The following is a 239,757-nucleotide window of genomic DNA, read 5'->3' on the forward strand; positions in this document are numbered from 1 at the left end:
CTGCCTGTGACTGCAAGAAACTGCAGAGAGTTGTGGACACGGCTCAGTACATCACAGAAACCAGCTTCCCCTCCATGGATTCAGTCTACACATCTTGCTGCCTTGATAAAGCAGCCAACATAATCAAAGTTCACGTCCACACTGGACATTCTCCCTTCTCCCCCCCCCCCCCCCCTCCCATCAGGGCAGAAGATATAAAAGCCTGAAAGCACATACCACCAGGCTCAAGAACAGCTTCTATCCCACTGTTATAAGACTATTGAATGGTTCCCTAGTATGACAAGATGGACTCTTGTCCTCACAATCTACCTCATTCAGTGGGCCAAAGGGCCTGTTTTGTGCTGTATGGTTTTATGGTTCATTGTGATCTTGCACCTTACTGTCTACCTGCACTTTCTCTGTACTGTAACACCTTATTCTGCACTCTGGTCTTGTTTTAGCTTGTACTAGCCAAATGTACTGTTGTAATGAATTGATCTGTAGGAACAGTATGCAAAACAAGTTTTTCCACTGTACCTCAGTACATATGACAATAATAAACCAATTTAATTTAATAACTACCATCCTACCTACATTGAGTCAAGGATTAAAGTTCAACGACAAAATAAAACCTTACCTGTTCTTACCTCTGTCTTTTCACTGAAGTCTCTTTTAAAAAATTGCTCTCACTCCCCACACCTGGGCCACTCAACTCAGCACCTTCACACCAAAGCCTCTTGAGCAAAGCCTCAGCTCCCCACTGTCACAATGGCCTCTTCAAAATGGCCACTCCACTTGATCCTAACCTTTTTATTGGCTGCTGTTAATCAGATAATTAGCCAATCAACTATTAACTAACAATTTGCAAATGTGCTGCTTTTAAAGTCCTATTCAGTGAAACTCACCAGCAAGTCCCGAGACCTACCTCTTTTAAAGTCTCGTGCCTCTCATTCCAGGTCCCGGTTCCTGTAGTTCTATTCATTTTAAACTAGTTATGGAAAGGGACAGATCTAGTCCATAAGTTAAAGTTCTAAACTGAGGCAAGGCAAATTTTGACACTGAGACAGGAACTTGCAGTAGTTGATTGGAGTAGGTTGTTTGCATCCAGTCAGTGTGAGCTTTTTAAAAGTGAGATAAAGAGAGTTCAAGGTCTGCATGTTCCTATTACAGTGAAGGGCAAGGCTGGCAGGAGTAGGGAACTCTGAATGACAAGGGATAGAAACATCGAAACATAGAAAACCTACAGCACAATTCAGGCCCTTCTGCCCACAAAGTTGTGCCGAACATGTCCCTACTTTAGAAATTACTAGGCTTACCCATAGCCCTCTATTTTTCTAAGCTCCATGTACCTATCCAAAAGTATCTTAAAAGACCCTATTGTATCTGCCTCCACCACTGTTGCCGGCAGCCCATTCCACGCACTCACCACTCTCTGAGTAAAAAACTTACCCCGACATCTCCTCTATACCTACTCCCCAGCACCTTAAACCTGTGTCCTCTTGTGGCAACTATTTCAGCCCTGGGAAAAAGCCTCTGACTATCAACACGATCAATGCCTCTTATCACCTTATATACCTCTATCAGGTCCCCCCTCATCCTCCATCGCTCCAAGGAGAAAAAGCTGAGTTCACTCAGCCTGTTTTTGTAAGGCATGCTCCCCAATTCAGGCAACATCCTTGTAAATCTCTTCTGCACCCTTTCTATGGTTTCCACATCCTTTCTGTAATGAGGTGAACAGAACTGAGCACAGTACTCCACATGGGGTCTGACCAGTGTCCTACAGAGCTGCAACATTACCTCTTGGCTCCTAAATTCAATTCCACGATTGATGTAGGACAATACACCATAGGCCTTCTTCACCACAGAGTCAACCTGTGCAGCTGCTTTGAGTGTCCTATGGTCTCTGACCCCAAGATCCCTCTGATCCTCCACACTGCCAAGAGTCTTACCATTAATACTATATTATGCCATCATACTTGACCTACCAAAATGAACCACTTCACACTTATCTGGGTTGAACTCCATCTACCGCTTCTCAGCCCAGTTTTGCATCCTATCTATGTCCCGCTGTAACCTCTGACAGCCCTCCACACTATCCACGACACCTCCAACCTTTGTGTCGTCAGCAAACTTACTAACCCATCCCTCCACTTCCTCATCCAGGTCGTTTATAAAATTCACGAAGAGTAAGGGTCCCAGAACAGATCCCTGAGGCACACCACTGGTCACCAACATCCATGCAGAATACGACCTGTCAACAACCACTCTTTGCCTTCTGTTGGCTAGCCAGTTCTGGATCCACAAAGCAATGTCCCCTTGGATCCCATGCCTCCTTACTTTCTCAATAAGCCTTGCATGGGGTACCTTATCAAATGCCTTTTTGTCACATCCTCAAAGAATTCAATCAGGCTCTTGGGGCACAACCTGCCCCTCACAAAACCTATGCTTTTCCACATGCCCATAAATCCTGTCTCTAAGAATCTTCTCCAGTAATTTGCCCACCACTGAAGTAAGAGTCACTGGTCTGTAATTCCCAGGGTTATCCCTACTTCCTTTCTTAAACAAAGGAACAACATTTGCCACCCTCCAATCATCTGGCACTACTCCTGTGGCCAGTGAGGGCACAAAGATTGTCGCCAAAGGTGCAGCAATCTCTTCCCCAGCTTCCCGTAATAACGTTGGATATATCCCGTCTGGCCCTGGTGACTTATCTATCCTAATGTTCTTCAATAGTTCAGCACATCCTCTTTCCTCACATCGACATGCCCTAGCAGATTGTACGCCGTCCTCACAAACATCAAGTTCTCTCTCTCTGGTGAATACTGAAGCAAAGTATTCATTAAGGACCTCCCCTACCTCTTCCGACCCCAGGCACATGTTTCTTCTTTTATCCCTGATCGGTCCTACCCTCACTCTAGTCATCCTCTCATTCTTCAAATACGTGTAGGACGCCTTGGGGTTTTCCTTGATCCTACTCGCCAAGGACTTCTCATGCCCCCTTCCAGCTCTCTTAAGTCCATTCTTAAGCTCCCTCCTGGCTACCTTGTAACTCTCCAGAGCCCTGTCTGATCCATGCTTTCTAAACCTCAGGCAAGCTTCTTTCTTCCTCTTGACAAGATATTCTACATGTTGTGTCAACCACGGTTCCTTCACTCTACCATCCTTACCCTGCCTCAACGGAACAAACCTATCCAGAGCCCCATGCAAGTATTCCTTAAACAACCTCCACATTTCCACTGTGCACTTGCCTAAGAACATCTGTTCCCAATTTACGCTCCCAAGTTCCTGCCTAATAGCATCATAATTCCCCCTCCCCTTGCCTGACTTGCGTGATAATGGCTGCTCCCGATTAACTCCCCCAGCTCCTGTCTAATAATTGCCCTCCCCCAATCTAGTACTTTCCCGCAAGGTCCAGACTTGTTCTTATTCATAACTATCTTAAAACTTAAGGAGCTATGATCACTGTTCCCAAAGTGCTCTCCCACTGAAAGGCCAGTCACCTGGCCGGGATCATTTCCCAAAACAATGTTCAATATGGTCCCTTCTCTAGTTGGACTATCCATGTACTGTTTCAAGAAACCCACTTATATGCACTGAAGAAACCCTGCCCTATCAAAGCATCTTGCACTAAGGAAATCCCAGTCAAGATTAGAGAAGTTAAAATCATGCACCAAAACAACTCCTTTTGCTTTAATATCTTTCCATAATCTGTCTAGGTATCTGTTCTACTGTCTCCTGGTGGCTATTCAGAGCCCTATAGTGTAATCCCATCAGGGTGACTGCACCTTATTTTTTTTGAGCTCTACCCACATTGCTTCAGTGAATGAGACCTGCAGTATGTCCTCTCTGAGTGCAGCTGTGACATTCTCCCAGATTAGTAATGCAACTCCTCGACATTTTTTACCTCCCACGCTATCTCATCTAAAACATTGAAACCCAGGAACACTGAGCTGCCAGTCCTGTCCCTTGCGCATCCAAGTCACCGTAATCACCACAATGTCATAGTTCTATGTATTGATCCAGGCTAAGTTCATCTGCCTTACCCATAATATTCTTTGCATTAAAATAAACACACTTCTGTCCATCAGTCCCACTGTGTCCATTAAAATGTCCCTGGCAGTCCTTCCATTCAGGTTTAGCTGTCATAACATCTACCTTCTCCCCAACCGCTCCACTTGCTGCTCTAGTTCCCACCCCACTGTCTCTCTCTGCCTCTTCTCTCTTCTCCATTTTACACCCACTGGGAGTACAGGAACTGGTTTGTTAATGGCATCCTCTAGTTCCTGTTACACCCCTAGTTCCCACACTCTTGGACTCTTTCTTCCCTGACCGCTCCCTAACCTTGCATCCCTCTGCCATATTTTTCTCCCCCCACATTTTATATCAGCATGGATCAGTACATGGAACTATGATGTTGTGGCCATAACAGAGACTTGGTTGAGAGAGTGAGAGGAATGGGTGCTTAATGTTCCAGGGTTTCGATGTTTTAGAAAAAATAGAGAAGGAGGTAATTTCGGGGGGGGGGGGGGGATGGTGGGGGTGGGTGTTGCACTGTTAATCAGGGACAATATCACAGCTGCACTCAGAGGGGACATAATGGAAGGCTCATCCACTGAGTCTATATGGGTAGAACTCAAAAATAAGAAAGGTGCAATCACTCTGATAGGATTATGCTACAGGCTCCCAATAGCCACCGGGACATTGAGGAACAGATATGCAAGCAGATTAGGGAAAGGTGCAAAAACAACAGGGTTGTTGTAGTGGGGGACTTCAACTTCCCCAATATAAACTGGGACCTCCTTAGTGAAAGAGGTTTAGATAGGGCAGAATTTGTTCAGTGCATCCTGAAGGGTTTCTTAAATCAATACGTAGATAGTCCAACAAGAGGAGGGGCCGTACTGGACCTGGTGTTGGGTAATGAGCCTGGCCAGGTGACCGACCTTTCAGTGGGAGAACAGTTAGGGAACAGTGGTCACAACTTCTGAAGTTTTAAGATAGCTATAGATAAGGATAAGTATGGACCCTGCGGGAGAGTATTAAATTGGAGCAGAGCAAATTACAATAGAATTCGGCAGGAACTAGGGAGAGTTAATTGTGAACAGCTGTTTTTGGGAAAGTCCACATCAGACATATGGAGGGTGTTTAAAGACCAACTGGACAGAGTACAGACCAGGCATGTTCCAGTGAGAAAGAAGGACAAGGATGGCAAGGTCAGGGAACCTTGGATGTCAAGGGAGGTGGTAAATTCAGTCAAGAAGAAAAAGGAAATGTATGTAAGGCTCAGGAAGCTAAGATCAAACAGAGCCCTTAAGGATTATAAAGAAGCCAGAAAAGAACTCAAGAAGGGAATTAGGAAAGCCAGGAGGGGCCATGAAAAGTCCTTGGCAAGTAGGATTAAAGCGACTCCAAATGCATTCTATATATACCTCAAGAGCAAGAGCATAACTAGGGAGTGGGTAGCACCACTCAAGGATAAAGGAGGGAACCTGTGTTTGGAGGTGGAGGATGTGGGTGAGGTCCTAAATGAGTACTTTGCATCAGTATTTACCAAGGAGGAGGACATGGAGGACAGGGAGATCAGTGCAGAGCATGCTAATTTGAGATAAAGAAGGACGTAGTGTTGGGTCTCTTAAAGAACATTAAGGTGGATATCCCCAGGGCTTGATGCCTCTTATCATCTTGTACACCTCTATCAAGTCACCTCTCATCCTCCTTCTTTCCGAAGAGAAAAGCCCTAGCTCACTCAGCCTATCCTCATAAGACATGCTCTCCAATCCAGGCAGCATCCTGGTAAATCTCATCTGCATCCTCTCTAAAGCTTCCACATCCTTCTTATAATGAGGTGACCAGAACTGAACACAATACTCCATGTGGTCTAACCAGGGTTCTATAGAGCTGCAACATTACCTCACGGTCTTGAACTCAATACCCCGACTAATGAAGGCCAACACACCGTACGCCTTCCTAACAACCGTATCAATCTGCGTGGATATATACTGTATATCTCAAACAGCAGAGCTCCCAATATGGATCCCTGAGGAACATCACTAGTCACAGACCTTCAGCCAGAATAAGTCCCATCAACCACTACCCTCCATCTTCCATTGGCAAGGCGGTTCTGAATCCAAATGGCCAATTCACCGTGGATTGCTTACACATTAATCTTCTGGATGAGCCTCCCATGAGGGACCTTGTCAAATGCCTTACTAAAATTCATGTCGGCAACGTCCACAGTTCTACCTTCGTCACCTCCTTGAAAATCTCAATCAAGATAGTAAGACACGACTTGCCCCCACACAAAGCCATGCTGACTGCCCCTATTTTGGGCATGGTTATCCAAATGCTCATAAATCCCATTCATAAGAATCCTCTCCAGTAACTTCCCTACCACTGACGTGAGACTCACCGGTCTATAGTTTCCAGGATTATCCCAGTTTCCCTTCTTGAATAATGGAACAACTTTAGTTATTCGCCAGTCCTCCGGGACCACGCCTGTGGCTAGAGTGGACGCGGAGATATTGGTCAAGGCCCTGGCAATCTCATCCCTTGCCTCTCTCTATAATCTGGGGTATATCCCATCAAGCCCTGGGGACTTATCCACCTTAATGTTCTTTAAAAGACCCAACACTACGTCCTTCTTTGTCTCGTTAGCATGCTCTGCACTGATCTCCCTGTCCTTAATTTTAGAATTCTCATCCTTTCTTTCAAATAGTTATGCCTTCATCTCTCCTCAGCTCTTCCAGCTCATTAACCCTCAGCTCATCTGCAATGCAGGCCTTAGATTTTCTCAGCTTTATTTGTTATACTACAGATGGCTGTGCCTTCAACCACCAAGGCATTCCCAAGTCTGGAGTTGCCTCCCTTAAATCTTCCCCGTTGTCTACCTCGTTACCTTGAAGATGGTCTTTAAAATCTACTTTCACAAAGCTTTTGGTTCTGTTGTAATGTGCCTCGGCTTCAATTTTAGCCTGTCTAAAGTTCCTGTAACATTTTTGCAATGCAATAGGCTCCACCTTGTTGCTGTTGTTACAATCAGGGAAAGCCTGATTTCTCAATGAATTGGAATGCTGCAGAGTTCAACCACAGACAATCAAACACATAGACACTCCCACCAGCTGATTAATGGAGGCTATGAATGAAAAGGAATGCTTGGAATGTCTCAAAGTACAGGACTACAAAGCAGTAAGTGATATTGGACTCTCAAACATCACAACCAATGTTTGTGTACCTTGATTCAAGCCTCACTCCCCAAGTATAAAGATGAAAGAGTCACATTACAGCATTGCTATTCAATCAATCTTTAATGGAAAACATTTTAATTATTATAGAACACAGAACATTGACATTCAACACACTTGCCATTCATTTCTGGTTGCCCCATTACAGGAAGGATGTGGAGGCTTTGGAGAGGGTTCAGAAGAGGTTTACCAGGATGCTGCCTGGATTAGACGGCAGGTGCTATAAGGGGAGGTTGGACACGCTTGGGTTGTTCTCTCTGGGGCGGTGGAAGCTGAGGGGAAACCTGATAGAAGTTTATAAAATTATGAGAGGCGGAGAAAGGGTAAACAGCCAATATCTTTTCCCCAAGGTCAAAATGTCTAATACTGAGGGGCATGCAGTTCAGGTGAGAGGGAGAAAGTTCAAAGGAGATGAGTGGGGCAAGGTTTTTGACAGAGAGTAGTGGGTGCTTGGAATGCACTGCCAAGGGTGGTGGTGAAGGCAAATCAATAGAAGTGTTTAAGAGTCTCTTGGATAGGCCCATGAATATATAGAGAATGGAGGGATACGGACCATGTGCAGGAGCAAGGGATTGGGTGTCATTAAGTTAGTTTGGTACAACATTGTGGGCCGAAGGGCCTGTTTTTGTGCTACATTCTTCGATGTTTTATGTTCTAGTGTGATGTTTATAGTTGGGAATGGTTAAGAGGCCAGAATTGGAGATAAAGATCCCAGAGAGTCAAGGATTTAAAAGGTGTGAGAACTTTAAAAACACACTGATGCTGTGAATCATGATCTGTTGCTATCCTGACACACCTTGAGATAGGATAGTTAAGATAAGGTAAACCTAATTAACTCACAGATGAGTTCATCAGAATGTTGCATGGCAAACTGCCAAAGAAAATTTTGCACGGCAAACTTTGGGAGCGGATGTGCTTTTAAGGAGGCTTCCACAAACATTTTAAGCCATCCTTACAGTGTTTCAACATTGATCCAGATTCTTGGGAGCATCTCACCCACAATCATCCCACCTGCTAAAGCCTCATCCATACTGGAGTTGGTTAATGACTGGGTGAGAGCTGCTGAGGCAGAACTAGAGAGGCAGGCAGGGGACTGAAAATTGGAGGTGATGGGGAGTCTGGGAGAGGTTGAGAGGAGAAAGTGCCAAAGAGAAAAGAAAGGAAAATAATTGATGGTTCAATGGGATCTCCTGGTATTGGTTTATTATTGTTGCATGTAAAGAAATACAGTGAAAAGCTTTGCCTGCATACTATCCAGTCAGATCATGCCGTACATAAGTACAATAAGGTAGTAAAAAGACACACAGAACGCAGAATGTAGTGTTACAGTTACAGAGAAAGTGCAGTGCAAGTAAACACATGATGAGGTAGATTGGAAGATCAAGAGTCCATCTTTAGCGTATGGGAGGTCCACACAAAGGTCTGATAATAGGTATCCTTGAGCCTGGTGGTATGTGCTTTCAGGCTTTTGTATCTTCTGCCCAATGTGAGAAGGGAGAAGAGAAAGTGACTGGGGTGGGAGGGGTCATTGATTATGTTTGCTGCTTTTCCAAGGCAGCGGAAAGCATGGACAGAGTCAATGGAGGGGAGGCTGCTTTTCATGATGGACTGGGCTGTGTTCACAAATGTAATTTCTTGCAGTCTTGAGCAGAGCAGTTACCAAGCCAAACAGTGATAAATCTGGATAGGATGCTTTCTGTGGTGCATCTGTAAAAATTGGTAGGAGTCATCAGGGACATGCCAAATTTCCTTTGCCTTCTGAGGAAGTCAAGGTGTTGGTGTGCCATAGTGTCCATGTGGCTGGACCAGAACACATTTTTGCTGACATTTGCACTTAGGAACTTAAAGCTCTCAAATCAACTCCACCTCAGCACCATTGATACAGACAGGGCCTATACTCCACCCTGCTTCCTGAAGTCAATGACCAGCTCCTTTGTTTTGCTGAAATTGAGAGAAAGGTTGTTATCTTGACACCATGCCACTAGGCTCTCTATCTCCTTCCTGTACTCCATCTTGTCATTGTTTGAGATCTGGCCCACTATGGTGATGCCATCTACAAATTTGTATATGGAGTTAGAGCAGGATTTGGCCACACAGTTGGGAGTGTATAGGGAGTATAGTAAAGGGCTGAGGATGCAGCCTTGCAGGGCACTGGTGTTGAGGATATTCATGACGGAGGTGTTGTTGATTGGTGTTGTCCTTACCGATTGCGGTCTGTTGGTCAGAAAGTCAAGGATCCAGCTGTGGGGCGGGGGCAGAGTCCGAGGTCTAAGAGTTTGGAGATGTTTGGAGATAAGGCAGAACTATAGTCAATAAATAGGAGTCTGACGTAGATGTTTTTGTTATCCAGATGTCCCAGAGAAGTGTAGGGCCAGGGAGATAGCATCTGCCATGGACCTGCTTTTGTAGTGAGTGAAATGCAGTGGGTCAAAGTTGACTGGGAAGATGGAGCTGATGTGTACCATGACCAGCCTCTCGAAGCTCTTCATGATGATGGATATCAGAGCCACCAGGTAGTAGTCATTAAGGCATGTTACTTATTGTGGTGTGAGGATGTTGTGATCTGGCAGGGAAGGGGAAAGTGTATCATGGAAACAAGAGGTCCGAACAAGGCTGCAATTACAGACTGAAGGTTAGTGTTTGACTCCAAGGATTAAAATAGTTGAATGTGATTAACATTTTAATACAGATCTGATGTAAAGACTGTGGTTAAAGTGTCAGATACATTTTAAATACCACCTGTAGACATCTCATCAATCTCTACTGTCTTTGGTCTCTTGTACTGAATGCTGTGATGTCTTCTGGGGGTTAATGCTTGGGCTTGGTTTTTCCAGATTGAGTAAGAAGCTTACATTATCTGTGCATTGGTGTGGAAGCATATTTTAATGCTCTTAACCAGCTCAATCCTCAGAACAGTTCAGGAATCAAGGCAACTCAGATCCACAAGGTAAAAGGACATGCTTCTCTGCCTCAGGCTTTTAAAGAAATTATTAAAGGAAACATTACTTCTCTCTTCAACAGACATTTAGAGAAAGGTTTTATTTCTTCTCTCTGGCTTTCTCTGATAATATTTCCATCTTTCTATAAAGATCCTTGGGACAAGGTGGTTTCCAAGGAATAATGAGCAAAAATGGCATATACTCAGTGGAGTGTAGAAGAATGAAGTATGATCTCATTAGAATATCAAAGATTCTGAGAGAGATTGATGCGATAAATGCTGAGAGACAGTTTCCCTAGGAAGTCCAAAACTAAAGGCCACAGTCTCAGGATAATGGTATAGCCATTTAGGACTGAGATGAGGAGAGATTTCTTTGCACATTATAAATCTTTCAGAACTCTTTATTTCAGAGGGCAGTGGATGTTTGGTCCTCAAGCAAGTTTAGGACTATGATGGGTTAATGTAGACAGAATATAGGACCACCCATGACCTTATTGAATGGCTGAGCATGTTTGGGAGGCCATTTTGCCTATTTCCATGCCTGCCTTCGTGTTTCTATCTTCGTTGCCTATTCCTTCTGCTCCTTCAACTGGAAGTAAAAGATCCCACAGCACTATTTTGAAGACCAGCAAGAGAATTCTCCACAGTGAGTATCCTGACTAACAGTTATCGGTCAATGGCACAGAAATTGCTCCATGTTTTTGTCAGCATTGCAGGCTACCCAAACGTGTCTTTGAAAGTTGCATAGAGAATGAGAACTTCAATTTTAAGGTTCACAGAGCACATTGTTGGGTTCCCTGTGTAACATCATGCTGAAACTGATGTCGCAGAGTTCCCTGCTGATGTGTTGCAAGTTTTCCCAGTTTACAGCATGGAGCCCAGCAGGAGTAATCTTTATCACCAACTCTTAAGGAGACAGAACACAAAACAAGTGACACTCTTCCAGTTACTGGGAAGTATTGCTACAGGAGGAATAGATGCCACAATGATGGGATGGTGTGGGAGGGAGCGTCCAGAGGGGCATAGGGATCTGGACAGGGTGGATAGAAACAGTACCAACAGGAGGCACACTTTTTGATCAAAGGGCCACAGAGACCCTCCAGGATACAGCTAGTGGTCCTGCTACAACCTTGCCAGAGAAATTTCCTGAGGTTCATGAGTGCAGTCTCTGACTGCGTGCACTTTGGGAAGACTGCAATACAGGCAAATGGCTGTGCCCACTTGGTTTGTTCCTGCAAACCAGAAGAAAAGTAGATGAAGCCTCCTCTCCTTGACGATGGAGTTTGGGTGACTACCTATTGCAGCAGAGAGCAGCAAACTATAGGACATAGCAGAGATCAGTAGCAGCTGTCAGGGATGATTCAGAGGCTAGGAAATCATGATCTTGACCTAAGTGGGTATCATAATTTCCAATCATCACTGGTGGACGTACCTTCAGTTGCCTGAGCATTAAGCTCCAGAATTCCCTCCCTGAACCTCTCAGTGTAGAATTATAGCATTCCTGTAAAACATGTTGGAATGTTTCACTGGGCTTAAGGCAAAGCTGTTAAGACTAAGGGAAAAATTGGGGTCATTGTCTCACTAACCTTAACACAAACACTAATCTTTTCAGAGACACAAGAATTCTGCAGGTGTTGAAATCTGGAGCATACACAAAAAGTGCTGAGGAACTCAACGGGTCAGGCAGCATCTATGTAAGGAAATAAACAGTCGATGTTTCGGACTGAGACCCTTCATCTGGACTGGAAAAGGAAGAGGGCAGAAGCCAGAATAAGAAGGTGGGGTGAGGGGAGGAGCACACGCAGGCAGATGATAGGATGAGTTCAGGTGATAGGTGAGGTCCAGATGAGAGGGGGTGGTAGGTGGTTGGGGGAGTGAGGGTGGGGGGGGGGGGAAGATATAATAAGCTGATTGGTGATAGGTAGAAGAGGCAAAGGGCTGAAGAAGAAGGAATCCGATTGGAGGAACAACATGTCATATTCCGCCTTGGGAGTCTCCAACCTGATGGCCTCAACATCGATTTCTCTAACTTCTGGTAACACCCCTCCACCCCCCCCCCCCCCCCCCCCCACCCGACTACGTACTTTCCCTTATTCCTGTGCTCCTTCCCCTGCCTTGATGACCTGCCCATCTCCTCTCCTCCCCTCCTCCATCCTTTATTCCATGGTCCACTGCCCTCTCCTACTGGATTCCTTCTTCTTTAGCCCTGTGAAGTATTACATTTTGGAAGTCAAACCAGTGTAGGACTTTTACAGTGAACAGCAGGATTGTGGGGAGTGTTGTAGAACGGAGGGACCAAGGAGTACAAGTACATCATTCCCTGAATGTGGTATCACAGATAATCAGGGCAGTGAAGAAGACATTCGGCATGCTTGCCTTCATCAGTCAGTGCACTGAGTCTAGGAGTTGGGACATTATGTTGCAGTTGAACAAACATTGGTGAGTCTGCATCTGGAGTACTGTGTACAGTTTTAGTTACCATGTTATAGAAAAGATGTCATCAGCTGGAAAGATAGCAAAAATTTATGAGAATGTTGCCAGAACTCAAGGGCCTGAGTTATAGGTTGGGCAGCAGGCTGGGACTATTCCTTGGAGTGTGGGAGACAGAGGAGTAACCTTAATGAGGTGTATAAAACCATGAGGGACAAGACAGAGTGAACACACATAGTCTTTTGCCCAGGAAAAGGGAATCAAAAACTTGTGGGCAGAGGTATAAGGTGAGAGGGGAAAGATTTAAAAGGGACCAAAGGGGCAACATTTTCACACAGCGGGCGGTGCATATGTGGAACGAGCTGCCAGAGGAAGTGGTTGAGGCGGGTACAATAACATTTAAAAGACACTTGGACAGGTACATGGATAGGAAAGGATTAGAGGGATATGGGTCAAACACAGGAAATGGGACTGGCTTAGATGGGCATCTTGGTTGGCATGGATGAATCGGGCTGAAGGGCCTGTTTCCATTCTCTATTACTCTATGACTCTATGGCTCTTTGATTAAGAAGAAAACCAGGAAATTACAGGCAGCTGAGGCTGACATGTTGGATAGATTATTGGATAAGATTCATTGGATAAGATCGGAAATTATTGGATAAGATTCTTAGGACGAGGATTTACTTACTCCTGGAAAAGTGTAGACTTATTGGGGATAGGCAGTATGGGTTTGTACAGGGGAGGTCATCTCTGTTGTGACTATGAACAAGCCACACGGAGACTGTAGCCACGAGATATAAAAGGATTTCACTCAACACAGCAGATCTTCTAGGGAATCTACTTCTCTCCCAATACTCAACAGTACAGTGATGCTTTATACTTTTTAAACACAAAGGCTACAATAAATAATTAACTGCATTTTCAAGGGGTATAATAGTGAGGGAATGCTGTATTGTCAGAGGGGCAGTACTGAGGGAGTGCTGCTTTGCTGGAGGAATCATACTCAGGGAGTACAGCACCATCGGAAGGGTAATTGTGAAGTATCAACGCACCAAACAGACAGTGACTGTGGGAGGGCTGAGGGACAGTACAGCATTATCAGAAGGGCCACACTGAGGGAGCACTGTGCTATCGGAGAGGAATTCTTTTCCTCAATTATTTATAAGATTTGCAAATTTGAGATTACGGGCATTAATACATCACCTATCACAGTACAAGTGAAAGTATTGTACTCATGTTTGAGATTTACATTAAATTGATATGGCATTGATTTTACTTTTAGATTATTTGCATCAGCAAGCAACACGTGTTTACACAGCTTCTAGCCCCTCAATGTGCAATGGCAGGAGGGCCTTAGACCGTTGCTTTTCCCTTTAGATCTTTGTGTTTGCTGCAGCAAGCCTCAGTGCATTCCCTCAGCACATACTTGTGGACGCTGGAATGTGCCATCCACAGCGGTTTTGGATACCTCCTTGCACTGGAAGAACAGCATCTATCAGGCAAATCAAAGATGATAATCTGCCAGCAGTGTTTGGTGTTTGTCTCAGCATATGTTCCTCTCAATAGTTCACAGAGCAGAGTGTCTTGTGTTACACAGCCGCACAGGATGAACTAGTCCTCCGGGGACAGTCGAACGTCACGTCCACCCTGCGGGTGAGCAGGGGCCCATGGGATGGGAGATTTAAGCGTGCGATTTTGAATCAGTAAAGGGTTTTTTTTGGAGTTCAGCACTCTCTGTCTCCGTGTGTTCCTTTAGCAGCGCATTGTGCGCGGCTACATTGGTGACCCCGACGTTCCAGATGGCATCTGGAGCCGGTGACTCAGTGACCAGCCATGAGTTCGAGCAACTCGCACAGCATGATCTCTCTGAAGCTCCCGACTTTCTGGGCCACTCAGCCCCATGTTTGGTTTGAGCAGGCTGAGGCCCAGTTCAATATCAGAGACATTACAGCCAACGCCACACGGCACTACTATGTAGCCAGCACGCTCGACCAGGACATGGCAGGCCGGATCATCGACTTCCTACGCCAGCCACCAACGGAGGACAGGTACACTAAGCTTAAGGCGCTCCTGATCCGTACCTTCGGACTCTCCCGCCACAAACGAGCTGCACAGCTCCTACACATGGACGGTCTGGGCCACCACACGCCATCCAAGCTCATGAATGATATGCTGGCGCTCATGGACAGCTATAAGCCGTGCCTTTTATTTGAACAGTTGTTCCTCGAGCAAATTCCAGAGGACATTCGCCTCCTTCTCGCGAGTGAGGATTTCAGCGACCCACAGAGGGTCGCGGCTAAAGCAGACATCCTTTGGCAGAGTAAGCAACATGGAGCAGCCTCCATTGACCTAGCCACGAGCGCGCACCCCAAAGCCCAGGCCCCGCAACGAAGCCGTCAAGGCCCACGGGGGAAAAACACGAAAGTTCGGAACAATGGTGCTTCTATCACCAAAGATGGGGTTCAGGCACGTGCCGCTGCCGTCCACCATGTGCTTTTCCGGGAAACGCCGGGGCCAGCTGTCGTTAATGGCTACGACGGCTGGCCAACGAGACAGCCTCCTGTACCTCTGGGACCGACACTCTGGGCGGCGCTTCCTGGTAGACACCGGGGCCGAAGTCAGCGTACTTGCCCCCTCGAACATGGACACTCGTAACGCGGTCCCAGGCCCTGAACTCACCGCTGCAAATGGCACCAGTATTCGGACATATGGCCCATGAACTATCTCACTGCGTTTCGGGTCCAGCCGTTTCACTTGGACTTTCACGTTGGCAGCGGTGTCACAGCCACTACTAGGGGCAGATTCCCTACGAGCCAACTGCCTCCTGGTCGACCTAAAAGGCCAGCGTTTCGTCCACGCCGAGACGTTCCAGACTTTCCAGCTCGGAGAAGCCAAGCTACTGGCCCTCCACCTGGATTCCGTGACCATCTCGGGTAACGAATTCGCCAGGGTGTTGGCGGAATTCCCCTCCACAGTCACCCCGCAGTTCTCCACGGCCGACCCCAAGCACGGCTTGCAGCACCACATCCCTACACGAGGACCGCCGCTGCGCGCCAGAGCTCGCAGGCTTCCATCTGACAAGCTCCACCTCACCAAGGAGGAGTTCCGTAAGGTGGGAGAGATGGGAATTGTACGCCGCTCACACAGCCCGTGGGCATCCCCGCTGCACATGGTGCCCAAGTCCGCAGGAGGACGGAGGCCCTGCGGAGACTACAGAAGGCTCGATGATGCCACAACCGCCGACAGATACCTGGTACCCCACATCCAGGACTTCAGGGTGAACCTGCACAGAGCGACCATCTTCTTGAAAATCGACCTGGTCAGGGGATACCATCAGATCCCAGTGCACCCCGACGACGTGCCCAAAACAGCCCTCATCACCCCGTTCGGCTTATTCGAATTCCTGAGGATGCCTTTTGGTCTCAAGGATGTAGCCCAAACTTTCCAAAGGCTCATGGACTCGGTGGGACGCGGCCTGGATTTCGTTTTCATTTACTTGGACGATATCCTGGTGGCTAGCAGTTCGCGCCAAGAGCACGTGGCACATTTGCGCCAGCTCTGCCAACGCCTGAGCGACCACGGACTGGCAATCAATCCAGCGAAGTGCCAGTTCGGGCTGACGGAGATTGACTTCTTGGGCCACAGAGTCAACCGACATGGCGCAGTTCCCCTACCGGACAAGGTCCAGGCCATCCGCCAGTTCCCTAAGCCCAGCACAGTCAAGGGCCTGCAGGAGTTCGTAGGGATGGTCAACTTTTATCATCGGTTCGTGCCGGCAGCGGCACGCATCATGAGACCCTTGTTCAGCCTGATGGCCGGCAGGGCCAAAGAGGTGGCATGGGACGTGGAGACCACAGAGGCGTTCGAGCAGGCCAAGGAGGCGCTGGCAAAGGCGGCCCTCCTAGTGCACCCGAGAGTCGATGTACCCACGAAACTCACAGTCGACGCTTCCGACACGGCAGTCGGCAGAGTCGTGGAGCAGCTCGTCGAGGGCCAGTGGCGACCACTCGCTTTCTTCAGCCGGCACCTACGGCCACCAGAGGTGAAGTACAGCACTTTCGACAGAGAGTTGCTAGCGCTCTACTTGGCTGTTCGGCACTTCCGGTACTTCCTCGAGGGAAGGGAGTTCACCGTGTATACGGACCACAAGCCCCTCACCTTCGTACTGGCCGAGGTATCGGACCCATGGTCGGCTCGGCAGCAGAGGCACCTGTCCTTTATTTCAGAATTCACCGCGGACGTCCGCCACATCACAGGGAAGAACAACGTCGTCGCCGACACACTGTCTCGCCCCGGCCTCCATTCAGCGAGCATATCGTCCTCAGGAATAGACTACACAGCACTGGCGGAGGCACAACGGTCGGACACCGAGATCCCGGCTTACCGCACCGCTGTTTCGGGGCTCCAGTTGGAGGACGTCCCCATCGGCCCGGTAGCGGATTGACTCCTGCGTGACGTGTCTACCAGCAAACCCCGACCCGTGGTACCAGAAGCATGGAGGCGCCGGGTGTTCGACACGCTGCACGACCTGGCCCACCCGTCTATCTGGGCGTCCATCAAGCTAGTAGTGGACAGATTCGTCTGGCACGGTTTGCGCAAACAGGTCAGACACTGGGCCAGGACCTGCGTACACTGCCAGACCGCCAAAGTCCAGCGGCACGTGAAGGCTCCCCTCCGGCAGTTCCAGCCGACGCACGTGAGGTTCCAACACATCCACGTGGACATCGTCGGCCCCCTGCCAGTCTCCCGGGGTGCTGGGTATATCTTTACCATGGTAGACAGGTTCACCAGATGGCCGGAAGCCGTACCACTTGCAGACATGTCCACTGAGTCCTGCGCCAGGACGCTCATTGCAAACTGGATCGCCAGGTTCGGCCTCCCAACGGACATCACCTCCGACAGAGGAGCGCAGTTCACGTCTGGTTTGTGGACAGCACTGGCGCAACTCCTGGGCACCCAGCTGCATCACACCACAGCGTACCATCCCCAGTCCAACGGTTTGGTAGAGTGATACCACCGGCATCTCAAGTCGGCCTTGATGGCGCGCCTCAGGGGCTCCAACTGGACAGATGAGCTTCCCTGGGTCCTACTAGGCATCCGCACAGCCCCCAAGGAGGACCTGGGCAACTCCTTGGCGGAATTGGTCTACAGCGCCCCCCTGACGGTCCCGGGCGAGTTTGTACTAGAGGCCCGAGGTTCGGAAGAAACTCCAGCAGCGGCGCTAACGAGGCTGCGGGACGAGGTAGGGACCCTGGCACCGGTCCAGACCTCCAGGCACGGTCCCACGCCATCCTTCACACCTAAAGACCTCCGAGTCTGTGAGTATGTTTTTATTCGCAGGGGCATGCACAGGTCACCTCTACAGCGGCCGTACGAGGGACCCTTCAAGGTGATCCGGCACAATGGTTCCACGTGTGTCGTGGAGGTGGGTGGCCGGGAAGAGAGTTTTACAGTGGACCGCGTCAAACCGGCGCACTTGGACATTGAGCAACCAGTGAGGGTACCTGCACCGCGCCGGCAAGGCCGGCCACCCAGGCAAGCCACACAGACTGGGGGCTCCACTCCTCCCAATGGACGTTTCTGGGTGGGGGGGGGGGGGGTGTGGCGGCCCCCACACGCGGGACTCAAACCGCCATCGGGAGCCGTGGGCAGACACGTGGTAGCACGTTTGGAACTACCCACTCGGGGCGGACCCTCCGGGGATAGTCGGACGTCACGTCCGCCCCGTGAGCGAGCAGGGGCCCATGGGATGGGAGATTTAAGCGCGCGATTTTGAGTCAGTAAAGGGTTTTGTTTTGAGTTCAGCACTCTCTGCCTCCGTGCGTTCCTTTAGCAGCGCGTTGTGTGCGGCTACAACAGCTGTTTTATATGTCTGGTTCTTAACAACAAAAAAAAAATCACATTCACGACCTCTGTTTATTGCCTTTCCTGTCACTGGTTCACTGTCTCTTCAAACTGTTAAAATCAAAACCCTTGATTTGGCATTGAATCTTCTACTTTGTGGGCAATCCCAGTTTCTCCAGTCATTCCACATAAATGAACCTGGTATCTCTCTGAAAAATCTTTCCTGCCTTCTTTCCAAAGTCTTGATCCTTGGACAATGGATTTTGATTGATACCGATTTGTCCATTAGCCAACTCTTGCTATTCCCATTGCCTTCATAGAACATAGAACACAGAATACTACAGCACAGTACAGGCCCTTCGGCCCACAATGTTGTGTCAACATTTTATCCTGCTCTGAGATCTATCTAACCCTTCCCTCCCACATAGCCCCCCATTTCTCTATCATTCATGTGTCTAAGAGTCTCTTAAATGTCCCTAATGTATCTGCCCCCACAACCTCTGGCAGTGTGTTCCATGCACCCACCACTCTCTGTGTAAAAAACCTGCCTCCGACATCCCCCTTATATCTTCCTCCAATCACCTTAAAATTATATCCCCTCGTGTTAGCCATTGTCATCCTGGGAAAAAGTCTCTGGCTGTCCACTCGATCTATGCCTCTTATCATCTTGTACACCTCTATGGTCACGTCTCATCCTCCTTCTCTCCAAAGAGAACAGCCCTAGCTCACTCAAGCTATATGGATGGGTAGAAAAGTTGTTTTCACAGAATAGTCCTGAAGAATATAGATGATTTTACATGTGTCCCTTGGAGAATTACATGCACTATTACAAGGCTTTTTGAGCCAAGCGATTGACAGGTTTGGGTGTTAAGAAGCTCTTTCCTTCTGTAGGATAGGGACTGTATTCCTGGAGAACTGGAGTAGAGTCACTGGATATACTTAAGCCTGAGTTCAATAGGTTTTTGGATACAAAAGGAATAAGGGAACTAGAGATCAGACAGAAAAGTGGATAAGACATAGAATAAACCATGACTATAGTGACTGGCTGAGGGCCCAGAGGGCCTACTCCAGATATCAGGTTCATGCCTCCTCTCTGGCAGGCAGCGACGACAGAGAAAGGTAGTCATGGCTGATTCTACGTCTTTATTTTATGTCTATGTCTTTATTTTATCACTTTATTCTATGTCTAGGTTTTAAAAGTTCCAACAGCTACAATGAAGTGAGGTCACCCACAGCTGCCAGACATGAATTTTTGGTGTGATGTCTTTCTAGAATTCCAAACCTGAGCTCTGATTTCCACTGGCCAGCAGGAGGATTGGAGTGGGAATCAAATCCAGGGCCTTCTGATTAAGGCAGAAATGCTACCAAGAAAGAAAGAAAGAATTTGCATATGTGGTCTCTGGGGACTGCAAAGCTTTCTGCAGTCATTGTAGTTTTGAAGACTGTTGTAATACAGGAAACATGGCTGCTAATCTATGCGTGGCAAGATCTCACATGCAGCAATGAGAAAGTGACCAATTTATTTCACTGATATTCATTGAGGGACACCTGTTCAAGTATCTGTACAAATGCCTTTTAAATGTTGCAATTGTTAGAGAGAATATAGGTTACTGTGAAATAACAAGGGGAATGGCTTTGATGGAATTCCCCTCTTCAGAGCTGCCATGGATCTGATGGGCCAAGTGGCTTCCTTCTGTGTCATATTAAGTTGAAGAAACTAATGTTGGGGTTTGTACTGATCTAATTCAAAAGACTTCAGCCGCTGGAAAGAGTGGTAAGGGTGTCATTTCCTGACTCTTTCATCATATGGTGACAACAGCAGATTACATTTATGGGTTGAATATTTCCCAACCACAGACCAGTCAGGACTGATTAAGAAACAACTCTGTCTGCTTGTCACTCATTGGGAACACTCAGTTAAGAACAGATTCATTGATAAAGTATGCAATTCAGCAGTCTGTAAAGTTACCTCACTATCTAAATGAGGTATCTTTATTTGGAAGTTCCACATGAAGTAGGGAGGAGCTGCATTTACAATATGTATTTCATCTACTCAGCATCAGTTGTTCCATAGTGGGCAGCATACTCACTTGTGTTATAGGTTCAAGTCCTACGCTCAGAAAACTGAGCACAAAATTCTATGCTGACATTCCTGCAGTACTGAGGGCGTGATACACTGTCAGACGTGCCATTTTTTGGATGTGATATTAAACCAAGGACCTATCTGCCCACTCAGTGGTAATGAAGCATCCTGCAATCTTATCTAAAAGAGTGGATGAACTATCCTTGTTAATAAATATCCCTCAATCAATGTAACCAAACAGATCATTTAGCCTTTTATCACATTGCTTTTTGTAGGAGCTTGCTATGTGCAAAGGGCGTTGAAGTTTGTGCTGATCTAGTTGAACAGGCTCCAGTAGGGAGAAGAGATGGTAAAAAAGGTCATTTTCTGCCTCTTTCACCCTCTGAAGACACAGCTGAGTGACACTTAAATGTACTTCACTGGAGATGAAGGGCTGTGGGATTGAAAATGTCCTCAGAGATGCAAGTCTCCATTTCAGGATATCCAGTGCTCTCGATGGCTTGTGGATTACTTTCAAATCACAGTCTCTGTTGTTTTACAGGCATACAGGCAGAGCAAGTTCCCATAAACAGAGATAGGGGATTTGGAGGCATTGGTTGATTGGGGCCGAGAGCCTGGGGAGAATTCTTCTGTTGTTCTTCGAAATAATGTCCAGAACCTTGTGCAAGCGCTTTGGAAAATCTGTAAACAGCTGTGAATGCAAAGAGTGGTGAGCAGGATTTATTCAATGCTGACTGAGAAGTTGGTGCCAAATTGTGTTTGGTAAGGAGCTCATGAAGTTTGTCTGGCTATTTCACTGTAGCTGGGTCTCTTCTGGCTGACCTCCAGGATGCATGTGGCAGTGATTAGTTTTGCGTTTCACCCTGTGCTGATCTATACATCCTGCACTTGCCAGCTAAAGGACCCATGACTCCAGCCTCCCCAAATCTACAAACCAGATAGTGCAGGAAAGACGAGCAGCCAGACTCTTTTGAGATGACTCATCCAGAATTCCTCTGATTCTGTCACACAGTGGCTCCAGTGTTGCTTAACACAATATTAATTTGCAAGTGATGTACCTCTTTGTAATGTAGACACGGGCAAGTGATCACTGAATCAGATTACTTGCTCATTATCACTTTGCTGTTTGCAGAACTTGCTGTGCACAAATTGGTTGCTGCTTTTCCCTGAAGCACAAAGTTGCAGAAAAACTACTGTATCGGATGTGAAATATATTGGGTCGTAATAAGGTCACAAAAACACACTGCCCACTCTTTATGTTAGCTTTAGGGTTAGTTTGGGGTCACGTACAACGGAGAACGAGCTTCTGTAAAACATATTGATGCACTTCCCGAGCATCTCAACAAAAAAAATGTGGTACTGTAACAGTGATCCTGAGGTTGCCACCAGCAGTGAGCACTAGCCTCACTATGACTTTCTTCTAAATTTGAAATAATATTTTGATTTGATCTTATCACAAAGGGACAAAGCAAATCAGATGACATTTGATTTGTTGGTGTTGCTCTGCCTAAATATACCTCTGGGGAGGTCCCTAAATTGGTAAATTGGTTTATTATTGTTACATGTACTGTTCATGATTATGCTGGCTGCTTTACCAAGGCAGCAAGAAGTATAGACAGAGTTCATGGAGGGGCTGTGATGTGCTGAACTGTGTCCACAACTCTCTGTAGTTTTTAGTGGCCGGGGCAGAGCAGTTGCCATACCAAGCCGTGATGTATCCATATAGGATGATCTCTTATGGTGCATCGATAAAAACTACTGAGGGTCAAAGGGGACGTGCCAAATTTTTTTAGCCTCCTGAGGAAGTAGAGGTGCCGGTGAGCTTTTCCTTGCTGTGGCCTCTGTGTGGTTGGACCAGGACAGGCTATTGGTGACGTGCACTCCTAGAAACTTGAAGCTCTCAACCCTCCTAACCTCAGCACCGTTGATGTAAACAGGAGTATGTGCACTGACCCCCTCCCCACTCCCCCACCCCACCCACCTTCCTGAAGTCCTTAAGTCAATGACTAGCTCCTTTGTTTTGCTGACATTGAGGGAAAGATTGTTGTCACAACACGATGTCACTACGCTCTCTATCTCTTTCCGGTACTCCACTCATCATTATTTGAGTTATGGCCCACTACAGTGGTGTCGTCTGCAAACATGTGGATGGACTCAGAGCAGAACCTGGCCATGTAGTTGTGAGTATATAGGGTGTAGAGTAAGGGGTTGAGGATGCTTGGGAGGAAATATTTATAATGATGCCACACAAGAGTATCCTGCCCATCTACTTCTCAGCTTATTTCTTACTTCTATTACTTTCCTCAAGTATTTATTCAATTCCCTTTTTGAAAGTTAATGTTTGCACCACCCTTTCAGGAAGTGCTTTCCAGATAACAACAGCTCACTTCGTAAAGCCATGTTTCCCATTTTGAATCACAAATCAGGTTCACTGGTTGCTGAATTTCCTGCCACATGGACTTGTCAAAACCTCCCATAATTCTGAATCTCCTAACCACTGCTCCAGGGAAAACACTGATAAACTCAGGAGAGCAGATCCATGCCAGGGCATATCTTACACCCAGTGATGAACAGTGAAGTTGGCCACAAGTCCTTAGGGAAGGTAACTGCAGTGGGCAAGCTTACAGTTCACAAGACCCTGGAACCAATAAATAGAATAACAGATTCCATTAGTCTGACACAGTAATTATTTCATTTTATGCACTAAGTTTTGCTCTTAGGACCTCATTAATAGCCACAACACATTGCATTATTATAATGTTTTTAATGCTTTGACCTGGTGCTGGGTCCACTGCTGTTTGACATATACATTAATGATTTGGATGAGAATGTAGGTGGAATGATTAGTGAGTTTGTGGATGACATCAAAATTGCTGATGTGGTGGACAGTGAAAAGGTTGTCTAAGCTACAACGGGATCTAGATCAACGGGGAAAGTGAGTCAAGGAAAGGCAGATGGAATTTAACTTAGACAAGTGTGAAGTAATGCATTTTGGGAATTTAAACCAGTGCATGACAATGGCAGGGCCCTGGGGAGTGTTGTAAAACAAAGACACCTTGGTGTACAAGTACATTGTTCTCTGAAAGTGGCGACATAGGTAGACAAGGTGGTGAAGGAGGCATATGCCACGCTTACCTTCATTGGGCGGGCTATTGAGTATAAGAATTGGGATGTCATGTTATAGCTGTAGAAGACAGTGAGACTGCATCTAGAATACTGGGTGCACTCCTGGTCACTACACTCGAGGAAGGATGTCATTAAGCTTGAGAGGGTGCAGAAAGATTCACAAGGATGTTGCTTTGACTGGAGGGCTTGGGTTATAAGGAGAGACTGGATAGGCAGGAACTGTTTTTTCTGGAGCGCAGGAGGCTGAGAGGTGACCTTATAGAGGTTTATAAAATCATGAGGGATATAGATGACATGGATTGTCAACAGTCTTTCTCTCACTGTAGGAGAGTCTAAAACTAGAGGCAGAGGTTTAAGGTGAGAGGGAAAAGATATAAAGGGGACTTGAGAGGCAACTTTTTCTCACAAAGGTTGTTGGGTATATGGAATGAGCTGCCAGAGGAAGCTGTAGAGGTGGGTACAATTACAACACTAAAAAGACAAATTGGACAGCTACATGGATAGGAAAGGTTTAGAGGGATATGGGCGAAATGCAGGCAAATGGGACTAGCTTAGGGAGGCAACATGGTCGGCATGGATGCATTGGGCCAAAGGACCTGTTTCTGTGCTGTATAACTCTGGACTCTAAGACTCTAAAATATCACAAATTGCTTGAAAGGAGCTTTATCAAATATATGTTGTCACTGTCCTGGAGGAGCTATTTAATGTAAGAGCTGCATCGTAAATGAGGATAGAGTTGGAGAGGTGAATAGGTCCAAGGAGGAAATTCCAAAACAATTGAAGCCCTGACTACCAGTGGTGAAGCGATGGAAACTGGAAATGCACAAAAGGCTAGAATTGGAGGAGCACAAAGAACTTGGATGGTTGTGGGGCTAGATGAGGACACAGGGATAGGGAGGGGAAGAGACCAGAGTTCTTGGAAAACAAGGATGAGAATTTAAAAATTGAGCATGTTCCCCAGCTACAAAGAAATATTAGTCAATGACTGCTGAGGTGATGAGTGAGCTTAGCATATGAGCAGCAGAGTTTTGGACAATGTTAATTTCATTGAGGAGAGAAGGTGGGGGTCCAGCTGAAAGAGTCCTGGACTAACCTTTAGATAATGGGAACTGAAAGATAAATGGTATGAAAATATATCCTAATATAAGGGCTCAAAGGCCCATGAGAATTTGGATCCCAGATGACAGTGAGTCAGACTTTAACTACTTTATGTTGCTGGTGCCAGGCCAGTGCTGTGGGGTAAGTAAATGCATTGAAGTTGTCATGAATATTTTGTGAGCACAGATTTTATTTGAAGCCACTTTTAACAGGAATTAAGTAATTGAATTACTTTTCTCAAGTAATTATAGCTTTACTTAGCATTTCTATGCTCATCTATCAGTGAACAGTGAAAGCTTGCGGATGTCGGATTGGAGAGTAAGAAAAAATAACATATGTGCTAAAGAAAACTGTTGTGTGCTGGGTACCTTCAGTTTACTCTACACCAACAGTTAGAGAGGCAGGAGATGCACTCCTGTTGCACTTTTCAGGATGGCCCAAAGCATCTTATATCCAATTAAGTAGTTCAGAAGTGATGTTGTAAGTCAAGATGCCGACCAGATTTAGAGCCAGAGTAATGGAATCATAGACTTACACAGCAGAGTAACAGGCCCTTTGGGCCAACGTCCATGCCGACCAAGAAGCCCCATCCAAGCTCATAACCTTCAAAACCTTTCCAATCCTCGTATCTCTCTTCTCTCTTTTCCCCCCTCCCTTTGGGTAGAAAATAACAAAAGTCTGAAAGCATGTACCACCAGGCTCAAGGACAGCTTCCATCCCACTTTTATAAGACTATTGAAAAGTCCCCTAGTACGATAAGATGGACTCTTGACCTCACAACCTACTTTGTTATGAGCTTGCACCTTATTGTCTACCTGCACTGCACTTTGTAGCTGTAACACTTTATTCTGCATTCTGTATTTTTTACCTTGTACTACCTCAATGCACTGTTGCAATGAAATGATCTGTAAAAATGGTATGGAAGACAAGTTTTTCACTGTACCTCCGTACACGTGACAATAATAAACCAATTTACCAATCCAACTGTCTATTAAAAGTGGTCATTATACCCGCCTCAACCACTTCCTCTGGCAGCTCATTCCACATAGGTATCGGTATTCGTTTATTATTGTCACTTGTACCGAGGCACAGTGAAAAATTTGTCTTGCATACCGATCGTACAGGTCAATTCATTACACAGTGCAGTTACATTGAGTTAGTACAGAGTCCATTGATGTAGTACAGGTAAAAACAATGATACCACACTTTGTGTAAAAGAGTTGCCCCTCAAGTTCCTATGAAATCTTTCCCCTCTCACCTTAAATCTATGCCCTCCAGTTCTTAATTCCTCAACCCTGCGAAAAAGATTGAGTGTATTCACCCTCTCTATGCCCCTCATGATTTTATACACCTCTACAAGATTACCTCTCAGTCTCCTATGCTCCAAGGAGTAAAATCCTAGCCTGCCCAACCTCTCCTTATAACTCAGTTCCTCAAGTCCTGACAACATCCTTGTAAATCTTTTCCGCACTCTTTCTGGTTTAATAACATCTTTCCTATAGCAGGGTGACCAAAACTGAACATAATACTCCAAGTATGGCCTCACCAGCATCCTGTACAACTGCACCATGACCTCCCAATTTTTATACTCAGTGTCCTGACTTATGAAGGCCAGTGTGCCAAAAGCCTTCTTCACCACCCTGTCTACCTGTGACTCCACTTTAAGGGAACAATGTACTTGTACTCCAAGGTCCCTCTGTTCTACAACATTCCCCAGGGCCCTGCCATTCACTGTGAAAGTCCTACCTGAAATTTACTTTCCAAAATGCCACACCTCGTACTTACCCAAATTAAACTCCATTTGCCATTCCTCCGCCCCTCTATTCAACTGATCAAGTAATTTTTGATAACCTTCTTCATTGTCCATCATACCACCTTTGCTGGTGTAATCTGCAAACTTACTAACCATGCCTTGTACATTCTTATCCAAACCTTGATCTAGATAACAAACGACAATGGGCCCAGCACCAGCCCCTGAGGCACACCGCTAGTCACAGGCCTCCAAACCAAGAAACAACCTTCCACCATCACCCTCCTCCTTTCTACCATCAAGCCAATTGTGTATCCAATTAGCCAGTTCTCCCTGACTTCCATTTGATCTAACCTTCCAGAGCAGCCTTCCACGTGGAACCTTATCAAAGGCCTTATTTAGAAAAACTAGGGAATTGAAGAGGCACATTCCATGGTCACATCATGGGCACTGCGGCAATGATGGTGGAATGAACCATCACAGAATCAACTTTGACAAATATCCAACAAAAGCAGAAAATACTGGAATCATGCCACATCTGTGGAAAGAGAAACAGAGTTAATGTTTCAGGTTCAAGACCCTTCATCAGAAAGAGAGAAACAAGTTAGTTATACATCGCAGAGATGGTGGGGGAGGGGTAGATCGGACAAAGGGTATCTCTCTGAGAGGCCGAGGCCAGAGTTGCTGTGGAGTAAACTGTTGATGGTTACCTGGTTGATAGAATAATGAGGGCAGTTAGAGAGAGAGAGGGAGAGTGAGAGAAAGAACACCAACAAATCAATGCAAAAACTGTGAATGCAGAGTTGTGGGGAATGGACAAGAGTTCAGGTGGTGCTAAAATCACCTTGATAAATATCGGCCTGGCTACTTTGGAAATGTTGACAGACAGGAAAGCTGAAGAGAAAGTCAAGGACACTGATGGAGCCTCTGTGTTTATGACATGAAGTTTGACATAAAAGTCTGTCAATTTAAAACAAATCTCCGCCGATTAGTGCAAAACAAATTCCCAGAAATACCAGCATGGTTATGATCGCGTAATCTGATTTAGTGATTATAACTAAGGGACAAATATTGGTCAAGTCACCAGGAAAACTCCCCTGCTTATCTTAAGAATAGTGCTACGGGATCTGTAGTGTCTACCTGAGAGGGAAGGCCCTGAAGTAATCTAAAAAATGCCATCACTGACAGTACGGCACTCCCACTAGGAACATTGGCCTGAATTTTGCACAAGTTTCTGGGGTGTGACTCTGAGGCAACAGCAGGAGGAAATATATAAGAAGTCGAAGATAAAAGTTGAGGTTGTTTCCTTAATTCATGATACTCAATTGGTAAAGGTTACTGTGACCTTCAGGTGGAATTGTGTAGCATTGGCTGAAGACGGTAGAGGTTAAAATAGAACAATTACTTTAAACCAGTCTTAAATCATCACATGCAACTCCAGCCCATTGTTGGACTTAGGCTGTCTTTAGTTTAAAATCAGCAACAGAGATTAGCACTGTTAATTCACTTAGAAGCAAGAGTTGTCCATTTTAAAACACTTGCCTAAGCCGTTACTGATACAACATGAACAGCAGAGAACATGACATGGCAGTAGTAGAGAACCTTTCCAGAAAGAGAGGCTAAACAACTGGCATTGATTTACAGTGCACTAATAAGAAACTGACAATAATTTGCAAAGCAACAATGGTTCTGTGGAGGGAAGATAGATGTAAATGTGTTTCATTTGGTGATGAGATGCTGAAGTTTAAGGTAAAAGTTATTCTGAACTAATGTAAGAATAATTAAGAACAAACTGATACAACTTAAGATGAAGATCCCAGTAGCAATCACTTTGAGTTATGAAGTAGGGTGGGCATAGAAATGTCTCAAATTGTGAGGAAACTATGCTATAGTCCATCAATAGAAGACGGTCATTAATAAATCAAATAAACAACTGAGGAGAAACCTCTTTCTCCAGAGTGGGGAGAATGTGTAACTCAATCCCACAGAGTGTGCTTAAGACAAAAGGCAGATTTATGCTCAAGGGGAATCTGGATAAACCCGTGAAGGGAAGGGTTGAACAGGTACATTGACAGAATGAGATGAGGAGGGGTGGGAGGAGGCTCATGTGGAAGATTAATGTCAGCACGGAGTGGGGATGGGAGTGGGGGGCGGGGTTGGTGTCAAATGGCCTGTTTCTGTGCAATACGATTACGTAACCCTGTAACTAAATTTAACTTAGTTATAAATACCTCCCTTGAGAGACACAAGAAACTGCAGATGCTGGAATCTGGAGCAACAAACAATTGGCTGGAGGAACTCAGTGGGTTGAATGGCATCTGTGGGAGGAAAGGAATTGTCAACGTTTCGGGTCGAAACCCTGAATCAGGACTGAGGGTGTAGAAGTGAGATGGACGGTATAGAGAGCAGAAGGGGAGCAATGAGACAGGAGTCCGACGTGATTGGTGGAATGAGGAGGAGTGAAAGATGACAAACAGGTAGTGCCAGGTACGGGAGGGGAGTGGGGGTGGAGTTGGGGACAGTGGCAGGTGGATGATAGATGGAGGAAAAGAGAGAGAGAAAAAGAGAAAAAGAAATTGAGAGGCATATGGAGCAAGGTGGGGGAAGTATGAACTTCAGAGACAGCTGCTGGAGGGAGATGAGCAGGAATGCAAAGGGCTACCAGTGCTGGACCCTGATAAGTAAAGGAGGTGAGAATGGGAACCACTAGGAGAGAGGTGTGTGGCAGATGGAACCAGGACCAGATGGGATGGGGTGGGGAGAACCTGTGGGTGGATGAACCGTGTGTGTAGTGGGTGAATGGAACCAGGTGGGGGCTGGGGGTGGGGTTGACGGAAAGGTGACAGAAATGGGAATACCAGAGGAGGATTGGAAGGAGAGTGAGGGGAGGAGGGGGAAATGAATCAATGGAAGGGAGAGTTACCTAAAATTGAAAAACTCAGTGTCATGCCATTTATTTGTAGAATACCCATGTGGAATATGAGGTGTTGGTTCTCTAATACCTTGACCATCTCCCATGAGAAACAGGTACCTTCTCATTGAGTCCCTTACATCACATCAGTTGAGGCTGACCCTCTGTCTAGATCACCTGCTATTCATAATTTAACTCTTTCAGTCAACCTGTGATACCCCTCATTCTAAGTCCTCTGCCACTCTCCTCCCTGACATCTGAAGCCTACAACTGAAAACAGTCATAAAAACAGAAAATGCTGGAAACATTCTGCAAGTCAGGAAACATCCGTGGAAAGACAAAAAGAGTTAATGTTTCTTGCCAAAGACACTCTGTGACAATGACATTTCAGAATCAGAATCTGAATCAGATTTATTATCACTGACATGATGTGAAATTTGTTGTTTTGCGGCAGCAGTACATTTTGAGTCAAAAGGTCTTCAACCTGAAACCTTAACCCTGTTCTTCCTTCCACTGATGATTCCTAACCTGCTGAGATTTCCAGTATTTTCTGTTTTCATTTCAGATTTCCAGCATCTGTAACATTTAGATTTTCACTGAATGTGATTACCCTAGTTGGTATGTGACCAAGTCTTCCAGAGTGTGAAATTACTTCAACTCTTTGATATTCAAACTCCCTTGAGATGAAGACTAACATTAGTGCTATATTTCACTGCCGCTTGATATATGGGATGAACTCAGCACGTCTGAATCGTGTTCAGATGCAACCTGCTGCTCAAGAATGGGTGGATGTGCAACTTATTCCACAAGAGTTGTTGAGGCGAAGAGCAGCAATGCATTTACAGAGGAGGTTTCCATAAACAGGTGAGGAAACAGGAACAGGAGAGAGTAACACAGTGAGAGGGCTGGAAGGAGACCCACAGAAGCACAGAGTTTGGTGAAGGACCAGACAGACCAAATGGTCTGTTTCTGCACATTTGAGAAATTTTATAAATCAATGTTTTAGACTTAGTGTAGCGGTTCGCGTAACACCATTACAGCGCCAGCAACCCAGTTTCAATTCCGGCCGTTATCTGTAAGGAGCTTGTACCTTCTCTCCATGTCTGCGTGGGTTTCCTCCGGGTGCTCTGGTTTCCTCCCACATTCCAAAGACGTACGGGTTAGGAAGTTGTGGGCTTGCTATGTTGGCGCTGGAATTGTGGCGACACTTGCGGGCTGCCCACAGAACACTCTACGCAAAAGATGCATTTCACTGTGTGTTTCGATGTACATGTGACTAATAAAGGTATCTTACCTTAACTATAAAGAAATTCTCAGGAAATTGGGAAAATTTTGAGTAATTGTTTCAGCATTTCCATGTCCACCACAGTGCAGCATGATGTAAGGATAGGTCTACTAGCTAATGAACACTCAAGCAGCATTTCCTCAGTAAACCACGCATTGAAGCAGGTCTGGAGTATCTATGAGACACCCAATGTGTCTTATGTATTATGTATGATGATGTATTATGTCAAACTACTAACTTACTAACCATCTACAGGAAAGATTTAAGGGGAATAATGGGAATTGGGCCAGATTGTCTGCAGATTAGATGGCAAAAGAATTAATTTGGTGAAATTTCTAAGTGATTAGAGAAAGGTGTCCAGACTTTCACCGCCCTCTTAAGAAGTGCTTCCTGGCTTCAACCCAGAATGACCTAGCCCTCCACACCAGAGTGAATAATTTCTCTCCATATCAAAATCTTTAATCATCTTAAACACCTGGGAAGGTCAATGAGTCTGCAAAGACTGTGGACAGGGAAAGGGAAATGTGTTAGATGAAGACTGACGGCGGATTATTCACTTTCTTACAAAGAATAGGAAAACAGATTTTTTTAAAATGGCGTACACAGATCTGGAATACACAACCTTAGCCCTAACATCTCACAACACTGAACCAACCCGACAAACCCTAGCCAACACCCCCACAAGCCAAAACCCTCCACAAACCCAATAAACCACACCCCCCCACCTCATGTACACAACTACAAAACTGGGACCCCTAACCCAACCTATTAAGATATGGAATAAAGAACAAGGCACAGATCGCAATAAAGGCGTATGGAGTGGGACCAGGATAATGAAGGCGTGGGCCAGATCAAAGTGGCGGGTCCAGTGAGACTGAATCTCCAGTAACGAGATCAATGAACACAAGAGGGATAATTTTCCCATTGCCCACTAACTAACAACCTAACCCTAAAACACGCAGGTACCCTAAGCAATTCATAAGAACATAACAACATAAGAAATAGGAACAGGAATAGTCTTTCAGCACCTCGAACCTACTCCATTATTCAATCGCTAATTTTCTAGCTCCGCACCATTTTCCTGCCCATCCCAATTCTTTGATTAACATCCAGATATCCATTAGATTTCTATTGGGGGAGAATTCTAAACATTGATCACCCTCTGAAGTGATTACCCCTCATTTCCCAGATGGCCTACCCACTATTGTCAGACCTTGGCTGGGGGAAACATCCTCCCAACATCCACCCATCAAACAACAACTTGGAATTCAAAAGGCCAATTGAACATTGACCTTTTATTGCAAGGGCTTTGGAGGTGGTGCAGTGATGGACTCCGGGATGAGGGGTTGTACTGCAAGATATTTTTTTTGAATTCCATGAACTTTGGTGGAATGAGAAGTGATCTCAAAGATAAATTTAGGATTCTGAAGGGGGTTAACAGGGCAGGACAATGATGCTGCAAGTCATGCATCCTTCTCACAGATCCAGTGACCCAGGTTCCAGTTTGGTCTCAGGTGCTGATTGTACAAAGTTTGGACATCGTCTATGTGAATGTGTGGGTTCCCCAGGTGCTTTAGTTCTCTCCCACATCCCAAGGAGCTGAAAATCTTTGAAATTCTCCAGCCTCGAGGCCAGTTGTTGAATACAGCCCAAACCAAGGCAGAAGTCAATAGATTTTTGGACTAACTGTATCAGAGGGTATGGGGAAAGTTGAGATCAAAGATCAACCACGATCTTACTGAATGATGGTGAAGATTCAAGGGGCCATATGTCCCACTCCTTGTCCTATTTCTCATCTTCTCACATTTTCAATTAAATTAACTTTTCATCTTCAGTGACAATTCAGGCTTACAGTGTCATGACCAATGGTTCAAGAAAAAAAGAGTAATTTGAGAAACAGTCAAATTAAAATGAATGAGTATATTTTTGCCTCAAACTTCACGTGGAAGCATTGATCAGAAGTTCCGCTAAGTAAAAGGTGGAGTGAGAGCTAGTTTGTAGGGCTCCACCCAGGTCATGTTGCAATGGAAATTTCAAAGTCTTTCAGTGGCCCAAGGCTTTGTATCGCGGATCATATTTTCAAGTAAAGTTGGAATGAATGAACTTATTGTTTCATCACATTCAGCACCACTGAATTCTATGGTCAAGGTCTATATGGATAGGGTGTATTTTTCCTATTTTAGAATGTACACCATGTTGCAGAAAAAGAAACCAGTTCTCTGGAGTTTGGTACAATTCTGCTCTCCTGTGGCCAAGGCGAACACTGAGCAACCACAGAATCTTCTGGGATATGGGAAGTTTGGGGAGGTCAGTGGAATGGGTATGTAGACTTGAGGTTATGACCATATTTGTACCAACAACATAGGTAGAAGGAGGGATGAGGTCAGAGAATGGTACTGCACAGAAATGAGCCCTTTGAAGCACCACATTAATGCTAAACTTTTTGCCCGTCCGCACTAATTCCATTTGCCCTCATTGGGACCATACCTTTCAATGCCTTGCCTATATATGTGTCTGTTTGAATGCCTCTTAAACACAGTAATGGTATCTGACTCCACCACCTCCTTGGGCAGTACATTCCAGATATCAACTTTCCTCTGTGTGTAAAAAAACTTTACCCTCAGATCCCTATTAATACTCCTTCCTCTTGCCCTAAATCTATACCTCCTTGTTTTTGAAACTGCTATCATGGGAAAAAAACTTTTGGCTATCTCCTTATCAGGCCTCCCATAATCTTATATACTTACATGAGGTTACTCCTCAGCCTTCTTCACGCCAGGGGAAACAAGCCCAGCCGGTCCAATTTCCTGCCAGAACTAAAGTCCACCAATCCGAGCAATGTCGCAGAGTTATACAGCATGGGAACAGGCCCTTTGGCCCAACTTGTCCATGCCAACCAAGTTGTCTACTTTAACTAGTCCCACTTGCCTATTTATGGCCTATATCCCCCTAAACCCTTCCTATTCACGAACCTGTCTAAATGTCTTTTAAACATTGTACTTGTATCCGCCTCGACAGCTTCCTCTGGCAGCTTGTTCCATATACCTGTGTGAAAAAGTAGGCCCTCACAACCTTTTTAAAGCTTTTCCTTCTCACCTTAAATCTATGCCCTCTAATTTTAGACTCCCCTATCCAAGGAAAATGACTGACCATTCACCTCATCTGTGCCCCTCATTTTATAAACCTCTATAAGGTTGTCCTCAGCCTCCTATGCTCCAGGGATAAAAGTCCCAGCCTATCCATATAACTCAAGCCCTCCAACATCCTTGTGAATCTTTTCTGCACCCTTTCCGGCCTAATACCATGCTCCCTATAGCTGGATGGCCAGACTGCTCGCTCCAAGTGTGGCCTGGCCAGTATTTTGTAAAGTTGCAACATAACACACCAACATTTATGTTCCATGCTCAGACCTATGCAGGGAAGCATATGATATGTCTTGTTCACTATCCTATCAACCAGTACTGCCACTTTCAGGGAACTATGGATTTGAACCCCTAGGTCCCTCTATTCACCAACATTCGTTAGTACCCTACCATTTACTGTATGTGTCCTTCCCTAATTTTACTTCCCAAAATCCATCATTTCCCACTAGTTGGGATTAAATTCCATCCACAAATGGTCCGCCCAACTTTCCAACTGATCTGTGCCCAGCTGTAGCCTGAAACAATCTTCCTCACTATCCACAGCATCTCCAAAGTTTGGTCATCCATAAACTTGCTAATCACACCTCCTGCAGAAAAATTTTAGGAAATGTTCAAAAAATAGGAATTTAAAGGTGGTAACTCCGGAGTAGCCCTGGTGTCATGCTCCAATTGAAACAGAAGATCAGTGGAAGTAAAAATAGTTGCTCAGTTGAATGCAACGTGGTATTGATATTGGTTTAATTATTGTCACATGTTCTGAAATACAGTTAAAGCTTTTGTTTGTGTGCCATCCAGATAGATAATTACACACATAAGTACATCAAGGTAGTAAAAAAGGAAAACTGAATGCAGAATTAATTTTCGCACATCTGTCCCTACAGCTCCTCCCTCACCAACATTCAGGGTCCCAGACAATACTCCCAGGTGAGGGTGTCATTTATTGCATCCGTTGCGGCCTCCTGTACATCGGTGAGACCTGATGCAGATTGGGTGACCGCTTCATCGAGCACTTTCGCTCTGTCCGCTGCGACAGCGAGGACCTCCCGGTGGCCACCCACTTCAATTCCACATCCCACTCCCACACTGACTTGTCTATTCATGGCCTCCTCTACTGCCACATTGAGGCTAGGCGCAGGTTGGAGGAATAACACCTCGTATTCCACCTTGGGAGTCACCAACCTGATGGCCTCATCATCGATTTCTCTAACTTCCGGTAACCCCATCCCTTCTTTTTCTTCCCCCCACTACTTTGTCTTCCTTTATTCCTGTGGCTCCCTTCCCCTACCTTGACGACCTGCCTATCTTCTCCCCTCCCCTCCTCCACCCTTTATTCCTTGGTCCACTGCCCTCTCCTATTGGATTCCTTCTTCTTCAGCCCTTTGCCTCTTCTATCTATCACTTCTCAACTTATTACATCTTCCCCCCCTCTCCCAGCCACCTACCTTCCTCCTCTCACCCAGACTCGCCTATCACCTGAACTCACCTATCACCTTCCTGCATGTGCTCCTCCCCCTCCCGCCACCTTCTTATTCTGGCTCTGCCCCCTTCCTTTCCAGTTCTGAAGGGTCTCGGCACGAAACGTTGACTGTTTATTTCCCTCCATGGATGCTGCCTGATCTGCCGAGTTCCTCCAGCAATTTTTGTGGATTGCTCCAGATTCCAGCATCTGCAGAATTTCTTGCAGAATAAAGTGTTGGAGTTACAGAGAAAGTGCAGTGCAGGCTGACAAATATAGTGAAAGGGCCACGATAAGGGAGGTCAAGAGTTCACCTTTTAGCATATGAGAGGTCCGTTCAAGAGCCTGATAATAGTGGGATAGAAGTTGTCCTTGAGCCTGGTGGCTCAACTTTAACACTCAAGAAGCTCCCCACCATCCGGGACAATGCAGCCCATCCTGAACATTCACTCCCTCCATCACAGGCCCACAGTGCGCCAACATCTACCAAATGCACTACAATTACTTGCCCAAGTTACTCTTGGTCTCGATAGAGGAGGCCATATCAGGAGCAGCGAATGTGAATAGATGAGGTTGGAGGAGGTGTGCATGAACCTTTGTCTCACCTGGATGGTGGTGAGGGAGGAGGTGTAGGGAAAAATGTTGCACCTCCCGCGAATGCCAGGGATCTGTGAAGGGAGGGTGGGGAAGGATGAGCAGACCAGGGAGTGACAGAGAGAGTGATCCCTGGGGAAGGCGGAAAGGGGTGGGGAGGAGATGCGTATAAAATCATGAGGGGCACAGATAGGGTCAATGCATAGAGTCTATCTCAGGGTTGGGGAATCAAGAACTAGAGGGCACAGGTTTAAGATGAGAGGGGAGAGATTTAGTAGGAACCGGAAGGGCAACTTTTTCACCCAGAGGGTGGTCAGTATATGGAACAAGCTGCGAGAGGAAGTGGTTGAGGCAGGTACATTAAGCAACATTTAAAAGGCTCTTGGACAGGTACATGAATAGGTAAGGTCTAGAATGAAATGGGTCAAAAGCGGGCAAATGGGATTAGTTTAAATGGGAATCTTGGTTGGCATGGATCAGTTGGGTCGAAGGGCCCCTTTCCATGCTGTATGACTCTATGTGTCTTGTGGTGGGACCCAGTTGCAGCTGGCAGAAGTGACGAAGGATGATTTGCTGGATGTGAAGGCTGGTAGGGTGAAAGGTGAGGACTCGGGGAACTCTCTGTTTGGAGAGAGCTGGGGTGAGAGCAGAAGTCTGAGAAGCAGAGGAAATGAGAGAGAGGACTCCATCAACCACAATGGAAGGGAAGCCTTTCCTGAAAAAGGACATTTCAGACGTCTTGGAATGGAAGGGCTTATCTTCAGAGCAGATGTGGAGAAACTGGGAGAAAGGGATGGCATCCTTACAAGTGACAGGGTAGAAAGAGGTGTATTCTAGGTAGCTGTGGGAGTCAGTGAGTTTTTGGTAAATATCAGTGGATAGTTTGTCTCCTGATGTCGAGACAGAGGGATCCAGAGAAGGAGAGATGTGTCAGAAATGGTCCACGTGAATTTGAGAGCAGGTTGAAAGGTGATAAATTCCACATGGGTGCAGAAGGCAGCACCAGTGCAGTCACTGATGTAGCAGAGAAAGAGTTGAGGGGGGTGCCAGAGTAGATTTGGAACAGGGAATGTTTCACGTAGCTGAGGCTCATGAAAGTGCCCATGGGAACTGGGAACTGTATGAGATTTGCAGGATATATTAAGTATTGCATATCTAAGACCCTAAGAAAGATGAGGCAAGTTCCCATTCAGCTGAAAGACAAGAATTCCAATTATTGTAACTCAGTGGGTTGTATTTCATTTACAGTAAAATATTAACCAATGCGCTTCCACAGTTTGTCTATGCGCCAACTTACTGGGTGGAATTTTAGCCCCTGCAGTTTACTTTTAAAATAGAACAACATTTTCTTTAATTCACTGTAGTTTTGGATTTGATCAAATATAAAATATCTGTTCTGAATTATATTAATAAGCCTTGCCCTCTTATTCTCTTAAAAATTAACAAATTATTCAAAGTACTGCACAGATAAATCTGGATTTCAAAGCAGATTGTTTTAAAACACAGAATCTATGCTTTTAAAAAGAGAAAAGAGTCTCATGTTAACTGTTTAGCACTGGGTTTAAAAATATCAAAGTGGGAATACGTTTATGACAGATGATTGAGTCACTTACAGTCCTCCTGAGATCACTGTACTACTCCAGTCCTGGGTTGCTTAATTCATTGCTGAATTCAGTGGCTCCACCACTGGCCGTGCCTTCAGATGCCAAGACCTTAAGCTCTGGAATTCCTACCCCAAACCTCTCTACCTTCCTCTGTTTCAAAGGATGCTCTTGAGATATTTCACTTTGCACTTTTGCAAATCCAAGCTCTCGTTGTTGAATCAGAACCAATCTTGTCTGTCACCTTCTCCTTCCCACACAAAAATAACAAATGTGAAATTACTCATCTTGGATCAGGCAATAAATCACATGACTATCATTTATAGACAGGACGTGGTACTGGTATTGGTAGCTAATAGCATATAGGCAACATTGCCCAGCGATATATCTGTGAAGACACTGGGCCATTGAAAGAAAGGAGTTGCTTGACCACGTTAAACAATTACTGACTGAATGGTCTCCACTGTCTTTATCATTGGGAGGCCGAATTAATGCAGTTAAGATGAATATTTTACCAAAATTTTTATATTTATTTCAAGCGATTCCAACTTTCGTCCTGAAATTTTTTTTGACACTATTGATTCTAAAATTCTTTCATATATTTGGCAGAATAAAAACCCAAGGTTAAGTAAGAAATATTTACAAAAACTAAAAAAGGATGGTGGTATGGCCCTGCCTAACTTTAGATTATATTATTGGGCAATTAATATCAGATATTTAATTTTTTGGATACAAGATTTAGAAGTAATTCAATGTCCCAAATGGGTACACCTTGAGCATCAATCAGGACTCGGATTTTCATTAGTTTCTATTTTAGGAGCTTCACTCCCTTTTGCGCTTACCAAATTAAGTAAACATATGACTAACCCAATAGTTGAACATACAATACGAATATGGTTTCAATTTCGTAAATCTTTTGGATTGAATAAATTTAACTTGTCAAGTCCCATTCAATCTAATTTTCTCTTTCAACCATCCACAGTTGACTCAGCTTTTTCAATATGGAAAAGGAAGGGAATAGCATGTTTTCCTGATTTATTCATTGATAACTGTTTTTCATCTTTTAAACAACTGTCTAACAGATACAATTTGTCTAGATCACACTTTTTTTGATATTTGCAGATTAGAAATTTTTTAAAAGCTACTATACCCTATTTTCCGACACCATACAAAACTGAAATTACGGAAAAATTTTAGGTCTTAATCCTTATCAGTAGGGCTTGATAGCAATAATCTATGACTTAATTATGAAAATACGTCCAGAATCACCGGACAAAATTAAGAATGAATGGGAAAGTGAACTCCAGATATCTTTACCTACAGAGGCATGGAAGAAAATTCTTTATTTAGTTAATACGTCTTCAATGTGTGCCAGACACTCTTTGATACAGTTTAAGGTAGTTCACAGGACCCATATGTCAAAAGATAAGCTAGCCCATTTTTATCACCATATAAATCCTAAATGTGACAGATGTAAATCGAATGTGGCTTCTCTGACACATATGTTTTGGTCCTGTCCTCTTTTGGAAAAATATTGGAAAGACATTTTTAACATTATCTCAACTGTATTGAATATTGATTTACAACCTCACCCCATCACTGCAATTTTTGGATTACCAAGGATAGAGTCTGGCCATTTATCTGCTTCAGCTTACCGTATGATTGCCTTTGTTACATTAATGGCCAAACGATCCATTTTGCTTAAATGGATGGATCCAATACCCCCTACTACTTTTCAATGGTTCTCTCAAACTACATCATGTTTAAACTTGGAAAAAAATTAGGAACGGTACTGTTGATCCTTTGCTTAAATTTGAAGATATTTGGAGTCCATTTATTCAATATTTTCACTTGATATAGGTCCCTTTTCAATTACTTTTCAATTTAGAGAAATGGAGTTGACGACATAATATTGCTCTGTTTCTATTGAGAAATTTCAGTCCAGTCTTTTTTTTTCTTTTTCTGTGTCTTTTTTTAAAATTTTTTTTTCAGTTTGGTTCGATATATTGTTTATAATTTTTCTTATTGATTTGGGGATTTTTTTTTTTCCTTTCTTTTATATACACAATGAATCTTTTTCTTTCTTTCATATTATATTCATTTACTAAGAGATCGTGGGATCTACAGATTTTTTTTTATATTTTACTATTCTTTATGATTATCTATGCCATGATTGTTCTCCTGATCTCTTTGTATTACATGTAAACATCGGTTATATATTAATCTGTATTAATTTGGAAACTAATAAAAAGATTGAAAAAGAAGAAAGGAGCTGCATTTCAATACCATCTTTCAGGATTTCATAGGCAATGAAGGACATTTTGAGCGTAGTTATACTTGTAATATAGGAAACATAGCAGCCAATTGAAACACAGCAAAATCCCAAAAGGCTAAAGGCAAACATCACCTGGACCTGATGGCCTGTGTCCGAGCATCTTAAAGGGAATGGCTGCAGAATTTGAGAAGGAGTTGTAATCTACTGAAGTTCCATAGATTCTGGAGAGGTCCCGGAGGAATGGAAAACCGTAAAAGTCACCACTGTTCAAGAAAGGAAGGAGACAGAAAGCAGGAAACTGTAGGCCAGGTAGTTGAATATGTCATTGGGAAGATGTTGGAATCCACTGAGGACAAGACATTTAGAAAATTATAAAGATAATTAAGTAGAGTCAACAGGAATTTATGAAAGGAAATTTTTGTCTGACAAATTTGCAAGAGTTCTTTGAGGATGTAACAAACAAGGTGAACAAAGGGGAACCAATAGATGTGGTATATTTGGATTTCCAGAAGGCATTTGATAAGCTGTCACATAAATGGTTATAAGGGTACATTGGGTTGAGATAATATATTAGCATGGATAGGGGAGTAGCTAATTAACACATAGGGAAAAAAAAACCAGAATAGATGAGTCATTTTGGGATTTGCAATCAATAAATAGTCAGATGCCATAGAGGGCAATGCTGGGGCCTCAGTTATTTATAATCTGCATCAATGACTTGGACTTGGATAAAGTGATCAAGTGTGCTGGAGCAGGCTTTGCCGATGATACAAAGATAGATGAGACTGCAGGTTGTGAGGAGGATACAAAGAGCCTGCAAGGGGATGGAGGTAAGTTGACGGAGGTTGAGTGGTGACATTGAGGGGCACGGATAAGGTGGATGGTCACAGTCTTTTTCCCAGCGTAGGAGAGTATGGACCTAGAGGGCTTAGGCTTAAGGTGAGAGGGGAAGATTTAAAGCAGATTTGGGGACAACCTTTTCACACAGAGAGTGCTGGGTATATGGAAAGAGCTGCCAGAGGAAGTGGTAGAAGTGGGTACATTTGCAACATTTAAAAGATATTTGGACAGGTTCATGGATAGGAAAGGTTTACAGGGATATGGGCCATAAACAGGCAAATGAGCCTAGTTCAGATAGGCAACTCAGCATGAATGAGTTGAGCCAAAGGACCTGTTTTCATGCTGTATAAATCCATGAGTGTATCCTGTTGAATCATAGAGAAGATTTTGAGGGGAAATTGACAGAGAGGACATTTCCCCTACTGGGGGTCTGGCAGAGACAACAAGTTTCTTCTTGCAGAGGGTCATGAATCTTTGGAAAATGATGTAGATGCCAAGACTGGATCATCCATGACATTATTGAAAGGAAGTGCAAGTTCAAGGGGCTGAGTGGCTTACTCCTGTTCCTATTCAGTGTTCTAAACCTGTTTTCTTAGTGACGTTGATTCAGTGGGTAAGAATCATAGAGTCATAGAGCAATATAGCACGGATACAGGACCTTCAGCCCAACAAGTCCGTGCTGACCACGGTGCCCACCCAGCTAGTCCCAATTTCCTGTGTTCGGCCCATATCCCTCTAAGGCCCACCACTGCATGTATCCAAGTGCTTCTTAAATGATACTATTGTACCTGTCTCAACCACTTCCTCTGGCAGCTCGTTCCATACACTCACCATCCTCTGCCTGAAAAAGTTGCCCCTCAGGTCCCTTTTAAATCTTTCCCCTCCCACCCCAAAACTAGGGAGACTCCCCTATCCTGGGGAGACTGTTACCGCCCACCTTATCTATGCCTCTCATAATTTTAAACACTTCTATAAGGTCACCCCTCATTCTCATACATTCCAGGGAATAAAGACCTAGCCTGACCAACCCTTCCCTACAACTCAGGCCTAGTCCTGGCAACATCCCCATAAATCTTTTCTGCACTCTTTCCAGTTTAACCACGTCTTTCCCATAACAGGGTGACCAAAACTGTACACAGTACTCCAAATGCAGCCTCACCAATGACTTATACGACTGTAACATAATGTCCCAACTCCTATACTCAATGCCCTGACCGATGAAGGCCAGTGTGCTAATCCAGGGAGGACTTGCCTGATCTCCTTGTAAACATCAAATTCAATCCCTTGAGTTTGTTCTACCATGGACCCTTGACCTCACAATCTACCTCGTCATGGTCTAACATCTTATTGTCTGCCCACACTGCACTTTCTCTGTAACACTATATTCCCCGTAACACTATATTCTACATTCTGTTATTGCTTTTCCCTTTTAGTACCTCGATGTACTGATATGATTAAATGGATGGCATGCAAAACAAACTGACAGAAAAAAGATTGCCTCATATCTGACTTAAATGGGTGACACCATTATTTTTAAATGGTGACCCTTGTTCTAAACTGCAAGACTGTTTATATCCCTTTCTGAATCTTGTGCTCAAGCCTTTGGACTGGAACTTGAATCCACAACCGCTGATGACGCCAGAATGTTATCACAGAGTGAGGGTAGATCAGTCCTGGTACATTTTGGTTACATTTGACCATCCTGGATGACTGAAGGATAATACAGGGCCTACCTTTTAGAAAACTTTGTACTGAAAGTGAGGTCAGTAACCAGAAGACACAGATTTAAAATAAATTGGCAACAAAATAAATCAGAGGGGTGTTGAGAAATTTTGATCTAGAAGGGGGTTGTGAGCAAATTCAATGGTAACTCTCAATAATGCAGGGATACAGGAAAATAGAAAAGGAACAGGAGTTATTGGAGAGTTCCTTCAAAGACCCAGGGCTGGCTCAATGGCCTCTTTCTGTGAATAACTAAGTGACATCATACGGCAGACACACATATTAAAAAAAATGTTTATTTTCACATGTAAGATGTTTAAATAGTTTTACATATAATTTGAACTCTCTCTGGTCCTTAAATAATCAAACAATCTCACAGCTATTTATCAATGGTTTCTGCTTATAATCTGTAGATGTTGAAGATGAGATATTCTTCACTGTGTTATCTCCAATGTTTCTATAAATTAAATGATAGGACAAACAAAAAAATAATGGAACTTCCATATAATACAAAATGCTTTCTTCTGCGCTCAACAGATGTGGTCCCTCTACCTGAGGTCAGATGACCCTGGGTGTGGCAGGAACATGAAGGCTGAGAGCCTATTACTGTGCTATGGCAGTGGAGAGATGCAGAGGTCAGAAGTAGCCCGCAAAATACCATCAATTCTTACACCCCTAGATGAAACAGAAACACAAGCAAATCATCAGAACATGGATTGCGAACACAGCCCTGAAGGACATTACAAAGTTAGACTTGTCTTGATAGGGAGGTGAAAGGCAGACATCTCAAAGCACTTGGCAGTGTAAGACGTCTATTTAGAAGTGCAGTCAGTGACGTGGGAATCATGGCAGCCGTTTGGTGCGCAGCAAGGTCTGACAATCAGCAATCTGATCCTGGCCAAATAATTTGCTTTCGAAGTCATGCCTGAGAAAAAATATTAGCCAGGGTGGTGGGATATTTTATGCCCACATGAGAGGGCAGATGGTTTAACATCACTTGTAATGTTGAAAGGCAATAGAGCCAGGAATCATCAGCATAAATCTTCGGTTCATGTCCCCAGAAGTGGATTTGAATCTGTAAGATTCTGGCTTGAGGAGAGGGTACTACTGACTGAGCCACTGCTATTAGCAAGTTTATTAACCACTGATAACACAGTCAAATGCCTTGCCTGTGTCTCCATGGATGCTTGGCGACCCACTCTTCAGCAGGCTGGCTTCGGGCCCAGCAAGCATTCTTCGGCAGAGTTCACAGTTCTTTCGTTTCCGGCAGCAGCTGGTAGAGAGTGAATAGAGAGGTCTGTGACCATCTGTAAGAGCAATGTGGTTGTCACCAGGCAAAGATCAGCCTTTTAACAATGTCTTTCCCATCGCTTCCAGAACCACTCAAAGCACTTTACTGCCAGTGAAGTAACTTTGAAACATCATTACTGCTGTAACTTAAAATAAAAACAGCCTGCAAATTAATGAAAGCTCTGACAAACAGGTGGCAATTACAAAATTAAACCCCAGCCAATCTGAACTCAACTTGAGCATCTGGTATTTGTTCCACCATCATTGTAAACACAATAAGATCAAACACACGATTGATCCATTTGATGACGAAAGACCAAACATTGATCGAGAACTGAGGACAAATGTGGTGGTAACACAAGGTAAAGCATCCTGACCTGGATTAAGTATTGAGACGGGACAGCACATCATCATCTGACCCAACCCTGACACGTCACTAGGCTCAGGTCACACCACCAGGCTCCAGTGAAAATGACCAGTTAATCTGATCTTTATAATAATGTGGACTGAATGAGAAATATTGGTCAGAACAACTTTCTTTAATGCAGTGCCGTGGGATCTTTCTTTCACCTTCAACTGAAAGGATTGATGCAGGCTCACTTTAACATCTCATTTGAATGTCAGCAGCTGTGGCAGCAAAGTTCTGTGAAACTGGACTCAACCAAAAAAGTCCACGCTGGAGTGTATCTGAACACTACAACATTCCACCTCAGAGGCAAGAATGCTGCCTATTGGATCATGGTCAACTCTCTGCAATGGAATAAACATAATGAGGGCACAGAAGATTCAGCAGTGTTTTGATTTAACCCATTTAGGAATTTGATAGAGGTAAATGGTTCCATCTGCCTGTCTCACCCTTGAGTAGTTTCCATGATCAGATTCCAGCACTTGTAGCCTTTGTGTTCCTGCTCATTACCGTCCAGCCTCTGTCTCCACCTTCCCCCTCCTCCTTCCCCCTCCTCCTTCCCCACCTGGCTCCATCTACATCATTCCTCGCCCCTCCTCAGCCCACCTATCACCTCCCGGCCACTGTCTCACCCCTTCCCCTCTCCTCTTTATACCAGCTACCTTCCCTCTCCATTCTCAGTCCTGATGCAAAGTCTTGACCTGAAATGTTGATAGTTCTTTTCCCTCCACAGATGCTGCCTGACCTCCTGAGTTCCTCCAGTGATTTTTTTTTTGCTCCAGATTCCACTATCTGCAGTGGTGGAACCCAAGATATGAGGCACGTGATATAAAATTGGAGGCAGAACATCGGGAAAGAAGTAAGAACTTTTTTCAAGTGAGGTTCAAGTCTGGAACTCTCTTTCATAAAAATCACAAATACCAAACTAATCTAAGTTTCATCAATTGATGTTTGCCAGCAGAGGTACAAGGCAACAGTAGAAGGAGATTCAATGGAAACTTTAATATCCTGCAAGTCCTTTCCTTAACCTCCCCAACTTCCCCTTCATGATGCTTCTCCAAACCCACATCCATGCACTTTCGTTATCTCCAAACAAACTGATGTCCATTTTTTCCAATAGCATTTCCCCAAGGCCCCCTGATACGTTCCCACTATGTTAAAGTCATAAAATGAGTGCAAGTTGTTGTTGGGCAAGCTGAGAGGGAGGGAGGAAAATGCTGGAGAGAGCAAGGAGAGAAATACTACTAATGCAAGTGAGGAGGAAAAATAACCCCCCTTCACACACTTTTAACAGTCTCAGTATTCTACGGATTTTTTTCCAAGCGTAAAATGCTACAAAATATCCAAGATTGTTCAAAGCTTTGGAAAACTGCAAGTTCATCCATTCATGAAAGAATTTGCTAGCTATCTTGTGTTTGGCATCAGGTGGTAAACCCCATCCCAACCATAGCCCACCCATCCCCTCAGAGATAGAACTTACTGTAGTAAGACACAAACTGCAATCAGGAGAACGGAGACAATGACCAACACTACAACTAATGTCGTGATTGCTTGTTGCTTCTGTCTGATGGCCACCACAGCGAGGATGTCAGCATGCTCACACCGTGTCCCGATGAAGCCAGGGTGACACCTGCAAAAGATATCTGATTTGTAAATCACAGGCAATCCAGGAGGAGACTATTTGGCCCATTTTTGACAGATCTAGAACACTGAACATAGAACATACAGTGCAGGAACAGGCCCTTTCGCTCACCATGTTTGTGTCAACCATGATGCAAATTTAAACTAATCCCATCTGCCTGCACATTGTCTATATCTCTCCATTCCAGTGGACATTATGGCATAGGAGCAGAATTAGGCTATTTGCCCATCTAGTCTGCCTCCCCATTTAATCATGGCTGATTTATTTTTCCCTCGCGACCCCATTCCCCTGCCTTTTCCCTGTAACCTTTGATTCCCTTACTAATCAAGAACCTATCAACCTCCACTTTAAATATACCAAATGACTTGGCCTCCACAGCCATCTGTGGCAATGAATTCCACAGATTCACCACCCTCTGGCTAATCTCTGTTCTGAAGGGATGTCCTTCTATTCTGAGGCTGTGCCCTCTGACTCTCCCACTACTGGAAACATCCTCTCCGCATCCACTCTGTCCAAGTCTTTCAATATTTGGTAGGTTTCAATAAGATGCCCCCTCATTCTTCTAAACTTCAGTGAGTACAGGCCCAGAGCCATCAAACGCTCCTCATATGTTAATCCCTTCACCCCCAGGATCATTCTTGTAAATGTGTTCTGGACCCTCTCCGATGCCAGCACATCCTTCCTCAGATATGGGGCCCAAACCTGCTCACAATACTCCAAATGTGGTCTGACCAATACCTTACAGAGCCTCAGGATTACATCCCTGCTTTTATATTCTAGTCCTCTCGAAATGAATGTGAACATTGCGTTTGCCTTCCTTACTACCGACTCAACCTGCAAGTTAACCTTTTGGGAATCCTGCACTAGGACTCCCAAGTCCTTTTGCACCTCCGATTTCTGAATTCGCTCCCCATTTAGAAAATAGGCTACGCTTTTATTCCTTCTACCAAAGTGCATGACCGTACACTTCCCTACACTGTATTCCATCTGCCATTTCTTTGCCCATTCCTCCTGCAGGAGGACCTGCCCAGGTCCTTCTGCAGACTCCCTGCTTCCTCAACACTATCTTCCCCTCCACCCATCTTTGTATCATCCGCAAACTTGGCCACAAAGCCATCAGTCTTGTCATCCAGTTCGTTAACATATAACATGATAATGGACTCTAACATCTTACCAACCATTGAAGTCAGGCTAACTGGCCTATAATTTCCTGTCTTTTGCCTGCCTCCCTTCTTAAAGAGTGGAGTGATATTTGCAATTTTCCAGTCCTCTGGAATCATCCCTGAATTTAGTGATTCTTGAAAGATCACTACGAACACCTCCACAATCTCTTCAGCTACCTCTTTCAGAACTCTGGGGTGTAGTCCATCTGGTCCAGGTGAATTATCTACCTTCAGACCTTTCAGCTTCCCAAGCATCTTCTCCGTGGTAATAGTGACTACACTCACTTCTGCCCCCGATTCTCTCAAATTTCTGGCATGTTGCTGGTGTCTTCCACAGTGAAGACTGACGTAAAATACTTATTCAGTTCGTCCGCCATTTCTTTGTTCCCCATTACTACCTCTCCAGCGTCATTTTCCAGTGATCCGATGTCCACTCCTGCCGCTCTTTTATTATTTATATATCTGGAAAAAACTTTTGGTATCCTCTTTTATATTATTGGCTAGTTACCTTCGTATTTCTTCTGTTCTCCACTTATTGCTTTTTTAGTTGCCTTCTGTTGGTTTTTAAAAGCTTCCCAATCCTCTAGCTTCCCACTAATTTTTGCAATATGGTATGCCCTCTCTTTTGCTTTTATGCTGTCTTTGACTTCCTTTGTCAGCCACGGTTGCCTCATCCTCCCTTTAGAATGCTTCTTCTTTGGGATGAATTGATCCTGCGTCTTCCGAATTACTCCCAGAAACTCCTGTCATTGCTGCTCTACCGTCATCCCTGCTACGGTCCCCTTCCAATCAGCTTTGGCCAGCTCCTCTCATGCCTCTGTAGTTACCTTTACTCAACTGTAATACTGATACATCTGATGTTAGCTTCTCCCTCTCAAACTACAGGGTGAATTCTATCATATTATGATCACTGCTTCCTAAGGGTTCCTTTACCTTAAGCTCCCTAATCAAATCTGGTTCATTGCACAACACCAAATCCAGAATTGCCTTTTCTCGAGTTAGCTGCTCTAAAAAGCCATCTCGTAGTAGGCATTCTACAAACTCCTTCCCTTGGGATCCAGTACCAACCTGATTTTCCCAATCTACCTGCATATTGAAATCCCCCATGACCACTGTAACATTGCTCTTTTTACACACCTTTACTATCTCCTGTTGTAATTTGTACCCCACATCCTGGCTACTATTCAGAGGCCCGTATATAACTCCCAATAGGGAGTTTTTACGCTTGCGGTTTCTTTTCTTCTACATCTTCTGATCCGATGTCACTTCTTTCAACGGATATGATTTCACTTTTCTACCAACAGAGCCACCCCACCCCCTCTGCCCACCTGCCTGTCTTTTCAATAGGATGTGTATCCTTGGATGTTTAACTCCCATTTGTGAATCTTCTTTCAACCACGACTCTGTGATGCCCACAACGTCATACCTGCCAATTGCTAACTACGCTATAAGCTCATCTACCTTATTTGATATACTGCGTGCATTCATATATGACACTTTCAGTCCTGTATTCACCACCCTCCTTCTCAAATCTCCATGCTGCCTGAAGTTAAATTCTTACCCCTTTCTTAACTTTCTGTTCCCTTGTTTCCGTGCTATATAACTATATGCCTTCCCCTGGCAACTTGTGCAGGCACCCACCACTCTCTCTGTAAAAACTTGCCTTGTAAATCTCCTTTAAACTTTCGCCCTCTCACCTTAAAGCTATGCCCTCTGGTATTTGACATTTCCACGCCGGGTAAAAGACTGACTACCTACCCTGCCTGTGCCTCTTACTTTATAAACTTCTATCGGGTCTCCCCTCAGCCTCCAATGCTCCAGAGAAAACAATCCAAGTTTGTCCAACCTCTCCTTATAGCAAATACTCTCTAATCCAGGCAACATCTTGGTTAATCTCTTCTGCACCCTCTCCAAAGCCTCCACATACTTCCTGTAATGCAGTGACCAGAACTGCACACAATACTCCAAATGTGGCCTAAACAAAGTTTTATACAGATGCAACACAACTTCCTGACTTTTATATTCAGCACCCCGATCAATGAAGGCAAGTATGCTGTGTGTTTTCTTTACCATCCGATCTACTTGTGTTGCCACTTTCAGGGAGCTATAGACTTGCACCCCAAAATCCCTCTGTACATCACTGTTGCTCAGGGTCCTGCCATTGACTGTAAACTTTCCTCTTACATTTGATTTCTCAAAGTGCAACACCTCACAATTGTCTGGATTAAACACCATCTGCTATTTCTCTGCCCACATTTCCAACTGGTCTATATCCTGAATACTTTGACAAGCTTCCTCACTATCCATAACTCCACCAATTTTTGTGTCATTTGCAAACTTACTAATCAGCCCACCTACATTTTCATCGAAATCATTTGTATATAATCAGAAACAACAGAGGTCCCAATATTGATCCTTGTAGAACACCACTGGTCACAGACCTCCTGTCAGAATAACACCCCTCCATCACTACCTCGTCTTCTATGCCCAAGTCAGTTTTGAATCCAATCTAGCAAGGCTCCATCGATCCTATGTGTCTTAATCTTCTTTATCAGCTTATCATGAAGGACCTTGTTGATAGCCTTACTAAAATCCACGTATACAACATCCATTGCCCAAACCTGATCAATCATCTTCGTCATCTCCTCAAAAACTTAATCAAGTTTGTAGACATGACCTCCTCCTGAATATCCCTAATAAGACCATGCTTTTCCACCTGCAAGTAGATCCTATCCCTATGAATCTTCTCCAGTAATTTCCCTACCACTGACGTGAGGCTCACTGGCCTACAATTTCCTATTACCCTTCTTAAATAGAGGAAAAACGTTAGTTATTCTGTTGCTAGTGAGGATACAAAGATCTTTGTCAAGGCCTCAGCAATTTTCTCTCTTGCTGCCTTCAATAATCTCTAGATCCCATCAAGCCCTGGGGACTTATCCAACTTAATGTTCTTTAAGAGCCCAAATACCTCCTCCTTCCCGATATCATCAACATGCCCATGAATATCACCGTAGCCCTCCCTGATCTCACTATCCTCCATGTGAATACTGATGTGAAGTACTCGTTTAATACCTCACCCACTTCCTCTGGCTCCAGGCATAAATTCCCTCCTTTGTCCTTGAGCAGTCCTACCCCCTCTCGGGTTCCCCTCCTGTTTTTATTGCATGTATAAAGTGCCTTGGATTCTTTTTAGTCTTACTTGCCAAGGACATTTCAGTCCTGATGCAGGGTTTTGACCCAAAACGTCGATCATCCCTTTGCCTCCACAGATGCTGCTTGGCCCACTGAGTTTATCCAGCAGTTTGTTTTTTGCATCATTTGGAAGAATGATAGGTGAAATTATTCGGATGTATAAGATTTTGAGATGAATTGACAGGGTAAACGTTGAGATACTGCTTCCCCTGACTAGAGAGTCTAGAACAACGATAGAGGGTAGGCTGTTTAGAATGGAGATGAGGAGAAATTTCTTAAATCACAGGTTTGTAAATTTTTGCAGATTTTCCCCCAGAGCTGTAGATGCTCAATTGTGGAGTACACTCAAAAATAAACTTATGGACACTGAAGGAATCAGGGATAAGGGGATCAGGAGGCAAAGTGGATGAGCTAGAGAATAGGCCACCATCCTACTGAATGATAAAGAAGTTCTGAGGGCTTTTTCCTGCCTTGATTCCTTCCATTCTCATTAGGAAAGGTCATTGTTAGATCCCATATTGCATTATCATTCAGATGGTAAGGGGTTTTCAGTCTGACATCAAAGACAGTTGATGGAATCATCTGAGGAGTTACCTGACCAAGGTGACTTACACACATGCTGGAGCAGACTCCTGGACTAAGAAGCGGCAGGTCCCATGAAAGCAGAACTGTCGATGAGTGTCTGGACAGTCATCAAAATGCGATCGTACTGCAGCAGCAACAGGAGGACCTTGGGAAAGAAACGAAAGGTCAACAATATGAGGCAATTACCATTGTCCTGCACATAAACACAGAGTCTCAGTGTCCTTCAGCCTCTGGTTCCACCTAATATGCAAAACAAATCTGGGCCAACTTTTTAACACTGTGCCAAAGGAGATCTCACCAATGTAAATAACATCCTTTGGGTAAGAGGTTAGACCTGTTTGTTCTGGGCACTTTCAGGTGGATACAACAGATACTGAAATGCTTTGACGTTTCAGCTGCCTGGTACCAGCGGCACCTGTATCATTCAATTTCACAGTCTCCATCCTATCACAGACATGAACCTTGTCCTCCACATCCCTATCCCTCCTCTGCAACTTACAACACCTTTGATTTATCACTTTCCCTAGTTCTGATGAAGGGTCATTGACCTTAGACATTAATGTTTCTCTCTCCATGGCCTGTTGAATATCTACAGCACTTTCCAATTTCCAGAAGTTTGCTTTTCATTTCCTTTACTTGCGGCTCTGGAAAACAGGGAGAACTCCCCAATTCTTCAAGTGACACTGAGGGTTTACTTACACCCAGTCACAGGTTAAAGAAGCTTGACAGGACCTCAGTTTAACACCCGACTGACATCAGTGCAGCACTGCATTAGTAACGCACCAGGGGATATGGATCATCTGCAGGCAAAAGGGATTTAGTTTAATTTGGCATCATGTTCGGCATAGACGTAGTGGGCCAAAGGGCCCGTTCCTGTGCTGTACTGTTCCATGTTCTATGAGAATTGACTGTAGAGTAGTAGAATTTGACCACATAGCTTTCTGACTCAGAGGCAGGGGTGCTACTCACTGAGCCACAGTTGACATCAGTGAGGAGGTCTAGGACATCTGAGGGGTTCAGAAGAATGTATTGCATTGCCACACCGATGCAGATCTAATTTAGCTCTTCCAAACTATTCAGGCACCTCTTTTGCAAGCCATATTACCACAAAGATTTGACATCGGAACTGTCCTGATTTAGTCTGCTCTTGCTGTGACAGGGTAACAGAGCCGTTCGATGCCAACATTGTGCTTTCTCCCGCATTGCTACATCTTGTTCAACTAGTTCCAGATACAGTAAATCTGGGTCACAGTCAATTGTTAATACTTGACACTCCAATGATGACTGCCAAGATCATCTGACGCTCAAACACACACCTGTTGAACTCTGAAGATACCATTGTGTAGTGTGCGCACGGTGGTTTCACTTTATTCAGAGATAAGCAAGACACACTACCGTCCAACACCTGCTCTTGAAGGTGCCTGCTCCAATACTGCAACTCCCTAGTGCCCAAACACAATTCCTCAGCCTTTGATATGACAGTGGTTGGCTCCTAACCAAGTGGCAGAGCAGATTTACCAAAACTCCAATCCTTTCAAGTCTTATAGGGTTTCCAACCCTACACCAAAATCTTATTCAAAGAGCTTTCATAAATACAGCAAGGGCATCAGCTCTGGCCAGGAAGAGGATATTTAGTTCTAAGCCCTACCTTAGGTTCTTCGACTGACCTGAAAAACCTTAACAATACCTCATATTTTTTTTCTCTCTCTCAATCTAGTATCATTGTTTGTTTTTCAGATGTGCAAGTTACGTATAATTTGTTTACTAAGTTTGTTAACTTATGTTTGTCCTTATCTTGTAATGTACCATGTAGCTCCTGCAAAAAGCTAATATTCATGGCATTTATACCCTATGTATACCTATGACAATAAACTTGAACTTACCTACACTACATCTGCTACTCATCAGAGGTGAACTGATGACAGACAAGTGTGTAAATAATTTCCTTTGAATTTCTAGTTTGATGATATTTACGTGATGCATTTCACAATCAGAGAGTTTACTATTTAGGAAATTCAGCAGCCAATTTGCAGACAGAAAGATCCCATAGACAACAACCAGATCATGCCTTGGTTGAAAGATACGACAGAACACCGGGGAGAACTCTGGCTCTTCTTACAATAGTGACAATAGTGGCTATGGGTCACCTACGTTCACCTGAGAGGCATAGATGGTGACTTGGCTACAATATTATTGGAAAACACCTCTGACAGCATGGTGTTCCAATAAGGTTAGCTCCTCCAGAACAGAAGGAAAAGGAGAAGATTGGGTGGAGGGTGGCAATTTTTACTTAACTTGTTTGGTGAGGTGGGGGGGGGGGGGGCAGGTTTCACGTCCCTTGGATTAAATTCTGGGCAGTGTTGCTGGGTTCTGCTTAAAGATTTGACCGACCTGGCGAGTTTTAAATTGATCACAATTCTTAAACCCTGCTTTCAGTGGACACCTTTTCTCCAACGCCCTCCCATCATTATATTAACCCCCCCCACCCGATCATCTGCCGATGATAATTTCATAGAAATATTGCAACATTAGGAACAGGTAGAGGATGTTCTACTATTCAGTGAGATCATGCAAATTTGTAGTTCAACAGTACATACCTCAACACCCTTAAACAACTTACATTGGTGAACTTCAGTTTTCATCTCTCCAGGGGAGCTCACCAGCTACAGAGAGTTTTTCCTCTTTGTGTGAAGAAGCACTTCCTGATTTTCTTAAGTTGCCAATTCTAATGTTACAGTTCTGTTTCCTTTGTCCCCAAGTCCACTTCCAAATAATATAGATTCATTTTGTTCAATCCTTTGAAAAATGTTGCCTTGGTCACTGCCCCACAGTCAAGAAATGTTTATGTAACCTCTTAAACCCTGGTATCATTCTCAGTAACCTGTAGTCTATTCCTCATGTTTCCTCAGGATTCATCAGTGTAAGAATTTCAACCCATTCCTTTCATCTCTGCTGCTGCTTGTACTGAGTTTTTGGAAGAAAATGTGATTTGAACTTGAGAAATATTTGACTCAAATGTCTCAGCATGCCACTTAGTTCAAGGGCAACTAGGGATGGACAATAAATGCTGGCCTTGCCAGCAGCATCCAGATGATAAACAATGAATAAATAAAAAAATAATGGCCACCTAGTTTGGCAGGACACAGAGGATTATATGATTGGATCAATCCCAAAACTGAGATTACGTCAATCAGACAAAATGCTTTGTTCTCCAGCTTGCCTCAGAAGAGTGTTGTATTAAAGAGTTAAGAACACAAGGAGAGAGGGAATACACAGAAACAATGTCCCTGACAGATAAAATATCCAAGTGACTCAAAGGATTAGGTTTGCAACCAAGCAGAGCTCTCACTAATCCTACAACCAGTGGGTTATTTTCTCATTTTGTCTGACAAGTAATATCACCAAACCCAAAAAAGCTCCTCCACTTTTGACCAATTATAATTTATACCCAGGCTTTCTTCATTTGGAATTTTTTCGCTGGATATAGATCGAAATATTCAACTTGTTTAGGCTTTGCAGTGCAGAAGGAAAAGTCAAGTTTAACAGAAATGTTTGTTTGAGGTACCAGCCGGCATTGAGGAAAGGGAACAAAAGTGATTTTTTAATTTAGAATCATTGCAGCGTAGGAGGAGGCCAAGCAGCCCCTCTGCTCCTGCTGGTGTTTCTGTTCTCACCCACCTCCGTCATGATCTCATTCTATTGCTTTCCGCCTCCTGTGTTTATCCAGCCTTCCCTTAAACCTCCCTTTGCTTTTCTCCTCAGTCACTCTCCATGGCAGCAAGTCCACATTCCTGCCAGGTTGAGAAGTTTTGCCTGAATTTACAATTTGATGAATATCCTGTCTTTACAGTTCTGTTTTCTGAACCCACAAGCAGAAAATCACAAAGATGACTATCAGCCGCCTCTCAGGTTTCTCCTCCACCTAACATATTTCCAGAACCGTCAGTCTTTCCTCCATACTCGTAAATCTCTTTTGCACCTTCCCAGTGTCTTATATCATTTCACCACACTGGGACCAGACTAGTACACAGGGCTGCTCACCACACAGCAAGTCTCTAGAGAAACAATTAAACAGCTGCATATGTGGATAAGAAGGTAGATTGATCTTTCTATATCTTCACAGTCATCCCTTGGTGAAATGAGTACGAGTAGAGGGAGGGTTCAGAGGCTAATTGATAATCTGACAGGCCTTGACATGAAAGTTGCTTCCTGGCCATAACTATTTTCAAAACCAGTCCTTTATGGTTGACTCCACAACCCATATGATCAGGGATTAGTTTGGGAGAGGCAATGGGAGTTTTGGCATGATTCATCGACATCCACTGGATGAGGGCTTCAAACGAGACATCAACCTAGTCCAGAGTTCCGGTCACCACTGCAAAGGTGAGTTTGGAGTGGGAATTGAATCCAGACCTTCCAGCTCAAGAGGATGGAACACTATCTATTGACCTTACAGAGGTTAACAAAATCATGAGGGGCATAGATAAAGTGGTTGGTCACAAGCTTTTTTTTTCAGGGTAGGGGAGTCTAAAACTAGAGGGTGTAAGCTTAAGCTGAGAGGGAAAGATTTAAAGGGGATCTGAGAGGCAACTATTTACACACAGAGGGTGGTGGGTATATGTTAAGAGCTGCCAGAGGAAGTGGTAGAGGCAGATACAATTACAATGTTTAAAAGAAATTTAGACAGGTACATGGAAGGGAAAAGTTTAGAGGGATATGGGCCAAATGCAGGTAAATGGGACTAGATCAGATAGGCAACTTGGTCAGCAGGCACAATTTGGACTGAATGGGTCTGTTTCCATCTGTATATCTCTATGACTGTCAGCCAGCACCTCTTTCCCAGGGCACCAATGCTCAATACAAGAGCGCATGGCTTTAAAGTAATGGGTGGGAAGTTCAAGGGAGATATCAGAGGAAGTTTTTTTTACCCAGAGAGTGGTAGGGGCATGGAATGCACTGCCTGGGGCGGTGGTGGAGGCAGGTACATTGGTCAAATTCAAGAGATTACTAGATAAGCATATGGAGGAATTTAAAATAGAGGGATATGTGGGAGGAAGGGGTTAGATAGTCTTAGGCGAGGTTTAAAGGTCAGCAGAACATTGTGGGCGGAAAGGCCTGTATTGTGCCGCACTGTTCCATGTTCTAAAGAAAAGACTGGCATAAGCAGGTAGGCAGAGAGAGACTGAGGGAGACCAAGTGACAGAGATGTTGACAGATTTGGACTGTGGTCACAGTGATTAGGTGTTGTTAAAGAGCTGGAGCATGGAGCACCTTCAGAACATGGAACTCTGAACAGTACGGCACTGGCCATTCGGCCCATGATGTGCCATTCTTGACATTTCTAACCTGAGGAAAAGATTCTAACTATCTATGCCTCTCATAATTTTAAAAACCACTATCAGATCTCCCCTCAGCCTCCAACACTCCAGGAAGAACAATTCAAGTTTGTCCAACCTTTCCTTACAGCTCGTATCCTCTAATCCAGGCAGCATCCCGGTAAATCTCTTCTGTACCCGTTCCACAGTCTGCACATCCTTCCTATAATGGGGCAACCAGAACGGCACACAATACTCCAAGTGTGGTCTGACTAAAATTTTCAATAGATGCAGCATGACTTCCTTAATCTTACACTCAACACCCCTACCAGTGAAGGTAAACATGCCGTTATGCCTCCTTTACCACCTTATCCACTCGCGTAGCCACTTTCAGTGAACTATGGACTTGGACCTCAAGATCCCTCTGTACGTAATGCTATTAAGGGACCTACCATTAACTGCATACTTTCATTTGACCTCCCAAAGTGCAACACCTCACACTTGCCTGGATTAAACTCCATCTACCACTGTAACTGATTTATATCCCGCTGTATTCTTTGATAGTCCTTGACACTGTCCACAGCTCCACCAATCTTGGTGTCATCCACAAACTTACTGAGAATACTTCACATCCCAAAAGTTTCGGAATCTAAATTCCAAATTTAGAGTTGGAATCTAAATCTGGGATAGACACAAAGATACAAAATGATCGTCACCCGTATCACCTGCCAGTTTATTTGTACACAGACTCACTTGATTTTTAGTGGCCTGCGTGCTACACACAATTTCGATCCATTTTGAAATATAGAAACCAACAGTGGAGAAGATGCAAATGAAAATTTACACGAACAAGACCTATAGCAATAACTTGCATTCGTAAAGTGCTTTTTGTATTAAGGAGACCATTCAGCCCATCATTCTTATTATTGGCTCTTGCTGTGAGAGCTCAGTGGGTCTCCTGCTCCCTCCCCATGACACCAAAATTGGCAGTGAGGTGGGCAGTGAACAAGGTTGTCTAAGGTTAACACAGGATCTAGATCAACTAGGAATGTGGACAAAGGAATGGCAGATGGAATTTAACACAGACAAGTGCAAAGTGATGCACTTTGGTAAGTTAAAGCAGGACTTGCACTGGAAATGACAGGACTCTGGGGAGTGATGTAGAACAGAGAGACCTGGGGGTACAAGTAAATAGTTCCTTGAAAGTGATGACACAGGTAGATAAGGTGGTGAAGCCAGGATTGGAAGGCTCAGGTGACTGAGAAAAACACCAACTGGCCTTCAATCCAACTAACTCACTTATCCCAATAACTGCACAATAAATGGCCTCTACTGCCTTCCTCAATCCCTGAAGGGATGTAAACACTTGCAGGTTAAAATTTCTCTAAGATAAAATTCCATCACCAATTCCCAGAGGCAATGGCTTAGAATTCTAGAATTACTGGCTGAAATGATTCAGCCTGGCTGGTACAAAAGGACAGAACATTTCTCAGCCGCTCTACTTCCCAGCTGTTGCTATATCCCTTTTCTTTGCTGGATATGTCAAAATATAATGGCTTCCCGCCACCAGTCATGACCAATTATAATCCGTCAGTTAGCTCCCAATAGTTAAAGATAAATGCAGATCATACTTCAGTCACAGTGAACTTAAGGCACTCCTCCACACAGAACTATTAGATAGCCACTGATAAATACAATGGGGAATTCAAGAGAAACACCTTTACCCAGAGCAGTGAGAGTGTGGATCTTTGCTCCCCTGGGGAGCCGTTGAGCTGAATGGCTGAGATACATTTAAAGGGAACTAAACAAACACACAATGGAGGAAGGAGAGAGGATAACCTGGTGCAGCTTTTACATAGCCTCAGGAGTTTACGGTCAGAGCTGTATAGCACAGAAACCACTCCTTTGGCCTAACAGATCGACACTAACCTTCAAGCATCCATTTATACTAGTCCTGCACAAATCCCATTTTATAATACTCACATGTCCATCAATTCCCACCAGATTCTTCCGCTCACTCCACACGAGGGGAAATTTACAGCAGCAAATTAATCCACTAACTTGCATATTTTGGGATGTAGGAGGAATCTGGAGCACACATAGTCACAGCAAGAATGGGCAAACTCCACACGGACAGCACCATAGGCCAGGATTGAACCTGGGTCTGGGGCTATGAGGCAGTGGCTATACTAGCAGTGCCACTGTGTCAGTATTTTAAGGGACATAGCAAGCTGCATTCACACAGCAAGATCCCAGAAACAGCAATGTGATAACAACCAGATAATCTGTTTTAGTGATGCTGATGAAGGGAAAAATATTGGCCAGAACACCAGGAAGATCTCTCCTGTTCTTTAGATTAGCTATGTGGAATGATTATGTTCACTTCACAGAAAAAGAAAGAGGGCTTCAGTTTAATACCTGTAAGATGCAAGTACCAGCCTAGAATTTTGTGCTGCAATCTCTCGAGTGCTACTTGAACCCACACCCTTGCAATTCAGGAGTCACAGAGCCATACAGTTGTACAGCAGGAAACAGGCACTTATGACCCGGGTTCAATTCCGGCCGCTGTCTGTAAGGAATTTGTACGCTCTCCCCGTGTCTGCGTGGGTTTCCTCCGGGTGCTCCGGTTTCCTCCCACATCCCAAAGACGGAGAGGTTAGGTAGTTGTGGGCATGCTATGTTGGCGCCGGAAGCGTGGCGACACTTGCGGGCTGCCCCCGGAACACTCCGCGCAAAAGATGCATTTCACTGTGTGTTTCAATGTACACGTGACTAATAAAGAGATCTTAAGATCTTGTCTTGTCTTGTCTACATGAGCTGGTTCCAGTTGCCTTCATTTGGCCCATATCCCTCTAAACCTTTCCTATCCACGTACCTGCCCAAATGTCTTATAAATGTTGTAACTGTAATATTGTAATTGACAGTGAAGATGGTTATCAGGATTTACAGAGGGATCTTGATCAGCTGGGTAAGTGGGCTAAGGAATGGCAAATGGAGCTTAATTTGGATAAGTGCAAGGCATTCAGATAAGTCCATTTTGGGAAGACAAATGAGGGTAGGACTTTCACAACGAACGGTAGGGCCCTGGGGAGTGTTATAGAACAGAGGGACCTAGGAGTACAAGTACATGGTTCCCTGAAAGTGGCATCACAGGTAGACAGGGTGGCGAAGAAGGCTTATCGCATGCTGGCCTTCATCAGTCAGGGCACTGAGTATAGAAGTTGGGATGTTATGTTGCAGTTGTACATGATGTTAGTGAGGCCACACTTGGAGTATTGTGTTCCTTTTTGGTCACCCTGCTATAGGAGTGATGCCATTAAGCTGGAAAGAGTGCAGAGGAGGTTTACGAGGATGTTGCCAGGACTCGAGGGACTGAGTTATGGAGAGAGGTTGAGCAGGTTGGGACTTTTTTCTTTGGAGCATAGGAGAATGTGAGGCGATCTTATAGAGCTGTATAAAATCACAAGGATAGGGTGAGTCAATGCACAGAGTCTTTTTCCCAGGGTTGGGGAATCAAGAATTAGAGGGCATAGGTTTAAGGTGAGAGGGGAGAGACGATAGGAACTTGAGGGGCAACATTTTCACCCAGACAGTGGTCAGTACATTGAATGAGCTGCCAGTGGGAGTGGTTGAGGCAGGTACATTAACAACATTTATAAAAGGTACTCAGACAGGTACACGGAAAGGAAAAGTTCAGAGGGATATGGACCAAATGTGGGCAAATGGCACAGTTCTTTGAAAAGTTTGTTAATTAGCAGTTAGGGATAAAAGGATTTTTGACTACCAATCAAATTCATCCTGTTCAGTAACAAGGAATCTGGGTACAGATAGGAGAGGACATCTGTAGCAATCAATGACCGGGTTTCAAGGTGATTAAGTCATTGTTGTAATAAAGAAAATGTGCTTGCTACTTTGTGCATAGCAAGCTCCCGGAAACAAGTGTAATTGGGATAGATGTTATAAAGGCCACCTGAGACATCTACTCTGCTGTTTCTCAAGAAGTGTCATGGGGTCTTTTACATTCACCTGAGATGGGGCCTCAGTTTTGAGAAGCTGCTATCCTTCTCCAGTCTGTAACATCGTTGTCTCCTAACAGCCATCAAAATCTCAGTTGTGAGAAAACACATCTCAGGCAAACTAATCTCATTTCAATTTTAATTATTCATTACTCCCATAGCATACTGGGAGAAGTGGCAGAGTTGCTCAGCCCTCAGCTCTCCATCCTCTAGCCGGTATTTCTACAGCTCCCACCAGAAAGATGTGGGGCTGGCTTTGGAACATTCAGAGGTTACAAAAGGTGCTAAGGCTCTTTCTGTCACTCTGCTTTTCCCCAGGCGTAATCCCTACTTCATCTGTAAGAAACAAAATTTGGCTTTGAGCTGTAACCACAGAGAGCACCAGATGGACAAAGCTCATGTTTGATGAAAGGCCATTGGCCTGAAACATCAGTTCTCTTTCTCTTTAATGATGTTTCCTGACCTGTTAAGGATTTCCAGCATTTGCACTATTTTGCTTTTCAAACACCTGATCTCAGTTACTGACATGCACTTGAATTTCTGAACAATCAAGTCTGCTTCCAGGTAAATATGTCTGTCCCTTCAGTTTCATTAGAACCTGCTCACCACAAGCACTGCTTTGAATCTTGTCTTGGATTTCATAATTTGCAAATTTCCATTTTATGCTGGTAGGTCGGTCAACAAATGGACAAAACAAAAATGTCATTGTAATGCTTTAATAGTACAAGATCAACCAGCCTAACAGGTTCAACTTGTGGTCGGCTAAGCAAATGCTAACTTTTAACTCAAATGGGAAGAGCCACTGAAATGATGAAATGGAATTATTTTGCTCATTTTCTCAGTGAGCATAGCTAGCAAGACCAATATTTTCTGTCTATCCCCATTTACCCACACTGGCGGTACCAAGTCCCCTTCTGTACGGAGAAGAATATCTTGCAGGCTTGATGGAAGAGTTCATGAACTTGGCAAAGCAGCCCTGGAGAGCATTCTGTACATCTTCTCTTGATTTTTATCAAGTGACTCCTTCTACTAGCAGCCCAGGTTCTTGGAACAAGACTGGGTGAATTGTGATGCCCCTGTAAGTCAAATAGTATGCCAATATTCACTAATAGTGCTACAGGAGCAGGAGGCACCTTTGTCACTGTAAACCTTGTTTAACAAGAGGCAAGAACAATGCATCTGCAGGGCTGCATCAGTGGGAGCTGTGCATAGGTACTGTGCTTGAACAACAACAACTTATATTTATGCAGCACCTTGAACACAACAATAACATTACAAGATGCTTCATAGGGACACTATTACTCTAAAGAAATGTGCTGAGCCATGTAAATTCAGTCAAAAGCTAAGTATTAGGGAGCATCTGAAAGGAAAAGATTAAGATTAGTACATCGAAACACAGTGAAATGCATCTTTTGCGTAGAGTTCTGGGGGCAACCCGCAAGTGTCGCCACGCTTCTGGCGCCGACATAGCATGCCCACAACTTCCTAACCTGTACGCCTTTAGAATGTGGGAGGAAACCGGAGCACCCAGAGGAAACCCACGCAGATACGGGGAGAACTTACAAACTCCTTACAGACAGTGGCCGGATTTGAACCCGGGTTGCGCTAACCGCTACACTACCGTGCCTGAGGCAAAGGTGGAACACTAGCGCTTGAATCCCAGGCAACTAAAGGTATGGCCACCAATGGCAGAGCAATCCAACTCAGGGGAGAGCTAGAGGCCAGAATTTAAAGTGTTCAGGGATCATCAGGTTGTAGAACTGTAAGAAATTACAGAGATAAGGAAGGACTGAGAGTTTTAAAAAGAAGGCATGCTTAACCGTGGGGTGCAGTTGGGACGTAGGCAGTAGACTTTTTGTTGGCCTCAGGTTTGTGGAGGAGGTTGGTTGGAGGTGCCTTAGTTTGGTTAAGTCTGGATGAAGTGTGTTTGCACCAGGTTCCACACTGATCATGTACAAGGAACGACTCAGATCGAAAACGATTGGAAATACAGAAACAAGGCAACTTCCTTTCAGCAATACCAGAGAGGCAAAGGAAAGGACAGTAAAACCAGATTCAGTAGGGATTGGATAATTGGACAGGGAAAATATTGGAGGGCTATGGAACAAACGTGAGTGAATTTGTTATTTTGTAGAGGTAGCATTGGCCAGATGGGCTGAATGGTCTCCTGTGCTGTGTTCCTACATCACTGGACATCTTTACAAATTTTAAGATCCAAAAGAACAAAAATATTACTTATTCATTTGATATTCTGTTATAATCTTCATCAGTAAAAACCAAGCATAGTGTGAATACTGACAAGCAAAGGCAATTATTTGTGGCAGGTGATTGCCTTTTTGTTGTCACTTTTCAGAAGTCAAAACTCCAGCCAAACTGGTAACACATGCCCCGATCTGCCACTTGTGATCTGCTCGCTCGTTAAATGCCTCAGATTGGCACTGGCGACTCGTTCAGTTGAGGCTGAATCATACCAGGCCAACGATCTTCTACAATTGTCCTCGCAGCATTCATCCTTGGACTGATAATGCTGTGTTTTTGCTGCTTTGAATATTACAATTCTGCAGTAATGGAGCTTATAACCAAGCCAGATGCACTGGTTGTGGCATAGAATCCTGTAGTACGGACGTCAGGATGAGATTTTAAACCAAAGCTATTTCTGCTTCAATATATTTCACAGCAACTATTTGACACAGGAGAGCTCTTCCAGTGTTTAGAGCCAATATTGATCCCTCAACTAACAATGTTTCCGATCACTGTCATGTTGCTGTTTGTGGGAGCTCCCTGTGCACATACTGGCTGCTGTGTTCCTTACGTTACAACAGTGGGGAGATTTCAAAGGTATTTAAATGACGAAAATATTTAGGCATGTCCTGAAAGGCTGTTTGATGGAAAAGCAGAGAAGGTTGCTGACTCCGGAGGTGCTGTAATTGTCAGATGGATTGTGGACCAGCATAGGAGGGGCTCCAGTGTTTACAGAAGGCATTGTGTTAGAATAGAGTTGCTGATAATAGCAAGAATCAAGATGATGTAAGTCTTGCGACTTCCAGGTCACACAACTGCATCCCCAGAATGCAGGCTGCTGCCCAGGCCAGATTTTGAATCAGCATTTAAATACTGCAGTCAATTTCATACAAATATATGCCTTTAATCAGCAGTGTACCTTCCTGTGTGGAGCAATTTCCTATTGCATTATCAACAGATTATCACAGGCAACTGGCTAAAGCACAGTCATCTCAGCAATGAATTGTTTCCTGTTGCCCACACTCTCAGACATCTATGAGATTCCACTCGCATAGTTTCTGCTCTCCCGGAAAGTCTATTCCACAGGTTCATTACATGCTGCTTTGGGAATGGAGCAGGGATTTTCCCCCAAGTGTTCCGGCGAACACACCGGTGTCTCTTTACCTAGTTATGATCATATTGTTATTTGTGGGATCCTACAGTGCACAAATGACTGCTGTGTCTCCTATGTTACAATGGTGAGGCTGCTCACTGGAGCTTTGTGACTTGGAGGTTGTGAAAGGTGATATTGAAATAAAAATCTTTACATCACAAGACTTAAAAACAATGAAAACATTCAATGTACCTTCCTCCATCACACAGAAGAAATTCTTACGCCCAAGTACTGCCAAGTGGTAGAGAACTCGTCATTTGTGGATCAGCAAATTTCTCAGGTGGGAATTCTCTCAGTTTTTAAACGCAGGATTGAGCTGTTTAGCACCCGTCCTCTTTCCATGTCTGAGCCTGTGTCAGGAATTCACAGGTAAAATGCTGCACAGGAGCAACATCTAACTTAACCTGACAGAAGTAGGTAGGTTAATTGACACCTGTGACTTGCCCTTTATGTATGTGGCTGGCAGGAGAACTGGAATGGCAGAAACGGGGGTGGGGGGGGGGGGGGCCACAAAGGGTGAGGGAGTCGATCAGGGTGAGTTAATGTAGATGTGTGTTGCTTGTTGTCCTGGAGGCAGTGGGCCAAAGGCTGTTTCTGTGGAGCAGGACTCTGACTTAATAGGACAGGGTGTGCAAAAAGTTCAATATGGGGAATGAGATTTAGAGAGGGAGTTCCTGAGTTAGGATCTCAGCAGCTGAAGGCATCGCTCTCAGTGAGGAAGCATTAAAACTGGGAATGCTTAAGAGATGAGAGTTGAAGGAGTATGGAGTCTGAGTAGTTGGAGGGTGGCCAAGGCTTTCTTGGTCTGCAGCTGGTTTCAGGGATTGGGAGGGCTCATAGGCACAGAATAGTTTTAATAAATGGGCAAATATTTTAGGGTTGGAGCAAACAGTCTGCCTCTCTACCTTGTCGATCTTTTCATCATTTTGAACAATCCTATCGGATAGGATTTCCACTGAAGTGCTTTCTAGACTTTCAGATGCAGGATGCATGTGTTGCCCTGGGAGATAAGTCACTGAAGTGTATTCAGAAGTTTTGTGAAAGAAAATCCCAGGAATACGAATCTATATTCTTTTACAGGTTGAATAGAATCATGTTTCAAATGGGCATCCCACAAAGAAGTGAAAAGTCTTTTGATGTGAATCTTTCCTTAGTAAAGAGGAAACAAGGACACAGAGATCGAAGATGAAGACACTCGATTCCCTCCACATTGGGAGAGAAATGAAAATCCCAGATGATTTCGTCTGTTCAGGTTATGAGTGACTCAGTGCCTTTGGTAGGGCTGTGTTACAACAAGTAGGCAGTCAGACCTCAAAAGAAGCACAAGTTCAAGTCTCTTCTAAGATCGTGGAAAAATTATGGGGAAGTGGCAGGGAGTGACATTAATTGGATCTAACACTGAAAACACAATTGCTCAGATGGCTTCTCTGTTGCATCATTCAGCATGTTCGAGTAGCCTCAGGAATTCAATTTCCCAACAAGATGAAGTCATCACATGAAATAGGACAGCCTTGAGCCATTGTTAAATCAGCTCTGCCTTAACACACCCTCTCTGAGTTCAGAAGGTCGTGGGTTCAATCTCCTCTCACAAGACTCAAACACAGACATTTAGGCTGAACCTCAGTGTGCAGTCTGGAGGGTGGCTGCACTAACTTTCAGATGAGACATTAAACATCGAACAGCATAGCACAGGAACAGGCTCTTCGGCCCATGAACACTGTGCTGAACACAATGCCGAATTAAACTAAATCTCTTCTGCCTGTATGTGATCCTTATCCCTCCGTTCCTTGAAATATTCATGTGCCTTTCTAACAACTTCTTAAAGGCGCTACCTGCTCTCCTGATGGACGTTAAGGATCCTAAGACACTAACCTGAAGAAGTTATCCCTGGTGTTCTGGTTTCCATATAATACCACTTTAGTTTGTGTGAGCTTGCTGTGCACAAATTAGCAGCTATATTTCCTAAATTACAAAAGTGACTGTATTCAAGAGTACTTCATTGGACAGAAACTGTTTGGGACACCTTGTGGTCAGAGAAGAAATCCAAGTCTTCCATCAAAACTGCTTGGTAACAGCAAAAACACAAGTCATTCCTGCTTTGCAAAAAGATTCACTCCAGATATCAACCAGGAGACCCAAGCTGAAGTTGCTGCCCAGTTCTGAAGGGGGGGGGGGGGGGGCATTTATTGAGATCAAATTCCTGCATGAGGGCTGTCTCCAACACTATTTAACAATGATCAGAAACTGGGAGTTGTCCTTGCTTATATTCTTGCCATAAGATGAACAAAATGCTGAAAGTACAGAGCTGGTCATTATCAACCTGAAATGTTAACTCTGTTTTACTCTACAAAGATGTTGCCTGACCTGCTGCGCACTGCCACCACTTTTTGTGTTTATTTCATATCTCCAACATTTATAGTTCTACTGCTTTTCAACTAAGATAATTAGCTGAGATTATTTGCTGTGTACTGAACATCTAAACTGTTACTCCAGATGACCAAGGCAACAACATTTGAAATGTAGTCTTTCAGTTGGGCTATGCTTTAGGAAGCTCAAGACTGCAATGTTCTTCTCTGCCTTCAGTTTCATAGTCAGTACTTCCTATTTGCCACACTCATCTCAGGCAGAACAAAAAGGCTTTGTTTAGAGCCCACTGAACCAGTGAAAATACAGGTGACCCCATGTTACTGCCATTTAGTTAATGGAAATTCACCCCTACAGAATTCACAAATCACTACACAACGATTTGATATACGGAATAAAATTTGCTCTCACAGAATTTATGTGGAAAAAAAGTAAATTAATCAACACAAATTAATTTGTTTTCAACTCATGTTTCTTGACGCATACACATAAGACAGCTTCACGTAATGGAAATCACGATACGGACTTTCTAGGAATGCAACACCCCATAATGTGGGGGATGCTTGTATGTGCATTCTTGCTCAATCTAAAGACCTGCCCTTCAACAGAATCTGAGAGTGATATCTCTCAGTGAAACATTTTAACTGTCAACTATGGGTTTGTGAGTAGTTATCTTGCCTCTAAATCAGAAGGTTGTGAGTTCGTCCTGCCCCAGAGATCTCGTAGAATCATGGAGATGTACAATAAGGAAACAAGCCATTTGGATCACCATATCCACACTGATCTCAGCACTCCTAGTGCAGTGGTGGGCCATGAAAGATTCCATAACACTGGAAGAGGAGCAGTAGGGGTGATTCTCATGTTCCAGGCAATATTTATCAATATCACTAGAACAGGGTATCTGGGCAAAATGCTATTGCTGTTTGTGGGAGCTTGCTGAGGGTTGATTGGCTGTTGCTACAGTAGTAACCACATTTCAAACATACTTCATTGGCTGAAAAGCTCTTTGGAACAAACAGAAGGCTGAAAGGCCCTACGGATATACATGTTCTTTCATTCTGGCTTTTAAATGGAACTGATACTCCAGAGGACATTGCAGCACAGGCCAGGTCAGGAATGACTACCCACTGTATGCTCTTCCATTTCCTAAGCCAATAGAAACCATCCAACATTTAGTCCCAGTTTAAGCCACCATCCTGATTGTGAACATGCAACCATTTGAAGCATCTAGCACAAAGGCCCTTTTCTAATTGCTTTAGCAGCGGCTAGTAAACTGATGCTATTTATTCATGTCACACCTGCCTTACAATGATATGGCAGAGGAACTGGGTTTCCCTGTTATCAATTCAAAGTCGCCGCATCTCTTCTTCCAGAAACACTCAGTCATAAGTCACTGAAAATATGTTTCATGTTTGCTCGTGATATTTCTGTTCCTTTGAACAATATTCTCTTGAATTTAGAAAGACTAGGTTGGGCTGATTGATATGTTTAGCACGTAAAATGATTCACTGGAGAGAAACCATGGTCTGGTAGGGGTGTGAACTCAGCGCAAGAGAAACAACGTGAAAATTTGAGCCAGTTGTTTGAAGCTGATGTCAGGAAATAAGATATAGGAGAATGGAGAATTGTAACTCTCTCCTCACCTCCACACAGGGACTAGGGGTTAGTTGTTGCTTTCAAGAATGGGACTCATTTTTCTTTTGGGGGGAGGGGAAGCAAGAAATAACTTGGACGCCAGGGGCTGGGTATCTTAGGGTGAGTGATTCCCTTCCTGACTCCTAAAGTTTTTCATAATCTGCAAATCAGGATTATGATGAAATACTCTCCACTTCCCTGGATGAATGCAGCTCCAACAACACACAAGAGGTTCAACACCCTCCAGGACAAAGCACCTTATCCACCACCCCACACAGTCATACCCTCCAAAACCAGCCCACCATGGCTGAAATGTGTACAAAATGCACTGCAGTTATTTGCCGAGGCTACTCCAACAAGTACCTCCTGAACCCACAACCTCTACTACCAAGGAGGACAAAGGTAGCAGGTATAGGGCATCACCACCACCTCCAGGCTCCCCTCCATACTGCACGCCATCCTGACTTGGAAATATATGACTTGTCTTTCATCATTGCTAGGTTTAAGTCCTAGAACTCCCTTTTCAACACACTGTGGGAGTACCTTCTCCAGAAGGTTTAGTCTGTAAAGTGGCTCCTCACTAACTTCTAGAGGGTAATAAATGCCAGTGGAATCCACGTGATAATAAATAGTAAAATAAAAAGGCCACATGGCAAGGGAGGGTGAATGGATCTAAGGTAGCCAGCTAAGTTGTATAACAGCCTGAGGAGCTGAATGACCTTCCACTGCTCCCCTAATACATCTGAGAAGTTCAACATTTACAAAATTTCCAGGAAAATTAAATCAAACGTATAACTTTTCAAGTTAATTGTGCAATCTGCCTACTCACCGGTCAATGTTGCATTTTCCAGAGCATTGCAGACAAATAAAACAGCACCTATTAAAAAGAGAAAACAGGAGTCAGCTGCTATTCTGTAGAAAAGGACATTTGCATCTTCACATCTCTGTAATGTCCAAAGACTTACCACAGTGAGCAAAGTTAAAAATATTTCAGTGAAAAACACAGTGATGCTGGAGGAACTCTGCAGGCCAGGCAGCATCCGTGGAGAAATATCATCTACTGCATTCAGTGCTCCAAGTGTGGCCTCCTCTACATCGGCGAGACCAAATGCAGACTAGGTGACCATTTGCAGAACACCTTCACTTTGTCCGTAACTGCGATCTGCATCTCCCCGTTGCTAGTCATTTCAACTCTTCACCCCCACCCCTCCACCCCCCACATCCATCATAGATACGTCAGTCCTATAAGACCATAAGACAAAGGAGCAGAAGTCGGCCATTTGGCCCATTGAGTCTGCTCCGCCATTCTATCATGAGCTGATCCATTCTCCCATTTAGCCCCACTCCCCTGCCTTCTCACCATAACCTTTGATGCCCTGACTATTCAGATAACTATCGATCTCTGCCTTAAATACACCCAATGACTTTGCCTCCACAGATGCCCATGGCAACAAATTCCACACATTCACCACTCTCTGGCTAAAGAAATTTCTCCGCATCTCTGTTCTGAATGGGCGCCCTTCAATCCTGAAGTCGTGCCCTCTTGTACTAGACTTCCCTACCATGGGAACCAAAATTTGCCACATCTACTCCGTCCATGCCTGTGGGCAGGCACGGTAGTGTAGCGGTTAGTGTAACGTTATTACAGTGCCAGCAACCCGGGTTCAATTCCCGCCGCTGTCTGTAAGGAATTTGTACATTCTCCCTGTGTGTCTGCGTGGGTTTCCTCCGGGTGCTCCGGTTTCCTCCCACATTCCAAAGACGTATGGGTTAGGAAGTTGAGGGCATGCTATGTTGGCGCCGGAAGCGTGGTGACCCCAGAACACTCTACGCAAAAGATGCATTTCACTGTGTGTTTTGATGTACATGTGACTAATAAAGATATCTGATCTGATCTTAACATTCGAAATGTTTCTATGAGGTCCCCCGTCATTCTTCTGAACTTCAAGGAGTACAGCTCAACAGCCGTCAAATGTTCCTCATATGTTAACCGTCTCATTCCTGGAATCATGCTAGTGAATCTTCTCTGAACCCTCTCCAACGGTAGCACATCCTTTCTTAAATAATCCTCGGCCTTCTCCGCTGCCAGGAGAAATCCAAGCGCAAACTGGAGGAACAGCACTTCATTTTCTGTCTTGGAACTTTGCAGCCTAACGCCATGAACACTGAATTCTCCTAGTTTAAGTAATCTCTCAACCCACCACACCACCCCTCCGCCCAACCATGCCTTTTCTTTACTTCCCTTTTCTAGCCTTTCTTTTTTCTACACTTTTTTCCTTCTTACCTTTGACCCATCCCCCGGTGGATCTGCTCTCCCCTCCTCTACCGCATCTGCCTATCACTATCTTACCTACATCTACCCATCACCACCTTGTGCCCACCCTACTTCCCCTCTTTTGTCCACCTATCACTGCTCTGCTTTTCCCTCCTATATATTGGGCTTCCTCTTTTCCTATCTTCAGTCCTGAAGAAGGGTCCTAACCCAAAACGTCGACTGCCTGCTTTTCTCCACGGACGCTGCCTGGCCTGCTGAGTTCCCCCAGCATCACTGTATTTTTCATCTAAATATTCCAGCATCTGCAGTCTTTTATTTCTCTAAAAACATTTCAAAAACACTTTGGATGAATACTTGGTTAATTGAATAAGTTACAACTGTTACTTTTCAAGATTTCATTGACGAACAGCTCAGGAAAAGGAAAATTTTGGAATGACACTGTTAAATATCTTGTTCCACCTTTCCAGAACTGCAGGTTTAATCACAACAACTTGTTGCATAAAATTAATTCTCTTCTTCTTCCTCCTGGCCCTTTTGCCAGTTACTTTCAGTCAGCATTCTCTCATTACAACCCTCTTGCCACTGGAAACAGTTCCTCTTATCATAATCCTGCATAATTTTGACCATCTTGATTAAATCTTTCCTGAATCTTCCCTCATCCAAACAGAACAATTCTACTTTCCTTAGTCTCTCCAGATACTTTAAATTCCATAGGCGCAGTATTATGTTGGGAAAGGCAAACAAGGCAAAGCAATACAGATATTCCTCAATTCACAAATTTTCACTATAATGCCATTAACTCTGTGGGGTACGTGTCTTCAATTTACAAATCTATTTTTCATTCTAATGCACCACTTTCTGCCATAGGAATACATCGTACCAAAATAATCCCAATGTATTTCACCCAGTCTTTTTGATTTCCACAATCTGGCTAAGTGAAATATTTTCTTGGAGCATATCCCTTTCACAAATCATTGGATATTGACAAGTGTAAAGGAAAAAAGTGATCTTGGGAGCCTTTGTCCACATATCTTTTAGATTTGTGGGATAGGTAGGTAAGAAAACACAAAGTATGGATGCCTCTATTGGCTGAGACATTAAAAACAAGAGCAGGAAGGTCAAATAAAACTGCATCATACATTAGTTAGGGCACAGCTGGAGCATAGGGTACATTCTGGTCACCGTTCTACAGGAAGGATATTATTGCACTGTAGAAGGTGAAAAGGATATTTACAAGATTGTTGCCAGGGCCAGGTTATGTAAACTTTACCTGTGAGAGGTTGGCCACACTGGATTGTTTTCTCTGTAACACTGAAGAGAGAACTGAGGTGTTTGAAGTTATGAGAAGCCTGGAGAGAATGAACAAGAAGAACAAATGTGTCTTGAAGAGAGTTCTGTTTCTCTCTCCAATAGATGCTGTCTGACTCACTGAGCATTTCCAACAGTTCTGTTTGCTTCAACGTCAGTTGTAGTTTATTTTAACTTGTTTCAATCATGTCAGTAGTTGGCTATATATTAATACCTGGGATTTTAAATGATTATTTTTAGAAGCAACTGAATATAGCATTACATTTAGGACACCATTCCTCAGCGCAGACACGAAGGCCTGAGGCTGCATGTCCTCCAACCATAAGAGTCACAGGAATCTACAGAACAGGAGGAGGCTAGATGAAAAACACGATGATGCTGGAGGAACTCAGCAGGCCAGGCAGCATCCATAGAGAAAAGCAGGCAGTCAACGTCTCAGGTCAGGACCCTTCTTCAAGACTGAAGATAGGAAGAGGGGAAGCCCAATATATAGGAGGGAAAAGCAGAGCAGTGATAGGCGGACAAAAAAGGGGAGGCGGGGTGGGCACGAGGTGGTGATAGGTAGATGCAGGTAAGAGATAGTGATAGACAGGTGCAGGGGAGGTGGGGAGAGCAGACACATATCTGTGATAGTGTGGGAGGGGGAGTTGAAGTGACTGGCAATGCGGAGATGCAGGTCGTGGTTACGGAGAGAGCGCAGGTCTTCTGCGAAACGGTCAGCTAGTCTGCGTTTGGTCTCACTGACGTAGAGAAAGCTGCACTTGGAGCATTGAATGCAGAAGATGATATTAAGGGAAGTGCAGGTGAATCTCTGTCTCACCTGAAAGGACTGTTTGGGTCCCTGGATGGAGGTGGTGTAGGGGCAGGTGTTACACCTATGGCAGGGGCAGTGGAAAGTTCCTGGGGTGGAAGCGGGATGGGTGGGGAGGAGTGAACTAGGGAGTCACAGAGAGCGCGGTCCCTGCGAAAGGCAGAAAGGGGTGGGGAGGGGAAGATATGCTCGGTGGTGGGGTCCCGTTGGAGATGGCGGAAATGGCGGAGAATGATGCGTTGGATACGTAGGCTGGTAGGATGAAATGCAAGGACAAGGACAAGGACGACCCTATCGCTCTGGGTCTGGGAGGGGTGGGGGTGAGAGCAGAGGTGCGGGAAATGGCAGAGATGCAGGTGCGAGCTCTCTCGACCACAGTCAGGGGGAAGCCCCAGTTAGAAAAGCAGTTGGACGTCTCCGATGTCCTGGAATGGAAAGTCTCATCGTTGGAGTAGATGCGGCAGAGGTGGAGAAATTGAGAAAAAGGGATTGTGTCCTTACAAGAGACAGGGTGGGAGGAGCTGTAATTGATGTAGCTGTGGGCGTCAGTGGGTTTGTAGATATCGGTGAATAAGGAATCTCCTGAGATGGAGATGGAAAGATCAAGGAAGGAGAGAGAGGTGTCAGAGATAATCCAAGTGAATTGGAGAGCAGGATGAAAACTTGTGGTGAATACGTATCACCATCTTGTGCCCACCCTGCCTCCCCTCTTTTGTCCACTTATCACTGCTCTGCTTTTCCCTCCTATATATTGGGCTTTCTCTTTTCCTGTCTTCAGTCCTGAAGAAGGGTCCTGACCCAAAACATTGACTGCCTGCTTTTCTCCACGGATGCTGCCCGGCCTGCTGAGTTCCTCCAGCACCACAGTGTTTTTCATCTAGGTTCCAGTATCTGCAGTCCTTTGTTTCTCAAGAAGAGGAGGCTATTCAGCTTATCATATCCATGTTGGCTAAAAATGAACTACTTAGTGTACTCCCATTTCCCAGCTGTCACCTAGTATCTTTACAATGTGATGAGGGTTCTGCCTCCAACACTCTCTAATATGATGAGTTCTAGATTCTCACCAAGTCCAAAAAAGTGTTTCCCCAACTACCCTCTAATCTTTCTGCAATTCCTTTAAATGTCCATCCTGTGGTTAGGGAAACAGGAGGCTTCCCTTCTATGTAAACACCTAACTTAAAATTTCTCCTCAGCTGCTCTGCCCAACCCCCATCAATCTCATCCTAGCCCTGGAGGAGGGAACCCCTACTTTTTCAATTTCTTCCTAACACTGGAAGCATCGACTGAACCGGGGGGGGGGGGGGGGGGGGTACAGCAATATCCTTCTTTTAATGTGGCCATTAGAATTACATGCAGTGCTTTGACTGCAACCTGACCCTCACCAGCATTTCACAGCACCCTAACTTTCATATCCACCAGAAAGAGCAGACAATGTTGAACTACACCACAGCAGCTAAGTTCCTGGAGTGGAACAATTACCTACAACTCTCCTCCTCAGAGGCAAGAGTGCTGTCCACTGAACCACAGCTATGCACGGATTGCAGGCAACACCTGGAGTGAGCAGTGAGCATCATGAACTGGACTGACTCCCCATTCTGTGACACTGCCTTTAACCAATACTCTGTTTGGCAAGTACTAGGTTTAACCATACACGCAACCATACGTGCACCAGTGTGTGACAATTTTGTAAGGCTTTTCCAACGAGCCTTTAAACATCGGTTTTAAAGATGAGTCAATAATGAGAACAGTTTACATGGGATGGAGCTGCAATCCTTAAAGAACAAGGAAGGATAAGCTGGGAGTTTCTGTCTCCCAGTGCTAAAGCCAGTCCTTTCACATTATCCCAGGATTCCCTGCAATATCTTTATTGGAGATTAGGGAAGATTAACAGGGAGACTAAGCTTACCAACTTGCTCAAACAAAATTAAATCCCTTGTTTACTTGTAAGAATATCTGTATAAAGAGGGGAGCAGAATCCCATGAGTCTGAGAGTAGCATACCAGCAAATCTGCCATCTGTTTTGGCAGAGCAGAGGGTCGGGGAGAGGTGCGAGAGCAAACGTGGTCAGAGTCAGTTTCCTCCTGCTTCTCTTGGCCTTTCATTGTCCAGCTGGTACTAGGGGTGGGCTGGGTGAGAGGAAGCAACAGGTATTGCATCTTTTGGATTTTGGAGGGGAAAATGTGGACCTCAAGATGCTCACTGAGCTCCCGCAATCTCACCCCTGCTTCCCAGCAAAGGAATGACCTTTTTTTGGCTCAAAGGTCTGGATGAAATAGAATGACGGAGAGGGTTTGATAGTGGGCAGGCAACACATTGCTGGGTAGGAGGGAGGTTTTCCTCAGGTGGATACCTGCAGATGGGGGAAACAATCAGTCAGTAGAGAGAATTCCCTCAACTTGCACTGGAAGGAGGGTGAGAAACTTGGGAATTCCTCACTCTCAGCATCCTGGTGTGGGAGAGGAAGGGGTGGGAATTACAACAAAGGAACAGGCCATTCAGCCCAACTAGGCTATGCTTCCCACAAAGCCCATTGGCCAAGGATCCCTTGGGGAGGGAAAAATACTCCAGCGCCTCCTGGTCCACAAAGAGTTTGAGGAGACCAAAGGCACCTAGCCAACTTGCTACTCCACTATGGATGTCCCTGGCTAGTCAACAGTCAGACAGGGATTTCCCTCACCAATTCCCCCAGTGCAATGTCATAGAGTTAAACAGCACAGAAAACAGGCCCTTTGGCCCAACTCATCTATGCCAACCAAGTGGCCTTCCTGAGCTAGTCTCATTTCCTGAATTTTTTCCTATCTATGTAACTTTTAAATGTTGTAATTGTACCACTTCCTCTGGCAGCTTGTTCCATATATGCACCAGCCTTTGAGTGAAAAAAGTTGCCCCTCAGGTCCCTTTTAAATCTTTCTGCCCTCACTTTAAACCTCTGCCCTCTAGTTTTGGACTCCCCTACCCTGGGGAAAAAGACTGTGACCATCCACCTTATCTATGCCCCTCATGATTGCATAAACCTCTAAAAGATCACCCCTCAGCCTCCTCTGCTCCAGGAAAAATAGTCCTGACCTATCCAGCCTCTCCTAATACCTCAAACCCTCCAGTCCCAGTAACATTCTCATAGATCCTTTTTGAACCCTTTCCAGTTTAATGACATCCTTCCTATAGCAGGGTGACCCGAAAGTGTGCAGTACTCTAAGTGTGGCCTGTCAAATGTGAAATGACCTCACATAAGTTTTAAGTTGTAATGTTTAACCCTTAAGTGAGCCTCAGTTTCCATAAGAGTCCCAGTCATTGGTGTTAGCACTCTGGGAGAGATTAGGATTGTTGGGAAATAAGGGATTGGAGGAAATCTCAATTTTCAAGATTTTAACACCTCTCCTAACATTTTTCTAGTAGTGAGGCTGGCAGACAGATGGAGGCCACTGATTGTGCTTCAAGCCACAAAAAACATCTTTTTATTGGTTGCACATCCCAGCTCAGTTAGCTGAGAATTCTGGCCTTGGCGTTCCTATCTCTGCAGAACACCAAAAAGGACGGCACATCAGAAGCAAAAGGAACTGGTGTTAGTTTCAACTGATGCCAAAATGTTAGTGTCTAATTAATAAACCTTCATCCCACCACATCAGGGGGCAGTTCGCTTGCCTTCTGGATTCAAATCTCACTCCAGAGATTTGAGCAGAAGTTGGCAGATAGTACAAGGTTCTCTAATTACTGGACAGAGACTGTCAGAGAGCACCACACCAGAGAGCGAGTGCCACCCTATTGGAAGGACAGCATGGGAGGGATCACCCCACAAGAAAGGAAGTGCCGCACCGTGGGAGGAGCAGCGTTGAGGGAGCGCTGCACTGTCTTTCACATGAGATGTGAAACCAAGATCCCAACTGCCCTCTCAGGTGGATATAAACAATTCCCCAACACCAATGAAAGAACAATTGATTTGTCTTTTCCCCTGCATCGATATTTACCCCCCAACACTCAGCAAGTTATCAGGTCATATCTGTTATTTTGATTGGAAAAAGAGTCAGTTCAGTTTCTGAAGGGAGCATCAATCAAAGGGTTAACGCAGAGGTCTCAATGTAATGCTGCGTTGACAGCGAGTGTGCAGAGGAGAGGTGCTGGAGGGAATAGATCTAACTCAGTGTGACAGGAGTACAGTCAGAATCCATTACAGTGCTGATACTTCACTGTACGAACTGATCTCTCAAAGTAGATGAAAGCACAATTCACAAGAGGCTGCCTCCCTGACATGGGATCAAAGTTGCCAACCTGAATCACATCTTAATTCTGCCTTGAACTATATATTCCCTTTTTTTTAAGAAAAATAATCAATATTCCATCTGACCCATTTAATTCTGTTCTGCCTTCAGTGTAAACATGTGGAAATGAAAGGCACCTCAGGCTGTGACTCCAGCTCTCAGTCCAGTTCTGATTTCTTTGCTGGCTGCAAAGGCATGAAATGAATTCAATTAAGGAATGAGCTGGGAACTTGTATGTTCTGTCACAGAATGATAGCACAGGGGGAGCAGACTACAGCATAGAAACAGGCCCTTCGGCCCAACTGGTCTATGCCAACCAAGATAGTCCCGTCTAAGCTAGTCCCACTTGCCTGTGTTTGGCCCATATCCCTGTAAACCTTCCTTATCCATGTACCTGTCAAGTGCCTTCTAAATGTTGTTAATGTCGTTCCATATACTGACTACCCTCTGGGTGAAAAAGTTACCACTCAAGTTCCTGTTAAATCTCTCCCCTCTCACCTTAAACCTGCACCCTCTAGTTCTAGATTCCCCAACCCTGGGAAAAAGACTGTGTGCATTCACCCTATCTATACCCCTCATGATTTCATACACTTCTAGAAAGTCATCCCTCAGTCTTCTATGCTCCAATGAATAAAGTCCCAACCTGCTCAAACTCTCCATAACTCAGTCCCTCAAGTTTCTGTAACATCCTTGTAAATCTCCTCTGTACTCTTTCCAGCTTAATGGCATTTTTCCTATAGCAGGGTGACCAAAACTGAATCTGGCCTCACCAACATCTTGTACAACTGCATCAAAAATGCCTGATTGATGAAGGCCAGCATGACAAAAGCCTTCTTCACCACCCTGTCTAACTGTGACACCACTTTCAGGGAACCATGTATGTATGGGGCATCATGACTGGACAATTCCTATCCTCTGCAGCAATGGAACCTTCTGGGAAGGCATTTTAAAAAGCCTGGGAAAAACAGTCGAGAAAGCAAAATCCTCTTTAGCCTCCTCAGGAAAATAAACAGCCCAGGGGAAGATCTCAAACTACAGGCAGAACCACTTCCCTATCTGAGTTACCTGCACCTCTGAATTCTCACACTTGTTTTCCAATGGCTCCCTATCTCAGTGGCCTCCTCCAGTCCTTGCAAGATCTCAAGAGTTCCTCTAGTTCTGTCCTCTTGACCATCCCCAGTCCTGAACCATCCCTCCTGCCTTCAGCCAACTTTGATCTCCAAGGACATCCCTCAAATCCAACTCAATGACAGCTATTCAAGCTTCTTTTGTGATTTATTGTCAAATTTTTGTTTGATATCAACATCAGGAGTTTTCAGTGTTAAAAAAGTGCTACGCAAATGCAAGTATTCTTGCTGTTTTTAAATGAATTAAACTCAGGGCCAAGCAGAATTCAAAGGTGTCACCTCTACCGGTGGTCTGGGGCTGTACTGCCACCAAACACTCCAGTGCATGTCCCGCAAGAGGCACAATAAGTCCTTGGGGATGCGAGTTGCCATAACACAAGAGTTTTCTGGTGTTATTTTCTTCAGATAACCACAGCAAACTCCCAAAAGTACAATAATTCAGGCCAACAGTCCCAGCGCAACACGAGGAAGAGCTGCTCTGGCAGAGATGCCCACATCCATGTGTAACTGCAAACCAACGCCCCCCTCTGATCTCTTGGGTGGAGAGTATAGATCCTGAGGCTGCTATGGGTCAATATTTATCACTCTATCAACTTCATTAAAAACAAAGGAAAGAATTTGTTATGACAGTGAAGTTCGTCGGAGCTTGCTGTGCTCTATTTGGCAGCCATGGTTCTTGAATTACAGCAGTAGCTACACTTCAAAAGGACATCAATAATTCTTAAGCTCTTCGACAAAATAAGATTACGAAAGATGCAAAAGAAATGCTAGATTTTCTGCTTCGAGAGGCGGCTTCCAAAGCTTCACTCTTACGACAATATCACCCTAGGGTATATGATACTTGGTACAAATTAATTCTCTATATCAGTAGTCAAGTTGATTTTTTTCATTTTACCTGTTCCCACAACTTATTTTCAAAACAACTCTTTCACTGTGGAGTTTTAAAAGCCAGTTTGCAGTGGCCCTTCCAGGTTTAACAGGGTTTTAATAGTTTGAACCTTGTTTCAGGTCAATGTTGTATTTAGAAGTCTCTTAATGGAATTTGAATGGTCAAACACTTCAAATTAAAACTGCCTTCACCGTCACCAACAACACGTAATTTTAAATATTGACACTGCCACAATTGATTGCAATCGAGTTTGAGGTTTGCTCGTTAAAAGATCAATCCTTATTATAAATCTCAGTATTCACGTTGCTCAGCCTCGGCGGTGTCTGGGACGTGGCGAACTGACAAGGTGCTCCACTCTGCAGTAAAACCAGAGCCCGGAGCTCTGTCAGAAGCAATCAACTTTACCTCCTCCAACCGACTCTGCAAAACCCTGGATTTCACTGCTCACTGAAACCTGACTTTTGTTTTGAATTAGGAAGTGCGAGTAACCTGCCCAAGGGTTGGAACTCCCTCTTACCGTAAAATGGTGAATTCGAGTGGATTATTTGATTGAGTCTTTCAGAAATTAACCAGAACCACAGGATCACTGAGATTGCTACAACGCGAGTGGATGGTCAGGTCGAGACTGTGTGCAGGGTATAGAGACTAGAATCTCTCTGGCCTTTAAGCAGCATCCTCTGACTTAGGAAAGGGAACATGAACAGGTAGACTCGCTGTGCAGCCCATTCGCGAATAACAGCGAAACAAAAAGGCTTCAAGCGCTCAACAAATAAACGGCAGAAAATAAAATATTTCTGTAATTCTCAGAAGGAAGGGAGAAAGAAAGTGACTGAATTCTTACCTGAAAATAGGAAGATCACTTCCCCAATGGAACTCCACATCATACTTGTAGCTGTGTGTACACACTGTGGATTGCAGTATGAGTGGGTTGGGCTGTCGTCAGGCAGAGACATGAAATGTATGTGACCTTCCAGGCAAAAGGGAGGACCTAGCCACATACTCTTAAAGCCGTATCACCCCTGTGCCTGGAATTCTTCCAATAACCGGTGTGTCATTAAAGCTCTCGCTTTTTCTTGATTTCTCAAATATGTTTGAACGAATTGTAATTTTAACTGCAAGATACCTTAGGAAAGTGGTGACAGAAACTTAAAAAACTTAAACGTGAACACTTTTATCGTGGCGTATCTCAGGCCTTTCAAGTTTCCCTCTGTGCCGGTTATTCAAAGGTTAATTTTAATATAAATAAATCGAGATGCTGGTTCCAGTAGTTATTATCCTCCAAAAGAAAATTAAATGTATATCTAATTAAATGTATATAGATTTATAGCTACAGTAAAATGTAGAGGGTGTCGCTGTAAAATGTAGGAAACTTGGTAGCCAATTTACACGCAATTAGCACCCACAACAGTAATCAGATGAAGACACAAGAGATTTTGCAGAAACTGGAATCTGGAGCAACACGCACAAAATGCTGGAGGAACTCAGCAAGTCAGGCGGCATCTACGAAGGGAAATAAACAGTCGACATTTCCGGTCAAGACCCTTCATCAGGACCGGAAAGGAAGAGGGCAGAAGCCAGAATGAGGAGGTGAGGTGAAGGGGAGGAGCACGAGTTGGCAGGTGATGGGTGAGTCCGGGGGGGGGGAATGAAAGGGAGTGATGTAAGAAGCTGAGAGGTGATAGGTAGAAGAGGCGAAGTGCTGAAGAAGGAATCAGGTAGGAGAGGGCAGTAGACCACTGGAAAAAAGTAATTAGATGAGTCGCCTTTGGTGATGTTGGCTGAGAAATGAAGATTTTCTGTGACACCAGATGATTCCTCCACCCTTGTTCTGAAGAGTGTCTTGGTTTGTTTCCATCTGAGAGAACACACTGCTTTAAAATCTCATCTAAAAGCAGTACTTCTGATTGCAGTACTCCCTTAGCACCTGCGTTAGAGTGTGCACGTGAAAATTTGTGTTCATGTCTCTGAATTGGATATAAACACTATGTCTCAAAGATAAGAGTACTATTCACAACTGATGTGGTGACCCCCAATGCGTGAGAAGATGTTGGCATTAGCAAATGGTATGGCTACTTGTTGAGCTGCCACCTCAATCTGCAACTACAGTGGTGTGTGTTCGGCTGGTCTTAAAAGAAAACCTCATTGTAAGGTGTTCTGTTTCTTACAGATGCCATCTGTAATTGATGCTGAAACACAGAGCACAATTCTGAGACATGCTGCATTATCACAGGTACTGTCTTTGAAACAAGATGTTATATTGAGGCCTTGTATGGAAAAGAATGTAAGTGTCTTGGCCAACATTCTTCTGTCAACTAACACTATCAGAGAGTTTGTAGCTTCCTGCTCTGTGCCAATTAGCTGGAATGTTTACTAACAGTAGTGGTGATTACAGCTTGAAAGTAACTCATTGGATGAGAAATATTTTGGAACATACTAAACATGTGACAAACATTGTCCTGTACAACAGATGTCTTGGGACACAAAAAGCTCTTGAGTTCTCAGGCTAAGTGTCGACAGGTTGATTAGTACAGATCCAGAAATATCTGGAACAGGAGGAGACCATTCAGCCCCTCAAGCCTGATCTTTTAAGCAATTAGATTACATCTGATCTGAACCTCATCTCCATTTGCTGGCCTTTACATATATCCCTTGATAGCTAAGTAAATCTTTTAAAGGAGACGATGCAGGCAAGAGACCACAGGGTTTCAAGGACTTTCCAGTTTGGTGACCTTGACAAGACTTGGAGCAGTTCCTTATTCTTAAGCAGGAATACAGACATGACTGGTAAAGCTGCCATTTGCTCTGCTTCCCTATTTGCTCTTGGTTATCTTGTTGTACTGTTTCAGAGGGTAAAACATCAACTACTTTGCTGTGGACCCAGAGTCATGTACGGACCCGACCGGATGCAGAGGGTAGATTTCCTTCTCAAAATGACTTTCATGAAGCTTTGGGGGGCCTTGCAACAATCCATTAGTTTATTTACTTAATTAACTGAACTTAAATTCCCCAGTTGCCCAAGTAGGATATGAACTCACATTTCCAGATCATCAGCACAGGAAACAGGATTACTAGTTTGATGACGTAACCAGCATGATATTGATAATACTTTCAAGATAAGTTCACTCTGCTGTCACAGAAATAACAGCTGTGGGAAAGCACAGAATTATGAAGTTGCCAGTCCTTTGAAATAACTTTAGCTGCAGTCAGTCCTTTACAAGTCGGCCTACAGTTCTTTAGGATTCTGATTCCTGGACCCTCTCAGTTAGAGCCAGAGGGCAGAGGTTTAAGGTGAGCGGAGAGAAATTTAAAAGAGACCTGAGGGATAAGTTTCTCACACAGAGGGTGATGGTTATGTGGAACAAGCTGCTTATCCCTCAGGTCTCTTTTAAATTTCTCTCCGCTCACCTTAAACTTCTGCCCTCTGGCTCTAGACTCCCTTGCCCTGGGAAAAAGATCTCACTTGTCCTATCTATGCCTCTCATAATGTGATAAACCTCTATAAAATCACCACTCAATCTCATACATTCCAGTGATAATAAGCCCAGTCTATCTAATCTCTCTTTATAACTACAGCCCTCCATTCTAGGCAACATCATGGTGAATCTCTTCTGCACTTTCTCTATCGTTACCATATCCTTCCTATAGCATGGTTACCAGAAATGTACACAATACTCCAAATGTGGTCTAACCCATGTTTTGTACAGCTGCAAGTGAAGTCTATATTGTTATACTGAATATCCTGGTTTTGAAGGCAAGCATACCAAATGCTTTCTTCACTACCATATCCACGTGTCACAACTTTCATTGAGCTATGGCACTTGCACCCCAAGGTCCCTCTGTACATCAATGTTCCTAAGGTTCCTGCCATTTACTCTAAGTGTCCTACCGACTTCCCAAAGTGCATTACCTCATAATTGGATTAAATTCCATTTGCCACTGCTATGCCCAATGATCCAGCTGATCTATGTCTCGATCTTCTTCAATGTCAATGACTCCACCAACTTTTGTGTTGTCTGCAAACATACTAACCAGACCACCTACATTTTCATATGTTACAAACAACAAAAGTCCCAGCATTGATCCTGTTGGTACACCATTCATTGCAGAGTTCCAATCAGAAAAACACCCCTCATCCATGTCATCAATTTATATAAATTATAAAAACTTACCATTTGGAGACCTGCGACCTGAGGCAGAGAGGGTTATAGATAGTAGTTTCAGAGAGGTGATCACAACAAAGGTTCAGTCAGAAAGCTGGGTGACCGCCAGGAGAAACAGGTAGATAGTGCAGGAATCTCCTGTGGCTGTTCCCCTCTCAAACAAGTAAATTGTTTTGGATACTGTGGGGAGGTGGGGAGGTGGGGAGGTGGGGGGGGGGGGGTTGGGGAGGTGGGGGGGTGGCCTCCCTGAGCAGAATAGCAACAGCAGCCAGATCAGTGGCACCACAACTGGCTCTGCTGTAAAGCTGGGTATCACAACATCTTGGTGAGCAATAATAGAACATGGAGCATAGAACAGTACAGCACAGTATGGGCCCTTTGGCCCACAATGTTGTGTCGATTTATATAAACACCTGCTCCTTGATCAATATAACCCTTCCCTCCTACAAAGCCCATAACCTTACATTTTTCTTACATCCATGTGCCTATCTGAGAGTCTTTTAAATATTCCTGTTGTGTCAGCCTCTACCACCACCCCTGGCAGTGCATTCCAGGCACCCACCACTCTCTGTATAAAAACCTACCTTTGACATCTCCCCTAAACTTTCCTCCTCTGACAAACTGATGTCCTCTGGTATTGGCCATTGATGCTCTGGGGAAAAGGTGCTGGCTGTCCACTCTATCTATGCTCCTCATGATCTTATACACCTCTATCAAGTCACCACTCATCCTGCGTTGCTCATTCCAGCCTGCAGGAGTATGTGCTGAGGGACGCACTGAAGCTGGGCGCAGCCAACGCAAGGGCTCGGTGGGGAAGGACTACAGTTTAGGGTTCTTCTGCCACTGGAGAGGGAGGGGCAGGGTCAGGCAAGAAAGCCCCTTAAATATTGTAAATACGGGACTGGGTAGCCCCCAGGGAGCCACATGAGTGGCATCAGTGCTGTGTTTTTTATATAAAAAGGTAACACTAATGATTGATCTGTAAAAGAATGTAAAGGCTTGCACTGTTTTATTATTATACATAGTTTGTCTTTTATTATGAATAAAGTTTATTTTGGAATTTAAAAAAATGAGAAAAGCTCTAGCTCACTTAACCATTCCTCATAAGACATGTTCTGTAATCCGGGCAGCATCCTGGTAAATCTCCTCTGCACCCTCTCTAAAGCTTCCAAATCCTTCCTGTAATGAGGCGACCAGAACTGAACACAATACTCTAAGTGCGGTCTAACCAGAGTTTTATAGAGCTGCAACATCACCTCGCGGCTCTTGAACTCAATACCCCGACTAATGAAGGCCAGCACACCATACACTTTCGTAAACACCCTATCAATTTGCACGGCAACTTTGAGGGATCTATGGACTTGGAGCACAAGATCCCTCTGTTCCTCAACACTGCTACGAATCCTGTCATTAACGTCATACTCCGTTTTCAAGTTCGTTCTTCCAAAGTGTATCACTTCACACTTTTCCAGATTGAATTCCATCTGCCACTTCTCTGCCCAACTCTGCATCCTCTCTATATCCCGTTGTAACCTATGACAACCTTCTACACCATCCACAACACCTCCAACCTTCGTGTCATCTGCAAACTTGCTAACCCATCGCTCCACTTCCTCATCTAAGTCATTTATAAAAATCACAAAGAGCAGGAGTCCCAGAACAGATCCCTGTGGAACACCACTAGTCACTGACCTCCAGGCAGAATATTCTCCACCTACTACCACCCTCTGCCTTCTGTGGGCAAGCCAATTCTGAATCCACGCAGCCAAGTTTCCATGGATCCCATGCCTCATGACTTTCTCGATCAGCCTACTATGGGGAACCTTGTCAAATGCCTTACTAAAATCCATATACACCACATCCACCGCTCTACCTTCATCAATTTGTTTTGTCACGTCCTCAAAAAACTCAATTAGGCTCATGAGGCACAACCTACCCCTCATGCTGAATATCCCTAATAAGACTATGCTTCTCTAAATACTTGTAAATCCTGTCCCTAAGAATCCTCTCCAATAGCTTGCCCACCACTTATGTAAGGCTCACTATTCTATAATTCACACGATTATCCTTGACTTTCTAACAAACAGACCGCAACCAGTGAGGATAGGCAGCAATACCTCCGGCACGATTATTCTCAACACTGGTGCCCCACAAGGCTGCGTCTTCAGCCCTCTACTCTACTCCCTAAACACTCATGACTGTGTGGCCAGATTCTGCTCTAAGTTTGCAGATGATACCACCGTTGTAGGCCATATCTCAAACAGCGAAGAGTTGGAGTACAGGAAGGAGATAGAGAGCTTAGTGGATTAGTGTCATGACAACAACCTTTCCCTCAATGTCAACAAAAGAGCTGGTCATTGACTTCAGGAAAGGGGGCGGTGTACATGCACCTGTCTACATCAATGATGCTGAGGTCAAGAGGGTTGAGAGCTTCAAGTTCCTGGGAGTGAACATCACCAACAGCCTGTCCTGGTCAAAACACGTAGATGCCGCGGCCAAGAAAGCTCACCAGTGCCTCTGCTTCCTCAGGAGGCTAAAGAAATTTGGTTTGTCCCCTTTGACTCTCACCAATTTTTACCCATGCCCCATAGAAAGCATCCTATCTGAATGTATCACGGCTTGGTATGGCAACTGCTCTGCCCAGGACCGCAAGAAGCTGCAGAGAGTTGTGGACACAGCCCAGCGCATCACAGACACCAGCCTCCCCTCCTTGGACTCTGTCTTTACCTCTCGTTGTCTTGGTGTAGCAGCCAACATAATCAAAGACCCCACCCACCCGGGACATTCTCTCTTCTCTCCTCTTCCATCGGGTAGAAGATACAGGAGCCTGAGGGCACGTACCACCAGACTTAAGGACAGCTTCTACCCCACTGTGATAAGACCATTGAACGGTTCCCTCATACAATGAGATGGACTATGACCTCATGATCTACCTTGTTGTGACCTTGCACCTTATTGCACTGCACTTTCTCTGTAGCTGTGACACTTTACTCTGTACTGTTAACTGTTTTTACCTGTACTACATCAATGCACTTTGTACTAACTCAATGTAACTGCACTGTGTAATGAATTGACCTGTACGATTGGTATGCATGACCAAGCTTTTCACTGTACCTCGGTACAAGTGACGATAATAAACCAATACCAATATTACCTTCCTTGAACAACATTTGCCACCCTCCAATCCTCTGGTACCTCTCCTGTGGCCAGGGAGGACGCAGAGATCATCATCAACTTACCAGCAATCTCTTTCCTTGTTTCCCGTAGTAACCTGGGGTATATCACGTCCAGCCCCAGGGACTTATCTATCCTAATGTTTTTCAGAAGCTCCAACACTACCCCTTTCTTAACCTCAACATGCTCCAGCACATTAACCTGTTCTATGCCGACCTCACATTCATCAAAGTCCCTCTCCTTGGTGCTCACTGAAGAAAGTATTCATTGAGGAGTTCCCCTACCTCCTCTGCATCCGGGCACATGTTTCCCCCTTTGTCCCTTAGTGGTCCTACCCCCACTCCAGTCATCCTCCCTCACATATGTGTAGAACGCCTTGGGGTTTTCCTTAATCCTACTTGCCAATGCCTTCTCGTGTCCCCTTCTTGCTCTCCTAAGTTCCTTCTTAAGCTCCTTCCTGGCTACCTTATAATTCTCACGAGCCCTGCATGATTTTTGCTTCCTTCTTCCTCTTGACTAAATGTTTCACTTCTCTTGTCAACCACGGTTCCTTCACCCTCCCATCCTTTTCCTATCTCAGTGGGACAAACCTATCCAGAACCCCATGCAAGTGTTCCCTAAACAGCCTCCACATTTCTGCTGTCCATTTCTCAGTGAACATCTGTTCCCAATTTACAGTCCCAAGTTCCTGCCTAATACCATCGTAATTAGCCCTCCCCCAGTTAAAAACTTTCCCATATCATCTATTCCTATCCTCGTCCGTAGCTATGCTAAACGTCAAGGAGTTGTGGTCACTGCCTCTGAAATGCTTGCCCACCAAGAGGTCTGTCACCTGACCAGGTTCATTGCCTGGTACTAGATTCAGCATGGCCTCTCCTTTAGTTGGCCTGTCTACATCAATATTCGGGAAGTTGAAGTCACCCTCGACAACAACCCTGTTATTTTTGCACCTTTCCAAAATCTGCCTACTTATCTGCTCCTCATTGTTCCCAGTGGCTACTGGGGGCCTACAGAATACTCTCAATAGAGTGATTGCTCCCTTCCTCTTTCTGACTTCCACCCACACTGGCTCAGTAGACGATCCCTCCCCAACGTCCTCCCTTTCTGCAGCTGTGGTATTATCCCTGATTAGCAATGCCACTCCTCCCTCCTTTACCTCCCTCCCTATCTCTTTTGAATCATCTAAACCCCAGAACATCAAGCAGCCAATCCTGCCCTTGCGAAAGCCAAATCTCTGTAATGGCCACAACATCGTAATTCCATGTACTGATCTATGCTCTAAGTTCATCGCCCTATTCTTAATACCTCTCACATTTAACACATTTCAACCCATTATTGATTGGGGACTCCTTAGTCAGGGGCACGGACAGGCATTTCTGTGGCTGCGAGCAAGACTCCAGGATGGTGTGTTACCTCTCACGCCAGGTTCAAAGATGTCTCTGAGCGGGCACAGGACATTCTGAAAGGGGTGAGCAGCCAGAGGGTGTTGTCCATATTGGTACCAATGACACAGGCAGGAGGAGAGATGATGCCCCGCAAAGAGAATTTAAAGAGGTTGCAAGTTAAAAAAAAGGATGTCTAGGGTTGTAATCTCAGGATTGCTCCCCGTGCCATGACCTAGCAATGCAAGAAATGTGAAGATAGTACAGTTAAGTGTGTGGGCAAGCATCTGGTGCAGAAGGGAGGGCTTCAGGTGTAAGGATCATTAGGCTCTCTTCCAGGGCAGGTGGGACCTGTACAAGAGGGATGGGTTGCACTTGACCTGGAGGAGAACCAACATCTTGGTGGTGAGATTTGCTGGAACTACATCAAAGGGTTTAAACTAGTCTGGCAGGGGGGAGAGATCCAAAGCAGAACTGTGACAGATGGGAAAGTTGAGACTAATATAAATGTTAAAGTGAGCACATCCAGTAGGCAGGGGCAAGTAGGGTCTGATACGCTAAACTGCATTTATTTTAATGCGAGAAGCCTAACAGGTAAGGCGGAGGAACTCAAGGCATGGATTGGTACATACGACTGGAATATTATAGCCATAACAGAAACATAATTGAGGGAGGGACAGTACTGGCAGCTCAATTTTCCGGGGTACAAATGCTACTGGCATGATAGAGATGGAAGTAAGAAAGAAGGGGGTGTGGTGTTTTTGATTAGGGAGAACATTACAGCAGTACTTAGGATAGTTTTGGGGGATCGTCCAGTGAAGCTATATGGGCGCACACAAGAGATTCTGCAGATACTGGAATCTGGAGCAACACACACATCCTCTAGCATTTTGTGTATGTTGCTGAAATGATATGGGTGGAACTTAGAAATAAGAAGGGGATAGTCACTTTGCTGGAGGAACTCAGCAGGTCAGGCAGCATCTATGGAGAGAAATAAACAGTTGACGTTTCGGGTCGAGACCCAAAACGAGACTGTTTATTTCTCTCCATAGATGCTGCCTGACCTGCTGAGTTCCTCTGGCACTTTTTGTGTATGTTGTTTCAGATTCCAGCATTTGCAGAATCTCTTGAGTCACTTTGATAGGATTGTATTATAGGCTACTCAATAGGAATTAGAGGAGCAAATATGTAGGGAGATTGCAGATATCTGTAAGAGTAATAGGGTTAACTAACAGGTGAGTTATATCACATTTCCTCATTTTGCCTCAGACTGCCATAGTGCAAAGGGCTTGGATGGGACAGAATTTGTTATATGTGTCCAGAAAAGTTTTCTCAAACAATATGCAGATGTCCCTACCAGTGAGGGGGCAACATTGAACCTTCTTATCTCTGTTTGAGAAATGAGGCAGGGAAAGTGATTGATGCTGTCTCAAGAAGGCAGCATCAATCATTAAGGACCTTCGCCATCTGGGATATGCTCTCTTCTTGATACTGCCATGAGGGAGGAGGTACAGGAACCTGAAGACCCACACTCAACAATTCAGGAATAGCTTTTTCCCCTCCACCATCAGATTTCTGAACAATCCATGAACACTGCCTCATTATTTCTTTTTTTTTTGCACTATTTATTTTTGTAATTTATAGATTTTTATGTCTTTGCGCTGTACTGCTGCTGCAAAACAACAAATTTCATGTCATATGGTCAGTGATAATAAATCTGATTCTGAAGCTGATGTTGGTAAGGCGGTGAGCTGATGTTGGTAAAGTCATGAGGTGATTTGCTTCCGTGCTTATGCTAATAGTGATTTTGCTTTGCAGTGTGACCTTTGATGCAGATGATCTCATGGTGATTAAAGAACCTAAGCAATAGGAACAGGACTATACCCTCTTTTCTGACACCTGAAATTACGGAAAAAATTTTAGGTCTTAATCCTTATCAGAAGGGCTTGATAGCAATAATCTATGATTTAATTATGAAAATACGTCCAGAACCACTGGACAAAATTAAGAATGAATGGGAAAGTGAACTCCAGATATCTTTACCTACAGAGACATGGAAGAAAATTCTTTACTTACTTAATACATCTTCAATGTGTGCCAGACACTCTTTGATACAGTTTAAGGTAGTTCACAGGACCCATATGTCAAAAGGTAAGCTAGCCCGTTTTTATCATCATATAAATCCTATATGTGACAGATGTAAATCGAATGTGGCTTCTCTGACACATATGTTTTGGTCCTGTCCTCTTTTGGAAAAATATTGGAAAGACATTTTTAACATTATCTCAACTGTATTGAATATTGATTTACAACCTCACCCTATCACTGCAATTTTTGGATTACCAAGGATAGAGTCTGGCCATTTATCTGCTCCCGCTAACCGTATGATTGCCTTTGTCACATTAATGGCCAAACGATCCATTTTGCTTAAATGGAAGGATCCAATACCCCCTACTACTTTTCAATGGTTCTCTCAAACTATATCATGTTTAAACTCGGAAAAAATTAGGAATGGTACTGTTGATCCTTCGCTTAAATTTGAAGATATTTGGAGTCCATTTATTCAATATTTTCACTTGATATAGATCCCCTTTCAATAACTTTTCAATTTAGAGGAACGGAGTTGACGACATAATATTGCTCTGTTTCTATTGAGAAATTTTAGTCCAGTCTTTTTTTTTGTTTTTTTTGAAATTTTTCTGTCTAGTTTGGTTTGATATATTGTCTATAATTTTTCTTATTGATTTGGGAATTTTTTTCTTTTCTTTTATATACACAATAAATCTTCTTTCCTTTCTTTTATATTATATTCATTTACTAATAGATCGTGGGAGCTACAGATTTTTAAAATATTTTGTTGTTCTTTATGATTATCTATGCCATGATTGTTCTCCAGATCTCTTTGTATTACATGTACAAACATCGATGTTATATATAAATCTGTATTAATTTGGAAACTAATAAAAAGATTGAAAAAGAAAGAAAGGAACAGGAGTGATCATTTACCCCCTCGAGTTTGCTCTGCCCTTATGGTTCCACCTCATCACTACCTCCACACCCCTTGATTTCCTTAGCGCCCCAAAATCTAACGATATCAGTATTGAACATGCTCGTGCCAAACATCTTCTAATCTCTCTCTTAAATTGGCAATCCTTTGTTCTGGAATTATGCCCTTTGTTTTAGTTTCCCCCTTGATAAGTAACATTCTCTCAGCATTTACCCCTCCGAGCACCCTCAGAATTTTAGGTTTCAAATAGATTATCTCATTCTTCTAAACCAATGAGATTGCTCATTTTCCTAAAATACACAGAACATGGACCCAGTTGCACTTCACAGGACAACCCTCCTCATCTCAGGAATCAACACACTGAAGTAACACATACAAAGTGTTGGAGGAAGTCAGCAGGTCAGGCAGCATCTATGGAGGGAAATAAACAGTCGATGTTTCTGGTCAGGACCCTTCATCAGGACTGGAAAGGAAGAGGGCAGAAGCCAGAATGAGAAGGTGGCGGGGGGAGAAGCACAGGCTGGCAGGTGATAGGCGAGTTCAGGTGAGAGGGTTGAAGAGGGTTTATGAAAGGGAGTGTGTAAGAAGCTCAGAAATGATAGGTAGAAGAGGCAAAGGGCTGAAGGAGGAGGAATCTGGTAGGAGATGACAGTAGACCACGCAATAAAGGGAAGGAGGTGGGGAATAGATGGGCAAGTCATGAGGGCAGGGGAGGGGAAAAGGGATGAGGGGGCTGCAGGAATGAGGGGAAAAAAAGGGGGGGGAAGGGAAAAAAACAAAAAGAGGTGGGGGGGGGGGGAGGAAGGAGAGGGGTTACCGGAAGTTGGAGAAAATGATGTTGAGGCCGTCAGGTTGGACACTACCAAGACGCAATATGAGGTGTTGCTCCTCCAATTGGCAGCTGGCCTCAACGTAGCAGTAGCCGTGGATAGGCAGGTCAGTATGGGAGTGGGAAGTGGAATTGAAGTGGCTGGCCACCGGGAGATCCTGGCTGTTGTGGCGGACGGAGCGAAGGTGCTCAATGAAGCAGTCACCTGATCTGAAGTGGGTCTCACCAATGTAGAGGAGGCCGCACTGGAAGCACCGGATGCAATAAATGACACCTTCGGATTCACAGGTGAAGTGGTGCCTCACCTGGGAGGACTGTTTTGGGCCCTGAATGGTGGTGAGGACAGAGGTGTAGGGACAGTTGTGCCACTTAGTATGGTTGCAGGGATAAGTGCCGGGAAGGTCATTGGTAGGGAGGGATGAGTGGACAAGGGAATCGTGGAGAGAGTGATCTCTGCAGAAAGTGGCGGGGGGGAAGGGATTGGAAGATGTGCCCAGTGATGGAATCCCATTGAAGGTGGAGAAACTTGTGTGGGCAATGATGTGTTGGATGCAGAGGCTCATGGGGTGGTAGCTGAGGACAAGGGGAACCCTGTCCCTGTTATGTAATCCCACCACCAGGCACATCTTCCCTTCCCCCCACCCTCACCCACCCCCCCCCCCCCACCACTTTCTGCAGGGATCACTCTCTCTGTGACTCCCTTGTCCACTCGTCCCTCCCCACTAATGACCCCCCTGGCACTTATCCCTGCAACTGTACAAGGTGCTACACCTGTCCCTATACCTCCTCCCTCACCACCATTCAGGGCCCCAAACAGTCCTTCCAGGTGAGGCGCCACTTCATCTGTGAATCCAAGGATGTCATTTATTGCATCCAGTGCTCCTGGTGTGGCCTCCTCTACATCGGTGAGACCTGACGCTGATTCGGTGACAGCTTTGTCGAGCACCTTTACTCTGTCTGCTGCAAAAGCAAGGATCTCCTGGTGGCTACCCACTTCAATTCCACATCCCACTCCTCATATTCCACCTTGGTAGTCTGCAACATGACGGCCTCAACACTGATTTCTCTAACTTCCGGTAACCCCTCCGCTTTTTGTTTCTTCCCCTCCCCCCCCCCCCCCCCCCCCCCCCGGCTTTCCCTCATTCCTGTGGCCCCCTCACCACTTTCCCTTTCCCCGCCCTCATGACCTGCTCATGTTCCCTACCTCCTCCCCTCTATTCCATGATTTACTCTTCTACCGGATTCCTCCTTCAGCCATTTGCCTCTTCTACCTGTCACCTCTCAGTTTCTTACATCACTCCGTTTCATCTCACCTCCCTTCCCCCTCTCACCTGGACTCACCTATCACCTGCCAGCTCGTGCTCTTCCCCCTCCCCTGACCACCTTATTCTGGTTTCTGCCCTCTTCTTTTCCAGTCCTGATAAAATGTCGACTGTTTATTTCCCTCCATAGGTGATGCCTGACCTGCTGAGTTCCTCCAGCATTTTGTGTGTGTTGCTCCAGATTTCCAGCATCTGCAGAATCTCTTGTGTCTCCATCACACTGAACCTCTGTTGCAATCTATCAAAGGTAAGCTTTCTTGTTCGTAAGGAGATCAAACTGTGCTATCTTGAATTATATTTCTAAGCTTCTAAGGAAGCTTCAGGCCTTCACCTTAATATGGAGGTAAGAACAAATTATTGTGGCAACTTGCTCAGGTAGACAGGCAGGTAGTATGGAGCACTGAACTCTCCAGTTTCAGCCTTTGAATTCTAAACAATTCACTCCTTTTGAACTTAATTTCCTGGCTTGTTCGTCAATTTGAATTTTGTTGCACTGCCAGTTTGGAAAGAGCTTCTTTTAAACTCTGTCGCCTTAGGCTACATCTTAGATCAGAAAACCAAGGCCTGCGAAAGGAAGACTCCTGAATTTCTGTAATTTCCTTTGCCACCTCAGGATGTCCTGAACTTTCTTACAACCTTTAAAGCACATCTTAAAGTATAATCACTGTTGTAAGGAAGGAAATGGAACATTGTCAACACTGCAAACTTCCCTAACTAGAGTAAGTTAAGCAACCAGATGATTTTTCAATGATAGTTATCTATATTGTCTGGGACACAAGTTAGCACTCCCTTACGCAAGGTAGTGTAGCGGTTAGCGCAATGCTATTACAGCGCCAGTGACCTGGGTTCAATTCCTGCTGCTGTCTGTAAGGAGTATGTTCTCCCCGTGACTGTGTGGGTTTCTTCTGGGTGCTCGGGTTTCCTCCCATATTCCAAAGACGTATAGGTTAGGAAGTCGTGGGCATGCTATGTCGGCGCCGGAAGCGTGGCGACACTTGCAGGCTGCCCCCAGGACATTCTACGCAAAGATGCATTTCACTGTGTGTTTCGAGGTACATGTGACTAATAAAGATCTTATCTCTTCTTTATATAATGATTGTGAAACCTTTACTGAAAGCTGGCACCTCCAGCAGTGCAGTGGCCCTCCAGTATTACACTAGGAGTGTTGGCCTGGACTTTATACTCAGGTCTATGTTTGATGGTGAAACCAGAAACCTAAGCATCAAGACAGAGAAGGCTACAAGGCCATGCTGGAAAATGGGATTATTAGAGATGGGTACTCAGTGGTCAGCATGGACATGGTGGGCCACAAGGCAAGTTTCTGAGCTGAATGACTCCCTTGGTTGAGACAAAATCTTAATTTGAAAGATGCATGGGAACAGATATTTATTTATATATGGCCCTACAGTCTGTCCACTTGTAGCCCAAGACCACCAAAATCTTCACCACCTTAGTCTGAAGCTAAACTCTTGACATATTTATTTCATTACTCTCTGCTTCCTCTGGTGTTTCAGTGAGGACATATGGCTCAATGCTGTCACCTGCAGGGACACTGAGATCTTACAGTTGTTTGCAAAGTGCACCATAAAATGAGCCAGAAGCAAAAGAAAGCTTTGGTGAATGATTTACATTATTCCAGAGACATGAGCATAAAAATTCAGGCTAATACTCTGATACTAAGGGAGTGCCACATTTCCTAAACACAGGGACAACACTTCAGAAGTACTATGAGAATGCTCCAGACACTTGTGCCTATTTGCTACCAGAGTTTTGTCTAACAAGCAACTGTAAGGCTCTCACAGTGGAAGTCAGGACCACCTCACTCTCGTAAGCCTTGCCTCAGGATTTGAGCAAGTGACCTCTGCTGATCTATGCCACATGACACTGCTGCATTGCAGATGTCAAGAACAGCTCTACCAACAACGTGAGTAGACAGTCCATTGTTGACATGTGCCTTCTGCATTCTCACCTGGAGGGGACATATGGGATCAGTGCAGAATTCCCAAAAAAGTGGTGGTATTCACAGAGGGTGTTCATACCCTTATAGAGACCCCCGTGAACATTTTGCCATGGATGCCACCTCTTTGTCAGTATATTTTTCCAGATTTTCACTCTTTTCTTATTTCATAAATAAGGCACCACTTTGTGAAAAAAACACCTGGCATTTCTGACCACCTAATTTTGAGAGGGAACCTGTTGACATCATCTGGAGCAGTGATACTGGGATCACAGTTTGGGTCAGATTACCTGAGATTTCCATTTCTGAATTGAACAGCACTCTGCCTATATTGCAAGAGGGATTTTCCTTACCACCTAAATAACATTCAATTTCCACCTTCAGTATCACTAAAAATTGTTTTGTTTTCTGTGAGATATCAGCACCCGCTTTGATGTAGGGCAATATGGTTGACAAGCTCACCAGAGACAAAGTTTCTGCCTTACTGAATGCCATTTGGAACGGCACAAGGGTACATAAATTTCTTACATCAAAATATACATCCTTACAAATGCTAAGTGTTAACTCAATAAGAAACATACTTAAAAGTGGTTAATACCACATTAACACAATTTTTGTTCACACAGCACCTATTTTTTGAGTAATGCACAGTCTAATTTCCAGGCCGTTTCACTTCCACAACTAAATTGAATCTACATAAACAGAATACTGTATAGGTTCTGAACTGGAATGCCCAGGGTTTGGAGTGAATCTGGGCGTCAGCTTCTAACCATTGAATTAAGAAGTCAAAGGTAAATAGATAAATACCTGTCAAACTTTTTTTTAAATCATATTAGCTGAGAATTAAATATTATCCAAACAATATCTTTGAGTTGAGGAAATATTTGAAGACGAGGGAGATAAAAGATTTTGAGGACAAGGCATTATCACATTGCTGTTTGCAGGAGCTTGCTGTGCGCAAACTGCTGTTTTGTACCTTACCCAAGATTAACAATCAGGGACAGAACTAGAAGTCACATGGACAAGGGTGTATCGATTAGAAAAAACCAACATGGATTGAACTTCCAAAAGCCACATAATTGTCTTGTCATCAAAATTGAAGCTCAGAATGAAAAAGGGCTGTAGCGGGAGGGCTAGAAAATTGGCTCAGTAAAGGAAAAAAAGTAGGGAGAGATCGTTTCTCAGATTGGAAGGAAGCATATATCAGAATTCTTCAGGGATTGATACTAAGACCACTGCTTTTCCTTAATAAATGCATTAATGGCTTGAACTTGGGCATATATGATACAATTTCTAAATCTGTGACACCACAAAACTTCTGGTGAGCTGTGAGGAACACAGTATGGAGAGGTCTGTAGAATGGGTGGATATCTGGCAGATGACATTTAATGTTGAGAAATTCAAAGTATTAAAGTTTGAATGGAAGAATGTGAAAAGGTAATGTAAACTAAAAGGGGAAGAATGGAGAGATCTGAGGACAAATATGCATAATTTGTTGAAAGTGGCAGGGTAGGGGCTTGGATTAGAACAGTAGAAAAGCACATGGGATCTTGGGTTTTATAAATACAGACAAAGAAAGTTACTTTTATATGCATAAAACATCGGCTGGTCGCAATTGAAGTTGTAATGACATTAGAGAGGGTACAGAAGAGATTTACTAAAGTATTTCTAGTGATAACGGACTTCTGATATGTGGAGATACTGGAGAAGCTGGGATTGTTCTCCTTGGAACAGCAGTTGAAGAAGATCTGATAGAATTGCTTAAGATCATAAAGGCAATAGACACAATGGAATGCAGGAAAACTGTTCTCATTGACAGAAGGATTAAGATAAAATTAAGGTAATTAGCTAAAGAACCAAAAATGACATGAGGAAAAACTTTATTACACAGCGAGTGGTTAGGGCTGAAATGCACTGTTGGGTATTAATGATTCCTTGTGTGGCTCGTTGTAAAATTTTATTTGATGACCCTCCCTTGAAACAATTTGGGACTTTTTTCTCAGTTAAATGTGCAATATAGAGGTAAGTTGTTGTAAAATTGGAGCCATTCCTCAGAAGGGTAAACATTTCATAGAATCATAGTTGTGCCGAGCTTGAAACCTCGTCTAAGACTATCTGACCTCTACCTCCCCCCTATCCCTCTGTTTTAAATTCCTCCATATGCTTATCTAGCAATCTCTTGAATTTGACCAACGTACCTGCCTCCACCACCACCCCAGGCAGCGCATTCCATACACCAACCACTCTCTGGGTAAAAAATCTTCCTCTGATATCTCTCTTGAACTTCCCACCTATTACTTTAAAGCCATGCCCTCTCGTATTGAGCATTGGTGCCCTGGGAAAGAGGCGCTGGCTGTCTACTCTATTCTCTTAATATTTTGTACACCTCTGTTATGTCTCCTCTCATCCTCCTTCTCTCCAAAGAGTAAAGCCCTAGCTCCCTTAGTGTCTCCTCACACTGCATACTCTCTAAACAAGGTAGCACCCTGGTAAATCTCCCCTGCACCCTTTCCAACGCTTCCACATCCTTTTTATAATGAGGTGACCAGAACTGGACACAGTACTCCAAGTGTGGTCTAACCAGAGTTTTGTCGAGCTGCATCATTACCTCGCGGCTCCAAAACTCGATCCCACGACTTATGAATGCTAACATCCCATATGCTTTCTTAACTACCCGATCCACCTGTGAAGCAACTTTCAGGGATCTGTGTATATGAACCCCCAGATCCCGCTGCTCCTCCATACTACTCAGAATCCTGCCATTAACTTTGTACTCTGCCTTGGAGTTTGTCCTTCCAAAGTGTACCACCTCACACTTCTCCGGATTGAACTCCATCCGCCACTTCTCAGCCCAGCTCTGCATCCTGTCAATGTCTCTCTGCAATCTTCGACAATCCTCCACACTATCCACAACACCACCGACCTTTGTGTCGTCTGCAAACTTGCCAGCCCACCCTTCTACCCCCTCATCCAAGTCATTAATAAAAATCATGAAAAGCAGAGGTCCCAGAACCGATCCTTGTGGGACACCGCTAGTCACAGCCCTCCAATCTGAATGCACTCCCTCCATCATGGCCCTCTGCTTTCTACAGGCAAGCCAATTCTGAATCCACACGGCCAAGCTTCCCTGGATGCCATGCCCTCCGACCTACTGAAGAAGCCTACCATGTGGAACCTTGTCAAATGCCTTACTAAAATCCATGTAGACCACATCTACTGCACTATCCTCATCAATTTGCCTGGTCACCTCCTCAAAGAACCCTACCAGGCTTGAGAGACATGATCTGCCCTTCACAAAGCCATGCCGGCTGACCCTGATCAGACCATGATTCTCCAAATGCCCACAGACCCTATCTCTAAGAATCGTTTCCAACAGCTTTCCCACCACAGACATAAGGCTCACTGGTCTATAATTCCCTGGACTATCCCTACTACCTTTTTTGAATAAGGGGACAACATTTGCCACCCTCCAATTCTCCGGTACCATTCCCGTGGACAACGAGGACTCAAAGATCCTAGCCAATGGTTCAGCAATCTCCTCCCTCGCTTTGCGGAGCAGCCTGGGGAATATTCTGTCAGGCCCTGGGGACTTATCGGTCCTAATATTTTCTAACAGCTCCAACACATCCTCTCTCTTGCTATCAACATCCTCTAGAACATTAACCTTACCAACACTGTCCTCAGCGTCATCAAGGCCCCTCTCCTTGGTGAATACTGAAGAGAAGTATTCATTGAGGACCTCACCCACTTCCACAGCTTCCAGGCACATCTTCCCATCTTTGTCTCTAATCGGTCCTACCTTTACTCTCATCATCCTTTTGCTCTTCACATAACTGAAAAATGCCTTGGGGTTTTCCTTAACTCTACTCGCCAAAGCCTTTTCATGTCCCCTTCTTGCTCTCCTCAGCCCCTTCTTAAGTTCCTTCCTTGCTACTCTATATTCCTCATGAGCCCTATCTGATCCTTGCTGCCTACACCTTCTGTATGCTGCCTTCTTCCTCCTAACTAGATGTTCCACCTCTCTTGTCACTCATTGTTCCCTCACCCTGCCATTCCTTCTCTGCCTCACCGGGACAAATTTACCCCTAACATCCTGCAAGAGATCCCTGAACAACGACCACATTTTCATAGTACATTTCGCTTCAAAAATGTCATCCCAATTTACACTCCAGATGTCACAATTTACAAGCCATGTTACTAGATCAAACATAGTGAGGCCAGAAATTACCAGGAAGTGAGGAGCATCATGTTCCAGATTGCAGTTGGAGGCTGTCACAGATTGCCAGTGTTGTTCCACACTGCAGAAGTTTAACTCCAAGTGCTGGGGCTGGTGTAATTACAGCATTGTGTCTGTGACAGTGGCCACCAAGAGCTGAACTTGCATATCACTTACTCAAGAAAGGTGACTGAAATAAATCCCTTCTTCCATGCCTCATTAGGGAAAATAACAAGCAGTAAACAGTGGTGTAAAAAAAACAGAGAATGCTGGAAGTACTTAGCAGGTCAGATGCCATTTGTGAAGAAAGAAACACAGTTAACATTTCTGAAATGCCTCCACAGATGCTGCCTAACCTGCTGAGTATTTCCAGCATTCTCTGTTTTTATTTCAGATTTCCAACATCTACAGTTTTTTTGTTTTTTCAGTAAATAGTGGGTGACATGTTTAATGATTGCCAAATACAGTGTTTCACTGAGGTACAAAGCATGACTTTCATTTCGACACTGTAAAACAAGATACAGCATCAAAGTAAAGAATGAAACATCTTGTTCATTCCCTTCTCTGCTCTTCCATTTCTTATTCAAAGAGTAACTCTCATTCTAAATAGGAAAAACCGTGATTCAGTTTTAAGTGCAGCGAGGTTATCTGAACTACTTTTAGATTTGGTAATAGGTAAGACTCTGCTGTATTGCAAGACAGCTTTTTGTAAAATACAGACGATATTACAGTTTCCTGCCTGCTGAGGGTACTATTGCTCTTGCAGCCAAAAAAATCGAATGTGAAAAGGCACAGCTGAAAGTTTGTTCTTGCTGACCCATTTTCTTTGGGATAGGGAGGAAGGAAAGCTGTTTGGCTGTTTGTTCCTGCCATTCTGTTACAGTTTTAAAGTTTCATATGCAAACAATTCTGGCCTCCTCTGCAGCTCCATGAATAGTCTTTAGCCAGATATGGTTAAGGAACTAGATGTCACAAACTTATTTCTGTCCCCAGGATGGGGTGAGGAGAGATCAGTCAGCCCCATAATTTGCTATGGTGGAGCCTCTGCTGCCTGTGAGTAAGTAGAGTTTTTCTGTTAGTTATGGTCCCACGATGTGCTTCGACTCATCGACAAAGACTGACAGAAAATACTTCTAAACTTGGGGCATAAATAAAATGGCTGGTCACAGTCTTTTTCCCAGGGTAGGGGAGTCTAAAACTAGAGGGCACAGGTTTAAGATGAGAAAGGAAAGATTTAAAGGGGACCTAAGTGGCAACCTTTTCACATAGAGGATGGTGCAAGAGGAAATGGTAGAGGCGGGTACAATTACAACATTTCAAAGACATTTGGACAAGTACATGGATAGTAAAGGTTCAGAGGGATATGGGCCAAACAGAGGCAAATGGAACAAACTCAGGTGGGCATCTTGGTGGACAAATTAGACTAAAGAACCCGTTTCCATGCTGTATAACTCTATACTTTGGGCAGCAACAGCAGCACTGCCTGAGCAAACCTTGAGTACGTATCGAGGAAAAACCTAGGAAAAGGGAGTGGAGAAACAGTGCTTTAGGTCTCCATTACTGTTGGCGTCGTTGTCTCTCTCTAGACAGCAACTGAAGACCTGCTCATACTGGCCTGGCTGCTTGCTTGATTGCTTTTCAAAATCAATCATACAGTACACAGCAGCCTACATTCCTTGAGCCAAGGACAAGCAGGTTTGCAGCATGCTTACCCCATCTAAAACATTCTTAATTGAACAGCTCAAGTTTACAGTCCCAGAACACAACTGTTTCTCTAAAACAATAACAATAAACTGCACAGTGAGAAAGGTACATGCAGCATTTTCTTTCCCTTTGTAGCTTGTGGAGGTTATGACTTTTTTTATTCCTTATGAGTGGTTCCTCAGACCGGTGCAATGAACAGGCACGCATTTTGTCTCCAGAAATGTTTAAAATAACCATGAGCTACTCCCGGAGAAGTGCGAATCATCTGTGCCGGATAGCTCTTGGACAGAGACGCCACAGTGGCATCCCATTTCAGTTCTCACTGTTTGGTGGCTGCTCATCAATCTCAGGTTTTGTCGGTGACGTATAAAGGAAATTGCAGCAAATGTAGAGCGGGAACATCAGAAGCCTGCTGTCCAGATTCAGCACAATCTGTTCCTGTGTATCCAAACAGAAAGTGGTATAAGAAATAAAGGGGTGAGAGTTAATTTGGACAAACTAAAGGCAAGAGGGGAAAACGTAAGAGGTAAATCAGTCCAAAAATACAAACTGCTTGGCCTGTATAGGACGTGTGTTTTGCAATGAGTTGTTAGTTTGGGACTAGTCAGATGCTCCGCATGCCTTCACAGTATCTTTCTGCAATTGTCTCCATGTTACAGGGACTGAACGAACAAGATGAGGCCATTAAGTCCCTCATCTGTTCCATCACTGAATGAGATCATGGCTAATCTGTGACCTAACTCCATAAATCCACCTTTCCCCCATATACCTTAATACTATAGACCAGTAAAAATATTTCAGTATCACATTGAAAAATTAACAATTGTGCCAGCATCGTGCTGTTTACAGATGGGTGTTTCACATCTACTACCCTCACTGAGTAGAATATTTGTTTCCATCACTCTTTAAAAGCCTGGTTGTGATTCATAGACTATGACCTGTGGACTGGACCCCTAAATCAATGGAAGGAGTTTTTCTCCATTAGCTCTATCAAGTCCCCACAATATTTTAAAAATTTCATTACTTTACCCATTACTTTATTAAATTCCAGGAAATACAACCCCATAATCTCCAAACATAATTTAAGCCTCAGAATCCAGGCACGATTTGGTAAATCCACCCTCCACTCCCTCCAAAACCTGATGTGTGGTTGTCTGAACTGCTCTCTGTGCTCCAGGTGTGATCTGACAAAGGCTTTGTACAAGTTGTACCTCCTTGTATTATAGTCCTCTATATTTAGAGTCAGCATTTGTTTTTTTTTCTGGTTTACTTCAACGCTTCATCCAGAAGATTAAGATGCATGGGATCCATGGTGACTTGACTGCTTGGATTCAGAATTGGCTTGCTCATAGAAGACAGAGGGTAGTGGTCAATGAGAGTTATTCTGGTTGATGCTCTGTGATTAGTTATTACATATATATATATGACTTGGACGAAAACGTGGAGGTGTGGGTTAGCAAGTTCACAGATGATACAAAGACTGGTGGCATCGTGGATAGTGTAGATGATTGATAAAGGATACAGCAGGATATAGATCAGTTGCAGATGTTTAGAAATGACAGATGGAGTTTAATCCGGCCAAGTGTGAGGTGTTGCATTTCAGGAGACCAAATGTAAAGGGACAGTACACTGTTAATGGCAGAACATCATTGGGGACGATCTTGGGGTCTAAGTCCACAGTTCCATGGTTGCCCCATTATAGGAAGGATGTGGAGGCTTTGGAGAGGATGCCTGGATTAGAGGGCATGTGATATAAGGGGAGATTGGACAAATTTAGGTTGTTTTCTCTGGAGCAGCAGAGACTGAGGGGAGACCTGATAGTAGTAGAAGTATATAAGATTATGTGAGGTATAGATAGACAGCTAGTATCTTTATCCCAGGGTTGAAATGTCTAATTACTAGAGGTCATGCATTCAAGGTGAGAAAGGGTAAGTTCAAAGGAGATGTGCAGGGCAAGTTTTTTATTACACAGAGAGTGGTGGGTGCCTGGAATGCGCTGCCAGGGACGGTAGTGGCATTCCAGGCACCCACCCAAGAAGGCAAATACTACAGGCATATTTAAGAGGCTCTTGAGTGTGCAGAGAATGAAGGGATATGGACACTGTGTAGGCAGAAGGGACTAGTCTAGCTAGGTGTTTAATTCGTTCGGCACAACATCGTGGCCGAAGTGCCTGTTCCTACGCTGAACTCTTCTACGTTCCATTTGTCCACACCATTTTAATGATACATGGACAGTCTTTTAAAAGCTGTCATGCAATTCCTTGCCAATTTATGAAAAGGTTCTGCCACCAATTTCAGTATTTTGAGAAATTTAATCTTTTCCCACCACATACTACCAAGTATATACAGTTTTAAAATGAATACCACAAACATTATGGTACGACTTCATTCAATCCCCTCCTCTCTCCTGCCATCTTTCTCCAAGAATCTGTCAAGCCCCTGCCTAAGTGTGCTTCATATGTACCTGAAACTGTATGATTATCAAGGGAAACTTGGCTAACAAAAGATATTGAAGGTTTGATCAGGGAAAAGAGGGAAGCTTATGTCAGGCATAGGAAATTGGTACTGAACAAGTCACTTGAGGTTTAAAGGGGATAGAGAAGAAAACAAGAAATAAATCAGGAAGGCATAAAGAGAATCCTAAAAGCTTTTATGTATATTAGAAGCAAGAGGATAGCTAAGGAAGGAATGGGTCCCATCAGGGACCAGAGGGATAATCTATGCATAGAGCCAGGGGATATGAGTGAGATCTTGAATGAGTACTTCTCATCTGTAGTCACCAGGCAGAAGGATGTGGAGGCTGGAAAGTTAAGGGTAAATTGGTTTATTATTGTCACATGTACCTAGGTACAATGAAAAACTTTGATTTGCATGTCATCCATACAGATCATTTCATCACATCAGTGCATTGAGGTAGTACAAGGGAAAATAATAACAGAATGCAGAATAAAGTGTAACAGCTACAGATAAACTGCAGTGCAGGTAGACAATACGGTGCAAGGTCATAACAAAGTAGATTGAAAGTTCAAGAGTCCACCTTATTGTACTAGGGGACCCTTCAATAGTCTTATAACAGCGAGATAGAAACTGTCCTTGAGTCTGGTGATGCTTGCTTTCAGGTTTTTGTATCTTCTGCCTGATGGGAGAGGGAGGAGAGAATATCCGGGGTGGGTGGGATCTTGCGAGAAGTGCAGACAGAGGGGAGGCTAGTTTCCGTGATGTGCTGAGCTGTGTCCACAATTCTCTGCAGTTTCTTGTGGTCTCGGGCAGAGCAGTTGCCATACAAGCTGTGATGCATCCTGATAGGATGCTTTCTATGGTACGTCGATAAAAATTGGTGAGGGGGGTTACACAGATATTCTGGAGCACACCTCTATCAGGAAGTGCTAGAAATATTAGAGCATATTAGGGATAAATGCCCAGGACCAGATAGGATCTATCCCAGGATGCTAAGGGAAGCAAGGCAGTTGATCACTGTGGTTCTGATGGAGATTTTTGCACCTTCGTCAGCCATGGGTTAGGTACCAAAAGACCGGAGGATAGCTAGTACTGGCCCTTATTCAAAAAGAACAGGCTGGATAAGCCTGGAAACTATGGGCCAGTGAGCCTTACATCAGTGGTAGGACAGTTGTTGCAGAAGATTCTGAGGGACAGGATTTATGTTCACTTGGCAAGGCAGGGACTGATTAGGAGTCGTCAGCGTGGCCTTGTGCATGGGAGATCAGGTCTCACAAATCTGTGAGTTTTTTGAGGAGGTAACTAAGAAATTTGATGAAGGCAGTGTGGTGGATGTGGTTTACATGGATTTTATTAAGTCTTTTGACAAGGTCCCTCATGATAGGCTGGTCCAGAAGGTTAAGGCACAAGGGATCTAAGGTGTGTTAAAAAACTGGATTCAAAATTGGTTTGGTCTGAGGAGCCAGAGGGTTGTGGTGGATGGGTTTTTTTTGACTGGAAGTCTGTAACAAGTGGTGTACCGCAGGGATCAGAACTGGGATCTTTGCAGCACATATAAATGACTTGGATGTGTATGTAGCTGGTAGGATTAATAAGTTTGCAGATGATACAAAAAATGGTGGAGTCACAGAAAGCGATGAAGATTTTCTCAGGAAACAGCAAGACATAAATCAGCTGTAATGTTGAGTGGAGCAGTGGCAGAGGGAATTTAATCTAGAATGAAGTAATGCACTTTTGGGATCCCAAATTTTGGTAGGTCATACAGAGTAATGGCAGGACTTTAGGAGCACTGATGTATAGAAACACCATGGGGTGCAAGTCCATAGCTCCTTGAAAGTGGTAATACAAGTATAAGAGTTGGGAAGCCATATTGCAGTTATACAAAACATCGGTTAGACCGCACTTTGTACAGCTGTTGTATACAGTTCTGGTCGCCACACTATAGGAAGAATGTGGTAGCATAGAGAGACTTTAGAAAAGATTCACCAGGATGTTGTCTGGAATGGAAGGCTGTAGTCAAAAGGAGAATTTGGATGGGCTGGGTTTATTCTCTCTGAAGGTAGGATACTGAGGAGTGACCTTATTTATAAAATTATGATGGGCAAAGATAGAATAGATAGTCAGATTTTCTTTTTTCCCAGGTCAGGGATTCTAGAACTAGAGGGCACAGGTTTAAGGGGTAGAAGAGAAATTTAAAGTTGATATGAGGAGTAAGATTTTCACACAGAGAAAGGGGTGAATATCTGGAACAAACTATTTAAGATTATAATGTTTAAAAGGCGTTTGGACAGGTACGTGGATAAAAAAGGTAAAGAGGGATACAGGCTTTATGTAGGCAAATAAGATTTGTGTAGGTAGACATCATGGTCGGTATGGATGAGGTGGGCTGAAAGGCCCGTTTCTACGCTGTACGTTTCTAGGATTCTGTGATCGAATGCTTAAGATCGTAGAGTGAAAGCCATATTTATCATTGCTTTAAAAGTTTGCTTCTCCTGGTTTTGTAATGCCAGCAAAAGATTCTCCAGCTGGATTTCAACAGTCAGTATCCAAGCCCTCTGCACCCTCCCCAACTTAATCACATCCTTCATATATCATGGCAACCAAAACTGCACACAATAATCCAAGTGTGGTCTCCCCAACATCTTGTAGAGCTGTAACATGAAGTCCCAGCCCTCGTACTCAATGCCTTGATCGATGAAGGCAAGGCAGCTTGGTCAGTACGGACAAGTTGGGCCGAAGGGCCTGTTTCCGTGCTGTGTAACTCTATGACTCGGGATGACAAACAACAGGGTTCTAACATTGATCCCTGCGGTACACCACTCGTCACAGGCCTCCAATCTGTAAAACAACCTCCCACTACTACCCTCTGACTCCTACCACCAAGCTAATTTTGTATCCAATTAACCAGCTCACTGTGGATCCCACATGACCTAACCTTCTGGATCAGCTTACCATGAAAGACCTTCTCATGTCCATGTAGACAATGCCTATACCCTGCCCTTGTCAATCCTCTTGGTCACCTCTTCAAAAAAACTCAATTAAGTTTGAGAGACATGACTTCCTGGGCACAAAGCCATGTCGACTATCCCAAATCAGTTCTGATGAAAGGCCACTGATCACAAAATTCTGGAGATATTGCTTGATTGAGTACTAATAGCAATTTTTGTTTTTATTTTTGCCTTGTTTCTTTTAACATCCAACAATATGTTCAAGTGACAATGCATATATGGGCTAATTCACAATTTTCTTCCGCTTCTTTAATTCTCTATTGACTGAGCTCACAAGATACCATCCACACTTCCATCGTTGCATTATTAAAGCTCTGCATCAATAGGCATATCCAGAACCTGGATTAAAGCAGTCAGCCCAGAGTTTGTTTGGGTGGCTTCCACTCTGTTATTTGCACCATATACCATATCTGCTACAGCAGTGCTGAACATTGGACCCAGGCATGCAGCTGAGACAAGCCCACACCACCACTAAATGACAAACAAGCTTTGCATGGGTTACAGGGTATCATAAGATTTTGGGTTCAAGCCACACACAAAGGACATGAGTGAATAATTCAGTGTAGTACTGAGGGAGAACTGCACCGTTAAACGTCCTACCTTTCATATGAAATTTCAAGAGCCTTGCCTGTCTCTGGAGTAGACTTAGGACAGAGATGAGGAGAAACTGCTTTTCCCAGAGAGTAGTGAATCTGTGGAATTCTCTGCCCAGGGAAGCAGTAGAGGCTACCTCATTAAATATATTTAAGACACAGTTAGATAGGATTTTGCATAGTAGGGGAATTAAGGGTTATGGGGAAAAGGCAGGTAGGTGGATCTGAGTACACAGATAGATCAGCCATGAACTGATTGAATGGCAGAGCAAGCTTGATGGGCCTACTACTGCTCCTATTTCTTACGTTCTTATGTGGTTCTAATGGACATAATTGATCTCAGGACATTTTTCAAGTGCAGGGAGAACTATTTGGATATCAGAGAATATATTCAGCACAAATTAAGTCAATGACAGGAAGTTGGTCTTTGGTTTTCTGTCCTGCAAACAGTTATTACCTCTTCAGACATTATTCCTAAATTCCCAAGATTAGGAAAAGTTCCATTAGAATGGAAAATAACAAATGTAATTCCTTTATTCACAAAGGGAGTGAAGTAGAAAGCAGGATATTATGGCCAGTGAGCTCAACATCTGTCACAAGAAAATTGTTAGAAGTTATTTTTAAAGACGTTATAACAGGGCACATAGAAAATTTAAGCATAATCAGGCAAAATCATCATGGTTTTGTGATTAGGAAGTCATGTTTGCCCAACCTACTGATGCTCTTTAAAGAAATAACACATGCTGTGAACCATACTTGGATGAAATATACTTATATTTCCTGAAGGCATTTGATGAAGTGTTTCATCAGAGGTTATTGTGGAAAATATAAAGCTCATGATGTAAGAAGTATGTAATGAGTGATGTGCCACAGCAATTAGCACTGGGGTCTCAACCTTTTAACCAGATAAAGGCATTGAAGACATTATTGCTAAATTTGCTGACAACATAGAAAAGAGTCATAGATTCATACAGCACAGAATCAGATCTTCGGTCCACCATGTCTGTGCCGATCTTTTTGACCCATTCACACTAATTCCACATGCCTGCAACTGGACTGTGTCCTTCTATGCTTTGCCTATATGTGCTGCCTAAATGCCCATTCAATGTAGTGGTTGTAACTGATTCCACCACTTCCTTCGGCAACACGTTCCAGGTATCAATCACTCTCTGTGTAAAAAAAACTTTCCCCTTAGATCCCCTTTAAAACTCGCTCCCTCTTATGTTAAATCTATGGCCTCATTTTTGATACACCTAGAATGGGAAATGGATTGACAATCTAGCCTATGCCGCTGATAATCTTATATACCTCTATCAGTTCACCCCTCACCCTCCTCAGCTTCTGAGAAAACAATACAATCTCTTCCTAATGTCCTCCAATCCAGGCAACATTTTGGTGAATCTCTTTTGCACCCACTCCAGCACAACCACATCCTTTCAATAATGTGACAACCAGAACCACACAAAATACTCCAAGTGTGGCCTAACAAGTGTTTTGCAAAGTTGCAACACAATATCCAAACATTTATATTCTATGACATATGTATTCTATTTGGGCTGAGACCCTTCATCAAGACTGGAAAGGAAGAGGGCAGAAGCTGAAAAAAGGGGTGGGGGGAGGGGAAGGAGAACGAACTGGTGGGTGATGGTGAATCCAGGTGGAGGAGGAGGGTAGGTGGGTGGGGGAGGGGGTGAGTGGGAAATAGGGAGTGGAGAAGCTGGGAGGTGATAGGTGGAAGAGGCAAAGGGTCATAGAGGTGAGGGCGGCGTGTAGAGTCGGCAGGAGAAGCAGAAGGAGAAGCAGTCAGTAGAATGTAGATATCTGGGATCCTTGCTGGGGCCAAACTGGGAGGCCTGGAAATGGAGTTGCCTTTTTCACCCTATCGACCCATGTTGCCAGTTTCAGGGAACTATGAACTTGAACCCCTATGGTCTCTTTGTTGATCAACATTCCTTATTGTCCTACCATTTACTGTCTGTGTCCTACCCTTATTTGACTTCCCAAAATGCATTACCCTGCACTTGTTGGGATTAAATTCATCTGCAGATACTCTGCCTAACTTTCCATCTGATCTATATCCTGCTGTGGCCTTAGACAACCTTCCTTGCTATCCACAGCATCACCAATTTTTGTATCATCCACAAAATTATTAATCATATCTCCTACGTTCACATCTAAGGCATTAATGTATATCAGAAACAGCAAAGGTCCCAGGACCGATCCCTGCGATACATCACTGGTCACAGATTTCCAATCAGGAAAACATCCTTACACCACTACTCTCTGCCTCCTACCACCAAGCCAGTTATGGATCCGATTAGTCAGTTTGCCATGGATCCCATGTGCCTTAACCTCTGGACCAGCCCACCATGCCAAACCTTGCCTTACTAAAGTCCATATATACAACATCTACTGCCCTGCCTTCATCAATCTCTTTTGTTAGCTCCTCAAAATACTCAAACTAGTGAGACAGGACTTCCCTTGCACAAAGCCATGCTGACTATCCCTGATCAGCCCATCTTTCAAATGAATACAAACCCTGTTCCTTAAAATTTTCTCCAATAATTTCCCTACCAGGGACCTACAGGTCACAGGCCTATAGTTAGCTGGCTTAAATAAGGAGACAACATTAGCTATCCTCCAGTCTTCTGGTACCTCACCTGTAGTTAATGAACATGCAAAAATCTCTGTTTGGACCCCAGTATTCTCCTCCTTTGTTTTCCATAGCAACCTGGGACAGATCTCATCTACCCTCTGCGTTCCAAGACATTTAACACCACTACCTTTTTAATACTGATATGCTCAAGACTATCAACGTATCCCTCCCTGAACTCAGTATCTTCCACGTCCTTCTCCTTGGTGAATACAGACAAAAAGTATTCATTTAGGACTTCAACAACATCCACTGGCTCCACACATAGATTACCCCTTTGGTCCCTACGGGAGCCCTCTGCTTCCCTAGCTACCTTCTTGTTCCTAATCTACTTGTGGAATGATTTAGGATTCTCCTTAATCTTAGCTGCCAAGGATATTTCATGGCCTCTTTTTGCCCTCTTAATTTCTTTTTTAATTACTCTCCTACACCCTCTGTATTGCTCAAGGGACTTGCTTGATTGTAGTTTCCTATATCTATCATACGCTTCCCTTTTTCTCCCTGATCACACCTTCAATAATTTTTGTCAGCCCAGGTTTCCTAATCTTGCTCACTTTGCCTTTCACCCTTACTAGAACATGCTGGGCCTGAACTCATGCTAACTCTTTTTTTTAAAAAGGATTCCCACTTGTCAGATATTTTACCCGCAAGCATTTGCTCCCAATCTACTTCTGCTAGGTCCTCTCTTGTGCTATTGATAAAGGAAGGAAAGCAAGCTATACCGAGGGCTTAATGAAAACAGACTGGCTAACTGAGTGAGCAAGGTTCTAACAAATCAGACTCAGAATTATTATCATTGACTTGTATGTCATGAAATATGTTGTTTTGTGGCAACAGTACAGTGGAAAAAAGTAAAACTGACCACTTTGGCAGGAAAAATAAATATGCATATTATTATTCAAATGTGAGAAATTATAGAAACGCAGAAGGATCTGTGTGTCCTAGTGCATTATTTGCAAAAGAATGGTGTGCAGGTACAGGAACTAATTAGAGTCATAATGAGATGCAACACAGAAACAGACTCTGGTCCACTGAGTCCATGTAATCATTAGCCACTCACTTGCACTAATCCTATATTAATCCCATTTTTTTTAATCCCCCACCCCCCACATTCTCATCAACTGTGCCCAGATTCTACCACTCACATATATACTATTATTTTCAGTTGCCAATTAATCTCTCAAGCTTCACGTCTTTAGGATATGGAAAGAAGCTGGAGCACCATGCAGTCACAGGAAGATGGTGCAAACTCCACAAAGACCAGGAATAAATCTGGATTTCTGGCACTATGAGGCAGTGGCATGACTAGTTGTACCACTCCTAAATTAGGAATGCTAACAGAACGTTATTGTTTATTGCTAGGGGAAGAGAATAGAAAAGTAGATATATAGGACACTGGTGAGATCACACCTGGAGTATTGTGTACAGTATTGGTCTTCTTATAGAAAGAAGGATATAAGTGTTGTTCAGAGATGATTTCCTTGACAATTATCTAGAATGGGCAGCTTGTTTTAGGAGGAAAGGGTGGACAGGTTACTCTTAATTCCACTGAAATTTAGAAGGATATCAGGGAACTTGAATGAAGCATACAAAATCCTGAGGGGTCTTGACTGGATGGATGTGGAGAGGATGCTTCCTCTTGTAGAAGGATCTAGAAGTAAGGGTCACTGTTTAAAAGTAATGATTTTCTCAGTTAAGACAGAATTACTTTCTCTCAGAGAGTTGCGAGTCTTTGGAACTTCCTTCCTCTAAAGTGGAAGCACAGTCTTTGAATGTTTTTAGGCAGAGACAGATAAATGTTTGACAAGCAACTGAGTGAAAGGTTATCATGGGTAGACGGGAATGTCGAATTGAGGTTATAATCAGATCAGCCATGACCTTATTGAATAGTGGAGTAGGCCTGAGGCTTGAGTGGTTTACTCCTGCTTATAATGCGTATTCAGCCACTGAAGCAATTCTCCACAGATTCTACCTTTAGCTTTTCTCAATATCAAACAGGGTTATTACATGCAGTATTTAATTGACTTCCACATCCAGAGATCAAAAAGTTACCAAATAATCTATCGGTCAAAATTCTTTCCCACTGAAGTGTCTTAAATCTCGTTGAGCAAATTATCATGTGAATACTAACTGTCTTAACTACTTCTGAGAACCAAATCTGTTTTCTTTCAGAACACTAATAATCCTACTTAGAAATGCCAGCTTTTTGACTGGGTAAGAAATACAGGTTGAAAACAACAAGTGCTTCCTTGACTTCAGGTTAGCTAAGATGTTTGTCTGGAACCAGATGTAACCCAGGGCAACATTTTTACAGCTGAAATATGCTGGAATATTTTCCTGGATACTTTAATGTACTGCTGGTGCATCACTGGCAATAAATGTATGCCTACCTTGTGAAGAATGAATGATAAGAAATCCAAACAGTTTAATTAAGATTCTAATCACCCATACTTGATCATGTTTCACAGCTTCACTGCTGGTCAAAATTGACTGAAGACCACTCAGACAAGAAAAGATTGAAGCTGTTTGGATTATATATACCAGGAATTGCACTTCTTCAGCAACAATGCCATGGATTATTCAAAGCAATAAGCAATTAGGAGCTGTCAGTCTAACAACTTCTCAAGAGTTTCACTGCTTTAGCTTGGCAGATTGTTCACAATCTGAGTTACTTCTATCCATTCCAATTTTAACACAGACGATCTCTGACATGCTGCTCCTTTAGAGCAGAAGGTTCTGAAACAAGTCAGAAAGGGTATTCCCTGGTTTTTAAAACAAGTCAGGATGGGTATTCCCTGGGAATAAAGTACATTTTCTGACTATGAGTTAATTGGTTCTTAGTAACGTACCTGGTCTTTCTCCAGTGACAGGATCTGGTAACCCGCTGATCGACTACAGATCACTTTCCCATTGCTGTCAAATGATGCCAGTCTTAACCTGCAACAGACAGGATTTATACAAGACCAAGATAATATCAATTCCAAAAGTACTTTCCGATGAAACTACTTTGGATGACAGTTGAAAAAGAGCTATTTAGTCTAATCCCTGCTGCCTGTTTATGGGCACAGATTACCACACCAATTGCTCATTTGGGTAATTTTTTTAAATGATTAAGGGTAACACCCTTTTCTTTTCAGCCAGATCACCACTCTTTGAATGAAATCTTATTTCCTCAAGTTCCCTTAAACCTATGTCCTCTAGTTATTAACTAACTTTCAAATAAGGGGAGTAGGTTGTTCCTTTCCATTTTCTCTAGGCCCCTGATAACCTTGTATATTTCAATTAAATCCCACCTCAGATTCCTTTGTTTCAATGAAAATAAGCATATTCAATCTTTCCTCTTAACTAAAATTCCCCAGATCTGACAACATCCTCATGAAGCTCTTCAGAAGCCCCTGATGCTGCCATATTCTTTGTACTATTTGGTAGCCAGAAAAGTATACAGTACTCTAAGCTGTGGCCTAACTAGTGTTTTATACAATTCTGGCACAACTCCCTCTTCTCGCATTCTATGTCTCAGTTAAGAACTTTGAACATACCAAATCTATTCCAGTAACCCAACCCCTTATTTTTTCTTCCCCACCACTCCCTTGTCTTCCCTTATCCCTGTGGCTCCCTTCCTCCGCCTTGATGACCTGCCCATCTCCACTTCTCCCCTCCTCCATCCTTTATTCCGTGGTCCACTGCCCTCTCCTACTGGATTCCTTCTTCTTCAGCCCTTTGCCTCTTCTACCTATCACCTCTCAGTTTATTAGATCTTCACCCCCTCCACCACCCACCTACCTTCCCCCTCTCACCTGGATTCATCTATCACCTGAACTCACCTATCTATCCCCTGCCTGTGTACGCTCCTTCCCCTAGCCCCACCTTCTCATTCCGGCTTCTGCCCTCTTCCTTTCCAGTCCTGATGAAGGGTCTCGGCCTGAAACATCAACTATTTACTTCCCTCCATGGATGCTGCCTGACCTGAGCTCCTCCAGCACTTTTTGTGTAGTGCTCCAGATTCCAGCATCTGCAGAATTTTTTGTGTCTCCAAATCTATTCTTAACCACATTATCTACTTGTTATCTTAAGGGATCTGCGGACCCGCATTTTCAAGATCTCATTCTTCCCTCATCGACACTATTTTAATGAGGACTTCAATCACTTAAGATACACAAAATGGATTTATTAAAGTAACCCACCAGAAGAATCACAGGGTTTGTTATTAACATACAATGAAGTCAAATTTAATTAAAAAACACACGAATGCCAGCAAACAATGGGAAATCAAGTTTCATGGCATTCCTGATTAATCTCATTCAACTCCCTCTTTCCTCCATCTCCTCCTTTGCCATAAAGGATAAAATGTAAGGCTTTGATTGTAATTTATTTAATATTACATTGTCAGAAGCTCAATCTATTCCAGCATCTGCAAACTGGTGGAATTACAGTGATTGAACATAATTACCTACCCAGCATTAGATAACAGATGAATATTCTGCATACACTTAGGAACATCACTAAATGTCAGATGTTAAAACATTCAGTATTCTACCTCATTCCTCACCTCAATAAGCAGCAGTTTCAATGATCTTGATGTGACATTTATTATAAGGATTGCATGAAAGACAGCAATCTCCCACTGCTCGGGTTGGATTTATTGTTTACAACACAATGTGTCCTTATTGGAAGTCACTCAAGCAGCAGATTAAGAGTATGATACTGCAATAAATCACCTAGTTTCTTTACCAATTCTCGAGCAGACACCACTTTATTGTGACTATAGTTAATGCCACCAGGTAAGTAGAACCCTTGATTAATAATAATTCACAGACTTTCTATTGGGGATGAAGCCAGCAAGCCAACAATCTGACCCCATACCTTGCCCCTGCCAGGTCTTCACCAGCCCCCCAATGACCTCCCTCTCTCTGATGCAGAGCAGTCAGTCCTCAGCAGATGCCTCACCTTGTACCCTTGTGCCCACACTTCAATGATGTCAAGCTCTTCTTTGTCGCCTCCTTGCCCATCCCTATTTCTTTGCCAAGGAGTCCTCACCACCCCACCCGTCGCACATCCAAAACTTCCCCTCCCTTTGGACACCCCTTTGGGCCATTTACCATCTCTTAACCTTTTCAATTCTAATTGCCATAATGCCATCAACCGCCTCAACTTCTCCACTCCCCTACCCAAGTTCCACAAATAGGGCTATCCTGGTAGGCCCATTGTTTTTGCCTATATTGCCCTACTGAACTTAACATCTCATGTTCTATGTTCTAAGATCCAAAAAGTCCCCGTCTGCCAACATTCTTCTCACCTTGTCTCTTTTAAGGATGTCATCCCTTTCTCTCAGTTTCTCTGTATCCACCACATCTGCTCTCAAGATGAAGTCTCCTATTCCAGGGCATTTGAAATGTCCTCCTATTTCAGGAAATGTGGCTTCCCATCTGCTGTGGTTGATGGAGCCCTCTCAGGTATTTCCTCTGTTTGTCAGACTTCTGTTCTCACCCCACCTCCCTCCAGACAGAACAGAGATAAAGTTCCCCTTGTACTCACTTTTCACCCTACTAGCCTCCACAACTAGCACATGATCCTTTATCATCTCCACCACTGCAATGAGATCCCACCGCTAGCCACATCTTCTCCTCACCACCCTTTTCCACCTCCCACAGGGTTCGGTCCCAGTGTGACTCCCTGGCCCACTCATCTCTCTCCTCCCATGCCTCCTTGACCCCCGGCACTTTTCCTTGCAACTGCAGGAGGTACAAGACTTGTTCTTGCACCTCCTGCCTCACCACCATCTAGGGACTTAAACAGCCCTTCCTGGTGACCCAAAGATTCACGTACACCTCCTCCAATCTCATCTACTGTATTTGGTGCTCCTGATGTGGCCCCCTGTACATTGGCAAGACCAAGCCCATACTAAGTGACCGAATAGAAGAGAACCTATGCTCTGCCCGCAATGGCCATCCTGAGTTTCCAGTTACATGCAGTTTCAACTCCCCTTCCCATTCCCACACTGATCTGTCTGTCCTCAGTCTTCTCCAATGCCAGGGTGAACCTCAACGTTAATAAGAGGAACAACACCTCATATTCTGCCTGAATAGTCTACAACCCAATGGTACGAACACTGAATTTTCCAATTTCAGGTCACCTCCTGTTATCCGCACCCCGTCGCCACACCCCCCACCCACCCACTCTCTCTCTCTCTCCTTCCAACGCACCTCGGGTCCTCCCATTTTTGTCCCCTTTCCCATACCACCACTGCCAGCTCCCCCATCACCATCCCTCTTTCCCTCCTGGTTCCATCCACCTACTACCCACAAAGTTTATCCACAGGATCTCCTTCCCCATTCGGTTCCACTGTCCTTTACCTCTCCCCTAATGGTTCCCATTATCACCTTTCTTACTTAACAGATTCTTGCACTGGTAGCATTTGTGTTCCCGCTTATCACCCTCACAGCTGTCTCCACCTTCACCCTTCCCACCCCCCACATGGGTCTATCTGCATTCTTTTTCTTTGTCTGCTTTCACCTCTCATCTACCTGCCTGTCTCCCAATTCCACCCTCCAGGCTCCATCTGTCCATCAACTACCTACTGGCCCTGTCTCACTCCTCCTCTTTATAATTGGCTATCTTCCCTCTCCATTCTCAGTCCTGATGCAGGGTCTCGACTCGAAACTTTGACAATTCCTTGGTATTGGTATTGGTTTATTATTGTCACTTGTACCGAGGTACAGTGAAAAACTTGTCTTGCATACTGATCGTGCAGGTCAATTCATTACACAGTGCAGTTAACATTGAGTTAGTACAGAGTGCATTGATGTAGTACAGGTAAAAACAATAACAGTACAGAGTAAACTGTCACAGCTACAGAGAAAGTGCAGTGCAATAAGATGCAAGGTCACAACAAGGTAGATCGTGAGGTCATAGTCCATCTCAGTGTATAAGGGAACCGTTCAATAGCCTTATCACAGTGGGGTAAAAGCCGTCCTTAAATCTGGTGGTACAGAGTCCAAGGAGGGGAGGCTGGTGTCCGTGATGTGCTGGGCTGTGTCCACAACTCTCTGCAGTGTCTTGCGGTCCGTACCAAGCCGTGATACATTCAGATAGGATGCTTTCTATGGTGAACCATAGAACCATACAGCACAAAACAGGCCCTTCGGCCCACCATGTTGTGCCGTCCATCAAACCACCCTCACACTACCTAACCCCTTCCTCCCGCATATCCCCCCATCCCACACTCCTCCATATGCCTATCCAACAAGCTCTTGAACCTGTTCAATGTATCTACCTCCACCACCACCCCAGGCAGTGCATTCCATGCACCAACCACTCTCTGGGTGAAAAACCTCTCCCTGACATCTCCCCTGAACCTCCCACCCATAACCTTAAAGCCATGCCCTCTCGTCTTGAGCATTGGTGCCCTGGGAAGGAGGCGCTGACTGTCTACTCTATCTATTCCTCTCAGTATTTTATATACCTCTATCATGTCTCCTCTCATCCTCCTCCTTTCCAGTGAATAAAGCCCTAGCACCTTAAGCCTCTCCTCATATTCAATACTCTCTAATCCAGGCAGCATCCTGGTAAATCTCCTCTGCACCCTCTCCAACGCCTCCACATCCTTCCTACAATGAGGCAACCAGAATGGAACACAGTACTCTAAGTGTGGCCTAACTAGAGTTTTGTAAAGCTGCATCATCACCTCGCGGCTCTTAAACTCAATCCCACGATTTATGAAAGCCAACATCCCATTGGCCTTCTTAACTGCTCTTTCCACCTGTGAGGCAACTTTCAATGAACTGTGAATATGAACCCCCAGATCCCTCTGCTCCTCCACACTGCCAAGTACCTTGCCGGTTACCCAGTACTCTGCCCTGGAGTTTGTCCTTCCAAAGTGTACCACCTCACACTTCTCCGGATTGAACTCCATCTGCCACTTGTCAGCCCAGCTCGGCATCCTATCAATATCCCTCTGTAAGCTCCGACAGCCCTCCACACTATCCACAACACCGCCTATCTTAGTGTCGTCCGCAAACTTACTAACCCAGCCCTCCACCCCCTCATCTAAGTCATCTATAAATATCACAAAAAGTAGAGGTCCCAGAACCGATCCCTGCGGGACACCACTAGTCACTGCCTTCCAATCCGAGGGCACTCCTTCCACCACAACCCTCTGCTTTCTACATGCAAGCCAATTCCTAATCCACACAGCCAAGCTTCCTTGGATCCCTTGGCCCTCTGACCTTCTGAAGAAGCCTACCATGAGGAACCTTATCAAACGCCTTACTAAAATCCATGTAAACCACATCCACCGCACTGCCCTCATCAATCTTCCTGGTCACCTCCTCAAAGAACTCTATCAGGCTTGTGAGGCAAGATCTTCCCTTCACAAAGCCATGCTGGCTGTCCCTAATCAGTCCATGATTCTCTAGGTGTTCATAAATCCTATCCCTTAGAATCCTTTCTAACAGCTTATCCACCACAGACGTGAGACTCACCGGTCTATAATTCCCTGGCTTATCCCTATTACCTTTTTTGAACAAGGGGACAACATTCGCAACCCTCCAATCCTCTGGCACCAGTGGTGCATTGGTAAAAATTGGTGAGAATCAAAGGGGACAAACCAAATTTCTTTAGCCTCCTGAGGAAGTAGAGGCGCTGGTGAGCTTTCTTGGCTGTGGCATCTACGTGATTTGACCAGGACAGGATGTTGGTGACGTTCACTCCCAGGAACTTGAAGCTCTCAACCCTGTCGACCTCAGCACCGTTGATGTAGACAGGTGCCTGACACCGCCCCCTTTCCTGAAGTCAATGACCAGCTCTTTTGTTTTGTTGACATTGAGGGAAAGGTTGTCATGACACCATTCCACGAAGCTCTCTATCTCCTTCCTGTACTCCGACTCATCGCTGTTTGAGATACGGCCTACAACGGTGGTATCATCTGCAAATCTGTGGATGGAGTTAGAGCAGAATCTGGCCACACAGTCATGAGTGTATAGGGAATAGAACAGAGGGTTGAGGATGCAGCCTTGTGGGGCACCAGTGTTGAGAATAATCGTGCCTGAGGTATTGCTGCCTGTCCTCACTGATTACAGTCTGTTGGTTAGAAAGTCAAGGATCCATTTACAGAGAGAGGTGTTGAGCCCTAGGTCTCTGAGTTTGGTGACAAGCTTGCTTGGGATTATTGTATTGAAGGCAGAGCTGTAGTTAATAAACAATAGTCTAAAGTAGGTGTCTTTACTGTCCAGATGCTCCAGAGCTGAGTGTAGGGCCAGGGAGATGGCGTCGGCTGTAGACCAGTTTCGGCGATAGGCGAATTGCAGTGGGTCAAGATTGTCTGGGAGGCTGGAGTTGATGCGTGCCATGACCAATCTCTCAAAGCACTTCATGATGGTGGATGTCAGAGCCACTGGTCGGTAGTCACTGAGGCATTTTACCTTGCTTTTCTTCGGTACAGGGATGATAGTGGTCATCTTAAAACAGGTGGGAACCTGAGATTGAAGCAGGGAGCGGTTAAATATGTCTGCAAATACTTCTGCCAGCTGATCAGCACAAGGTCTGAGCACACAGCCAGTGACACCATCTGGGCCAGGTGGCTTCCTCGTGTTCACTCTCCGGAAGACTGATCTTACGTCCTCAACTATGATCACAGGTTCAGCAGCATTGGAGGCTGTCAGGGTGGATGGTGACAATCCACTTCCCTTCTGTTCAAAATGCACATAGAATGCGTTAAGTTCATCAGGAAGGGATGCGCTGTTGTTAACTACGCAGCCCGTCTTTGTCTTATAGCCTGTTATGGCATGTAAGCTCTGCCATAACCCTCAGAGATGCTGCTCAACCCACTGAGTTCCTCCAGCAGATTGTTTGTTCCAGCATCTGCATCTCTTGTGTCTCCAAGCCAACGATCAATATTTTTGAATTTGATCAGTACCTTTTTTTTAACCAAAGGTATAAAAATTAGGGCAGGTGATTAATACAGCTCTGCCTTCAATACAATAATCCGAAGCAAGCTTGTAACCAAACTCCGACACCTAGGACTCAACACCTCCCTCTGTGACTGAATCCTTGATTTTCTAACAAAGAGACTGCAGTCAATGAGGATAGGCAGCAATACTTCCAGCATGATTATTCTCAACACTGGTGCGCCACAAGGCTGTGTCCTCAGCCCTCTACTCCCTAAACATTCATGACTCTGTGGCCAGATTCTGCTCTAACTCCATCTACAAGTTTGCAGATGATACCACCGTTGTAGGCCGTATCTCAAACAGCGATGAGTCGGAGTACAGGAAGGAGATAGAGAGCTTAGTGGAATGGTGTCATGAAAATAACCTTTCCCTCAATGTCAACAAAACAAAAGAGCTGGTCATTGACTTCAGGAGAGGGGGTGGTGTACATGTACCTGTTTACATCAATGGTGCTGAGGTCGAGGGGGTTGAGAGCTTCAAGTTCCTGGGAGTGAACATCACCAACAGCCTGTCCTGGTCAAGTCACGTAGATGCTACGGACAAGAAAGCTCACCAGCGCCTCTACTTCCTCAGGAGGCTAAAGAAATTTGGTTTGTCCCCTTTGACTCTCACCAACTTTTACAGATGCACCATAGAAAGCATCCTGTCTGAATGCAGCACAGCTTGGTACGGCAACTGCTCTGCCCAGGACCGCAAGAAACTGCAGAGAGTTGTGGACACAGCCCAGCGCATCACGGACACCAGCCTCCCCTCCTTGGACTCTGTCTTTACCTCTCGTTGTCTTGGTAAAGCAGCCAGCATAATCAAAGACCTCACCCACCCGAGATATTCTCTCTTCTCTCCTCTTCCATCAGGTAGAAGATACAGGAGCCTGAGGGCACATACCACCAGACTGAAGGACAGCTTCTACCCCACTGTGATAAGACTATTGAACGGTTCCCTTATACAATGAGTGGACTATGACTTCACGATCTACCTTGTTGTGACCTTGCACCTTATTGCACTGCACTTTCTCTGCAGCTGTGACACTTTACTCTGTACTGTAATTGTTTTTACCTGTACTACGTCTATGCACTCTGTGCTATCTCAATGTAACAGCACTGGGTAATGAATTGACCTGTGCGATTGGTATGCAAGACAAGTTTTTCACTGTACCTCGGTACAAGTGACAATAATAAACCAATACCAATACTAAAAGAAAAGAATCAGACATGATCTCTTTGTATGGTGGAAGAATTTCAGAAGCTAAACAGCCCATTCCTGTTCCTAGCTTCTCATCCTCCCAAAGCACATCAACGTTCTGGACTCATGTCTTTAATACTAAGGCAATCCCTGATTCTTACAGTGAGTAACCAGCACACTATATTACTCAGTAAAGCTCAAAAACAAAACAATAAATCACATTGATACAGCATCTTTAATGTCCTGAAGCACCTTACAGGAGAATAAACAGTTAAAATTTGACTGAGTCACTTCTAAAAATGTATTGGTAGAGGTGAGTGAAGCTTGGTCAGTGGTAGTGCTAATCTTTGGTGACTGCCTCTCAGAAGCACAAATTTTTTAAAGCAGTTCTGTACCAATTATTCTTTGGATGGTATGCACTAGGATAAGTTAACTGAAACCTGATTCCAGTTAGGATTCTCTAGGAAAACGTTATAAGATTATAGATTGTAATGTCCTCTGAAATATGGGACACTGAGGGGTTGATAAATCCCCGGGGCTGGATGAGATCTATCCCAGGTTACTATGGAAAACAATGGAGGAGATTGCTGGAGCCTTGACGGAAATCTTTACATCTTCATAAATCGCAGGTGAAGTACCAGAAGACTGGAGGATAGCTAATGTTGTTCCTTTATCTAAGAAGGGCAACGGGGATAAGCCAGCTAACTATAGGTGAGTGAACTGTAGGTCTGTGGTAGGGAAATTATTGGAGAAATTCCAAGGGACAGGATTTATGTACATTTGGAAAGGCAGGGACTAATCAGGGATAGTCACTGGTGCTTGTGTGGGAGAAATCCTGCCTCACTAATTTGATTTGAGTCTTTTGAGGAGGTAACTAAGACAACCGATGAAGACAGGGCAATAAACATTGTCTATACGGACTTCAGTGGGGCAGTTGATAAGGTTTCGCATGGTGGGCTGGTCCAGAGGTTAAGGCACAAGGGATCCAAAGTGAGCTGACTAATCGGACCCATAATTGGCTTGGTGGTAGGAGGCAGAGGGTAGTGATGCAAGGATGTTTTTCTGATGGGAAGTCTGTGACCAATGGTGTACTGCAGAGATTGGTGTTAGGAACCTTGTTATTTGTGATATACATTCATGACTTGGATGTGAATATGGGAGCCATGACTAGTAAATTTCCAGATGACATGAACATTGGTGGTGTAGTGAATAATGAGAAAGGTTATCTACGGCTACAACAGGATATAGATCAGATGGAAAGTTGGGCAGAGCAGAGCATCGGCAGGTGACTTTAATCCCGATAAGCGTGAGGTGATGCATTTTGGGAAGTCAAATGGGGTGGAACATACACAGCAAATGGTAGGGCACAAAGGAATACTGATCAACAGAGGGAACTTGGCATTCAAGTCCATAGTTCCTTGAAAGCCACAACAGAGGTCTGTCAGCAGTTCTGGTTGCCACAGTATAGAAAGGATGTGATTGCACTGGAGAGAGTGCAGAGGAGATTCACCAGGATGTTGACTGGATTAGAGGACATTAGTTATGGGAAGAGATCAGACAGGCTGGGTTTGTTTTCTGTGGAGTGAATGAGGCTGAGGAGTGACCTGATAGAAGTACATAAAATTATAAGAGGCACAGAGAGAGTAGATAGAATCTTTTTATCATCAAAAACAAGAGGGCATAGGTTTAAGGTAAGAGAAAGGAGTTTTAAAGAAGATATTTATTTATTAGTCACACGTACATTGAAACACATAGTGAAATGTGTCTTTTTGCGTTACTGGAAATCTGCTCCACTCTTCTGGCACCAACATAGTATGCCCACAGCTCCTAACCTGTACGTCTTTGGAACGTGGGAGGAAACCGAGGCACCTGGAGGAAACACACGCAGACACGGGGAGAACGCACAAACTCCTTACATACAGTGGCAGAACTGAACTGGGTTGTTGGCACTGCAATAGCATGACACTAAGTTTTGTTTTTACACATAGCTGATATTTGGAACTTGCTACCAGGAGAGCTGGTGGAGTCAGATACAATCACTACATTTATGAAACATTTAGACAGGCACTAAAGTAGGCAAGGCATAGAAGTATATGGACCCAATGAGGGCAAATGGGATTAGTGTAGATGGGCCAAAAGGTCAGCATGGATGTGGTGTGCCGGAGGGCCCTTTTCTTATTGTACAACTCCATGACTCTACAGCAGACAAAGAAGTAGAAATCTGCATTTTATTACTTGTACTAAATATAAAATGGCAGATATGCATTGAAACTGGCCTCAATAAAAAATTAATTCTGGAAGCAGTGCAATGCACCACCACTGCTAAATTGTGTGTCTGGCACAAGTGACCAAGGATAAATTCCAAACTCAGTTCTGAATTGTTTCAAAATGGATTTTATTCACCCAACTGATCTCATCCCTGAGCCACGTGACATCATGCATTGGATTGGAATTTGCATCTCTAAATTGTGAGCACATCAATTTCCCTGTTACCTATGAAGCAATGTTCTAACAATACCTGGGCCACATTAGGGCTTCAGCCCCTAATTTAACTGTGATTTGCGAGAAAGTGCAGCTTTAGAGTCATAAACTCTCCAAAGAATTACACAAACCCAACTTCCTGCTGCATCAACATTTGAATGTGCTTTGTAATTAAAATTCTATTCTGCAGTGCAATTGAATCATCACTCCTCACCTCTTTCATTGAGACATTTAATTAGACTTTTTAATTACAGCTACTCTATAATGTTCTTATACATCAGGTAAGAGATAATGGAAGTCATTTAAAATCCACAAAATTGAAAGAATTTATCAAGAACCAACGAGTGTTTGTATCTGGTATTTTAGAAAGAGATCATATTACTTTAAGATTACTTCTCAATAAATGAGGGAGAACTTTACCCTTGAGGCCTGATCTACCAGTGGAACGATTACTCCTTCATGTCCTTTCTACCTCTGGGATCTTTACATGTAGAAACTCTCATGATCTCTGAACTCTTCACACCCTGGCCTCTTATGCATCCTTGATCTTTGTTACCCCATACTCGATGCCCTGCATTCAGCTGCCTTATAAAGTCATAACCTACTGTCAATGTTACTTCCCTTACCATAATTTTTAAACATGTCAGTTGCCTTCCCAATTTGTACCCATGTTTCCCTAAACCAGAATTCTATTTCTGAATCCCTCTGATTAACATTTCTTCAGTATCAAAGTGGCTAATGACAGCTCATGTGATTATTTCACAAAGGCAGCCTATCTCATTTTTCTTCTCAAACTACCTGCAGATTTTGACATGGCTGATCACATTGTCCTCCATCAATGCCTCTCTACTGTAATGCAATTGACTAGGACTGCACTTGCCTTGTTCCTTTCTTTCTCTGGTCACAGCCACAGAAACACCAGCAATGGCTTTTCTTCGTATTTCTGAACGAAATCTTCTGGTATTTCCAATGGATCGATCAGTGGCTCCCTTCTATTTCTCATATATATGTGGCTTCTTGGCAACAACATCTGAAAACACCATGGCATTTTCTACATGCCTGTTGGTCTGCTGCACATCTTTAACAGCCTCTTTAAGTATGTGGATAGTATTTAAACTGGATATAGAAATCCTCCCAACATTCATTATCCATTGTCAGTGAGCCAGGGCAATGGTATGCTCCCCTTGCATGATGTGATAAGTGCATCTGGTTGCAGCTCCCTAAGGACTGTGTTAGGGAACTGGAGCTGGAGGACTTTCAGATAGACAGGAGTCACAGGGAAGCAGTCACATCCAAGTTGGAGGAGGCAGGTAGCTGGGTGACTGTTAGGAGTGGGAAAGGGAACAGGCAGTCAGTGCAGGGCACCCCTGTGGCTGTTCCCCTGGGGCAGGGGATGGTTAACCAGGGGAAAGCCACAGTGAACATAGAACATAGAAAACCTGCAGCACAATTCAGGCCCTTTGGCCCACAAAGCTGTGCCGAACATGTCCCTACCTTAGAGACCTATAGCCCTCTATTTTTCTCATCTCCATGTACCTATCCAAAAGTCTCTTAAAAGACCCTATCGTATCCGTCTCCACCACCATTGCCGGTAGCCCATTCCACCCACTCACCACTCTCTTGAGTAAAAAAACTTACCCCTGACATCTCTATACCTACTCCCCAGCACCTTAAACCTATGTCCTCTTGTGGGAACCATTTCAGCCCTGGGGGAAGGCCTCTGACTATTTACCCGATCAATGCCTCTCATCATCTTATATACCTCTATCAGGTCCCCCCTCATCCTCCGTCGCTCCAAAGAGAAAAGGCCGAGTTCCCTCAACCTGCTTTCTTAAGGCATGCTCCGCAATCCAGGCAGCATCCTTGTAAATCTCCTCTGCACCCGTTCTATGGCTTCCACATCCTTCCTGTAGTGAGGTGAACAGAACTGAGCACAGTACTCCAAGTGGGGTCTGACCAGGGTCCTATATAGATGCAACATTACCTCTCGGCTCCTAAATTCAGTTCCATGATTGATGAAGGACAATACACCATATGCCTTCTTCACCAGAGTCAACTTGTGCAGCTGCTTTGAGCGTCCTATGGACTCCGACCCCAAGATCCCTCTGATCCTCCACAATCAAGAGTCCTACCATTAATATTATATTCTGCCATCATATTTGACCTACCAAAATGAACCAGTTCACACTTATCTGGGTTGAACTCCATCTGCCACTTCTCAGCCCAGCTTTGCATCCTATGTCCCGCTGTGACCTCTGACAGCCCTCCATACTATCCATAACACCTCCAACCTTTGTGTCATCCACAAACTTATGAACCCATCCCTCCACTTCCTCATCCAGGTCATTTATAAAAATCATAAAGAGTAAGGGTCCTAGAACAGACCCGAGGTACACCACTGGTCACCGACCTCCATGCAGAATACGACCCTTCAACAACCACTCTTTGCTTTTTGTGGGCCAGCCAGTTCTGGATCCACAATGCAATGTCCCCTTAGATACCATGCCTCCTTACTTTCTCAATAAGCCTTGTATGGGGTACCTTATCAAACACCTTGCTGAAGTCCAGAAACACTACATCTACTGCTCTCCCTTCATTGATGTGTTTAGTCACATCCTCAAAAAATTCAATCAGGCTCGTAAGGCAGGACCTGCCCTTGACAAAGCTATGCTGACTATTCCTAGTCATATTATACCTGTCCAAATGTTCATAAATCCTGTCTCTCAGGATCTTCTCCATCATCTTACCAAACACTGAAGTAAGACTCACTGGTCTATAATTTCCTGGGCTATCTTTACTCCCCTTCTTGAATAAGAGAACAACATCCACAACCCTCCAATCCTCCGGAACCTCTCCCATCTCCATCGATGATGCAAAGATCATCGTCAGAGGCTCCGCAATCCCCTCCCTCGCCTCCCACAGCAGCCTGGGGGTACATCTCATCCGGTCCCAGCGACTTATCCAACTTGATACTTTCCAAAAGTTCCAGCACCTCCTCTTTCTTAATACCTACTTGCTCAAGCTTTTCGGCCTGCTGCAAGTCCTCACTACAATCACCCAGATCTTTTTCTGTAGTGAATACTGATGTATTCATTAAGTATCTCTGCTATTTCTTCCGGATCCATACACACTTTCCCACTGTTGCACTTGATAGGTCCTATTCTTTCACATCTTACCCTCTTGCTCTTCACACACTTGTAGAATGCCTTGGGGTTTTCCTTAATCCTGCCTGCCAAGGCCTTCTCATGTCCCCTTCTGGCTCCCCTAATTTCCTTCTTAAGCTCCTTCCTGTTAGCCTTATACTCTTCCAGATCTCTGACATTACCTAGCTCTCTGAACCTTTTGTAAGCTTTTCTTTTCCTTTTGACTGGATTTATTATAGCCTTTGTACACCAAGGTTCTTGTATCCTACTGTAACTTCCCTGTCTCACTGGAGCATGCCTATGCAGAACTCCACACAAATATCCCCTGAATATTTGCCACATTTCTTCCGTACTTTTCCCTGACAACATTTGTTCCCAATTTAAGCTTCCAATTTCCTGCCCGAGCGCCTCATAATTCCCTTTACTCCAACTAATCACCTTTCTAGTCTGTCTGTTCCTATTTCTCTCCAATGCTATCGTAAAGGAGATAGAATTATGATCACTATCTCCAAAATGCTCTCCCCACTGAGAGATCTGACACCTGACCAGGTTCATTTCCCAATACCAAATCAAGCACAGCCTCTCCTTTTGTAGGCCTATCCACATACTGTGTCAAGAATCCCTCCTGAGCACACTTAAACTCCACCTCATCTAAACCCCTCACTGCACGGAGATGCTGATCGATATTTGGGAAATTAAAATCTCCCATCACAACAACTCTTATTATTGCACCTTTCTAGGATCGGCTTCCCTACCTGCTCCTCGATATCCCTGTTACTATTGGGCGGCCTATAAAAAACACCCAGTAAAGTTATTGACCCCTTCCCACAGAGAAGGGGCCTAACCTCCACCCACAGAGATTCCGTAGACAGTCCCTCCATAACGTCCACCTTTTCTGTAGCCATGACACTCTGATCAACAGTGCCACTTCCCCACCTCTTTTGCCTCGCTCCCTGTCCTTTCTGAAACATCTAAAACCCAGCACTTGAAGTAACCATTCCTGTCCGAGCCATCCAAATCTCTGTAACGGCCACCACATCGTAGCTCCAAATATTTATCCAAGCTTTAAGCTCATCTGCCTTGTTCACTATACTCCTTGCGTTAAAATAGACACATCTCAAACCGTCGGTCTGAGCACGTTCCTTCTCTATCACCTGCCTTTCCTCCCTCTCGTACCGACTACAAGCTTTCTCTATTTGAGAGCCAAACACCTCTTCCCCAGAGTCTCTAGTTTGGTGCCAGGCAGGCACCGATTCTGTCTTTTTGGCTCAGAAGGGAAGGGGGGAGAAGAGGCGAGCAGTAGTGATAGGTCAGGGGAGCAGACAGGAGGTTCCGTGGACAAGAACAAGACTCTCGGATGGAATGTCACCTCCCAGGTGCCAGGGTCAGAGATGTCTCGGATCAAGTCAATAGCACCCTTAAGGGGGAGGGTGAGCAGCCAGAGGTCATGATCACCCCTCCCCCTTTAACACCTCCCCCCCATCATGTCTAAAACAACAGAACTCCAGAACACTGAGTGGCCAGCCCTGCCCCTCCTGCAACCAAGTCTCACTAATGGCTACAACATAATTCCACATACGGATCCATGCTCTAAGTTCGTCTGCCTTACCTGCAATACTTCTTGCATTGAAATAGACGCAACTCAGAACATTTGTCCCACTATGTTCAATCTTTGAGTTTCCATCTTTGCTCAGTCTTAACATCTACTTTCCCCACAGCCTCTCCACTTGCTGCCCTGCCCATCTGGTTCCCACGCCCCTGCAGCTCTAGTCTAAACCTCCCCCGAGCAGCAACAGCAAACCTTCCCACAAGGATATTAGTCTCCCTCCAGTTCAGGTGCAAACCATCGCATTTGTACAGATCCCACCTGCCCTGGAAGACAGCCCAATAATCTAAAACTGTGAAATCCTCCCTCCTGCACCATCTGCTGAGTTAAACTATATGATCTTCCTATTTCTTGCCTCACCAGCACGTGGCATGGGTAGCAGTCCTGAGATCACCACCTTGGAGGTCCTGTCTTTTAACTTAGCATCTAACTCCCTGAACTCACTTTGCAGGACTTTTCCTGCCTATATCATTGGTATCAAAGGATAGTAAGAGAAAAATTTGGTCCCCTTGAAGATCAGTGTTGTCATCTATGCGTGGAGCCAAAAGGGATGGGGGAGGTCTTAAATGAATTTTTTGCATCTATATTTACTCGAGAGACAGACAGAGAGTCTATAGAACTGAGGAAAAAGAGTAGTGAAGTCATGGACTGTGTCCGGATTACAGAAAAGGAGGTGCTTGCTGTCTTGAGGTGAATTAACGTGGATTAATCCCCAGGGCCTTACGAGTTGTCCCCTCAGACCTTGTGGGAGGCTAGTGCAGATATTGCAGGAGCCCTAGCGGAGATATTTCGAACATCCTTAACCACTGGTGAGGTGCTGGAGGACTGGAGGCTAATTTTGTTCCATTATTTAGAAAGGTTTTAAGAATAAGCCGGGAAATTATGGAGCGGTGAGCCTGAGGTCGGTCGAGGGTAAATTTTTGGAAGGTATTCTGAGGGACAGGATATATAAGTATTTGGATAGACAGGGCCTGATTAGGGATAGTGAACATGGCTTTGTGCGTAATAGGTCATATCTGACCAATCTTATAGAGTTTTTTGAGGAGCTTACCAGGAAGGTTGATCAAGAAAAGGTGTTGGATATTGTCAAAGGCCTTACTGAAATCCATATAGACAAAGTCACACATGGGAGGCTGGTCCAGAAGGTTAAGTCACTTGGCGTTCAGGACAAAGTTGTTAATTGGATTCAACGTTGGCTTTGTGGGAGAAGCCAGAGAGTGGTAGTAGGTGGTTGTCTCTCTGACTGGAGGCCTATGACTAGTGGTGTGTGCAGGGATCGGTGCTGGGCCTGTTGTTGTTTATCATCTAAATTAATGATTTAGATGATAATGTGGTAAACTGGATCAGCAAATTTTCAGATGACACCAAGATAGGGGGCGTAGTGGACAGCGAGGAAGGCCAACAAAGCTTGCAGCATGATCTGGACCAGCTAGGAAAATGGGTTGAAAAATGGCAGATGGAATTTAATGCAGACAAGTGCGAGGTGATGCACTTTGGGAGGACAAACCAGGGTAAGAGTTAAACAGTGAATGATAGGGCACTGAGGTGTGTGGTAAAACAAAGGGACTTGGTAATACTGATCTATAATTCCTTGAAAGTGACATCACAGATAGATAGGGTCATAAAAAAAGCTTTTGGCGTACTGGCCTTCATAAATCAGGGCACTGAGTCGTTGGTGAGGCCGAATTTGTAGTATTGTGTGCAGTTCTGGTCACCTACCTACAGGAAAGATATCGATAAGCTTGAAAGGGGTATAGATAGGGTGAATGCATGCAGGCTTTTTCCCCTCAGGTTTGGTGAGACTAGAACTAGAGGACATAGATGTGGGGTGAAAGGTGAAATATTTAAGGGGAATCTGAGGGGGAACTACTTCACTCAGAGGGTGGTGCGAGTGTGGAACGAGCTGCAGCGGAAATGGAAGACACGAGTTCAACTGTAACATTTAAGAGAAGTTTGGACAGGTGCATGGATGAGAGAGGTATGGAGGGCTATGGTGCAGGTGCAGGTAGATGGGACTAGGCAGAAAACCAGGCCAGCATGGAGTAGATGGGCCGAAGGGCCTGCTTCTGTGCTGTAGGATTCTATGACTCTAAACATGAATTTTAAATGTTACTTCAAATAGTACGGTGGTGCAAGCAAAACAGTGATGACAAACAGGTTGAAATTGCTGCATATTTTATGATGCAAATTCAATACAACATTTGCAAAATTTTCAGAGACATAGTTTAAGTCATTTAAGCACAGCATTTCACTACAATTTTAGTCGAGATGGCTTTTAGATAAATGATCTTGTCCTGGGCCTGATCTTCTAGATGCTTCCTAATGTTGCCAATCACTAGTGCATTTGCAATGGTCATTTTTTTCTACTTAGCTGTCAATAAATCGTCCAAATAGGCTTTATTCAAAAACAAGTCACTTCGTCTTCAAATCATAATAAGCAATATGCAAACGCCTCTCACCAGGATTCTTCCTTCTCTCCCTCCAACAGGTGATTTCATTTTGATCTGAATCAGATATTTAATAGTTATTGTGAAAGGAGCATATATTATATGCTTCCCATGGTAACAGACTGGGAGATTAGCTCAAGAAGAAACTCAACCATCCCTGTCACGCGTCCTGAATAAAACGTGGCTGCTTCTGTCAAACCCTTACCTATAGGCGATGTTTCTACGAGGCAGCAGACTCACGGACCCATTGCAGGGCTGGCTCAGTGTGTTCCTCTTAAATATAATAAATCGATTTGTATACGTAACCAGCAGGTCAAACCCGAAGCTGAAACCTGTCCACCGCCAGCAGTACTGGGAGGAACAGAATGAAGAAATCAGTGTTATGTTACAATAGCGGAATAGTTCTTCAACACCACCACTGTTAAAGAACAAATGAACATGGGGCTGTTCTGCAAATAGGAAACAACCCAAGAAATACAAGTAGGAGTAGGCCACTCGGCCCCTCAAGCCTGCCCCAGCATTCAGTATGATCACGACTGACCTGCCCCAAGCCTCATCTTCTCTTCTGTGCCAGTTCCCAGCCCCCTCAATTCCCTGATCTTTCCAAAATATAGTGACTTTAAATATCCTGAATGACCTAGCCTCCACAACCCTCTGGGGTAGAGAATTCCAGAGATTCATCACCCTCTGTGAGAGGTAGATCTTATGTTCCTCATTTTAAAAGACTACCCTGCAATCTTGTACCTACGTCCTCTTATTCGGGATAGATCTAATTTCTTCAGGTAATAGGACAAGCCTCTCAACCCAGGAAACGGCCGAGTAAATTTCTTTGGCACTGCCTCCAGTGCCAGTACATCATTTCTTAAATATGCAGATCAAAACTGTGGACAGTTCTTCAGATGTGGCCTCACCAGTGCTTTGCACACTGTGACAGAACTTCCCTATTTCTACACTCCAATCCTCTTGCAATAAAGGCCAATATGCCATTTGCATTTCTAACCATTTGCAGCACCTGCCTGCTAGTTTTTTTGCTGTATGTGTACAAGACACCTAGATCCCCCTGATATTCACTCATCTGCAATCTTTGTCCATTTAGACAATAGTCTGCCTTTATGTTCCTCTTACTGAAGTGCATAACCTCACACTTTCCCACATTGGACCCTATCAGCGAGGTCTGAGGGTGAGAAGTTCATTTTCAAGCCAGAACAGCTTTGTTAACATAACCATCTGCTGTACAACAAAGGTGATCAGACTGCAGTTAGAGCATCTTGCCTAGTTTTGACCACCCCCACCATCCAACTCAACAAGGTTGCTGATGTGGTTCAAAAAAGAGCTACCAGAATAATTCCTATCTTATGGAACCTGCATTAGTGCTGCTTCCTGCATGCATGTGGAACTCATCAATCTTATCACCTTTGCCACCAACTTCAACCTTGCCTTCAAATTCACCTGGATTATCTCTGACGCTTCTCTCCCTTTTCTGGATCTCTCTGTATCCATCTCAAGAGGCAAACTAGCTCTTCACTATAAATCCACCAACCTCCATAGCTACCTTGACTATACCTCCTCCCACTATGCCTCCTATAAGGACACCATCCCTTTTTCTCTGTTTCTCCATCTCTGCCACATCTGTTCTCAAGATAAGGCTTTCAGCTCTGGAAATGTCCTCCTTTTTCTGGAGACATGGCTTCACCTATGCTTCAGCTGATGGAGCCTTCACATGCATTTCCTCCATTTCCTGCATGTCTGCTCTCACAAACTCCTCTCCCTACACAGAACAGAGATGTAGGGCTCCCTTGGTCCTCACCTTTCATACCATAGCCTCCGCATCCAGCATATTATCCTTCACCATTTCTGCCAGCTCCAATAGGATCCCAACACCAGTCACACCTTCACCTCTCCCCCACCTTTGCTTTCCGCAGGGGCCACTCTCTCTATGACTCTTTGGTCCATTCATCCCTTCTCATCCACCTCTCCCAGTTCCCTGGCACTTTCCCCTGCAACCATAGTTGGTACAACACTTATCCCTTCAACCCCTGCCTCACCACCATCCAGGGACCCAAACAGCCCTTCCAAGTGAGGCAAAGATTCATGCACACCTCCACCAACCTCATCTATTTCATTTGCTGCCCATGATGTGGCCTCCTCTACATCGGTGAGATCAGGCATAGAGTAGGTGATCATTTTGCAAAGCACCTGCTTTTTGGCCTCAACAATATCTTGATGTTCCAATTGCATGTCATTTCAACTCTCCATCCCAATCCCACACTGATCTTTCTGTCCTTGGCTTCTCCACTGCCACAGTGAGGCTAAACACAAACTAGATCAACAACACCTCATATTCCGCTTGGGTTGCTTACAACACAATGGCATTAACACTGAAGTTTCCAATTTTATCTTTTATCCACATTTTTCATTTTGCTCCCTCTCCCCGCTTGACTTCATCTGCCCAGTATCCTTTGCCATCTGGTTCCACCTATTACCAATCAACTCCCGTCCCACCTTTCCCCTGCACTTCTAGATCCTGGCCATCTTTCCTCTTCACCCACACCCTCCCTCACCTCACCTCCCCTCCCCACACACACCCGCCCGTAGTCCCGATGCAGGATTTCAACCTGAAATGTTCAAAATGCCTTCATGAGAAAACAACAAGATGCTGGAGGAACTCAGCAGGGCATGCAGCATACGTGAAGAAAAGCAGATAGCTTTCTGGGTCAGGACCCTTCTTCAGGACTGAAGATAGGAAAAGGGGAAGCCCAATATATAGGGGGAGAAACAGAGCAGTGATAGGTGGATAAGAGAGGAGAGGCGGGGTGGGCAGGTGGTGATAGGTAGGTGCAGGTTAAGAGATAGTGATGGGCAGATGTGGGGGAAGAGGGGAGAGCAGACCCATCAGGGGATGGGTCAAAGGTATGGTGGCAGGTGGAATGGGGGGAGGAGAGGAGAGGAAGAGAGATAAAAAAACAAAAAAATGGTGAGGAAAGGGAAGAAGCAGCAAGATGGGGGGGGGGGGGGGGGTGTGTGGAGTTTACTAAGTGGGAGAATTCGACGTTCATCCCATTAGGCTGTAAGGTCCCAAGGTCCTCCAGCTTGCGTTTGGATTTCTCCTGGCAATGGAGGAGGCTGAGGACTGATTTATCAGTGCCACACTTGGAGCATCGAATGCAGATGATCATATTAGGGAGGTGCAGGTAAATCTCTGCCTCACCTGAAAGGACTGTTTGCGTCCCTGGATGGAAGTGGTGTAGGGCAGGTGTTACACTCATGGCAGGAGCAGTGGAAAGTCCTTAGGGTGGGACCGGGATGGGTGGGGAGGGAGGAGTGAACTAAAGAGTCGTGGAGAGTGCGGTCCTTACGAAAGGCTGAAAGGGATGGGGAGGGGAAGATATGCTTGGTGGTGGGTCCCTACGAAAGACTGAAAGGTGTGGGGAGGGTAAGGTGTGGAGGTTGTTTAAGGAATACTTGCATGGGGCTCTGGATAGGTTTGTCACACTGAGGCAGGGTAAGGATGGTAGAGTGAAGGAACCATGGTTGACACGACGTAGAATATCTTGTCAAGAGGAAGAAAGAAGCTTACCTGAGGTTTAGAAAGCATGGATCAGACAGGGCTCTGGCGAGTTACAAGGTAGCCAGGAGGGAGCTTAAGAATGGACTTAGAAGAGCTAGAAGGGGGCATGAGAAGTCCTTGGCAAGTAGGATCAAGGAAAACCCCAAGGCATTCTACATGTATGTGAAGAATATGAGGATGACTAGAGTGAGGGTAGGACCAATCAGGGATAAAAGAAGAAACATGTGCCTGGAGTCAGCAGAGGTAGGGGAGGTCCTTAATGAATACTTTGCTTCAGTATTCACCTGGGGGAGAGAGACCTTGATGTTTGTGAGGATGGTGTATGACAGGTTGATCGCTAGGGCATGTCGATGTGAGAAAAGTGTGCTGGAAATATTGAAAAACATTAGGATAGATAAGTCAATGGGGCCGGATGGGATATATCCAAGATTATTACGGGAAGCTAGAGAAGAGATTGCTGTGCATTTGGCAATGACCTTTGCGTCCTCACTGGCCACAGGAGTAGTGCCAGATGATTGGAGGATAGCAAATGTTGTTCCCTTGTTTAAGAAAGGGAGTAGGGATAACCCTGGGAATTACAGAGCAGTGAGTCTTACTTCAGTGGTGGGCAAATTACTGGAGAAGATTCTTAGAGACAGGATTTATGGGCATTTAGGGAAGCATTGGCTGATTAGGGACAGTCAGCATGGCTTTGTGAGGGGTAGGTCGTGCCTCACAAGCCTGATTGAATTCTTTGAGGACGTGACAAAGCACATTGATGAAGGTAGAGCAGTGGATGTGGTGTACATGGATTTTACTAAAGCGTCTGATTAGGGTCCTCATGGAAGGCTTATTCAGAAAGTCAGGAGGCATGGGATCCAGGGAAACTTGGCTATGTAGATTCAGAATTGGCTCACCCATAGAAGGCAGAGGGTGGTGGTAGATGGAGAGTATTCTGCCTGGAGGTCAGTGACCAGTGGTGTTACACAGGTATCTGTTCTGGGACCCCTGCTCTTTGTGATTTTTATAAATGACTTGGATGAGGATGTGGAAAGGTGGGTTAGTAGGTTTGCTGATGATATGAAGTTTGGTGGTGTTGCAGATAGTGTAGAAAGTTGCTGTAGATTACAACAGGATAGTTATAGAATGCAGAGCTGGGCAGAGAAGTGGCAGATGGAGTTCAACCCAAGTAAGTGTGAAGTGATACACTTCAGGAGATCAAATTTGAAGGCAGAATACAAGGTTAATGGCAGGACCCTTAGCAGTGTGGAGGAACAGAGGGATCTTGGGGTCCACATCCATAGATCCCTCAAGCTTGCCACACAGGTCGATAGGGTTGTTAAGGCGGCGTATGGAGGGTTGGCCTTCATTAGTCGGGGTATTGAGTTCAAGAGCAGTGAGGTGATGTTGCAGCTCTATAGAACTCTGGTCAGACCACACTTGAAGTATTGTGTTCAGTTCTGGTCGCCTCATTATAAGAAGGATGTGGAAGCTTTAGAGAGGGTGCAGAGGAGATTTACCAGGATGTTGCCTGGATTGGAGAGCATGTCTTATGAGGATAGGTTGAGTGAGCTAGGGCTTTTCTCTTTGGAGAGGAGGAGGATGAGACGTGACTTGATAGAGGTGTACAAGGTGATAAGAGGCATAGATTGAGTGGACAGTCAGAGACTTTTTCCCAGTGCTACAATGGCTAACACGAAAGGACATAATTTTAAGGTGATTGGAGGAAGGTATAAGGGGGATGTCAGGGGCAAGTTTTCTTTTTACACAGAGAATGGTAGGTGCATGGAATGCACTGCCTGCAGAGGTTGTGGGGGCAAATATATTAGGGACATTCAAGAGACTCAGACACATGGATGATAGAAAAATAGGGGGCTATGTGGGAGGGAAGGGTTAGATAGATCTTAGAGCAGGATAAAATTTCTGCACAACATTGTGGGCCGAAGAGCCTGTACTGTGCTGTGCTGTAGTGTTTTATGTTCTATATGCTTGGTGGTGGAGTCCCTATGAAAGGCTGAAAGGAGTGGGGATGGGAAGATATGCTTTGTGGTGGGATCCCTGTGAAAGGCTGAAATGGGTGGGGACGGGAAGATATACTTGGGTAGTGGGGCCCCTACGAAAGGCTGACTGATACGTCAGTCCTCGGTCTCCTCCATTGTCAGGAGAAATTCAAACGCAAACTGGAGGAACAACACCTCATCTTCCATCCTGGGACCGTATAGCCTAATGGAATGAACATCAAATTCTCCCACTTCAAGTAAACAAACCCCCTACCCCCACCTTGCCTCTTCTTTCCTTTCCTAGCCTCTCTCTCTTTTTTCTCCTCACCTTTTTTTTTGTTTTTTTTCTCTCTCCTCCCCTCCCCCCATACCTTTGACCCATTCCCCGGTGGATCTGCTCTCCCCTCCTCCCCCACATCTGCCTATCACTACCTCTTGCCTGCAGCTACCTACCACCACTTGCCCACCCCGCCTCCCCTATTTTGTTCACCTATCACTGCGCTGCTCACACCACCTACCCCTGCCCCCCCCACCCACCCCAATAAATTGAGCTTCACTTTTCCTATCTTCAGTCCTGAAGGGTCCTGACCCAAAATGTTGATCACCTGCTTTTCTCCACGGATGCTGCAAGACCCGAGTTCCTCCAACATCTTGTTTTTTTTCATCTAGATTCCAGCATCTGCAGTCCTTTGTTTCTCTACTTTTTGCCTTTATCCCTTTTGCTGTTTGACGTGCTAAATTCTTCCAGCCATTTATTTTTTTGAACCCAGTACTTTCCCTATTAAATATTACGTGCCCTACCTGTGGCAGTACCTGCAGATGCTGCATGTGAGGATCTAGCCACATCAAAGCCTGCAGAACTGGATTTGAACTAATAATCCTCAACCTTGAGGTACTGCCCAGGAATAACAACTATGCAAGATGCATCCAATTTTCTCTCACACTGAACATACTTTTGTACACACACCAATGCTGGTTCACACTCTGGCTTCACTACCCACTCCAGAGTCTCAAACATGTAACCTGGTGCAGTACTGAGCAAATACTGTCAAAACAACACACAATAAGAAGCTTTTTTATCCCCCCATTTATTTTACTGTTGTAGAAAGGACCTTGGGGTACAAGTATATTGTTCCCTGAAAGTGGCAATATAATTAGACATGGTGGTGAATAGAGCATTTGGCACGCTTGCCTTCATTGGTCAGGGCATTGAGTACAAGAGTTGACATGTCATGTTACAATTATACAAGACACTGGTGAGACCACACGGAGTACTGTGTGTAGTTCTGGTCGTCCAGCTAAAGAAAGGATGTCATTAAGCTGTAAAGGATGCAGAAAAGATTCACAAGGATGTTACTAGGATTGGAGGGCTTGAGTTATAATGAGAGGCTGGATAAGCTGGAACTGTTTTCACTGGAATTATGGAGGCTGAGGGGCGACATTTTATAGTGGTTTATAAAATTACGAAGGGCATAGATGCAGCAGATAGTCACAGACTTTTTTCCCCCAGTGTAGGGGAGTCTAAAACTGGAGGGCATAGGTTTAAAGTGGAAAGTTTCAATGGGGATCTGAGGGGCAAGTTCTTCACATAGAGGGAGGTGGGTCTATGGTACTAGCTGTCAGAGGAGATGGTAGAGGTGGGCATAATTACGTGCAAGAAACATTTAGGCAGGTACGTGGATAGGAAATGTTTAGCAGGATATGTGCCAAACACAGGCAAATGGGACTAGCTTAGACAGGCATCTTGGTTGGCATGGACGAGTTGGGCCAAAGCGCCTGTTTTCACGCTGTACAACTCTATGAATCTATGAAATGGGAGCACACAGAAGTCCTGCATAAGTGGTGGAAGGAGCACATGACCAAACTACCCACCTGGTTTGTCAGCCACCTCTTGCCTCATCTGTGGAAGAGCCTGCACTTTTCACAGTGGCTTCAGAACCCACAAAACTGGGGAGGCAAAATATTAACTGCGCTATGTCAACCCTCTCCGTGACTTCATCAAAAAATCCCATAAAGTTAGTCAAATGCATTTTAGCTTTATCGAATCCATTCTGGTTAAGTGTGTTAACAATAATGGCTGTGCATTCAACTCCACTGAAAGTCAATGGAACCAAATTTCAGAAGTGAAGCAAAAGGTGCAGCCAGTACTATGTAGTACATTGTTTAATGCTACCAACTGGAAATGATTTCTAGGTATATCTTTCTGACATAAAACAAATTAAGTTTGTGGAACACTGTGGTACATTTAAATGCAAAGGTATCAGCAGCAAATTTTTTTTGGTCATTTGCAATGGTGGACATGAAGAATTATTTTTCTTCGTACTTACATCACCATCTTTGGCCAGTTTTCTTCCACATCGCATGCTGTGCATTTCAAACTCATCCTTGTTTATTTCCCTTGGCCTAGAGGGACCAAATCAAACTATTTAAAATCTGTTCACAATGCTAAATGTTGCACATCGTTCAAGTGTGAAACAGCCAGAACTGGGTTGAAACAGGACATCAGCAGGACTACCGTAAATATTGGTCAGACTCTCTTTCATACTGTACACAGCAAAATTAATTTTTTCCACAAAATGTGACATTCATTTTTGTTTTACTCAGAGTCATTGAGAGTCAGAGTCATACAGCACAGAAACAGGCTCAACTGGTCCCATGCTGGCCAAGATACCCATCCAAATTAGTCCCATTTGCCACATTTGGCCCATAATCTTCTAAACCTTTCCCATCAATGCACCTGTATTTGAGGTGGCTGGAGTAGAAAAGAAGACTGTGGCTAAATAGGCTTTGGTGAGACCATATGTGTGCCTGAATCTGCAATACATGAAAATGTGTTATATTGCCACTATGTAGGAGTAGCCCATGCCAATTTTGTCCAAGGCCTTTAGTACTATGATGAGACCCAAGATGTGGTGTGTCATAAAAAAGGCCCTGAATGTCTAAACTCACAGTCTTCTATGATTATAGAGATTGGAGTTGCCAAAGAGTATATTAGATGGAGGTGTGGAATGTAGAGGGGGATGGCGATAGAACATAGAACAGTCCAGCACAGTATGGACCCTTCAGCCCATGATGTTGTGGTGACCTGTATAAACCCAACTCCATGATCAATCTAACCCTTCCCTCCCACACAGTACATAACCCTACATTTTTCTTACATCCATGAGTCTATCCAAGAGTCTCTTAAATGTCCCTATTGTATCAGCCTCGACCAACATCCCTGGCAGTATATTCCAGTCACCACCACACTGTGCAAAAAGCCTACCTCTGATATCTCCCCTGAACTTTCCTCCACTCACCTTAAACGGATGTCCTCTGGTATTGGCCATTGCCATGGGAAAAAGGTGCTGGCTGTCCACTCTATCTATGCCTCTCATAATCTTACGCACCTCCACAAAGTTGCCTCTCATCCTGTGTCGCTCCAAAGAGAAAAGCCCAAGCTCGCTCAGCCTTTCCTCATAAGACATGTTCTCTAATCCAGGCAGCGTCCTGGTAAATCTCCTCTGCACCTTCTTCAAAGTTTCCACATCCTTCCTATAATGAGGTGACCAGAACGGAACACAATACTCCAAGTGTGTTCTAACCAGAGTTTTATAGAGCTGCAACATTACATTGCGGCTCTTGACCTCGATCTATGGACTAATAAAGGCCAGCACACCAGATGTCTTCCTAACCACCCTATCAACTTGCGCAGCAAATTTGAGGGATCTATGGACTTGGATCACAAGATCCCTCTGTTCCTATGCACTGCTAAGAATCCTGCCATTAACCTTGTACTCGGCCTTCAAGTTTGATCTTCCAAAGTGTATCACTTTACACTTCTATGAATTGAACTCCATCTGCCACTTCTCCACACAGCTCTGCATCCCGCCTATATCCCGTTGTAACCTATGACAATCTTCTACACTACCCACAGACCACCAATCTTCGCGTTATCTACAAACTTACTAACCCACCCTCCACTTCCTCATCCAAGTCAATCATAAAAATCACAAAAGTAGGGGTCCCAGAACAGATCCTTGCAGAACACCACTAGTCACTGACCTCCAGGTTGGATATGCTCCATATATTACCACCCTCTGCCTTCTGTGTGCAAACCAATTCTGAATCCACACAGGCAAGGTTCCATGGATCCCATGCCTCATGACTTTCTGGATGAGGCTACCATGAGGAATCTTGTCAAACGCCTTACTAAAATCCATTTATACATCCACCACTCTACCTTCATCAATTTGTTTTATCACTTCTTCAAAAAACTCAATTAGGCTCATGAGGCATGACCTGCCCCTCACAAAGTCATGCTGACTATCCCTAATAAGACCATGCTTCTCCAAATGCTTGTAAATCCTGTCCCTAAGAATCCTCTCCAATATTTTGCCCACGACTGACGTAAGATTCACTGGTCTATAATTCCCATGATTATCCCTATTACCTTTCTTGAACAACGTTTGCCACCCTCCAATCCTCTGGAACCATTCCTGTGGCCAGGAAAGATTCAAAGATCATCATCAACGCCTCTGCAATCTCTTCCCTCACTTCCTGTACTAACCTGGGGTATATCCTGTCTAGTACCGGGGACTTATCTATCCTAATGTTTTTCAGAAGCTCCAACAGTGCCTCTTTCTTAACCTCGACATGCTCCAGCACATTAGCCTGTTCTACGCTGACCTCACATTCGTCAAAGTCCCTCTCCCTAGTGAACACTGAAGTAAAATATTCATGAAGTACCTCCCCTACCTCCTCCGCTTCCAGGCACACGTTTCCCCCTTTATCCCTGAGTGCCCTCCCCTCACACTTGTCATTCTCCTGGTCTTCACGTTCATGTAGAATGCCTTGGAGTTTTCCTTAATCCTACTCACCAAGGGCTTCTCATGTCTCCTTCTAGCTCTCCTAACTCGCTTCTTAAGCTCCCTCCAGGCTACCTTATAACTCTCAAGAGCCCTGTCTGATTTTTGCTTCCTAAACCTTAAGTATGCTTCTTTCTTCCTCTTGACTAAGTGTTCCCCCTCTCTTGGGGTGGTTCCTTCCGTATCATCCTTCCCGTCTCAGTGGAACAAATCTATCCAGAACCCCATGCAAGTGGTCTCTAAACAACCTCCACATTTTTGCTGTGCATTTCCCTGAGAACATCTGTTCCCAATTTACACTCCCAAGATCCTGCCTAATACCATCGGAATTAGCCCTTCCCCCAATTAAATAGCTTCCAATATTTTCTGCTCTGATCCTGTCCATGGCTATGCTAAAGATCAGGAAGTTGTGGTCACTATCTCCGAAATGCTCACCCACCAAGAGGTCACCTGACCAGGCTCATTGCCCAGTATCAGATCTAGTATGGCCTCTCCTCTAGTCGGCCTGTCCACGTACTGTGTCAGGAATTCTTCCTGGACACACCTAACAAATTCTGCCCCATCTAAACCTTTTGCACTGAGGAGCTGCCAATCAATATTAGGGAGGTTGAAGTCACCCATGACAACAACCCTGTTATTTTCACACCTTTCCAAAATCTGCCTACTTATCTGCTCTTCAGCATCCTGGTTGCTATTGGTGGGCCTATAGAATACTCCTAATAGAGTGAGTGCTCCCTTCCTGTTTCTGACTTCCACCCACACTGACTCAGTAGACAGCCCCTCCATGACGTCCTCCCTTTCTGCAGGTGGGATACTATCTCTGATTAGCAATGTCACTCTTTTACCTCCCTCTCTACTGCTTTTGAAACATCTAAACCCCGGAACATCAAGCAGCCAATCCTGCCCTTGTGACAGCCAAGTCTCCGTAATGGCTACAACATCATAATTCCACGTACTGATCTATGCTCCAAGTTCATCACCCTTATTCTTAAACTCGCATTAAAGTAAAGACATTTCAACGCATCCAACTGACTGCATTTATGCCTATCCACTGCCTATCCTTCCTCACAGGGTCTCTGCACATGGCATCTACCTTTATACCAACTGCTCCATCATCTGACCTAACACTCCGGTTCCCATCCCCCTGCCAACTTAGTTTAAACCTTCCCCAACAACTCTAGCAAACTTGCCCGAAAGGACATTGGTCCCTCTCGAGTTCAGATGTAACCTGTCCCTTTTGAACAGGTCATACCTTCCCCAGAAGAGATCCCAATGATCAACAAGTCTGAAACCCTGCCCCCTGCACCAACTCTTCAGCCACACATTTGTCTGCCACATCTTCCTATTTTACCCTCACTGGCACATGGCACAGGCAGCAATCCAGAGATTACCACCCTTGAGGTCCTACTTTTTAAGCTTCCTTCCTAACTCCCTATATTCACTCTTCAGGATCTCATCCCTTATCCTAGCTATGTTGTTGGTACCAATGTGTACCACGACCTCTGGCTGCTCACCCTCCCCCTTAAGAATGCTGTGGACTTGATCTCAGATGTCTCTGACCCTGGCACCTGGGAGATAACATACCATCTGGGAGTCTCGTTCTTGTCCACAGAATCTCCTGTCTGTTCCCCAACCAATGAATCCCCTATCACTATCGTTCTCCTCTTCTCCCCCCCTTCTGTTCTGAGCCACAAAGCTAGACTCAGAGCCAGAGACCTGGCTGCTGTGCCTTTCCCCTGGTAGATCATCCCCCCAAATATTATCCAAGGCAGTATAATTGTTACTGAGGGGAATGGCCACAGGGGTACCCTGCAATGACTGCCTATTCCCTTTCCCTCTCCTGACAGTCACCCAGCTACCTGCATCCTGCAACCTAGGTGTGATTGCCTCTCTGTAAGTCCTCTGCATCAACTCCTCAGCCTCCTGAATAAGCTGTAGTTCATCCAGCTCCAGCTCCAAGATGATCAGTGGTTAGGGAAAGTGATGCTTGGTCAACCAGGCTGATGATCCAGTTCTGGGAAGATAATTGGTGTGGGATGAGGAAAGCCCAGTAAGAAGTGGTGAGCGGGCTGTTGATCAGTTACAACAAGAAGGAGCTTACCTAGGAGATGGATGCATCAAAACTTCCCAGTTAAGGATGGACGACTTAACTAACGCCACAAGCCTCAACCTCTAGCAAAGAGTTGCCTTGGTGTTCGAGGGCTATGGCATTTGATATCATGCTCATTCTGTTGTTGCGAAGCATCTGCGGGATGGAAGTTGGAAAACTGGGACCTTGAAGATTGGGTCTGGTTGTTTGGGGTAGGTTTGCAATGAGCTGTTAGTGACAAGAACTGGGTCTTAATGAATCTGGGTACATTTTTTGCTGTTGGTACCAAACACCAGGTTGGTCGGAGTCTGTTCACTGAACTGATTCTAGGCTGAGGGGTTGTCCTATGAGATGGGTAGTTTAATAAATCAAAAAGAAACAAAGGAGTTGTAGTCCAGGATGGAGAGGGTGAAAATGAAAATTATAAGGGCAGAAAATATGAGCAGAGATGGGCAGCAGAAAGTAAAATCAGAGTGGGTAAAAACTGTAAAAAGCCAAAGTTTACACTTGAAGGCATGTAGCATTTGTAATAAGATGGGATGATACCACAAATAGTAACATAAGATCTAATGGCTGTTACAGAGATGTGTTTGGAGAATGAGCAAACAAATGGGAAATCAAGTTATTCAAGAGTCCAAAAGAATAGGCAAAAAGAGAAAGGAGGTAGTCTAGTTTTGTTAATCAAGGAAGGAATCAGCTGGTGCTAATTAGTGATATATATGCAGACCATATTGATGTGGAACGAGTTTGGGCAGAAAGAGGACAGGTGGAAATAGTCTATAAGCCCCCCAAGGTGTTACTTCTCAATAGGAGAAAGTATAAATGGGTAAATATCAAAGGCAGAAATGCAATTATCATGGTTGATATTTAATCTGAATATCGATGGACTAATGAAAACTGGCAAGGATGCTGCAAAAGAGGAATTTGTGTCAGTGTTTGTTTCTTGGAGCAGTGTGTTACAGAACCCACCCAGGAACAGGCTATTTTAAATTTGATCATTTGTAATGAGGTAGGATTAATAAAAGTATTATGCAGGAGGATCCACTTGCGAGTATTGATCACAGTATTCTGGATACAATTTGAGGGTGAACACCTGGGATCCATAACCAAGGTCCTCAACTCAAGTAAGGAGAATTACCATGGCATGAAGTTAAAACTGTCTGGAGTGGTCTGGGTAAATATTGTCATAGAGTTATACAGCAAGGAAACAAGCTTTTTGGCCCAACTTGTCCATACCGACCAAGGTTCCTAACTGAGTTAAGCCAATTTGCCTGCATTTGACCCATATCCCTCTAAACCTTTCCTATCCATGTCTGAATGTCTTTCAGACATTGTTATTGTCCCCACCTCTACCATTTCCTCTGGCAGCTCATTCCTCAGTATGGAATTGCCTCTTGTCCCCTTTAGATCTTTCCCCTCTCAACTTTAACAGGCCTCCAGTTTTAGACTCCCCTACTGTGGGAAAATGACCATCCAGCCTATTTATGCTCCTCATGATTTTATTTACCTCTATAAGGTCATCCCTCAGTTTCCTACACTACAGGGAAAACAGCCCCACCCTAGCCAGTCTCTCCATTAACTCGAGCCATCCAGTCCTGGCAACATCCTTGTGAATCTTTTCTGCATCCCTCCTATAGCTAGGTGACCAGAACTGCACACAATACGCCAAGGACAGGTTCACTAATATCTTGTACAACTGTAACATGCATCCCGACTCTGTATTCAGTGTCCTGACCAAAGCCAAACATGTTAAGTGCCTTCTTCACCACCATGCCTACCTGTGTTACCACTTTCAGGGAACTATGTACTTTTAGTCCTAGTTCCCTCTGTTTTACAACACTCTCCAGGGTCCTGTCATTTACTGTGTCCGTCCTGCTAAGGGATAGGTCAGTGGATGAGCAGTGCAGAATTTTAAACAGCTACCTCTTATCACTGAGCAGAAATCTATCCCAATTTGGAAGAGGGATCCCAGGAGAAAAATGAACCATTCGTGGTTAATGAAGCAAGTCAAGGAAAATATTAAAGACTAAAGCAATAGTGGTAGACTGGAGAATCTGGAATTTTACAAGAGCCAGCAGTGAGAAACTAAGTTAAGGAGTGAGAGAACTGATTGGGAGAGGGCAAATTACAACATTATTAGACAGGAGCTAAGGGACATTGATTGGGAGCAGCAGCTGTTGGACATGTGGGAGTTGTTTAAAGACCAACTGATCAGAGCTCAGAACCAGTATGTTCCAGTAAGGAGGAAGGACAAGGATGGCAAGGTCAAGGAACCTTGGATGATGAGAGTTTATGAATTTAGTCAAAAAAAGAAACAAATCATATGTAAGGTTTAGGAAGCTGAAATGAGACAGAGCCCTTGAGGAGTATAAAGATAGCAGGAAAGAGCTGAAGCAGGGGATTTAGAGGGTCAAAAGGGGCCATGAAATGCCCTTGGCAAGTATGATTAAAGAGAATCCCAAGGCATTTTATACTTACATTAAAAACAAGAGGATAACTAGGGAGAGGGTAGGAACACTCAAGGATAAAGGAGGGAATTTATGCTTGGAGTCAAAGGATGTGGGCAAAGTTCTAAATGAGTATTTTGTGTTGGTATTCACCAAGGAGAAGGACATGGAGGACAGTGAGAGCAGTGTAGGGCATGCTAATGTACTGGGGCACTTTGAAATCAGGAAGGTGGTGGTGCTGGGTCTTTTGAAGAGCATCAGGTGGATAAATCCCCAGGGACCTACCCCAGGTTATTAAGAGGTGCAAGAGAGGTGATTGCTGGGGCCTTGATGAAGATCTTTGTGTCCTCTATCTTTGTTGTTCCTTTGTTCAAGAAGGGAAATAGGGATAATCCTGGAAATTATAGACCAGTTAGCCTCACATCAGTGGTAGGGAAGGTATTAGAGAGGATTCTCAGGGATAGGATTTACGTGCATTTGGGAAAAAAACAACATGGCCTGATTAGGGACAGTCATCATGGCTTTGTTCAGGGCAGGTCATGTCTTACAAGCCTCACTGAGTTTTTTTTTGGAAGAGGTGACAAAGGTGACTGATGAGGGTAAGGCAGTGGATGTTGTCTACGTGGATCTTAGTGAGGCATTTAACAAGGTCTTTCATGGTAGACTGATCCAGAAGATCAAGGTGCATGGGATCCACGGTGACTTGGTCGTTTGGATTCAGAATTGACTTGCCCACAGAAGATAAAGGGTAGTGGCAAAAGGGTGTCATTCTGGCTGGAGGTCCACGGCCAGTGGTGTTCCGCAGGGATCACTGCTTGGGAATTGGTATTGGTTTATTATTGTCACTTGTACCGAGGTACAGTGAAAAACTTGTCTTGCGTACCAATCGTACAGGTCAATTCATTACACAGTGCAGTTACATTGAGTTAGTACAGAGTACATTGATGTAGTACAGGTTAAAAACAATAACAGTAGAGTAAAGTGTCACAGCTACAGAGAAAGTGCAGTGCAATAAGGTGCGAGGTCACAACAAGGTAGATCGTGAGGTCATAGTCCATCTCATTGTATAAGGGAACTGTTCAATAGTCTTATCACATTGGGGTAGAAGCTGTCCTTAAGTCTGGTGGTATGTGCCCTCAGGCTCCTGTATCTTCTACCCGATGGAAGAGGAGAGAAGAGAGAATGGGCAGCTTCGTTATTTGTGATGCATATAAATGATTTGGATGAAAATGTAGATGAGTGTGTTAGTAAGTTTGCAGGTGACAAAAAGATTGGTGAGGTTGTGGACAGTGTAGAGCACTGTCAAGGGATACCACAGAATATGGGCGAAGAAATGGTAGATGTTTAATCTGAGCATGTGTGAGGTGGTGCATTTTGGGAGGTCAAAAGCAAGGAGAAAGTATACAGTTAATGGAAGAACCCTTTACAGTGTTGATGTGCAGAGGGATCTTGGGGTCCAAGTGCATAGCTCACTGAAAGTGGCTACACAAGTAGATAGGGTGGTACAGAAGGTATACAGCATGCTTGCCTTCATTGTTTGGGCCACTGAGTACAAGAGTAAGGAAGTCATGTTGCAGCTATATAAAATTTTGGTTAAGCTGCACTTAAGAATATGCCATTCTGGTTGCCCCATTACTGAGAGGATGTGGAGGCTTTGGAAAGTGTGCATAGAGGTTTACCAGGATGCTGCTTGGAATAGAGGGTATAAGGAGAGGTTGAACAAATTTGGGTTGTTTTTTCTGGAGTGTCGGAGGCTGAGGAGATACTTGATAGAAGTCTATAAAATCATGAGAGGCATAGATGGGGTAGACAGTCAGAATCTTTTTCCTTGGGTAGAAACGTCAAGTACTAGAGGACATACATTTAGGGTGAGAGGGGGAAATTTTAAAGGATTTGTGTGGGGCATGTTTTATTTTAAACAGAGATTGGTAGGTGCCTGGAACAGGCTGCCGGGGTAGTGGTGGAAGCAGATACGATGGTGGAGTTTAAGAGGCTGTTAGATAGACATGTGAATATGCAGGGAATGGAGGGTATGAGCAGGCAGAGGAGATTTAGTTTAATTCGGCATCATGTTCGGTGCAGACTTGTGGGCCAAAGGGCCTGTTCCTGTGCTGTACTGTTCTATGTTCCAAACTGGATTCTACATTCTTTGGGATTTAGAAGAATGAAGGGTGATGTTATTGAAATAAAAAGGATCCTGAAGGGGCAAGATAGGGTAAAAGTCGAGATGTTTTCACCAGTGTAAGAATTTTGAATAAGGGGACAAAATTACAATATTGGAGGTAGAGGTGCTTAGCAAGTTCTCGCAGAGAATGGTGAATCTCTAGAATCCTCTGCCCTGGAGGGTTATGGAATCTAGAGCATTGAGGGTATCTAAAGATGAAATAGTTAAATTTTTGGAAGTTCAGGGTTTTGAGGGTTATGGGGAACCGGCACAAGAGATGAGGTGTGGGGCATATCAGCCATAATCATACTGCATGGCAGAGCAGGCTCGATGGACTGAGGGGTCTACTCCTGCTGCTACTTTCTTATGTTATTATAAGAATTTGTGTATGGCTGACCTATACTCACTGGAATTTAGAATGAGGGGCGAGTGACAGATGTTTCCTTGCATGTAATTACTAAATAACCACGTTTGTATGATCAGCAGAAAAGCATTTGGTCAGCTTTAAGCTTAACACTCAAAGTCTGAGGTGAGGAGAGGTATCCACAATACTGATGACTGTGATTGGTTTACATGGGAATCTTTACCTGGGTGTGTGCTACACAGTTGAATGCAAAGTACTAAGGTAATGATGTGGGTCTGTGCATGTGCATGGTGTGCACTTACTCTGTGTGTAGGTTTAGATGTGCAGGTGTTCAGAGTCATAGAATCACAGAGTGACAGAGCACAGAAACAGGCCCTTCAGACCAACTCACCCATGCCGACCATTTCCTCCTAGAGCTAGTCCCATTTGGCCCATATCCCCAGAAATCTTTCCTCCCATGTACTTCTCTAAATGTCTTTTAAAAGTTGTAATTGTACCTGCATCTACCACTTCCTCCAGCAGCTCGTTCCATATACCCAGCATCCTATGTGCAAAAAAACTTGCCCATCAGGTCAAGATATATATATATTAATTATATATCAGGTCGCAGATATAAATTTAGGGCTAAAATTAAATTTTTGAAGTGTAGTGAATAGATATTCCCATTCGACTCTGTCAAACGCCTTTTCAGCATCTAGTGAGACGACACATTCTGGAATTTGGGATGAAGGGGTATATATAATATTCATTAATCTCCTAATATCAAAATGTAAATAACGATTCTGAATAAATCCTGTCTGGTCTTCAGAGATAATTTGTGGGAGAACCTTTTCCAGTTTGGAAAATATTTTTGAATCTACATTTAATAAAGAAATAGGTCTATAAGATGCACAATCAGTGGGATCTTTATCCTTTTTAAGAATTAGAGAGATAGTTGCTTCATAGAAAGATTGTGGTAGTTTACCCACTGATAGGGCATCTTTAAAAATTTTGGCTAACCAGGGAGCAAGAATATCAGAAAAGGATTTTAAAAATTAAGCTGTATTTCCGTCAGGGCCGGATGCTTTACCCGAGTTCATTGAAAATATTACTTTCTTTATTTCTTCCTCCAAAATGGGAGCATCTAATGTAGAACATTCATTTAAAGATAGTTGGGGAATCTTCAGATCTCTTAAAAATTCATACATTAATGTAGGATCCTCAGGGGATTCTGATTGGTATAAAGAAGAATAAAATTCTTGAGAGGATTTGTTGATTTGAACATGATCTATCGTGTAGGTACCATCTGGTTTACGAATTTTATTAATCTGACATTTAGATAAAGTAGCTTTCAATTGGTTGGCCAATAATTTACCAGATTTGTCACCATGTATATAAAATTGACTTTTGTTTTTAAGTAGTAGATTTTCAATTGAAGATGTTAATAATAAACTATGTTGTAATTGGAGTTCTGTTCTCTTTTTAAAAAGCTCCAGATTCGGAGTATCAGAATATTTTTTATCGATTTCTTTAATCTTGTCAGCCAATATACGTATTTCATTATTAGTTTGTTTTTTCAATCCAGCTGAATATGAAATAATTTGACCATGGATGTATGCTTTAAAAGTATCCCATATTATCCCACTGGAGATTTCTTCAGTAAAATTAATTAAAAAGAAAAACGGAATCTGTTCTTTAATAAATTGGACAAAATCTGAGTCTTGTAATAGAGAAGGGTTAAATCGCCATTGTCTGACATCAAAGGATACATCTGGTAATTTACTTGATAAAGTCAATGGTGCATGATCAGAGATGGCAATTGCATCGTATTTACAGGCCATAGTGAGTGGAGCTAATCTAGCATTAATAAAAAAATAATCAATCCTCGAGTAGTTATCGGAGCTCAAGAAGGAGATTAGGAGAGCCAGAAGGGGGCATGAGAAGGCCTTGGCGGGCAGGATTAAGGAAAACCCCAAGGCATTCTACAGGTATGTGAAGAGCAAGGGGATAAGATGCGAAAGAATAGGGCCTATCAAGTGCAGTAGGGGGAAAGTGTGTATGGATCCGGAAGAAATGGCGGAGGCACTTAATGAATACTTCACATCAGTATTCACTACGGAAAAGGATCTGGGGGATTGTAGTGGGGACTTGCAGCGGGCTGAAAAGTTTGAGCATGCAGATATTAGGAAAGAGGAGGTGCTGAAACTTGGAAAGCATCAAGTTGGATAAGTCGCCAGGACGGGGTGAGATGCACCCCAGGCTGCTGTGGGAGGCGAGGGAAGAGATTGCGGAGCCTCTGACGACGATCTTTGCATCATCGATGGAGACGGGAGAGGTTCCAAAAGATTGGAGGGTTGCGGATGTTGTTCCCTTATTCAAGAAGGGGAGTAGGGATAGCCCAGGGAATTATAGACCGGTGAGTCTCACCTCAGTGGTTGGAAAGCTAATGGAAAGGATCCTGAGAGGCAGGATTTATGAACATTTGGAAAGGTATAATATGATTAGGAATAGTCAGCATGGCTTTGTCAAGGGCAGGTCCTGCCTTACGAGCCTGATTGAATTTTTTTTGAGGATGTGACTAAACACATCGATGAAGGGAGAGCAGTAGATGTAGTGTATACGGACTTCAGCAAAGTGTTTGATAAGGTACCCCATGCAAGGCTTATTGAGAAAGTAAGGAGGCATGGGATCGAAGGGGGCATTGCAGTGTGGGTTCAGAACTGGCTGGCCCACAGAAGGCAAAGAGTGGTTGTTGAAGGGTCGTATTCTGCATGGAGGTCGGTGACCAGTGGTGTACCTCAGGGATCTGTACTGGGACCCTTGCCCTTTGTGATTTTTATAAACAACCTGGATGAGGAATTGGGGGGGTGGGTTAGTAAGTTTGCAGATGACACAAAGGTTGGGGGTGTTGTGGATAGTTTGGAGGGCTGTCAGAAGTTACAGAGGGACATAGATAGGATGCAAATTTGGGCTGAGAAGTGGCAGATGCAGTTCAACCCAGATAAGTGTGAAGTGGTTCATTTTGGTAGGTCAAATATGATGGCAGAATATAGTATTAATGGTAGGACTCTTGGCAGTGTGGAGGATCAGAGGGATCTTGGGGTCCGAGTCCATAGGATGCTCAAAGCGGTTGCGCAGGTTGACTCCGTGGGTAAGAAGGCATATGATGTATTGTCCTTCATCAATCGGGGAATTGAATTTAGGAGCCGAGAGGTATTGTTGCAGCTATATAGGTCCCTGGTCAGACCCCACTTGGAGTACTTTGCTCAGTTCTGGTCGCCTTACAACAGGAAGGATGTGGAAGCCATAGAAAGGGCGCAGAAGAGATTTACTAGGATGCTGCCTGGAATGCGGAGCATGCCTTATGAAAGTAAGTTGAGGGAACTCGGCCTTTTCTCCTTGGAGCGACGGAGGATGAGGGGGGACCTGATAGAGGTATATAAGATGATGAGAGGTATTGATCGGGTAGATAGTCAGAGGCTTTCCCCCAGGGCTGAAGTGGTTCCCACAAGAGGACATAGGTTTAAGGTGCTGGGGAGTAGGTATAGAGGAGATGTCAGGGGTAAGTTTTTTTACTCAGAGAGTGGTGAGTGCGTGGAATGGGCTGCCGGCAACGCTGGTGGAGGCGGATACGATAGGGTCTTTTAAGAGACTTTTGGATAGGTACATGGAGTTGAGAAAAATAGAGGGCTATGGGTAAGCCTGGTAATTTCTAGGGTTGGGACATGTTCGGCACAGCTTTGTGGGCCGAAGGCCCTGAATTGTGCTGTAGTTTTTCTATGTTTCTTAAGTCTTTCCCTTCTCACTTATCCCCTCTAGTTTAGACTCTCCTACCCTGGGAAAAAGACTGACTGCTCACATGCCCCTCATTTTATATACCTCTATGTGGTCACCCCTCAGCCTCCTATGATCCAGGGAAAAAAGACCCAGCCTGTCTAGCCTCTCCTCATAACTCGAGCACTCCAGTGCCAGTAACATCTTTTCTGCACCCATTGAAGCTTAATGACATCTATCCTTTTGCTGGGCATTCTGAACAGCACATAATCCTCCAAATGTGGTCTTACCAATGTCTTGTACAGCTGTAACCTGATGGCTCAACTCTTGTACTCAATGCCCTGATGGATGAAGGCAAGCATGCCAAACACCTACGTCCGTGTCTGCGTGGGTTTCCTCCGGGTTCTCCGGTTTCCTCCCACATTCCAAAGACGTACAGGTTATGAAGTTGTGGGCATGCTGTGTTGGCACCGGAAGCGTGGCGACACTTACGGGCTGCCCCCCAGAACACCACGCAAAAGGATGCATTTCACTGTGTGTTTTGATGTACATGTGACTAATAAAGATATCTTATCTGTGTACCTGTGTCGCCACATCCAGGGAGCCATGTACATATACCCCGAGGTCTCTGTTATCTACGCTCTGCAGGGCCCTGCAATTCCCTACCACTATACCATCTACATTCTCATCCAAATCATTAATATATATGTAACAAACAATAGGGGACACAGCACTGAGCCATGCGGCACATCACTGATCACAGGTCTCCATCTGAAAAACAACCCTCCACTACCACCCTCTGACTCCTTCCACCAAGCCAATTTTATATCCTTTGACGTAAGGCCCTGGCTGCCATTCAGGTTGGAAGTGGTTGAAGCCTGCACCAGTATCATTGCCAGCGGAACTAGAGACACACTCAGATGAGCTTTCAGTTACTTTTGTCAAGCCTCAAAGGACATCAATTTTATCTGTGCATAACAATACCCAAAATAGACACAAACCATAAATGGATAGGCACATAGTAGCATGCATGTGCACACTAGAACAAAAGGCTCATTAGGGAGAAAATAGATCTTTAAGGATCAATGTGGTCATTTATATGTGGAGCCACAGGAGATGGGCAAGGTCATAAATGAATATTTTTCATCTGTTTTTACCATGGAGAAGGTCATGGAAGTTAGGGAATTCAGGGAAGAGAACAGTGGTCTTAAAATATATCCACATTACAAAAGAGGTGGTGCTTGCGGTCTTAAAGTGAATAAAGGTGGATAAAACTCCAGGGCCTGACCAAGTGTATACTGGGACATTGTGGGAAACCACAGAAAAAATTGCTGGTGTCCTGGCAGAGATACTTGTATCATCATTAGCCATGGATACTGGAAGACTGGAGGGTGGCTAGTGTTGTGCCTTTATTTAAGAAGTGTTGCAAGGACAAGTCAAGGAACTAGAGGCCGGTGAACCTAACATCAGTGGTGAGAAAGTTACTGGAAGGAACTATGGGGAACAGGAACTATGAGAAACAGGATCTACCTGACTCTGGAAAGGCAAGGACTGATTAGGGACAAAGTGGTGAAGAAGGCGTACGGCACACTTGCCTTCATCGGTCAGGACACTAAGTATTCAAGTTGGGACGTCATGTTACAGCTGTACAAGACGATAATGAGACCACAATCAGACTATTGTGCACGGTTCTGGCCGCCATACTATAAAAAGAATGTAATGAAGCTCAAGAGGGTGCAGCAAAGGTTCACAAGAATCTTGCTGGGATAAAGGGCTAGAGCTACAAGTAGGGACTGGAGAATCTTGGATTGTTTTTCTTTTAAGGAAGGAGGTTGAGAGGTGACCTGATAAGAGGCATATAAAATCAGGAGAGCCATAGATAGGATAGATGGTCACAATCTTTTTCCTTAGGGTAGGGGATTCTAAAACAGGAGGACATTGGTTTAAAATGAAACAGTAAAGATTTAAAGAGAACTTTAGGGACAAGTTTTTCCACACAGAGGGTGGTGGGTATGTGGAACAAGCTGCCAGCGGAGGTAGTAGAGGCGGGTACAATCAAAACACTTAAAAGGCATCTTGGACAGATACAATTACAGGAAAGGTTTAGAGGGATATGGGCAAAATGCAGGAGATAGGGACTTGCTCAGGTAGGTACCTTGGCTGCCATGGATGAGTTGGGCTGAAGGGTCTGTTTGTGTGTTGTATAACTCTATGGCAAAAAAATACAGATTTCTATATTCATAAGAGCCCATGCATGAATCAGGTAGGTGCTTCCAAGAAGGCTTTCTGGATGGTGGCAGTGACATTCATTCAGTTTAATTGGTCTACTTTAAGGTTGCTGCCTCCTCTTTGAACCCTGGCCAAATAAGTGAAAACCCATGCCTTCACAAGTTGTGATTTAAAATATAAGCAACAATGTTATTTCATATAAAGTCAGGACACCTACCCAAGATCATTGTCCTGCTCAGTCCTCAGCATAGCAAACCACTGCTGCTTGTACACGGCGGCGAGCCAGTCTGAGAAGCAGAACTCATTGTTAGTTTCATGGAAAGTCTTTGCAGCTCAGAGATATTGATGAGGATAGGTAGGATTGAGAAACAAGGAATGTTACACTCCCATCCACATCAGCTCTTAAAACCGGCTCATGCTCCACTGAAGCAACAGCATGCACTCAGTTAAAATATAGTGAGATATTAATGCATGACAGCACAACAAAAATCATATATAGTACTTTTTCTGGTAGTTCAGCAATTAGTAAATTTGTCCCAGTTTTAACATTTTAAAAAAAAACAGGTTAAATTGGCAACAATTCCAAAGAGAAGCACATTTTGGATACAGTTTGAATGTGTGTCCAGTAGCTCTTAAAGTGGCAAGACAATTTTTTTTTTAAGTACCCACCAGAAATAAAAAAACTTTGCTTACAATTCCCCTTGGTCATGGGATAGAGCTTTGCTGACATTGTCAAATGCATCCAGATACTTCTGGGACAACGGTACTTTGATTTTTTAGACACAATATGTCTGTCAACCAGACCCCAACAACACTTTTATTTTGGATTTATCTTGGCTAATCAAACTATATCTTTCAAGGGCTAATTTCTATCTACACTTCAGTAACCCACCTCAATTACTGTAATAATGTGATTTCTTTAAATGTCTAACATGTACACAACACAAACACCTAGAAATTTACTTTTGGGTAAGCTGCTTCAAATGGGTTGCAGGTGACAGGGCAACATGTTTTACAATAACAGATCACAACTGCAACGTTTCATTGTGAATGAGGCTCAAAGCCTTTCCTCTGCTTGCTCCAGGATTCTGGAATTTTGAGGTCATGTTGGACAGGGAGTTTACCCAGGGGAGGAGTCTGGGGATTGAATGGGAGAGGATCACAATCACCTACTGTGGGTGTTGGCTTATGATCACATTGCAGTGGGTATAGCTCAAAACTTGGTTAAGGGGCTGGATAAAGACATATTAAACTGCCATGCAATCAACAGAGCAAAGTGATCTCAGAACCAATGAATCAGATCAAAATTGTGCAGTCTACCACATCCAGTCACGAACACTGAAGGACAAAGAGGAGGAAGCAGCTCCAGGAACATCCCCATCGACAATAGTGGTGGGGCCTAGCAGAGTGGTAAAGAAAAGCTCTATTCCATGACCAAGGGGAATTGTAAGCACAGCTTTTGTCTTTGAGTACTTCAAAAAAAATTATCTTGCTACTTTAAAGAAAATTGGGCAGCACAGTAGTGTAGTGGTTAGCGTAACACTATTACTGTGCCAGCAATCAGGGTTCAATTACTACTGCTGTCTGTAAGGAGTTTGTACATTCTCCCCATGTGTGCGTGGGTTTCCTCCAGGTGCTCCAGTTTCCTCCCACCTTCCAAAGATGCACGGGTTAGTAGGTTAACATGGGGGTAATTGGGCGGTGCGGGCTCATTGGGCCGGAAGGGCCTGTTACCGTGCTGTATAAATAAAAATTTTAAAAATGCTGAAGTATTCACAACCACGCTCAGCCAGAAGTACAGAGAAGATGGAGACATCTTGTCAATTTTATCACCTTTGCCACCAACTTCTACCCTTCCCTCAGATTCAGCCGGACTATTTCCGACACTCCTCGTTTTCTAGATCCCTCTGTCTCCCATTGCCGGAGACAAACTATTCACCGATATCTACTATAAAACTGCTGACTTCTGATGAGATAAGATCTTTATTTGTCACATGTACATCGAAACACACAGTGAAATGCATTTTTTGCGTAGTGTTCTGGGGGGCAGCCCGCAAGTGTCGCCACGCTTCCGGCGCCAACATAGCATGCCCACAACTTCCTAACCTGTACATCTTTGGAATGTGGGAGGAAACCGGAGCACCTGGAGGAAACCCACGCAGACACGGGGAGAACGTACAAACTCCTTACAGACAGCGGCGGGAATTGAACCCGGGTCGTTGGCGCTGTAAAACGTTATGCTAACCGCTACACTACCGTGCCTGCCTGGTACCTACACTACCTGGTCGCCTCATTATAGAAAGGATGTGGAAGCTTTAGAGAGGGTGCAGAGGAGATTTACCAGGATGTTGCCTGGATTTGGAGAGCATGTCTTATGAAGATAGGTTGACTGAGCTCGGGCTTATCTCTTTGGAGAGAAGGATGAGAGGGGACTTGATAGAGGGGCACAAGATGATAAGAGGCATAGATCGAGTGGACAGTCAGAGACGTTTCCCCAGGGTGAGAATGGCTAACACAAAGGTACATAATTTTAAGGTGATTGGAGGAAGGTACAAGGGGGATGTCAGGGGTAAGTTTTTTTTACACTTGGTGTATTGTGTGGTGGATGTGTGGAACGCACTGCCGACAGAGGTTGTGGGGGCAGATACATTAGGGACATTTAAGAGGCTCTTAGATAGGCATATGAATGCTGGAAAAATAAGGACTATGTGGGAGGGAAGGGTTAGATAGATCTTAGAGCAGGATAAAATGTCAGCACAACCCTGTGGGCCAAAGGGCCTGTACTGTGCTGTAATGTTCTATGTTTACTCCAATGGCTAGTTTGACTACACCTCCTCCCACTGCCTTCTGCAAGGAAGCCATCCTCCTCTCTCTGTTTTACTGTTTCTGTCGCATCAGTTCTCAAGATGAGGCCTTCCACTCTATGACTTCTAAAATATCTTAATTCTTCAGAAAATGTGGCTTTCCTCTGCTGTATATGATGGAGCCCTCACACACATTTCCTCCATCTCCGGCACATCTGCTCTTGCCCCTCACCACCCCCAGACAGAACAAAGACAATGGTTCACTGATCCTCACTAGCCTCTGCTTCCTGAACTTCATCCTTTGCCACTTCTGCCACTATGGGATCCCATCACAAGCCACAACTTGCCCATTTCCCCACCATTCTGCTTTCCACAGGAACCACTCTCTCTCTGTGACTTCTTAGTCTGCTTATCCCTTCACACCTACCTCTCCCTGTCCCCTGGCACCTTCTCTTGCAATCATAGGAGATGCAACACACCCCTACACCCGGTGAGGCAAAGATCCACATGTCCCTCCACCAACCTGGTCTATTGCATTTGGTGCTCTCAATGCATAATGTGGCCTCCTATACACTGGCGAGACTAAATGAAGACTAGCTAACCATTAAATGGCCACCTTGAGCTTTAGGTTGCATGTCATAGAACATAACAACACAGCACAGGCCCTTCGGCCAACAAAGTTGTGCCAACATTTTATCCTGCTCTAAGATCTAACCTCTCCCTCCCACAAAGCCCTCCATTTCTTGATCATTAATGTAGCTATTTAAGAGTCTCTTAAATGTCCCCAATGTATCTGCCCCCACAACCTCTGCCGGCAGTGTGTTCCAAGCACCCACCACTCTCTGTGTAAAAAAATTAACCCCTGACATCCCCCTTATATATTCCTCCAATCACCTTAAAATTATGCCACCTCGTGTTAGCCTCTGTCACTCTGGGAAAAAGTCTCTGGCTGTCCACTCGATCTATGCCTCTTATCATCTTGTACACGTCTATCAAGTCACCTCTCATCTTCCTTCTCTCCAAAGAGAAAAGCCCTAGCTCACTCAACCTATCCTCATAAGACAAGCTCTCCAATCCAGGCAGCATCCTGGTAAATCTCCTCTGTACCCTCTCGAAAGTTTCGCAACCAGAACTGAACACAATACTCCAAGTGTGGTCTAACCAGATTTCTACAGAGCTGCAACATTACCTCATGGCTCTTGAACTCCATACCCCGACGAATGAAGGCCAACACTCTATACGCCTTCTTAACAACCCTATCGACGTGTGCGGCAACCTTGAGGGATCTATGGACGTGGACCCCAAGATCTTGCTGTTCATCCACACTGCTAAGAGTCCTGCCATTAACCTTGTATTCTGCCTTCAAATTCGATCTCCTGAAGTGTATCACTTCACACTTTTCTGGGTTGAACTCCATCTGCCACATCTCAGCCCAGCTCTGCATTCTATAAATATCCTGTTGTAATCTACAGCAACCTTCTATACTATCCACAACACCACCAACCTTTGTAACATCAGCAAACTTACTAACCCACCTTTCCACAGCCTCATCCAAGTCATTTATTAAAAAATCACAAAGAGCAGGGGTCCCAGAACAGATCCCTGCAGTACACGACTGGTCACTGACCTCCAGGCAGAATACGCTCCATCTACCACTATCCTCTGTCTTCTATGGGTGAGCCAATTCTGAATCCACACAGCCAAGTTTCCCTGGATCCCATGCCTCCTGACTTTCTGAATGAGCCTTCCATGTGGAATCTTTTCAGACACCTTACTAAAATCCATGTACACCACATCCACTGCTCTACCTTCATCAACATGCTTTGTCACATCCTCAAAGAATTCAATCAGGCTCGTGAGGCATGACCTGCCCCTCACAAAGCCATGCTGACTGTCCCTAATCAGCCTATGCTTTTCTAAATGCCCATAAATCCTGTCTCTAAGAATCTGATCCAGTAATTGGCCCACCACTGAAGTAAGACTCACTGGTCTGTAATTCCCAGGGTTATCCCTTTCATAAACAAAGGAACAACATTTGTCACCCTCCAATCATCTGGCACTACTTCTGTGGCCAGTGAGGACGCAAAGATCATCGCCAAAGGTGCAGCAATCTCTTCCCTAGCTTCCCATAATAACCTTGGATATATCCTGTCTGGCCCCGGTGACTTATCTATCTTAATGTTTTTCAGAAGTTCCAGCACATCCTCTTTCCTAACGTCGACATGCCCTAGTGATCAGCCCGTCATACGCCATCCTCACAAATGTCAAGGTCTCTCTCTCTGGTGAATACTGAAGCAAAGTATTCATTAAGGACCTCCTCTACCTCTTCTGACTCCAAGCACACGTTCCCTCTTTTATCTCTGATCGGTCCTACCCTCACTCTAGTCATCCTCCTATTCTTCACATAGGTGTAGAACGCCTTGGGGTTTTCCTTGATCCTACTTGCCAAGGCCTTCTCATGCCCCCTTCTAGCTCTCCTTAATCCATTCTTAAGCTAACTCGTGGCTACCCTGTAACTCTCTAGAGGCCTGTCTGATCAATGCTTTTTAAATCTCAGGTAAGCTTCTTTCTTCCTCTTGACAAGATATTCTACATCTCTTGTCAACCACGATTCCTTCACTCTACCATCCTTACCCTGTCTCAACGGGACAAACCTATCCAGAACCCATGCAAGTACTCCCTAAACAACTTCCACATTTCCTCTGTGCACTTCCCCAAGAACATCTGTTCCCAATTTACACTCCCAAGTTCCTGCCTAATAGCATCATAATTTCCCCCTCCCCCAGTTAAATACTTTCCCATATTGTCTGCTCCTATCCCTCTATGGTAAAGGTCAAAGAGTAAACGGTCACTATCTCCAAAATGCTCTCCCACCGAGAGATCTGAAACCTGATCAAGCTCATTGCCTAGTACCAGGTCCAGAATGGCCTCTCCTCTGGTCTGCCTGTCCACATAATGTGTCAGGAATCCTTCCTGGGCACACCTAACAAACTCTGCCCCACCTATCCCCTTTACACTAAGGAGGTGCCAATCAATATAAGGGAAGTTGAAATCACCCATGACAATAACCTTGTTATTTTTGCACCTCTCTAAAATCTGCCTCCCGATCTGCTCCTCAGCATCTCTGCTGCTATTGGGGGGGGGGGGGGGGGGGGGGGGGGAGTCTGTAGAATACTCCCAACAGAGTGTTCGCTCCCTTCCTGTTTCTGCCTTCCACCCACACTGACTCAGTAGATAATCCCTCCCACCTCCTTTACCTCTGTCCCTGTCCCTTTTGAAACATCTAAACCCTGGGGTATCCAACAGCCATTCCTATCCTTGCGACAGCCAAGTCTCCGTAATGGCCACCACGTCATAGTTCCATGTACTTACCCATGCTCTAAGTTCATCACCCTTGTTCCTGACACTTCTCGTATTAAAGTAGAAACTCTTCAGCCCATCCAACTGACTGCAATTTTGCCCTTTCAAATGCCTATCCTTCCTCACATTCTTTCTACACTGTGCAGCTATTTGTACACTAAATGCACCAACCTCTGACCTATCACTCTGGTTCCCATCCCCTGCTAAACTAGTTTAAACAGTTCTAGCAAACCTGCCTGCAAAAATATTGGTCCCCCTCCAGTTCAGGTGTAACATGTCCCTTTTGTACAAGTCGTACCTTCCCCGGAAGAGATCCCAATGATCAACAAATCTGAAACCCTGCCCCCGGCACCAATTCCTTAGCTACGCATTCATCTGCCAAGTCATCCTATTCTTACTCTCACTGGTGTGTGGCACAAGCAGCAATCCAGGGATATCTACCCTTGAGGTCCTGCTCTTCAGCTTCCTACCTAGCTCCCTATATTCCCTCTCCAGGACCTCATCTCTTTTTCTACCTATGTCATTGGTACCAATATGTACCACAACCTCTGGCCATTCACCATTGCCCTTCAGAATGCTGTGGACCCAATCCGAGATGTCCCTGACTCTGGCATCTGGGAGGCAACATACCATTTTCTTTCACATCCACAGAATCTCCTGTCTGCCCCCCTTACTATGGAATCCCCTATAATTACCGCGCTCCTCTTCTACCCCCTTCCCTTCTGCACCACACGACCAGGCTCAGTGCCAGACCTGGTCACTGCAGCTTTCCCCTGGTTGGACCCCCCTCCCCCCCAACAGTATCCAAAGCGATATACCTGTTATTGAGGGGAACGGTCACAGGAGTACTCTGCACTACCTATTCTCTGTCCTTCTCCTGACAGTCATCCAGCTACCTGTCTCCTGCAGCTCTTGTCTATGTACTCCTCGTTATCCCGTAGGAGCCAAAGGTCATCCAGCTGCAGCTCCTTACAGACTGTGTTAGGGAACTGGAGCTGCAGCTGGATGCACCTCGTGAAGATGTAGTTATCAGGGAGACTGAATATCTCCCAGAACTCCCACCTCTCACCAGCTGAACACACCACTGACCCTGGAGCCATTCTCACTACTCTGGCCTGGCACTAAAAGAAACACCAAATCAAAGAAAGAAAGGTACTTAAGACTTACATTCGCCTGTTCTCGTCAAAGCCTCAATACCCCACTCTAACACTGGTCCACTATCACAATGGTCACTCCCAAAATGGCTGCTCCGCTTATACCTGCCTTCACTTTATTTGCTGCTGTTAATAAGCCAATCAAGTGGTAACAACTTACAAATGTACCTCGTTTAGACTCTTGCAAGGTGAAACTCACAAGCACAGGCACAGACATTCACCCCTTTTCGAAGGTCCCAATCTAAATCTCGCTCCAACTCCCAACTCTGCAAGGTGAAACTCACAAGCACAGGCACAGAGACTCACCTCTTTTCAAAGGTCCCACTCCAAATCTCATCATCATCATCAGTTGAAATGTCACTTCAACTCCTCTTCCCATTCCCACACCGACCTGTCTGTCCCCAGCCTCCTCCAAAGGCATGGTGAGGCCAAATGCAAACTTGAAGCACAGCACCTCATAGTCTGTTTCGGTAACATATAACTCACTGGTATGAACCTTGATTTTTTCAGTTACAGGTAATCCACTCCTCCTGTGTTCTTTTCCGAGTCCCACCAGTCACCCACATACCTATCTACCTGGCTTGTTCTCCCTTTGTTCACCTTTCTTATTGTCTCTTCCCCCACTGGTTTCATCTGCCCATCATCCCTCCCTTATCATCTACCAGCCTGCTTTACCCCGCTCTTTCACTTCTATATATTGGCTCTGAGTCCTGATGCAGGGACTCAACTTGAAATATTGACCATCCTTTTGCCTCCACAGATGCTGCTTGACCTGCCGAATTCTTCCAGCAGTTTATATTTTGTGCTGAAGAGATGATTCATCTTGGACTCCATCCGAGAGCCCTACTGTCAGAGGAGCCAGTCTCCAGCCAATTTGATTCTCTGAGAGCACTGGATGTAGCAAAGGCTATGAGACGAGACAATATCACACTGTAGTATCGAAGACCTGCTCTCAAGAACTATCTATGTCTCTGTCCCATGTATGTTGTATTCAGCAAAAGCAGGACAAATCCAATCCAGTGAGTTACCACCCAATCGGTTTGCGTTCAATCACCAGAAAAGTGATAGAAGTTGTTGTGCACTGTACTTTCAAGCAGCACTTACTCACCAATAACTTTTTAACTGATGTCCAATATTGGTTTTGCAAAGACTACTTAGCTCCAGACCTGTGCTGTATGGTTTTATGGTTCTATGGTTCTTCTATGGTTCTCATGATAGCCTTGGTCCAAACATGACCAGAGAGCTGTACTCCAGAGGTGAGGTAAGAGTTACTGCCCTTTGACCAAATGTGGATTCAAGGCATCTTTGTAAAAGTGAAATCAATGGACATCAAAGGGAAAACATTCCAGTGGCTGGAATTATACCTTGCATAAAGGAAAGTGATTGTGATTGTTGGACATTAATCATCCCAGCCCCAGGATATTACTGTAAGAGTTCGTCCGAGCAGTGCCCGAGATTCAACCATCTTCAGCTGCTTAATCAATGACCTTCTTTCCATTAATTCAAAAGTGGAGATGTTCACTGATGATTGCACATTGTCCATTTCAATTTGTAACTCCTTGGCAAATGAAGCAGCCCAGGCCTGCTTGCAGCAACAGCCAGGTAACATTGAGGCATAAACCGATAATCCAGGATAAAGCACTCTCCAGATTGGCATCCCACCGACCATACTAAGCATTTATTCCCTCCATCAACATGCAAACAATGCCTGCAGTGTGTTCATCTACAAAATGTGGTGCAGTAACTCGTCCAGGCTACACCTCCCAAACTCCTGACCTTTCCAAAATGTACAAGAGCAGGACATGCATGGTCACACCTGCTGGCTCTCTTCTAAACTGTTATCAGGACCAGGATGCTTCTAGCGTATAAGGTTATATGAGAATAATTTATAGAAAGAGCATTCACACGATTGTTCCAGAAAGTAGGTTGAAAGAATCACCAGATTTTCAGCAGAGTCTTTTGAGACCGCGAAGTCCATTTCACCCACCCAGGACATTCTCTCTTCTCTCCTCTTCCATCGGGTAGAAGATACAGGAGCCTGAGGGCACGTACCACCAGACTTAAGGACAGCTTCTACCCCACTGTGATAAGACTATTGAACGGTTCCCTTATATAATGAGATGGACTATGACTTCAAGATCTACCTTGTTGTGACCTTACACCTTATTGCACTGCACTTTCTCTGTAGCTGGGACACTTTACTCTGTACTGTTATTGTTCTTACCTGTACTACATCAATGCACTCTGTACTAACTCAATGTAACTGCACTGTGTAATTAATTAATCTGTACAATTGGTATGCACGACAAGTTTTTCACTGTACCTCGGTACAAGTGACAATAATAAACCAACCAATACAATAAACTTATCGTAATAAACCATAGGAAAGTTTCTGGATAAAAGTTGGCTTATTTCTCTGGCAAGATGCTTTCAATGGGGTATGGATACAGAATATAAATCACGTGTGCAAAATCAACTCCAGTCATTTATAGCAGTGTAACCTCCAGACATAATTGATTAGGAATCTACTCAAATATCTCCATTCTGGTCAGTGTTGAGATGTCAAATGTCTTCAGATGGTAACTTTAGAGAATCACATTATGTAATCCTGAATAACTGATTGCTACTGACCTGAAGCAATAATCATGTCCCGCTCAATAATTTTAGCAGATGTCAGGTCGTTGATGATATATTGCAGGCGGATGTGACTAAAGACAATGGCAAACTTCTGTCCTTGTTCTGTGTCCAGGAAGCTGCTGTAACTGCAGGTTTCTGTGTGAAAGAACCAACAAATCAATCAGTTATTCTATGTGCAATGCTAAATCAAAATGACAACATGTTCCTTATTCAACCAAAGCTTTTGTTGGTTCTGGATCAGCATGTTAGTTAAACATAGAGAAGATTTTCTGCAATGTTACCATATTTCCATTTATATTAAACATTTAACAAACCAAAATTTCCCAAGGTGCTTCACAGCAATGCTATCATACAAAAATACTGCTTAGCCACATGGAATATACATATATGGAGGTAATGACAAAAGGGAGGTATAGGGGCAGAGAAGTTTAAGGTGGGGATTTAAGAGCCTTGGGCCCAAGCATCTGAAGGACTGATCCCCAATGGAGGAACAATTAAATTCCAACATGAGCAAGAAGCAGAAATGGAGGAATATAGATATCTTGAAGATAATATAGATGCTCTTGCTTCTGAATCAAAAGGTAATGGATTCATATCCCACTCCAGATATTCATATATAAAACACCAGGATAACACATCTCAAATGGATACTGAGGGAGCACTACATTATCTGACAAATTTTGGATGAGACAATAAACCTAAACCAAGACCTTATTCCTCTTCCTTAGGTGGGAATAAAAGATCCTGGGCACTGTCTTGAAGAAAAGGGGCGTTATCCTTGGTATCCTGGCTAGCACTTTTTCTTCAATCAAAATTTCCAAAAACCTGGTCTGATCATACTGCAATTTTTGGGACTTGCTGGCAACAAGCTGACTGCCATGTTTCCTGCAATAGTGAACAGTGACCATATAATGTACTTCATTGTTTTTACGACGATTAGGGACAATGAGACCATGAAAAGTGCAAGAGAAGTGCAAGTCTTTTGCATTTGACAGCATTCTGCTATAGTAATGAACAGATGAGCTCTGGTGACATGCATTCAGAGGGAGCAACCTATGTGACAAAATGCAATGCTTTGGTATAGATTCAGTTATCCTATCTTTTTATTTTAATATTTACAAGACTGAAATCAGGCTCCCTTACAGAATAAAATCTGTTTGATGAGGAACAGACCTGGATGCAGTTAACAATGATAAGGAAGAGGAATTCTCCATCTTGGTAGTACATCAGCAGTACTTGAACTGAGCAGAATCCTCAGATGTCAGTTACTGGAAGGCTCAGCTACAATTCATTACTGCCTGTACATGAACCAGGCTGTCAGATAGTCAGGAGGGAGATTCATTTTATTTCAACTATTGCACCCACTGATCTGTAAAGCAGTTAAAGCACTACCTCAAGAAGGCTGTAGATATTCAGTCATCGATTATATTCAAGTCTGACAATGACTTGAATATAATCGATGACTAAGTATGTACAATGAACTGTATTAATATTGTTATTGGTTTATTGTTGTCACATGCACCGAGATACAGTGAAAACTTTGGATGCCATCCGGGCAGATCATGCCATACATAAATACACTGATGTAGTAAAAAGAAAACAGAATGCAGAATATAACGTTGCAACTACAGAGAAAGTACAGTGCAGTTAAACAAAGTGCAAGGGCTGAGATGAGGTAGATTGGGAGATCAAAAATTCATCTTCAGCTTATGAGAGGTCTGTTCATGAGAATTCAGGGATATGAGAGATTAAGAGAGACAGTATCTTCTGTCCATAAGACATAAGATATAGGAGAAGAATTAGGCCATTTGGCCCATTGAGTCTGCTCTGCCATTCAATCATGGCTGACTTTTTTTCTTCAACTTCATTCTCCTGCCTTCTCTGGGTGAAGAAATTCCTCCTCATTCCAGTTTTAAAGAGACGTCCCTTTATTCTGAGGCTATGCCCTCGGATCCTAGACTCTCCTACTGATTCTCTCCACATCCACTCTCAGGGTTAGGGTTAGCTAACCCTAAGGCATCCACGTTCAGGCCTTTCGGTAGTTGATAGGTTTCAATGAGATCTCCCCTCATCTTTTTGAACTCCATTGAGTACAGGCCCAGAGACATCAAACGGTCCTCATAGGTTAAGCCTTTTGTCCCTGGGATTATTCCTGTGAACCTCCTCTGGACCCACTCCAGGGCAAGCACATCTTTCCTTAGATATTGGGCCCAAAATTGCTCACAATATTCAAAATGCAGTCTGACCAATGCCTTATAAAGCCTCAGCTGTACGTCCTTGCTTTTATGCTCTAGTGCTCTGGAAATGAATGCTAACATTGCATTTGCCTTCTTTACTACTGACTCAACCTGAAATTTAACTTTAAGGGAATCCTGAACTAAGGCTCCCAAGGCCCCTAGCACCTCCGATTATAGGCTAATTAGAGGCTAACTGGTTTATAATTTCCTGTCTTTTGTCTCCCTCCCTTCTTAAATGGGGGGGGTGGGGAAGAAACACATTTGCAATTTTCCAGTCCTCCGGGACCCTCCCTGACTCTAGTGATTCTTGAAAGATCACTGTTAATGCGTCCATAATCTCTTCAGCTACCTCTTTCAGAAGTCTGGGGTGCAGTCCATCTGATCCAGGTGGTTTATCCACCTTCAGGCCTTTCAGCTTCCCCAGCACTTTCTCCTTAGTAATGGCAACAACACTCACTTGAATTTCTAGCCTGTAACCGGTGTCTTCCACTGTGAAGACTGACACAAAGTGCTTATTATGCTCCTCTGCCATTTCTCTGTTCCCCATTACTACTTCTCCAGCATCTCTAGCCTCTCTCTTACCCTTTATGCATCTAAAAAAATCTTTTGGAAACTTCTTTTAAATTATTGGCTAGTTTATCTTCATATTTCACCTTCTCACAGTTTTTTTTTTAAGTTTCTTAGTAATCTTTGCCATATTGTGTGCCTTCTCTTCTGTTTTTATGCTGTCCCTCTTTCCCTTATCAGCCACGGCTGCCTTGTCCTCCCCTTAGCTGCTTCTTCCTTGACATGAAATTCTGCTGTCTCTCTCGAATTACTCCCAGAAACTCCTGCCATTGCTGCTCCACCGTCTTCCCTGCTAGGGTTCCCTTCCAAATCACCTCTGGCCAGCTCCTCCCTCATGTCTCTGTAGTTACCTTTGTTCAACTGTAATACCGTTGCATCAGATTTCAGCTTCTCTCTCTCTCTCTCTCAAACTGTCTTGTGGCACAGGTTCAGCAATTATCTTATTGAACGGCTGGGAGGAGGATAAGTATGGCCTATTTTTGGTTCTATTTCTTATGTCTCATGGCCTTTTTTGTAATTCAGTAGTCCTTCTGAAAACATCAAAGGAGGAGGAAGAGGCAGAAAGGAAGACATACAGACACAGATCCAGTCATACAACAAGACTGAGGCAGACAGACAGAGTGCTTGCACTCGAGTTATTTTCTTTGTAACGATATATGCTCAGGGAACGTATAAATGATATATATGTACAAACTAGTGAGTGTCCTAGATGGGGTGAATACCCATTTCTTAGCTAAAAGCTAAATAACTAAACATAAATTCAAGGTAACATAAATTCAAAGGTTTAGAAAGGAGTTGCCTGGAGAACCTTCATAATCTTTAAAGAATGTACTTAAATGAACAATCGCTATGCTTTAATCCATAGTGCTTTGGTCCAAGAGCTGGGTATTGGGATTAGACTGAACGTTTCTTTATTGGCCAAAGAGGACACGATTGACCAAACAGCCTTTTACTATTCTGAAAATTCCATGATTCTAGGAGAGAAACACGAAGAGAGACAGGAGACTTTAGATGGTTAACAAGAGCCCCATGTAATGGCCAGGGACCACATAACAAGCCTGGTGTTAGCATGGGGGGGCGTGCCTTGATTTTTCATATTCCGAAGAGTTATGGTCATGTACTTTTATTTTTGGTGCTGTTCATTTATTATAAACATGTTTGGTGGTTCGAAAATCAAAAAACTGCATATGTCAGAAATCTGAAATAAAAAACAGAAAATGCTGGAAACACTCAGAAGGTTAGCAGCATCTGTGAAACGGGAAGCCAAGTTAACCTTCTGATGAGAGACATTTGGTAGTTTACATCCTAAGGCACGGTCAAACAGAACATTTGCTCTGCTACTTTCAGTAAACAGAAATACAGCAAAAATGGTTTCTGTTTCAGCCCTGTGCTTGTCACACATAAACCAAGATGCTGATTGTTTCAAGCTGCATACTGAAGCAAAGGCATGGCAGTTATCATTCAGACAATTACTAACTACTGACCTTAAACATTATTTATTAACAAACTGTCAATTCCAGTGTCTTTCCAGGCATTTGTGAGCTGTTAATGTTCATTAGTTTGGTCTTGAAGCTATCTAGGGGTAGCATTAATTGGTGGTTGTTAAAATATTTCTCCATGACATATTTTATAGGAGTGTTATACGTAAGATGAATAAGAAAAGAAGGGAAAATGATACGGGCTTAGAACCTCCAAATTGTCGGCAGTGGTGTGGATATAAAGAGCCAACCAATAAATGACTTAGCCAGCAAGTTATTGCATTGATATCTGGCTCTGCATCTATCAACAGAGACACATTAATACCGATGTAATTGTACATAACAATCCAACAATGTGCTACTTTTGCAACCAAATAAATGCTGGGGAAGGTACTTGCTTTTAATATGACTAAAAATATGGAGTTACCACTTGAAAAGGCAAGCAAATGGGGCACGAGATTCTTACTGATGTGGAAGTCTTGGTAAGACTAGACACAGACAAACCACAATGTTACAGAACCAGTTAAAACAACTATTTCATAATGGGGCCTTGCTATACTTTTTCCAAATACATGAAGATTCAGTTGTTTTCTTGCTGAATGGCAAACCTTAAACTCTGCCTTCGGCACATCTCCGTGTCTTTGGTGGGAGGCAAAGGAAAAGGAAGGTTGGTGATCAAAGCTCGTCTCCAGTGTGTAAATGGGGAACAGTTGAATAAACTGAGTGCGATGTAAAGATATAACAAATTCCAGTGTATGAGAACAGGCAACATGAAGTTACTCACTTGACAGCACCTCATTATCAGAAAGTCAGGTTTAAGAAAACAAATTTGTAAAGCCTGTGTGGAGGTGACTGTGTACAGTTTCTGGGCTCTCTGAAAGAAATATCCTGAGGAGATGGAGATTCATAGGTTATTCAGATGTCAAGGGAAAACACATGTTATGCCTGCTGTTATAAGCTGTCTGCTTAGCTTCAACAGGTTTGAGCAGCAATAGAACAACCTTTCCTATATGACACACATTAGTTTTTGCTGCATTTTCCTGATAAAAATGTATGCATCACAGAGAAAAAACAAAACCATTCAATGATAAATATGTCTTTATAAATCACATTGTCATAGAGTTTATAAAGCACACAAATGGGCCCAATCGCTATGCGACAACTGTGCCGACCTGAGCTAATCACCTGTGTTTGGCCCATATCCCTCTAAAATTTTCCTATCCTTGTACCTGCCCAAAGGTCTTTTAAGTGTTGTGATTGTACCCATCTCTACCACTTCCTCTGGTAGCTCATTCCACCTACCCATCACCCTGTGCAAAGAAAGTGCTCCTCAGGTCCCCTTCTTCCTTCTCTCACCTGTTTTAGACTCCCCTACGCTGGGAATAAGAATGTGACTATCTACCTTACCCATCCCCCAGTGATTGTATAAACAAGGGCACTCCTCAGCCTCCTGCATCCAGGGAAAACAGTCCCTGCCTATCCAGTCTCTCCTTATAATTTAAGCCTTCCAGCAACATCCTTGTGAATCTTTTCTGTACCCTCTCTAGCTTCATCACATCCTTCCTATGGCATGATGACCAGAACTGCACACAATACTCCAAGTGCACTCTCACTAATGTCTTGTAAAGCTGTAACATGACATATCAGCTCTTGCACTCAATGCCCCAACATGCCTGAGGTAAATTCCATCTGCCATTCCTTTGCCCACTTTCCCAGTCGATCTAGATCCTTTTGTAACACTAGACAACCTTCTTCACTGTCCGCAAACCTACTAATAATGTCATCTACATTCTCCTCCAGATTATTTATATGACAAACAGCAAGAGGAACCAGGACTGATCTCGATGGCACACCACTGGTTACAGATCTCCAATCTAAAAAACAACCCTCCACTACCACCCTCTTTCTCCTATCACCAAGGCAATTTTGTACCCAATTGGCTCACTTACTCTGGATCCCATGTGACCTACCTTTCCAGACCAGCCTACCATGCAGGATCTTGTCATAGGTCTTGCTCAAATCCATGCAGATAATGTCTAACACCCTGCCCTTGTCAATTCTCTCAGTCACCTCTTCAAAAAAATCTCAATTAATTTCATGAGATACTGTCTCCTATGCACAAAGCAATGCTGACTATCCCTAATCAGTCCTTCCCTTTCCAAATGCAGACGGGTCCTATCTCTCAGAATCCTCACCAGTAACTTTTCCACCACTGATGTTAGTCATACCGGCCTGTAGTTCCCTAGTTTGTCCTTACGGCCTTTCTTAGCCACCCTCCAGTCTTCTGGTACTTCAACTGTGGCTAATGATGATACAAAAATAACTGCCAGGGCCCCAGCAAATTTGCTCCCTTGCTTCCCACAATGTCCTAGGATATTTTTGGTCAGGCCTTGGGGATCTATCCACCTTTTGGCACTTTAAGACTGCCAACATGTCCTCTTTAGTAATTTTTAATGTGTTTCAGGACATCATTGTTCACTTCCCTCATTTCACTAGCTTCCATGAACTTCCCTATCGTAAATACAGACAAGAAATATTCATTTAAGATTGCTCCCATCTGCTGTGGCTCCACACATAGACGATCACACTGATCCTAAGGGGACCTATTCTCTCCCTGGTTACCCTTTTGCCCTTAATATACTTAGAGAATCTTTTAGAATTCTCCTTTATCTCCCAAGAATATCTCCTTTTAGTCTCCTATATTCTCCTATATTCTTTATACTCATCAAAGGATTCGCTTGATTCAAGTTACCCATGCCTGACATACGCCTCCTCCTTTTTCCTGACCAGACCTTCAAATATCCCTTGTGATCCAGGGTTCCCTAATCCTGCCAGCCTTGTTCTTCACTCTAACCGGAAAATGTTGGCCCTGAAGTCTTCCTATCTCACTTTTTCTTCTTTACAATATTTTTATTAAATCCATGAAAAAAAGAGTACATGCATCAAAAAAGAAAGTAAAAATACTACTGAATACATCGTATTAAGTCGTACTTAGGATTACAATACTCTAAATCAATAATCACATGTAGTAGTTAATTAATAAGTAAAGAGAAAATTGAAATATTTTCTTACAAAAAAAAATCTACCCCCACTACCAAAACCCGAAGCTGTTAGATAGAAGAAACAGCAAGGAAAAACCTTAAAAAATGTAACAGTGTCAGCCAATATCCACATTTTAGTCCCCAAATCAGAGATTTTGAAAATAATTCAAAAAGGGTCCCCACAGGGTTTGAAAGTCTAGGTTAGATTCAAAAACTGAACAGCGAATCTTCTCTAGATTCAAGTATGACATAACATCCCGTAACCATTGAACATGTGTAGGTGGAGTTGCTTCCTTCCAATTAAGCAATACTGCTCTCCTGGCTATAAGAGAAATAAAAGCCAGAATATGTAAATCAGAAGCCTTCAAAGTTATATCTTTTTCTCCAACAATCCCAAATAGTGCAGTCAAAGGATTAAATTTAAAATTTATTTTAAAAAGTACAGAAAAAGTATGAAAGACCTCTGTCCAATATTTTTTAAGACTCTCACAAGTCCAAAACATGTGAATTAAGGAAGCCACTCCGTTATTGCATTTATCACAGTAAGGAGATATATCAGAATAAAAATGGGATAGTTTATCTTTAGACAAGTGAGCTCTATGGACCACTTTAAATTGAAGGAGAGAGTGATGAGCACATAATGATGAAGTATTAACCAAATTGAAAATCTTGTTCCAAGTTTCCTCGGAAATTGACATCTGCAAATCTTGTTCCCAAGCGTTTTTAATTTTATCTAGTGGCACCTTACTCGTTCCTAGTAATCTGTCATAAATATTAGATATTGAGCCATCCTGAAAGGGTTCCAACTTAAAAATTACATCTAATAAATTCTTATTGGGACACAAAGGAAAAGAAGGTAATTGAGATTGAAGAAAATCTCTAATTTGTAAATATCTAAAAAAATGAGTTTTTGGTAAATTATACTTGGTAGGCAATTGTTCAAACGAAGAAAGATTTCCTCCAACAAACAGATATCTCAAACAAATATCCAACAAATATCTCACTTTTAAAAGCCTCCCACTTGCCAGACATCCCTTCACTTGCTAACAGCCTTTCCCAATCAAGTTTTGCAAGTTCTTGTCTAATGCCATCAAAATTAGCCCTGCCGCAATTTAGGATTTTAACGTGAATTAGTCCTATATTTTTTCCATAACTATTTTAGAACAAATAGAATTATAGTCACTGGTCCAAAAGTGCTCTCCCACTGACATATCAGCTACTTGCTCTGCCTCATTTCCTAAGAGGAGGTCAAACATAGCTGTTGCTTTAGTAAGGCCACCTACATATGGCTTGAGAAAACTTTCCTGGACACACTGAACAAATTCTGCCACATCTAATCCAAACTAGATGAGGAAAGGCTGAGCAAGCTAGGGCTTTTCTATTTGGAGCATAGTAGGATGAGTGGTGACTTGAGAGAGGTGTGTAAGATTACGGGAGGCATAGATAGAGTGGACAGCCAGCACCTTTTTCCCAGGCAGCAATGGCTAATACCGGAGGACATCCATTTAAGGTGAGTGAAGGAAAGGTTAGAGGAGATGTTAGAGTTAGTTTTTTTTACACTAACTCTAACATCAGGTGGGTGCCTGAAACGCACTGCCGGGAGTGGTGGTAGAGGCTGATACAATAGGGACATTTAAGAGACTCTAAGTTAGGCACATGGATGTAAGCAAAATGAAGGGTTATAGGCTGTGTAGGATGGAAGGGTCATAGGCTGTGTAGGATGGAAGGGTCAGATTGATCGTGGAGTAGGTTTATATAGATTGTGGGCTGAAGGGCCTGTACTGTGTTGTACTGTTCTATTTTCTAATCCCTTAGCATTATGGCAGTCTCTCTCAATAATTGGGAAGATAAAAATCACCACCTATTACTACTACCATTTGATGTTCAAAGTGATCTTGGGGTCCAAGTCCTTAGCTCCCTGAAAGTGCAACACAAGTAGACAGGGTGGTAAAGGCAGCATATGGCATGCTTAGCTTCATCGGCCAGGGCATTGAGTCTCAAAGTCAGGAATAAGATATCTTTATTGTACATGTACGTCAAAACACACAGTGAAATGCAATTTTTGTAACTATATAAACTTTGGTGTATTGTGTGCAGTTCTGGTTGCTGCACTGCAGGAAAGGTGTGGAGGCTTTGGAGAAGGTTCACCAAGATGCTGCCTGGATTAGAGAGTATTAGCTATAAGGAGAGATTGGACAAACTTAGATTGTTTTGTCTGCAACATCAAAGGCTGAAGGGTGACCTGATAGAAGTTTATAAAATTATGAGAAGCATAAGTACGACAGAGAGCCAGAATCTTTTTCCCATGTAGTAATGTCTAATACTAGAGAACACACTTCAAAGTGAGAGGGGAAAGTTTGAAGGAGGTGTGCGGAGTTATTTTACTTTTAAACAGTGAGTCATAGGTGCCTGGAGCACACTGCCATGGCTGAAGGTGGAAGCAGACACGATAGTAGCATTTAGATAGGCACATGAATAGGCAGGGAACAAAGGGATATGGATCATGCGCATGCAGATAGGTTTAGTTTAATTTGGCATCATGGTTGACACAGACATAGCGAACCAAAGGTTCTTTTGCAACCTTATTATTGCTACACATCTGTGATCTCCATAATTATTTGCTCCTCTAGTTCATGTTGACTACTGGGAGGGCTATAGTACAATCCCATAAAAATTATCACCCATTTCTTATTTCCAAATTCCAACCATACAGCCTCATTGGACGTTCCCCCTGGAATATCCTCTCTAAGTATTGCCTTCAGGTTCCCCCAAATCAATATCTTACCTCCACTTCTATCATGCCTGTAGCATCTATACCCCAGAATATTGAGCTGCTCATCCACGTTTCTGTAGTAGCTGTAATACTCCAGACTCCTGTGCCTATCCATGCCTTGAGATTATCTGCCTTACCTGTCAGACTTCTTGCATTAAAATAACTGCAATTTAGTCTGCTTCATGACTACTTTGGGTCCCACCCTCCTGCCAGACCAGTTTAAACCCTCCCGAAGTTCACAGGAGAGAACATCACTAATAACCTGTCATGGTTCAACCATGTAGACACCATGGCCAAGAAAGCTCACCAGGGTGTCTACTTCCTCAGGAGGCTAAAGAAATTTGGCATGACCCCTTTGACCCTCACCAATTTTTATAGGTGCACCACAGAAAGCATCCTATCTGGATGCATCATGGCTTGGTATGGCAACTGCTCTGCCCGTGAAAGCAAGAAACTCCAGTTACAAACACAGCTCAGCACATCACGGAAACCAGCCTCCCCTCCACGGACTCTGTCTACACTTCTCACTGCTTTGGTAAAGCAGCCAGCATAATCAAAGAACCCACCCACACTGGACATTCGCTCTCCACCCCGCCCCCCCCCTTCCCATCGGGCAGAAGAAACAAAGCATGTACCATCAGGCTCAAGGACAGCTTCTATGCTGCTGTTATAAGACTATTGAATGGTTCCTTAGTATGATAAGATGGACTCTTGACTTCACAATCTACCTTGCACCTTATTGTCTGCCTGCACTGCACTTTATCTGTAACACTTTATTCGGCACTCTGTTGTTGTTTATCTTGTACTACCTCAATGCACTGTTGTAATGAATTGATCTGTATGAATGGTATGCAAGACAAGTTTGTCATTGTACCTCAGTATATGTGGCAATAATAAACCAATTTACCAAATCTCCTCACCAGGATATTAGTTCCCCTTCAGTGCAGGTGTAACCTGTCCCTCTTGTACAGGTAACCTCTGCCCCAGAAGAGATTCCATTGGTCCAAGAACCTGAATCCCTCCCACGTGCACCAACTCTTCAGCCATGCATTCATTTGCCTTATCCTCCTATTCCTACCCTCACCAACACATGGCACCGGGAGTAGATTACAGAAATTATAACCCTTGAGGTCCTCCTTTTTAACTTTCTGCCTAATTCCCTATATTCACTCTGCAGGACCTCATCCCTTTTTCTAGCTACATTTTTCTGACCAAATGACCTCTGGCTGCTCACACTCCCCCTTGAAAATAATCTGCAACTGCTTGAAGACATCCTTGACCCTCAATTACCTGCTTTAACATCTCAGCTGTTATTGCTGCCAAAAGGAACAAATGCAGCAGGTACCACTTACCTTTTCTGTGCTTGGAAAACCAGGCATCTGCATCAGTTAATAACTGTTTCAAGGATCCATTCCAGGAGGGCACCAGCTGGAGGAACATCCACTGCAAAAAATACAGATCCAATTAAAACAGACTCAAAAGTGCTGAGGAACTAATACAGCAGGTTCTCTCTGCACTCTGAACAAGCTGCTTGCACACTCACTCTGCCAGCTATACCTCACAATTACAATGACAGAAAGTTTGCCGTGGAGTGAGTATGGCTGATATTGAATGTTGAAAACTGTTTACACTTTAGCTAAGGCAACAAGTGCACTGGAAGGTTAAGCATATGTAGATCATCGATTAAATTTGTATTACTTTTATAATGAATATAGCATGAAACTTGATAGATGGCTGCTTTTCCTTTTGCTATACCATGTATTATTTGCAGCCTCCTTGTAGATAAACTACAGCAGCTTGATGTGATTCCTGTCTGGGCATTAGTCTTCATTGGAACCCTGCAACCTACCCCACACCACCAAACTATCAATGTCCAGGGACTAGAAAAAAGTCAGACTAGTAAAATTATGAGTGTTCTTCCACACGGCATGCAATACTTTTAAGTTGAGAGATGTGCACAGGGAAAGGGTGAGATAAGTGCTTAGCAGTCATTACGACTTTATGGAAGTTTCCAGAATTATTAACACAGTGTGTCAATATTCTGGTTGGGGAAGATGGTCTTTGCACAGAAATGTTTGAGAACCACTGACTTAAACAATTTGGTAAAAATTAATCTCTCACCCATTGCACGCCACACATTAGACTGCGCTCCATCAGAAGGCTGAAGTAAGCAGGTGAATGGACACCTGTAACTTAACCTTTGATTTGCAATCACCAAACTTATTGATTTTTTTTTCTCATTCTGGCAAAGGAGCAGTCTAATAACTCAGCCCTAGCAGTATAGTTATAAATAGGATCAGAATGGTTAGTATCTGTCACTAAAATGGTACAGCGCCTGCCCTATCATTGGGCCATTCTTGTCATTGTCACTAAAACTATCAAAAAAACAGAAGTAAAACATCTTTCTAAACTCTGGACTTTTCCCCAAGGTAGCACAATGTTAGGAACTAAGAACCAGGAAGGGCCGGTCCTCAGTGCAATACAGGTTTGGTGAAGAGCTCTTGGCTTGTCCTGTACTCATCATTTGTAATGTCAAGGTTTAACCAAAGCTCCTCAGTCCACACCTTGATTGGCACCAAGTCTATTTGCTTATTGCCTTACACACTAGACTAAAATGGTCAAGAGGAGTCACAGAGGCATCATAGAGTAAATCAGCATGGAAACAGGCCCTTCGCCCAACTCATCCATGTTGACAAGTCCCAGTTGCCCGTGTTTGGCCTGTATCCTCCTAAGCCTTCCCTATCTATATACTAATTCAAATGTCTCTTAAATGTGATTATTCTACCTGTCTTAACTACTTCCATATACTCACCACCCTCTGAGTGAAGAAGTTACCCCTTTAAATCTTTCACGTCTCATCTTATGCCCTCTAGTTTTTGATTCCCTTTTCCTGGGAAAAAGACTGTGTGTTCACTCTGTCTAGCCCCTCATGATTTTATACACATCTATAAGGTCACCCCTCAGTCTTCTACACTCTAAGGAATAAAGGCTGAGCCTACCCAATCTCTCCCTGTAACTCAGGCCCTTGAGTCCAGGCAACATTCTCGTAAATCTTCTTTGCACTCTTTAATTGACTTTGATTTTAAAATTTTCATGCTGGTTTTCAAATTTGTCTGTGGCTTCGTCCTACATAGCTGCTCAGTTCCACAAGACCTCTTGCACTCCTCTAACTCTGGCCCTGTTCACTTTGACTTTAGTTGCTCCATTTCGGAGAAGCATACCTTCAGTGTCTGAGCTCCAAAGTCTAGAATTCTCCCCCAAATCATCTTGATCTTTCCTCTTTGACATGTTAAAATCTTTCTTTATGGCTAACCATTTTGGTCTTCGATTAAAACCTTATATTATTTTTGATGATTCTCACATAGAACAGTACAGCACAGGAACAGGCCCTTTGGCTCACAATCTCTGTACTGAACACGATACCAAATTAAACTAATTCTCTTCTGCCTGTACATGATCCATAACCTTCCATTTCCTGCATATTCGTGTGTCTAACAGCCTCCTGAACAGCACTATCGTATCTGCATATGACGCGTCTCGGGAAGTTTTACTATGTTAAAAAAATTATATAGACGATGCAGTGCGAGTACCTTCTTCAGTGCAGTATAAACATCCATCTCCACCTGCATCACAAACAGGTCAGGAGAGCTCACCAGCTTCTCCATCAGACCTATACTGGATGAGGAAAGAAAAATACATCATCATCTGAGCTAGGGTACATGCCAATAGCAGCATCACTAATAGAGACTTATGTTATTTTACGAGTGTCTGGTAAACACAAGGAATCTGATTTCATCCTCTACTGGATGAGCTGCATTGAATGAAGGCCAGCTGAAGTTGGGACTCCTGAAATACAAGCGGGACAATTAGTTCTTGTGACAGCTCCATCGCAATGGCTACAAACGTCAGTGAACAGCATAACTCAGCTCCATGGCAACCAATATAATGAGTAGGACAGTGGAACATCACCGTCCTAAGGTAGCACTGTCAGTCAGAATTTCAAAGTCTGCGATGAAGGGGGAAATTTCTCTGCCGTATTTGCTAGTAATAAGAGGTATTAGAGTCGTAGAATCATAGAGCAATACAGCACGGACACAGGCCCTTTGGCCCAACCAATCCATGCTGATCACAGTGCCAACCCAGCTAGACCCAAATTCCTACATTTGGTTCATATCCCTCTAAGCCCTGCCCCTCCATGTACCTATCCAAGTCCTTCTTATATGACATTATTCTACCTGCCTCAACCACTTCCTCTGGCAGCTCGTTCTATATATTTACAACCCTCTGTGTGAAAGTATTGCCTCTCAGGTCCCTCTTAAAGCCTTCCCCTCTCACCCTAAATCTATGCCTCTTAATTTTGGACTCCCCTACCCTGGAGAAAAAACGTTAGAGAAAAAACCATCCACTTTAACTATGGATCTCAAAATATATTTCTATAATAGGGTGACCAACACAGTACTCCAAGTGCGGCATCACCAACAACTTATACAACTACAACATAATGTCCCAACTCCTTTACTCAGTGCCCTGACTGATGAAGGCCAGCGTGCTAAACGTCTTTTTCAACACCCTGTCTACCTGTGACGCCGCTTTCAACAAACTATGCACTTATGCACTCTCCCTGTAATCTACGATAACCTTCTTCACTATCAACAACACCTCCTAATTTCATGTCATCCACAAGATTATTGCTCAAGCCTTGTGCATTCGCATCTAACACCGATCCCTGCAGCACACTGCTAGTCACTGGCCTCCATTCCAAAACAAAACCTTCAACCACCAACCTCTGCTTCCTAACTCCAAGCCAATTTTGAAACCATCTAACTAGCTCCACCTGGATTCCATGGGACCTAACCTTCCAGACCAGCCTACCATGCGGGACCATATCAAAGGCCTTACTAAAGTCCAAATAGACAACATCCACTGCCCTACCCTTATCTACCTTTTTGATTACCTATTCAAAATAACTCTAAGAGACTTGTCAAGCACAACTTTCCATGCACAAAGCCATGCTGACTCCTCCTAATCAGACTCTGTCTATCCAAATACTGGTAAATCCTGTCCCTCAGAATTCCCTCCTGTACCTTCCTCACTACTGACGTCAGGCTGGCCGGCCTGTAGTTCCCTGGCTTGTCCTTGCTACCCTTCTTAAACAATAGAACGACATTAGCCACCTTCCAGTCTTCGTGAACTTCAACTGTGGCTAACACCAGGTCTTTTCAGACATTTCGGCACCAGTTCTGAGCAATATGTCAGCTATAATTTCATGGAATTGTACCTTACACTTGGAAATTGGCCCATGTTGCCAATTCTGAAAATAGCAGTTCAACTCATCCCAATCCTCTGGTCTTTTCCTTCTGATCCTGCAAATGCTTCCTTTGGAATGTGGGATTGGTAAAGAGGCACGATGATTGGCATAGACGCAATGGGTCAGAGGTCCTGTTTCTTCGCTGTCTAGCTCTTAGACTCTCTATAACTTTATCTATCGAATTTCCTTTCGAAAGTTGCTTCAGCTCTGAAAGGCTGAATTGCTGTGTAAAACAAGTTCTCCTCACCTTGTCCTTTTGCAGTTATCTTAAACCCATGTCTCTGTATTACTGACCCCCAGTGGAAACTATTTCTCTTTATTTAGTTGATTGTAATTTTAAATACCTGCATTAAAATTCCTCTTAATCTTTTTTGCTCCAAAGCCATTCCAGCTTCTCCAGTCTTACATAACTAATACAAGAGACAGCAAATGCTGAAATCTGGAGCAAAAAATAAACTGCTGGAGGAACTCAGTGGGTCAGGCCGCAGCTGTAGAAGTAGAGAGATGGTCGACTTTTTGGACCCTGATGTTGGGTCTTGATGCTGGTTACCCAAATGTCGACCATCCCTCTGCCTCCACAGATGGTGTCTGACCTACTGTTTGTTGTTTGCTTATGTGCCTCAAGAGTGGCTCCATCCTTCCTGGAATGTGGCTAAATTGATTAGAGCATTTTATACATTAAAACATTTCAAATGTATGTCATTGCTATAGCACGTTACAGGAAATCCTAAAGTCAAGAAATCTGCCCTCTCCAACTGGATTCTTTCTTCTTCAGCCCTTTGCCTCTTCTACCTATCACCTCTCAGCTTTATTACATCTTCTTCCCCTCCCCCACCCACTACTTTCCTCCTTTCACCTGGATTCGCCTTATCACCTGAACTCACCTATCCCCTGCCTGCAGGTACTCCTTCCCTTCCCTCCCCTCCTCCCACCCCCCCCACCTTCTTATTCTGGCTTCTGCCCTCTTCCTTTCCAGTCCTGATGAAGGGTCTTGGCCGAAATGTTGACTGTTTATTTCCCTCCATGGGTGCTGCCTGACCTGCTGAGTTCCTCCAGCACTTTCTGTGTATTGCTCCAAATTCCAGCATCTGCAGAATTTCTTGTGTCTCATACCTGACGTTTAAATGTGTTTTTGTTCTAAACTAGCACAGAACAAGTCCAGGATTAAAGGGAATTTTTTTTTATTAAATGTAAAGGCCAAATATTACCTTGAATGGCTAAAGAGCAAATATAACGCAAGCAAAAAATTTGGTCATTCTTGAAACTGTTTGATGCTGAAAGGTGAGATGGATGACACAAATAGCTTCTCTCAATGAACTTATGTTATGAACTTTCAAGATGAGTATTGTCACCATTTAAATATTGAACATTTCAGTGACAAGCCACGTTTTACATTTCTTTTTCCCTAAGCTGGGGACAGAGAAGGCTTTCACTTTCAAAACAAAATGTGAATTACCTCAGTTCTTTCAGGAGTTCGACACTTTGGTGTGTCATGAGATTGTTTAAAAGCCACTCAAGACATCTGTAATTAAAACAATTCAATAATTAAAAAAAAGTCTATGGACTCCAGTACCTTTATGTTTTGTACTCTATTCTAATTACTAGAAATAAGACTTCTACTCAGATTTAGTATTTATAAACAGATTTAGAGATCAACACAGATCCTGTTTTATAGACCAACCCTTTCTTGATTTCTCTTGGAACCTGAGGTCCTTCTGCAATCAGGCACTCACCATCAGGGAAATCTTGAGGGTGAACCTTCACATAACACTTCACAGGTGCAACATGCCCTGATTAATTAATTGCTATTATGAGCCAACACATTTGAAGCTTCACTAGTTCATCAATTATCAGCATGGGATACGATTTCATTCAGGAATGAGATGAAGAGAAAGTTCTCCTCCCAGAAGGTGGTAACTCTTTGGAATTTTCTTTCCGAAAAGGTTATGGAATCTCAGTCAGAGTTCTTTCAAAAAAGCAAGCTAAATACTTCTATATATTCAGGAAATTGAGATGTGGGAATAGTGTAGGAAAATAGTGAGAAGGTGCAAGATCAACTTTGATTTTCATGAAAGGCAGAGCAGGCTTGAAGGGCCAAATAATCTACTCCACATCCTAATTTTATGTTCTTACGAAATAGAGGATAAGTAGAGGGTCTGCAAATTGCTGTGCAAGTAGTTTTGAACAAAAATAAACCCAGAGACAAATGGTGACTGCCACATGTTGCTTGACAGGTGTGGATGGTTGGGGAAATCATGGCAGGTAGACTGGGGAAAGACATGAAAGATGAGAAGTAAGTGAAATTGTGAAAGTGGAATTGTGAAAAGGCAATTCTGTGTGAAGTTAAGGATAGAATCAGATGCACAACAGCTGTGGCAGGGTTTGCATGCCATTACTTCCTCCAAGGTGAAACCTAACAGTATAAATGGTAGTGATGATTCACTCCCTGATGAGCTCAATGCCTTCTATACATGCTGAGAGGGAGAATAACACTGCACCTGTGCGAAATCCTCACAGCATCTGGCTACCCTGTGATCTCTGTCTCAGAGGCCGACGTCAGAACATCCTTCAAGAAGGTGAACCCTTGCAAGGCATCAGGCCCTGACGGTGCACCTGGCAGGGTACTGAAAATCTGTGCTGACCAACTGGCTGGAGTGTTCAAGGACATCTTCAAACTCTTAGTGCTACAGTCTGAGGTTCCCATCAGCTGTAAAAGGACGTCAATCATACCGATGCCCAAGAAGAGCAGGGTGAGCTGCCTCAATGACTATTACCCAACAGCACTCACATCTATTGTGATGAAGTGCTTTGAGGTTCGTCATTGCTAGAATTAACTGCTGCCTGAGGAAGGACCTGGACCCACTGCAATTTGTCTACTGCCACAACAGGTCTACAGCGGACGCAATCTCACTGGCTCTCCACTCGGCTCCGGAGCACCTAGACAACAGCAAAACATACATCAGACTGATGTTTATCAATTACAGCTTGGCATTCAACACCATCATCCCTTCAGTAGTAATCAACAAGCTTCAAAACCTGGGCCTCTGTACCTCCCTCTGCAACTGGATCCTCAACTTCCTTATTGGGAGACCACAGTCAGTGCGGATCGGTAGTAACATCTCTTCCTCACCGACAATCAACACAGGCGCCCCTCAAGGATGCGTCCACTGCTCTTCTCTCTACACTCGTGACTGTGTAGCTAAGCACAGCTCAAATGCCATCTATAAATTCGCTGATGACACCACTGTTGTTGGCAGAATCTCAGATGGTGATGAGTACAGTGAGTTAGATCAGCTGGTTGAGTGGTGTCGCAACAACAACCTCACACTCAAGGAAGACCAAGGAATTGATTGTGGACTTCAGGAAAGGGAGGTTGGGAGAACACACACCAATATTTACTGAGGGGTCAACAGTGGAAAGGGTGTGCAGCTTCAAGTTCCTGGGCATCAACATCTCAGAGGATCTATCTTGGGCCCAACACATTGATGCAATCACGAAGAAAGCATGCCAGCGGCTTTATTTTATTAGGAGTTTAAGATCTGGTATGTCACCAAAGATGCTTGAAAAACTTCTACAGAAGTACAGTGGAGAGCATTCTGACTGGTTGCATCACTGCCTGGTATGGAGTCTCCAATGTGCAGGATCGATAGAGGCCGCAGAGGGTTGTTGACTCAGCCAGCTCCATCACGGGCACAATCCTCCCTGCCACTGAGGACATCTTCAAGAGGCAGTGCCTCAAGAAGGGGGCATTCACCATTAAGGACCCTCACTATCCGGAACATGCCCCCTTCACGGTACTACCATCGGGAAGGAGGTACAGGAGGCTGAAGACCCACACTCAACGTTTCAGGAATAGCTTCTTCCCCTCCGCCATCAGATTTCTGAATGGTCCATGAACACTACCTCATTATTCCTCTTTTGCACTATTTATTTATTTTTGTAACTTATAGTAATTTTTATGTCTTGCACTGTACTGCTGCCGCAAAATAACAAATCTCACGACGTATGTCGGTGACAATAAACCTGATTCTTTAGTGTCAGGAAATGTCTGGAGATTGTGGGAATCAGAGATTCTGAATTAAAAATTGAAAATTCAGAATGCAGTGAGAAATAATACTGTGTTCCCTGAAAGGCATTTATACCAATGACTGTGAAGTCCAAGAAGTTCATCTGTTTGAACCATGCTGCATTGTTGAGAGTAAAACAAAACCTGAAGTACATTTCTACGTCCAATCCAACTCCTTGAACATAATGGAAGTAGTAAATACATTGAGCAAAAACAGGCCAGAGGATTAGCCAGAGTTATGGGTATATTCTCCTTGCTGCATCAGAAGAAACTGCACAAGTCAGAGGGATGTCTGAAATCAGAGCAAGTCCATTCTCTGAATTGACTTGATAAGCAGACTATATATGAGAGATACAGGGAGAGAAATCTATCGTTGGTTGCTCATGCTAAATACAAACAAAAGTATTTTCACATCTCTGCTGGAGCTGACAGAACTAAATGTGTGGAGGTAAGTACAACCAACAGGCTGATACTCTCGCACAACTGAAAGACAGATTTCTCAACCATAATGTTGAAACAATGTGACAAAGTTATAGAGCAAGTATCAGAATATTTTCCAGTACTCACTTTTGCTTTACTGAGTCCAGGCCATAAGTCCCAGCTGCTGTGTAGAAGCCACAAACAGTTTTGGAACTGATTGTTTCCTTCATGGTTTCACCACATTGTTGAATCAAACTGTCCTTCAAGAATCAAAAAGAGCAAAAGAGATGTGAGCAAAGGAGCAATAAAAGGCAGCAGGAGCTATAATACTGCGTGAGTGAAGTCACGCAACACAACTGAAAGGGTCCTGCCTAGAAGTCCTGAGTGAGAACATATCATGGGAATACATAATCCAGAGAGGCTTGTCTGCCCCTTAAATGTGTTTTACCATTTAACGAGATCATGCTGATCTATGGCCTAACTCTTTTCCCCCAAATCCTCTAATCCCTACGATTCACAAAAATATCTTAAACCCCTTCATTTAGGAACAAACTTTCTATCTGATTAGGAATGGGAAGTATCTACCTAAGGTTATGGAAGTTCCTTTGTTGGAAGCTGAGCCACATAGTTGGGACAGAATGAGGGGAATTTAATTGAGACCTCACAGCAAACAATTTGTTGCTTGTTTAAAATCTATGCAACATTACAGGGCTGAATTTACTGTGTTCTATCCTAGCTGAGTGTACAAAATAAGCAACAAAACAAAAAGCAAGTCACAGGATTACCTGTCCACAAAGTGACCTTCAGACCTTGCAGATATTAATACTTAGTTGCAAGCACTCAACATGTACTATTATGGTAGCCACATAATATTCTGTTTTTGAAATTTAGTTCTATTGGCTTTGATACAACCAAATCTTCAAAGTAGAATACAATGTGCTGTGGCTCATTTTCTGCATTTGGCACAAATGACAAAAATTGAATGTCCATACCTTATTTGTTTACTTCTAAGTGAGCACTGTACTTCAGATAAACCTTAGATTTATTTATAAAGTGCCATCAAGAATTCTAGCCAAATAAAACAGTGAATGCACCTGATATTATTGATCCACAAAACCAACTCTGCAGCCCAATGGCAGATATACTGCTTCCAAACTTGGACTGTGATTGTGGAAAGCATTTTGAGCTTTGTGTATCAGGTGTAAGTACAGGTGGTGGCCAACTGTGACAACTTGAGTGAGATGATCAGTGGGTAAGCATAATGGAGAATGTTAACTTACATTGCTTTATCAAGGTACAATGATTAAGTAAGCCTGGTGACAACATTAGGCATTAATAATGAAGATTCTCTGACATTAGATCAAGGTCAAATTTATCATCATCTGCATAAGTATACGTTTGCACAGGTACAATGAAGAACTTACTTGCAACAGCATTACAGGCACATAGCATACACAACATTCACAAGAAAAACATAAATTAAACATAAATTATACAAAATTATACAAGAAAGAAAACAATTAGAACAATGAAAGCAAAGTCCATTGTAGTGCAAAGTGATCATTTTGTTGCAATGCTGAGGTAGTGATTAAGCTAGTGCAGGTTAGTTCAAGAACTGAAAAGTTGAAAGGACGTAGCTGTTCTTGAAACTGGTGGTGTGGGACTTCAGGCTTCAGTACCTTCTGCCTGATGGTAGCTGCAAGAAGATGGCATAGCCCAGATGGTGGGGATCTTTGATGGATGTTGCCTTTTTGAGGCAACACCTCATGTAGATACTATCAATTGCGAGAAGAGACGTACCAGTGATGTTCTGGGCCGAGTCCACTACTCTCTGCAGCTTCTTACGTTCCTGTGCATTTGAATTGCCATACCAGACCATGATGCAACCAGTCAAGATACTTTCAACAGTACATCTGCAGAAGTTTGTTAGTGTTCAGTGACATGCCGAACCTCCTTAAGCTTTTAAGAATGTAGAGATGCTGGTGTGCCTTCCTTGTGATTGCATCTATGTGCTGGGCCCAGGAGAGGTCATCTGATATGTTAACACCCAGGAATTTAATGCTGCTAACCCTCTCCACCACCAGTGTAGACTGGCACATGTTTGCCCTCCTTCCCTTTCCTGAAGTCAACAATCAGCTCCTTAGTTTTACTGACATTGAGCGATAAGCTGTTGTTGTGGCACCACTGAACATGTTCCGGCGCACCACCTGTGAGTCATCCAACAACTGTGTCATGTCGATGAATTTGTATATGGCAATTCCAGCTGTGCTTAGCCACACAGTTATATACGTATACAGAGTAGAGCAGGGGACTAAGCATGCAGCCTTGAGGTGCATCTGTGTTAATGGTCAGCGAGGAAGAGATATCGTTACCAATCTTCACTGATTGAGGTCTGCCGATGAGGAAGTCTAGTTGCAGAGGAAGGTACAGAGGCCAGGTCTTGAAGCCTGATGATGTTTGCATGGGATGATTGTGTTGAACACCGAGCCAGAGTCAATGAACAGCAACCTGACATGTGTGTTCCTGTTGTCCAGATGGTCCAGAGCAGAGTGAAGAGCCAGAAAAAATCACATCGGCTATTGACCCGTTGCGTCAGAAGGCAAAATGAAGCAGATCCAGGTCACCTCTGAGGCAGGAGTTGATTCATGCCAAAACCAACCTCTCGAAACACTTCATTACAGTTGATATAAGTGCTACCAGAGCAGTCATCGAGGCAGGTCACCACGCTCTTCTTGGGCACTGGTACAATAGATGCCTTTCTGAAGCAGGTGGGAACCTAAGGCCACAGAAGAGAGAGGTTGAATATGTCCCAAAATACTCCAGCCAGTTGGTCCACACAGATCTTTAGTACTTGGCCAGATATGTCATCTGGACCTGATGCCTTTTGTGGGTTTACCTTCTTTAAGGATGCCCTACATTGGCCTCAGAGACTTGAGATTACAGGGTCATCCAGAAATGTGGGAGCTTGTGTGGGTGTGTCATAGTTCTCCCTATCAAAGGGTGAATAAGAGGCATTGAGTTCATCCAGAAGTAATGGTTCATTGCCACTTCTGTTAAACTGATCTTTTCTTGTAGGAAATAATATTGTGCAAGCCCTGCCACAACTGTTGAATGTTCATCTATGATTCCAGTTTAGTCCAAAATTGCCTCTTTGCCCTTGCAATGGCCTTCCAGAGGTCATACCCTGGTTCATCCAGGACTTCTGGTTGGGGAAGACTTGGAATGGTCTTGTGGGTACACACTCGTCCACATATATCTTTATGAAGTAGGTGACGACTGTGGCATATTCATTTAGGTCCACTGACGAATCCACGAACATGGTCCAGTCCACCCACTCGAAGCAATCCCGGATTCACTCCTCCGCCTCTCCCATCCAGCTCGTCATAGTCCTCTTCACCAGTGCTGCGCTCTTCAGTCTTTGTCTGTAGACAGGCAGAAAAAGCACAACCAGGTGGTCGGATTTACTAAAGTGCGGATGAGGGATGGAGCAGTAGGCGTTCTTGATGGTGGTATAGGAGTGGTTGAGTCCTCTAGTGTTGCAAGTGATGTGTTGATAGTAGTTAGGCAGAAACTTCTTAAAGCTAGCCTGGTTAAAGTCTTCCCCCATGATGCGGCAAGTGTTGGGGTATGCTACTTCGCTCTTGGTGATATTCCGCCTGGGTGGTCTACAACCCAATGGTATGAACATAGACTTTTATAATTTCAGGTGATCTTTACTTCCTGTTTTCCTCTTTCTCCTTCCTATCCACCTCCGGTCCTCCCATTTTTGTTCCCTTTTCCATATACCCCACCAGCCTCCCGTCATCCATTTTCATCCTCCTCCTCTGCTGGTTCCATCCACCTACTACCCACACTTCACCCACTAGATCCCCTTCCCCATCTGGTTCCATCTGCCCTTTATCTCCCCTTTAAATGATTCCTATTATCACCTTCCTTACTTATCAGACTCCAGCACTTGTAGTCTTTGTGTCTCTGCTTATCACCCTTCAGTCTCTGTATCCACCTTCACTCTCCATTCCCTCCAGCTGCGCCTTTTTTCCTTTTCTGCTTCCACCTATCACCCACTTGCTACTGTCTCCCAACTTCACCTCTCCCCTCCCCCACCTGGTTCCTTCTGTCCATCATCCCTCATTCCTTCTTGGTCCACCTAACACCTACTGGCCTGTCTCACAACAACAACCCCCCCCCCCCCCCCCCCCCCCCCCCCCACTGGCCATCTTCCTGCTCGTCATAGTCCTCTTCACCAGTCCTTATACAGTCTCAATCTGAAACATTGACAATTTCCTTCCCCCCCCCCCCCCCCCCCCCCACAGATCCACAGATGCTGCATGACCTGCTGAGTTCCCCCAGCAGTTTGATTTTTTGCTCCAGACTCTAGCATCTGTAGTCTCTTGTGTCTCCAGCTCTATAACTTACGACTAGGATGCACACAAGAAAGCAATAAACCCCGAGATGCTCAACCTTTAAAAATCACTGAACCTCTCTTTAGAATGTTATCCCTAATGGTAATGCTCAGAGTGCTGAATGAATACCAGGAAAGTCCAAAGCAAACCAATCTTAAAATCGTACAACTTAGAAAGAGGCCTTTCAACCTACTGAAGCTTTTGCTGTCCTTTTTTAGAGCAACTCAATTTGTACCAGGCTCCCAGCCTTTCCCCATATATCTGCAATCTTGTAAAGATCTTATTCTTCTTTATTTTTGGCTCCCATTGAAACTGTATCTACTTCCTTGTCAGATAGGGTCTTCCAAATTTCAACATTTCATTCCATAAAAAGAATCTCATTCCTCTTCTGTCTCTGTTTCATTTGCTATCACCTTGAATATGTGAGCTTTTGTTACTGCCTTTCAAGATAATTTCTCTCTTTATTTACATTAGATAAAATATTCACAATTTGATACAGCTCCATCAGATCTCCTCTTGGCCATCCTGCTCAAAGGAGAAGTAGCACAATTTCTCTGGTTCATACATAGAACAATAATCCCTCATTCCTCAGACTATTCCAGCAAATAACATACACTGGCCAAATCCTTCACGTCCTTTCTAAGGTCTGATGCTCAGAGCTGGATCCAATTCTGTAACTGAGACCAAGCTAGTTCTGCTGTTTCATAACACTGAAAGATCCCACAAAGGTCAGGGATCAGAAATGTTAAACTCTGCATGTTTCAAGTTTCTATATGACCTGTTGAGTATTTAAAATCTGCAGTTTTAGTTCAATAAGCAGGTCTTCCATAGCAAATTGAACTGCAAACACAGCACTCATAAAATTAGTGGGTATAAATAGACTTTAATACAAAGCTATTTTGCTTAAATGGGATATTACTATTAATCCTTCCATATACACGTGGAATTCATTATACTTTGAGAGTGAGAATAGGATAAGGGTTCATTGTGTATGCCATGGCAATAATTCAAACATTTTCTGAGACTACCTGAATATTTAAAAATGTTGAGAATTCTTTCCAAATTCATTTGAGAAGAGGTACATACATGGGGGGAGAGGGGAAAACAACAAAATGATAATTGTGATGAGTGTCACAAAGTGCTTCCATTCCAAATTATTCTATTTTGACTCTTACCAGCTGTAGCATGCAGGCTGCTGCCAGAATCGTTACCACCCGACTGGGTTGGATTAAGACATCGTCTCTGTACAACGAGCCAAATGCCACTTGCAGTGCTGCAGGAGAGAATAATGCAATAACAGTTTGAAAATTCATAACCACACTTAACAGAAGGTAGGTAGACCCTCACACATCAACAAGTACCTTTCCAAAGTAATTTTGGATTCTCTTTCCCTTAGCAGACAGCTCAATAAGCATGGGACATAAATTTAAGGTACTTGGCAGAAGGATTGGAGGGGTGCTGGGGAATCAATTTTTCTACTCATTTAGTGATGGGGGCTCTGGAGCTTACTGACTGAAAGATGGTGGAGACAGAAACACTCATCACAATTGAAAATCTCTGGATGAGCAACTGATGTGCTGTATTCTGCAAGTTTATGGACAGTGCTAGGAATTGAGAAATGGTTTGATTATCTTTTGCAAATGGAACGGGCACTATGGAATGGATGCCGTCCTTCTGGTTCTATAAATTTCTAAAAATCTATCATTCTGCCACAGTGAAGAACATGGGTTACTGTATTGCTAGGTGATTTACCTGTGAGTACCAGGAGCCCAGCATGTGCAGTTACTCCAGCAACAAGCTCCTATGATCATTAGGTGTGTCAAGCAAGTACTGGCATGAGCAGAAGAGAAAGGAAAGAATAGTGAGACACTGCCACTCCTTTAAAAAATATGAGTTAAAAGTAAGGTGCACAGCTGCACCCTTTTCTGGGCCTGATAAACTGTGCAGGGTTTGTCAACTGGGTTACTGAAATGAAAAACCGAAACAAGCATCTGGTTACCCGGAAGCAAATATTCTAAATTAGTATGAACAAGTTAAAACAAGTTCTTGAGCCTAGAAAACCTGAGCTCACAACTTGGTGGGCTGCAGCTCTTGAAGGCCAAGAAGTTTAAATGTGCTTTCACATTTTGCGTGTTTGCATTTTTGCATGTTTGTCAGTGGTGCCGCAACAACAAGAAAGAGCTTACATTTCTAAAGTGCCTTTCACAACTGCAAAGAGTCTCAAAGTCTTTTACAGTCAACAACAAACATCTCAAAGTCACTGCTGCACTTCAAGATTGCTGGACTTGCCAGCATTAGGGATTGACTAGGATCAGTAGATCTCTTCCTTACATCCAGTCAGTTTCTGTTGGTCACTTGTAAGGGCAGGAAGGAAGAAAGGGGAAAGAAATAGTAGTGTGATATGTTGGGTGGTGCAGGAGCTGTGGTGGGGATTGGGGGAAATAAGATTCTTGAGTGTGGTTCAAAATCTGATACTGCAAACTAAATGTCAATCATTAAGATCAAAATCATTAATTGGGCAAAAGAGGAATCAAATAGTGTTGCAAACAGATTAATCTCAAGCAAGAGAATCAGTAAGGTGCTCTTAGAATCCTTGTGCAATCACAGAGAATTTTAAAATCAGTCTGATGCACATTGATCTTAAGAGCACTGCTTACAATTGCATGAATGTTTTAGTATGTCTGCATTAAGATGCAGCATACATTGTCTCTCAATGTAATAAAACCTGCCATGGGACAGCGAGTGTCTTTTTTAAGCAGTGTGAACAACATTCCCTTGATCCACAGGGACCTAGAATGGAATCCAACTGGAACTAATGGTGTGAGAGACTCCGGTCTCTAGAAGAGATCAACATGAAACAGGTTGGTGCATCCCTTTCAGTTTAATCAAGCTCAGCACAACACTGATCATAATTCAGCTTCCACAACACGTGAGAGACGCTGACTGCTGAAAAGAATGGATGCCATAAAGCATAAAGGGAATACAATATGCCGTTGGTGTAGAGTCCAGGAGAGCCTTACCACAAGATTGATAGAAAACAGCAAAATAAAGCAATTTAACAACTCACTGCTCCCACTTACCTTGCTTTTCTGGAACTGTTTGTCTGCAAGCCAATCTCCCATGATGTCTCTCATATCACAAGATACTGTGTTTTTAAGGTAATCTGTCCACAACTGCTCTCAGATCTACTCTTGGTATTATGTTCTTCCTTTGAATTTTCCCATGATCACTAAAACTCTGCTAGCTACATTCTTAGTGACACTGCTTCAATCAACACCATGCCCACTTACCTGCCTTAGCTTGTTTTTAAAATTCACATTTTCAAATTTCCTGCTTCCTATTTCTACAATCTCCTTTAGTCCTATCAGCCTCTCAGATTTCTGCATTTCTCCAATTCCGGTCTCTTGCTCCCCCACTAGTATTGGTATTGGTTTATTATTGTCACTTGTACCGAGGTACAGTGAAAAGCTTGTCTTACAAACCAATCGTACAGGTCAATGCATTACACAGTGCTGTTACATTGAGTCAGTACAGAGTGCATTGATGTGGTACGGGTAAAAATAATAACAGTACAGAGTAAAGTGTCACAGCTGCAGAGAAAGTGCAGTGCAATAAGGTGCAACATCACAACAAGGTAGATCGTGAGGTCATAGTCCATCTCATTGTATAAGGGAACCGTTCAATAGTCTTATCACAGTGGGGTAGAAGCTGTCCTTAAGTCTGGTTGTACGTGCCTTCAGGCTCCTGTATCTTCTACCCAATGGAAGAGGAGAGAAGAGAGCATGTCCCGGGTGGGTGGGGTCTTTGATTATGCTGGCTGCTTCACCAAGACAGCAAGAGGTAAAGGCAGAGTCCAAGGAGGGGAGGCTGGTGTTCGTAATGCGCTGGGCTGTGTCCACAACTCTCTGCGGTTTCTTGCGGTCCTGAGCAGAGCAGTTGCCATACCAAGCCGTGATACACTCAGATAGGATGCTTTCTATGGTGCATCTGTAAAAGTTGGTGAGAGTCAAAGGGTACAAACTAAATTTCTTTAGCCTCCTGAGGAAGTAGAAGCGCTGGTGAGCTTTCTTGGCAGTGGGTTCCACGTGATTTGACCAGGACAGGATGTTGGTGATGTTCACTCCCAGGAACTTGAAGCTCTCAACCCTGTCGACCTCAGCACCAATGATGTAGACAGGTGCATGTACACCGCCCCCTTTCCTGAAGTCAATGACCAGCTCTTTTGTTTTGTTGACATTGAGGGAAAGGTTGTTGTCATGACATCATTCCACTAAGCTCTCTATCTCCTTCCTGTACTCCGATTCACTCTCCGAAAGACTGATCTTACGTCCTCCACTGTGATCACAGGTTCAGCTTCATTGGTGGCTTCATTAGCGAGCATTGCCTCAAATATTATAGATGATTTATAAATGTGAGTTGTTGTTTCAGCTACCATTCCTCTTAATATAATCCATCCTCTTGTTTTTTTTAATGAAAATAAAAACACAGAAATGCCTTTTTGAGAGCTCTGGAACTCTAAGCCACAAGGTTTGGACAACACCATTCCATCTCAAATAGATGTTTTAATTTTATGTTAGAATCAGCCACACACTTTAATCCTCTGTCTACCTTCCACTGTGTTTTTGATCTTCAACAATAAAGCTCTCTAAGCTTGAGAAACAATAAGTTGTACTTTGATTAAGCTTGGATATAAAATCAATGCAAGTTTTGCTAATCATTTAGTATGAGGGATTTGCAATTTCAAGGCGTTGCCAAGGTCTTCAGGACCTGACAATGAGTTTGGTAATTTTGTAGTGTCACGAACCAGCAACAAAAGAAACACACTGAGCATGATTCAGTGTTAAAAACTATTTTATTAATCACTACTTATGACCATACGTAAAATAAAAGTAAAAATGTTAGTATGTTAGAATTCAAAAATGTTAAACCTTGAACGTTAACCCCAAAACTAAACTCTTCGTGTGTGTGTGTGACAAAGTCCCAAACTCCAAGTTCAGGAATGGTTCTTAAAGTTCAGTTCCGCAAGCCATAAGGTGAAACATGAGCAAGGGCTTCTTCAACAACCACCGTTGTCTGAAGATAAGACGTAGATGTAGAGAAACAGAGAGAGAGTAATTACGAAGTCCAAATGTTCCACGATGGAACCCAAGTGACACTTCAGTGTTTACTCGGTAGTGACTTCCTCACCCCGAAAAGCATCCGAATCGTGGTCGTCCACACAAATACCTGTTTCCTTCTCCAGGTCAGCAACAAAGTGAACTCCACCGGATTACTTCCAATTTCCATACATGGATTTCAGTGGCAGACACAGTTATTGTTTCTCATCCATTGATAGAGAAAACTAGCAGGCTCTCTCCCTTCTGACTTCTTCAACAATGTCATTACGTCCTTTATTTTCTATTGACGTAAGCACACGACACACACACACACACACACACACACACACACACACACACTCTCTATCTAAAAGGGACATTCACTGAGTCCGTAACAGTAGAGAATGATTCAGCTGTTCTCATTCGTACTTTTGGTGATCTGCTGCCTATTTACACCATTTAGGTATCTGCCCACCACTCTGGTTTAAGTGTATTTCCACAGTGGTGGACTCCTCCTACACTGAATTTGTAGACATCAATGACTGCCATGCAAGAGCTCGACTTCCAACAAAGAAAAATGAGGTAGTTATTTTTGGTGTATGAGAAATCACCTGAAGCCCAGTTTTATGAAAATAGTGATATAGGAAGATAATGGGGAGGAAAACAGTCCACAAGTGCATTTACTTAGAGTGACAATTCTATGAAATTTGTTATTAAATACACATATAAGAAGAAAGCAAGAACATGGAATAATAAATTATAAATGTTTTGATTCATTTAAAAGCAGCAAGCCTTTTTTTATTAATTCTTTTTCACTTATTAATTTTCCCTTGCACTGATCTCCAGTGGGCTGCTGATAAGCAGAACTGTTGAATACATCAACTTTAACTTACTAAACTAAAAGGTTTTCATGCGTATTTATATACAATCTTAACCAGAAATACCACATAATTATATTTTCATTCCTTTAGTTGGCTAAAATAAGAACTTTGACAACTTGTGTCTTTATACTAATGGGTAATCTCAATAATGCAGATGCACACCAATTTTAATACGACTTTCCAGATAGTTTACCCACAAGATTGGCAAGAGGCTGACTTTGCACCCGGCCCAATTGTGAGTTGCGTGAAACCAGTGTTATTTTCAAAATGGGCATAAAGGATAAAAATTATCCTCCAAACATCCCTGGGTTCAGGGCTCTGTACCAGAACATTTAAAAAAAAGTCAAACTGTGCAGGAAGAACAGAACTAATTTAAAGCAACAAGTCTGATTCTATCTAGAGGGCAGGCACGGTAGTGTAGCAGTTAGCATAACGCTATTACAGCGCCAGCAACCTGGGTTCAATTCTGGCCACTGCCTGTAAGGAGTTTGTACGTTCTCCCCTGTCTGTGTGGGTTTCCTCCGGGTGCTCCGGTTTCCTCCCTCATTCCAAAGACGTACGGGTTAGGAAGTTGCGAGCATGCTATGTCGGCGCCGGAAGCGTGGCGACAATTGCGGGCTGCCCCCAGAACATTCTACGCAAAAGATGCATTTCACTGTGTGTTTCGATGTACACGAGCATTGTATCCACTTATAGACACTTTGCCTCATTAAATATTAGAAGCAGATACAACAAAAAATAGCCATTATGGAATCAAATAGGAATTTAACTTAGAAAAGTGATGCATTTTAACATAGAACCTAGAATAGTACAGCACAATACAGGCCCTTCAGCCCACAATGTTGTGCTGACCTTTAAACCTCACCTAAGACTATCTAACCCCTTCTCCCACATATCCCTCGATTTTAAATTCTTCCATACGCTTACACTGTATCTAGTAATCTCTTAAACTTGACCAATGTACCCACCTCCACCACCATCCCAGGCAGCGCCCTTGAACTTCCCACCCATTACTTTAAAGCCATGCCCTCTTGTATTGAGCATTAGTGCCCTGTGAAAGAGGCGCTGGCTGTCTACTCTATCTATTCCTCTTAATATTTTGTACACCTCTATCATGTCTCCTCTCATCCTCCTTCTCTCCAAAGAGTAAAGCCCTAGCTCCCTTAGTCTCTCCTCATAATCCATACTCTCTAAACCAGGCAGTATCCTGGTAAATCTCCTCTGTACCCGCTCCAATGCTTCCACATCCTTCCTATAATGAGGCGACCAGAACTAGACATAGTACTTTAAGTGTGGTCTAACCAGAGTTTTATAGAGCTGCAACATTGCCTCGCAGCTCTTAAACTCGATCCCTCGACTTATGAAAGCTAACACCCCATAAGCTTTCTTAACTACCCTATCCACCTGTGAGGCAACTTTCAGGGACCCGTGGATATGGACCCCCAGATCTCTCTGCTCCTCTACACTACCCAGAATCCTGCCATTAACTTTGTACTCTGCCTTGGAGTTTGTCCTCCCAAAGTGTACCACCTCACACTTCTCCGGATTGAACTCCATCTGCCAGTTCTCAGCCCAGCTCTGCATCCTATGAATATCCCTCTGCAATCTTTGACAATCCTCCACACTATCCACAACACCACCAACCTTTGTGTCATCTGCAAACTTGCCAACCCACCCTTCTACCCCCTCATCCAAGTCATTAATAAACATCACGAAAAGCAGAGGTCCCAGAACCGATCCCTGTGGGACACCACTAGTCACAGCCCTCCAATCTGAATGCACTCCCTCCACCACAACCCTCTGCTCTCTACAGGCAAGCCAATTTTAAATCCACATGGCCAAGCTTCCCTGGATCCCATTCCCTCTGACCTTCTGAAGAAGCCTACCACTTTAGGAAGTTAAACCGGGGCAGGACATACGTAGTGAATGGCAGAACCCTGGGGAATGTTGTCGAACAGAGAGACCTTGGCCTACAAGTACATAGATCACTGAAAATGGAAACACAGGTAGTGAGGAAGGTGTATAGAATGTATGCCTTCATTGGCTGAGGGATTGAGTACAAGAGTTAGGACATCATGTTCCAGTTATACAAAATGTTGGTTAAACCACACTTACAGTATTGTGTGCAGTTCTGGTCACTGTACTGTAAGAAAGATGTGATTAAACTCAAGAGGGTGCAGAAAAGATTCACAAAAATATTGCCTGGATTGGAGGGCTTATCAGAAAACATTAAATAGACTAGGTCTGTTTTCCCTGGAGCGAAGGGAAAAAAATTACGTGGAATAAAATTCTGAGGCACACAAATAGGATAGATTGCCAGAGTGTTTCCCATCACAGGGCTGTCTAAAACTAGAGAGCATTGGTTTAAGTTGAGAGAAGGTTTAAACGGAATTCGATAGGTAAATTTTTCACTGGAATGAGCTGCCAGAGGTGGTGGTGGAGGCAGAACAGTAAGAACATTTAGAAGGCATCTTCACAGATACTCGTGTGAGCAGGGCGTAGAGGGATATGGAATTAATGCAAGCAAGTGGCATAAGTACAGGAGACAACTACGTTACGGCCGTTCAAGTTATGGAAATTCGCCCTTACAGAATTCACAAATCACTTTCCAAAAATTTGAGACGAGGAATAAAATTCACTTTCTTGGAACTTGTGTGGGGACAAAAAAAATCAATACAAAATTTTTCTTTCAACTCACGTTTCTTGATACACGCGCACATGATGCAACTTCACGTTATGGAAAATCATGATGTGTCCTGTTTTCTTGGAACGCAACCCCACCGTAATGCGGGGCCACGATGGTCGACATAGGCACGATAGGCTAAAGGGCCTGTTTCTATACTGTACAACTCTATAACTCTATGATACTGTATGTTAAAGGGGCTAAATTGTTAGAAGTGGACATATATACTCACATTACATTTCCAAAAGTTTAAGTTGAGAGATGACTTGATTGAAATATTTAAAATTATAAAGTGGTTGCTGTATCATGGAGGTTATTAACATGCAAACTGTAATTTAAGAATAACACTTGGAATCTGGTAATCCAGGGTGATTATGATTTTTCTTAGCTACCTGGTGCAATGTGCAGGACCTTGGGGAGCAATATACAAATATTCTTGCTAATTTCAGTTTTGATAGGGTAGACAAAGAAAATCTACTTCCTCAGAAAGGGCAATTCAAGAAGCAGAGAGCATAATTTTAAAAATTTTAATTTTTAGACATATATTAAGGGTACAAAGGGATTTGGAAATAAATTCCGTATACAGATTTAAGTTACATATTGGCCATGATCTAGTTGAATATTGAAACAGGTTCAAAAGGTTGAACTAGCTGCTCTTGTTCTTTGTTCCTAAATTAGCAAGAATACATATGCATTACTCCCCAACACGCTGTGCCCTGCACCGAAGCAATCAGTAAAAATCTTAATGCCCCCCCCCACCATTTACTGGAGTTCAAATGTTCTTCTTATATTCTAATTTAAATTTTAGTAATCTTGATGATGCAGTGAGACAACGTAAAGAATGACCCATTTAGTTTTGACAGCATTACAATTGCAGTCGGCTATTTTCTTGGAAGATGAAACTTATAAACCCTCTGACGTGGTATGAAGTAAGTTTAATGACCGGATGAGCTAATAAAAAAGCAGTGAGGGGATGAGCAACCCTACGACAGTTGATTAGATCAATATGTTTCCGTAATTACTATTTTATTTTGTCAGAACTATTTCTAATTATTTTCCGGTGCAGGATAGAAGCCTATCTAAAGAAGCTTCCAACATCATTGGTGAGCTTGGATTTATTTAATCTAAGTATTTTGATTAGTCTTGTTTGGTTTCAAACTGTGCATCAACTTCAGTTTATATTTTAGTTGATGTTTAATAAAAAAATGTCAGAATAGCCAAATTTAGAATAGTGGTCCTGGCCATAATTTATACCTCAATAATCATCACTGGAGCAGTTTTACTTGATCATTGCTGCTTGTGGGAGCTGCTGCATGCCTCTTCAGGAACTGCACCTGGCAGGGAAAAATCTGATCACACAGCAGTTCCCTCAGGACAAGAAGGATTAGTGTTAATTGCTGACAAAGAGGTGAATTCCAAAACTAATTGGGGACAAGCTGAAAGCACTTTTCCAGCAAAAGCATCTTCCTTCTTAGTGAGACCATCTTGAGCACTTAGGAACCAGGTGTGAGGCACCACATGGAAGCATGTGCAGCCTTCTGAAGCAAATGCAGGGTGGTGGTGCTGCGCTTTTGTGAAGATGATCTTTGTTGAAGCCTGTGGTTTTAAGCCTTGCAAGACTTTCTTCTGAGTGGAGATTTTGATGTTACTTTCAGTAATTTTGAAGGATGCCAAAAGACGACTGAGGCACTCAAGGAAAAGCAAAAGGCAGCCCTTTTGTCATTCCTCACTGCATCATGCACGGGCTCACTTTACTGAGAAGTTATGTGGAAAAGCAAATGGACAATAAAAAACACAAAGTAAATGGACCTACTAAAGACGTGTTAAAGCAAACCTAGAAAATGACAGAATGGAAGACATGCCATTGAGTTTCTTGACCGGTACAAGTCATGGGTATGTAGCACATCAAGGACAATCCAGATTGTGCGACACCTGGACAAGAAGTGGCCTCCTGTAGTAGTCTGTTAAAACTACAAGACATTCAATTACCAGAAACTACAGTGAGAGGCAGTTGACCTTAAAAAACCTGCCTAAAGTGCAAACACAGACAATGAGATGAGAAGATGCAGCAGCAAGCACAGCTGGTCCAAAAGGAACTCTGGTGACCACTGTTCTCTCATGCAACAAGTACCACATCAAGGAAAAGTAGGAGTTGGATAGACAACAACAGAGTAGCATGGCAGAGGAATGTAATGAACCCTTGAAAACCGTCACAGAGCCCAGTTCAGAAGATGCAAAAGTGATGCAAAGCAACCCAGGAATGCAGGTGCGCGAGATGACAGTGAAGGAATAAGAAAGCTTGCAACACCCGAGGTGCCAATGGTCAAGAAGGCACGGGCCGTAGGAGATGTCCAACAGACAATAGTGACTTCTTGTCTACTGACAATTAAGTAAATTGCCAAAAGAGACAGCACAGCATGAAAAAGAAGTGATTCTGACAACACCCCCCCCCCCCCCCCGATAAAGGAAAGCATAAACAGGAACCAAAGTGGCAAGAATAATACTGTGGATACACCCCACCATTGGAAAACCAAAAGCAGTGACGTGAAGAGTAAGGTTGAGCAGTGGATGCGGTGTACATGGATTTTAGTAAGGCGTTTGATAAGGTTCCTCATGGAAGGCTTATTCAGAAAGTAAGGAGGCATGGGATCCAGGGAAATGTGGCTGTGTGAATTCAGAATTGGCTCGCCCACAGAAGACAGAGGGTGATGGTAGATGGAGCATATTCTGCCTGGAGGTCGGTGACCAGTGGTGTTCTGCACGTATCTGTTCTGGGACCCCTGCTCTTTGTGATTTTTATAAATGATGTGGAAGGGTGTGTTACGGACTCAGTGAAAGTCCCTTTAAGATAGAGAGTGTGTGTGTACGTGTGTGTGGGGCGTGCTTACGTCAATAGAAGATAAAGGACGTAATGACGTTGTTGAAGAAGAAGAAGAGAGAGAGACAGAAGGGAGAGAGACACCAGCCTGCTTGTTTTCTCTATCGATGGATGAGAAACAATAACTGTGTTTGCTACTGAAATCCATGTATGAAAGTTGGAAGTAATCCGGTGGAGTTCACTTTGTTGCTGACCTGTAGAAGGAAACAGGTATTTGTGTGTGGACGACCACGATTCGGATGCTTTTCGGGGTGAGGAAGTCACTACCGAGTAAACACTGGAGTGTCATTTGGGTTCCATCGTGGAACATTTGGATTTCGTATGTACTCTCTCTATGTTTTTCTACATCTACATCTTATCTTCAGACAATGGTGGTTGTTGAAGAAGCCCTTGTTCATGTTTCACCTTATGGCTTGCGGAACTGAACTTTAGGAACCATTCTGGAACTGGGAGTTTTGGACTTTGTCACACACACACACACACACACACGAAGAGTTTAGTTTTGGGGTTAACGTTCGAGGTTTAACATTTTTGAATTCTAACATACTAACATTTTTACTTTTATTTTACGTATTATCATAAGTAGTGATTAATAAAATAGTTTTTAACACTGAATCATGCTCAGTGTGTTTCTTTTGTTGCTGGTTTGTGACAGGTGGGTTAGTAAGTTTGCTGATGATACAAAGGTTGGAGATGTTTTGGATAGTGTATAAGGTTGCTGTAGATTACAACAGGATATTGATGGAAGGCAGAGCTGGGCTGAGAAGTGGCAGATGGAGTTCAACCCGGATAAGTGTGAAGTGATACACTTCGGGAGATCGAATTTGAAGGCAGAATACAAGGTTAATGGCAGGACTCTTAGCAGTGTGGAGGAACAGAGGGATCTTGGGGTCCACGTCCATAGATCCCTCAAGGTTGCCACGCAGGTCGATAGGGTTGTTAAGAAGGCATATGGAGTGTTGGCCTTCATTGGTCAGAGTATTGAATTCAAGAGCCGTGAGGTGATGTTGTAGCTCCATAGAACTCTGGTTAGACCACACTTGGAGGATTGTGTTCAGTTCTGGTCACCTCATTATAGGAAGAATGTGGAAGCTTTTGAGAGGGTGCAGAGGAGATTTATCAGGATGTTGCCTGGATTGGAGAGCATGTCTTATGAGGATAGGTTGAGTGAGCTAAGGCTTTTCTCTTTGGAGAGGAGGAGGATGAGAGATGATTTGATAGAGGTGAACAAGATGATTAGAGGCATAGATCAAGTGGACAGTCAGAGACTTTTTCCCAGGGCAACAAATGGCTAACACGAGGGGACATAATTTTAAGGTGATTGGAGGAAGGTATAAGGGGGATGTCAGGGGTAAGTTTTTTTTTTACACAGAGAGTGGTGGGTGTGTGAAATGCACTGCCTGCAGAGGCTGTGGGAGCAGATACATTAGGGACATTTAAGGGACACTTACATAGCCCCCATTTCTTTATCATTCATGTGTCTATGTGGAAGAGAAGGGTTAAATAGATCTTAGAGCAAGATAAAATGTCAGCACAACATTTATCAGCTGAAGAGCCTGTACTGTGCTGTAGTGTTCTATGTTCTAAGGCTCTCAAGTCCAGGAAACTGGGAGCATTGTAATGTCCAATGCACCCTAGCTCAGGGAAACTGGATGCTGCAGTAACTAATGAACCCTGGTCCACGAATCCAGCAGCAGTGCAACATCAGATACACTGCCACTCCAATAACCAGGGATAAGTAACTTTGCAGACAGACCTTGTTGCTATCTACGGGGCAGAAAGAGGTGACAACTCAAGAGTGAGAACCAAACAGGTCTCCCCTCAATTATGATGCTTGTTCGACCACACCTTCATAAAAGTTTAAGACCTATATTTCAGCAGATGCAATTGCAATTGTTTACATGGTAGAGAAGCTCAAAATGAGTTCCTCTGGTGCCACAGAAACAGCTTCTCCGACTACTGAATCCCACTGACTAGTTCTCACTTAAGGTAGACCAAGCAGCTGTAGGAGCATATTGAAGATGAACTTGAAACTGTCGACTCTAAAAACATCGAAGAACTTGAAAGGGATGATGCAGGTTGCAGAACTGTGAAACTCCACTGTGATTCCCTGATGCACTACTGGAAAGTAATCAAAGTGAACATCAAGAGGTTCTTCATTCTCAAAGTAGTTCAGAGAGTGAAAGAGAGTCAGAAGGAAATGCGCTATTTGCTCTGACTGCGCTCATTGTTGAAAAGGTGCTTCGAGAGATAAAGAACTGGCAAACCTCACTCTTGGCCTTAAAAACCTCCAAGATCATCTATTCTGTGAAGTGGGATGCAACATTCTCATGCTTCTTCTTCCAAAAGGTTCATAGACAGACTTTATGATCAGCAGCCTTAAGGGCGTCTTACTAATGCTTTTTCAATGGTGGTGGTGGCATCCGTTAGTCTCGCGAGACCATGGATCTGCACATGGAGAGTCTTGCTTCAGTCGGTAGTGGTAGAGCAGCATCTGTTGTGACTGTAGAGGCCTACACGGGCGTGACAGTCTTGGCTGCAGCGCCTGCGCTTGAAGGCGCTGTCCTCCTGTGTTGCTTTGGTGCTGTTTTTCCGGCGAGTGCGCTTTTCTTCAGCAGCTCACCTCAGCTTCTCTTCTCCTCGTTTCAGACCTCTGTGTTGTTCCAGCCACCAGCGAGAGCGATCGCTTGCAATTTCTTCCCACCTCTCGACGTTCATGTTCAGTGACTTCATATCTCTATTACAGACATCTTTGAAGCAAAGATGGGGCCGACCTTGTGCTCTCTTGCCGGAGGCCAACTCCCCATACAGGTCTTTTGGAATCCTCCCGTCTGGCATGCGATGTACGTGGCCGAGCCAGCGGAGACGACATTGTTGAAGCAGGGTGAAGAGGCTGGGTATCTGAGTGCGGGTCAGGACCTCGTTGTTGGTGACTCTGTCAGTCCACTTGATGTCCAGGATGCGTCTCAGGCTACGAAGGTGGAAGGCATTAAGACGCCGCTCCTGTCTGGAGTAGAGGCTCCAGGTCTCGCTGCCGTAAATCAGTGTGCTGAGGACGCAGGCCCTGTAGACTGCAACCTTGGTGCGTGTTGTCAGCTTTCTGTTCTCCCAGACTCGCTTTGCCAACCTGGCGAATGTTGAGGCTGCTCGTCCGATCCGTCTGTTGATCTTGGAGTCTAGGGAGAGACTGTCCGTGATGGGGGAACCAAGGTACGTGAACTCGTGGACTTCTTCCAGTTCGTAGTTGTTGATGGTAATGGCAGGCCAGAGGCCATCAAGTGCGCAAAGGGTGTCCTACTAAACCACCTGCACGATCTACTCTGCCAGTGCTGGAAAGAGGGAGCAGTGCCGCAGGACATGAGAGACTGCAACATTGTCACCCTATATAAGAACAAAGGGGACAGAAGTGACTGTAACAACTACAGGGGAATCTCTTTGCTGAGCATCGTCGGGAAAGTTTTTGCCCGTGTGGTCCTGAACAGACTGCAGAAAATCGCCGAAAGGGTATATCCTGAATCTCAGTGTGGCTTCAGGTCAGAATGCTCTACAATCAACAAGGTGTTTTTTCAACCTGACATAAAAAAAACTACAGATCCTTCCATGATAGACTATATGATCTGAAGGCCACAGACAATACAGCCTCTCAGAACTTCCCATCTATCTTAGGGGTAGGCAGGACTGGCTGACAAGGTGTACCAATATGAAATGAACAAAACTCCTGGAAATGATGGATTACCGATCGAGTTGCGTTTCGCTCTATGGGATCGGATCAGCCAATTGTGCTTCAGTTTCTCAGTCTTCACTAATGGGTGGGAAAAGGAAAGCTTCTTAATCAAATTTGGAATTAGGCAAGGCTAATCTCTCTCTTCTTGTCTGAGTGTTCTTTTACGTCTTTTGCAGAGTTCATCAGTAAAGATGTAATAGAGGTCCACAGAGGCACACTTCAAAGCCTCTCTATATGAGGTTGATGCTGCTGCTTCTACTTGGATCCACTGCCGCTTCACAGATTAATGAGCCTGTGACCAGTCTGAAATGGCCTTGGGGTCAAAAACTAATTGGATCAAAAGTGAGGCCATGTCCTTTGGCAACTGAACCAACTGATCCTTTGCCCCTTTACTGTCAGGTCTGAATACCTGAAAGTTCTGGAAATAAGGTCCAGTTGGGTCAGGACAGGTACGAAAATGAAGTATCTGGACAAACACTTGAATTTCCAAGGAACAAAAGGCTTTGGATCAAGAGATTATGACATTAGTATGGATACATACTTGATGGTCACATGGAAACGGTGAGCCAAAGGAGCTGTTTCTGTGCTGTATGACACTGTAACTGGGTTGACCTAGCCCGTTGCTGCGGTCCTGGGAGCAGGGAGGGAGGGAGAGCATGCGGAAGTACCCCATTCCCACCCACAGCAGCTTGCAAATCCATCTCAATTCATCCCACAGGTCTCCTAAATGCTTGTTCATATGTAGGGGGTGTCCATAAGTAGGGCTTTTGTAACCCAGGATTTGTATGGCACCAGTGTGGGTCATACCTTGTGTTTAAACCACTGTAGTCAACCAGGACATAAGAGCCATACAGCACAGATACAGGCCCTTTGGCCCAATGAATCCATGAGACCATGGTGCCCACCCATCCAGTCCCAATTTCCTGCGTTTGGCCCATATCGCTCTAAGCCACTGCCCCTGCATGTACCGATCCAAGTGCTGCTTAAATGATACTATTGTAACTGCCTCAACCACTTCCTCTGGCAGCTCGTTCCACATACTCACCACCCTCTGCGTGAAAAACTTGCCTCTCGAGTCCCTTTTAAATCTTTCCCCTCTCACCCAATACCTATGCCTGCTAGTTTTGGACGCTGGTCCCTCAGAATTCCCTCCAGTAACTTCCCCACTACTGACATCAGGCTGACCAGCCTGTAGTTCCCTGGCTTGTCCTTGTGACTTTTTTAAAATAACGGAACGACATTAGCCACCTTCCAGTCTTCAGGAACTTCAGTGGTGGCTAACGATGAAGCAAAAATCTCCTCAAGGGCCTCAGCAATTTCTCCTGTAACCTCCCACAAAGTCAGAGGATGCACTTGGTCATGCCCTGGGGATTTATCCACCTTAATGTGTTGTAAGCCTGCAAATACCTCCTCCCTGGAAACATGAATGTTCTCCAGAACATCTCCACTAGTTTCCTATATCTCTTGAGCGACCGTAACTTTCTCCTCAGAAAATACCAAGGAGAAATATTTGTTAAAAATCCCACCGATCTCCTGCGGCTCAAGACAGAGGCGGCCCTGCTGATCTCTAAGGGGACCTACACTCTCCCTGGTCACCCTTTTACTCTTTACATAGCTATAGAACCTCTTGGGATTTTCCTTAACCTTAACTGCCAGATCCATCTCATACCCTCTCTTTGCCCTCCTGATTTCCCCTTTAAGAGTATTCTTAATCTTTTTAATGCATGTTCCACTTTACCTAGAGATCAAAATTGGATAATGGTTACAGGGCCATGCAGGCTTGCAATAGCAATGTTTAAGAGGTATTTAGAATGGCACATGAACAGGCAGGGAATGCAGAGATATAGACCACGTGCAGTTTAAATGGACAGCATGGTCGGCACAGAAATCGTGGGTCAAAGGGCCTGTTCCTCTGTTTCCCACGTTCTATGTAAAGTAGAGAAAGTGCGGAAACAATGTACTCAACATGGTGATAGTTACTCTTAATGTGTTGTTTACAGATAATCTGTAATCTAATCTCATATCCCATGATGGAGTGAGGTTCTATCTGTCCCTGGGGCAGCTAAGGATAAGTCTGACTGTGATGCCATGGAAATTTCTATTCAGTTGGACCGTACCGTACCACTTGTCCCCCATAGAAATCTTTATGCAGAAGAACATCTTTGACTATAAGGTACTCGAGTGATGTCTGTATAGGATGTCCTCAAGGCCTCCCGAGGAAAAAGTACGTGGTGAATTCTATTGGATAGTCCCCTGAACAGACTGTCAAAGTTAGTTGTCAGATTGCATCATCACTAGAACTTTCAAACAAGCAAAAAGATCTCCTTCATACAAAAAGGCGACAGAAAGCAGGAAATTACGGGCAAGTTAATTTAATATCTGTCAGAGGGGAAAAGCGCAGAAGCTATTATATTAAAAAAAATACCACGGTAATCAGGCTAAGCTAATATGGTTTTGTAAAAAGGAAATCATGTTTGATAAACATTGGAATTTTTTGAAGAAACAACATATGCACTAGACAAAGAGAATGTACTAAGATTTCCAGAAGGCATTTAATATGGAGATGCATCAAATATTATTATGCAAAATAAAAGCTCATGGTGTAGTAAGTAAAATATTGGCAAGGAAATCAAATAGAATGTTATTGTTTAATTGCTTGAGGAATTGAATACAAGGAGGTTATGCTTCACACTTACAGGGTGTTGGTGATGCCACATTTGGAGAACAGTGTACAGTACCGATTTCCTTAATTTATGGAAAAAATGTTAATGCATTGGAAGCAATTCAGAGAGTTTGCTAGACTAAAACCTGGATTGGGTAGGTTGTCTTATGATAAAATATTGGACAAAAAGGCATAGCCACTGGAGTCAGAAGGACTTCAATTAAATAATAAGATCCTGTGGGACTCTGGCAAGTTGGATGTGGAGAGGATGTTTCTTCCTTTGGGAGAATCTAGAAATAGGGGTCACTAATTAAAATTGAGGTGTCATCCCTTTAAGACCCAGAATCAGACTTATTATCACTGACATGTGTCGTGAAATTTGTTGTTTTGTGGCAGCAGTACAGTGCAAGACATAAAAATTACTATAAGTTACCAAAAAAAATAGAAGTGCAAAAGAGGAATAACGAGGTAGTGTTCACAGACCGTTAAGAAATCTGATGGCGGAGGGGGAAGAAGTTGTTCCTCAAACATTGAGTATGGGTCTTCAGGCTGCCATACCTCCTCCCCGATGCTTGTAACGAGAAGAGGGCATGTCCCGGACGGCGAGGGTACTTAATGATGAATGCCGCCTTCATGAAGCACTGCCTCTTGAAGATGTCCTCATTGGCAGGGAGGGTTGTGCAAGTGATGGAGCTGGCTGAGTCTACAACCCTCTGCAGCCTCCATACCAGGTGGTAATGCAACCAGTCAGAATGCCCTCCACCGTATATCTGCAGAAATTTGCAAGAATTTTTGGTGACATACCAAATCTCCTCAAGCTACTAATGAAGTAGAGTCTCTGGCGTGCCTTCTTCATGATTGCATCAATGTGTTGGGCCAAGATAGATCCTCTGAGATGTTGATGTTCAGGAACTTGAAGCTGCTCACCCTTTCCACCACTGACCCCTCAATGAGTACTGGTGCGTGTTCTCCCGACTTCCCCTTCCTGAAGTCCACAATCAGTTCCTTGGTCTTGCTGACACTGAGTGAGAGGTTGTTGTTGCGGCACCACTCAACCAGCTGATCTATCTCACTCCTGTACGCCTCCTTGTCGCAATCTGAAATTCTGCCAACAACAGTGGTGTCATTGGCAAATTTATAGATGGTGTTTGAGCTGTGCCTAGCCACATAGTCATGAATATAGAGACAGTAGAGCAGTGGGCTAAGCACACATCCTTGAGGTGCAGAGAAGAATTAACATTTTCTCTGAGTCTCTCAGTGGTGGAAGCAGAATGATTATTTCTGAGACTGAGGTAGATGGATTGTTGATAAACAAAAGGGTGAAATGTTACTGTATGCACACAAGAATGGAGAGTGAAGATTAAAATCAGATCAGCTACGATCTTATTAAATGGTGGAGTAGAGGGAGCGAGTGATCTATTCCTGCTCCTAAACCTTAAGTTCACGTGACCTTGCTAGGCTAGTTGGGAGAAGGGCCCTCTGCTTCAGGTCCTTCCTTCACAGCCAGCTCCACCACAAGCTGCCCCTTGAGGTAGCTTTAGTGAGGTTGAGACCATCATCCATCTTCTTCTGGAATGTACATTTGGCAAGGAAAGAGATGCAGAGGGCTTTGTTGACTTAAAGCGCATAAAAGTGTGTGTATCCCATGTGTATCCTAGGACACGTGGGAAGCCAGGAAAGAAATTGCTGGAGCCCTGGCAGAGATATTTCTATCATCGTTAGCCATGGGAGAGGTCCTGGAAGACTGGAGGGTGGCTAATGTTGTACCTTTATTTAAGAAGGATTGCAAAGACAAGCCACAAGCCAGGGAATAGGCCGGTGATAGTAACATCAGTGGTAGGAAAGTTACTGGAGGGGATTCCGAGAGACAGGATCTACCTGCATTTGAAAGGGCATGGACCGATTAGGGATAGTCATCACGGCTTCGTTGATGGGATATCATGTCACATGAATTTGATGGAGTTTTTTTTCTAAGAGGTGACCAGAGGATTAACAAAGGCAGGGTGGTAAATCTTGTCAACAAAGACTTTAGCAAGGCCTTTGACAAGAACCCACATGGTAGGCTGGTTTGGAAGATTAGATCACATGGGATCCAGGGTGAGCTAGCCAACTGGATACAAACTTGGCTTAGCGGTAAGAGTCAGAGGGCAATAGTGGAGGGTCATTTTTCAGATTGGAGGCTTGTGACCAGCGGTGTGCTGCTGGGATACATGTCAGGTCCACTGTTGTTTGTCATCCATATTAATGACTTGGATGAGAATGTAGTTGGCTTGGTTACTACGTATGTGGATGACACCAGAATTGGTGATATAGTGGACAGTGAAGAAGATTATCTAAGATTACAACAGGATCTAGATCAACTGGGAAAGTGGGCCAGGGAATGGCAGGTGGAATTTAACTTGGATAAGTGTGAAGTGTTGCATTTTGGCAGGACATATGTACTGAACTTGAATGGAAGGGCCCTGGGAGTGTTGTAGAACAGAGAAACTTAGGGGTACAAGTACATAGTTCCCTGAAAGTGGTGACACAGGTAGACAGGGTGGTGAAGAAGGCGTTTGGTGCACTTGCCTTCAATTGGTTAGGGCATGAGAACAAGAGTTGGGAGATTGCGTAATAGCTGTACAAATTGATAGTGACACCACAAGTGGAGTACCGTGTGCAGTTTTAGTCACTTAGCTATGGGAAGGACATCATCAAGTTGGAAAGGGTGCAGAAAGATTCACAAAGATGTTACTGGGACCAGAGGGCTAGAGTTTTCAGGAGAAACTGCATACGTTGTGGATTTTTCCTCTGGAGTGTGGAAGGCTGAGGGGTGACCTTGTAGAGTTATATAACATTGTGAGGGGCTCAAATAATGAATGGTCACAGTCTTTTACCCTAGGGTAGGGGAGTCTAAAACTAGAGGGCATAGGTTTAAGGTGAGGGGGAAAGATTTAAAGGGGTCCTAAGGGACAACTTGGTCAGCATGGATGAATTGGGCCAAAGAGTCTGTTTCTGTGCTGTGTAACTCTGACATTCATCTCAAGCACCAATGTAACACAGAACACTTTGCTCCAAGGGCTGTTCCCAAGGATATACATGAAGGCAACCATCAGCTGCTGCTGGAAGAGAATCTTGCTGATATTCCAGTGTAAGAAGCTGTGCATGACCAAGTATTGTGGAATGGCACATTCCAAGGTCCATAAGAATGTGCTGAGGAATGCACTGTAAGCTTAGTGCAGCTGCTACAAAGGCTCTATGGTGAAAGGCCACAGTTTAAGGGTCTTCTGCCATTGCATAGTGAGGATTTGAACCCTGTGTAAAATCCCCAGGGCTGCTTACTCAAGGAAGATATATAACTAGCATGCTGTTATAATGCAAATCTAGTAGGTGGAATGATATGTCTTGCACTGAGAGAGTACTGCATAAGATTCTTCAAATCTTATGAATCCAGATTATAGAAATACAAGTTCTTTCATTTGTCTAGAATGAAGAAATCAGTCAAGCAGCACAGAGATGCATTCAGACACCACAGAAGCCAAGTTCATCAACAACAGACTACTGAACCCACAATTAAAAATGAGCCCATGAGTGCTCATTCATCGTTCAACTCAGAGGAGATTTTCATTTAATATCACGTTCCCTGCTGCTGGGCTATATGTGAAGAAGGTTGAAGGTTGGGGGTTACAGCAGTAGAAGGCTCATAGCTCCTTTGCTGGTGGGGCTGACAGGGAAGATGAAGGCTGGCTGCCCTTACAGTGTTCACAATGGCAACTGCAGTTTCTATGCATTGTGCCACATTCTACCAGAAAGTGCATTCTGGCACATGAAACAGTTGTTATTGAGACTGGTTTAATGCTGCTGATCGGCAACAGCCTTTAGCTGATTTTCTAAGCATAACGGGGATTCGTAACCTCAAGCTGCAGAGTTAAGCCTGGCAGATGGAGCTGCTGTGTCTTCACACAGAGACACCATCTGCTGCAGCTGAACTTTCTGACATGTGGGAATGAATCAGTATTTACTGAAAGAGATGGAAATTAAAGTTTAAAAAAAAAGTCATTTTGACACATAATCTCTGAAGCGCAGGCACAAAATAAAGGTTTTATTTCTTTTATGAATCATCCCTCCAGGTTACATTACAGTTATATCAGATGAAGTGGCTCCATAAATAGGCCCATTAAAATTACTGCACTGCTTGACTATTCCTTGCAATGCTTGTGTATTCGTGCTTATTAGGTCCTAAAGTAACTACAGACTCCTGGGAACCCATGCTGGGAAACCATGAACAAAGTGGCACACATGGAAAGCAACAAGTGTAATTTAAAGCTCTGATTACTGCAACCTAATACCGTCTTCAGGTATCAAATATGCAGCTGGCTATGACAACCCTTTAAATTATTCAATGTGCCTTGAAGCATTAAATCTCAGGAAATAAAACAATGGGAAAAGCTAACTTAAAATCTATTGCATACAGATCGGTTGGCCTGACATACGGAGGTTTACTGCATGTGAGGGTGACCCTCAATGTGTCAACACGTCAAATCAGCATGGGGGTCCAAATAAGCTGCAGATCAAATTCTCTGACAATTCTGGGTACGTTATAGAAGCAATCAAGACGGAACTATAAATTACTGACTGACAGCTTTACATGTTCCACAGGTGAAAGCTGCATTCACTACTTAAAGCACCAAGTTGTCACTTGCACATCAATGTCAAAATTTTCTCACCTTACCTGGACCGTAAACCTATTGCAGTACACACACTGAACCATCTCTTGGCATTCTGAACTTACTAAGGGAGATCACAAGGCCCTGATTCGTGCTTTTGTATAGCAAAATTGGGGAAAATCTGATAAGGATTCCCTTCACTTTCTCTCTTCTGCTCTTACTCTACATTGCAGCATGCTAAATAAACCTCAGAGTAACATAAAATAACAGATCAATCATCATATCTACTACATTAGGCCCTGTAATGAAAACTAAGACAAGACATACCCTCAGAGTCGATGTTCTGATCTGGGATCTCGAGTTCTATATAGTTCATATTTGATTCCTTCCACGATCCACTGAACATACTTGAAAAGTAACCAGACTGTAAAGCATAAATCAACAAAACATTGAAGTGGGGACAATTCAAACGAGGTATACACTGATCTACAGCAGCCTTTAAGCAGACACTATTCAATTGCAAGATATCATGACACATCTTTTTGGATCCTTGACAGTGCAGCAAGGTTGCTGGGATAGCAGTGAAGTGCCGTGGTAGTGTGCCATACTCCTATTACATTGATCCAATCTGAAACTGCTAAACACTGAAATTATGAAATTTATTCTCATAAAATTTGGAATGGCCTTGTGGAAAGGTGGGAGAGAGCAGCTACATGGAGGAAGATGTAAGAGTAAGGGTACGAATGTACCACGGATCTCTTGGGCTGCCGGTTATACACCTAGTCTGATATTCAGTTCTATTGAAGTCGATGGATGTAAGACACCTTGTCACGGTGGAAATGCCGATTTGGAGCTGTTATTCAAGATGATTTGCTTCTAAATATCTCCAGAAATAAAAGGATCATAGAATCATAGAGCAATACAGTACGGATACAGGCCCTTCGGTCCAACCAGTCCATGCCGACCACATTGCCCTCTCAGCTAGTCCCAATTTCCTGCATTTGGCACAAATCCCTCCAAGCCCCGCACCTCCATGTACCTATCCAAGTGCTCCTTAATTGTACTTCCTCAACCACTTCCTCTGGCAGCTCGTTCCATATACTCACCACCCTCTTTGTGAAAAAGTTGCCCCTCAGGTCTCTTTTAAATCTTTCCCCGCTCACCCTAACCTACGCCCCCTAGTTTTGGCTCCCCTACCCTGGGGAAAAGACTGATACTGTCACCTTATCTATGCTTCTCATAATTTTAAACACTTCTATAAGGTCACCCCTCATTCTCCTACGCTCCAAGGAATAAAGACCTAGCCTGGCCAACCTCTACCTGTAATATAGGCCCTCTAGTTCTGGCAACATCCTTGTAAATATTTCCTGCACTCTTTCCAGTTTAACTACATCTTTCCTATAACAGGGTGACCAAAACTGTACACAGTACTCCCAAGTGCAGCCTCACCAACAACTTATACAACTGCAACATAATGTCCCAACTCCTATACTTAATGCCCTGACTGATGAAGGCCAGTGGGCTAAATGCCTTTTTCCCCACTCTGTCCACCTGTGACACCGCTTTCAGTTAACTATGCACTTGTACTCCTAGGTCTTCTCTGTTCCACTCCCTAGTTCCCTTTCATTCATAGTCCAAGTGCTACGCTGGTTTGACTTTCCAAAATGTATCACCTCACACTTATCTGTATTGAAATCCATTTGCCACTCCTCAGCCCACTTCCCCAACTGATCAAGATCCCCGTGATCTTCACTATCAATAACACCTCCTAATTTAGTGTTATCTGCAAACTCACTGATCAAGCCTTGTGCATTCACATCCAAATCATTTATATAAATAACAAATAACAAGATTCTCAACACTAACACCCACTGCATACCACTAGTCACCAGCTTCCAGTCAAAGAAACAACCTTCAACCATCACCCTCTGCTTTCTACCTCTGAGACAATTTTGAATCCACCTTTCTAGTCCTCTCTGGATTCTATAGGACCTAACCTTCCAGACCAGCCTGCCATGCGGGACCTTGTCAAAGGCCTTGCCGAAGTCCAAATAGAAAACATCCACTACCCTACCCTCACCTACCCTTTTGGTTACCTCTTCAAAGAAACTCTTAAAAGATTCATCAAACGTGATTTCCCACTCTGAAAACCATGCTGATTCCTCCTAATCAGACTTTGTTTATCCAAATGCTGGTAGATTCTGTCCCTCAGAATTCCCTCCAGTAACTTCCCCACCACTGATGTCAGGTTGACCGGCCTGTAGCTCCCTGGTTTGCCCTTGATACCCTTCTTAAACAATGAAACAACATTATCCACCTTCCAGTCTTCAGGAACTTCACCTGTAGCTAATCATGAAGCAAGTATCTCCATGAGGGCCTCTGCAATTTCTTCTCTAACCTCCCAGAAAGTTTAAGGGTGCACTCAGTCAGGCCCTGGGGATTTATCCACCTTAATGCGCTGTAAGTTTGCAAATACCTCCTCCTTAATGAATTATTGCTGATCACAGGTTTGCCACAAGTGGTGACAACAGGACAAGTTACCAAGTTAACAGGTACATGATAGTATCATCCTATAACTTACAGTGCAGAATTAACATATATTTTGGGTAGAAAAACAGTTTAAAAACATAAAACAAACAGGTTTTGATCATTTTGACCCGAAAGATGTTTCCTCCCACAGATGCTGCTTGACCCACTGAGTTCCTCCAGCAGATTGTTTGTTTCTCCAGATTCCAGCATCTGCAGTCTCTTGTGTCCCCTTTGATCAGTTTGTCTCTGACTTATACCGTTCATTTGTTAACGTACGAGGCTGGGACTTTGAGATTAGTGAAACTAAATGTTCCAAATAAGCTGAAAGGCCTAAAACATTGCACCCTAGGACAATTAGGGATATCTAGTAAAATTTATAACATTACTTATAAGGAATCAATGAATACTAGTTAAGTTCAAACTGACTAAATCATGTAAATCCTTACCCATATCTAGCAAGGAAAGACTTGCTAACCCAATCTCAGTAATCAACAGTGATGGACAGGTTGCAGAGAAGATTTAGTTGGAAGGTGCCTGGGATAAAGCCGATGTAATATACGAGAGATTCCTTTACCATTGAGGATGCAAGTAACTGACTTTGTACATCTCGAAAGCCATATTTAACTCAACATTTACAATACTCTGCAAGGGCACCCCTTTTACTCCTTAAAAAACAATCATCAATGTTACCCATGAATTAAACTGTGCAAAATTATACATTAGTTTTCTAGTAATTGGCCCCTATTCATGAATGGTTTCTATGTAATTGCTCCTTTATTATAATGCTTTCTTTAGAAGTCCTGGTAATTACAAGTCTAATTCTGCGAAATGCTGTGCAATTTGAAATAAGTGGTCTCAAAATAGCAACATAGTATAACTATTCTGATAACTTTGTAAAATTTAGATGCATTCCCCTTTACCCATATTTGAACTCCATGTTAATTTACAAAAGTCTTGATCTCCCTCTCCTCACCAGAGAGCTCTGCCTTAACCTAGAAAAGGACCCTAGGATTTAATGTGCCTTGAAGTTCTCTAGGATTCTACTGGTTAGGGGATAATTGCCAACATGACATGCAGAAGAATTAGTATTGAGCCAACATAAATTCACTATAAACTCTTAGAAGGGGAGTTGAATTAATTTTGAAAGCTGATGTGTCCAACTTGGTGACATAATATTTGTGATATTAATAACCATCATGTCAGACTTGTTGGCTAGATAATATTTCTGATCAGTGAGCACCAATCACCTGAATATATAGTTATGATGTTTGGAAATTAATTTCAAATGTACTTTGAGTTTCTAAACACTCTTTTCGGTAGAATTTCCGCAAGAATTTCCACTGATTAATTTTACTGTATTTTGATGTGGAAATGCTGGTGAAACAGATTTTTTTTTAATTTTCTTGAGATATGGAGATCACTTGCAAGATCAACATTTGTTACCTCTCCTTAATTGGCCTTAGATAATTGGTGGTAAACTACTTTTTTTTTAAAAAACAGTAGCAATTCTTTTGGTTAAATACTCCTATAGTATGGTTGGTTGGGAATATCCAGGATTTGCACCTAGCTACAGTGAAGCAAGGATGTGAGAGATCTGGAGGAGAACCTGCAGGCTTTGGGATTGCTTTGCACATTCTGCCTATGTCCTGGATGTGTAAGGTGTGGAGCTTCTTCAGTATTGGAGGAGCTGCACACATCAAAACAAGTGGAGAAGAGCAGATGCTGGAATCTGGAGTGACCGACAATCTTTTGGAGAAACTTAACAGGTCAAGTAGCATCTGTGGAGGGACATTTCAGGTCAGGAGGTGATTGGTGGATGGGGCGGGGGGGAAAGGTGGATTTGGGAGAGAGAAACAGGTCTATGACAGATGGAGCAGATGAAAAAAAATATGGAGCCAGGTGGTGGTGGGTGGGGAGGAGAGGGTAAAGGTGGCAACAGCTACTGAAAGGTGATAAGCAAAGGCTACCATTTGGGGAGAGATGAAAAGCAGATGGAACCAGAACAAGATGAGGGGATAGAGAGGAAAATGTGTGATGGGAGGCTGTAGGGGCACGGTATGGAAAACAGAGGGACCAGAGGAGGATTGGAAGGAGGGAGCAAGAGACCAGAGGTGAAATCTGAAAATTCAATGTTGTAGACTACCCAGGATGAATACGAGGTGCTGTTCATCTAGTTTGTTTTGGTCCTCCACCAGCGGCAGTGAAGGCTGAGGATGGACAGGTTGGTGTGGGGATGGAAAGGGGAATTGAAGTGGCATGCAACTGTGAGCTTGAGATGAAACTCATTGTGGACAGAACGCAGCTGCTCTGCGAATCTGTCGCCAAGTCTCACTGATGTACAGGAGACCACAGTTTAGGTTCCTGGATGACGGCGAGGGAGGAAGTACAAGAACAAATGCTGCATCTCTTGTAGTTGCAAGGGAAAGTGCCAGGGGTCAGGGAGATGTGTATGGGGAGGGATGAGCAGGACCATGGAGTCATGGAGAGAGTGGTCCCTGCAGAAGGCAGAAAGGGGTGGGGAGAAGATGTGGCTAGTAGCGACACCTCATTGCAGCTGGTGGGAATGAAGGATGATGTGCTGGATGCGAAGACTAGTAGGGTGAAAAGTGAGGACTGGGGAACTTTATCTCTATTCCATCTGGAGGAGGTGAGGTAAAAGCAGAAGTCCAAGACACAGAGGGAATAAGGGAGAGAGCTCCATCAACCACAGTACAAGCCAGTTTTTCTGAAAAAGGAGGACATTTCAGATGTTCTGGAATGGAAGGCCTCATCTCGAAATCAGATACGGTGGAGACAGAAGGGGGGAAGAAAGAGGTAGCATCCTTAAAAGAGACAGGATGGGAAGAGGTGTATGCTAGGTAGCTGTGGGAGTCAGTGGGTTTATAGCAAATGTCAGTGGATAGTTTGTCTCCTGAAATGGAGACAGAAAGATCTACAGTGGCATGCAAAAGTTTGGGCACCCTTGGTCAAAATTTCTGTTACTGTGAATAGCTAAGTGAGTAAAAGATGACCTGATTTCCAAAAGGCATAAAGTTAAAATGACACATTTCTTTAACATTTTAAGATTACTTTTTTATTTCCATCTTTTAGTTTCAAAATAACAAAAAAGGAAAAGGGCCCGAAGCAAAAGTCTGGGCACCCTGCATGGTCAGTATTTAGTAACACCCCCTTTGGCAAGTATCACAGCTTGTAAACGCTTTCTGTAGCCAGCTAAGAGTTCTTGTTTGGGGGATTTTCGCCCATTCTTCCTTGCAAAAGGCTTCTAGTTCTGTGAGATTCTTAGGTCGTCTTGCATGCACTGCTCTTATGAGGTCTATCCACAGATTTTCGATGATGTTTAGCTCGGGAGACTGTGAGGGCCATGGCAAAACCTTCAGCTTGTGCCTCGAGATAGTCCATTGTGGATTTTGAGGTGTGTTTAGGATCATTATCCTGTTGTAGAAGCCATCCACTTTTCATCTTCAGCTTTTTTTTAAACAGTGTGATGTTTGCTTCCAGAATTTGCTGGTATTTAATTGAATTCATTCTTCCCTCTCCCAGTGATATGTTCCATGTGCCACTGGCTGCAACACAAGCCCAAAGCATGATCGATCCACCCCCGTGCTTAACAGTTGGAGCAGTGTTCTTTTCCTGAAATTCTGCACCCTTTTTTCTCCAAACATACCTTTGCTCATTGCGGCCAAAAAGTTCTATTTTAACTTCATCAGTCCACAGGACTTGTTTCCAAAATGCATCAGGCTTGTTTAGATGTTCCTTTGTAAACTTCTGACGCTTAATATTGTGGTGAGACAGAGGAAAGGTTTTCTTCTGATGACTCTTCCATGAAGGTCATATTTGTGCAGGTGTTGCTGCACAGTAGATCAGTGCACCACCACTCCAGAGTCTGCTAAATCTTCCTGAAGGTCTTTTGCAGTCAAATGGGGGTTTGATTTGCCTTTCTAGCAATCCTACGAGCAGTTCTCTTGGAAAGTTTTCTTGGTCTTCCAGACCTCAACTGGACCTCCACCATTCCTGTTAACTGCCATTTCTTAATTACTTCACGAACTGAGGAAATGGCTACCTGAAAACGCTTTGCTATCTTCTTATAGCCTTCTCCTGCTTTGTGGGCATCATTTATTTTAATTTTCAGAGTGCTAGGCAGCTGCTTAGAGGAGCCCATGGCTGCTGATTGTTGGGACAAGGTTTGAGGAGTCAGGGTACTTTTAAAGCTTTGAAATTTGCATCACCTGGCCTTTCCTAATGACGGCTGTGAACAAGCCATAGCCCTAACAAGCTAACGAAGGTGTGAGACCTTGGTAAAAGTTATCTGAGAGCTCAAATCTCTTGGGGTGCCCAGAGTTTTGCACGGTACTCCTTTCCTTTTCACTCTAAATTGTACAAAAACAAAAATAATACACTAATCTTGCTTAAAATGTTGAAAAGAATGTTTCATCTTTAACTTTATGACTTTTGGAGATCAGATCATCTTCTACTCACTTAACTATTCACAGTAACAGAAATTTTGACCAGGGGTGCCCAAACTTTTGCACGCCACTGTAGATAAGGGAGAGAAGTGTCAGCAATGGTCCAAGTGAATTTGTGAGTGGGGTCGCAGTTAGCAGCGAAGGTGATAAAATTGATGAGTTCCCCACGGGTGCAGGAAGCGGCACCAATACAATCGTCAATGTAATGGATAAAGAGTTGTGAGTGGTACCGGAGAAGGTTTAGAACAGGGGCTTTTACTCTGAGTCCCTCATAATTTTGTTATACCTCCTCTGCTGCAAGAAAGACAAGCGCAGCCTATCAGTCTCTACTCATAACTGAGATATTTCATCGCAAGCAACATCCTGGTGAATCCCCTCTGCACTCTCTCTAGATCAATCACCTCCTATAGTGTAGGACCAGAACTGCAACAACATTCCATGTCAAACAACTTTCTGTCACTCATCGAACAGAATTGTTGACCATATGTCTTTCTCCTAAGACAGTCTTACCTACTGAGTACTTCCAGCATCAGTTCTTATTTCAGTTTTCCTAGCACCTAGACTATATTGTTTTTGGTTGACAATGACATCAAAATATTGCAAATACAGCAGTCATTCAATTACAGATAAAGTACATACATAGAAGTTGACACAAACCATTGCTTAGAAAATGGCAGCTGCTTGTCACTACACAATAGGCCAACTTTTGTTCATGGGAACAAAAGTTGACCTATCATGCGACTCGAAATTTCAGCAGTATTGGGAACCCAAACTATCAGAGCTTCAAGACAGGAGGCCTTTTCTGTCAGGGCTTTGCCAATGTGCAGCTATGTTGGAAATCTGAGCAGAGTGAGAAAACCCCTAAGAGGGGGCAATTAGAAGGATAAAGGTCAATGGAGGGGTGGAAGAGAGGGTTGCTGATGGGAATAGTTAGAGGATCACCTGTAAGACAAAGTTCAGAAGTTAATGAGTGAAGAAAAATGGCTGGGTTGGATTTTTTGGTAGATTAGGGGGTAACAGGTCAATTCCAGTTGCCAGATAAGTAGGTGGGGAGGATGGTCAGCAAATCCGCCCTGGCGATGGTCTCGTGAGAGTTGCAAGGTTGAGCAGAGAGAGGTGGAAGGGCCCCCAAGGAGAAGCCTAATAAGCAGATTGATTAAACCACATTTAAGATGGATTCAGTGAAAACCTAGTCCTCCATTCAGATGGATCAGTAAAAATTACGGAAGTACCATCTAGGTACTATTGGAAGCTACTGCACATGGCTGGGCCCTCTGATGGTGCAGGAACCTGGAACAAATTCACGAACTTCACGATCCATGCTGCAAGCCCCTATTTTTAATCATCATTTTAGATATTTAGTTTTTCTTAGAAATTGAATTGTAGGGTATTACCTGACTAGGCGGATATCCTTGTCATATTCTGTCACTTCAGTGACATCTAATCTTGACAATTTCCCACATGTCAGGGCATTGTATCAGTAGAGACTTAAGTTTTCAAACCATTATTTAGTACATTTCAACGCAATTAAGAAATTAAAGAAATATATGCACTGGAAGATTACTGTCTCCTTGACACTCCTTTGCCATTCAACCAGATCCCATTTAAACACTTTTCAGCACAATTCCCATATTGCTTGGTCACAAAATTTATCAACCTGTGTCTTAAATACATCAGTGACTGAGAATCCACAGTTCTCTAGTGAGAAAATTCTAAAGATTAATAGGCCTCTGAGTACAGAATTCTTTTGTAGTGTATATGGATTTCAGCAAGTTATTTGATAAGGTACCCCATGCAAGGCTTATTGAGAAAGTAAGGAGGCATGGGATCCAAGGAACAATGCTTTATGGATCCAGAACTGGATTGCCCACAGAAGGCAAAGAGTGGTTGTTGACGGGGTACATTCTGCATGGAGGTTCGTGACCAGTGGTCTACCTCAGGGATCTGTTCTGGGACCCTTACTCTTCGTGATTTTTATAAATGACCTGGATGAGGAAGTGAAGGGATGGGTTAGTAAGTCTGCTGATGACACAAAGGTTGGAGGGGTTGTGGATAGTGTAGAGGGCTGTCAGAGGTTACAGCGGGACACAGGATGCAAAACTGGGCTGAGAAGTGGCAGATGGAGTTCAATCCAGATAAGTATGAAGTGGTTCATTTTGGTAGGTCAAATATGATGGCAGAATATAGTATTAATGGTAAGACTCTTGACAGTGTGGAGGATCAGAGGGATCTTGGTGTCTGAGTCCATAGGATGCTGAAAGCTGCGGCACAGGTTGACTCTGTGGTTAAGACGGCATACGGTGTATTGTCCTTCATCAATCGTGGAATTGAGAGGTAATGTTGCAGCTATATAGGACCTGGTCAGACCCCACTTGAAGTACTGTGCTCAGGTCTGGTCACCTCACTACAGGAAGGATGTGGAACCCATGGAAAGGATGCAGAAGAGATTTGCAAGGATGTTGCCTGGATTGGGGAGCATGCCTTATGAAAACAGGTTGAGTGAACTCGGCCTTTTCTCCTTGGAGCAATGGAGGATGAGAAATGACCTGACAGAGGTGTATAAGATGACAAGACGCATTGATCGTGTGGATAGTCAGAGGCTTGTTCCCAGGGCTGAAACGGTTGCCACAAGAGGACACAGGTTTAAGGTGCTGGGAAGTAGGTACAGAGAAGATGTCAGGGGTAAGTTTTTTACTCAGAGGGTGGTGAGTGTGTGGAATGGGCTGCCGGCAACAGTGGTGGAGGTGGATGCGATAGGGTCTTTTAAGATACTTTTGGATAGGTATATGGAGCTTGGAAAAATAGAGGGCTATGGGTAAGCCTAGTAATTTCTAAGGTAGGGACATGTTCAGCACAACTTTGTGGGCCGAAGGGCCTGTATTGTGCTGTAGGTTTTCTATGTTTCTAAGTTTTCTTATCTAAATCGTGCGAGTAACCCCTTAACTCAAGACCACATTTCATAGTTCGAGGAAACAGCCTCTCAGGATCTACCCAAGTATTAGATTGATGAACTGAATTTAAATTATTGAAAAGGTGTGGGCATACGAAAATAGGTCTCATGAAAGAAATGACAAATAGTGGTTGTACTTTTGCAAAGTTCCCGAGCAGGATACGTGAAGGATATAATCTCCTACCTGACAGAGATATATTTTATGTAGATGCCATTCTTGTCCTAGAGCACAGATAGTGATATCACTGTTTTCTCCAGCAAGGAAAAGAGTCTGATAAATATACTTGGAAGTGCTTTTCAGCTTCTTTCTGTAAAGTCAACAGAACTTGGCATTAAAATAAAAGCAACAAAATTAAACATGCTGTAATGCTGCAGCAGACAAATAAGTACTTGGCACAGCTTTCAATGTGCCATCTTGCCAGGTTAGGGATAGGTCTAAATATTGAGGAACAAGTCTCAAAGTAGAGGGAATCAATCCAGCAGTAAACTCTCTGACTCGTGCCGAATTCACATGACTGGCATCAAAAAAGTAATTCAAACAGTTCAGCCCTGCTTGTTATCCACTTCCAATCAGAAACCATGAGAATTCAGTTTTTGGATGCAGAAATTCCCTGAAGCCCAAATTGCTGCTATGAAATTCACAACCAGATGTTTGCTTTGATTTAAATGTATAAATCCTCAAGTTTATTTACTATTGTTGTTCTCTGGTGTGTAAAGTAAATGAGATAAAAGCAGCTATCTTCACACTGCTTGGCTTAGTTCCACAGAGTGAACATGCACTCTTTTCAGACAAAATGCAGTCATAAAAGATGGCATTAGAAATATCTTAGTTGTTCGTCCTTAAGTTCTCTCCACTTTTCTAATGATTTTTTTTATTGGAATGGGGGTGGGAGGGGTAGAAAGAGATGGGATTGCCAAGGTACCAGTTGGGAGTTACAATGAATGGCAAATTGTTATTCTTCACCTGCCTCACAGGGAAACCAATGTTTTTTTTGTTAATCAGTTTACTGACATTAATACTTTTTCCATTGGAAAGTGCTTCATGGGACAGGTGTGACACCAATACCTGTGGTGATAGTCATACAGTACAGAAATAAGCCTTTTAGCTCATTGTGTCCACACTATCAAGTACCTAACTATACTAATCCCATTTGCTGTCATTTCATCGGTAGATTTCTATGCCTTGGCAATTCAAGTGCTCATCCAGAAGTTTCTTAAATGTTGTGAGAGTGCCTGCCTCCACCATCTTCTCAGACAGTGCATTCCAGACTGCAACCATGCTCTGGGTGAAAAAAATCCTCAAACTTTTGCCCTTCGGTCTTAGACAACTCTGCCAAAAGGAATAGTTTCTTACTATGCACCTACCTACTCCTTTCATAACTTGCTACTCCTCTTTCAAGTCCCCCCTCAGCTGCCTCTGCTCTAAAGAAAACAAACCCATCCTATCTCTCATAACTGAAACCTTACATCCCAGGCAACATCTTCATGAATCTCTTCTGCACACTTTCCAGTGCAATCACATCCTTCCTATAGTGTGGCAATCAGAACTGTAGACAATATTCCAGTTGTGACATAGCCAATGTATTGCAAAGTTGTACCAAGACTCCCCTGCTCTGAAACTCTATGCCCGAACTAATGAAGACTACCTTCATCATCCTACCTACCTGTGCTGTCACCTTCAGGAAGCTTTGGACGTGCACAAAGGTCCTTTTATTCCTCCATACTCTTTGATATTATTCATCCTTATTGCCATAAAAGTATCAATAACCAGGACTAGAGCCATACTTTGGCCAGATCATGTTGGGGTTGAGGCCTCTGTTCCATTCAGAGTACTAGTGATTAAGAGGCTTCTTTAAAAAAACATATAAACAATCTCGCAGAGTTTCTAGTCTTTGTCCAGGTGTATTCAATGTCCAACTTGCCATGGTGGGATTTTAACTCATGGATGGGAGTACACTTTTCTACCTTCAACTTTTGAATTGCCTAAAAGCCAGCCTGAAAGCCCAAAAGAACTTACTTTGCAATGTAACTTTATTTGCACATTTCTGAATTCCAGGTGCAAGTTTCATTGTTTCATATCACAGGTGTTAAAATTACAAGCACATCAAGTTTAAAAGGAATGATCCAAATAAAGAAGAATGTCCCATTAAAGGGAAGTAATGCAAAAATTTAGAAAGCTTTTGGACAGCACTAAAAGACACCTGAACCAATCAGCACTCGTTTCCAAGCATGAGGAGGGCTTTAGGAACATATCAGGCCTAAATGAAAGGAAGTGGAGACCTATGGGTGTAGGTTCGAGCCTGCTGACAAATACCGTTTCACCTAACATTTCGCTTCTTTTCAACAGCCCCTACAAATTTCAGAGGGTGGTTGTACAGTTGTGCAACTGCACAGTATAATTTCAATGGGCAGTGTTACAATACACATGCAAGAAAATGTTTTCAAGTTTCAGTACATGGGCACGTCACTATACATGCAGGGTAGAGGACAGAGAGATGCCTTCTGGCAGGAACACACACTGATAAATTAGCAAAACAGCTTCCCCAGGATTGCCTGGTACCTTCCACACTAACAACAGCTCTGCCGATCTTCGGGTCATCTGCGATCATACTGGTCCCACCTCCCCCATCCACATCCCAGTCATTCACATATATTACCAACAGCAAGGGTGCCAGCACCGATCCCTGTAGGACACCACTAGTCACAGGCATCTAATCACAGAAACAACCCTCTACCATCCCCTCTCCTATTGCCAGACCAATTTTGGATCCAGTTTGCCAACTCGCCCTAGATCTCATGGGCTCTAACCTTTTGAACTCGTCTCCCACGTGGGACCTTGTCAAGGACTTTATTAAAATTCACCTAAATCACATCTACTGCCTCATCAATACATTTTGTCACCTCAAAGAATTCAATGCAATTGGTTACACAGGACCTGCCCTTGACAAAGTCACGTTGGCTGTCTCTAGTTAGTTCCCTGCCTTTGCAAGTAATCTTTAATCCTCTATCTCAGAATATTTTTCCTGTATCTTCCCTACCACTGACATTAGGCTCACAGATCTAGTGTGATCATGTTTTACCCCTGCTGCCTTTCTTGAAATCTGTGCAGTTCTGGTCATCGTGTGCAATTCTGATTGCCTAACTATAAGAAGGATGTCATTAAGCTGGAAAGGGCACAGAAAAGATTCACAAGGATGTTACTGGGACTGGAGGGTTTGAGTTACAAAGAGAGCCTGGAGGATAGAAGGCTGAGGGATGACTTTATAGAGGTTTATAAAATCATGAGGGGCATAGATAAGGTGAATGGTCACAGTCTTTTTCCCAGGCCAGATTTAAAGAGGACCCAAGGGGAAAACTTTTTCCACACACAGGGTGTGGGTATGTGAAAAGAGCTGCCAGAGGAAGTGGTAGATGCAGTACAATTACTATGTTTGAAGTACATTTGGACAGGTAGATGGATAGGAAAGATTTAGAGGGATATGTTCCAAATACAGGCAAATGGGACTAGCTCAGGTAGACATTTTGGTCAGCATGGATGAGTTGAGCCAAAGGGCCTGTTTCTGTGCTGTCTAACTATTTCTATGACTTTATGAAAAGGGGGGACTTGACTGCCAGCCTCCAGTCATCTGGTACCTCACTTATGTCCAGTGAAGATTTAAAACTCTCAGCCAGAACCCCAGCAATCTCTTCCATCACCTCCCATAACAGGTGCAAGGCATTGAGTACCTCCTCTATTTACATCCTTGCACTAAAATTTCACCCTCCCCTTCACTGAATTCTCCAACTACAAAGCCTGTTTCTTTTGTGAACACTGTTGAAAAACATAGAAACATAGAAAAACCTACAGCACAATTCAGGCCCTTCGGCCCACAAAGCTGTGCCGAACATGTCCCTACCCTAGAAATTACTAGGCTTACCCATAGCCCTCTATTTTTCTCATCTCCATGTACCGATCCAACAGTGTCTTAAAAGACCCTATCGTATCCGCCTCCACTACCGTTGCCGGCAGCCCATTCCACACACTCACCACTCTGAGTAAAAAACTTAACCCTGACATCTCCTCTATACCTACTCCCCAGCACCTTAAACCTATGTCCTCTTGTGGCCACGATTTCAGCCCTGGGGAAAAGCCTCTGACTATCCACCCGATCAATGCCTCCCATCATATTCACTTAGAACCTCATCCATACCTTCTGGCTCCATACACAAATCATCCCTGTTGCCCCTAATGGGCTCTAATTTCTCCCCGATTATTTTTTTGCCTTTAATATACTTATGGCACACCTTTAGATTTCCCTTAATCCTGTCTGCCAGTGATTTTTCATGACCCTTTTCAGATTTCCTTTTTAAGTGCCTTCCTACACTCTCTATACTCATGACATGCCTCCCCTGTCATTAGTTCCCTACACCTGACATAAGCTTCCATTTTCTGTTTAATCAAACCACAATTTTCCTCCAAGATTTTCTATACTTATTACTCCTGGCTTTTACCCTGACAAGAACATTTTGGCTTTGAACTCTTGCCACTTCTCCCTTGAATGCTTCCCACTGTGCAGATATACTTACCTGCAGGTAGATGCTCCCAATCTACCTTTGCCAGGTCCTCATATTAATGAATTTTCCCAATTTACGACCTTTATTACAGTCCATCCTTATCCTCTTGCAAAACCACTTAAAACATACAGTTATGGTCACTATCTCCAAAATGATCCCCCACTGATACTCCCTTCATGACCAGCTAAATTCCCCAAGATAAGGTCCAGTAATGCTCCCTCCCTCATTGGTCTATCTACATACTGTGTCAAAAAGCTCTCTAGGACGTACCTTAAAAATGTAAGCCCCCCACACCAGCCCCAGGGTCTTTTACGCTAAGGCAATCCCAGTTAATATTTGGAAAACTGAAATTCCCAGGTACAATAACCTTATTTTAATTGCATTTCTCTGAGTCTCTGATATCTGCCTACATGTCTGTTTCTCTACATACCTATCTCCCGTTGACTGTTGGGAGGTATGCAATATAATCCTAGCAAAGTGACAATACCCTTTTTGTTTCTAATCTCTACCCATATGGCCTATTTTAAGGAGCCTTTTAGGATATCCTCCCTTAATACTGAAATAATGCATTCTTTTAGTAACAGTACAATACCTCATCCCTTTTATTTCCCCTTGCATCTTGCCTGAAAATTCTGTACACTGGGATATTGAGTTACCAGTGCTGCCCATCATTCAATCATGTCTCAGTGATGGCAACAATAGCATAGACCTCTATGTTAAAGTTTTGAGTTAATCTACTTTACTAGTTATACACCGTACATTACAGTAGATGCAATATATCTTTGAATTCCCTTGATGTTCACTTACTCACTTGCTCTGCTACTGGACTCACTATTTGTCCTCTAGGTGATTGCGCCTCTCCATCTAACAATCTGACCTCCCCCACCCCCCCCACCCAACCACCTCCCCCACCCCCCACTGCCAATTCAGTTTCAACCTTCCTTCACAGTATCAGCAAATCTCCCAGAAAGATGGAGACACAAGAGACTACAGATTTTGGAATGTGGAGAAATACACAAATTGCCGGAGGAATTTAGCAAGTCAGGCGACATCTACAGAGAGAAATGGATAGTATGCTGAGGGTCTCAATGCAAAACATTGACTGTCCATTTCCCTCCCAGAAAGGATGTTGGACCCACTCTGGTTAAGGTGCAACAAATCCCACTTGTACAGGGTCCACCTTCTGGAGAAATAGTCCTAGCGATCCAGGACACTGAAGTTCATACTCCTGCACCACCCCTTCAGCCAGGTTCTACTCCTATATTCATTAGCCTATGGCACTGGAAGCAATCTGGAGATTACAACCTGAAGTCTTGCTCTTGAAACAGTTACCCAGCTCCCTAAACCCATGTTGTAGGGCATCAACCCTTCCCCAATCCACTGTCCGCCAGGCACATGACTCAGTGGACAACACGTTTAAACTAGACTTGCAGGGGGCTGGGAACCAGAGTGACGGCAGCAAGTGGAGTGGCTGTGGGGTAAGTAGAGATGTTAAGCCTACATGCAAATACAGAAATCGACGGGTTGATGAGCATGGTGGGTCTAATGTTCTGAGATGTGCTATTTCAATGTAAGGAGTATTGTAGGTAAGGCAGATGAACTGGAGCATGCATCAACATGTGGAATTACAATGTTGTAGCCATTAGTGAAACTTGGTTGCAGGAGGGGCAGGACTGGCAGCTCAATGTTCCAGGGTTCTGATGTTTTAGACGTGATAAAGAGAGAAGTATTAAAGGGAGCGGGGTGGCATTACTCATCAGAGAAAATGTGACAGCAATGCTCAGAGAGGACATATTAGAGGGCTCATCTAACTAAGGCAATATGGGTGGAACTGAGGAACAAGAAAGGGATGACCATGTTAATGGGACTATATTATAGACCTCCCAATAATCAGCAGGATTTAGAGGAACAAATTTGTAGCGAGATAGTAGACAGTAGCAAAAAATATGTTGTGACAGTAGCTGATTTTAACTTTCCACATATTGACTGGGATTCCCATACTGTAAAAGGACTGGATGGGATAGAGTCTGTCACATGTCTTCAGGAAAGTTTCCTCAATCAATATGTAGTGGTCCCAACTAGAGAGAGCACGATACTGGATCTCCTCTTAGGGAACGAGACAGGGCAGGTGACAGAAGTTAATGCAGGGGAACACTTTGGATCTAGTGATCATAATTCCATTAGTTTCAAGATAATTATGGAGAAGGATAGGACAGGTCCTCAGGTTGATATTCTAATTTGGAGTAAGGCCAATTTTGATGGCATCAGAAGGGATCTGGCAGGCATGGATTGGGATAGGCTGTTTTCCAGCAAAGAGATGCTTGGTAAGTGGAAGGCCTTCAGAAGTGTAATATTGAGAGTACAGAATTTGTATGTTCTTGTTAGAATAAAAGGCAAGGCCAACAGATTTAGGGAACCTTGGTTATCGAGGGAGATTGAGGCCCTGGTAAAGTAAAAGGCGGCACATATCAGGTATAGGCAGTTAGGATCAAATGAGGCACTTGAGGAGTGTAAGAAATGCAAGAGAACACTTAAGAAATCAGGAGGGCAAAAAGGGGACACGAGGTTGCTCTGGCAGACAGGGTGAGAGAGAATCCCAAGGGTTTCTATAGCTATATTAAGAGAAAAAGGGTAGCAAGGGACAAAATTGGTCCTCTTGAAGATCAGCATGGTCATCAATGCATGGAGCCAAGAGAGATGGGGGAGATCATAAATGAATTTTTTGCATCCATATTTACTCTGTAGCCAGATGCAGAGACTATGGAACTGAGGCAAAAGAGTAGCAAGAACATGGGCCAATCCAGATTAGGGAAGAGGAGGTGCTGACTGTCTTGAGGCAAACGAAGGTGGATGAATCCCCAAGCCCAGACAGGGTGTCCCATCGGACCTTAAGGGACGCTAGTGCAGAAATTGCCGAGGCTCTGGCAGAGATATTGAGAATGTCCTTAGCCACAGGGGACGTGCCAGAGTACTGGAGGGCAGCTAATGTTGTTCCGTTGTTCAAAAAAGGCTCTAAGAATAAGCCGGGAAATTATAGGCCAGTGAGCCTGGCATCAGTCATGGTTAAATTATTGGAAGGTATTCTGAGGGACAGGATATACAAGTATTTGGATAGACAGGGCCTGATTAGGGATGGTCAACATGGCTTTGTTCGTGGTGGGTCATGTCTAATCATCTTATAGAGCTTTTCTGAAGAGGTTACCGAGAAGGTCAATAAGGGAAGGCGGTGGACATTGTCTACATGGACCTTAGCAAGGCCTTTGACAATATCCCACACGGGAGGCTGGTCCAGAAGGTTAAGTCGCTTGGCATTCAGGATGAAGCAGCCAACTGGATTCAACATTGGCTCAGTGAGAAAAGTGAGAGAGTGGTAGTGAATGGTTCTCTCTCTGACTGGAGGCCTGTGACTAGTGGTGGTCGGTGATCGGTGTTGGGTCAGTTAATGTTTATAATCTATATTAATAATTTAGGGAGTGATCACTATACTGGGAGTATTCTGCAGACACCCCCAATAGCAGCAGAGACGCTGAGGAGCGGATCGGGAGGCAGATTTTAGAGAGGTGCAAAAATAACAGGGTTGTTGTCATGGGTGATTTCAACTTCCCTTACATTGATTGGCACCTCCTTCGCGTAAAGGGGATAGATGGGGCAGAGTTTGTTAGGTGTGTCCAGGAAGGATTCCTGACACAATATGTGGACAGGCTGACTAGAGGAGAGACCACATTGGACCTGGTACTAGGCAATGAACCTGATCAGGTTTCAGATCTCTCAATGGGAGAGCATTTGGGAGATAGAGTGTCCATAACTCCTTGACGTTTACCATAGCCTTGGAGAGGGATAGGAGCAGACGATATGGGAAAGTATTTAACTGGGGGAGGGGGAATTATGATGCTATTAGGCAGGAACATGGGAGCGGTAATTTGGGAACAGATGTTCTTGGGGAAGTGCACAACAGAAAAGTGGAGGTTGTTTAGGGAGTACTTGCATGGGGTTCTGGATAGGTTTGTCCCACTGAGGCAGGGTAAGAATGGTAGAATGAAGGAACTGTGGTTGACAAGGGATGTAGAATATCTTGTCAAGAGGAAGAAAGAAGCTTACCTGAGACTTAGAAAGCAAGGATCAGATAGGGTCCTGGAGAGTTACAAGGTAGCCAGGAGGGAGCTTAAGAATGGACTTAGGAGAGCTAGAAGGGGGCATGAGAAAGCATTGGCGAGTAGGATCAAGTAAAACCCCAAGGCATTCTACACCTATGTGAAGAATAAGAGGATACTAGAGTGAGGGTAGGACTGATCAGGGATAAAAGAGGAAACGTGTGCCTGGAGTTTGAAGAGGTAGGGGAGGTCCTTAATGAATACTTTGCTTCAGTATTCACCAGTGAGAGAGACCTTGACGATTGTGAGGAAGGCGTACGACAGGCTGATATGCTAGGGCATGTCGACATGAGGAAAGAGGATGTGCCGGAACTTTTGAAAAACATTAGGATAGATAAGTCACCGGGGCCGGACGGGATATGTCCAAGGTTATTATGGGAAGCTAGAGAAGAGATTGCTGCGCCTTTGGCGATGATCTTTGCATCCTCACTGGCCACAAGAGTAGTGCCAGATGATTGGAGGGTGGCAAATGTTGTTCCTTTGTTTAAGAAAGGGAGTAAGGATAACCCTAGGAATTGCAGACCAGTGAGTCTTACTTCAGTGGTGGGAAAATTACCGGAGAAGATTCTTAGAGACAGGATTTATGGGCATTTGGAGAAGCATAAGCTGATTAGGGACAGTCAGCATGGCCTTGTGAGGGACAGGTCGTGCCTCACGAGCCTGATTGAATTGAGGATGTGCCAAAGCACATTGATGATGGTAAAGCAGTGGATGTGGTGTACATGGATTTTAGTAAGGCATTTGCTAAGGTTCCTCATAGAAGGCTGATTCAGAAAGTCTGGAGACATGGGATTCAGGGAAACTTGGCTGTGTGGATTCAGATTTGGCTAGCCCATAGAAGACAGAGTGGTTGTAGATTGGGGTTATTCTGCCTGGAGGTCAGTGATCAGTGGTGTTCCACATGAATCTGTTCTGGGACCCCTGCTCTTAGTGATTTTTATAAATGCCTTGGATGAGGATGTGGAGGAGTGGGTTAGTAAGTTTGCTAATGATACAAAGGTTGGTGGTGTTGTGGATAGTGGATAGTGGATAAGGTTGCTGTAGATTACAACAGGATATTTATAGAATGCAGAGCTGGGCTGAGAAGTGGCAGATGGAGTTCAACCCGGATAAGTGTGTGACAAGATACACTTTGGGAGATCAAATTTGAAGGCAGAATAGAAGGTTAATGGCAGGACTCTTAGCAGTGTGGAGGAACAGGGGGATCTTGAGGTCCACATCCATATATCCCTCAAGGTTGCCATGCAGATCAATAGGGTCGTTAAGAAGGTGTATGGTGTGTTGGCCTTCATTAGTCGGGGTATTGAGTTCAAGAGCTGTGAGGTAATGTTGCAGCTCTACAGAACTCTGGTTAGACCACATTTGGAGAGTATTGTGTTCAGTTCTGGTCGCCTCATTATAGGAAGGATGTGGAAACTTTAGAAAGGGTGCAGAGGAGATTTACCAGGATGCTGCCAGGATTGGAGAGCATGTCTTATGAGGATAGGTTGAGTGAGTTAGGGCTTTTCTCTTTGGGGACAAGGAGGATGAGAGGAGACTTGATAAAGCTGTACAAGACGATAAGAGGTATAGATCAAGTAGACGGTCAGAGACTTTTTCCCAGGGTGACAATGTCTAACACGAGGGGGCACAATTTTAAGGTGACTGGAGGAAGATATAAGGGGATGTCAGGGGTAAGTTTTTTTTTACACAGAGAGTGGTGGGTGTGTGGAACGCACCACCGGCAGAGGTTATGGGGCTAGATACATTAGGGATATTTAAGGGACTTTTAGATAGACACATGAATGATAGAGAAATGGAGGGCTATGTGGGAGGGAAGGGTTAGATAGATCTTAGAGCAAGATAAAATGTCAGCACAACATTATGGGCCAAAGGGCCTGTAATGTGCTGCAATGTTCAATGAGGCAAACCGGATCAACAAATTTGTGGATTACACCAAGATTGGGGGCATAGTGGACAGTGACGAAGGCTATCAAAGCTTGCAGTGTGATCTTGACCAGCTAGGGAAATGGGCTGAAAAATGGCTGACGGAATTTATTGGAGATAAGTGTGAGATGTTGCACTTTGGAAGAACAAACCAGAGTAGAACTTACACAGTGAATGGTGGGGCCCTAGAACAGAGGGACCTGGGAATACAGATCCATAGGTCCTTGAAATTGGCATCACAGGTAGATAGGGTTGTAAAGAGAGCTTTTGGCACTTTGGCCTTCATAAATCAGGGCAATGAATATAGGAGTTGAGATGTTATGTTGAAGTTGTACAAGACATTGGTGAGGTGGAATTTAGAGTATTGTGTGCAGTTCTGGTCACCTACCTTGGAAAGATATCAATAAACTTGAAAGAGCGCAGAGAACATTTACACGGATGTTGACGGGACTTGTGTTATAGGCAAAGGTTGAATAGGTTTGGACTTTGTTCCCTGGAGCAGCAGAATGAGGGGAGATCTTAGAAGTATACAAAATTATGAGGGTTATAGATAGGGTAATTGCATGCAGGCTCCCCACCTCCCCCCCATGGTGGGGTGAGACTAGAACTAGACATAGGTTTGGTGGTGCAAGTGTGGAACTAGCTGTCAGTGGAAGTGGAGGATGTGGGTTCAATTGTAACATTTAAGAGAAGTTTGGATAGGTGCATGGATGAGAGAGCTATGGAGGGCTATGGTCCAGGTAGATGGGACTAGGTAGAAGATCAGGCAGCACGGACTAGATGGGTCAAAGGGCCTGCTTCTGTGCTGTAGTGCTCTGTGATTCTATGACGTGATAGGAGAGCCAGCCGTGGCCGGCCCAAGGCACTAATGATTGGCGGATCACTGACCTGCGTGGGGAGCTTGGTCCATCGGCCTCACTCTCCGAACAGTCACAGTCGTCAGGCCGTGCGCGCTTCCTCCTTTGACACTCACAGTCGGCGGTGGCAGCTCGGCCCAACGACAGCCGACTGCCCAGGCTGCCCATTGCTGCTCTACTGGCCCACAGGTAAATCCTCTGCTGCCGGTGTCTGGCACCACCTCCCTCCTCCTCCTCCCCCCTCTCTTTCCCACCTCCCTCCTCCTCCTCCCCCCTCTCTTTCCCACCTCCCTCCTCCTCCTCCCCCCTCTCTTTCCCACCTCCCTCCCTCCTCGCCTCCTCCCTCCCTCCCTTACCACCTCACTTCCCCCCACTCTCCCTCCCTCAACCCCACTGACTCCCCCCACTCTCCCCCTCACTCTCTCCCCTCCCTCCCTCGCTCTCTCCCCACCTCCCTCGCTCGCTCCTTCCCTCCCCTCCCCACCTCCCTCGCTCACTCCCTCCCCTCACCACCTCCCTCCCTCCGTCCCTCCCCTCACCACCTCCCTCCCTCGCTCCCTCCGTCCCTCCCCTCACCACCTCCCTCCCTCGCTCCCTCCCCGTCCCTCCCCTCACCACCTCCCTCCCTCTCTCCCTCCCTCCCCCTCACCACCTCCCTCCCTCCCCCTCCCCTCACCACCTCCCTCCCTCGCTCCCTCCCTCCCCCTCCCCTCACCACCTCCCTCACTCCCTGTCCCTCCCCTCACCACCTCCCTCGCTCCCTCCCTCCCTGTCCCTCCCCTCACCACCTCCCTCCCTCGCTCCCTCCCTGTCCCTCCCCTCCTCCCTCCCTCGCTCCCTCCGTCCCTCCCCTCACCACCTCCCTCCCTCACTCCCTCCCTCCCTGTCTGTCCGTCCCTACCTCACTCCTTCCCTCCCTCCCTGTCCCTCCCCTCACCACCTCCCTCCCTGTCCGTCCCTCCCTCCTTCCCTCCCTCCTTCCCTCCCTCCCTCCCTCCCTCCCTCCCTCCCTCCCTCCTTCCCTCCCTCCCTCCTTCCCTCCTTCCCTCCCTCCTTCCCTCCCTCCCTCCTTCCCTCCCTCCTTCCCTCCCTCCCTCCTTCCCTCCCTCCTTCCCTCCCTCCCTCCCTCCCTCCCTCCTTCCCTCCCTCCCTCCCTCCCTCCCTCCTTCCCTCCCTCCCTCCCTCCTTCCCTCCCTCCCTCCCTCCTTCCCTCCCTCCCTCCTTCCCTCCCTCCTTCCCTCCTTCCCTCCCTCCTTCCCTCCCTCCCTCCTTCCCTCCCTCCTTCCCTCCCTCCCTCCCTCCCTCCTTCCCTCCCTCACTCCTTCCCTCCCTCCCTCACTCCCTCACTCCTTCCCTCCCTCACTGCCTCACTCCTTCCCTCCCTCCCTCACTGCCTCACTCCCTCCCTCCCTCCCTCACTCCCTCCCTCACTCCTTCCCTCCACCTCACTCACTTCCCTTCAAATTCCGACAGTTGACGCTCCTAGCGGCCGCCATGTTTGAATCACGGCATGCTGGGAGCCGATAGAGGAAAGGGGGCGGGAATTTTCTGTCTCAACCAATCAAACCCACGGACTCTATTAAAGCGGGGAGCACCGCGGAGAATTTATGTTGCGCAGTGTAAATTGGAGACTGCCTGTGTCCTGAACTTGGCTCCTACTTGAAATGAACTCCAGGTTCAACCCGTCCAAAGTAATCGCTTGATATAATAATGTTGGAAATAATGGTCGGCTACAGCTGTGAAGAGGACAAAAGGAGCCACTAATTCCACTAAGATCAAAGTTTATTGTCAGATGCACAAGTCCGTGTGTGCACAGTGCAATGAAAAACTTTCTTGCAGCAGCATCACAAGCACAGAGCATCATATAAGAAGCGTTCGCAAATTCATGGGCAATGTGTGACCTAACAGTGTGTAACATGGTCCATGATACCAACCACTAAAAGCAAAAGTATTGGATATCCTTTCAGCAAAACAACAGTTGAGTAAAAATGAGACACAATAAGCTGCAGACAGGGAAATCTGGAGCAACACACAAAGTGCTGATGGAACTCAGTAGGTCCGGCAGCACTTATGGAGAGAAATTGTCAGTCAACACTTTGGATTAAAACTCTTCACCTGGACTGGAAAGAAAGAGGAGAGGTAGCCAGTATAAAAAGTGGGGGGAAGGGGTGGAGCAAGAGCTGGCAGGTGATAGATAGATGAAGGAGGGAGGGAGGAGAGTACGAATGATGTAAGAAGCTGGGAGGAGATAAGTGGAAGTGACAAAGGGCTGAACAAGATGGAATCTGATAAGAGAGGACAGTAGAACATTCTGTAGATGAGAACGAGACTCCCGGATGGTATATTGCCTCCCAGGTGCCAGGGTCAGAGACGTCTCAGATTGAATCCACAGCATTCTTGGGGAGTGTGAGCAGCCAGAGGTCGTGGTACACCTTGGTACCAACAATATAGTTAGGAAAAGGGATGAGGTCCTGAAGAGGGAATATAGGGAGTTAGGAAGGGAGATAAAAACCAGGACCTCAAGGATGGTAATCTCTGGATTGCTGCCTTTGCCACGCGCCAGTGAGGGTAAGAATAAGAAGATATTGCAGACGAATGCGTGGCTGAAGAGTTGGTGCAGGGGCAGGGTTTCAGATTTGTGGATCACTGGGATCTCTTCCGGGGAAGAAGGGACAGGTTATGCCTGAACTTGAAAGTGACCAATGTCTTTGAGGGCAGCTTTTCTAGAGCTGTTGGGGAGGGTTTAAACTAGGTTGGCAGGGGGATGGGAACCAGAGTGTTAGGTCAGATGATGGAGCAGTTGGTATCAAGATAGATGCAATGTACAGAGACACTGTGAGGAAGGATAGGCAGTGGATAGGGCATAAATGCAGTCAGTTGGATGGGTTGAAATGTGCTCATTTTAATGCGAGAGGTGTTAAGAACAAGGGTGTTGAAGTTAGAGAATGGATCAGTACGTAGAATTGCAATGTTGTGGCCATTACAGAGACTTGGCTGTTGCGAGGTCAGGATTGGCTGCTTGATGTTCTGGGCTTTAGATGTTTCAAAAGGGATAGGGAGGGAAGTGTTGGGGATAGGGGGGAGGGGGAGTGGCATTGCTAATTAGGGATAGTATGACAGCTGCGGAAAGGGAGGGCGTCATGGGGGGATTGTCTACTAAATCAGTGTAGGTGGAAGTCAGATGCAAGAACAGAGCGATTATTCTATTGAGAGTACTCTATAGGCCCCCAATAACAACTAGGACACCGAGGAGTAGATAAGTAGGCAGATTTTGGAAAGGTGCAAAAATAACAGGATTGTTGTCATGGGAGACTTCAACTTCCCTAATATTGATTGGTACTTCCTCAGTGCAAAAGGTCTACGTGGGCAGAATTTGTTCGTTGTGTCCAGGAAGGATTCCTGACGCAGTATGTGGACAGGCCGACTAGAGGAGAGGCCATACTGGACCTAGTACTAGGCAATGAACCGGGTAAGGTGAGAGACCTCTCAGTGGGCGAGCATTTCAGAGATAGTCACAAATCCTTGACTTTTAGCATAGTCACGGACAAGGATAGGAGCAGATGATATGGGAAAGTTTTTAATTGGGGGAGGGCTAATTACAACGGTATTAGGCAGAAACTTGGGATCATAAATTGGGAACAGATGTTTTCAGGGAAATGCACAGCAGAAACATGGGGGCTGTTTAGGGAACACACTCATGGGTTTTCTAATAGGTTTGTCCCACTGAGATAGGGAAAGGAGGATAGGGTTAAGGAACCGTGGTTGGCAAGAGAACATTTAGTCAAGAAGAAAAAGAAAGCATAGTTAAGGTTTAGGAAGCAAAGATCAGACAGGGCTCTTGAGAGTTATTAGGTAGCCAGGAAGGAGTTTAAGAAGGGACTCAGGAGAGCTAGAAGGGGACAAGAGAAGGCCTTGGTGAGTAGGATTAAGGAAAATCCCAAGGCATTCTACACATACGTGAAGAACAAGAGGACGACTAAGGTGAGGGTAGGACTGCTCAGGGGTAAAGGGGGAAACATACCTGGAGGCGGATGAGGTTGGGGAGGTCCATATGAATACTTTGCTTCAGTATTCATGAGGAAGAGGGACTTTGACAAATGTGAGGTCCATGTAGAACAGGTTAATGTGCTGGAGCATGTTGAGGTTAAGAAAGAGGTAGTGTTGGAGCTTCTGCAAAACATTAGGGTAGATCAGTCCCTGGGGCCGGACGGGATATACCCCAGGTTACTATGGGAAGCGAGGGAAGAGATTGATGGGGCAGTAACGATGATATTTGCATCCTCCCTGGTCACAGGAGTGGTACCAGAAGATTGGAGGATGGAAAATGTTGTTCTGTTTTTCAAGAAAGGTAATAGGGATAATCCTGGGAATTATAGACCAATGAGTCTTATGTCAGTGGTGGGCAAGCTATTGGAGAGGATTCTCAGGGTCAGGATTGACGAGCATTAGAAGAAGCATAGTCTTATTAGAGATAGGCAGCATGGCTTTGTGAGGGGCAGGTCATGCCTCACAAGCCTAACTGAGGTTTTCGAGGAGGTGACGAACCAAATTGATGAAGGTAGAGCGGTGGATGTGGCATATATAGATTTTGGTAAGGTGTTTGATAACGTTCCCCAGGGTAGGTTCATCCAGAAAGTCATGAGTCATAGGCTCCATGGAGACCAAGAGCAAAAGGGTAACTAGGGAGAGAACAGGGCCACTTAAAGATTAATGTGGTCATATATGTGTGGAGTTGCAGGAGGTGGCTGAGGTCTTAAATGACAATTTCTCATCTGTATTTACCTGCAGAAGGGTATGGAAGCTAGGGAATTCAGGGAAGAGAATAGTGACGTTGTTAAACATATTCATATTACAAAAGAGGAATTGGTGGTGGTCTTAAAGCATATAAGGGTGGATGAATCTTGGGGCCCTGACCAAGTGTATCCTAGGACATTGTGGGAAGGTTGGAAAGAAATTGCTGGGGGACCTGGCAAATATACTTGTATCATCGTTAGCTATGGGTGAGGTATTGGAAGGCCAGTGGGTAGTTAGAGACATACAGCGTGGAAACAGGCCCTTTGGCCCAACTGGTCCATGCTGATCAAGATTCCCACCTAAGTTAGTCCTATTTGCCTGCGTTGAGCCCATATTCCCTCTAAACCTTTCCTATCCATGTACTGTCCAAGTACCTTTTAAATGTTGTTAATGTACCTGCTTCAACCACTTCCTCTGGCAGCTCATTCCATATACTGACCACTCTCTGGGAAAAAAGTTGCCCCTCAGGTTCCTATTTTGTTAATACTTTGTCTTTATTTGAGAAGGTCTGCAAGGATAAACCAAGGAATTACAGGCTGGTGAGTCTAACGTCAGTGTTGGGAGGGGATTCTGATGGACAATATATGCATTTGGAAAGTCAAGAACTGATTAGGGATAGTCAGCATGGTTTTAGGCATGGGAAATCATGCCTCATGAATTTGATTTGAGTTTTTTTGATGAAGTGACCAAGAGGATTGATGAGGGCTGGGCATTAGACATTGTCTACATGGACATTAGCAAGGTCTTTGACAAGGTTCCGCATGGTAGGCTGGTTCGGAAGGTTGGATCACATGGGATCCAGGATGAGGTAGCCAATTGGATGTAAAATTGGCTTACTGGTAGGAGTCAGAGGGTGGGAATGGATGGTTGCTTTTCAGATTGGAGGCCTGTGACCAGCGATATATCACAGGAATCGGTACTGGGTCCATTATTTTTTGTCATCTATAATTAATGATTTGGATGAGAATATAGTTGTCATGGTTTGTACGTATGTGGATGACACCAAAATTAGTGGTACTGTGGACAGTGAAGAAAGCAATTTAAGATTACAACAGGATCTAGAACTTGAAAAGTGGGTCAGGGACTGGCAGATGGAACTTAACTTGGACAAGTGTGAAGTGTTGCATTTTGGAAAGTTAGAACTGGGCAGGACCTGCACAGTATTCTATATTCTATACACTATATTCTGCATTCTGTTTATTTCTTTTTGTATTACCTCAATGTACTTGTGTTTGGGATGATCTATCTAGATAGCATGCAAACAAAAGCATTTTACTGTATCTTGGTACATATAAGAACATAAACCAATTAGTACAGTAAATGCAGAGCTCTGGAGAGTGTTGTAGAACAGAGAGGCTTAGAGGTACATTGTTCCATGAAAGTGGTGACACAGGTAGACAGGGTGGTGAAGAAGATGTTTGGCACAGTGGCCTTTGGCCAGGGCATTGACTACAAGAGTTGGGATGTCATGTTACAACTGTACAAGATGTTGGTTAGATCACACTTGGAGTATTGTGTGCAGTTCTGCTTGCATAGCCAAAGGAAAAATGTCATTAAGCTGGAGAGGGTGCAGAACATTTTCATAAAGATGTTAACGGAACTGGAGTGCTTGAGTTATAAGGAGAGGCTGGATAAGCTATGACTTTTTCCCGGGAGTGTAGGAGACTGAGGGGTGACCTTATGGAGGTACATATCATCATGTGGGGCATAAGTAAGGTGGATGGTCACAGCCTTTTCCAAGGATAGGTTAATCTAAAAGTAGAGGGGAAAAATTTTAAAGGGGCACGAGGAGGAACTTTTTCACATGATGGTGGATATATGGAAAGAGCTGCTAGAGAAAGTCGTCCAGAGCCGTACAACATTTAAAAGGCATTTGGACTTCGACTTGACAGGAAAAGTTTAGAGGGATTTGGCCAAACACAGGCAAAAGAGACAAGATCAGGTAGCCACCTTGGTCAACATGACCGAGATGGGCCGCTTGGCCTGTTTCTGTGCTGTATGACTCTATGACGCTTGAGCAAGATCTGAATGGCAATGTAACCAGATCATCTGTTTGAGTACTTGATGTTGTTTGAAAGATAAATATTGATATATGATAGGGAGGACTACTTCAAGAGTGGTGTAGGATTTTTCCAGGGGTGCTACCATGGTTTGGTTATTTGCTATTGGCATTGGGTCCTAAGCCCACATGGTTTATGATTTGATCAGAGTACGTAGTAGTCATGGACGCTAAAGGGAAGTCATCTTCATTTTTGTTAAAACGGAACCAAGAAGCAGTGTCAGAGCTTGAAGCTTCTTGTTTTGTGTACAGCAACCGAAAAACAAGCATTGTCGTTCCTTGCTCATGCTCCAACTTTGGTGCTTGTCTCAGCCAAGTAGTTGGCTGGTACTTGAAACAAAGCTCAGGAAATTGTTGAAATCTGGATCCAGAAATAAAAAGGAGCAAGGATTTGGGTCAGGAGAGCAGGAGCCCTCTTTGTGACTATTGTGCTTTTCTTAAAAAAATACAAGCACTAGCCTTTGGGGCTATGCTAATTCAGTGCATTTCTTGTACAATCAAACAATTATTTCACCAGAAAATGTAATTGGCATAGACCATAAAGAAATGAGCATTTCATAAGTTTAGTAGATAAGACGGTAGAGTTTTGTTTGAGTTGACTCATAGCATCCCCACTCACCAAGTGTGCGTGCTGCCCCACACTGCTCAAGGTTGAACAACATTTAAATTTTAATTCAATAATCCTTGTATCCAGATTCTTCTATGATTCCTTCTTTTTTGTAATCTTTTTCAGTTTTACATTCCTTTGAAATGTCTGCGCCTCTCCAATACTGGCCTTTTGTGCATCATTTGTTTCCATCGTTGCAGCATTGTTGGCTTTGCCTCAGCCTCAGCGCTCCGAGCTCTGGAATCTCATCAAACTCGTCTACATTAAAATGCTCCTGAAAACTGACCCTGGTACCTGTTCTAATATCTCTGGAGATACTTTACATTAATGGAGTAGTTGTCGTAGGATTATAAATAAGAATTTTATAATCCAGTATCCTCAATTGTACCTCGTTGTACACCTACACATAATGGTTAAATTACTCAAATAGTATCCAGAGATACGAGTTTGAATTCATGAAGAGACCTGGGAATTTAAAATCAAGTAATTGAGAAAAGCTTAAGTGTAAAATTCTTATCAGAAATGACAATCATTGCATTGTTGTATAAACCCATCAGGTTCACTAATGTCCTTTCTGAAGGAAATCTGCCATCCTCACCTGGTTTGGCCTATACACATCTCTAAACCCATTAATACGGTTGACTCTTATTTCCTCAGTCTGGAGTCATTTACAGATGATCAATAAATACCAGTATTGCACAGCAAAATAGTAAAATCCATGGGACAAAAATCTTGTCAGATTTTGATATACAATATTTCAATTTGTTTATAACCACTGTACAATGCTAATATCTGTTCTTCATAAGAGCTTCAACAGAACTTCAAACTCTGGTTAGACCACACTTGGAGTAGTGTTCGGTTCCAGTCACCTCATTATAGAAAGGATGAGGAAGCTTCAGAGAGGGTGCAGAGGAGATTTACCAGGATGCTGCCTGGATTGGAGAACATGTCATGAGGATAGGTTGAGTGAGCTAGGGCTTTTCTCTGTGGAGATGAGGATGAGAAGTGACTTGATAAGAGGCATAGATCGAGTGGATCATCAGAGATTTTTTTTCGAGGGTGAAAATGGCTAACATGAAGGGACATAATTTTAAGGTGATTGGAGGAAGGTATGGAGGTGGTGGGGGGTGTGGGGGGGGAATGTCGTTTTTTTTTTACACACAGAGTGGTGGGTGCGTGGAACGCACTGCCAGCAGAGGTGGTAGAGGCAGATACATATACATTAGGGACATTTAAGAGACTCTTAGATAGGCACATAAATGATAGAGAAATGGAGGGCTATGTGGGAGGGAAGGGTTAGATAGATCTTAGAGCAGGATAAAATTTTGGCACAACATCGTGGGCCAAAGGAGCCTATACA

At 44.0% G+C, this 239,757-nt stretch overlaps 2 protein-coding genes across 3 annotated transcripts; both read right to left on the reverse strand.

The window, feature by feature from the left end:
- Positions 1 to 42,635: 42,635 nt before the first annotated feature.
- LOC127584220 (protransforming growth factor alpha-like) lies at positions 42,636 to 78,951 on the reverse strand. Of its 2 annotated transcripts, none has more exons than XM_052040842.1 (6): positions 76,052 to 76,093; positions 68,145 to 68,192; positions 50,619 to 50,736; positions 45,490 to 45,639; positions 43,483 to 43,586; positions 42,636 to 42,988 (listed from the first exon to the last, which is right to left on the reverse strand). In XM_052040842.1, exons 1-6 carry the CDS (start codon positions 76,053 to 76,055, stop codon positions 42,981 to 42,983), a joined length of 432 nt encoding a protein of 143 aa, XP_051896802.1. In that variant the 5' UTR covers positions 76,056 to 76,093; the 3' UTR covers positions 42,636 to 42,980. The 2 variants fall into 2 exon arrangements, with proteins under 2 accessions (XP_051896802.1, XP_051896801.1); XM_052040841.1 differs by lacking the exon at positions 76,052 to 76,093 and adding an exon at positions 78,823 to 78,951 and having other exon boundaries at positions 42,637 to 42,988.
- A 14,223-nt stretch (positions 78,952 to 93,174) lies between these two features.
- On the reverse strand, positions 93,175 to 231,348 carry gmcl1 (germ cell-less, spermatogenesis associated). The gene is made up of 14 exons (XM_052040840.1): positions 230,969 to 231,348; positions 219,634 to 219,757; positions 209,835 to 209,931; positions 188,113 to 188,210; positions 182,682 to 182,794; positions 179,505 to 179,570; positions 176,331 to 176,415; positions 174,093 to 174,183; positions 162,639 to 162,779; positions 152,907 to 152,976; positions 137,124 to 137,199; positions 129,455 to 129,600; positions 111,293 to 111,380; positions 93,175 to 100,170 (listed from the first exon to the last, which is right to left on the reverse strand). The coding sequence occupies exons 1-14, from the start codon at positions 231,103 to 231,105 to the stop codon at positions 100,045 to 100,047; spliced, it is 1,458 nt and encodes a 485-aa protein (XP_051896800.1). The 5' UTR covers positions 231,106 to 231,348; the 3' UTR covers positions 93,175 to 100,044.
- Positions 231,349 to 239,757: the final 8,409 nt, after the last annotated feature.

Source organism: Pristis pectinata, chromosome 29, assembly GCF_009764475.1.
Source record: "Pristis pectinata isolate sPriPec2 chromosome 29, sPriPec2.1.pri, whole genome shotgun sequence".
NCBI lineage: Eukaryota > Metazoa > Chordata > Chondrichthyes > Rhinopristiformes > Pristidae > Pristis > Pristis pectinata.

Excerpts from the sequence above, each read along its gene's own strand:
- LOC127584220 (XM_052040841.1), bottom strand. The coding sequence starts at position 78,934 with ATGTCTCTGCCTGACGACAGCCCAACCCACTCATACTGCAATCCACAG. Across the intron at positions 45,640-50,618 it reads GAGTCTGCTCCAGCATGTGT|GTGTCACCCTGGCTTCATCG; the intron begins GTAAGTCACCTT and ends TATCTTTTGCAG. Across the intron at positions 43,587-45,489 it reads GCAGTTTGTGTCTTACTACA|CTGCTGCCGGAAACGAAAGA; the intron begins GTAAGTTCTATC and ends ACTCTCTACCAG.
- gmcl1 (XM_052040840.1), bottom strand. The coding sequence starts at position 231,105 with ATGGGCAGCCTGGGCAGTCGGCTGTCGTTGGGCCGAGCTGCCACCGCC. Across the intron at positions 182,795-188,112 it reads CAGCCTGCATGCTACAGCTG|GACAGTTTGATTCAACAATG; the intron begins GTAAGAGTCAAA and ends TGATTCTTGAAG. Across the intron at positions 137,200-152,906 it reads GAGCAGGACAATGATCTTGG|GCCAAGGGAAATAAACAAGG; the intron begins GTAGGTGTCCTG and ends TGGTCCCTCTAG.